General features: G+C 47.9%; 12 protein-coding genes, 4 long non-coding RNA genes, 1 other non-coding gene and 3 pseudogenes across 60 annotated transcripts; 9 read left to right on the top strand and 11 right to left on the bottom strand.

Annotated features, from left to right (window-relative positions):
- Positions 1–364: 364 nt before the first annotated feature.
- LOC147353885 (uncharacterized) lies at positions 365–14,936 on the bottom strand. 2 transcript variants are annotated; one of them, XR_015146026.1, is made up of 3 exons: positions 3,753–14,936; positions 2,936–3,116; positions 365–1,459 (listed from the first exon to the last, which is right to left on the bottom strand). It is a non-coding gene; the product is annotated as an uncharacterized LOC147353885 (long non-coding RNA). The 2 variants fall into 2 exon arrangements; XR_015146025.1 differs by having other exon boundaries at positions 2,936–14,936.
- Positions 14,937–21,451: 6,515 nt separating this feature from the next.
- LOC147353882 (uncharacterized) lies at positions 21,452–61,448 on the bottom strand. Of its 4 annotated transcripts, XR_015146023.1 has the most exons (6): positions 61,177–61,313; positions 36,555–36,656; positions 33,599–33,803; positions 30,018–30,179; positions 29,299–29,632; positions 21,452–26,334 (listed from the first exon to the last, which is right to left on the bottom strand). It is a non-coding gene; the product is annotated as an uncharacterized LOC147353882 (long non-coding RNA). The 4 variants fall into 4 exon arrangements; XR_015146021.1 differs by having other exon boundaries at positions 29,299–30,179; XR_015146022.1 differs by lacking the exon at positions 36,555–36,656 and having other exon boundaries at positions 29,299–30,179; positions 61,177–61,448.
- Positions 25,192–38,184, top strand: LOC147353884 (cytochrome P450 2G1). Its single transcript, XM_086352636.1, has 9 exons — positions 25,192–25,371; positions 26,186–26,348; positions 28,081–28,230; positions 30,070–30,230; positions 30,482–30,658; positions 33,432–33,573; positions 35,576–35,763; positions 35,892–36,033; positions 37,619–38,184. Exons 1-9 carry the CDS (start codon positions 25,192–25,194, stop codon positions 37,798–37,800), a joined length of 1,485 nt encoding a protein of 494 aa, XP_086208762.1. The 3' UTR covers positions 37,801–38,184.
- On the bottom strand, positions 40,418–53,814 carry LOC147353883 (uncharacterized). Its single transcript, XR_015146027.1, has 2 exons — positions 42,917–53,814; positions 40,418–41,132 (listed from the first exon to the last, which is right to left on the bottom strand). It is a non-coding gene; the product is annotated as an uncharacterized LOC147353883 (long non-coding RNA).
- On the top strand, positions 53,771–63,606 carry LOC147353881 (cytochrome P450 2A13). The gene is made up of 9 exons (XM_086352635.1): positions 53,771–54,016; positions 54,530–54,692; positions 55,788–55,937; positions 56,171–56,331; positions 57,674–57,850; positions 58,776–58,917; positions 59,610–59,797; positions 60,453–60,594; positions 61,205–63,606. Exons 1-9 carry the CDS (start codon positions 53,837–53,839, stop codon positions 61,384–61,386), a joined length of 1,485 nt encoding a protein of 494 aa, XP_086208761.1. The 5' UTR covers positions 53,771–53,836; the 3' UTR covers positions 61,387–63,606.
- Positions 63,607–103,521: 39,915 nt separating this feature from the next.
- On the bottom strand, positions 103,522–104,129 carry CBR4 (carbonyl reductase 4; the record flags this gene model as incomplete). The annotated part of the gene is given in 4 exon segments (XM_086349393.1): positions 103,522–103,647; positions 103,649–103,996; positions 103,999–104,034; positions 104,037–104,129. Coding segments are annotated over 4 exon segments (603 nt in total), but the record flags the coding sequence as incomplete, so codon positions are not given.
- A 4,403-nt stretch (positions 104,130–108,532) lies between these two features.
- Positions 108,533–110,150, bottom strand: LOC147353879 (serine/threonine-protein phosphatase 2A catalytic subunit beta isoform pseudogene; annotated as a pseudogene). The gene has a single exon (XR_015146019.1). The product of XR_015146019.1 is annotated as a serine/threonine-protein phosphatase 2A catalytic subunit beta isoform pseudogene (transcript).
- A 12,785-nt stretch (positions 110,151–122,935) lies between these two features.
- LOC147353877 (cytochrome P450 2F3) lies at positions 122,936–134,396 on the top strand. 2 transcript variants are annotated; one of them, XM_086352615.1, is made up of 10 exons: positions 122,936–123,013; positions 124,464–124,655; positions 124,747–124,909; positions 127,020–127,169; positions 129,933–130,093; positions 130,392–130,568; positions 130,952–131,093; positions 131,858–132,045; positions 132,574–132,715; positions 133,869–134,396. In XM_086352615.1, exons 2-10 carry the CDS (start codon positions 124,485–124,487, stop codon positions 134,048–134,050), a joined length of 1,476 nt encoding a protein of 491 aa, XP_086208741.1. In that variant the 5' UTR covers positions 122,936–123,013; positions 124,464–124,484; the 3' UTR covers positions 134,051–134,396. The 2 variants fall into 2 exon arrangements, with proteins under 2 accessions (XP_086208741.1, XP_086208742.1); XM_086352616.1 differs by lacking the exon at positions 124,464–124,655.
- On the top strand, positions 123,923–123,994 carry TRNAC-GCA (transfer RNA cysteine (anticodon GCA)). The gene has a single exon. It is a non-coding gene; the product is annotated as a tRNA-Cys (tRNA).
- Positions 134,397–135,531: 1,135 nt separating the features above from the next.
- LOC147353876 (p53 apoptosis effector related to PMP-22 pseudogene) lies at positions 135,532–137,086 on the bottom strand (annotated as a pseudogene). Its single transcript, XR_015146020.1, has one exon. The product of XR_015146020.1 is annotated as a p53 apoptosis effector related to PMP-22 pseudogene (transcript).
- A 4,632-nt stretch (positions 137,087–141,718) lies between these two features.
- On the top strand, positions 141,719–145,329 carry LOC147353875 (cytochrome P450 2F2-like; annotated as a pseudogene).
- Positions 145,330–145,373: 44 nt separating this feature from the next.
- EGLN2 (egl-9 family hypoxia inducible factor 2) lies at positions 145,374–154,441 on the bottom strand. Its single transcript, XM_086352617.1, has 6 exons — positions 154,370–154,441; positions 152,250–153,304; positions 147,127–147,246; positions 146,548–146,684; positions 146,304–146,371; positions 145,374–146,006 (listed from the first exon to the last, which is right to left on the bottom strand). Exons 2-6 carry the CDS (start codon positions 153,066–153,068, stop codon positions 145,951–145,953), a joined length of 1,200 nt encoding a protein of 399 aa, XP_086208743.1. The 5' UTR covers positions 153,069–153,304; positions 154,370–154,441; the 3' UTR covers positions 145,374–145,950.
- RAB4B (RAB4B, member RAS oncogene family) lies at positions 147,146–164,917 on the bottom strand. Of its 5 annotated transcripts, XM_086352632.1 has the most exons (8): positions 164,739–164,917; positions 163,447–163,527; positions 163,068–163,182; positions 161,484–161,546; positions 161,246–161,400; positions 159,544–159,639; positions 159,323–159,453; positions 155,931–156,332 (listed from the first exon to the last, which is right to left on the bottom strand). In XM_086352632.1, exons 1-7 carry the CDS (start codon positions 164,752–164,754, stop codon positions 159,338–159,340), a joined length of 642 nt encoding a protein of 213 aa, XP_086208758.1. In that variant the 5' UTR covers positions 164,755–164,917; the 3' UTR covers positions 155,931–156,332; positions 159,323–159,337. The 5 variants fall into 5 exon arrangements, with proteins under 5 accessions (XP_086208755.1, XP_086208758.1, XP_086208759.1 ...); XM_086352629.1 differs by lacking the exons at positions 155,931–156,332; positions 164,739–164,917 and adding an exon at positions 147,146–147,246 and having other exon boundaries at positions 163,447–163,722; XM_086352633.1 differs by lacking the exon at positions 163,447–163,527.
- Positions 164,918–165,617: 700 nt separating this feature from the next.
- Positions 165,618–168,535, bottom strand: MIA (MIA SH3 domain containing). Its single transcript, XM_086352634.1, has 4 exons — positions 166,855–168,535; positions 166,612–166,745; positions 166,029–166,139; positions 165,618–165,709 (listed from the first exon to the last, which is right to left on the bottom strand). Exons 1-4 carry the CDS (start codon positions 166,979–166,981, stop codon positions 165,686–165,688), a joined length of 396 nt encoding a protein of 131 aa, XP_086208760.1. The 5' UTR covers positions 166,982–168,535; the 3' UTR covers positions 165,618–165,685.
- A 991-nt stretch (positions 168,536–169,526) lies between these two features.
- Positions 169,527–180,387, bottom strand: SNRPA (small nuclear ribonucleoprotein polypeptide A). Its single transcript, XM_086352626.1, has 7 exons — positions 180,317–180,387; positions 179,760–179,854; positions 176,741–176,913; positions 174,295–174,474; positions 171,759–171,932; positions 171,247–171,335; positions 169,527–169,906 (listed from the first exon to the last, which is right to left on the bottom strand). The coding sequence occupies exons 2-7, from the start codon at positions 179,830–179,832 to the stop codon at positions 169,747–169,749; spliced, it is 849 nt and encodes a 282-aa protein (XP_086208752.1). The 5' UTR covers positions 179,833–179,854; positions 180,317–180,387; the 3' UTR covers positions 169,527–169,746.
- A 348-nt stretch (positions 180,388–180,735) lies between these two features.
- On the top strand, positions 180,736–188,322 carry ACTMAP (actin maturation protease). Of its 7 annotated transcripts, none has more exons than XM_086352618.1 (6): positions 180,736–181,720; positions 184,745–184,813; positions 185,326–185,450; positions 186,215–186,344; positions 186,455–186,525; positions 187,282–188,322. In XM_086352618.1, exons 1-6 carry the CDS (start codon positions 181,407–181,409, stop codon positions 187,617–187,619), a joined length of 1,047 nt encoding a protein of 348 aa, XP_086208744.1. In that variant the 5' UTR covers positions 180,736–181,406; the 3' UTR covers positions 187,620–188,322. The 7 variants fall into 7 exon arrangements, with proteins under 7 accessions (XP_086208744.1, XP_086208745.1, XP_086208748.1 ...); XM_086352619.1 differs by lacking the exon at positions 186,215–186,344 and adding an exon at positions 185,595–185,682; XM_086352622.1 differs by lacking the exon at positions 186,215–186,344 and adding an exon at positions 185,590–185,682.
- Positions 188,323–188,787: 465 nt separating this feature from the next.
- ITPKC (inositol-trisphosphate 3-kinase C) lies at positions 188,788–206,504 on the bottom strand. Its single transcript, XM_086352595.1, has 7 exons — positions 205,210–206,504; positions 200,615–200,714; positions 197,860–198,073; positions 196,177–196,381; positions 193,880–193,981; positions 193,193–193,264; positions 188,788–190,244 (listed from the first exon to the last, which is right to left on the bottom strand). The coding sequence occupies exons 1-7, from the start codon at positions 206,338–206,340 to the stop codon at positions 190,041–190,043; spliced, it is 2,028 nt and encodes a 675-aa protein (XP_086208721.1). The 5' UTR covers positions 206,341–206,504; the 3' UTR covers positions 188,788–190,040.
- Positions 206,505–208,859: 2,355 nt separating this feature from the next.
- COQ8B (coenzyme Q8B) lies at positions 208,860–227,332 on the top strand. 23 transcript variants are annotated; one of them, XR_015146013.1, is made up of 15 exons: positions 208,860–209,463; positions 210,072–210,176; positions 210,313–210,432; positions 210,582–210,648; positions 212,397–212,474; positions 215,539–215,661; positions 215,804–215,889; positions 217,121–217,261; positions 217,364–217,486; positions 218,447–218,540; positions 221,139–221,280; positions 221,436–221,543; positions 223,843–223,908; positions 226,003–226,089; positions 226,545–227,332. XR_015146013.1 is itself a non-coding variant. In XM_086352596.1 (15 exons), exons 1-15 carry the CDS (start codon positions 209,362–209,364, stop codon positions 226,824–226,826), a joined length of 1,683 nt encoding a protein of 560 aa, XP_086208722.1. In that variant the 5' UTR covers positions 208,860–209,361; the 3' UTR covers positions 226,827–227,332. The 23 variants fall into 23 exon arrangements, 19 of the variants coding, with proteins under 19 accessions (XP_086208722.1, XP_086208734.1, XP_086208723.1 ...); XM_086352596.1 differs by having other exon boundaries at positions 217,364–217,445; XR_015146016.1 differs by lacking the exon at positions 208,860–209,463 and adding an exon at positions 209,611–209,674.
- A 315-nt stretch (positions 227,333–227,647) lies between these two features.
- Positions 227,648–252,639, top strand: NUMBL (NUMB like endocytic adaptor protein). Of its 5 annotated transcripts, none has more exons than XM_086352593.1 (10): positions 227,648–228,046; positions 232,236–232,320; positions 234,150–234,289; positions 236,026–236,100; positions 236,187–236,261; positions 237,190–237,330; positions 242,241–242,430; positions 247,354–247,659; positions 249,704–249,826; positions 251,230–252,639. In XM_086352593.1, exons 3-10 carry the CDS (start codon positions 234,164–234,166, stop codon positions 251,850–251,852), a joined length of 1,659 nt encoding a protein of 552 aa, XP_086208719.1. In that variant the 5' UTR covers positions 227,648–228,046; positions 232,236–232,320; positions 234,150–234,163; the 3' UTR covers positions 251,853–252,639. The 5 variants fall into 5 exon arrangements, with proteins under 5 accessions (XP_086208719.1, XP_086208715.1, XP_086208718.1 ...); XM_086352589.1 differs by having other exon boundaries at positions 227,915–228,046; positions 247,357–247,659; XM_086352592.1 differs by lacking the exon at positions 227,648–228,046 and adding an exon at positions 228,235–228,442 and having other exon boundaries at positions 247,357–247,659.
- Positions 252,640–262,882: 10,243 nt separating this feature from the next.
- LOC147353866 (uncharacterized) lies at positions 262,883–274,661 on the top strand. Its single transcript, XR_015146011.1, has 2 exons — positions 262,883–263,009; positions 274,286–274,661. It is a non-coding gene; the product is annotated as an uncharacterized LOC147353866 (long non-coding RNA).
- The last annotated feature ends 1,125 nt before the right edge of the window (positions 274,662–275,786 follow it).

Raw genomic sequence — 275,786 nt, 5'->3', positions numbered from 1 at the left:
AAGTTTACAAAATATTCATTCACCTCTGAAACACTTGTTGAGCCTCTGGTGTGTACCAAGCATGTTCTAGACACCTGGGGTCAAATGCTTCAAAGTAGTTAAGACCATTTCTGTGGTGGTCATGTCCTTCAAAAGCTATCCCATTTCAAATTATTTGATTTTTTAAAGTATTTGTTTAATTTTTAAAAAACTTTGGCCACCCTGCGAGGCAAGTGGGATATTTGTTCCCTGACCAGGAATTGAACCCATGCCCTCCTGCAGTGGAAGTGTAGAGTTTTATCTACTGGACCGCCAGGGAAGTCACAAATTATTTTATAAAGAACAAATCCTATATTAATAAACCAGTTATCACTGACAAACACACTGCTGTCTACACATTACTTTGTTATTTAGTGAGCTCAGTACTTTACAATATGCAAAAGACTTTGCCTCTTATAAATAATCTGATTATTCAAAAGCATACAGCAATTTACATCTTTCCAATTATAAAGTATTTTACAGTTTTAAGAGCACTTGATGATTACAAAACAATTCAACTTGTATGGATCACTTCACATTAAAAAAAATTTGCCTTTAGAAAACCTATGTAATGTTTACAGAGTATATTGCAGTACACAGAATTTCTTGCTGTTTACAGAACATTTTGTACTTTTTAAAGTACTTCTAAACTTACAAAGCACTTTAACATTTACAAAGATTCTACTTATGTACATAGGATACAGCACAGATAAACACTGGGTGGTTTACAAAGTATTTCATAACAGATAGCAATATTTCTGTCTACAAAATACTTCAGCAGAGTACATTACTGCAAAGTGATTTTTCATTTTACAAAGTACATATGTCAATAATTCTTTTGTATTGCTCACAAAGAAGTTGCCATTCACAAAGGGCTTTATTTCTGAAATGGAGTGGGACTCTATGGTCATTCCCCATGATGTCCTCTGACTGCCTTTTGTCTCTGGAAAAAAACTTTCACCAAAGAATAAGTTTAATCAGAAAGTGAGAAAATGCAGAAGCAGAGAAAAGCAGTCAAACAGGACAAAACAATAATAGTTTAGTCATTAAGCAAAATCAAGGACTTAGTTCCTACTCAAGGGCTATAGATAACATTCTAAGCCATATTCTGTGAACTGTCTTACAGATATTAAAACCTGCACTGCGTGGACGAAGTTAACTACACGATGACCAGACTGCGGCCATGACTTAAACTGCCATGATTCCAAGAACAGACCTCAAGAAAATGGGAACAAACTCACCCTGGAACTGAAGATTAATTGTACTTGAAAGAATCAAGACGATGCTGGTCTGATCACTGATGACCAATTTCAAGATGACTTTGAGAGGACTTCTCTGGTGGTACAGTAGGTAAGAATCCACCTGCCAGTGCTGAAGACTCCACGTGCTGTGGAGCAAGCAAGCCTGTGCGCCACAACTGCTGAGCCTGTGTGCCTAGACCCTGTGTTCCAAATTAAGAGAAGCCACCAGTGAGGGGCCCGCCCACCACAAGGAAGAGTAGCACCCACTCGCCACAACTAGAGAAAGCCGGTGCAAAGCAACGGAGACCCACACAACCAAAAATAAATAAATAAACGTAGTGTTAAAAAACCTTAAAAAAAGACTGTCAGAGCTGACTGTGTTTTTCTGCATGCAGCCCCCTCTCTCAATCTATAAAAGCTCTTGCCCACAGATTGTTGAGGGGGAGGGGGACAGGAGGTTAGCCTCCCCCTATTCCCAGTTGCCAGCATGCAAAATAAAGCCAACTTGCCTTCCAACCAACTTTACTTCTTTATTGGCTTTTGAGCAGCAAGCAGCCAGACCCCTTTCAGTTACATTTCTACCTACAGACACATGGACACAGAACAGTAACTGGATGATAAATAGGACTTCCCTTTCGTTCAAACGGTAAAGAATCTGCCTACAGTGCAGGAGACCAGGGTTCGATCCCTGGGTCAGGAAGATCCTCTGGAGGAGAGAATGGCAATCCACTCCCTTGGAGAATCCCGTAGATAAGAGAAGCCTGGCAAGCTACAGCCTGTGCGGTCGCAAAGAGACGGATATGACTGAGCAACTAACACACACAACTTGATGACAGCAAAAATTTCCGAAACACTTAAACAGGCATGGTGCTGAGGCTGGAATTAGGCAAGCCAGCAGGGAGATGTCCCTGCCTCATTGGAACGGACACCAACTTGGGGAGAAAAGAAATAAATAAGATGCTGGCAGCCAGTGATGTGAGCTATGACAAGAAGCCCAAATGGCTAGGATAGGAAGTAAATAAGTGGGGGGAGTTCATTTGGAGCAAAGCTTTTCAGTGACCAAGAGCTGAAAAACTCCTTTCCCAAGCAACTGGACACGTATAACCTTTCTGCTGACACAGTCATCATGCTTGGCTCTTAAAATAACTTTGGGAGGTGAGCAGGTATCATAAACTAGTCTTGACTCTGGGAGATGTTATCCAGTCCATTTCAGATGTTAGAAGACTGAGAACTAAAACATGAGGTGGACATCTAATGTCTTAAAGAAGACCAATTTGGAGCTTTGGATTCAGATTCCTTACCAAAATGAGCTAGAATTAAACATCCAAGGAATGTCCATGTAGGACTTTTATTTCCACAACACTTAATGTGCTCACTAAGAAGTGGGTATTTGTGCTCGTTAAGTAGTGGTATCTGGGACATGACTTTTGGTCCATTTAATTAGCCTGTGGCATAGAAATGAGTCAACTCTTTTTTTTTTTTTTTTTTTGGCTGTGCCACCTAGCATGCAGGATCTTAGTTCCCCAGCTAGGAATCAAGTGGAAGTGTGGAGTCTTAACAAGTGGACCACCAGGGAAGAACCAGAAATGACTCTACTACAAATGTTCCAACTCACTAGCTTTTCTAAGGACTTCTTGGAAGCCTGCTCCTTGTCACTGAGGTTTTTTGAGACTTACCTCATCCAGAGAAGTGAAACCAGTCACCTCAGATTGGGACTTGAACCTGGCCAAAATCCAGTTGGGACTTGAACACCCACAGCAGGAACTCAAACCTGGCCAAAACCTGGTTTTCCATGCATTTGATTTCAGGACTTAATGAAGCTCAGGTTCTTTGTGTCTCAGCATAGAAGGAATTCAGCTAGAAGCAAGGTGATAGGCAAGAAGTAGATTTATTAATATAGGACACCTGTAAGAGATGCAAGCAGGAAGGTGAGGTGGCTCTACCCCAAAGATTAAGTGGGCTACAATTTAAAGTCAAAGGAAAGTGGGGAGGGGAAAGGACTGACTTCTTTGAACTGACATCAGGCTTACATCACTAGCTCCTTTTTCATGTTGGGCAGGAGAGTGTCTGACCCTCCAAGGTCAAACTAGGATTATCATAGCACTTATTCAAATCAGTAGAAGGCTGATGATATTTTTCGTTCACCTAATGGCCTGGGACATAGCTCATGCTTTTATTTATGGCTTTATAGTTAAGCAAGCCTGCTTTGTACCATGACATTCTGATAGCTTTCTAGTGTGAGTGTGTGCTTTGTCGCTTAGTCATGTCCAACTCTTTGCAACCCCGTGGACTGTATCCCTCCAAGTTCCTCTGTCCGTGGAATTTTCCAGGCAAGAATACTGGAGCAGGTTGCCATTTCCTACTCTAGGGGATCTTCCCAACCCAAGGATTGAACCTGCATCTTTTGGGTCTGCATTTTTGTGTCTGCACTAGCAGGCCGATTCTTTACCCTGTGCCACTTGGGAAGCTTTCTTGAGGATATCTTTTACTTACAGTGGTCTCCCAGAATGTCCTAGGATTGACTGGTTTGATCTCTTTGCTGTCCAAGGGAGTCTCAAGAGTCCTGCAACACCATCAGTTCAGTTCAGTTCAGTCGCTCAGTTGTGTCTGACTCTTTGCAACCCCATGAACCGCAGCACACCAGGCCTCCCTGTCCATCACCAACTCCCGGAGTCCACCCAAACTCATGTCCATTGTGTCAATGATGCCATCCAACCATCTCATCTTCTGTCGTCCCCTTCTCCTCCTGCCCTCAATCTTTCCCAGCATCAGGGTCTTTTCAAATGAGTCAGCTCTTCGCATCAGGTGGCCAAAATATTGGAGTTTCAGCTTCAACATCAATACCTCCAATGAACACCCAGGACTGATCTCCTTTAGGATGGACTGGTTGGATCTCCTCGCTGTCCAAGGGACTCTCAAGAGTCTTCTCCAACACCACAGTTCAAAAGCATCAATTCCTTGAAGCTCAGCTTTCTTTATATTCCAACTCTCAAATCCATACATGACCACTGGAAAAACCATAGCCTTGACTAGATGGACCTTTGTTGGCAAAGGAATGTCTCTGCTTTTTAATATGCTATCTAGGTTGGTCATAACCTTCCTTCCAAGGAGCAAGTGTCTTTTAATTTCATGGCTGCAGTCACCATCTGCAGTGATTTTGGAGCCCCAAAAAATAAAGTCAGCCACTGTTTCCCCATCTATTTGCCATGAAGTGATGGGACTGGATACCATGATCTTCGTTTTCTGAATGTTGAGCTTTGAGCCAACTTTTTCAGTCTCCTCTTTCACTTTCATCAAGAAGCTTTTTAGTTCTTCTTCACTTTCTTCCATAAGGGTGGTGTCATCTGCATATCTGAGGTTATTGATATTTCTCCCGGCGATCTTGATTCCAGCTTCTGCTTCCTCCAGCCCAGTGTTTCTCATGATGTACTCTGTATATAAGTTAAATAAACAGGGTAACAATATACAGCCTTGACATACTCCTTTTCCTATTTGGAACCAGTCTGTTGTTCCATGTCCAGTTCTAACTGTTGCTTCCTGACCTGCATACAGATTTCTCAAGAGGCAGGTCAGGTGGTCTGGTATCCCTATCTCTTTCAGAATTTTCCAGTTTATTGTGATCCACACAGTCAAAGGCTTTGGCATAGTCAAGAAAGCAGAAATAGATGTTTTTCTGGAACTCTCTTGCTTTTTCAATGATCCAGCAGATGTTGGCAATTTGATCTCTGGTTCCTCTGCCTTTTCTAAAACCAGCTTGAACATCTGGAAGTTCATGGTTCACATATTGCTGAAGCCTGGCTTGGAGAATTTTGAGCATTACTTTACTAGCGTGTGAGATGAGTGCAATTGTGCGGTAGTTTGAGCATTCTTTGGTGTTATCTTTCTTTGGGATTGGAATGAAAATGGACCTTTTCCAGTCCTGAGGCCACTGCTGAGTTTTCCAAATTTGCTGCCATATTGCACGCAGCACTTCCACAGCATCATCTTTTAGGGTTTGAAATAGCTCAACTGGAACTCCATCACCTCCACCACAGTTGGAAAAAAAAACTTCTCCAACACCATAGCTCTCGGTTCAGATACTGCTGAAGCCTAGCCTGGAGGATTTTGAGGATAACCTTGCTAGCATGTGAACTGTGTGCAATTGCATGGCAGTTTGAACATTCAGTTCATTCAAGGACACCTGGGTTTTCTCCCAGGCTTTCTTTTAGAAGGAGACTTGGGGTAACTCTCCTAGAATCTTCTCTCTACCCCAAGCTCAGTCCTTCATGACATCCCTACTGTGAGAAGTTAAACATCTTCTCCCTCTGCCACTCCCTGGATGAGGAAGAGACATGTGAGGCAGATTCCGATTTTAGTCTCACCTCTGGAGTTGTGCTGATCACATCTACCTTCCACACCACCAAGGGGGTGGGCAGACCACCTAAGCCACCCCTCCAGTCCAATTCCTGTATGCCACAACGAAAGATCCCGCACAGGGCAAGTAAGGCCGGATGCAATAAGGTCAAATAAATAATTAAAATGTAACCGCAAACAAGTACAATTGTACAGGTTCATTCATTAAACATTTTTTTCCCAGTTTTCCTTTGCTCTTTTAAAAAAAAAAAACACCCCCCCCCCCACCATAAAGTCAACAGCTTACCAAGCCCAGGTGAGCATGCCCTCTTTGTTAAAAGACTCTTTCTGTTGAGCTGAGGTGGACTCTGAAAGAGGCTGACGACCATCCCACAAGGGTGAAGGCAATGCATGTTGTTCACCAAGAACGGATCACACCTAGGGAGTAAATCTAATAATACCATGCAGCACATTTCCTCCTCATTGGCTTAAATGTTTTTGATCCTAAATAAGTCCTTGGCTTTCCTTTTACAAACCTGAAGCCTCTGCTGAAGCTTCCCTCCCACCCCCGAAGAGAGAGAGGAAGGGAGGGAGAGAGGGCTGGGGAAGGTGAGAGGCTCAAAGATGAGAGAGAGAGCCCCTGATCCTAAGAGTCTGAGATCGAGTATGGGTCTTCTAGAACGTTCTAGAACAGGTCAGCTAAGATGGTAGCCCCTCTTCAGGGCAATACTTTGGCCACCTGATGCGAAGAGCTGACTCATTGGAAAAGACCCTGATGCTGGGAAAGATTGAAGGCAGGAGGAGAAGGGGACGACAGAGGATGAGATGGTTGGATGGCATCACCGACTCAATGGACATGAATTTGGGTAAACTCCGGGAGTTGGTGATGGACAGGGAGGCCTGGCGTGCTGTGGTTCATAGGGTCTCAAAGAGTCGGACACGACTGAGCGACTGAACTGAACTGAACTTTAGAGCAAATTCGTGACAGCCGTAGAGGCGCAGAAAGGCCAGAAGGATGTGTCTGGAGCCCCGCCCTCTCATCCCACCCCCGCGCGCCCCGGGTCCCTCATCTGCCGCCAGTCGGCCTTGCAGTTGCAGCCCTTGTCCCGCAGGGGGAGCACCAGCCCCAAAGGTGACCAGCTCCGGGAGCAGAGCCGCGCGCGCTATCAATTCACGCACTCGGCCACTGGCGAGACCTGTCCGACCGGGTCACCCCACTACCACCTGAGAATCAGCTCTCTCCTGCCAATGCCAGATCTGTGGGTGGATGGCTGGGTGAATGATGAAGGGGCCAGCCTCGCCAAGGTTAGCGTTTGTTTTGTTTCCAAAAGAAACACTTTCAACAGCAGTAACCAGAACTGAGGTTATGCAATCAGAGGTCTGGCCAAGTGGGGAATGGGTGAAGGTGGTGGGGATGGAGAACGGGAGGGAGTGGGGAGGAGGGCGGAGAAAGGGAGGATGGGGAAAGAAGGGGGACGCTGCTTTCAGCCCCCCAGTTCTGGCCTCTCCCCTAGAACTCTTCCCTAGCCTGTTGTCTTTTTAATTGTCTTTAACTGAGTATTTATTGAGTCGCCTCTCAAGGGGTGGGGACACTTCAAAGACTGAGACGGTTCAGTGGGAGCAGCACCTGCCTGGGAACAGTGACAGTCAAGAATCATTTCCCAGCCCCAAATCCACCCATGGGTCAGGCACCAGACAACCAGGACAGCCCCCATGACCCAAAGCCCAGTCCTACACTGCTGACTCTGTCCTGCCTCTCCCAGTGAAGACGCAGGTCTGCGCGTTCCTCTCATTCCTTTCTGCCTCTCGACCAGCGCTGCTGTCTTTTCCTATGGCCCTGTGCGTGGGGCCTCACGTTCCTGGGGATGTGGCCAACATTCAGTTTTTCTAGTATGGCATTGACCTCTCTGTGTTATCCCTCAGTCACCTCATCAGTTGGAATCCTGTGAGTACAAATGAGACAACCCCCAGAGGCTGGGGAATCTTGTCACAGTGCTGAGCCTGTCCATCACTCCAGGCCTGGGGGTGGGGGGACAGGAACGCCCAGGCTCAGGTGACCTGCGGGGCAGAGCAGTGAGCAGCAGGGGCTGAGCCACAGAGGTGAGTTTGATCATGACCCTGCCATCATCCAGCACTGTGAATTTGAACGAGTTTCTTAAGCTCTCTGTCCCACTTTCTCCATCCAGAAGCCTTTAAGTGAGTTAATATATGGAGCATGGGGCGTCTAGTGGCCTGTGGGGAGTGTGATACATGGGTGAGGTGTCATTACTGATCGACAGGGGTTTAGTGAGCACATATGTATTAGTCATTCAGTCACGTCCAACTCTTTGCAGCCCCATGGACTATAGCCTGCAAGGTTCCTCTGTCCATGGAATTCTCCAGGCAAGAATACTGGAGTGGGTTGCCATTCCCTTCTCCAGTGGATCTTCCCCAACCAGGGATCAAACCCAGGTCTCCTGCCTTGCAGGCAGATTCTTTACCATCTTTACCTTCCCAGGGAAGTTTAGTGAGCACATGTGACATGTTAACGTAGGCACAAGGGCTCTAGCAAATAACACGAAAATCCACGTCTCTCTCCCTCTCCTCAGGGAATTGTTAACTTCTAGACTGACTTAAAGCAGACAGCATACGGAATATACAAGAGGACCTCTGCCAGCGATAAACCAAGCAAATTAAATGAGGAAACAGGATCGTTAGTGACTGGCAGGGGCTGCTTCACACTGGGTGATCAGAGAGGGCTTCTTGGAGGAGGTGACTTCTGAGAGTTGGCCATGGGAAGCCGTGGGGAGATGTGTTCCTAGCAGAAGGAGTGGCAGAAACAATGGCCTTGAGGTGAGAACGAGCTTGACAAATTCCAGGAGCTATCAGACGTTGCCTCTGACAATGAGTCCTCCTACCCAAGGGACAGCTCTGAGAGGAGAGGGACTCACTGATTTTTGTTGTTGTTGTTATTGTGATTATTGGCTTTGTTTCCCATGGATCCTTCATCCTCCAGAACTGCCTGGCACATAATAGGGTTCATAATAACCATGCATGCATGATAAGTCTCTTCCGTCATGTCCAACTCTTTGTGACCGTATGGACTGGAACCTGCCAGGTTCCTCTGTCTATGGGATTCTGCAGGCAAGAATATTGGAGTGGGTTGCCATGCCCTCCTCCTCCAGGGGATCTTCCCAACCCAGGGATTGAGCGTGCATCTTTTATGTCTCCTGCATTGGCAGGTGGGTTCTTTACCACCAGCACTACGTAGGAAACCCTCATAATAACCACGTGTGAAATAAATAAGAATTGGCGGTCCAGTGGTTAAGACTCCCTGCTTCACTGCAGGTGGCATCATTTCGATCCCTGGTCCAGGAACTAAGATCCCATGTGCCTAAAACACACACACACACACACAGCTGTATCTTCCAGGGATCCATAATACTTGCGCATCATTTCTCCAGGTGGGCATGATGTCCACGTTGCACAATCATTTCAGGGCATCCATGGTCTCTTGCTATCAATCTTTGGATTCCAGGTAAAGAACCCCCTCTTTTCTCCAAATTTGGAGGGCCCACATCCTTAGGGACTTCCCAAGTGGCGCTAGTGGTAAAGAACCCGCCTGCCAATGCAGGAGACATAAGAGATGCAGGTTTGATCCCTGGGTTGGGAAGATCCCCTGGAAGAGGGCGTGGCAACCCACTCCAATAGTCTTGCCTAGAGAATTCCATGGACAGAAGAGCCTGGAAGGCTACAGTTCGTGGGGTTGCACAGAGTTGGACACGACTGAACCGACTTAGCATGCACGCGAGCCAATCCTTAGAGTCCCCAGCTATTTCTCTCTTGGGAGTGGAGGTATTGAAACAAGGGCCTGGAGCCAGGTTGCCTGGGCACTGCCTCCTGGCTACTAGCTGGTAACCCTGAGAAGTGACTTTATGCCTCTGCATGCCCTCATCTCCCTGTCCATAAAATGGAGATAATATCTGCAGTTACCACATAGGGTTGTTATGAGACCAGGTGAGAAATGTGCAAAGGATTATGAACATGCGTGGGAGATAGTACAAAGTATTAGCTGAAATCATCATCAGGGCTCATTACTGGGATTAAAAGATTAGGTGTGTCAGAGCCTGACACCCAAGACAGACTAGAAAAATACTGACTGAGCTGGCTGCTCACAAGGCTCGGTCAGGTTGCCTACCTTTTTGATTAGTTTGTATCTCTCCTCTCTGTTGCGCCTGTTTCTACCTCAGGCAGATCTGTGTCCTTCATTGGACTGTCTCTCCTTTTCTTTCTGTCTCTCTGTCCCTCTCTCAGACTCTGAATCCCAGTCCTTCTGTATTTCTCTGGCTTTCTTCTCCAAATCTCTGTTTCTTCCTTCTCTAGATCCTTCCTGTCCTTTCTGTCTTTACCTCTGTCTGCAACGGTCTTCGTCCCTGTCTACACATCTCTGAGTATGTGTCTCTCTCCAGCTCTAACTCCCCTCTTCTCTGTGTGTCTCTCTCCATCTCTGGCTCTGTCCTCCCCCTCTGTGTCTTGTGTCATCTTCTGATGCTTCTTTTCCTGTGTCCCTGCGTGCATGTGCGCTCAGTTGTGTCCAACTCTTTGCGACCCCATGGGCTGTAGCCCTTCAGTCTTCTCTGTCCATGGGATTCTCCAGGCAAGAATACTGGAGTGGATTGCCAAATCCTCCTCCAGGGAATCTTCCCGACCCAGGGATCGAACTCGAATCTCCTGTGGCTCCTGCATTGGCAGGTGGATACTTTACCACTGTGCTATCAAGTTTCTCTGTGTCCTAATCATTCGCTCCCACCTCCCTGCCTCATCCCCGCCCCCCACTTCTCTCTTTTCATCTCTCTGACACTTTACTCTTTCTCTCACTCTCCTTGGCTCTTTTACTCTCTCTCATCCTCTCACTCCCTCACTGTCCCCTCTCTGCCCACTGCCCCTCTTTCTTTCTCTTGCCTTCTGTTGCTCTGAAATCGCTCTCCCTTCTTAATTAAGCGTGGGGTTTTTGCTTGTTTGTTTTTGTATTTTTGCCCAGCTAAATCCCCATCTGGCTCACTTCCTACAGGAGGGAATAAGATGGAGCTGATTATGTAACCATTCGTTATGAATTCAAAGGGCTGAGGGAGGAGGAGGCGGCTGGGAAGGAAAATTTTTTTCCTTCTCACCTTTCTTAGCCCACGCCTTTGTCCTCAACCCATCAACCTGGCCTCAGACACGCCTCTCTCAGCTCCACAGAAATCAGATTATTGGCCCCCTCACCTGGAGACAACCAGAGACTAAACAGTACACAGACTGGAGGGAGTGGAGGGTGGGGGAGACTCTGAGGCTGCAGGCGAAAGAGTTTCCCACGAAAGACAGGCAGGCACTCAGGCACTCCTCTGGCCCCTAGGAAAGGTACAAAATCACAGAAACAAGGTGTGGATGGAAATTTTGGGGAACCATCCAGTGCAGCTGGCTGAGATCAGGGACATCCATTTTCTGAGACCAGAGACCGAGACCTCTGAGGACAGAAGGAGGGAGGCCTGGCTCCTCTCCACCCCACTGGTTTGGGGCTTCAACAAGGGAGAAAATGTTTTGCTATTTACCCCCTTCCTGGGCTTCCCTGGTGGCCTAGCCAGTAAAGAATCTGCCAGCAATGCAGGAGACCTGGGTTCAATCCCTGGGTCAGAAAGATCCCATGGAGAAGGAAATGGCAACCCACTCCAGTAGTCCTGCCTGGAGAATCCCAGGGACCGAGGAGCGTGGTGGGCTACAGCCCATGAGGTTGCAAGAGTCGGACACAACTGAGCAACTAACACACTGGAGATTCTTGGCCAGCATGCTGCTGCTGAAAATTCTGGAGGTCACTGCTGCCACCCACCAGAGGAATATATCAGGCACCTTATCCTCCCAACAACTATGGTTAAGCAAACACCTCACTCACAATCATTACTTCTTGCCCCTTGTGATACACACCATCTGGCCCCATCCGTTTCCCCCCATGCCCAGTGCAGCCCAGGGAAAGGAACCCTAGGCAAGTTGCCAGTGGAAGAGACTTCCTGAGGACCAAACTGGTGCGCTAATCCTAACCCTGCCCCTTGAGAGCCCAGGGACCTTGGGCGAGTCTCAGTTTGTTCAAGTGTGTAATGGGGATGACTGCAAAGACGTGAAGATCCATGGGACTGTGAAAGTAAAAAACTTGGCACGGAGGCTTCCCTGGCAGTCCAGGGGTTAAGAATCTGCCTTGCAATGCAGGGGATGCAGGTTGGATCCCTGGTCAGGGAATTGAGATCTCACATGCCTCACAGCGACTAAGCCCATGAGCTGCAACTACTGAGGCCCTCACTGCAACTAGAGTCCACGTGCTGCAGGGAAATTTTCTGCATGGCACAACAAAGATCCCGCATGCCACAACTAAGATGCAATGTAACCAAATCAACCAATAAATAAAACAACTTAGCACAAAGCTGGCGCTGAGAAGAGGCTCAGGAACATGCCAAGTCCCACTGTTCTTTTCTGCCTCCCCTGCTGGTCCAGCACCCAGCTGACAGTCCATGCTGTTGTCTGTCCACTACCTGCCATCAGCCCCAGTCTACGCTCAGCCCTGCTCTAGCCATCAGCCCCACTTATGGCAAAATCCTCCCCAAGGACAGATTTGAAAGTGCTGAGGATAGGTTGCTAAGTGATAGTTATGACACCATACTCATAGATTTCAGTACATTTAATCCATACAACAACTTTTTGAGGGAGTTTTGGTTTTTTTTTTTTTTAATGGCTGCACCACTTGTCTTGTGGGATCTTAATTCCCCAACCAGGGATCGAACCCAGACCCCAGCAAGAGCCAATTCCAAGACCACCAGGGAAGTCTCAGGGAGGTACTTTTATTGGTATTCTCATTTTTCAGAAATGAAAACAGAGATACAAAGAAATGAGGTGTCTTGTTCAAGATCACATGCACCAGGAAAGTTGCAGAGATGGGACTTCCTTGGCCGTCCAGTGTTTAAGATTCTGCCCTTCCAAAGTAGGGAGTGTGGGTTCAATCCCTGGTCAAAGAACTAAGATCCCATATGCCTTGTGGCACAGCAAAGAAAAGAAAGAATGTTGTAGAGGCCGGACTTGAACCTGGTTCTTCCTGACTCTACAGATCCTGGGACTCAGCTTCCAAAACTCGGACTGTTCTAAAACCTAGAAGAGTGAAAGTGTCAGTCTTTCGGTCATGTCTGAATTTTTGTGACCCCAGTGGATTGTAGCCTGCCAGGCTCCTCTGTCCATGGGATTCTCCAGGCAAGAATACTAGAGTGGATTGCCACTCCCTCCTCCAAGGGATCTTCCCAACTCAGGGATCGAACCTGGGTCTCCCACATCGCAGACAGATTTTTTACTGTCTGAGCCATGAGGGAAGCTCTCCATGCTCTCAGAGAATAAAGTTGGAGTGTGTGGACATGAATGAGGAGGGGACTGAAGGGACAAAGTGGAGAGAATCGCCTCATGAGCTTGGCACTCAATGGTCATTCAGAGGAAGGACTAGAAGTTATATAAACTCCACAGCATGGCAAGCTCCCAAGTGAGATCCAACCCCCAGGAAATTTAATCTGAAGGTGTTCGGGTTACCGAAGAAGCTGAGTCCCAGGATCTTTGTAGCCAGGGCCCATGGCCAAGGTCAATTCCTTCTTCCTGGTTACATGGAGATCTGAGAGGGCTACACCCTCTTCCTGTTTACCACGTGTCCATCCTGGTGACCTTTACATTCTGGAAGCACATGAACAAAATCGTCAAGATACCCCAAAGTATCTGTCTCTGCTATGTCTGGCACTGGGACCCCACTCCCCATCCCAGTCTTTCATAATGAGGAGTGCATTAGCTAGATATCAACTCTGCTCTTTGCAGAGTGTTTTCCTTTTGTTTTGTTATCAACCTCGAGTCAGTCCCTGTGGTAGACACTGTTAGTTGTTCCTCTAATTTCTTCCCTCCTTTCTTTGGTGATAGAGCATTAAATCTGATCATCCAAAATGTGTATTTCTCTGGTGTCCAATGGTTAAGACTCCACCCTGCGAATGCAGAGGGTGTGTGTTTGATCCTGGTCTAGGGACTAAGATCCCATATACTGTACAGTGTGACCAAAAAATTAAAAAAAAAACCTTCTTATCTTTTAGGACTTCCCTGGTGGTCCAGTGGTTAAGACTCCAAGCTCCTAATGCAAAGGCTTGGGCTCAATGCCCTAAGATCCCATTTGCCACTTGGCCAAAGGAAAGAAATGAAAAGAAAAAAGATCCAAAATAAAGACTATATTTCCCAGACTCCCTTGCAGCTAGGCAGACACTGAGACTGGGAGCAAATAAGATCTGAGGGCGAGCCATGTCTACCACTTCCAGGTTGTGCCTTCCATTCCAGTACAGTGTCCCATCACCCCACTGGTTGGAACACAGACCCAGCACATGAGCTGGTAAGCCATCTTCAACCATGAGGACCAGGGCAATGCACTGGGAAACCATGCCGCTAAAGCAGAAGAGATCTACTTTCTTGGTACTGGAACTGCCATATCAACCTCTGAATGCTTGCACTCAGATTGACACTTTGGAGACAAACTGATATTTTTCTGAAGCCACTGTTGTTTTGAGGTCTCTGATACAATCAGATACAACATCCTGTCCTCTTATGACTTCCTAATTGAACACTCCTCCCAGCCAAAAGTCTATAGGAACTAACCTCACAGAGACTTGACAGTCTCAAATTCATCACCAACTGCCCATGTATCAATTTCAAAAAGCCCTCTCTCTCCATGGTGGTTCAATCAACCTTTCTTTCTTCAGTCTATCATTCAGTCATTCTTTCAACTATTCACATCCAACCAGGCAATTATTTCAAATTCTAGTTATGCACCCTTCCAAAAGCATCTATCCTTTAATCCTTTGTCCTCTGATACATTCATCCATCCCTCGTTCCTACCGTGCATCCATTTAACCATCCATTCACTCTTCCATCACTGTGTCCTCTCATCCACTTATCAATACAGTTATTTATTCATCCTTCGTTCACTAGCACATTCAACTTTTCACCCATTTGCCTTCTTCCCACTTATTTATCCATTGATCCATTCTCATCCAATGTTTCCTCTTTCTGTTTGTCCCATCTATTAATTTTTCTTTCCATCATTCTATCATGCCTCCTTCCATTCAGTCCTTACTTTCATCCATATTTACCAGTTTCAGTTCAGTTCAGTTCAGTTCGGTTGCTCCGTCATGTCCGACTCTTTGCAACCCCATGAATCGTAGCACACCAGGCCTCCCTGTCCATCACCAACACCCGGAGTTCACTCAAACTCACGTCCATCAAGTCGGTGATGCCATCCAGCCATCTCATCCTCTGTCGTCCCCTTCTCCTCCTGCCCCCAATCCCTCCCAGCATCAGAGTCTTTTCCAATGAGTCAACTCTTCACATGAGGTGGCCAAAGTACTGGAGTTTCAGCTTTAGCATCATTCCTTCCAAAGAAATCCCAGGGCTGATCTCCTTCAGAATGGACTGGTTGGATCTCCTTGCAGTCCAAGGGACTCTCAAGAGTCTTCTCCAACACCACAGTTCAAAAGCATCAATTCTTCACTGCTCAGCCTTCTTCACAGTCCAACTCTCACATCCATACATGACCACAGGAAAAACCATAGCCTTGACTAGACGAACCTTTGTTGCCAAAGTAATGTCTCTGCTTTTGAATATGCTATCTAGGTTGGTCATAACTTTCCTTCCAAAGAGTAAGCGTCTTTTAATTTCATGGCTGCAGTCACCATCTACAGTGATTTTGGAGCCCAAAAAAATAAAGTCTGACACTGTTTCCACTGTTTCCCCATCTATTTCCCATGAAATGATGGGACCAGATGCCATGATCTTCATTTCTGAATGTTGAGCTTTAAGCCCACCAGTTTGGACCCTTCTAAACACCCACTTCCCCTCTATCCATGTCATCCTCATCAGGAGATTCCACACTGGTTGATGCATTTTCACTTCCTCCTAGTATAACTTTTTCAATACCTGCTCTATTAATTTTTTTTAAGGAAACAAGAGGTTGGGATCTGGTCTCCTTGTCCAACTGAAGAAGAAAAGGGGAAAGGAGGAGAGAACAATAACTGGGCCCTTATGGGGAAAGAAAATAGCAGGAAGCCTCAGGGATGGACTTCCATGCAGTTCTAGATTTTGTTATATTTAGAATTGAGTACTTACATTTTCTGGGTGCTTACATATTATTTAAAATTTTTTGAGATTCCAGTTTTTCATTACTGTTGTATAAAAATACATTTGACTTTTGTATGTTGACATTATAGTCTGTGATCTTGCAAAATACACTTATTAGCTCCAGTTTCTTGTGTAGTTGAGGGTTTTCTACAGAGACATTCATATCATCTGTAAATAAGGATAGTTGTATTTCTTCCTTTTCAATCTACATGATTTTTTTCTTGCCTTATTGCACAAAGTAGACACAGGTATGTGAAAAGATGCTGAGCACCACTAATCATCAGAGAAATGTGTATCAAAATCACAATGAGATATCACATTACATCTGTCAGAATGACTATCATCAAAAAGTCTACAAATAACAAATGTTAGAGGGGATGTGAAGAAAAGAGAACCCTTGTATACTGTTGGTGGGAAAACAGTGTGGAGGTTCCTAAAAAACCTGAAAAATAGAACTACTATAGGGCCCAGCAGTCCCACTCCACGGGCATGCATTGAAAGAAGATGAAAATACTCATTTGAAAAGACATATGCATCCCAGTGTTCACAGCAGCATTATTTATAATAGCCAAGAGATGTAAGCAACCTAAGTGGCCATCAACAGATGAATGGATAAAGAAGATGTGGCATATATATACAATAGAATATTACTGAGCCTTAAAAAGAATGAAATTCTGCCATTTCAACAATATAAATGGACCTAGAAGGTATTATACTTAGTGAAGTAAGTCAAAGACAAACACTCTTTGATATCACTTTTATGTGAAATCTAAACATAAAACAAATAAATAAGCATAACAAAACACAGACTCACAGATACAGAGAACAGAGTAGTAGTTACCAGAGAAGGAAGAGGGTGGGGCAAAGTAGGGGTAAGGGATTAAGAAATACAAACTGCTATGTATAAAATAAAGAAACAACAAGGATATATTATACAGCACAGGGAAATATAGCTATTATTATGTAATAACTGTAAATGTAGTATAGTCTATACAAATATTGAATCACTATTGTATTTCTGAAACTAATACAATATTGTAAACCAAATACACTTTAATTTAAAAAGAGAGAAAGAAAAAGCAAACAAGAAAGAGATATGACTGGACTAAGCCACAGATAGAGGAGACCTTCAATTTAGAAAGGAGTTGGGACCTCCCTGGTGATCCAGGGGTTAAGACTCTGTGCTTCCTCAGCAGGGGCCATGGGTTGATCCTTGGTCCGGTAACTAAGATCCCACATGTCATGTGGTATGGCTAAAAAAAATGTTAAAGCGAGGAGTCCCTAATGATTGCTGTGCTGTGCTTAGTCACCCAGTCATGTTTGATTCTTTGTGACCCCATGAACTGTAGTCTGCCAGGCTCCTCTGTCCTTGGGAATGCTCCAGGCAAGAATACTGGAATGGGTTGCCATGCCCTCTTCCAGGGAATCTTCCCAATGCAGGGATCAAACGCAGGTTTGATCAGCAGGCAGATTCTTTACCATCTGAGCCACCAGGGAAGCCCAAGAATACTGGAGTGGGTATCCTATCCCTTCTCCAGGGGAACTTCCTGACCCAGGAGTCAAACCAAGGTCTCCTGCATTGCAAGCAGATTCTTTACCAGCTGAGCTACTGGGGAAGCCCCCTCTAATGATTAGCAATGCAAACATATTCACACAGTTTTTTGACATGGAGCTGATAATCAAATTATCAAGCTTACCTGTATTGGAGATGATCATAATAGAATGCCAGATAATTTTGAGAGCCATAAACACATTTGTGACACTGTAACAACAGACTGTTTCCAAATAGGAAAAGGAGTTCGTCAAGGCTGTGTATTGTCACCCTGCTTATTTAACTTCTATGCAGAGTACATCATGAGAAACGCTGGACTGGAAGAAGCATAAGCTGGAATCAAGATTGCGGGGAGAAATATCAATAACCTCAGATATGCAGATGACACCACCCTTTGGCAGAAAGTGAAGAGGAACTAAAAAGCCTCTTGATGAAAGTGAAAGTGGAGAGTGAAAAAGTTGGCTTAAAGCTCAACATTCAGAAAACGAAGATCATGGCATCCAGTCCTGTCCCTTCATGGGAAATAGATGGGGAAACAGTGGAAACAGTGTCAGACTTTATTTTTTGGGGCTCCAAAATCACTGTAGATGGTGACTGCAGCCATGAAATTAAAAGACGCTTACTCTTTGGAAGGAAAGTTATGACCAATCTAGATAGCATATTCAAAAGCAGAGACATTACTTTGCCAACAAAGGTTCGTCTAGTCAAGGCTATGGTTTTTCCTGTGGTCATGTATGGATGTGAGAGTTGGACTGTGAAGAAGGCTGAGCGGCGAAGAATTGATGCTTTTGAACTGTGGTGTTGGAGAAGACTCTTGAGAGTCCTTTGGACTGCAAGGAGGTCCAACCAGTCCATTCTGAAGGAGATCAGCCGTGGGATTTCTTTGGAAGGAATGATGCTAAAGCTGAAACTCCAGTACTTTGGCCACCTCATGCGAAGAATTGACTCATTGGAAAAGACTCTGATGCTGGGAGGGATTGGGGGCAGGAGGAGAAGGGGATGACAGAGGATGAGATGGCTGGATGGCATCACCGACTCGATGGACGTGAGTCTGAGTGAACTCCGGGAGTTGGTGATGGACAGGGAGGCCTGGCGTGCTGGGATTCATGGGGTTGCAAAGAGTCGGACACAACTGAGCAACTGAACTGAACTGAACTGAACTGAACTAGACCTGTCCAGATCTTAATCATGTACTGTGATAAATGTAGCCTTGGAAAGGGAAGATATTTGGAGTTCTCTGGGATTAGTAGATGTGATGAAATGTTGTGGGAATATGATAATTAAGTTCCTGTGTCTATATTGAAACATGGGTCTTACAGATCTGTGAGACTGAGTAGGGGGGGTAGGTGAATGTTCAGTAGATGGAGATTCTCCTGTGTCAGGAGTATCTGTGTCAGGAGAGTCTGGGCATGGGGACCAACTATGGGAAAATACTGAGAGGAGAATAGCTGTAATTAGAGAAAGAGGGTCTCTGATCATTGATGTGTGAGGGCATATCCAGGTAATACATAGACTCAGTATTTTCCCTTCAAGAAAAGCAGGCTTAGGAATTTGAATTTCAGAGAATGCAGATATAAGTTTAAATTTTAGCTGTGTCATTTTATAGCCAAGTTGTTTTTTTATTTTAATAAAGATGTCTGAACCTAAAAAACAAACAAAAAATTCTTGTAAAATTTGTTTTGTGGAGCTGAACTCCTTAACTTTTGCTTATCTGTAAAGTGTTTGCTCTCTCCATAAAATCTGAATGAAAGCCTTGCTGGGCGGAGTATTCTCGGTTGTAGGTTTTTCCTTTTCATCACTTTAAATATATCATGCCTCTCCCTTCTGTCCTGCAGGGTTTCCGCCGAAAAGTCAGCTGATAGCTTTACAAGAGTTCCTTGTAATTTGTTGCTTTTCCTTTGCTGCTTTTAATATTCTATCTTTATTTTTAATTTTTACCATTTTAATTAGAATGTGTCTTGTTGTGGTCCTATCTGGGTTAATCCTGTTTAGGACTCTCTGTGTTTCCTGGATCTGGATATCTGTTTCCTTATCCAGGTTAGGGAAATTTTCTGTCCTCAAATATGTTCTCTGCCCCTTTCTCACTCATTTCTTCTGGGACCCTTATAATGCAAGTATTAGTACACTTGATGTTGTCCTAGAGGTCTCTTAAACTGTCCTCAATTTTTAAAATTACTTTTTCTGTTCAGCTTCAGTGATTTCCACTCCTCTGTCTTCCAATTTGCTGATCTGTTCCTCTGTATCATAATCTACTGTTGACTCCTTTTAGTGAATTTTTAACTTCAGTTATTGTACTATTCAGCTCTGTTTGGCTTTTTAAATATTTCCTAATTCTGTTAAAAATGTCTAGCTTCTCACTCTGTTCATCCAGTCTTCTCTTGAGTTCTTTGACCACCTTTGTCATCATTGACATAAACACTTCATTGGTAGATTACTTATCTCCGCTTCACTTAGTTCTTCTAGGATTTTATCTTGTTCCTTCATTTGGAGTATATTCCTCTCCACCTCATTTTGCCTAACATGCTGTTTTTTATTTCAAGGTACTTGGTAGGTACATTATGTTTCCCAACCTTGGAAAAGTGGTCTTTTGTGGGAGACAACCTATGCATCCCAGCAGGATACTCCCCTCTGGTCACCAGTACTGTATGATCTAGGGTGCTGGCAAGTACCATTTTGAAATCCTCCCTCTAGTATATTAGCTTCAGGACCCAGATCTGCCTCCTGCCCATCAGACTTTAGGCACCATTACTGGGACTTGCCACATGACACAAATAACTGAGTGGGGAAACAGCCCACTACCTTGAGGAATACTTTTCAGCCATTATTTCTACTAATATTTCCACTGTCCCATCATCTCTTTCTTCTTCTTCTGGTATTCCACTCATGCACATTACGCCATTTGAAAGCAGCATAACTCTATCTTAATGTAACCACTAAGAAGATTCTTCTATCCCTATGGAAGAAAGGAGAGGATAAAGAAGGAGGGAGGAGAGAGGAAAAAGAAAAGTAGTGGTAGGGGGAGTGAGAGGGAGAGATGAAGGAAGAAAAAAGGAAGACATTGAAGGGAGAGTCTTTGAAAGAGGGAAGTGAGGGAAAGAGAGAGAAAGGGAATATAGAGAAAACAGATGAGGAGAGAAGAGAAGGGGCATGGAAGGAGGGTGGAAAGGTGAAGGGAGTTAGGAAAGAAAGAAGAGGAGGGAAATTTTTAAAAGATGATTCTCAAAATGATTAAAAACCTAATTCTCAAAATATGTGCTGCACATGTGTCAAGATTATTTAATTCATTAATGAGGGAGCTAGGTGTAAAGAAAGCTAGTCCATCTAGAGAAGGAAATGGCCATCCACTCCAGTATTCTTGCCTGCAAAATTCCATGGACAGAGGAACCTGGCGGGCTACTGTTCATGGGGTCACAAAGAGTTGGGCACGACTGAGCAACCAAGCAGGCATGCATATCCCACAGATACACTTACATATATGCTTTGCAAATGTTTGGCATTGTTTGCAACAGTAAAAAGTAGAAAACAAAATTGCCTACCAACAGAGAACTGGTTTAATAGACTATATATCTACACATTATAGTATGCAGAAATAGTATGCAGCTATAATGAAAAGTAAGGAAGATTTCCTTATTGAAATGGCAATATTAATATCCCCAAGATATATTATTAAATGAAAAATGCAAGGTGAAGAACAATATGTGTGTGTATATATAAATATAAATCTTGTAAAAATATATCATGAATTTTATGTAAGAAGGAGAATGAGAATATCCATGTTTGTTTATATTTGCATAATGTCACACTGGAAGGATAAAGAGAGGATTTAAAAAAACAGTTGTCTGGGGGAATACAGGTGAAAGTGAGGCTTTTCTGTGTTTTTCTTCTTTTTTGCATTTTTAAGAGTTTTGTTTTGAACATTCTACCTATTTTAAAATAATGCTGAATAATACCCAATGTTGTGTTAGCATTTATTGATATCATAAAATTTTTCTCTATTAATTATTTTAATAAAATGTTTTATATGTTAAAAAAAAAGAAAGCTAGTCCCCAAGACAAATGAAACACTAGGATTTTTATAGTCCAAAAAGATGGGAAAGAAATACTGAGTCAACTACAAAACTGGCTAATGTCTAATTTTATTGCATTTTTTAAAATCTGGGGGAAATGTCACCTTCTCTAACAAACAGAAAAAGATAGTCACCATGAGTTAACAGTTTTGTAGAAATGTAAAATGCTTAGACCTCGATCAACTATGTAAACAAAATGACATCCTATTTCGAAATGAGATTATCTTTAAATGGACCTGTAAGAAAATGAAAAAGACCCATAAATACTTTTTTAAAATTTCCATGTTTTGGATAATTTTTCTCGGTGGAAGGGAAGAAATTCAGAGGCCCCATTCACTGTCCTTTTCACTCTCCAATAGAAGAATGACCCCTATATCAAACTCAGTCCCTAGATTTTGGTTCCCTTAAGTTTGGAGGGGTTTTGGTTTTATTTGGTTGGTTGGTTGGTTTGATTTTGGAACTTGGAGAAACAGCTATGCACTACAGGCTGTACCTTCCTATTCCCACTAAAAACATCTAGGAGAAGATAAAAGTTTGAAGGCAGGAAAAGGGGATGACAAAGGATGCAATGGTTGGATGGCACCACTGACTCAATGGACATGAGTTTGAGCAAGCTCCACAAGATGGTGAAGGACAGGCAAGACTGGCGTGCTACAGTCCATGGGATCACAAAAAGTCAGAAATGACTGAGCGACTGAACTGAACTGAAAGGACATTCTGCCCTTCTCCCCATAGCTCCCCACTTTCTTAATGCTGATCCCCACTCTCCACTGGCAGAATCCATAGAGCACTGAAAACTTGTGTGTATTAGTCTCTCATCGTATCTGACTCTTTGCGACGCCATGGACTGTAGCCCACCAGACTCCTCTGTCCATGGGATTCTCCAGGCAAGAATAATGGAGTGGGTTGCTCTTTCCTCCATGGGATCTTTCTGACCCAGGGATTGAACCTGGATCTCCTGCATTGCAGGCAGATTCTTTACCGTCTGAGGTGGCTCAGATTGAAAATTTAAAATTATAGAATTCTGGAATCCTCAAACATTACAATAACAGATTTGGAGAACCACAGAATCTTAGAAAAATGACAGCTTGGAGAAGCCATTTAGCTCAGTCTTGGAACTCAGTCTTTAGCTCACCCTTCACAGTATAAAACACCTTTTATAATGAGTCTTCTTAGACTGTGCACAAAGATCTCCCAGACTCACTTATTTTGCCTCCCTAGAAAAAACAACAACAACAACAACACAATTCTAGCTATCCTCCCTTCTGCTGAAGCCAGAAGAATACTTTCTGTCTCCAACCTGCTGAATGGGAGGACCAAACCCACAACCGTCACCATTACAGATGATTAAGAGTCTAGGGACTTCCCTGGCGGTCCAGTGGTTAAGACTCCATGTTCCCAGTGCAGAGGTTCTGGGTTTGGCCCTGGCCAGGAGACTAGATCCCACATGCTGCAACTAAAGATCCTGCAGCTCTTGTTGCAAAAAAGACCCAGTGCAGCCAAATAAATTTTTTTTTAGTATCTAATCCTGAATGGGTGTGCACTCGGAGGTAGTCAGAATGGAAAAAAAGAGGCAAAAGATGTGAGAGTTGAAAGAAGCAGCCTAGAGCTTACTCTTACTCCACGAAAGCCGTTCTAGCAGCAGATCCAAGATGGAGAAGGTGGTGCTGTGTGAATCACTCAGTCTTCCCAGAGTTCCTACCATTGTGATCACAGAACACCTCAGCCTAGACAGCCAAGCCTTAATCCAAATCTACAGGCTTCCTAGGAGATTCAATTCCCAAGCCTGAGAATCAACACACAGGAGAAGGGCTTTTGAGTTGTGTTTAATAACAGGTGTAGGGAGACTATAATTCCCAGGAATTTTGTTTCAGGTCAGTAAAGAAGATTTACAAATATTTGGTGCAAAAAAGGATGGAAAATCATTATGTAGAGTATTACAAAGAGCAATCACTCAGTCATGTCTCTAGAGATGATGAGACTGGGGCTCAGAGGTGGTTCCTACATCTCAAACTTGGAAAATGAATACACACACACACACACCAATAAAGTTCTGATAAAGTAATACAGGTAAACTTTGGTTATTATTATTTAATATTATCTTGAGTAAAAACAGTAGAACTTGTTGAATTAAACCCTTTCAATTGAGTTGTTTCTCTTATGGTTCTAAATCTTCATCTTTCTCTCTCTCTTTTTTTTTTTTTAGGAGACAATCTTCAAAATGTTTATTACAAAATACAGTACAGGCTCGCCAAATGTTGCCCAATGTTCTCTAATACTGCGGGATGAAGCACTGCAGATACCTGGCAGGCGCCCATGTGAATCTAAGGACGTCTGTAATGATTTGAATCTCCTTAGAGGTACAGACGGAGAAGGTGATGGCACCCCACTCCAGTACTCTTGCCTGGAAAATCCCATGGACAGAGGAGCCTGGTAGGCTGCAGTCCATGGGGTCGCTAAGAGTCGGACACAACTGAGCGACTTCACTTTCACTTTTCACTTTCATGCATTGGAGAAGGAAATGGCAACCCACTCCAGTGTTCTTGTCTGGAGAATCCCAGGGACGGGGGTGCCTAGTGGGCTGCCATCTATGGGGTCGCACAGAGTCGAACACGACTGAAGTGACTTAGCAGCAGCAGCAGAGGTACAGAGGAAACCTGTAACCGGCAGTGGAATGGAGACGGACAGTCACTGCGACCGCTGGGCTCCTGCCTGCTGAAGAATGACATCGTTTTCTCCAGAGGTTGAAATCCACATCCAGGGCTGACAACCTACTGAAAGCTGGGACCCAAATTCGTACAGACACGAGGCAGAATGGAGAGAAAACTCCGGACAACCCACAGGTCTCCAGCCACTACTTCTTATTCCTGGGTTTTAGCTCTTCAGCTGCATTGGACATCTATGCGGTTAATGGAATTGCATTCCATCCTGTCCATGGCACCCTTGCCACTGTGGGATCTGATGGTAGATTCAGCTTTTGGGACAAAGATGCCAGAACAAAACTAAAGACTTCAGAACAGTTAATCAGCCAATATTGGCCTGCTGCTTCAATCTCTCTTTTTTTTACAAAAAAAATAATTAATTAGGGTCTAGCAAAGAGAGAGGGGGCCTCCCTGGTGGCTCAGATGGTAAAGAATCTGCCTGCAGTGTGGAAGACCTAGGTTCCATCCTTGGATTGGGAAGATTCCCTGGAGGAGGGCATGGCAACCCACTCCAATATTCTTGCCTGGAGAATCCCCATGGACAGAGGAGCCTGGCGGGCTACAGTCCATGAGGTGGCAAAGAGTTGGACACAACTGAGCGACTAAGCACACAGAGAGAGGAGCCATCTCTGTTTTTTATCAAGGCTTTCTAAAACCATATGCTTACCCTATTCAACAGATAGGGAAACTGAGCCCAAGAGAGTTATGTGACTCACCTAATGAAGAAAAGATGGAACTCAGATTGTATGATCCCTAAGTGAAATAGCCTTAAAAATGATGTTCAACTGCTTCTCATGTCGTACCAAGACAAGCTTAACTGGAAGCTGAGCTGAGAGAGAACTGAGAGACTGGAAATACGAAGAAAGGGGAATGTCCCCAGTAGATTTCCCTGGGTGAATTCAATCCACCTTTTTACAGGTGGGAGATTATAGGTTATATAACCACCCCCCAGATAAAGCAATCTCTTCCCTTATGACATCCGTACCCGGAAAACTTGAATCCCAGGGTGTTCAGATTTCTACACAGTCGATTTCCCAGAATGTATTTAGGTAGGATCTGGTGCCCTGGGCGCAATCCTTCGACCTGGCACCATGGAGCTGGGAGGGGCCTTCACCATCTTTCTGGCGCTCTGTTTGTCTTGTCTTCTCATCCTCATCGCCTGGAAACGGATGAGCAAAGGGGGGAAGCTGCCGCCTGGTCCCACACCGATACCTTTCCTGGGGAACGTGTTGCAAGTTCGTACTGACGCCACTTTTCAGTCTTTCATGAAGGTGAGTCTGTCTACTTTCACACAGCTCGAAGCAACTAATTCTATAGACTGACAGTGTAGAAATTCCTGAATCCTATAACAAAGGCTCTTGGAAACATAACCATAGATTTCTGGAATTCCAGAATCTTAAATTCCTGGAAACACAGATTCCTAGCACATTGAAAGTTAAGACCTTCAGGACTTTGGAATAACAGTACCTTCTTCTTTAAAAAGAAAAATATGTAGCATTGCACTACTTGTTAAAGATTTTTTTTAATGTGGACCATTTTTAAAGTCATTGTTGAGTTTATTATAATATTGATTCTGTTTTTCTGTTTTGGTTTTCTGGCCATAAGACATGTGGGATCCTAGTTCCCTGAACAGGGATCAAACCCCCACCCCTTGCATTGGAAGGTAAAGTCTTAACCACGGGGCCTCCAGGGCAGGGCCTGGAATAAACCAGTTACCTTCTATCCTTAGATACAAGAACTCTTGCACTCTCTTGGTCTTCAAACTTTGACTCGGTATCATGAAATCTTAGGATTCTAGAAAGTTAGCACTTCAGAGCAAGACACATGCATCTTGGAATTCCATCTCATCTAGGTCCTCCGTTTTACAGATGCAGAAACCAAGGCTTGTAGCAGCACTGGGGGATCTTGCCCAGGATCACAGAAGCCAAGACTTCTGTGTCTCTTTATCAGCAGTCTTTCCAAGCCCAGGACTAAATTTTATCTGTTATTCCCATGCTTCTTGCGATCGCCATCTCCTAAAATCCTTGACTGGTTGTTACTTGGTGCTACACTCAGCCCCCTCCTCTTACGTCTTCCTTCACTCAGCTCAAGGAGAAATACGGTCCAGTCTTCACTGTGTACATGGGGCCCCGGCCAGTGGTTGTTTTATGTGGACATGAAGCAGTGAAGGAGGCCCTGGTAGACCGAGCAGATGAGTTCAGTGGCCGTGGAGAACTGGCTTCAGTAGAGCGAAACTTCCAAGGTCATGGTAGGTAACAGCAACAAAAATAAAAGCAAAATGTAATCACAAAGTGTAATGTACTTCTATGTCCCGGGTTCTTTGATAAGTACTCTAAATGAGTTACTGCTGTGACTTCTCTGAGAGCTATTAATGTCTTCCTAATTTTGCAAACGAGGAATTTGAGAATCAGAAACGTTAGTAGTAACAGTCAGTGGTAGAATCGTTTTACTTTGAACCCAAACCGTCTGACTCTAGGGGATCGTGTGTGTTACTTGTGTTATTATTTTTGATGGATGAGTGGCACTCTTGTAATTCACTAAGCTCTCATAGCCAAGCTTACTGTTTATCTTCCTATATACCCACACAGACCCAACCCATAGGTCTCTGCATCCTCCACAGATATCTGTTTAATGTTCCCTACACATCAATCTCTAATGGCCTGGAGGCAGAATTCCAGAATTCTTGCCTGGAGAATCCATGGACAGAGGAGCCTGGCAGGCTACCGTCCATAGGATTACAAAGAGTCAGACACGACTGAAGCAACTTAGCATGCACGCACATCTCACGCACTGCCCACATCATTCAATTCCAAGCAGCCTCACACCATTTTTTGATACTTTCACTCACCTACCTATCCCTATGCCTTTCCTTCCATCCATCCATTTTTCCATTGACCCATACAGCCACCAAAAATATCCATTAGACTTTCTATACAAATATCAGTATCCTTCCAACAAATTGATCTGTACATCATCTATTAATTAACTTCTCATTTACCCATACGGTCATCGTGTCATCTATCCATTCATTTTTCCTTCCATCACTCATCCACCTATTAATCATTCAGTCATCCATACATTCTTCCAACCATTTAGCCATACATCTCCAACCATCCATCCATTAGCCCTTTACCCATCCAGAAGTCTTTAATCCATCCATTTGTCAGTCATTCCAGTTACAAACACTTCCTTCCATTCAGTAATCTATCAAAATCATTTCATCAAATTTCCAAACATTAATTCACTGATGCATGCACATCCGGAAACTTCTAAATACTGTTTACTACATGGTAACTCCTTTTGTGTGGGTATATTAATGTACAGGTAAGATCTCCTGTGAACGCTTACAGGTACGTCTAGAGAATACAAGTAGAGCATAGAATATAGAAGAATACTCCCCATTCCAACATATTCTACATAAAATTCTATCTAGGGTTGTATACTAAATTGCTTCAGTCATGTCCAACTCTTTGCGACCCTATGGACCCTAGCCCACCAGGCTCCTCTGTCCATGGGATTCTCCAGGCAAGAATACTGGAATGTGTTGCCATGCTCTCCTCTAGGGGATCTTTCTGATCCAGGGACAGAACTCTCATCTCCTGTGGCTCCTGCATTGCAGGCAGATTCTTTACCACTGGGCCACCAGGGAAGCCCATTCTGTCTATATCTCCCCCCATATTCCTAGGCATCCATCCATTATATGCATTTATCCAGTTCCAGGTCTCTAGCCTGTAAGAAACTCTCCTTAATCTCCCACAGTCATTATTAGCCTGATTTCTTTTCCTTCGTCTCAGTCTTGGGCTGTTTTGGGGAGTCCAGTAGGGAAGGAACTTTAGTTTCCCCATTAAGCCTGGAAGGTTGAAAGAGGCATCCCCAAGGGGAACGTTTACAGCTGTCATATCCTGGCACCCTCCCAGTCCAGCACAGAGCTGGGCACAGACAAGAGGGGAGACAGGAGCCTGACCCTGAAATCCTGGCAGGTGTAGCGCTGGCTAACGGAGAACGATGGAGGATTCTCCGACGCTTCTCCCTGACCATTCTTCGGGACTTCGGGATGGGAAAGAGGAGCATTGAGGAGCGGATCCAGGAGGAGGCTGGCTTCCTACTAGTGGAATTACGCAAGACCAAGGGTATGTGTGACACCAGCCGGAAGGGTACCAGGGGACTTGGCGGGGTGGGGGATAGAGAGCTCAGTCATGAGAAGATGGGCTTTAGTGGGAGAAAGATTGGGAGTGGGAAAGGATGAAGAAGATGAAGGATTTACTGAGATTTCTAGCCAGATTCCATGTTAAAATTAACATGAAAGACCCTTAGAGATCCCTTGTCCAGGGACTTGAGTCAGTGGATCTTAAGGAGTTTTTGAGCTCCTCGTATCCTGTACAGACTTTGGCAATATGAGTTTATGCCTTTTTGTGGTGGTATGTTTAAATTTATCTATCTAACTAGGTATACATTCACACATACACATACAAAAACATGTAATTTGGGTAAAAACCATATAATGCAAAAATTTGCCACTCTATTTCTGAGGGCATGAGAGGATGAAATGGTTGCATGGCATCACCGATGCAATGGACATGAATGTGGGCCAAGTCCAGGAGATGATGAGGGACAGGAAGGCCTGGTGTGCTGCAGTCCATGGGGTCCCAAAAAGTGGGACATGACTGGCGACCGAACAACAACAAACTGTTCTAAGTGTATAGTTCAGTTGTGTTACATATATTTACATTTTTGTGAAAGATTTTTAAAACTTTTTCAACTTGGGAATCTAAAACATTACACCATTACATTTTTAAAGAGATCCATGATGCACCCAGAAATAAGATCTGGAATGTCTGGGGTCTAATGAAAAAAGACACAGAGGCTGAGAAATACAGAGATGAATAGATTATATACAGAAATAGAGACATATTTCTCTACATTAGACTCCTCCCTTGGGCTCCATGGATGCAAAATGGTCTGCATAAAGATTCTGTATACTCAGGAACCCCTAGAAATTATTTGCAAAGCTAACTGTGATTATATACATTGCTTTAGGGAAATTGTCCCCATACCCACTGGCTTGACCAGCATCTCGTTTTATAGCTGGTGCAGCTGAGGCCAGAGGAAGAATTTTATTTTAAATAGTGCAGATGGAATCATTGGTAGAGATAGACCGAATCTAGCCATTCTTTTCTATTTTTTAATGCGCCCCTTACCTCCACTTCTTTCCAAAATTTGTGACTCTCCAGGACAGTTAGCTTCTTTTTTTTCTTCTTTTTTGAATATTTTTGGCTGCACTGGTTCTTCATTTCTGTGCAGGCTGTCTCTAGTTGCAGCGAGCAGGGATCACTCTTCGTTGTGGTGTGCGGGCTTCTCATCGCAGAGCACAGGCTCTTGACGAGCGAGCGGGCTTCAGTAGTTGCAGCGCACAGGATCAGTGGTTGCAGCTCTCAGGCTCTAGAGCACTCAGGCTCAGTAGTTGTGGTGCTCTGGCTTACTGGCTCCTCAGCACATGGAATCTTCCCAGACCAGGGATGGAACCTGTGTCCCCTGCATTGGCAGGCAGATTCTTATCCACTGTACCACAAGGGAAGTCCCAGTACAATTAACTTCTAATAACAAAAAATAAGGATTCAGCTCCACCAGCATCTCTCACATGTTTATTACATGTCAGGCACTGTGCTAAGTATTTTACATGGATAATTAACATTGAATTTTCATGAACCAATGAGGTGGCTATTTTTTTAATCTTCACATATTTTTATGTATTTATTTGGCTGCACCGGGTCTTAGCTGAAGCACACAAGATCTTTAGTGGCAGCATGTGGGATCCAGTTTCCAAACCAGGAATTAAACTCAGGCCCCCTGCACTGGGAGCGTGGAGCCTCAGCCACTGGACCACCAGGGAAGTCCCTCAGGTGCTTATTAAACCAACCTGATGTCACATTCCATGTTCCTACTCATGGCCTCCAATTTCCATTATTCAGGGGCTCGCATCGAACCTACTTTCTTCCTGAGCCGCACTGTCTCCAACGTCATCAGTTCCGTCGTCTTTGGAAGCCGCTTTGACTATGAGGACCAGCAGTTCCTGAAGTTGCTGCAAATGATCAACCAGAGTTTCATAGAAATGAGCACATCCTGGGCCCAGGTGCCCATCAGTCACCTCTCTGTCCACCCCTCAACCTCTGTTAACTAAGCCCCTACCTTTTCCTCACTAACTCCTCCCCACAATCTTGGGAGGCAAGAATCAAGATGCCCTGGGTCTCCAAGAAGCAAATAGCCTCATGCAATTCTCAGACCCCGTGCTGGATGCTAAGCCCAGCTGTTGGATTCCAGATTCAGCCCAGGCTGGCCTCTGGTACCCATTGCTAACAAACATCCTTTGCTTATTCCCCACAGTTATATGACATGTATTCTGGAATCATGCAATATTTGCCAGGAAGACACAATCGCATCTACTACTTGATAGAGGAGCTCAAGGACTTCATTGCCTCCAAGGTCAAGATCAACGAAGCATCGCTTGACCCCCAGAACCCTCGGGACTTCATTGATTGCTTCCTCATCAAGATGCACCAGGTACCTCTTCCTGTGCCCCCAGTCCTTTCCTCTCATCTCCCCAATCCTTAGTGCCTACAACTTTAGACTCATCTGTAAACATATTGATGACAGTATGTCAAGGGCCAAACATTGTTTCACCAGGTTGGCTTTTATTTATAGATGAGATATAGAAACTGTTAAGGTATAAACTCTTACACTGTCAAACTTTGAAGCTAAAACTTCTAAGAACATAGAAACTTAAAATCGTACACCTTTCTAATCCGATACACCAGAGACTTGCATATACAGCAAAGTAGAATGCATTTTTAGAGTCTTAGAATTTGCTGAGCTGAAACATTTAAAGTCTAAGCTTTGGAGTTTAAACTTTAAAATTAAAAGTTTAATGTCTTCCCAGCTTCCAATGCAGGGGGTGTGGTTTCTACCCCTGGTTGGGGAACTAAGATTCCATATGCCACGTGGTGTGGCTAAGAAATCGATTTTCACCTTTTTCTAAAGTGTACATGGAACCTTCTCCAGGATAGATCACATCCTGGGCCATAAATCTAGCCTTGGTAAATTTTAAAAAATTGAAATCATTCCAAGCATCTTTTTTGACCATAATGCAGTAAGATTAGATCTCAATTACAGGAGAAAAACTATTAAAAATTCAAACATATGGAGGCTGAACAACACGCTGCTGAATAATCAACAAATCACAAAAGAAATCAAAATATGCATAGAAATGAATGAAAATGAAAACACAGCAACCCAAAACCTATGGGACACTGTAAAAGCAGTGCTAAGGGAAAGGTTCATAGCAATACAGGCTTACCTCAAGAAACAAGAAAAAAGTCAAATAAATAACCTAAGTCTACATCTAAAGCAACTAGAAAAGGAAGAAATGAAGAACCCCAGGTTAGTAGAAGGAAAGAAATCATAAAAATTAGGGCAGAAATAAATGCAAAAGAAACAAAAGAGACCATAGCAAAAATCAACAAAGCTAAAAGCTGGTTCTTTGAGAAGTTAAATAAAATTGTCAAACCATTAGCCAGACTCATCAAGAAACAAAGGGAGAAAAATCAAATCAACAAAATTAGAAATGAAAATGGAGAGATCACAACAGACAGCACAGAAATACAAAGGATCATAAGAGACTACTATCAGCAATTATATGCTAATAAAATGGACAACTTGGAAGAAATGGACAAATTCTTAGAAAAGTACAACTTTCCAAAACTGAACCAGGAAGAAATGGAAAATCTTAACAGACACATCACAAGCACGGAAATTGAAACTGTAATCAGAAATCTTTCAGCAAACAAAAGCCCAGGACCAGATGGCTTCAAGGATGAATTCTACCAAAAATATAGGGAAGAGCTAACACCTATCCCACTCAAACTCTTCCAGAAAATTGCAGAGGAAGGTAAACTTCCAAACTCATTCTATGAGGCCACCATCACCCTAATACCAAAACCTGACAAAGATGCTACAAAAAAAGAAAACTACAGGCCAATATCACTGATGAACATAGATGCAAAAATCCTTAACAAAATTCTAGCAAACAGAATCCAACAACATATTAAAAAGATCATACATCATGACCAAGTGGGTTTTATCCCAGGGATGCAAGGATTTTTCAATATCGGCAAATCAATCAATGTAATACACCACATTAACAAATTGAAAAATAAAAACCATATGATTATCTTAATAGATGCAGAGAAAGCCTTTGACAAAATTCAACATCCATTTATGATAAAAACCCTCCAGAAAGCAGGAATAGAAGGAACATGTTATGTTAAGTCGCTTCAGTCGTGTCTGACTCTGTGTGACCCCATAGACGGCAGCCCACCAGGCTCCACCGTCCCTGGGATTCTCCAGGCAAGAATACTGGAGTGGATTGCCATTTCCTTCTCCAATGCATGAAAGAGAAAAGTGAAAGTGAAGTCGCTCAGTCAAGTCCGACTCTTAGCGACCCCATGGACTGCAGCCCACCAGGCTCCTCCGTCCATGGATTTTCCAGGCAAGAGTACTGGAGTGGGGTGCCATTGCCTTCTGCATAGAAGGAACATACCTCAACATAATAAAAGCTATATGTGACAAACCCACAGAAAACATTATCCTCAATGGTGAAAAAAATTTTTTTTCAAAAATTTTTAAATAAAGTCTTAGAGATATGGCAATTTAGAAGCTTAGTAACTCTGCATCATGGATTCTTAGGATTTTATAAAGTTACAAATTTCTATTTTTCTACTGTAGAACCTCTGTACTCAGCAGGTTTTTTGTTTTTTGTTTTGGACAGATATTTGATTGAAATCTGACCTTTATTTATTTTTTATTCATTGGTTTGGCTGTGTTGGGTCTTAATTGCAGCATGTGCATGAGAGATCAGTAGCTCCAAGGCACTTGGGATCTTACTTCCCCGACCAGGGATCAAACCTGCAACCCCTGAATTGCAAGGCAGATTCCTCACCACTGGACCACCAGGGAAGTCCTTCAGCAGTTTGAAATCATGTGCCCTAATGTCTTAGAACTTTCAAATCTGACAAGGCAATCTCCACTTCCCTCTCCCTCATTCTCCCCATTGTTCACTACATTCCAACTATCCTGACAGCTACACTGGCCTCCTCTTTGTCGTTCCTCACCAGACACACCTCTGGCTCAGGACCTTTGCTCTGACTGTTTCCTCTCCCACATACTCACCTGGGTCACCCATCTGTTGTGTTTTCACAAAGCTCTACCTTATACACAGGGAGAAAACGAGATGAAGACAGAAGATGGTGAGTCTATTTATCATCTCTCTCATTTTCAGGATAAAAACAACCCCCACACAGAATTCAACCTCAAGAATTTGGTCCTGACAACCCTCAATCTCTTTTTCGCTGGCACTGAGACAGTGAGCTCTACACTCCGCTATGGATTGCTGCTCATGATGAAGCATCCTGAGGTGGAAGGTGAGTGTCCACCTGAGCCGCTTACCTGGCAGACCTCATTCCCCACAGGAAAGAAGACACCATCCTGAAACTTTAGAATCCCACAGCTTTCAACTCTTCACACTTTAGAACCTCAGGATGTGGAATCTTAGAATCTCCAGCTTGGAAAGTCATTTAATTTCATCTTCTGCTTGGTGCCTGTCATGGTGTCTTATCCAATACTTTGGCCACCTGATGCAAAGACCCTGATGCTGGGAAAGATAGAAGGCAAAAGGAGAAGGGGGCGGCAGAGGATGAGATGGTTATAGATAGCATCACTGACACAACGGACATGACTCTGAGCAAACTCTGGGAGACGGTGAAGGACAGGGAAGCCTGGCGTGTTATAGTCCATGAGGTCGCAAAGAATCAGACATGACTTAGTGACTGAATTACAACAAGATAGTTTCTAATGTGGTGAGTTATGAGAAACTTAGTAGCTTAAAGCCACAATAATCTATTACTTACAGTTCTGGACTTCAGAAGTTCAAATAGGCTTTCACTGGGTCAAACCAGGGTTGATCTGACTCCTTGCCTTTTCCAACCTTTAGAAATGTATTTCTTGCGTTCCTGGGCTCCATTTCCAAAGCCAGCAGTATTACATCTTCAAATCTCTCTTTATATCCATTGTCACATCTCCTTCTCTGACTCTGACCTTTCTGCCTCCTTCTTATACAAACACTTGTGGTTACTTTTAGAGCCAATATGGATTATTCAGAATAATCTCCCCATCTCAAAACCCTTAAGTTAATTATATCTGCCAGGAGTCCTTGGTCATGTAAGGTAACATCCCCAGGTTCCAGGGATTAGGAGGTAGTATCTTTGATGGCCACTATTTGGCCAACTGTAGTGGCAGGATCAAATAGAATCCATCCCCAGTAAACTGTAATCTGGTCTGGTTGGGTAACTCCAGTAATGAGAACTCATTTACTACCAAAGGAAAATTCCCAGTTTTGGCCCCTCTCCCTTCTAATGTGGCTTCCCCAGTGAATCAGCGGTAAAGAATCTGCCTGCAATGCAGGAGATGCGAGTTGGATCCCTGAGTCAGGAAGATCCCCTGGAGGAGGGAATGGCAACCCACCTTAGTATTCTTGCCTGGAGAATCCCATGGACAGAGGAGCCTGGCAGACTATATATAGTCCACAGGGTCACAAAGAGTTGGACACAAGTGAGGACCTGAGCACACCTTCTAATGTAATTCAAAACAAACAGATTTCTCTTGTTACAGAAAATGGGAGAGACTAACATTTCCATTCAGACTCATCTAGTTTCTCCTTCATTGTCTGAGTTGTCTTTTACTAATCTAAATCATCCAATATCTAATGGACACCTCAATTACTTGCATACTGGACTACATGTGCAATTTACAACTGCATGGGCTTTATGCATTGTTGTTGTTGTTCAGTCACTAAGTCGTGTCTGACTCTTTGCAACCCCATGGACTGCAGCACACCAGGTTTCTCTGTCCTTCAGTATCTCCAGATATGTCTTTCCAGAGTTTGCTCAAACTCACCATTGAGTCAGTGATGCAATCCAACCATCTCATCCTCTGTTGCCCCCTTCTCCTGCCTTCAATCTTTCCCAGCATCAGGGTCTTTTCCAATGAATCGGCTCTTTGCATCAGGTGGCCAAAGTATCAGAGCTTCAGCTTCAGCATCAGTTCTTCCAGTGAATATGCAGGGTTGGTCTCCTTTAGGAATGACTGGTTTGATCTTCTTGCTGTCCAAGGGACTCTCAAGAGTCTTCAGCACCACAATTCAAAAGCATCAATTCTTTGGCACTAAGCCTTCTTTATGGTCCAACTCTCACATCCGTACATGACTACTGGAAAGAGTGTTTATCAGCCCCACCAATGTGTCAGGAATTAAGAATAAAGAGACAGTCCAAATACATATGGAGCTGAAGACACAAACCTATGACCCAATCCTGGCCTCCAGAAATACCTCCTGCATCTTTGTCTGCTGTGTGTTCTGGTTTTTTCCAGCCAAGATCCATGAAGAGATTGACCAGGTGATTGGACCACACCGGATCCCAAGTGTTGATGACCGGGCCAAAATGCCCTACACAGATGCCGTGATCCATGAGATCCAGAGACTCACAGATATCGTGCCCATGGGCGTCCCCCATAATGTCATCCGGGACACTCATTTCCGAGGCTACCTTCTGCCCAAGGTGGAGCTGCACCTCCGTTCTCATCCCTCCCTCCTCCTGTACCCCACTGTACCCCACTCCTCCTGGGTCCCTACCATTCTCCATACTCCAACGCTGATTTCTCCTAACTGAGCCCATCTTCACCCCAGGGCACCGACGTCTTTCCTCTTCTTGGCTCTGTCCTTAAAGACCCCAAGTACTTTCGCTACCCAGATGCCTTCTATCCACAACACTTCCTGGACGAGCAGGGCCACTTCAAGAAGAATGAAGCCTTTGTGCCTTTTTCCTCTGGTAGGTGTCTATGGTCTGAGTCCCCCATACCCCCACCAGCTCTGCAGAAACACGCTAGGTATGTCCCCCAATCATTGGTCTGTATTTGACATTCAGGTTTGAATGGGAAGCTGGGTGCTATTTCATAGACTCATACAATACTAGAATCCCAGAATTCCAGAATGATGGAATATCAGGACCATGGACTCTGATAATAAGAAAAGTAATTGCACTAAAGAGAGGCCAGCATACTTTTTGTAAGGGCCAAAATATAAAATATTTTAGGTTTTGCTGGTCTTTATCCGAACTATGCAGCCTACACCATTGTGCTGTGAAAGCACCCACAGACATTCATAAACAATGATGCTGATACTGAGTCGTGTCCGACTCTGCAACCCCATGAGCTGTTGCCCACCAGGCTCATCTGTCTGTGGAATTTTCCAGGCCAGAATACTGGAATGGGTTGCCGTTTCCTCCTCCAGGGGATCTTTCCGTTCCAGGGATTGAACCCATGTCGCCTGTGTTGCAGGCAGTTTCTTTACCTGCTGAGCCATCCTGGAGAATTCCCTGGTGATCCAGTTGTTAGGACTCCAAGCTTCCACAGCATGGGGCCAGGTTCAATCCCTGGTGGGGGATAGAAGATCCTGAAAGCCGCATAGCATGGCAAAAAAAAAAAAAAAAACAATAAAAAGAAAAAAGCATGTCTGTGATGGATGCAAAATTTTAAAAACTATGCACATCAATACTTGAATTTTAATTTTCACATGTCACAAAATATTATTTTTCTCCTGATTTTTTAACCACTTAAAAATGTTAAAAGATTCTTATTTTGCAGACAGTATAAAACAGGTAGCAGGAAAGATTTACCCAATAAACAGCAGCTTGGTTAACTCATAACACAATATCTTTGAAAAATCGTATTTTAAGTGTAAGCTATATTGAACCTGGTGTCAGTGCAACACACTCGACCACTTAAAACACCATCAGTGGGGCCATGAATGAGTTACTTCAGCTCCCAATCTGTAAAATGGAGATTAATCTCTCCAAAGCATTGGAAGAGTGATTGACAAACAGCCAGCATTTTTTTAAAAAAAAATCTGTATTGGAGTATAGTTGATTTACAAGGTAGTGTTAGTATTTGCTGTACAGCAAAGTGAATCAGTTACACATATATATACATTCACTTCTTATTTTTTGTAGATCCAGCACTATTTAAGTGTGAGCTTTTGTTTTCCCTCACTAGTGTCTGGCACCTTGCAGGCACTTCCTAAACCTTTAAAAGAACCAGAAATGAAAAGACTTTAAATGCCTGGATCCTTTTACAACCGTTCTTAGAATCTGTTGGAATTTGCGCCATCAGAGAAGTAGCTTCCACGTGTTGAGTCCCCTATACGTGGAAGATCCTAGCAGAGCATGAACTGTAGAAACCCACTGCATCTTTATAACCTTAAAAAGTGGGTGTTATCATGACCCCAGAGATGCAGAGGAGGCAGCTGAGGCTAAGCGGTGGTGAGACCCGAATCCTCTCCATGCTTCTGCTAACCCGTGCGGGTCTGCTTCTCCCCACTATTCCCCCACCCACTTTATCCCCTCTCTGTGCCCACAGGAAAGCGCATCTGCCTGGGGGAGGCCATGGCCCGCATGGAACTCTTCCTCTACTTCACCTCCATCCTTCAGAACTTCTCCCTACGCTCTCTGGTGCCACCTGCTGACATCGACATCACGCCCAAGGTCTCAGGCTTTGGCAACATCCCTCCGACCTACGAGCTCTGCTTCATGGTCCGCTGAGCGCCTCCTATTGGACGTGGAAGGAACCGTCGGAGAACAGAGCTCCGCCCAAGTGTCCAGGCGCACCCAACCTCTTCATCCCCCTTCAGTTCTCACAACAATCCTAAGAGAAAACACCATTACACTGTCATGGGACACAGGTCAGCAGGGGTCACCCCAAAATATGGAGCTGTGTATCTTCTACATCCAGCAGAAAGGCAATGCCCTGGCCAAGACTTTGGCAAAAGCTTGCAGATTTTAAGTTCATTTGTTCACCTCCACCTAGGTTTCTATCTGTACCAAATTCTTATTGTAGACCTCCATGTCTTTATGCTGTTCCGTTGACCTTTCCCCGGTAATGACCAAAGGTAGATAATGAAGAATAAACATAATAAAAGTTTTAAATGGTGTGGTGCATTAGAAAAGCAAAGTAGGGATTTCCCTGGTAGTCCAATGGCTAAGACTCTGAGCTCCCAGTGCAGGGGAGCTGGGTTCAATCTCTGACCAGGAAACTAAATCCCACAAGCTACAACTAAGAGCTTGCATGCCGCAACTAAGACCTGGTGCAGCCAAATAAATAATTCTCAAAAAAAGGGAGAAAAGAAAAAAAAATTCCAGAATTGGAATTTTAAATCGGTGGCATGGGTGGTTTCACAAGGCCATAAGGAGCAAGCTGTTCAGGTATCTAGGGAGGGAATGTTCCTGGCAGAACAATTAAAAAAGGGGAGACCCGTAAGGCAAAAGACTGGGTGTGTGCTGATGAATCCACAAGCAGACAGGTATGGCTGGAGTAGAGGAGGAATGGAGAGCATAGGAGTGAGTGAAATGAGGGCATAGGGTTAAAAGGCCAGATTATGTGGGGCCTTGGTGAGGACTTGAGTGCAATGGAGGTCTTTGGGAAGGTTGGGGAACATAGGATGGCATGTATTGACATGTTTTAAATGGCTTGTGCTAGCTGTTATTCAATGAATAAACTGAGGGAGGGAGTAAGGGCCAGAGCAAGGACCAACTAGGAAGCTACGACAAGCAGCAATGTTGACTCAGACACAGTAGAACCAGTGGAGGTAGGGAGAAAATGACAGATTTGGAATTTCTTACGATGCACCAGACTGCAGGGGCTTCCCAGATGGCTCAGTGATAAAGAATCCACCTACCAACACAGGAGACACAAGAGACACAGATTCAATCCCTGGGTCAGGAAGATGCCCTGGAGGAGGGCACGGCAACCCACTCCAGTGTTCTTGCCTGGAGAATCCCATGGACAGAGGAGCCTGGAGGGCTACAGTCCATGGGGTTGCAAAGAGTCAGACACGACTGAGAGATTAAACAACAAAAACATGAGAGTGCGTTTGCTGCTGTATTGAAGGTAGGGCATGAGAGAAAGAGGGGGTTCAAGTATCACTCTACGGATAACAGCTCATCCTTTACAACTTCCTTCTCACCATGACACCCCCCGCCAGAGACTCCCAAGTCCCCTAACAGCCAAGGTTCCTATTTTTAATCAACATCAAATGTCATTGGCTATTTTAAGTAGAAAAGTCTGCTGGCTACTGGAAGATGATTGGTTCGCTCACAAAATCTATGTGAATTCTGGAAAGCCAGGCTAAGAATATGAGTAGCAAAAAAAAAAAAAAAAAACAGCTGGGTCAAGAGAACATCACCCAAAGGAATGGCCAGAATCATCTGGCGAGGGGCTGCTGCTGCCATTGCCACCCACCCAGCCCCCCAGCACTGAACTGCCTTGGAACTCTTGACCCACTGAAATCACTGTGGACAACTTCCTAATTGTGTCTGTGTTTCTGTGTCACTTCCTCCAGCAAGAGTCAAAGTTCCCAGCAGGATGATCCAGTTAGCCAAGCCACAGTCAGGATGTGGCGAGGAAGAATTCATAGCACCCATTCAGCTGCTGTGGTGGGAGGCAAAGACTTTCCTCTGATAAAGAGGCATCCAATAGGGGGTTTTCTCAAAACTGGAAGAGAGTTTTGAGACAGGGTATAGGCTTCCCAGGTGGCACCAGTGGTAAAGAACCCATCTGCCAATGCAGGAGACAAAAGAGACACGGGTTCGATTCCTGGGTCAGGAGGATCCCCTGGAGGAGGGCACGGCAACCCGCTCCAGTATTATTGCCTGGGAAATCCCATGGACAGAGGAGCCTGGAGGGCTACAGTCCATGGGGTTGCAAAGAGTCAGACACGACTGAAGCGACTTAGCATGCATGCACACACATGCCAGAGAACAAAGGCCGCGACAGACAGGAGGTAAACTGAGTCCTCTGGGAAAACAGAGGTTTAGACACAGCTGCATCATTTTATTGGAGGGCAATGTGTGTGAAAGACAAAAGAGGAAGAAAGTAGAATGGGTCAGGAAAAGTCTTCAGACCAGGATATAGATCTGACATCTATGAAAGGAAAGATGGGAGGAAGAAGAGCTGGGCAGTAAGAGACTAAAACCATCAGTTACTGGAAGGGTAACTTTGCTCCACATTGCTCCGAGACAAGGTGGATCCTGAAGGTGCTGCAGCTGGAGGCAGTCAGTTCACTGCACTCCTTGCAGCTAAATGGCAAGTTCTTTCTTGAAGGGACATCTTAATGGCTCATCTCCATGACCGCAACAGACATAGACACACAAACACACATCATTAAAGCGTTGGTACATCTTTGATGAACACAGAACTTCAAAGCTACAAATACCCTTATAAGTGTACGGGCCAGTGGTCATCTAACATTTTTAGTTGTGAAAAATCTTGCTCAACTTATCTTATGTACAAGTTTAATACATGAAGCAGGGCAGAGAATTGCTGGACTTTCTCTGGGAAGAACTCAAGACCCTCAAGAGAGCCTTCATTTATCGGTGAGGAGAGTCAAATTAGAAACTTCCTAGAAATTCCAAGGGCTATTCATTCAACATTCAACACACATCCCTGTTCTAAATAGGTCCCTGTAGAAGGACCTGATTACTTAATGATGACAAGGTTACATTCACTCAGTGACCACACGGGGCTCACAGTCCAGTGAGACAGACTGACTTATTTCGGGACAATAACAGCCAGAGTGGCCAGGACTCTGATGAAAGGACAGGATAGTGTCAAAGGCTATGATATAAGAAGAGAAGCCCAAGGGTTTGGGGTGACACCAGGTAGTATGAATAAGGTTTGAGAGGGGACGTCCCTGGCAATCCAGTAGTTAGGTCACGCTTCCAATGCAGGGGGCGAGGGTTCCATCCCTGGTCAGGGAACTAAGATCCCATACGCCAGACGGTATCAGTTCAGTTCAGTCACGAATGGCAAACCACTTCAGTATTCTTGTCTTGCCTTGAGAACCCCATGAGCAGTGTGAAAAGGCCAAGCGGTACGGCTAAAATTAAAAAAAAAGATTGGAGAATTGATGTATCTTTTTATTTCCTTGGAGTAAATTCTTCTCAGAAACTAGGTGAATCAATTGTCTTTATATGTCACTGGTAGGAAGAATCAATCAGGATATATGAGTCAGAGCAAACATTTTCTTTGCTAGTTTTTTTTTGGAGGGGGGGTCTGAGAAGTTTTTTTTTTCTTCTTTTATAATTTATTTTTGGTTGTGCTGGGTCTTCAATGCTATGAGTGGGCTTTCTCTAGTTGCCCCGAGCAGGAACCACTCTTCATCGAGGTGCGTGGGCTTCTCACTGCAGTGGCCTGTTTCGTCCCAGAGCACAGCCTCTAGGCACACAGGCTTGCAGTTGCACCTTGTGGGCTCAGCAGCTGCAGCTTGAGGGTGCTAGAGCTTGGGCTCAGTAGTTGTGGCATGTGGGCTTAGTTGCCCTGTGGCCTGTGAAATCTTTCCAGACCAGGGATGGAAACTTCATCCCCTGCTTTGGCAGGCAGATTCTTATCCACTGTACCACTTCCCTAGTCCTGAAAGGTTTTACTGAGATATTCACAGGTCATAAAAATCCACCCACTTAAAGTGTACAATTAAATGTTCTTTGATACATTCGTAGATAGATGCAATCATCACCACAGTCGATTTTAGAACATTTTCATCACCTCAAATATAAGGAACTCCCTGCTGGTCCACTGGTTAATACTCTGTGTTTCCACTGCAGGGGGTACAGATTCGATCCCTAGTCTGGAAACTTAAGATCCCACATGCCTGCCTCACAGTGTGGCAAAATAATAATAAACTTCATACCTCCTAGATGTCACTCCCCTATTCTGTCACCCCACTTCCCATCCTAAGCAACAATTAATCTACTTTCTATCTCTGCTGCTGCTGCTACTAAGTTGCTTCAGTCGTGTCTGACTCTGTGCGACCCCATAGACAGCAGCCCACCAGGCTCCCCCATCCCTGGGATTCTCCAGGCAAGAGTACTGGAGTGGGGTGCCATCACCTTCTCCAACTTTCTATCTCTACAGGTTCTCTATTCTTGACTTTCATGTAAATGGAATCATACAATCATGTGATAGTTTGTGTGACTGGCTTCTTTTGCCTAGTGTAATGTTTTCAAGTTTCCTGCTAGTGATAGCATGGAACAGTACTTTATTCCTTTTTGTGGCTGAATAAAATTCAATTGTATGGATATACCATATTTTTCTTATCCATTTTTCTGTTAATGGATGTATTAACTTGCTAAGCCTGGTAGCTTCCTAGTGTAAACAGAGTTGGTCCCTCAGCTGTGTCCAACTCTTTTGACCCCATGGACTGTAGCCCACCTGTCTCCTCTGTTCATGGAATTCTCCAGGGAAGAATAGTGGAGCAGGTGGTCATTCCTTCTTCAGAGGATCTTCCCAACTCAGGGCTTGAACCCAGGTCTCCTGCATTGCAGGCATATTCTTTACTGTCTGAGCCACCAGGGAAGCCCAAGGAACCAATGGAAAAGCTTCCTAGGTACCAAGTCAAAGTATCAAAAACTGGATGGCTTAAAAAAGAAACCCAGAAACTTTGGCCATGGCTCATGACTTGAAGTAACCTCCACTGGCCTTCAAAGTCAAACATTCTGGGGGCTCATCTTCCTGCTGCTGGACTTCCTAGTTGGGGAGTTTGAGGTTTGGAACCCCTTGGTCCTTGGTAAGCATCTCTACAACTGTAATTATCCTCCTGTTTGTGGGTTGCCCACCTGGGGGTATAGGTCTTGACTACACTACATTTCTGCCTGTCCTACCCACCTCATTGTGGTTCCTTCTTTATACTTGTAGCTGAAGATCTTTTCTGCTAGTCTTCAGGCCTTTCTTATCAATTGTTGCTCTGTAAATAGTTGTAATTTTGGTGTGTCTGTAGAAGAAGGTATGCTCAGGGTCTTCCTGCTCTGCCATCCTGGCCACTTCAGCAGGTGTTCTATGAACAGTTGGTTAATAAATGAACCATTTGTCCAAATTTTCTCTCCATTTCCCAGTCCTACACCAAATAGTCTTTCAAGAGCACAGCTCTCTTTCTTAATACTTTCTCCAATGCAAGTTACTCATTCAACCACTTTCAAAGAGTCTCAGGATCAGAATTATAGTCAATACCTCTTGTATCTCAACACCATTTTGACATCCTTGAGCATAAGACATAACCGGTGTTTTTTTAAGTTTTGTCTGCTAAACTCCAAAATTAGGGTCATGCTAGGGTTGTTCTCCATCAATTGCCTTTTCTCTTGAGTATGGTTATATATATATATATATATATTTTTTTTTTTTGACAGTGGAGTGCAGTTTATTACACCGGTGGGCCCAAGGCAGAGTCTCCTCTCAGCCAAGGACCCCGACCAGCATTTGTGAAAATCTTTTATACCCCATGTGTACGTGTCTGAACCCACCACTCCAAATTCCTTGAGACTTACATAAACCAAGGAAAATACAATCCCAATAACCCCATCATTCACGTGCTATGTGCTCATGTGTTCAAACAGTCAAACAATTAGCCAATAATCAATACATCTGAGGTTACACTCCGATAGATACAGAAAAATTTATGGCCTGTCTGGAGAAAGGGGTGATTAGTGTATGTTTTCTCTTAGGCGATGAGTAACCTAGATATGATCTTCAAGGTTCCCCGGTCTGGAAGGGGTCTTATCCTTCTGTTGTTGTTTTCGTAGGCACTAAACACAGAGTTCAGAGTCCGTTGGAAAGGTGGCCGAGCATGATCAGCATGAACAAGCCTAAGATGGAGTCCAGGCCCTATGAATTCCTTCTTCATTCCCCCCTCTTGATGCTCTTAACTCATATTATGAGCATCATTCATAGGGATATATTGCACCCTGGCTCTCCAACCGCCAATTTGGGAGAATGACATCAACCTTCGAGTTACTAAGTTCATGGTGCTGCTAAGTCGCTTCGGTCATGTCCGACTCTGTGTGACCCCATAGACGGAAGCCCACCAGGCTCCCCCGTCCCTGGGATTCTCCAGGCAAGAACACTGGAGTGGGTTGCCATTTCCTTCTCCGAGTATGGTTATATTTTCCTATATCTTCATATACCTCGTAATTTTGGATTTTATCCTGAATGCTGCAAGTGATACATTGTAGAGACTCTGGGTTCTGTGATGTTCTGTTGAAGAATATTGATTTGTTTCATTTTCAGGGAGCAGTTACCTTGGCTGAGTTCAAATGTTCAGCTCTGAATCTTATTTCAGTTCTTTTAGTCTTAGCTGACACCACTTGGAATTTTCCAGCACATAAACAGTTCAAAAAGCAGTCAGAAATTCGGACAGTGTTTATACATAGAATTTGGGGCTCCCCCTCTCTGTCTCTCTCCTCTTTCAATATTTTGCCATCACTACCATCAGATGTTATAATTACCCTAAACTCTGTTCCTTGGTCCTTCAAGTCAGAAAAATACCAATGTTTCTACCTGGGTTTTATCTGCCTCCATGGCACCTTCCAGGGCACCTGCTTTCAGGCCCATAAGTGTGTGTGTGTGTGTGTGTATATATATATATATATATACAAAAAAAAAAAAAAACACATGAAATTATCTTCCTCTGGCCCCCTTCAGTATCTGCCTGCTTTATTCACTATCCAGAAATTTCAGGGAATTGGGTTTTTTAAGCGTTTTATTTTGAATTTATAGTTGTTATTTTCAGGATGCTTGATCTTATGTGTGTGCTCAGTCACTCAGTCATGCCCAACCAGGCAGCCCGCCAGGCTCCTCTGTCCATGGAATTCTCCAGGCATGGATACTGGAGTGGGTTGCCATTTTCTTCTCCAGAGGATCTTCCCAACCCAGGCATTAAACCCACCTCTCTTGTGTCTCCCGCATTGGCAGGTAGGTTCTTTACCACTAGCGTCACCTGAGAAGCCCTGTTCGACCCCATAGAAGCTATTCAACCATTACCAGAATCAGAAACTCCTCAGAGCACTTCCAAAGTATGACCACTCAATCCACTTGTAAATTTTGTTTTTCTTTTTTCAAGTCTGCCTCCTTCATCCCTGTTGTCATCTGGCAAACTTTTCCCCTCTCTCTACTCCAAGACCTGCCATTCTTTTGGGAAGGAGGCATTTCGGTGGCCATAGGTGTGAGCTGTCCAAACAAACAAAAAAAACCTTGACTTTCTTTGACCTTCTCTTTCACTGCATTCCAACCAACACTCCTGTTCAACCCACCCTAATTCCTATCATCACTGAAATCTGAAACACAAACATTTCACTCCCTGACCAAAGCCTCTTATTCTCCAGGCTCACTTACCATTTCACCGCCCATGACTTGGATGGTAACAACTGGCTGACCAAGTCTTTAGTTAATGTTCCAAAGAATGCAAACTTGATAGAACATTAAGTATCCTTCCTATCAAGATACCTTTTAAACATATTTTTTAATATTTTTTTTAACCTTAGGGGAAGTTTTTTAAAATGACAGGCTATCAGGGGCAGTTTTTTGATCATTCATAAGGAAAAAAAGGTAGGATTTGGCAGTCTAGAGTGGTGGTGAAGAGTATGAAATTTATAATCACACAAGACCATGTCCAGATCTATCTTTATTGGCGATAACACCCAAAGCAATTCACTTCCAACTCTGGGTCTTAGTTAGCTCATTTGCAAAACGGGAATGACAAAACCAACACCATAGGCTTGGTATGAGGACTGTAATAAGATTAGACTCATTAAAAATTTCATACATTAAGATGATAAGTTCAATGAATGATATCATTATCACAGTACTAATATATAAAGTTTAAAACAAGAGGGCTCACTTAAGCTTCTTTTGGGGGAACTCCCTGGCGGTCCAGTGCTTAGGATTCCGTGCTTTCACTGCTGAGGGTGCAGTTTTGATCCCTTGTCAGGGAACTAAAATCCCATAGGCCACGTGGAGCAGCCCCAAAAGAGAAGAAAAAACAAAACAAGACTCTCATTTGGAACTCGTTAGAAGCAGTGGTTTCTCAATCCTGTGACTGTCCCAAGTGCCGCTGAACTGTTTGCTTTAAAGGGTTCATTTTATGTTCTGCATATTTCACTTCAACTTTAAAAAAAGACTCCCTTGTGGGCATGAGCCAGGTTTTTCCTAAGAGTTTTGGGTCAGGCTAGCAGGTAGAGGATGGAAAGTTGATGGATACGCTTGGGAGAAAGAGCAAGAGGGGTGTTGCTGTGAAATACATCTGTTTTGCTCCATCTATCTCATACGCCCAAGACCTGGCTTGGACCACCCAGCTCTCGCTTGGACCACCTGGCTCTCTTCCCTTATTGTGAACTCATCCCACGAGACCCAGTTTAAATGACACCTCCCCTACCAAGCCTTCCCAATCCTCAAACCTAAGTGGCAATTTATTACTAAAAATTACTAACTAATCCTAATGGCATCATTGAGGACTTTAATTTATCCAGGTCTGCTCTGCCACTAGTCTAAGAAATCCCTAAGCACAGGGACTATGCCATGGTTCACCATTCCAAAGTTGAGCTCGTTTTTCTTTTGCCTCAGACCTGTTCTTGACCTGTCTCCCCAAACCAATAAATAACACTACCATCTCTCCCCCACACTAGATTCTTCCCTCAGCCTCACCCCAGTACAGCCAACACAGAATCAAGGAAGAAATAGTTCTTCCTTCTGTATCTTTTTCCATCCCATTCCTCTCTCTCCATCCTCATAGTCCTGTCCTCTCTCACCTGGTTGCCTGTATGAGTCACTTCCTCATCTCCTGGCTTGTAGTCTCATCTCCAAAAATTTGAAAAATCTTTCTAAAACACAAATCTGACTATTTTGTTCCTCTGCTTAAAAGCCTCTGTGACCCCCTGTAGCTTCAGGACAGAGTCCAAACTTCCCACCCCCGCACCCCATCCCCAGATTCGACTCCTGCTCATGGCTCCAGACTCATCAGTGAACATGGCCCCGGATCTCTGTGCTCTTAACAGCTCTCATCCACACTTCATAGGCCTCTGGCCTTTATACAAGCTGACTCTGCCAGCAACTCTCCCCTCCCCACTCTCCCTATCCTCCCATTGAAAAGTCCCTACTGAGGCCTCTAGTAGCTAATCCAGAACCTACAAGGTTGAATCAAATGCCATTTCTGGACTCTGACAGACACCTCTGCCTCCTTCGTCCAAGCCCCAACTCCTCTGCCTGTGTTTCCATCTTGACCTTGACTCCTCTGCCTATGTCCCCTCATCTTGACCTTGACCCCTCTGCCTGAGTCCCCCTGTCGTGGCCTTGACCCCTCTAGCTGTTCCTCCTCCTCCCAGCACTATCCATTCTGGGCTGTCAGTGTCTAGCGACTGATCTATCTCCCCCTCTGGAGAAAAAGCTCCATGAAGGCAGGTCCCGGGGCTGTCTTGGCCGCCCCTGTGCCCTGAGCATCACCCAGCATAGGCTGGCATGAAGCAGTGGGTTCTGTGAACACCGGTCAAATGCCTCTATTAAAAGGCTTATTAGGAGCCTGGGGATAATACCGTGGGAAGGAGAATTTCCTGAGAAGCTGATCCAATGGGAGTAACCTACCTCAGAATGATCTCAGGACACACACCTGTCCTATGGAGGCTTTTTCTACCCAATTTGATCCTTGAAAACTGAAGGAAGTAATATCCTGAAAAATAAGGGAAATGTTTGTTTGTTTCTTAAGAAGAGAAATGGAGCTGGGCCAGGGCTCTTGGAATCCAAACACAGGGAAGCACAAGCAGAGCTGACATTTCCACGTTTGCAATGTGGCTCACATGCTTACATACACCAGAATACACACACACACAAATCCATACACTCATGTATGGTCATGAGTTCTACAAGCACAGATGTGCACACATAGTCACACATCAAGCTGGACCCAGAGACACACATGTAAATATCCTCTATCAGACATATCCCAAAGCAGGCACTCATGTTACCCACAGACAGATGCAGAGACCGGCGTGCATTCAGCCATACTGGCAATAGACACGTGCACACCCCGTCATGCACTCACACACATAAACACGTATGGATACTCACTTATGCACAAACACACACTCCACAAAGATGCATAAAGTAATACATCAATGTGGACACATGGAAACATACATGCACACACACGCACAGACACCTCAAGAGTGCACCCATAAGTCCACACACATTCAGATGTATAAATAAGGAGGCATCAGAAAAGCTTCATCGAACATTCTACAATGTATCTGACCAGTCCTCATTTAAATTACCAAGGGCATCAAAAACAGAAACCAGAAATGTCTGAGAAACTTACAACCGAAAAGAGCTGAAGGAGACATGATAATCAAATAAAATGTGGTATCCTAGAGGAGAAAAGGGGCATTAGGTAAAGGAAGGAAATCTGAATAAAGCATGGACTGTAATAATAATAATGTATTGGTTTATACTTTTAATATGAAACATACTAACCAGAGTTCCCAGGTGGCTCAGTGATAAAGAATCCGCCTGCCTTGCAGGAGATGCAGCTTAGATCCCTGGGTTGGGAAGATCCCCTGGAGAAGGAAATGGCAACCCACTCCAGTACTCTGGCCTGGGAAATCCCATGGACAGAGGAGCCTGGAGGGCTACATTTCATGGGGTCACAAAAAGAGTTGGACATGACTTAGCAACTAAACAGCAACAACCATACTAACCATACTAATGTAAAATATTCAATAATTGGAGAAACTGTGTATTGGGGGAAGGTGTAACATGGGAATGCTCAATTTTTCTGTGATATAAAATTCTTTAAAATAGTCTTTAACTTTTTTTCAGTGCTCTTTTATCTTTTTATATAATACAAAACTTTACCAACCACTCAATACTTTTACCAAAAGAGGATGGAAATGGCCTGGCCTTGACTTACAGAATTCTTTCCATTGTAGTACAATGTAACTAATTAACCTCACCTACCATCTAGACTGAGGATCCCAACTGCCTGCATCTCAGAGGTACAAAATGAAAGTCTATTAATTCAACTAAAAGATATATCTCTAAATAAATAAAGAAGGAGAAAAATGACTGAGGCATCTAGGAAAACCCACTGGGCAAAAATGACACAAATATAAACAGATCCAGAAGCACACAAGAAGGTTGAAGGGCAGGCTGACCTGCAGGGGAGGAGAGAGAGCAAGACACACAGAAAGTCAGACACGGGGGGACAAAGACAAAGCACAACGCTGGGCAAAGCCCTGGGCAGAGTTCCACACCTGTCCAGAGAGTCTAATCCTGGCCCACTGCCTAACCACCATCCCTCCAGGAGGTGCCTAAGAGATCCACTTTCTAGCACAGCTCTAGGAGGTACAGTTTTCCTTTGTTTGTTTTTAAGAAGAGACGTCTTTATTTTATCTTATTTTTTTGGTGGTGCCAGATCTTAGCTGCTGCGCGGGCTTTCTCTAGTTGGGGTGCGCGGGGGCCACTCTTCGCGGCAGTGCACGGGCTTCTCATTATGGCGGCTTCTCATTACGGAGCAGAGCACTGGCTCTAGGCACGCGGGCTTCCGTAGCTGTCGCTCTCAGGCTCGAGAGCGCAGGCTCAGTAGTTGTGGCACCGGCTTGGTTGCCCTGCAGCGGGTGAGACCTTCTTAGACCCCAGGGATCGACCCTGTGGCTCCTGCATTGGCAGGCGGATTCTTTACCACTGAGCCACCAGGGACGTCCAGGGAATACAGTTCTGCTGTCCGGAGGAAGAAATGGGGAGGGAGCTTCCCGCAAAACTTTCTCTTTCTCCTTTTCCAAAGGAAAAACTTTAGAGACTTTGTGCTGGACAATGTAAAATACAGAGGAATGCTTACAGAAGCTCTTATCTGTGGCCTTCATTGCATGGATTAATGGTAAGAACGGATAATATTGACTGAGTGCTTACTGCCGTACAGCTCAAACCTACTGCAGCCATGCATTAACCTACTGATTCCTTACCAAAAGAGACTAAGAGGTGGGTACCATCATTGGCCCTATAAGGTCCAGAGAGGTGAGGTTATCTGTTCAAAGTGACCCAACCACAGAGGGGATTCCAATCTATGCCTTCATCTTGCTCTTAACCACTGTTCCATTGTCCTGACAGGGACACTGAGACCCAGCAAGGAGAAAGGATTTTCCAGGGTTCACCACTAGCTGCTCTTTAAACTGTTTGTTGTTGTTGTTGTTAACTTTTTTCAGTGCTTTTTATTTTTTTATATTATACAAAACTTTACCAACCACTCAATATTTTACCAAAAGAGGATGGAAATGGCCTGGCCTCACCTTACAGACTTCTTTTCCATTGTAGTAAAATGGAACTAATTAACCTCACTTTCCATCTGGACTGACGATCCCAACTGTCTGCATCTCAGATATACAAAAATAAAGTCTATTAATTGATTATGGGCTACTACTCTAGAAGCCCATATCCGGGCCACCACAGGCTAGCACGTGTCCTGCCTGCCTCCGGGAGATACAACACGTGATGATGCACAGTAACCTCTTGCTCCATGTTCCAGAGCCAACATCAAAGTCAAATTCACTTGATCTCACTGTCCCCCAAGTGCTTCTCCTCCCCACCCAGCTCACAGCAGCCTGTTTGAACACTCAGTGAGTGCCCTCGCTGGTGCCAATCTCATTGAAAAACAGACTCCCCAAATTTCTGCCTCCCTCCTTGTCATGGAATAAGGGGGAAGAGGCGGACGCAGGCATGGGGCCAGCCCAGGTGCAGCTGGCAATCAGGATTAGGGAGACTGATACCTGCCAAGCCGGAGCTAATCCTCTTGTCCTCCTCTTCCCCCTCCAAAACCAACAAACAACTTTCATCTCTTTGCTTTGTTCTCTGCCCTTTGTCCCCTCCCCGAAGGACTCAGAGCTCAGCAGCCTAGAATGATCTAGCAAGATGCCAGCGCCAGGAGTACCAGCCTAACGCACCTGCTCTTGTCCAAGGTTAGAGGTGGCACCTGAGCAGGGTTGTCCGACTGTCAGAGCCTGTCTGGGATCCATCCGGGGCCCCCTCTCAGGCCCACAGAGGATCCATCTCAGCACCCACGGGATGTTCTTATCAGAACCCACTGGGACCAACCTCTGGATCTCTACGGTGACACCCTTACGCTGTCCTGAAGGTAGCCCCTGTGCCTACCCGCAGAGCCCTCTTGATACCACAAGTGGCTCTATTACTGTTTTCCTGGCATCAGGTTCAATGTCAACTTGTGTTTAATCCTAGTGTCTACCCGGGGGCAGGCTCAGTGCCAACAGGATACCCTACCTCCCCAGGGCTACCTGATGCCAAAAGCAGAACCTAATGTAATCCCTGTGTCCAAGGCTGATGCCAACGTCAACACTCACCTGCCTCCAGCCTTGACTCTCACGTGGCCCCAAGGGTGGGCCAGGCTACTCCATGGAAGGAGAACCAGGAGAGAGTTCCAGTTCCAGCTCCCTCACCTACTACCTGTGTGACCTCCAGCAAGTGGCTTTATAGAGTCCCAGGCTTCTCAACTGCCAAGTGAAGACAATAATGAACCAGCCCTGCTGTTATAGGGAGTCAATAAGATCATGAGGAAGTGGGCGTAATCGTCACAGTTAGTACTGTGATGGGCTTAAGTGTCATTATGAAGGAAAAGTGTCAGTGAAGGGGGCACATGGGACCACTCCTCCTTTTTCTTCCCCCACCTTCAGAATCCCAGGATTTCTCTCTGTTCCTGACACTGGAGTTTACCCAAATCTCTCCTGACATAGTCTCCTCTGCCTGCTAACAGCCCTGACACCAGGAATCACCTCTAAAGGGGACTTCACACACCCTCCAGTACAACCTTCTCTTCCAAATACTCCCTTTGCACTGGTGCGTGTGTGCTAAGTCCCTTCAGTTGTGTCCAACTCTGTGTGACCCTATGGACTGTAGCCCTCCAGGCTCCTCTGTCCATGGGATTCTCCAGTCAAGAACACTGGAGTGGGTTGCCATGCCCTCCAGGGGGTCGAATCTGCATCTCTTACATCTCCTACATTGGCAGGCGGGTTCTTTACCACTGGCACCTTCTAGGAAGTTCAGTTCAGTTCAGTTCAGTCACTCAGTTGTGTCCGACTCTTTGCAACCCCGTGAATCGCAGCACACCAGGCCTCCCTGTCCATCACCAACTCCCGGAGTTCACTCAAACTCATGTCCATCGAGTCGGTGATGCCATCCAGACATCTCATCCTCTGTCATGCCCTTCTCTTCCTGCCCCCAATCCCTCCCAGCATCAGTCTTTTCCAATGAGTCAACTCTTCACATGAGGTGGCCAAAGTACTGGAGTTTCAGCTTTAGCATCATTCCTTCCAAACAACACCCAGGGCTGATCTCCTTCAGAATGGACTGGTTGGATCTCCTTGCAGTCCAAGGGACTCTCAAGAGTCTTCTCCAACACCACAGTTCAAAAGCATCAATTCTTCAGTGCTCAGCTCTCTTCACAGTCCAACTCTCGCATCCGAAGTGGGGAAACCCAATTCCAGAAAGAGGAAATAAGTGCCAAGCAGGAGACAGAGGGGTCACATGCGTGCCTCTTGCCCACTCTCTCTCTTCTGTCCTCATTATACTCACATGTAAAATTCGAAACATTAACAATAACAGAAATGATATAGTCAACATAGTGGACTTCCCTAAGGATCTGGGTAGGGAACCAGTGGGATGCTGTGTGAATTCTAACCCCTGAAACATTTGGGATTTTTTTTGTGTGGTATCAGATTGATGGTTATTACTACTTCTCAAGCCCTGGCCAGTTCCTCTACCGGTTGAGATTGTGAGTTACTATTCTCCAGTTCTGTGGAAAGTTCCACAGATGCACAGCTCTGGTCTTCACCTCTTGCCCAACCACAGATGGTCAGTTCTATGACCCCCACTGTGACCTCGATTTGAGGTTCCGATGAAGCTTCTGGCCATCGAGAGTGAGCAACATGTCCAAAATAAAAGCAAGTCAACATCTGGGATCAGATGCTGAGTCCAGATCCAGCTGGACTCTGCTCTCAGGAACCCCACACCCACAGCAGGGGTCCTTTCTCACCTCAAGACCCTCGAATCCATTCCCTGGAATTCCCCCCGCCACCATGAGACCCTTCAACCTACATCCCTCCTCACCAAAAGACCCCCAAATCCATATCCTGTCCATTCTAATACCCTTACATCCAGATCTGTGATTTTCACTTTCCCAAGACCTCCAAATCCCTTCTCACTCTGAGGGGCTTCCCTGGTGGCTCAGAGGTTAAAGCATCTGCCTCCAATGTGGGAGACCCGGGTTCGATCCCTGGGTCGGGAAGATCCCCTGGAGAAGGAAATGGTAACCCACTCCAGTATTCTTGCCTGGGAGAATCCCAGGGACGGAGAAGCCTGGTAGGTGAGTCCACAGGGTCGCAAAGAGTTGGCCACAACTGAACGACTTCACCTTCACCTTCTCACTCTGAGATCCCAAGTCCAAAGCTCAGGGGCTCCCCAAAATCTTCAGTTCTGGAATGTATCTACTGTCTCCTCCAAAGTCCAGAGCCATACAGCAGTCTCTTCCCACAGACCACAAATTCCACCTTGGGGCCCTCTCCTTGTTAACCTGACCTGAGGTCCCCCCACTCCTTCCTGGTTGGCTGGGTCCCAAGCTAGGCAGGGAGAATAGTGAGGCGTGTATATGAGAGGTAAAACAAGACAATTATATAATCAGGACCAAAGTCTGTCCTGCTTTCCCTGGTAGTATAAAAGCCAACCATCTCAGACATCACCACCTGGCCATCACTCCCAGTTGCCACCATGCTGGCCTCAGGGCTGCTCCTCGTGGCTTTGCTGGCCTGTCTGACTATCATGGTCTTGATGTCTGTCTGGCGGCAAAGGAACCTCAAAGGGAAATTGCCTCCAGGGCCCACTCCTCTGCCCTTCATCGGGAACTACCTGCAGCTGAACACCCAGCAGATGTACAACTCCCTCATGAAGGTATCATGGGGCAGAGATGGGTGGAATGGGATGAAGGGGGGCGGCCTGTCCAGTTCGTCTGCGGCTTTATGGCAGGGGGTGGGCAATGTTGGGCAAGAGTCTTAGGAAAGAAGAAGGGAATTTTAAAGATCCAATACCAGGGTCCTGGGGCTTCCCTGGTGGCCCGAAGATAAAGAACCCATCTGCCAATACAGGAGACCTGGGTTTGATCCCTGCACTGGGAAGATGCCCCAGAGAAGGGAATAGCAACCCACTCCAGTATTCTTGCATGGGAAATCCCATGGACATAGAGGCCTGGCAGGCTACAGTCCATAGGGTCACAAAGAGACAGACATGACTGAGCAACTCAACAACAACAATCGGGGTCCTAGCCAGGAAAGACACCTTGAGATGTCCAGCTCCTTGATAGTCAGAACTTGTGAGGAAATGCATCCCAGTATGTGAGGTCTGGGTGCAGGGCCAGTTCAGAATAGGGGCTACTCCCACTAACTAACTCCCACTCATCTCTATCAGATCAGCGAGCACTACGGCCCTGTGTTCACGGTCCACCTGGGGACCCGGCAGATTGTGGTGCTGTGTGGCTATGATGCTGTGAAGGAGGCTCTGGTGGACCAGGCTGAAGAATTCAGTGGGCGAGGCGAGCAGGCTACCTTTGACTGGCTCTTCAAAGGCTATGGTGAGGGAGACTGAGGGGAAGGGAGCATGGTCAGACAGACTTCGGGGTCCCCAGCTTTTTTCTCCTGACTGCCTCTGCTATTCCTGTCTCCACTCCTGTGCATTGCTGCCTGCCCCTGCCCTATCTTGTCTTAGCTTCTGCATCTCTGTTTCTCCCTGCTTCTCTCTGCTCCTGTTCCCTTTCACTCGATATCTCTTCTTTCTCTGCATCTCTTAGAGCCTCTTGGGATTTCTGCTTTGGAACCCTGGTCCTCTATCTCCATATGCCTTTTGGTTTTTTTTCTTTTCAGCTTCTGGGCTTCCCCCGGTTTCTCTCTCCTTCTCTCTCTCTTTCGTCTTCCTTTGTCTTAGAATCTCCCATTATCTCTGCCTCAAAATCTCCATGCCTCCATCTCTTAGTAACAGTCTCTCTTTCCCCTCAGGGTCTCTCTGTTTCTTTCTCCCTGTTTTTCTCTCGTCTCTTTGTGTGTGTCTGTTAGTCGCTCAGTTGTGTCCAACTCTTTGTGACCCCATGGACTGTACCCAGCTGGGATCCTCTGTCCATGGGATTCTCCAGGCAAGAATACTGGAGTGGGTTGCCATTTCCTCCTCCAGGGATCTTCCCAACCCAGGGATCGAAACCAGGTCATCTGCATTGCAGGTAGATTCTTTACCATCTGGGCCACCAGGGAAGTCCTTTAGAATTTGCTATGGTTATGTCTAACTCCCAGATCTCCATGCATCTTACTTCCCCTCCTTCCCTCCTCTGTCTCCTCTTCCCCTGAGTGTCTCTGTGTCTCTTGGCATATCTGTCTTGCCTCATTCTTTCCGATTCTGTTCTTTGCACTAGGTCTCTCTTTCTGCATTTCTCTGACTCTGCGTTGTTTGTCTCAGTCTGTCTCTTTACCCCACTTCCCTCCCTCTCCCCTTGCTCTCGCCCACCCTCTATCCCTCCGTCCCCTCTGCACCCTACTCTGGCTCTCTACCCTCCTTTTTCCCCCCTTGCTCTCTCTGTCCACCCCTTCTCTCTCTAGGGAGCCTGGGAGCCCGGGAGCCCGGGGCTGGTCTGGGCCCTGCCTCGCTCTGCCCTCATCCAACTCCCCCGCTGCCTCCTCAGGCGTGGCGTTCAGCAACGGGGAGCGCGCCAAGCAGCTCCGGCGCTTCTCCATTACAACTCTGCGGGACTTCGGCGTGGGCAAGCGCGGCATCGAAGAGCGCATCCAGGAGGAGGCGGGCTTCCTCATCGAGGCCTTCCGGGGCACTCGCGGTGAGCCTGGGGGACCCTGGAGTGTGCGAGGAGGAGGGAAACACCCGACGCGGCCACAGCGTTCTGGCCCGGGAAGGAGGGGCCACGCTGGAGGAAGGGTTTAGGGTCCGGCGCTGGAAGTTTAGTTCAGCACTGCCGTGCCCTCCTGCACTTCTCAGACCGCATCAGACCGCGAGCTGCCTCTCCGCTAAATCCCTGTCTCTCCCCAACCCCCTCCGCTCTCATCCCCCCAGGCGCCTTCATCGATCCCACCTTCTTCCTGAGCCGAACGGTCTCCAATGTCATCAGCTCCATTGTCTTCGGGGACCGCTTTGACTACGAGGACAAAGAGTTCTTGTCACTACTGCGAATGATGCTGGGAAGCTTCCAGTTCACCGCTACGTCTACCGGGCAGGTAACCCGAGTCGACCTGGCTCTACCCTGCCCCTACGGCAACCTGCCGATTCCCCCGCCCCCGCACCCCCCCCCCCCACACACACACAAACATGAGACAGGTGCCCCAAACTCCCATCCTCCCCCAGACAGGGTCCCCTCAAAACCAGACCACCACTCTTGGACAACTCAACAGTGGCACCAGAGCCCAATACTCATTCTCCAAGGACACCTGGATATCTCAAAAGATGCACCCTCCACCAAAAAAGAAGAAAGAAGAAAAAAACCCTGAAGAAAAGATACATGTCCTCAACCAGCTTTCTTACAAGACAGGTGTCCTCATCCCAGCTTATCTTACTGTACAACAAGTGGTCCCTTTTTAGACACTCCATCTCAAAAAAGGGGAGGGGACCTCTTGGTAGTCCAGTGGTTCCGACTCTGCACTTCCAATGCAGGAGGCATGGGTCCGATCCCTGGTTGGGGAACTAAGATCCCACATGCTGCTTGGCGTGGCAAAAAAAAGAAAAGATATTTTCTTTTCATCTGAATTTCTTAACACCTGGCAAGTGGTCACCTCAGCCTACTTCCTGACTACCTGGACACCTGGTGCTTCAAAATTCAGCCCACCAAAATCATTGGCTATCCACACAGATGTCCCAAACCAGTCCACTGGAATCTCCAGAGAGTGCCTCCTCCCCAGTTCACTTAAATAGCTGAACATGTAGACAGGTACCCCAACCAAGACCCCTAAATGCATAAACACCTAGGTAGATTGTTCCCCACACACCCAAATAAGTGTCCCCTGATCCAACTCATTTCCAGCACCTACAGAAGTGCCCTCCATTGGCCCATTTGAATATCTGAACACCTGAACAGGTATCTCCCCACCTTAACACCTGCACCCCAACTCCACTTTAGTACCTCAACACTTGCACAGAAACCCCAACCCAGACCCCCTAAACATCTGGGCAGTTGTGTCCAACTGAGACCACACCAATGCCTAAACACTTAGACAGGTGACCAACCCCTATACAAGTCCCGCCTAAATAGCTAAACACCTGGACAGGTGTCTCCCAACCCAACCTCATCTGAATATATGAACCCCGGGTGTGTTTCTCCAATCCAACATCATCTGAATATCTGAATATGCATCCCAGTCCATCTCCCTGTAATCCTTTGACAGGGGCCCTCACACATAACTCATTGTGAAAACACATGCCCATCCAGCCTCATCAAAATATGTAAACATCTGGGCAGGTGCCTGTAACCCAGTACCTGCCTTGCCCTGAGACAGGGCCCACTCCCACCAGGTCCTGCACACTGACAGCCATCCTTCCCTCCCCTTCTCCCCTCCCCATCCTCAGCTCTACGAGATGTTCTACTCAGTGATGAAATATCTGCCAGGGCCACAGCAACAGGCCTTTAAGGAGCTGCAGGGACTGGAGGACTTCATAGCCAAGAAGGTGGAACAAAACCAGCGCACGCTGGACCCCAACTCCCCACGGGACTTCATCGACTCCTTCCTCATCCGCATGCAGGAGGTACACCCTCACAGCCAGGATGAAGAGGTCCAGAGCCAGGCAGAGGGAAATCAAGCTGGGGGTGGAGGAGAACAGAGGCCCATTGAAATCACCCCTCCCCCAACCTAATAATAACTCACCGACTCTATGGACAGTTTGAGTAAGCTCCAAGAGTTGGCAATGGACAGGGAAGTCTTGCATGTGGCCATCCACGCGGTCGCAGAGTTGGACACGACTGAGCCACTGAACTGAACTGAACTAAGCTAATAATCTTCACAGTCCCAGTGATAATTAACCATCACTTTTCCACTACTGGAGTTCCCAGGTGGCACCAGTGGCAAAGAACACACCTGCCAATGCAAGAGACATAAGAGATGCGAGTTTCATCCCTGGGTCGCGAAGATCCACTAGAGGAGAACATGGCAACCTACTCCAGTGTTCTTGCCTGGAGAATCCCATGGACAGAGGAGCCTGGTGGGCTACAGCCCATGGAGTCACAAAGAGACAGACACCACTGAAGTGACTTAGCACGCAGGCCCCAGGGGTTAGGACTCTGCATTCTCAGTGCCAAGGGCCCAGGGTTTAATCCCTGGTCAGGGAAGATCCTGCAAGTCACATGGCACAGCCCCCCCAAAAAAGGAGGGGTTTAATTTGAAAAGGCAATAAAATAGAGTGTCTGACAGTTTGCGACCCCATGGACGGTAGCCCACCAAGCTCCTCAGTTCATGCACGGGATTCTCCAGGCAGGAATACTGGAGTGGATAACAATTCCTTTCTCCAGGGGATCTTCCTGATCCAGGGATTGAACCCCAGTCTCGTGCATTGCAGGCAGATTCTGTCTGAGCCACCAGGGAAGCCCCTATAAAATAAAGAGACAGGTCCAAAGGGAAAACCCCCAGAAGGGCCCTGAGAGCATAGGGCTTCACGAAGCCCTCCATCCATGCAGGAGAAGGAGAATCCCAACACGGAGTTCTACAGGAAGAACCTGGTGATGACAACACTGAACCTCTTCTTTGCGGGCACCGAGACGGTCAGCACGACCATGCGGTATGGCTTCCTGCTGCTCATGAAGCACCCAGATGTGGAGGGTAAGGCTGGAGAGGGTGGGGAAGCGGGCACCACGGACCCCTCCCCCAAATTCCTCTGAGCCTGCTGCAATGGTCCCATCTCTCACAGGTCCATGGACCCTCAGACACGCTCTGCTCTCTAAAGACTAGGTGATGTTTGGCTGATAAGCACCAGCCAAGTTTCACCAGCTGTTAAAATATTGAAAATATCTGCACTGATTGGTATATAGTTCCTGCGGCTGACCCAACCAAGTGCCCACAGCCCCCTCCTCCAGATATTCCCCAGGACTCTTCCTTTGCACCTCCCCTGTGATTTCCATAGGACCAGGTGAACAAGGTGGGCTTCCCTGGTGGCTCAGTGGTAAAGAACCTGCCTGCCAGTGCAGGAGATGCAGGTTCAATCTCTGGGTCAGGAAGATCCCCTGGAGAAGGAAATGGCAACCCACTCCAGTATTTCTGCCTGGGAAATCCCGTGGACAGAGGAGCCCGGCAGGCTACAGTCCATGGGGTCACAAACAGTCAGACACGACTGAAGCAACTAAACAACAACAAAGAGAACAAGACCCTGCACCAACAGTGTCTACAGCCGACGTCGGATCTGAGTGGTCTGCATCCACATCACACATGGATGTCATGCATGTTGTACATATTTGGATTTTCATTCCTGCCCTGAGTCCCCTCAAGAGCTAAATACGTTCTCCCCCCTCCCCTAGCCAAAATCCATGAGGAGATTGACCACGTGATCGGCAAGAACCGTCAGCCCAAGTTTGAGGACCGAGCCAAGATGCCCTACACAGAGGCTGTGATCCACGAGATCCAGAGATTCGGAGACATGATCCCCATGGGCTTGGCTCGCAGAGTCACCAAGGATACCAAGTTTCGAGACTTCCTGCTCCCCAAGGTGCTGCCCCACTCAGCCCGCTCCCTGTGACCCTAAACCCCATTCCCCTTAGAACCTTCCCAGCCCATGACCCACGGGACCCACTCCCCTAATCAAAGACTTTCCCCACTACCGTGTCCCTGCCACCTTCCCCCTTGGAGACTCCTGAATTCCAGACCTCCCCAAGACCTCTTACCTCAAGGAATATGAACCCTATGTGCCTCCCAAATTTCTGTCTCAAGGGAAATGAACCTCATTTCCCCTAGACCTTCAAGGACATGATCTCATGTCCCCCAAGCATCCTGCCTAGAGGGACACGAACCCCACGTCTCCCAAAATTCCTTTCTCAGGGAACATGACCTTCCCACCCCCTCAACCTCCTGCCATGGGAGGCATTAACTATGTGTCCCCGAAACCATCTGCTCCCGGAGACACAGAACCCGTGCTCTTCAAACTTCCCTTCTCAGGGGACATAAGCCCCATGTCAGCCAAACTTCCTGTCTCCGAGGACATGAATCTCGTGTACCCCAAAGCACCTCCTTCAGAGGACCCCAACTCCCATGCCTTCCCTTGTCCTGACCTAGGACACCCAAATTCCCCCTCTGCCCACAATGTGCTTTCGTCATACCCATCCCCTACTCCACCTTATCAAAGTCCCCTCCCTCCTCTCAACCAGGGCACCGAAGTGTTCCCTATGCTGGGCTCTGTGCTGAGAGACCCCAAGTTCTTCTCCAACCCCCGAGATTTCAATCCCCAGCACTTCCTGGACGAGAAGGGGCAATTTAAGAAGAGTGATGCTTTTGTGCCCTTCTCCATCGGTAAGAGACACTGCCAACTCAACACCCACAGGGGCCTCCTTTATCTCTAAGGCTTAACCTAGCTTCTTTCTCCAGCTTGGAAGTCCTTCTTACCATATACCCTGGGGCCAATCAGCAATCCCCATAACTACCAAGAGCCCTGGCCAAAGCAAAAGAAAAGGAATGATCGTACCCGTTTCGAAGATGGGGGAAATCAAGGCCCAGAGTGAGAGATTTAAGTCCAAGGTCATTTAAATCCTTCAGATTCTTAGGAAGGCAATGACAGCAGTAGCCATATTTGAGTGTGTATTTAAGGGCAAGGGGGGGCCGCGCAGGGGGAGGGCGCTGGGAGGAGCGGCCGCGGCTTGGCGCTCGCGGCTCTAAAAAAAAAAAAAAAAAAAAAAATAAGGGCAAGGGGTATCCAAAGTTCCAATTGCTACAGTCTGGGCTCATCCCACCAAAAGTTCTAGGGAAACAGGCTCAGAGAGGAGTAGCAACTTCTCTGCAAGTCTCTCCAGCCTCGACATTCCAGCCCTTCTTCCCTGAGAGGACGCAGCTGGGGGTCGGTAGCGGGGGTCGGGCAACAGTGAGAACAGGCCTCACCTCCGCGCCTCCCACTCTGGTCCTTCAGGAAAGCGGTACTGTTTCGGAGAAGGCCTCGCCAGAATGGAGCTCTTCCTCTTCTTCACCACCATCATGCAGAACTTCCGCTTCAAGTCCCCACAATCGCCCCAGGACATCAACGTGTCCCCCAAACTCGTGGGCTTTGCCACTATCCCTCCAAACTACACCATGAGCTTCCTGCCCCGTTGAATCAGGGCTGTGCCCGGGTGGGGCTGGTGGGAGCAGCAAATAGGGGAGGGAAGGGCCTGGGCGGGGGTTAAGAGGGAGGGGCGGGGCTAAGGATGGGGAAAGGAGGGGTATGGGGAGCGGAGGGGAGGGGCTAGGGGCGGGGGTAGGGAAGGGGCGGGGCTGTGGATGGGGAATGGTGGAGGGTGGGGAGGAAAGGGCAAGGTGGACAGGAGAGAAAGAAACAGAACGACTCTTTGTTCAGCTTGCTAGAGATGAGATGAGAGGGAAACTATTATACTTTGAATAGTAACTATAGCAGATATTATTTATTAAGCAAGTATTCTGTGTCAGTTCTATGCTTAAAGTATCTTAAACTCACCTCACTTAATGCTCACAAACCTACCGTGATAGGGAACAGTATCTATGCCCATTTTACAGATAACAAAGATGAGGCCCAGAAAGTTTACATCTATCTGAGGTCCCACAGAACACAAGTCAGTCAGTACTCAGCAAGTACATGAATACAGATGGCCATACTTAACCCACAGTCCTTGGATAGCATCCCCTCCTCAAGTGAAAACACAGCAACTTACTATATTATTACACAACCTGAACTGCTCTGTCCAGGGGACTTTTCCAGAGTCCTGATAGGCAGCTCACCTGGCTTCACTACGCACTTGCCTATGCTCTTCCCAACTCGGGCACACTTTGGATGACAGAGAGTATTTTGTGCCTACCACCAGATAAGGCTACTGTGTCCGACGGGAGTCAGACTGTTGTTGGTGTTGTTTTTCTGGATGTGCTAGGTCTTCACTGCTGCACGCAGGCTTTTCTCTAGTTGCAGCAAGCAGGGGCTACTCTTCATTGCAGAGCTTGGACTTCTCATTTTGGTGGCTTCTCTTGTAGCGGAGCACGGGCTCTAGGGGCACGGGTTTCAGTAGTTGTGATGCACTGGTTTAGTTGCCCCATAGCAAATGCGATCTTCCCGGACCAGGCATGGAACCTGTATCTCCTGCATTGCAAGACAGATTCTTAGCTACTGGACTACCAGGGAAGCCCTAGAAGTCAGACTTCTTAATAAAATGGATGGGAAAGAGAAGCTCTTTCAGCGAAATGCCAGAAGTTTGGTAGCGGCGCAGCCATGTCTCTGTGTGTGCATGTGTGTGGATGCACACGGGCAAGTATATGATCGCCTGTTCTCCAGAGTATATGCAGGAAGTCATATTTCCTATGGGTTTCTGAAGGTGGGGCTCTCTCTGATGGATCTGAAATCTGTGGTGTGTCTCTGAATCACCTGCTTACTCTCAGATAAGTTTGTGTATGTCCCCTTGGAAGTGGCATCCTTCATCACTGCACAGCCTGAAAATTCATAACACATCTGTTGCCCTAACGGTCCGGGAGTGAGCAACGAGAATGAAGACAGAACACGAAATCTGGTGCAATGGGTCAGGGGACCTGCAGCCTCTGTGGGACTGAGGTGCAGAGTCCACTTTGAATCCAGCTTTTATTCCTAATCGCAGACTACAAGACTTTCTCAGATCTTATCTTTCTCAAGACACGTGCTGTGTTAATCACGTACTCGTAAATGTCATGGACTACACTGACATAATCCATATCTCCTTGTCTTTACCCCAGGCCGTTCCCTTCTGGGCTAGTCTCGGGAACAGTCAGCAAGTGCACAGGCAGCGTTCATGTCTGACGCCAACCTGGTGTTCCAAGGTCCATGCTTTCATGATCCCAGTCATACTCCCTTCTGGGTCGGGCCTTGGGGTTTGTAACAAGGTGATTATTCTTAAGAAAAACACGCAGTATAATCATTAACACAGTTTCTTAATATATGCTGTTTTTCCAGGTGTTATTTCTGTGGAATTTCGCAAGGTTGTGAAAGTACAGTATTAGAAATTCCCACTACACACATCAGCTTTAGATCTTTGTATTAGACCACTGGTTAGTTCTAACCTTAGATCTAAATACTACACAAGTGTTGCCTCCACAAAACTTGCCACACTTGAAGGACTAGTGATTTGAGATCAAGTGAGAGGAAATCTGGTCCTTTGAACCCTGCAAGTTTCCTAACAGGCTGATTCTCAGGATTTTCAATTTCCATTGTCTGTGTTTGATCACTTGGGTTCCATGAATTGGCTGCTTCATACTCACTGGGAGGAGCTAAGAATCCACAGTGTCACATTCTTTATTATTACAAGCACGCTATTAAACAATTCAGTGAAGTGAAAAGTGAAAGTGTTAGTCATGTCCAATTCTGTGCGACCCCATAGACTGTAACCCGCCAGGCTCCTCTGTCCATGGGATATCCCAGGCAAGAATACTGGAGTGGGTTGCCATTTCCTTCTCCAGGGGATCTTCCTGACCCAGGGATCAAACCCAGGTCTCCTGCCTTGCAAGCAGATTGTTTACCACTTGAACCACGAGGGAAGTCCCTAACAATCCAGAGTCAGAATCAAACCTTATCCATCCATATACGTGGTCACTTTAAGAGGCTTCCAGAAACCACACCTGGGAGAAATCTCAGAATCGTGGCTTAACTAAACTATTGAATCTTGGAACTGCAGAATCCACAATCGTAATCATGGGATCTCAGGTTCCCACAACCTTAGACTCAGAACGTTTGAATTACTGATGCTTGGAATTCTTGAAGCACAGAATTTTAGCATCAGAGTTTCCCCTGCCCACATCCTTGGGAACTGCATTCCTAGTCCCTCTGGTGGCAAATGTCCATTCTCCAAGTTGAAAGTTCCTTCTGAGAAAGAGTTAAGAGAGAAAAGGAAGGGCTGGAGCTAGCTGGGTTCTGACAATGAGGCACATCTCCAGGGAAAGGTAGAGTGGCTAGTGGGTCTTTGTCTAGCAAGAAGGGAGACGAGAGGGAAGAGAGAACAAATGTTAATCTCCAGAATCTCAAACTTACACTTGAAAAGGGAAAAGCGGGAATCGATCAAGGCATCACCAAAGGTGCCAGGAGAAGTCACATTCTAGCCCCCAGTGCATCCATGTCACCTGTCCAGAGAGATGCTCCCAGCTTTGTCGCTCTGGAAGGGCCAGTGACCCAACCCAGCAAAGAGACAGTGCTGGGGTGGAGGTGTGAACAGAGGCCCTGGATTCTGGTCCAAGCTTTGTTGCTATTAATAAGTCCTTGGGTCTTCCTGAGCCTCTCTCTGGCCTCTTTCTCATCTGACTCCTTCGTCACAAGAATTACTTGAAGATTGAAATATGGTGTAGTGCTGAACTTTAAAACTCAAAGGCTGCAGGGATGAGAGGATGAGAGTAGTGATGTTTCTGTGTAGCTTGGTTTTCACTATTGTCTTCTGCCGAGCCAAGAATCCTTAGACATCTGTTGTTGCCATAATGACAACCACAAGCAGCGTGTGTTGAGTGCCTGCTATGTGCCAAGCTCTGTGCTGAGCCCTTTGTATGAGCATCACAAGCTGGGCTTACATCAACAGAAATATATCGTCTCACAGTTCTGCAACCTAAACCCCAAATCAAGGTCAGCCAGATCATGCCCCCTCTGAAACCACTGGGGAATCCTTCCTTGCCTCTTCTTAGTTTTCAGTGGCTTGCAACAGTCTTTGGAGTTGCTTAGCTTGCAGCTGTATAATTGCAAAATCTGCCTTTGTCATGACATGGTATCTTCCCTGTGTTTGTCTCTCTTCACATGGCCATCTTTTTGTAAGGATACCAGTCATACTCCAGGATGACTTTATCTTTACTGATTCTATCTTCAGTGATTCTTTTTCCAAATAAGATCACACTCTTAGGTACTGGGAGTTCAGACTTCAGCATAGCTTCTTGACACAGTTTAATCCATAACACCACTTAGGCATGCACTCATTCAAACCAGACATCTTACAAGTGTCTGCAAGGTGAGACTAGAATGATCTCACGTTACAAATGAGCAGAGGGACTTAGAGGAAGTTTAAAGAATCTGCCCAGGGACTTCCCTAGCAGTCCAGTGGGACCAATGTAAGGGATGTGGGTTTGATCCCTGGTCTGGGAACTGAGATCTCACATGCTGAGGAGTGACTAAGCCCGCACACCTCAACTAGAGAATTTGTGTGATACCACGAAAGATCCCACATGACACAGCAAAGATCCTGAGTGCCACAGTTAAGGATTGACAGAACCAAATAAATAAATAATTTTTTTTTTTAAAAAAAGAAGCTGCTTAAAGTAACACAGGACACAACAAAGGCAGACAGCTGGGTTCCAGTGCGCCTCTCTGGAGGTTCCAATGATGATTCAGATCGACCTCCTGCCCTCAGAGGAATTCTGAAAGAGGGGAATGGTGCTTGGAAGAAATGTTTTGAAGAAAGGAGGTAGAGGGATGAAAATGCAGATGTCATATCACCCCTGATTCAGATGCCTAATGTGCCATGTGTGGCTGTTCCCAGGACGCATGCAAACCTGTATAAACATGTGCACAGAGATACCTGTATAACTGACCCAGTGCTTTTCTTACTCATGAGAGGTATGCTGATATTTTGTATTGTTTTCTGTCTTATTTTTTTAATGCTGGTGACAACCCCTCAAGCTGCTTTTATGACTCATCAGTTTGATTCAAACTGCAGTTTGAAGAGAGAAAGCTTAAAAGATAAATTCCAAACTTGCTGAGTTAGTCTCCAAGATCCTTTCCAGTCTGGGTTCTGCCCTCCTCTCCCAGTCTCATTTCATGACATCCATCCCATGACACTAAACAGATCCTATTCCCCAAGCTCACCAAACTTCTGTTACTGTGAGTGGATTCGTCACATCTGCAAGCATTTGAATTGACTGTTCCCTCTGCCTAGAATGCCATTCCTGCCCTCTCTGCTGAAGGGAAGGACTGTTGTTGTGGTGGTATTGGCTGGAATAACAAGCCAACAGGAAAGAAAGAATCCTTTCTTCTTCTACCAGGGTCATTCCATTCTCCTCTTAATGGTCCAGTGGGACCCAGCAGGAAATGAAGAGAAAAAAATGGTTCCCAAGATTTCCAAAGAAGTACCACAAAGGAAAGTATCAAAACACGGCTTTGACGTGTAATTTTTCAGACAATGTTGGCTATGATGGCTACTTAGCATCCTTCTCCACAATCTCTTGCAGAAAACAGAAAATAAGGAAATACTTCTCAACTTATTTAAGGAGGCCAATATTCCCTTGATGCCAAAGTGAGACAATGATAGTACAAAACAGGAAATTACAGACCAATATCCTTCATAAATACAGATACAAAAATTGTCAACAAAATATTAGCAAATCAAACCCATCAACATATTTTCAAAAAAAAGAGCAATATAGCCAGTGAGGTTTAGTCCCAGGGTAAAGGCTGGATCAACATTCAAAAATGAATGTTGACCAAGGAACAGATGCAATTCAACCAAGAAAGTATATTCTTTTCAACAAATGATGCCACAACAGTTGAATATCCACATGGATAAAAGAAATGAATCTAGACACAGCCCTGACACTGTCTACAAAAATCAATTCAAAATTGATCAAGGATCTAAACGTAGAATGGAAAAGAAAACTTTTAGAAGATAACAGAAAATCTAGGTGTCCTTGGGTCTGACAATGACTTCTGAGACACAACACCAATTGATAAATGGGCTACAATAAAAATAAAAACTTCTGTTCTGCAAAGGACAGTTAAGAGAATGAAAAATACAAGCTACAGACTGGGAGCAAATGTTTGCAAAGCACATATCTGATAAATGACTTGTATCTAAAATATACCAAAATAAAAAGACATAAAATTGGACAGTAAGATAAAAACAACCCAGGGACTTTCCTAGTGATCCAGTGGCCAAGACTCCGTGCTCCCAATGAAGAGCGCATGTTCCATTCCTGGTCAGGGAACTAGATTCCACATGCTGCAATTTAAAAAGATCTTTCATGGTGCAACCAAGATCCAGCACAGCTAAATAAATAAATGTTTCTTGAAAAAAAAAAAAAGAAAAATGAAAAAGCAAGGCAAAAATTCTGAACAGACACCACACCAAAGAAGATGTGCAAGTATTGTAAGAAACAATACTTGACATCACATTTCATTAGGGAATTAACAAATCTTAAAAATACTGAGCTATCCAGGATACACATCTACTGAACAGCTAAAATCCAAAATACTGACCAGACCAAGTGCTGGCAAGGCTGTGGCACAACAAGTATGCTCACAGATTGCTGGTGGGAATGCAAAATGGTTCAGCCACTTTGGAAGACAATTTGGCAGCTTCTTACAAAGCTAAACATTGTCTATCATATGACCCAGCAAATGTACTCTTTGGTATTTACACAAATGGGTTAATGAATTCCTATTCTTAAATTTCCTTGAAATCAAGTCCCAGCTCCTTTTTGCTTAATATCCCTTTCCTCAATTTATCTCTGCCCGCTCTCATTTTAGTATAAGCAGTAAGAAGAAAAAGAAGAGAAAGTCGTTCAGTCTTGTCTGACTCTGAGACCCCATGGACTGCAGCTCACCAGGCTCCTCTGTCCATGGGATTCTCCAGGCAGGAATACTGGATTGCTATGCCTTCTTTCAGGAGATCTTCCCAACCCAGAGATCAAACCCAAGTCTTCCAGCCTCTACTCCTTATACGACTCCAAAGTCACCCACACTTTAGGTGTTTGTTACAGTGGCACCCCACTTTTTTAGCATTCTACTTCACAGGCTTCCCAGGTGCTGCAGTAGTAAAAAAATCTGCCTGCCAACACAGGAGATGCAAGAGATGCAAGTTCAATCTCTGAGTGGGGGAAGACCCTCTGGAATAGGAAATGGCAACCCATTCCAGTGTTCTTGCCTGGAAAATTCCATGGACAGAGGAGCCTGGTGGGCTACAATCCATGGGGTTACAAACAGTCAGACATGACTGAAGCAACTTAGCAGGCACACACGGAGGAAGAAATGTATAAATATGATCAGATTAGAGGTAACTACCCTTCCTCTGAAGTATATCCAATGATGAAAGAAAAAAAGAAGGAAGGAAGAGAAGGAATGAGGGGGGAGAGAGAGAGGGGATGCCAGGGAAGAGAAAGAGCTCTGGATACAGGAAGAGAAAACAAAAACTGGAGGGACTTCCCTGGTGGTCCAGTGGCTAAGATATCGTGCTCCCAAGGCAGGGGGCCTGGGTTCAGTCCCTGATCAGGGAACAAGATCCCTCATGCCACAACTAAAGATCTCACATGCCCCAACGAACATGGAAGATTCCATGGGTCGCAACTAAGACCCAGAGCAGCTAAATAAATAAACTGGAAAAAAAAAAATCCCAATTTGATCTAAGTGGAAGACCAAGATTTATAGAGAGAATTTGTACATTCAAAAGCTAAAAGGGCATAGACACTCAAATATAACAACAATTGTACACTAACAAATTGAATAACCTAAATAAAGTAGACAAATTCCTAGAAACATTCAACCTACCTAGAGAGACTGAATCATGAAGAAACAGAAATACGAACAGATCTACATCTAATAAGGAAATTAGTCATCAAAAATGTCCCGTTAAAGAGAAGCCCAGGACCAGATTGCTTCATTGGTGAATACTATGAAACATTTAAAGAAGAATTAATGCCAATCTTTCTTAGACTCTTCCCAAAAAAATTGAAGAGAAATTTTTCACAGTGTTTTGAACATCAGTCTTAGCAATATCTTTCTGGATATGTCTCCTCAAGCAAGGGAAGCAAAAGCAAAAAAAAAAAAAAGACTCTGGGACAACACAAAACTGAAAAGCTTCTGCACAGTAAAGGAAACCATCACCACAAAAAAGACAACCTATTGAATAGGAGAAAATATTTGTAAGTCATACATCTGATTAGGTGTGAAACCCTAGATATATAGAGAACGCATACAAGGAACAATAAAAAACAAACAACCCATTACAAATGAATAGAAGAGCTGAATAGACATTTTTCCAAAGAATACATACATATGGCCAAGAAGCACAAGAAAACAGTATTTTGTTACTAACGTTCATACTGTCTAAAGTGATTTATGGACTCTATGCAATCCTTATCAAAATCCAAATAGCATTTTTCACAAAAACAGAAAAAAGGAAAAATTAATATGGAGCCACAGTTCAGTTCAGTTCAGTCGCTTGGTCGTGTCCAACTCTTTGTGATCCCATGAATCGCAGCACGCCAGGCCTCCCTGTCCATCACCAACTCCCAGAGTTCACTCAGACTCACGTCCATCGAGTCAGTGATGCCATCCAGCCATCTCATCCTCTGTCATCCCCTTCTCCTCCTGCCCCCAATCCCTCCCAGCATCAGGGTCTTTTCCAATGAGTCAACTCTTCACATGAGGTGGCCAAAGTACTGGAGTTTCAGCTTTAGCATCATTCCTTCCAAAGAAATCCCAGGACTGATCTCCTTCAGAATGGACTGGTTGGATCTCCTTGCAGTCCAAGGGACTCTCAAGAGTCTTCTCCAACACCACAGTTCAAAAGTATCAATTTTTCGGCGCTCAGCTTTCTTCACAGTCCAACTCTCACATCCTTACATGACCACTGGAAAAACCATAGCCTTGACTAGACAGATATGGAACACCAAATAGCCTAAATAACCTTGAGGGGGTAAAAAACAAAGCTGGAAGCATCACACTTCCTGATTTCAAAATATGTTACAAATTTACAATAATTAAAGCAGTACTGTGCCATTATTGCTGTTATTGTTTAGTTACTAAGTCATATCCAATTCTATGGGACTCCATGGACCATAGCCTGACAGGCTCCTCTGTCCATGGAATTTCCCAGGCAAAATACTGGAGTGGGTTGCCATTGCCTTCTCCAGGGACCCTTCTAGACCCAGAGATTGAACTTGTGTCTCCTGCATTGCAGGAGAATTCTTTACCACTGAGCCACCTGGGAAATTTAAAATAACTTAAAGACTTAAATACAGAACATGACACCATACAGTTGCTAGAAGAGAGCACAGATGAAACATTCTCTGACATAAATTGTATCAATGTCTCTTTTTGTTGGCTTGTTTTCCTTTTTTGCCACACTTCAAGGCTTGTGATCTTAGTTCCCCAAACAGGGATCAAACCAGGGCCCTCAGCAGTGAAGCTGAAGCACGAATCCTAACCACTGGACAGCAAGGAATTCCCACCAATATTTTCTTAGGTCAGTCTCCCAAGACAATAGAAATAAAAGCAAAAATAAACAAATGGGACCCAACAAATTATAAGCTTTTGTACAGCAAAGAAAACTGTAAATAAATGAAAACTATAAACAAATGGGCTGAGAGAAAATATTTGCAAATGATGCAATCAACAAGGGATTGATTTCCAAAATATACAATCAACTCATACAATTCAACAGCAACAACAAAATAGAAAACAACACAATCAAAAAATGGGCAGGAGAGCTAAATAGTTAGTTCAGTTCAGTCACTCAGTTGTGTCCTACTCTGCAACCCCATGGACTACAGCACACAAGGCCTCCCTGTCCATCACCAACTCCCAGAGTTTACCCAAACTCATGTCCATCTAGTCGGTGATACCATCCAACCATCTCATCCTCTGTCATCCCCTTCTCCTCCTGCCCTCAATCTTTCCCAGCATCAGGGTCTTTTCCAATGAGTCAGCTCTTCACATGAGGTGGCCAAAGGATTGGAGTTTCAGCTTCAACATCAGTCCTTCCAATGAACACCCAGGACTGATCTCCTTTAGGATGCCCTGGTTGGATCTCCTTGCAGTCCAAGTGACTCTCAAGAGTCTTCTCCAACACCACAGTTCAAAAGCATCAATTCTTCAGTACTCAGCTCTTTATAGTCCAACTCTCACATCCATACATGATTACTAGAAAAACCATAGCCTTGACTAGACAGACATTTGTTGGCAAAGTAATGTTTCAGTTTTTTAATATGCTATCTAGGTTGGTCATAACTTTTCTTCCAAGGAGTAAGCATCTTTAAATTTCATGGCTGCAGTCACCATCTGCAGTGATTTTGCAGCCAAAAACATAAAGTCAGCCACTGTTTCTACTGTTTCCCTATCTATTTGCCATGAAGTGATGGGACCAGAAGCCATGATCTTAGTTTTCTGAATGTTGAGCCTTTGTATTATTAGAGAAATGCAAATTAAAACTACAATGAGGTATCACCTCACACCAGTCAGAATGGTCATTATTAAAAAGTCTACAAAGAATAAATGCTGGAGAGAGTATGGAGAAAGGCGAGCCCTCCCTCTTTGTTGGCGGAAATGTGAGTTGGTACAGCCACTGTGGAAAACAGTATGGAGGTTCCTCAGAAAACCAGAAATAGAGATACCATATGATCCACCAATCCCACTCTTTGACATATATCCAAACAAACCACAGTTCAAAAAAATACAAAATACACACACTCATATATTCACAGCAGCACTATTTACAATAGCCAAGACATAAATCAACTCAAATGTTCATCAATAGATGAATGGATAAGGAAGATGCAGCACATATACACAAAGTAATACTGTTTAGGCATAAAAAAGAATGAATTTATGCCATTTGCAGCAACATGGATGGACCTAGAGATTACCATACAAAGTAAAGTCAGAAGAAAAGGTAAATACCACATGATATCACTTACATGTGAAATCTAAACTATGACACAAATGAACGTATCTATGCAACAGAAACAGTCTCACAGATACCGAGGAGACTTGCAATTGTCAAGGGGGAGAGGGGTGAGGAGAGGTGAACTGGGAGTTTACAATTAGCAGATGCAAACTATTATACATAAAACGGATAAACATGGTCTTACTGAAGAGCACAGGGAACTATATTCAATATCCTATGATAAACCATAATGAAAAAGAATATAAAAAAGAATATACACATATATGTATAACTGAATCACTTTGCTGTACAGCAGAAACTAACCCAACCTTGTAAATCAACTATATATCGATAAAATGAATTAGGAAAGAGAGAGAGAGAGAGACTGTTGGCTACTTAGCTGGTTAATATAATCACCACTAAAATCACAGGGCTCTAACCGCGTTTACTACTACTACTACTACTACTACTAAGTCGCTTCAGTCATGTCCGACTCTGTGCGACCCCATAGACAGCAGCCCACCAGGCTCCCCCATCCCTGGGATTCTGCAGGCAAGAACACTGGAGTGGGTCGCCCTTTCCTTCTCCAATGCACGAAAGTGAAAAGTGGAAGTGAAGTCGCTCAGTCGTGTCCGACTCTTAGCGACCCCATGGACCGCAGCCCACCAGGCTTCTCCGCCCATGGGATTTTCCAGGCAAGAGTGCTGGAGTGGGGTGCCATTGCCTTCTCCTAACTGCGTTTAGGTACTGTTCTATAGTTGGTGACTCACTCAATCCTCTCAACAATCCTCTCTGAAGCAGATACGGTTATGACATCTACCTCACAGGTCAGTAAGCTACATCCCAGAGAGGCTGAGCTTTTTGTCTAAAGTCACACAGAGAACAAGAGGCAGAGCTAGGATCCCAGTTCAGCTCAGGGCTGTGCACTTAACTAACATATTCAGCTGCCTCTCTCTGTGAACAACAGTCACATTTCATGTTTGGGCTTCTACTTCATGTCGTGTGTTCACACACGGTTCCTAAGTCATGATGATGGGAACAGGGGGACCGAGTTTGAAGCCTGCTCCAGACTCAGCCTTTAACTCTGCAATGCTTCAATGCATCAGAAGCAGTTACTGTAGTCCATTTCTATTATTACAGTTATTGTTGTTGTTGTTCTCATTTTGCAGGTGAAAAAAACTGAGTCTCAGACTCGAAGGACATACCCACAGTTACATAGCTAAAAAATAGTAGTGCCCAGACTTGAACCAGATCTATTTGAGTCTTTCTTGCCCTTCCCAATCTAGACAGGCCCCCCAAACAAAATGTGAAATAATTTAACCTCTAGAGCCTTGTGTGTTTCACAATAGCATAGTTATCAAGTTTCAAATGTCTTCAGATTTGTTTTGCTAGCTTAGGTTCCAGTTTTGGCTGCTTTCCACAGTCTAAGGGAAAGGATAAAGACTGGCTATTAGAAAACCCCAAAACAAAATGTCTTGTTTTTTAACAAACACTAATGTGCCCATGGCACCCCACTCTAGTCCTCTTGCCTGGAAAATCCCTTGGGCGGAGGAGCCTGGTAGGCTGCAGTCCATGGGGTCACTAAGAGTCGGACACGACTGAGCGACTTCACTTTCACTTTTCACTTTCATGCATTGGAGAAGGCATTGGCAACCCACTCCAGTGTTCTTGCCTGGAGAATCCTAGGGGGGATTCTGGGGAGCCTGGTGGGCTGCCGTCTTTGGGGTCACACAGAGTCGGACACGACTGAAGTGACTTAGCAGCAGCAGCAATGTGCCCATTCAGACTATTACCATCCATGTGCACAATCTCCTGGGAGGAAGCTGAAAATCTCTGATTCACACTATCTGTGTTATTTGTTATCAAGATTTATGACATCTTGGAACCATAGTCTCAAAACCAAAGGCTTAAAATATTATAATCGTTATACACTGAGTCAAAGTCTCTTTAAAATGTTGTTGTAATATGAACCTTTAAAAATTTCTCCTATTCCTTAAAAAACTAGGAATAAAATTGCCATATAACTCAGCAGTTCCACTACTGGGCATGCACTCCAAGGAAACCAGAACTGAAAAAGACACATGGACCCCAATGTTCATTGCAGCACTATTTACAATAGCTAGTACATGGAGGCACCCTAGATGTCCATCAGCAGATCAATGGATAAGGAAGTCGTGGTACATATACACAATGGAATATTACTCACCTATAAAAAGGAATGCATTTGAGTCAGCTTTAAGGAGGTGGGTAAACCTAGAGCCTATTATACAGAGTGAAGTCAGAAAGAGAAAGACAATTACCATATACCAGACCACCTGACCTGCCTCTTGAGAAATCTGTATGCAGGTCAGGAAGCAACAGTTAGAACTGGACATGGAACAACAGACTGGTTCCAAATAGGAAAAGGAGTACGTCAAGGTTGTATATTGTCACCCTGCTTATTTAACTTATATGCAGAGTAGTACATCATGAGAAACACTGGGCTGGAAGAAACACAAGCTGGAATCAAGATTGCCAGGAGAAATATCAATAACCTCAGATATGCAGATGACACCACCCTTATGGAAGAAAGTGGAGAGGAACTAAGAAGCCTCTTGATGAAGGTGAAAGTGGAGAGTGAAAAAGTTGGCTTAAAGCTCAACATTCAGAAAATGAAGATCATGGCATCTGGTCCTGTCACTTCATGGGAAATAGATGGGGAAACAGTGCAAACAATGTCAGACTTTATTTTTCTGGGCTCCAAAATCACTACAGATGGTGACTGCAGCCATGAAATTAAAAGACGCTTACTCCTTGGAAGGAAAGTGATGACCAACCTAGATAGCATATTCAAAAGCAGAGACATTACTTTGCCAACAAAGGTCTGTCTAGTCAAGGCTATGGTTTTTCCTGTGGTTATGTATGGATGTGAGAGTTGGACTGTGAAGAAAGCTGAGCGCTGAAGAATTGATGCTTTTGAACTGTGGTGTTGGAGAAGACTCTTGAGAGTCCCTTGGACTGCAAGGAGATCCAACCAGTCCATTCTGAAGGAGATCAGCCCTGGGATTTCTTTGGAGGGAATGATGCTGAAGCTGAAACTCCAGTACTTTGGCCACCTCCTGCGAAGAGTTGACTCATTTGAAAAGACCCTGATGCTGGGAGGGATTGGGGGCAAGAGGAGAAGGGGATTACAGAGGATGAGATGGCTGGATGGCATCACTGACTCGATGGACATGAGTCTGAGTGAACTCCAGGAGCTTGTGATGGACAGGGAGGCCTGGCGTGCTGTGATTCATGGGGTTGCAAAGAGTCGGACATGACTGAGCGACTGAACTGAACGGAATGCATATATATGGAATCTTGAAAGATGGTACCAACGATCCTACATACAGGCAGCAAAGGAGACACAGATGTAAAGAACAGACTTTTGTACTCAGTGGGAGAAGGAGAGGGTGGGATGATTTGAGAGAATAGCATTGAAATATACACATTACCATATGTAAAATAGATGACCAGTGTGAGTTTGATGTATGGAGAAGGGCACCCAAAGACGGTGCTCTGTGAGGACCTGGAGGGATAGGTTAGGGAGGGATGTGGGAGGAGGGTTCAGGATGGAGGGGACACATGTTTACCTATGGCTAATTCATACTGATGTATGGCAGAAACCATCACATTGTTGTAGCTATCCTCCAATTAAAATTAATAAATACAGTTTTTAAAAATTACAAAAAATTTTTTTCTCCTTAACCACTATGACCAGAGAGTCCAAAATGGTGAAAAAATGCAATCAACTATTCAGTACATCTGCCTGTTCTTATTTGCCAGAAATCTGGTATCCTCATCTTGAGAATCCTTCTGAGTAGCCTCTACCACAGTTGTCCAAACATTTAAGACTACAGATTTCGTGGAAGGAAGCAATCTTCACTCTCAGCCAGTATGAGAGGGGCTGTGACCTGGCATAGCCTCCAAACGTGATTTGACAGCATCAGCCAGAATTATAAAGAAATGTACTATATGACTCAGCAATTCCACATCTAATCATTTCTCCACAGATGTACTCAAACACCTGCAAAATGACCCGTGTGCAAGTCTGTTTGTTGTGCCATTGTTTAGCAGTGAAAGACTGGAAATGACCCAAGTGTTCATCATGAAATGACTGATAAATTGTGGTGGTTGTTGTTTTGCTGTTTAGTCGATAAGTCGTGTCCAGCTCTTTTGCAACTCCATGGACTGTATGTAGCCCACCAGGCTCCTCTGTCCAAGGGATTTTCCAGGCAAAAATACTGGAGTAGCTTGCCATTTCCTGCTCCAGGGGATCCTCCCCACCCAGAGATTGAACCCATATCTCCTGCATTACCAGGCGGATTCTTCACTGCTGAGCCACCAGGGAAGTCCCTCCAAAAAAACAAACAAACTGTGGTAGATCTATCCAATAGAATTCTGTGTCAGTCAGGATCCCAGCAGAAAAGTAAGTCACACACAAGTAAGATAATTGAGCATTTAATAATAGCACTATTTACAAAGTGAGGGGTATCCAATGAGGGATGGTGAAACACCTGTAAACTAGCCACAGAGAGGCTCCGTTACACCCTTATCCTTGAAGGGTCAAAGGGAGAGAGCAGTCCCCAGAACCCAGTGAAACCTATGGGTACAAAAGAAGGCCAACAGGAGTCACGGCCAAAACAAGTTGCACAACCAAACTCATCAGTGGGGAGGAGGGAAACAAAAGCCTTTCCTAAGGGAAGGACCAGTGGGAGGGAAGAAAATATTTTGAAAATAATACAATCTACCACAGACGAGACTTCCAGCAACTCTCCTACCACCATATGGATAATACCAGACAATAAAAGAGACAAAGAGAGCAGAGAGATTGAGAAAACCAGAGTCCCACTCCAGTGTTCTTGCCTGGAGAACCCCAAGGACAGAGGAACCTGGCAGGCTACTGTCCATGGGGTCGCAAGAGTCGGACACAACTTAGCAACTAAACTACTACTGCTGCTAAAGACATCATTACAATAAAAAAAGGCTAAGTGCTGAAGAATTGATACCTTCAAACTGTGATGCTGGAGAAGACTTGAGAGTTCTTTGAACAGCAAGGAGATCAAACCAGTCAATCCTAAAGGAAATCAACCCTGAATATTCATTGGAAGGACTAATGCTGAGGCTGAAGCTCCAATATTTTGGCCGCTTGATTCGAAGAACTGACTCACTGGAAAAGACCCTGATGCTGGGAAAGATTGAAGGCAGGAGGAGAAGGGGATGACAGAGGATAACATGGTTGGGTTGCATCACTGACTCAATGGACATGAGTTGAGCAAACTCTGGGAGATGATCAAGGAGAGGGAAGCCTGGCGTGCTGCAGTCCATGGGATCACAAAGAGTTGGACATGACTGAGCAGCTGAACAACAAAGATATCATTTAAAGCCTGAATCCAGTATGTCTGTCTGCTCTTGGCCTGCCCCAGAGATCCTAAAAATAGATTCCCATTTCTGCCTAAATGAATTTGAGTTAGATTTCCATTGCTTACAGCAGTAGAACTACATTTTTGGAGGGAAAGGCTTAGTCAAGCTCTGTTACACTCTCCGATCAGTCGTGAACACTGACTCAATTCCCATTGGTTGGAAATCTCAACCAATAAACTTTCCCAAAGGAATCAACTGTCTACGTTAAGAGACAGAGACCAATAGCATCATAGCTTCCTAATATTTTAACAGGACAACTTGAAAATATACAGAAAAATTGAATGATTTTGTACAGTAAGTCACTGCCTCGGTTCTGTAAGTGGTATTAGTAAATGTTAGTTGCTCAGTCATGTCCAACTCTTTGTGACCCCCATGGACTTTAGCCCACCAAGCTTCTCTGTCCATGGACTTCTCCAGGCAAGAATAGTGGAGTGGGTTGCCATTCCCTTCTCCAGGGTATCTTCCCAATCCAGGAATCGAACCTAGGTCTTCAACATTGCAGCCAGTCTTTTTTACCATCTGAGCCACCAGAGAAGCCCCAAACAAATCTGTCCATATATGTATCTTTTATCCACCCAATCTATCTGACTGGGTTTTTTTAATGCATTTCAAAATAAATGGCAGATATCATTCCTTAATTCATCCCTTAATTCACAAATAGCATCATTTTCTAATCCTTCAAAACAAGACATCCTGTGATACTTAGAAGCACCAGAATGAGAATCTGAGACTCTCAGACTCCCAAAACCTTAGGTTCAAGGACACTCAAAAATGCAGAACTGGGTGAGACTTCCCTGGCAGTCCAGGGGTTGAGACTCTGTGCTTCCAATGCAGGGGCCATTGATCCTGAGATTCTTCTGCATTCGTCTTTACAGATAACATCCACAGCTTCTCCATGATAGCAAAAATGTCCTGAGAAGGTGAGCTTTCTTTCCATCACTCATCCTAAATCCTTCCTAATCATAGCTTGTGAGGAAGAGGATGACTGAACAGCTTTTCTAACACAAAGTTCCCCACCAAGGGAAATAAAAGATTGGAAATAACCCAAGGTTTGAGATTGGCTGAACCGACATACACATGAAAAAATGACAGAGATGAAATGTGGGTTAATTCCTATAATCCCAACACTAGGAAAGAACATGGGTGTAGTTGAAAACAGAACAAGAAGCAACAGGAGGAAATAGCTTTCATGCACCAGCTTCTCAGACCTTATCCAAACTGGAGCTGCTCAGCCCCACTCCAAACTTTACAATGGCCACTTCCCATTTAGCAACTAAGCTCAGCTCAGCTCTTAACTGAAATCCCACGCGTCTCTGGGGTTTAGGAGAAGGAAGGGCTATGGAAGGAAGGGGTGCAGTGTTCTGGCCCAGGCTTTGCCATGATTCCTTGTGTCATCTTGGGTATGATGATTGCCACTTCTCCCACCTTGAAAAGTCTGTGGTAAATGCTAAAGGTGTGACCAGATAGCCAAGAGCTCAGAAAAAGTCAAAGGTTGCAGTGATCATCAAGCAAGTGCTGAGTGCTCCCTATGTGTCAAGCACTGTTCAAAGCACTTTTCACTTTTCAATTGGTTGAATCCTTACAACAGCCCCAAGAGTTAGATGCTGTTATTATCCTCATTGTACAGAGGAGGTTAACTAAGGCACAGAGGAATTAAGTAACTCATCCAGTGCAGTCTGGTTCTGAGACAGGAGGTAGATGCCCCCCCTCCCAGGGTAGACACTCCAAGAAGAGACTAGCAGGACCATTGAGGAAAGAGGCTGAGCCCTACCCAGACAGAAGATAAGAGACCACATATTTCTCATTCTCGAAGTCAGGAGACCTCCCTGACTACCCATGTGCAGAAAGACTCCTTGGAGGTCAAAACAGGAGTGATGCTAAGTGTTGCTAACTACCCATAGGCCTCTTCGGTGGAATGCATCTTGGCTAAGAGATGGATGTGTACACATGGAAGGATCCCTAGATAAACTAAATGTGGACTGTGAACCAGGCAAATCAAAATAATTGGTCAAAGGAAAACCAGAAGAAATGCCCCATACAAGTAATTCAAACTGCCACGAGAGTGTTCCTCTCTCTCTCTCTGCATCTGCCCATGTGTCTATCCACATATACTGTACTCTTTTTTCCTCCTAATAAAACACTTTGTTTCACTGTTTTACATCTTTATGGGGATTCTGCCTTTCCCTTCTCCAGAGGATCTTCCCAACCCAGGGGTCAAACCCAGGTCTCCCGCATTGCAGGCAGATTCTTTATCAGCTGAGCCACAAGGGAAGCTCAAGAATACTGGAGTGGGTAGCCTATACCATCTCCAGAAGATCTTCCTGACCCAGGAATCAAACTGGGGTCTCCTGCATGGCAGGCAGATTCTTTACCAACTGAGCTACCAGGGAAGCCCCTAAGTCAACTATACTTTGATTTAAAAAATTAAATCTAAAAAAGTAACAATAATAAGTAAACATAGACCATACTTGGCAATTAATAAACTCCCCCAATGACCCACACTCAGAGATTGAATTAAAAAAAAAATCATACAAGACACAGTAAGGATGAAGATAGATGAATAGAAGGTATACTAGTCTAATATCTCCCGAAAAAAAAAGACAGTGTGGCTATAAATACTTTATGAAACAAGATTAACACTATGGAGAAAAAAAATTATTAAGACTAACAGGAACATGGTGAAAAAAGGACCTGTGCACCTGGAAAATGAAACAATCCCGACACATAACAAGATAGCCCTAAGTTACAAGATCTTAACTTACCCTTGTGAGTAACTGATAAATCAAACAGATTTTTAAAATACTAAGAGTATAGAATAGTTGAAAAAGATATTTAATTAAAGAGACCCATTTAACAGCTATAGGAAGGACCCTAGACACTTAGAGAATCCTCATTATTTTCAAACACCCATGGAAGTTTTACAAATATTAGCCCCATACCAGGCCAAGATACAAACCTTTAAAAATGCTAAAGGAATAATAGTATAGACAATACAACCTGTCCACAATGTAAAAAAAAAAAAATAGAATTCAATAACAAAAAGAGAAAAACAGACACCAAAATGCTCAGAAATTTTAAAGCATACTTCTATACAATGGACACACTGGTTCCAAACTGGGAAAAGAGTACATCAAAGCTGTATATTGTCACCCTGCTTATTTACCTTATATGCAGAGTACATCATGAGAAATGCTGGACTGGATGAAGCACAAGCTGGAATCAAGATTGCCAGGAGAAATATCAATAACCTCAGATATGCAGATGACACCACTCTTATGGCAGAAAGCAAAGAAGAACTAAAGAGCCTCTCGATGAAAGTGAAAGAGGAGCATGAAAAAGTTGACTTAAAGCTCAACATTCAGAAAACTAAGAGCATGGCATGCGGTTCCATCACCTCATGGCAAATAGATGGGGGAACAATGGAAACAGTGAGAGACTTTATTTCCTTGAGCTCCAAAATCACTGCAGATGGTGACTGCAGCTATGAAATTAAAAGATGCTTTCTCCTTGGAAGAAAAGTTATGACCAACTTAGACAGCATATTAAAAAGCAGAGACGTCACTTTGCCAACAAAAATAGTCTTAGTTGGACTAGAAAGAAATCTGAGTGCTGAAGAATTGATGCCTTTGAACTGTGGTATTGGAGAAGACTCTTGAAAGTCCCTTGGACTGCAAGGAGATCCAACCAGGCCATCCTAAAGGAAATCAGTCCTGAATATTCATTGGAAGGACTGATGAAGCTGAAATTCCAATACTTTGGCCTGATGGGAAGAACTGACTAATTGGAAAAGACCCTGATGCAGGGAAAGATTGAAGACGGGAGGAGAAAGGGACAACAGAGGATGAGATGGTTGGATGGTATCACCAACTCGATGGACATGAGTTTGAGTAAGCTCCGGGAGTTGATGATGGACAGGGAAGCCTGGAGTGCTGCAATCCACGGGGCTGCGAAGAGTCGGACACGACTGAGCAACTGAACTGAACTGAACTGAACTGATACAATGGATGGACCAAGTAGAAATCATATTTGATATTTAAAATGTTTAGCGTGAATGATGAAATTATTGCATCTCATATCATTAAAGGATACAGACTTCAGAGAGGAGTGCTTATATGAAAACAAGAAAACTGAATGAGTTCAGCATCCAGTATAGGAAAAAAAAGTTTAAATAATAACTGAGCAAGACTTTTTAAAAGGTCAAAGAAATAACATACTAGCAGAAATGAATGAACAACAAACACAAACAACAACAAACACAGGAACACAAAAACAAAATAGTAGCAAGCTTCCAAGTTAGGGAACCAGAACACTTCAATGTGCCAACTTCCAAACTCCATGGACAGAAGTACCTACGTCAGGATTTCACTCAGTAATAACCTGGTAACCGGTAAACTAGTGTTGGAAAAAAAAAAAGTAGAATCAACAAGACCAGAAACCACGCCTTTAAGAAGGTAAAAAAAAAAAAAAAGGTTTAACTTCTTACAATACTTGTGATACGCAGAATTCTTTAATCGATGCCCCATGACCCATACTTCCGTATAATCCCTTCTCTTAAGTGTAGGTGGCATGTGTGAATAGGATGGCATGCTCCCATGACTACGTTACCTTCCATGACAAAGGGGATTTTGAAGACTAATTAGAGCCCCAAATATGTTGATTTTTTTGAGTTAATCATAAATGTGATTATCCTGGGAGGGCCGGATCCAGTCAGACAAGGTTTTCAAAAGAATTGGCCCTTCCAACAAAAGATCAGTGGTCAGACTAAACTATAAACTAATAAGAAAAAACTAAAAGGTATTAAAAGGCAGTTCACAAAGGAGAAAATGGAACGACTCATACACACAGGAAATGCTCAACTCTGAGGTCATTTGGAGAAGAGTCAATTAAAATGAGGTATCATTTCACACCCATCAGATTAGCAAAATTTCATAACTGATAGAAACAAACATTGAAGGACACCAGGAATCTTTCTAATGCCATTGGTGGGAGTATATATTAGTTGAACTAACATTGCAAGAGAATTTGGTTATGGTTGGCCGAGTTCAAGTAGTACATACACTGAGACCTGAAGTAATTCCGCTGCTGGCAATCGACCCAGGAAAAATTCTCACAGCTGTACACAAGACACAGCCTGACAAGAGTGTCACCGTGGTGAGATTGGGGCTTTTTTTTTTTCTGTTTTATACTTTGCTGTTTCCCCAGTAGCTCAGTGGTAAAGAATCTGCCTTCAATGCAGGAGACACAGGAGACTTGAGTTTGATCCCTGGGTGAGGAAGATCCCCTGGAGAAGGGAATGGCAACCCACTCCAGGATTCTTGCCTGCAGAATCCCATGGACAGAGGAGCCTGGCGGGCTGCAGCCGCAGAGAGTTGGGCACAACTGAGTGACTAAGCACATAGTGCCAGCACCTAGACAGTTGACTCTGGAAAAATGCAGGCTCTGGAGGAGCTGCTTCCTGGCGATGGACAATCTGCCTGTAACTTGAAAGCCAGCCCTTCCTCCCCTCAGTTTCACATTGCAGATTCAACTAGATCATGCAGTACTGCAGTAGTACATATTTCCTGAAAAAAATATTTCAAGTCAGTGGACCCACAACACAGTCCAAACCCATGTTGTTCAAGGGTCAACTGTAGTTAGTTGGTCCTTAATTAATACTTGTTGACTTGATTAATGAATGAAATGGTCATACTGAGAAAGATTCCTCTGGTCCCACTAGGACCCAGTGGTTAAGGGTTCGCCTTTGAAATGTAGGGTGTGTGGGTTCAATCCCTCGTCAAGGAGCTAAGATCTCATGTGACTTAAGGTTAAAAAAAAATAATAAAGCAGATATTTGTGGGAGAGAGATAAATTAAGAATTTGAGATTAACATATACACACTACTATGGGATTTTGGGGGTTTTTTAATTGAAATATAGTTGATTTACAATGCTGCATTAGTTTCGGGTATACAACAAAGTGATTCAGTTATACATATACACACTTTTTCAGATTCTTTTCCCTTACAGACTATTATAAAATATTGAGTACAGTTCACTATATTTTCACTTTCATATATAAAATAGTAACCAACAAGGGCATACTATATAGCACAGGGAAATATGTTCAATATCTTATAACAGTCTAAAGGGAAAAGAACCTGAAAAAGTATATATATATGTATAATTGAACCACTTTGTTGTACACCTGAAATTAGCACAGAATTGTAAATCAACTGTATTTCAATTAAAAAAAAAAACATAACAGATATGCCAGCCTGGATGGAACGGTGTTTGGGGGCAGAATGGATACCTGTATATGTATGGTTGAGTTCCTTCCCTGTTCATTGAAGTGAAGTGAAAGTCGCTCACTCATGTCCAACTCTTTGTGACCCCATGGACTGTACAGTCCAGGGAATTCTCCAGGCCAGAATACTGGAGTGGATAGCCTTTCCCTTCTCCAGGGCATCTTCCCAACCAAGGGATTGAACTGAGGTCTCCCGAATTGCAGATAGATTCTTTACCAGCTAAGCCACAAGGGAAGCCCTCCCTGTTCATTGAAACTACCACAAAATTGTTAATCAGCTATACTCCAACACAAAATAAAAAGTTTAAAGTTTGAAATAATAGATAAAAAAATAAGCAATATTGTAGCAAATTCAATAAAGATTTTTTTAAATGGTCCATGTCAAAAAAAAAACTTTAAAAAGCAGAGAGAAGGTATGCAGCAATTCAGTGGTCCTTGATGGTGGGAAGTGACAGGGTCCTTGATGGTTAAGACTGAGTCAGAGAAAGTGGGTCCCCTATTCATCCACTAATTCCCCAGTAAATATCTCCTTCATCCTCTGAGTATGGACAACATGAAAGTCTCTGATTTCACTCTCAGCCAGGAGATTCCTAAGTTGGCCTTTACCAGTCAACCAAGAATTAAACACTGTGGACAGTAAGACTTTCTCAGCATCTTTGTACAGGGACCTAGGAAACAAAGTCGGAGCTCCTCAGCCAGGCATTCAGAGCCCTTGAATACCCAAAGCCCACCCCACTCCCTACATTTAAATGCCCCCAGGGACCTCAGAAGTAATCAGCAAGTGATTCGGGCCTCCTTCTCTGTCTGTCTTCCACCTCCAGGAGTGTCTGTCTTTGACTGTCCCCATGTGTGATAACTCCCTTCCCGATGTCTTCCTCTGTGTTTCTGATTTTTGGCCCTTCTTCCCCCTTATTCTCTGAAACGCCTACACTTATACATCTCTCAAGTGTATGCTATGTTCTCCTATACAAGCAGCTCTTCCTCACTGTCCTTCAATAATACTCGCCTGGGGTTTGGGATGGACATGTACACACTGCTCTATTTAAAATGGATAACCAGCAACGACCTGCTGTAGAGCACAGGGAACTCTGCTCAACGTCATTTGACAGCCTGGGTGGGAGAGGAGTTTGGGGAAGAATGGATGCATGTATATGTAAGGCTGAGTCCCTTCACTGTTCACCTGAAACTACCACAACATTGTTAATCGCCTATACCCCAAACAAAAAAAAAAGTTCAAAAGAAAAAAATAACACTCCCCAGACTGTCATCTGTCCCACCGAAACGGAACATCTACCATTGCTTGATCCTGTCTGTAACTTTCTTCCAACGTGTGCACCTCTCCATTTCTCTTTCATGTATTCTTATCCAATCCAGCCACCATTGCTACATAGAGAGGAACAGCTTAACAGGTAGTTAAGTTGCCCACAGCATGAGGGGGAAGTTCTTCTCCTTTAAGTGAAGTGAAGATTGTTCAGTTATGTCTGACTCTGTGACCCCATGGACTGTAGAATCCATGGAGTTCTCCAGGCCAGAATGCTGGATTGGGTAGCCGTTCCCTTCTCCAGGGGATCTTCCCAACCCAGGCATTGAACCCAGGTCTCCCACACTGGAGGCGGATTCTTTACCAGCTGAGCCACCAGGGAAACCTTCCTCTCCTTTTTCTCCACTCAAATCCCCAGTTCCTTACGTCTGTCTTTGCTTCATTAATTCCCCCATCTCTCCTTTCAACCCCAGGTCAATTCTCCAAGTCTGTGACTGAATAAGGAAGCCACATCCCCACTACCCTTGATCCTTCAAATACCAAATGGAGGCTGAGGGGACAATGAGAGGGAGTGCCTCTGAGTCCCCAGGATTGTGATGAAGAACGCTCGGAGCTGGGGAGAGGATGTGAGTAGTCTTCTCTGCAGGGAGCTTCCTTATGCCCAGGAACGAAGGGAAAGGAAGATAGTACCACTGTGCATTCCAACAGGCAGATGGATCGGAAGTAGATTCAAGAAAGGATTTGGTGGACACGAGGGCAATTTATTCTCTCACACTTCTATAGCAATTGCATATTAGTGCTGGTGTGCCGGTGCAGTGGTAAAGAATCCATCTGCCAATGCGGGAGACTCAGGAGATACAGGTTCGATCCCTCAGTCAGGAAGATCTGAAGGAGGAAATGGCAACCCACTCCAGGATTCTTGCCTGGAAAACTCCATGGACAGAGGAGTCTGGTGGGCTACAGTCCATGGGGTCACAGAGAATCAGACACGACTGAGCACACACGCATGCATGGGTGTGTTTGGGATTCTCAAGTTCTGGAATTCAATGATTGAAACCCCGTCTAAAGCTTTCCAGGGGTGACAAGGGGGTCTCAGAGCTGGGCTGGCTGTTGGTAGGACTGGAGTTATCATTTCTCTCCACCATTTGCCCCACCCTCACCTGCCACTGACTTAGAAGAAAGAGTCAGGACTGAGTCACAACTCAAAGTCAAGGCTGTAAACTGACACCACAACAAACCTCCTCAGCCTCTTGTTTGGCATTCTACCTCTCTTTTCATCCATGCCTCACCTAGGGAGAGGATATCAGAGAACATTTACTTGGCCTTTGGGAGGCCCCAGGAAGGATTAAGAGCAGTTCTCAGGTACCAGCTGTTTACACTGGCAGGTGCTCTGCTAAGCCTGCTTGAGTTCATTGAGTTCATTGATTTCCCTCAATAACCCTTTGGTGCAAAGACCAACGTCCCCATTTATCAGACAGGGTCACTGAGGCTCAGGAGTTGCCACTTATCCAGGACACCCAGAAAGAATGAAGCAGAGCTGGGATTCATGTCAGGGTCTTCCTGATTCCAGAGTCCACGCCTTTATAACATCTACTGAGTCACTGAACATTCCCTCAAGGCCTGAGTCAAGCAGTATATGTGCATAGTAGCAGACAGACATAACAGGTCCTACTGTCTCCCAGCTGACTTTCTGGGAGGGCAGAGAGGCTGTGTGCTCAGTCCTGTCTGACTCTTTGTGACCCTATAGACTATAGCCCACCAGGCTCCTCTGTCCATGGGATTTCTCAGGCAAGAATACTGGAGAGGGTTGCCATTTCCTTCTCCAAGGGATTTCCCTACCCAGCGATCAAACCTGCGTCTCCTGCATTGGCAGGCAAACTCTTTACCACTGAGCCGCCTGGGAAACCCACAAATAAACATGTCTGTGCTAATGTCAGGGATTAGTGAGTGCCTCAGTCACTGGCCTCCTAAGCCAGGGATTGTGGGTTTGGGTCCCATCTGGGGTGATTAGACTTTGGGCTTCCAGGTGACGCTAGTGGTAAAGAATCTGCCTGCCAATGCAGGAGATGCAAGAGATGTGGGTTCAGCCCTGGCAACCCACTCCAGTATTCTTGCCTGTAAAATTTCATGGAAAAAGGAATCTGGTGGGCATGGGGTCGCAGAGAGTCGGACACGACTGAGCACTGCAGACACACACATTCTCATGTCAGAGAGTGGGGTGTGCCTCACAAGAATAACCGCAGGCAACAGCTTCAGAGAAATGGCGGTGGCCATTTCTGATAGTAGGATCAGAGAAGGTTTCTGTGCAGAGTAGACTTTGAGCATAGATCTGAAGTGAGGCAGTGAGCCACTTCAGAGGCAGGCAGATGAGTTGGGAGAACAGAGAAGATAATCTGTGGAGCTAAAACGCAGCAGGCAGTTTTTTTTTTTAGAACACAGGTTTAATTTTAAAATTTCTCTGCATTTATTTAATATATCCTATTAATACTTTGGGATTGGAATGAAAATTGACCTTTTCCAGTCCTGTGGCCACTGCTGAGTTTTCCAAATTTGCTGGCATATTGAATACAGCACTTTCACAGCATCATCTTTCACGATTTGGAATAGCTCAACTGGAATTCCATCACCTCCACTAGCTTTGTTCATAGTGATGCTTTCTAAGGCCCACTTGACTTCACATTCCAGGATGTCTGGCTCTAGGTCAGTGATCACACCATCGTGATTATCTGGGTCATGAAGATCGTTTTTGTACAGTTCTTCTGTGTATTCTTGCCATCTTGTCTTAATATCTTCTGCTTCTGTTAGGTCCATACCATTTCTGTCCTTTATCGAGCCCATCTTTGCATGAAATGTTCCTTTGGTATCTCTGATTTTCTTGAAGAGATCTCTAGTCTTTCCCATTCTGTTGTTTTCCTCTATTTCTTTGCATTGATCCCTGAAGAAGGCTTTCTTATCTCTTCTTGCTGTTCTTTGGAACTCTGCATTTAGATGCTTATATCTTTCCTTCTCCTTTGCTTTTCACTTCTCTTCTTTTCACAGCTATTTGTAAGGCCTCCCCAGACAGCCATTTTGCTTTTTTGCATTTCTTTTCCATGGGGATGGTCTTGATCCCTGTCTCCTGTACAATGTCACAAACCTCATTCCATAGTTCGTCAGGCACTCTATCTATCAGATCTAGGCCCTTAAATCTATTTCTCACTTCCACTGTATAATCATAAGGGATTTGATTTAGGTCATACCTGAATGGTCTAGTGGTTTTCCCTACTTTCTTCAATTTAAGTCTGAATTTGGCAATAAGGAGTTCCTGATCTGAGCCACAGTCAGCTCCCGGTCTTGTTTTTGCTGACTGTATAGAGCTTCTCCATCTTTGGCTGCAAAGAATATAATCAATCTGATTTCGGTGTTGACCATCTGGTGATGTCCACGTATAGAGTCTTCTCTTGTGTTGTTGGAAGAGGGTGTTTGTTATGACCGGTGCATTTTCTTGGCAAAACTCTATTAGTCTTTGCCCTGCTTCATTCCGTATTCCAAGGCCAAATTTGCCTGTTACTCCAGGTGTTTCTGGACTTCCTACTTTTGCATTCCAGTCCCCTATGATGAAAAGGACATCTTTTTTGGGTGTTAGTTCTAAAAGGTCTTGTAGGTCTTCATAGAACCGTTCAACTTCAGCTTCTTCAGCATTACTGGTTGGGCCATAGATGTGGATTACTGTGATATTGAATGATTTGCCTTGGAAACGAACAGAGATCATTCTGTCGTTTTTGAGATTGCATCCAAGTACTGCATTTCAGACTCTTTTGTTGACCATGATGGCCACTCCATTTCTTCTGAGGGATTCCTGCCCGCAGTAGATATAATGGTCATCTGAGTTAAATTCACCCATTCCAGTCCATTTCAGTTCGCTGATTCCTAGAATGTTGACATTCACTCTTGCTATCTCTTGTTTGACCACTTCCAATTTGCCTTGATTCATGGACCTGACATTCCAGGTTCCTATGCAATATTGCTCTTTATAGCATCAGACCTTGCTTCTATCACCAGTCACATCCACAGCTGGGTATTGTTTTTGCTTTGGCTCCATCCCTTCATTCTTTCTGGAGTTATTTCTCCACTGATCTCCAGTAGCATATTGGGCACCTACTGACCTGGGGAGTTCCTCTTTCAGTATCCTATCATTTTGCCTTTTCATACTGTTCACCAACCTAGATAGCATGTTCAAAAGCAGAGACATTACTTTGCCAACAAAGGTTCGTCTAGTCAAGGCTATGGTTTTTCCTGTGGTCATGTATGGATGTGAGAGCTGGACTGTGAAGAAGGCTGAGTGCCAAAGAATTGATGCTTTTGAACTGTGGTGTTGGAGAAGACTCTTGAGAGTCCCTTGGACTGCAAAGAGATCCAATCAGTCCATTCTGAAGGAGATCAGCCCTGGGATTTCTTTGGAAGGAATGATGCTAAAGCTGAAACTCCAGTACTTTGGCCACCTCATGCGAAGGGTTGACTCATTGGAAAAGACTTTGATGCTGGGAGGGATTGAGGGCAGGAGGAGAAGGGGACGACAGAGGATGAGATGGCTGGATGGCATCACTGACTTGATGGACGTGAGTCTCAGTGAACTCCAGGAGTTGGTGATGGACAAGGAGGCCTGGCGTGCTGCGATTCATGGGGTCGCAAAGAGTCGGACATGACTGAGTGACTGATCTGATCTGATCTGATTAATACTTTTGTACAAACTTTCAATATATAATTAATCTGCTTACATAAAATCATGTTCAGCTCCAATAAAACTGTAAAAAGATTACTTTTTAAAATGCAATAGATATTTAAAACATTTTGAAATGATAGATAATGAAAATCAACATGAATCTGGTGACATTTAAAATTATCATGTGGGCTTCCCTGGTGGTCCAGTGGTTAAGAATCCACCTACCAATGCAGGGGACACAGGTTCAATCCCTGGTCCAGGAAGATTCCCCACGCCACAGGACAACTGAGTCCATATACCATAAATACTGAGCCCAGACTCTAAAGCCTATGCCCCTCAACAAGAGAAGCCATCGCAATGAGAAGCCCGTGTACCGAAACTAGAGAAAGCCTTCAAGCAGCAGTGAAGGTCCAGCACAGTCAAAATTAAATAAAAAATAAAATTATCATTCTATTCTCACAAAAGAGATCAATACAAAATAGCTGATGTTTTCACTCACAATTTATGTCTTCATCTCTAATCTCAGGCAAATATTTTCTTTTAAGACTAATGCTTTACCTGTTCCTTGTAAAGACATCCTTGCTTTTGTATATTTAGTTAAATTATTTATGACTGTTCATAATTCTTATTTTTCTAAAATTTCAAGTAAGAATCATTACACTCATTAATGCAAAATACTCTTAATTTTTCAAATGTCATTATTTCTTTCAATGTTTTTAAGTAGTCAGCCAAAGTGAATGTTTTGTGGATTTAAAAAAAACAAATACCACTTCCACTTCATAAGTTGAGGAGGTCTATGCAGCTCACAATTGTACCAGGTATTAAAACAGTAAGGGTTAAGCATCACCATCTTTGAGAATTTCCACAAGTTGGGTCAACTGTCCACATCTGGAGTTTCTTGTGCCCAACTGCTCCAAGAAGGGCAATGACACTCAGAGAAACCAGACTCCACATTCATGTCTGTGTGTTTTTTTCAACATGTATACTAATTGATTGTCCAAGGCACAGGCAAAAGGGAAACAAATTTAACCCTAGCAGGGTTGCTAAGGTATTGACACCTATCCAATACCTTGTAAATGTTCTTTGGCAGTGGCCCACAAAGTTAACTTCTAGAGTATTCAGCCTGATACACCAAAATAATTAATGACAATTAGACCATATAACTTTTTCCTACTTTTGCAACTAAATGTATAAATTAAGACAACATCCATTTATATCACTTGCAAAATGTCTATATAGTCGGCCCTTCACATTTATGGCTTTTACAGCCATGGATTCAGTCAACCAGGGACAGAAAATATCGCCCCCCAAAATTCCAGAAAATTCCAAAAAGCAACCATTCACATAGCATCTACTCTGTATTTCAATTATTTCCACAGCATTTACACTCTATTAGGTAATAGACATAATCTAAAGATGATTTAAAGTAGAGGTAAGTTATATGCAAATACTAGGGATAATATTTTGCATTAGAGACTGGGCTATCTGACCGGCTCCTAGGGCTCTTGGAGCCAATGCCTGTGGCTGTATACCAACATTGCGACAGCCTGTAATATGCAAGTCATTTAGAAAACATAGCTGATCACACACTGTTCTTTACAGACATGTTCATACAAAGATGGAAGTCAACATCTGTGGTGTGGATAGGTTTGATTAGCAAAAACAGGTATAATAGAGTGTGCCCTTGACTCTAATAATAGATATGAGTAGGCTACATGGCGAAGTGCAAACCCCCATCCACCACCAGGACATGCCCTGTAATGTCCGGAAACTAAAAGAAACTCAACTGAAGTCTCATCCATGGAACAGACTCACTCCCTGGGACCCTCTTCCGAATTGAGGCTCCAGCTGTGCTGTGACAGGGGACTTCCCAACACCGTTAAAATCTGGATGTTGCTCAAAACCCAATTTGGTGATATATTCTCTGCTCTTTCTATTTCTCTTTTCTTTTCATGTTAGTATGTTGAAAGTAAGCTACATAATTCTCTAATAAATATCTGTATTATTTATTTGTAAAACAAGTGGCTTCTTTTGTTAACAAATCCTTTGAACCAGTGAAAATTTTAGGCAAAGCATTAATTGGTGCTGTGAGCAGGATTTGTAAGACAAAATGCCACTCTTTAAGAAAAGAGATTAAGTTTGATGAAGTTTTTATTCCCAGATGGGAAGATTCATCTTATTGAAAGTGGAGAGTGAAAAAGTTGGCTTAAAGCTCAAATTTCAGAAAACGAAGATCATGGCATCTGGTCCCATCACTTCATGGGAAATAGATGGGGAAACAGTAGAAACAGCGTCAGACTTTATTTTTTTGGGCTCAAAATCACTGCAGGTGGTGACTGCAGCCATGAAATTAAAAGACGCTTACTCCTTGGAAGGAAAGTTATGACCAATCTAGATGGCATATTCAAAAGCAGAGACATTACTTTGTCAACAAAGATTCGTCTAGTCAAAGCTATGGTTTTTCCTGTGGTCATGTATGGATGTGAGAGTTAGACTGTGAAGAAAGCTGAGCGCTGAAGAATTGATGCTTTTGAACTGTGGTGTTGGAGAAGACTCTTGAGAGTCCCTTGGACTGCAAGGAGATCCAACCAGTCCATTCTGAAGGAGATCAGCCTTGGGATTTCTTAGGAAGGAATGATGCTAAAGCTGAAACTCCAGTACTTTGGCCACCTCATGTGAGGAGTAGACTCATTGGAAAAGACCCTGATGCTGGGAGGGATTGAGGGCAGGAGGAGAAGGGGACAACAGAGGATGAGATGGCTGGATGACATCACTGACTCGATGGATGTGAGTCTGAGTAAACTCCCGGAGTTGGTGATGGACAGGAAGGCCTGGCGTGCTGCAATTCATGGGGTCACAAAGAGTCGGACATGACTGAGCGACTGAACTGAATCTAACTGAACCATTAGAAACTATTGCATGTTTTCGGCTCACACAGATTGAAAATGGATAAGAATGTGACACATTGGGTGAGAGGCTGGATCCTCCTCTCTGCCTACTGTTAGGTACATGAAGCTAATTTAAAATTGTCTGAAGAGAAGTTACAATTGGAAAAAAAGAATTGTTCGATTTGTGAGTACAACCGTCCATGTTACAATGCCAAGATTGTATTTTAGTTGCTCGAATCTTCACCTCTTAAGTCCGCTTCTCCCTTGAGCCGGCACACAGCTCTAACAATGTCCCCCACTCCCCTTGTCTTCTTTTTTCTTTTTCCTGTTGTAGCTTTACACCACCCCCACTTCTGCCTCTGTCTCCCTCTCCATCAGCTAATCCCCTTCTAACTTTCTCATCTCTCAGTGAGGGGAGGAGAAGCCCAACTTCTTCCACTCCGTCGCCCACTCTAGCTTTTTTTTTTTTTTCCTGCCTCTATTCTGAGTCAATTTGAGCACCAAAATGGTCTATATTTGGGGCTTCCCTGGTGGCTCAGCTAGTAAAGAATCCGCCTGCAACCCAGGGAGACCTGGGTTCGATCCCTGGGTTGGGAAGATACCCTAGAGAAGGGACCAGCTACCCACTCCAGTATTCTGGCTTGGAGAATTCCATGCACGGTATAGTCCATGGAGTCGCAAAGAGTCGGATATGACTAGCAACGTTCACTTTCCACTTTGGTCTATATTTTTAGCTATAAAACTATGACTACAGAAAGGAAAGGTGACTTTTTGGCACTGGATAGCCATGATATTCTTTAGACTTGTTGACTAAAAAAAGATGTACAACTTGAGAGTTGCAAGTCAAGTTTTCCATTTAGTTCAGTCGCTCAGCCGTGTCTGACTCTTTGCAACCCCCATGGATTGCAGCACGCTAGGCCTCCCTGTCCATCACCAACTCCCAGAGTTTACTCACACTCATGTCCATTGAGTCCATGATGCCATCCAACCATCTCATCCTCTGTTGCACCCTTCTCCTCCTGCCTTCAATCTTTCCCAGCATCAAGGTAGTATTGGAATTTCAGCTGCAGCATCAGTCCTTCCAATGAATACTCAGGACTGATTTCCTTTAGGATGGACTGGTTGGATCTCCTCAGTCCAAGGGACTCTCAGGAGTCCTCCAAAACCACAGTTCAAAAGCACCAATTCTTCGGCCCTTAGCTTTCTCTATAGCCCAGCACCCATATCCATCCATATATGACTACTGGAAAAACCATAGCTTTGAGTAGATGGACCTTTGTTGGCAAAGTAATGTCTCTGCTTTTTAATATGCTGTCTAAGTTGGTGATAACTTTTCTTCCAAGGAGCAAGCATCTTTTAATTTCATGGCTGCAGTCACCATCTGCAGTGATTTTGGAGCCCAAGAAAATAAAGTCTGTCACTGTTTCCATTGTTTCCCCATCTATTTGCCATGAAGTAATTGGAGCAAAATGAGGACTGTAGCCCAGGAGGCAGCATTTCAGATAGCTCTGAGATACTGCTCCGAAGTAGCAATGGGAGAAGGTCAATATATAAGGTTTTGGTGAAGGGCAGAGTTCAATACCATTCAATACAAAAGGTTTTCTGTTAGTCAACAGGATCTGATGTCACCATGAAGGGATTTATTGCTTCTCTAGATATGAGGAGATGCAAGGATTGAGACCATAATATCTGTTCTTAAAAACATGTGAAGTCGCTCAGTCGTGTCCGACTCTTTGCGACCCCATGGACTGTAGCCTATCAGGCTCCTCCGTCCATGGGATTTTCCAGGCAAGAGTGCTGGAGTGGATTGCCATTTCCTCTAAAGACCTGTCCCAGCAGATTCCCTGCAGCACAGAGTGCCTCACTCCACCCTGAACTCCCTCGGGGTTGTTGAACATCAACAGCTATAGCAGCGTGGGGCTCAATCTTCGTATAAAGTAAAGTCGCTCAGTCGTGTCCGACTCTTTCCCACCCCATGAACTGTAGCCCACCAGGCTTCTCCGTCCATGGATGGGCTTTTCCAGGCAAGAATACTGGAGTGGGTTGCCATTTCCTTCTCCAGGAGATCTTCCCATGCCAAAGATTGAACCCGGGTCTCCCGCATAGTAGGCAGACGCTTTTACTGTCTGAGCCACCAGGGAATTAGAGTAATCTCCATAGAGGCAGGTGGCAAATGCCTTTGTTGTTCAGTCTTTAACAAAGCTCTTGGTAAGTGCCAAATTGTAATTGACAGACTCCGGAGAACACTGGTTAAAATGAATTTTTTTTTCTTCCTTTGAAACTGCAAAACCAGTTCTTTTTGCATATGCAATTTAAAACAGCTAGATTTTTACAAAGGTCTGCCTAGAAAAAATGCTTGAAGTTAACCTTTGCCTAGGCTTTCCAGATAGCGTTAGTGGTAGAGACTCTGACAGTGCAGGATAAGAGATGCGGGTTCAATTCCTGGTTTGGGAAGATTCCCTTGGAGGCAGGCATAGCGGCCCACTCCAGTATTCTTGCCTAAAGTATCCCATGGACAGAGGAGCCTGGCAGTCCATTGACTCGCAAACAGCTGGACTCTGCTGAAGTGATTTAGTACAGCAAGCTGCTTGAAATACAGAGCCCAATTTGCCTGAGACCTTAACCTTGGGCAAATTAGAATTTCAAGTCAAGAGGGAAAAAAATAGAGAGAGAAAAGAACCAAAGAGACATTTTAAATCTCAAGCAGAAAACTATGAGATCTCTGTCTGTCTGTCTGTCTGAATTTACCTTGTCTCAGTGTGTATCTTTGTTAGTCAATTGGCTTAAAGAAAAGTAAGCACTTACGAATCAAACAACTACAACAGAAATTAACCTAAATGAACTTCAGGTTCATGTGAACTGGGAAATATTCAATATTAAATATCTAGTATTAATGTTTGTTTGCTAATCTAATTAAGACATGTCTTGAATCATTAGCATTGTGTAATACCTTTATTGTGCCTAGGTTTAATGTAAGTGAAATTTGCCAACAAAGAAAGTAATTCAAGTGAAGAAACTTTATATATATATATATATATATATATATATGACAAGAGCTTTTAAATAAACTTGGTTAAGAATAATTATACTTTAGGAATGTCTGTCTAAAATAATCTCTGAAGATTGGGGTAACTTGAATTTCTAGGGTTCTACTAAACTAAGTGATAAAAGTTTACTAAATAGCTAGGTCATTTCCAAATAAAATAAGATTTTGAAACATTATTTACTGAACACTAACTTCCTCTTACAGAGAAACTAAAGAGATTTTGGACTATTAATGAATATGTTTGGTGCCATCCTGCGATGTTCTGTATAAGAAAGCAAATATTTTTAATAATTAAACTGGTTCACCAATCTCAGTTCAGTCACTTAGTCATGTCTGACTCTTTGCAATCCCATGGACTGCAGCACGCCAGGCCTCCCTGTCCATCACCAACTCTCAGAGTTTACTCAAACTCATGCCCATTCAGTCTATGATGCCATCCAACCATCTCATCCTCTGGCATCCCCTTCTCCTCCTGCCTTCAATCTTTCCCAGCATCAGGGTCTTTTCAAATGAGTCAGGTCTTTGCATCAGGTGGCCAAAGTATTACAGAATGCTAATATAAAGTACAGTTCATAGTTGCTTAAGGAAAATAAGATGTGTGTTTTAAGTAAAAAAAAAAAAAAGCTATGAGAAATGAAATTGCATCTTATTAAGAAAAAAGAAAGTAGATCTGACTTACAGGTGGCTGTTTCTAAATAAAGTGATTTTAAAAAAAGAGAAAGAGGTTTTATGGAAAGTGGACCCCAAGAAAAATTTTGTACATAATACAAGTTTTCTTGAGATGTTGAACTTCCTTCAGTAATGAATTTTAAGTTTCTTTACCTCTGAAGTGATCTGTTCTGTTTACCTTTGAAATCTTTTGTTAACTTTGGCTAAGCAAATGACTACTGTTTCACAATGATTGATATAAACCTGTTGGACTGAATGTTATAAACCCTGCTGATATTTTTGGCAAAACTTCCTAAAATTAAAATCTAATGAAGTTCTTTTGACCTCTAGCTGACTTTGGGATGCTTCAGAGGGCCTCTGAGACATCCCAAAGAGAGGTATTTAACTACATGTGTTCATTTGATATGTTAAATTACTTGGGAAGTATTGTTGAAGAAGTGATAAATCTCAGGTTATATGTATGGTTGATGTTACTAATATAGATATCCTAAAAATTATGTGGAATTCATAAAGATCTGATATGTCCCGATAAAATGTTGTCAGTTATAATTCTGGTTACCATATTAAAGTGTTACATGTCACAGCAAGGACCAGGTTGCTTTGTCAATTACAATATAGTTACATTTTAAACACGCTGTCTATGGTTTCACTCTCATGCACTTAGAAGAATATTGCTACTTCCTCAAGATTTATGGAAAAGACTTTATAAGATTAACTAGATAAACACAACTCAGCCATTAAAAAGAATACATTTGAATCAGTTCTAATGAGGTGGATGAAACTGGAGCCTATTATACAGAGTGAAGTAAGCCAGAAGGAAAAACACCGATACAGTATACTAACGCATATATATGGAATTTAGAAAGATGATAACAATAACCCTGTGTACGAGACAGCAAAAGTGACGCTGATGTATGGAACAGTCTTATGGACTCTGTGGGAGAGGGAGAGGGTGGGAAGATTTGGGAGAATGGCATTGAAACATGTAAAATATCATGTATGAAACGAGATGCCAGTCCAGGTTCAATGCACAATACTGGATGCTTGGGGCTAGTGCACTGGGACGACCCAGAGGGATGGTATGGGGAGGGAGGAGGGAGGAAGGTTCAGGATGGGGAGCACATGTATACCTGTGATGGATTCATTTTGATATTTGGCAAAACTAATACAATTATGTAAAGTTTAAAAATAAAAAAAAACAAAACTGGTACCAGACTGGAATTTGGTTTTCTCTCTCTGTTAAAAGAACAAAGTTTTCTTAGAACACAGCTTTTGATAACAGATTGTGAATTTCTTTGCCTTTAAGTAATTTATATTTGCTTGTAAAATCTTTTGTTACTTTGATAAAGTTTTGCAACCCCACGGACTGTAGTTCACCAGGCTCCTCTGTCCGTGAGATACTCCAGGCAAGAATACTGGATTGGGTTGCCATTTCCTTCTCCAGGAAAGTAAATAAGTATTATTTCACAATGATCTATGGTACATGTAGATAAAGCTCCTTCTGCTTCTACAAATTAACCCCTCACTTGACCTCCTGGTGGCTCAGACAGTAAAGCATCTGCTAGCAATGCAGGAGACCCGGGTTCGATCCCTGGGTTGGTAAGATCCCCTGGAGAAGGAAATGGCAACCCACTCCAGTACTCTTGCCTGGAAAACTCCATGGACAGAGGAGCCTGGTAGGCTACAGTCCATGGGGTCACAAAGAGTCGGATATGACTGAGCAACTTCACTTTCATTAAACTATTTCTATCTGATGTCCTTAAAACATGGCAATAGTCTACTCCTAAATTGGGAAATTAAAATGGGTAAGCTATAGCTGTAAATCTGTCTGGGTTATGGGAAATCCAAGATAGCCCCTTGGCTTTTCCTGACTCCCTGACAAACCTCGTTTTTATTTGATGGGATAAAGCCTTCCCTGGCTGCAGGGTTACTGCCCTCACAATGAAAAGTGTTTGTGTTTCACTGAACATTAAATTCTAGTTATATTACTCACTTTTGAGATAGTTCCTTGTTGTTATATTATTAAAATTTTAATCAAGTTTTTAAAAGGACACTCTAATTTTGTTTCTAAAGCTTATATCTGGACTGGAATGCAAAAGTAGGAAGTCAAGAGATACCTGGAGTAACAGGCAAATTTGACCTTACAGTACAAAATGAAACAGGTCAAAGGCTAACAGAATTTTGCCAACAGAACACACTGGTCATAGCAAACACCCTCTTCAAACAACACAAGAGAAAACTCTACACATGGACATCACCAGATGGTCAACACTGAAATCAGATTGATTATATTCTTTGCAGTCAAAGATGGAGAAGATCTATACAGTCAGCAAAAACAAGACCAGGAGCTGACTGTGGCTCAGATCATGAACTCCTTATTGCCAAATTCAGACTTAAATTGAAGAAAGTAGGGAAAACCACTAGACCATTCAGGTATGACCTAAATCAAATCCCTTATGCTTATACGTTGGAAGTCACAAATATATTCAAGAGATTAGATCAAATAGACAGTGCCTGAAGAACTATGGACAGAAGCTCGTGATATTGTACAGCAGGCAGTGATCAAGACCATCCCCAAGAAAAGGAAATGCAAAAAGGCAAAATGGTTGCCTGAGGAGGCTTTACAAATAGCTGAGAAAAGAAGAGAAGCTAAAGGCAAAGGAGAAAAGGAAAGATAAACCCATCTGAATGCAGAGTTCCAAAGAATAGGAAGGAGAGATAAGAAGCATTCCTCAGTGATCAATGCAAAAAAATAGAGGAAAACAATAGAATGGGAAAGACTAGAGATCTCTTCAAGAAAATTAGAGATACCAAGGGAACATTTCATGCAAAGATGGGCACAATAAAGGACAGAAATGGTATGAACCTAACAGAAGCAGAAGATATTAAGAAGAGGTGGTAAGACTACATAGAAGAACTGTACAAAAAAGATCTTCATGGCCCAGACAACCACAATGGTGTGATCACTCCCCTAGAGCCAGACATCCTGGAATGTGAAGTCAAGAGGGCCTTAGGAAAAAATTAATTAATTAATTAATTAATTAAAAAAAAAAAGAGGGCCTTAGGAAGCATCACTATGAACAAAGCAAGTGGAGGTGATGGAATTCCAGTTTAGCTATTTCAAATCCTAAAAGATGATGCTGTGAAAGTGCTGCACTCAACATGCCAGCAAATTTGAAAAACTCATCAATGGCCTCAGGACTGGAAAAGGTCAGTTTTCAATCCAGTCCTAAAGAAAGGCAATGCCAAAGAATGTTCAAACTACTGCACAACTGCATTCATCTCACACGCTAGTAAGTTCAGTTCAGTCGCTCAGTCGTGTCTGACTCTTTGTGACCCCAAGAATTGCAGCATGCCAGGCCTCCCTGTCCATCACCAACTCCTGGAGTTCACTCAGACTCACGTCCATCAAGTCAGTGATACCATCCAGCCATCTCATCCTCTGTCGTCCCCTTCTCCTCCAGCCCCCAATCCCTCCCAGCATCAGGGTCTTTTCAAATGAGTCAACTCTTCGCATGAGGTGGCCAAAGTACTGGAGTTGCAGCTTCAGCATCATTCCTTCCTAAGAAATCCCAGGGCTGATCTCCTTCAGAATGGACTGGTTGGATCTCTTTGCAGTCCAAGGGACTCTCAAGAGTCTTCTCCAACACCACAGTTCAAAAGCATCAATTCTTCGGCGCTCAGCTTTCTTCACAGTCCAACTCTCACATCCATACATGACCACGGGAAAAACCATAGCCTTGACTAGACGAACCTTTGTTGGCAAAGTAATGTCTCTGCTTTTGAATATGCTATCTAGGTCGGTCATAACTTTCCTTCCAAGGAGTAAGTGTCTTTTAATTTCATGGCTGCAGTCACCTCTTCACTTTCTGCCATAAGGGTGGTGTCATCTGTATATATGAGGTTATTGATATTTCTCCCAGCAATCTTGATTCCAGCTTGTGCTTCTTCCAGCCCAGCATTTCTCATGATGTACTCTACATATAAGTTAAATAAGCAGGGTGACAATATACAGCCTTGATGTACTCCTTTTCCTATTTGGAATCAGTCTGTTGTTCCATTTCCAGTTCTAACTGTTGCTTCCTGATCTGCATACAAATTTCTCCAGAGGCAGATCAGGTGGTCTGGTATTCCCATCTTTTTCAGAATTTTCCACAGTTTATTGTGATCCACACAGTCAAAGGCTTTGGCATAGTCAATAAAGCAGAAATAGATGTTTTTCTGGAACTCTCTTGTTTTTTCGATGATCCAGCGGATATTGGCAATTTACACGCAAGTAAAGTAACCCTTATGGCAGAAAGTGAAGAGGAGCTAAAAAGCCTCTTGATGAAAGTGAAAGTGGAGAGTGAAAAAGTTGGCTTAAAGCTCAACATTCAGAAAACTAAGATCATGGCATCCGGTCCCACCACTTCATGGGAAATAGATGGGGAAACAGTGCAAACAATGTCAGACTTTATTTTGGGGGGCTCCAAAATCACTGCAGATGGTGACTGCAGCCATGAAATTAAAAGACACTTACTCCTTGGAAGGAAAGTTATGACCAACCTAGATAGCATATTCAAAAGCAGAGACATTACTTTGCCAACAAAGGTCCGTCTAGTCAAGGCTATGGTTTTTCCTGTGGTCATGTATGGATGTGAGAGTTGGACTGTGAAGAAGGCTGAGCGCTGAAGAATTGATGTTTTTGAACTGTGGTGTTGGAGAAGACTCTTGAGAGCCCCTTGGACTGCAAGGAGATCCAACCAGTCCATTCTGAAGATCAGCCCTGGGATTTCTTAGGAAGGAATGATGCTGAAGCTGCAACTCCAGTACTTTGGCCACCTCATGCGAAGAGTTGACTCATTTGAAAAGACCCTGATGCTGGGAGGGATGCTGGAGGAGAAGGGGACGACAGAGGATGAGATGGCTGGATGGTACCACTGACTCGATGGACGTGAGTCTGAGTGAACTCTGGGAGTTGGTGATGGACAGGGAGGCCTGGCGTGCTGCAATTCATGGGGTCGCAAAGAGTCGGACACAACTGAGCAACTGAAATGAACTGAAAGTAATGCTCAAAATTCTTCAAGCCAGGCTTCAGCAATACGTGAACCATGAACTTCCAGATGTTCAAGCTGGATTTAGAAAAGGCAGAGGAACCAGAGATCAAATTGCCAATATCCACTGAATCATCGGAAAAGCAAGAGAGTTCCAGAAAAACATCTATTTCTGCTTTATTGACTATGCCAAAGCCTTTGACTGTATGGATCGCAACGAACTGTGGAAAATTCTTAAAGAGATTAGAATACCAGACCACCTTACTCGCCTCCTGAGAGATCTGTATGCAGGTCAACAAGCAACAGTTATAACTGGACATGGAACAATAGACTGGTTCCAAATTGGTAAAGGAGTACATCAAGGTTGTATATTCTCACCCTGCTTATTTAACTTATATACAGAGTGAAGTCGCTCAATTGTGTTTGTCTCTTTGCGACCCTGTGGACTGTAGCCCACCAGGCTCCTCTGTCCATGGGATTCTCCAGGCAAGAATACTGGAGTGGGTTGCCATTTCCTTCTCCAGAGTACATCATGAGAAATGCCAGGATGGATGAAGCTCAAGCTGGAATCAAGATTGCCGGAAGAAATATCAATAACCTCAGATACACAGATGACAACACCCTTATGGCAGAAAGCAAAGAAGAACTAAAGAGCCTCTTGATGAAAGTGAAAGAGGAGAGTGAAAAAGTTGGCTTAAAGCTCAACATTCAGAAAACTAAGATCATGACATCCCGGTCCCATCACTTCATGGCAAAAAGATGGGGAAACAGTGGCAACAGTGACAGACTTTATTTTGGGGGGCTATAAAATCACAGCAGATGGTGACTGCAGCCATGAAATTAAAAGATGCTTGCTTCTTGGAAGAAACATTATCACCAACCTAGACAGAATATTAAAAAGCAGAGACATTACTTTGCCAACAAAGGTCCATCTACTCAAAGCTATGGTTTTTCCACTAGTCATGTATGGATAGATGTGGGTGTTGGACTATAAAGAAAGCTGAGGGCCAAAGAATTGTTGCTTTTTAACTGTGGTGTTGGAGAAGACTCTTGAGAGTTCCTTGGACTGCAAGGAGATCCAACCAGTCCATTCTAAAGGAAGCAGTCCTGAGTATTCATTGGAAGGACTGATGCTGCAGCTGAAGTTCCAATACTTTGGCCACCTGATGGGAAGAACTGACTCATTGGAAAAGACCCTGATGCTGGGAAAGATCAAAGGCAGGAGGAGAAGGGTGTGACAGAGGATGAGATCGTTGGATGGTATCACAGACTCAATGGACATGAGTTTGAGTAAACTTTGGAAGTTGGCAATGGACAGGGAGGCCTGGCATGCTGCAGTCCATGGGGTTTCAAAGAGTCGGACATGACTGAGTGATTGAACTGAACTGGTCTTGTTAAGTTTGCTTCTTTGAGAATGCAGCAAATGGATCTCCAAATGGCAATACAAAAATATCACCTGGCCAACACCCAAGTGTTCACCTGTCCTACTGTTGGCCAACAGAAGCATAAAGTCATAGACTCTTGCAAAGGTGGTTAAATTATCTAAACTTTGATAACTGCACCCATTTACTGACAGAGGCAATGGAAGGACTGCTGTATGAACCAACTTCTCAAGTTTGAGAACTGCTTATTGGAACACTTGAAGCATCAATAACTGTGAATGGGACTGTTTTCACTAAAACCTACAATATGTCCTTCATTGTTACTTATAGAATTAGTAAGACTTCCTGTGTTATTTTGCCTTGTTCCTATGTTCTTCAGCCTAAACAATCCTGGGGCCAACTGTTAGGGACAGTACATGAATAATCTTGTTCAGGCTTCAAGGACAAAGCAGAGCAGACCTTTGACCTTGCTTCTAATCTGCCTGGACACTGCCCTAACTGTGAGTGACTGTGAGTGCAAAACTTGCAGCACCATAGATAAAATGGGGGAGACATCTTGAGATGGTTGAGCCCGTGGAAGGGGCCTGGCCTACCAAGCCCTTGGCCTAACTACATTCCAAGTTTTACACAACAAAACAAACAGCATTACTATGAAACCAGAGCTTCAATTTGGTCACAGACTGATGGTGATAATGATTTGCATCCATCCTGGGATTATAAATGGAACTCGGAACTGCCATCTTTGAATTCTCACCCAGGTGCTGCCTGGGACCCTTTCCCAGTTGGGACTCCAGATGTGCTGTGACATGAGACTTCCCAGCACTGTTTAAGTCTGGATGTTGCTCAAAATCCAATTTGGTGATGTATTCTCTACTCTATTTCTCTTTTCTTTTAATGTTAGTATGTTGAAAGTAAGCTAGATAATTCTTTAATAAATATCTGGATTATTTTTAAAATAAGTATATAAAAGAATCACAACTACCTGGGCCACATCAAGGGGGTCTCCAAACCTCCCAAGAGGAATGTTTTTCTTTAAATTTTTTCCTTTCAAGTCTTCTTGTCATATCCGCATCAACAAATCCTGGTGCAACTACATTCACCCTAATTTTCTTTCTTGCTACTTCTTTAGCAAGAGCATGTGAAAATCTGACTAATTCTCCTTTATTAGCACTGTGCATAAACTGGCCAGAGTTTCCTCTGAAACCAATAACACCTCCTACATTCGCAATGGACCTGCTCTGCTGTTTAATCATTGTCTTCATGGCAGCTCTACAGGTCAGAGTGGAGCCCAGGAGGTTAGTATGAAGCAGAGATAGCATATTCTCAGAATTTTTCCTTACTAAGAGTTTATCCCTATTAATTCCAGCTGCATTTACCAAGAAATTAACTGGACCCAAATTCTTGCCTCTGTTCCTTCAAATGTGTTTTGAATGTCATGTTCTTAATGACCACCTCAAAGCTCAATGCCAAATAAACTCCACCCAGGTCTCCAGCTGCAGCCTCTGACCCTCAGAGATTCCAGGCAACAAAGGCCAGTCAGCAGTGGCTCTGTGCCATCAAGCAGTCCACCGCTCTGTTGGTGCCCTAGACCCTGTCCATCTAGGACAGAAAACCTCTGGCCCCAGGGCTAGATGGAGAGGCTACAAGGGCCCACCCTTCCCAACCACCTCCCAGGTCTTTTTTTTAATGTGTTTCACATGGTATTAACAGACTGCCCAGGTGACTCAGTGATAAAGAATCTGCTCGCAAATGCAGGAGACACAGAAGACACAGGTTCAGTCCCTGGGTCGGGAAGATCCTCTGGAGGAGGAAATAGCAACCCACTCCAGTATTCTTGCCTGGGGGATCCTACGGACAGAGGAGCCTGGCCAGCTGCAGTTCAGGGGGTCGCACGAGTCAACTAAGTGCTTGTTCCATCACCAAATCCTCCCAATTTTTTTTTAATTGAAGTATAGTTAATTTACAATGTTGTGTTCATTTCAGGTGTACAGCACAATGATTCAGTGGGAATAGAATCTAAAAAAGAATGGATATATGTGTATGTATAACTGATTCGCTCTACCATACAGCAGAAACTAACAGAACATTGCAAATAAACTATACTTCAATAAAAATTAATTTTAAAAAAGAATTCTTTGTATAAAGTTCTCTCAATCTAAATTTATGTCTCACTGGGTATGGGTTAGCAATTGTGAGACTATTTTATATACATACGAGGGTTGAACACATAAGTAAATATAGTGTAAAAATGAGAGACAAATTTTTGCTATCAAGGAAAGAATTTTCAAATATAGGAAGCTAGAATGGAACCTGTGTGTTAGTTGAAATCGGAGATATCAATATGAATTGCTTTTGAGAGAGAGAAATCAAGCTCCATCCGCTGAGAGGGCCAGTAAGCATATCTCACTAGCAATGAGCACAGCTAGTATCCAGATCTTGGTTTCTAAATACCACCTTCCAATAAAAGGAAGCAAGACTTCTTAGAGAAGTGGTTGATTCCAGGGCTGGGGAAGGGAAAATATAAGAATAATTTATGATGCCAGAAAAAAAGAAGTAGTTGAAAAAAGATCAGTTCAGTTCAGTTCAGTTCAGTCACTCAGTCGTGTCCGACTCTTTGTGAACCCATGAATCGCAGCATGCCAGGCCTCCCTGTCCATCACCAACTCCCAGAGTTCACTCAGACTCACGTCCATCAAGTCAGTGATGCTATCCAGCCATCTCATCCTCTGTCGTCCCCTTCTCCTCCTGCCCCAAATCCCTCCCAGCATCAGAGTCTTTTCCAATGAGTCAACTCTTCGCAGGAGGTGGCCGAAGTACTGGAGTTTCAGCTTTAGCATCATTCCTTCCAAAGAAATCCCAGGGCTGATCTCCTTCAGAATGGACTGATTGGATCTCCTTGCAGTCCAAAGGACTCTCAAGAGTCTTCTCCAACACCACAGTTCAAAAGCATCAATTCTTCACTGCTCAGCCTTCTTCACAGTCCAACTCTCACATCCATACATGACCACAGGAAAAACCATAGCCTTGACTAGACGAACCTTTGTTGGCAAAGTAATGTCTCTGCTTTTGAATATGCTATCTAGGTTGGTCATAACTTTCCTTCCAAGGAGTAAGCGTCTTTTAATTTCATGGCTGCAGTCACCATCTGCAGTGATTTTGGAGCCCAAAAAATAAAGTCTGACACTGTTTCCACTGTTTCCCCATCTATTACCCATGAAGTGATGGGACCGGATGCCATGATCTTTGTTTTCTGAATGTTGAGCTTTAAGCCAACTTTTTCACTCTCCACTTTTATTTTCATCAAGAGGCTTTTTAGTTCCTCTTCACTTTCTGCCTTAAGGGTGGTGTCATCTGCATATCTAGGTTATTGATATTTCTCCCGGCAATCTTGATTCCAGCTTGTGCTTCTTCCACTCCAGTGTTTCTCATGATGTACTCTGCATGTAAGTTAAATAAGCAGGGTGACAATATACAGCCTTGATGTACTCCTTTTCCTATTTGGAACCAGTCTGTTGTTCCATGTCCAGTTCTAACTGTTGCTTCCTGACCTGCATACAGATTTCTCAAGAGGCAGGTCAGGTGGTCTGCTACTCCCATCTCTTTCAGAATTTTCCACAGTTTATTGTGATGCACATAGTCAAAGGCTTTGGCATAGTCAATAAAGCAGAAATAGATGTTTTTCTGGAACTCTAGATGGGGCATGTCAAAAAGAAACAGGAGCCAATCTGCAGGAGCTCACAATGACAAAGCTGAAGCAGTTTGAACAACAAAATAAATAAAATATTGGATTATAATCCATGAAATAAAATAAATGGTCTCTTGGATAAGAGACCATAGTGATATAAAGTATTGGCTAAATAAAAAACTGGGAAGAAGAGACAGTTCTACCTTATGGGAGAATTCCAGTTAATGAATGTAGGAGGGGGGCTTCTCTGGTGGTCCAGTGGCCCCCAGTGCAGGGCGCCCAGGCTCAATCCCAGTCAGGGAACTGGATCCTACATTTCACAACTAAAAATTCTGCATGCAACGAAGACTTGTTGCGGCCAAATAAATAAATTTAAATATTAATAAATAAATGTAGAAGGAATGAGGGAAATAGAAAATCATTTTTAGAACAAACACCACAGTAATAATTGTGTGTGAGATCCACTGATGGATGCCAACATTCATGGGCAAAAGTTCGAAGAGAAACAGAATTCTGCATAGTCTTAAACATATTCCTTCAGATATTTATTAATTACAAAGAGAAATATAGTAACTTTACAGTAAAGAAACCTTAACCAAGTGATCAAAGTTGAGATTATCAGTAATAAGACATATCAGAGGGCAGCATCGTGTATCCCCTGGTAGGATGAACTAAGAAAGGCATGTCATTTCTATACTATTCTTGCCAAAAATGCACAATCCCAATATAATCATAAGAAAAACCAGAAAACAAATATCAGAAAAATCAGGAAAATATTTTTTAAAATATCAGACTGAGTCACAGTCTACAAGTAACTGGCAAGTACTTTTTTTTAAGTCTCAAGGTCATAAAAGACTGAGTAATTATTACAAAAGAGAGGAGATTTAGAAAACACAAAAAATAAATGCAATGTGAGATATTGGATGGCATCCTGGAATAGAATAGAAAAAGAACATAGTGGAAGAGCTGTGAAATATAAATAAATAATATCTGTGCTTTAGCCAAGGGTGTTGCACCAACACTATTTTAGTTCTGGTTTTTTTTGGTTTTTTTTTTTTTTTCCTATTTTAGTTTTGAACATTGCACTGTGCTTACACAAGATGTTCTCATTAAGAGAATTCAGATGAAGGGTGAATAAAACTGTAACATTTGCAACTTTTCTGTGCCTCTGGAAATATTTCAAAATGTATAATTCCTTTTTGTTTTCATTAATTTATTTTTGGCGGTGCTAGGTCTTCGTTAGTGCACAGGCTGTTTTCTCTAGTTGGGGTGAGCAGGGGCTATTCTTCGTTGCAGTACACGGGTTTCTCATTGTGGTGGCTTCTCTTGTTGCAGAACACAGGCTCTACAGTGCAGGGTTAGTAGTTGTGGGCACACGGGCTCTGGGGCACTTGGGATCTTCCGAGACCAGGGATTGAACTCATGCCCCCTGTATTGGCAGGCAGATTCTTATCCACTGCACCACCAGGGAAATTCAAAATTTATAATTTCTTAAAAGACACTTCATAGACCTGCCATTTCTGATCTTCTTCTGTATCTTTCCACTGCATGAAGGATGAAAGCTTTTAACCAAGCAATAAAAAGGACTTCTAAAACTCTTTAACATCATCCCTTATTCATTACCCTAAGCCATGACTCTTTTGTGTCATATATATTGACCACCCTTTACTGTCTTCTCATTTTAAAACAGAGAAGGCAATGGCATCCCACTCCAGTACTCTTGCCTGAAAAATCCCATGGATGGAGGAGCCTGGTAGGCTGCAGTCCATGGGGTCGCTAAGAGTCAGACACGACTGAGCAACTTCCCTTTCACTTTTCACTGTCATGCATTAGAGAAGGAAATGGCAACCCACTCCAGTGTTCTTGCCTGGAGATCCCAGGGACGGGGGAGCCTGGTGGACTGCCGTCTATGGGATCGCACAGAGTTGGACACGACTGAAGTGACTTAGCAGCATTTTAAAATTGTATTTATTTATTTTTGGCTGTGTTGAGTTTTCACTGCTGTTTGTGGGCTTTCTCTAATTGCGGTGAACAGGGGCTAGTCTCTGGTTGTGATGTGTGGGCTTCTCATTGAGGTGGCTTCTGTTGGTGCAGAACATGGGTTCCAGATGCTCGGGCTTCAATAATGATTACTGTGACTTTTATCACCTTAGATTCACATAGTCTGTTCTTGAACATCATGTAAATAGAATCAAACAGTGTGTTTTCTTTTTAATTTAGTCAACCAAATTTGAGATGCCTTCAAATTCCAGTCTTTTTTTTGTTTGTTTAAAACAGAAAGTTTATTTGCTCAGTACACCAAGTAGAATGCAAGCACTATCATGACAAATATACAGAAATATGCAGATCAACATAAAACAGTAATTTAGTTTTAAAGAAGGGAAATCTCTTTAAATGTTATGACAACGTACTCCCAAGAATCCTTTTTTCAGTTAATTATACATTTCAATAAAATAAATGGTAATGAATTAAGTGGAAGTTAGCTTGTGAATTTTTCTTAAAAATAAAAATCCAACCCTATTAATCCATGCCAGTTAAATACTCTTAACTAAAATTTCCCAGTAAGTGCAACAGATGGAGTTAGTTACCTTTTTTGCTTGAACAGTCCCAAGGAAAATGGTTACTACACATACAGCAGGCAAACTGTTAAGACCGACCGATCTAGAACTTAGTGTTGCACTAATTTCAGTCTCAAATTGTGCTGAACGCTCATCATTAGTATGGCACATTTTGGTCCATGATGTGGTTTAATGCCAAGACAGATCCCAATTTGTTACAGAAACACATAGATTACTGTTGCTTTTTTTGTTGTTTATATATATATATATATATATATATATATATATAAAAGCCAGATATACTTCCACATACAAAGGCAGGTTTTCCCAAGAGGGATTTACAGGACGTAGTCTGGGGTGCGCCGGGTCACATGAGGCTCTCCACGACGAGGTGCTGGGTCAAACTGAAGGAAGGAATATTTCAAAGTGTCATCTAATTCCATGATAGCAGCCTGGTTCCCACAACGATAACAGTAATTGGGTGCACTGAAAATGGTAACCACGTTCCGATCGTGACACCAATTGTATCCCTCCATTACAAGTTGGTGAGCACGAGAAACCAGTGTGAGACCATTAGCATGGTTAAACGTTTCAGAAATATCTTGTCCAAATGTGTAGCCAGCACCACGTGGAGAAATACCCCACCCATCACGATCATCTGGATCTGACCATAAGAGATCACACATAGGGCCCTCATGTGGAACTTCTTGTAAACGATCCAGGGCTCTTACATGATCCAGTGTATCTATGGATGGAGAGAGGCCACCATGGAGGCAGAATATCTGTTCATCTACTAAAGCTGTAAGTGGCAGATAATCAAAGAGATCTGTAAAATATTTCCAAACATTGGCATTTCCATACTTTCGCAGACATTCGTCATAAAAGCCATAAACTTGGGTAATTTGTCGGCTTTCGTGGTTTCCTCTCAGTATTGTAATGCGCTCTGGATAACGCACCTTTAATGCCACAAGAAGAGTTACCGTTTCCACAGAATAATAACCTCTGTCTACACAGTCGCCCATGAACAGATAGTTTGTGTCTGGTGACTTCCCACCGATTCTGAAGAGTTCCATAAGGTCGTGGAACTGGCCATGCACATCTCCACAGACGGTGACAGGACAACGGACCTCCTGTACATTCGATTCTTTTGTTAAAATTTCCTTAGCCTTTTCACACAGCGTCCGGACTTGGTTCTCGTTCAGCTGTTTACACTCATTCAGCTGCTCGACCCACTGGTCCAGGTCCTTAGTGAACGCCTTGTCGTCCGTGGCGGCCCCCGCCCCTCCGCCGCCGCCTCCTCCAGCCCCCCGCGCGCCCCCGCCCCGGGCGCTGCTCCCCTAGCCCCCCGCCGCCGCCGCCGCCGCCAGCTCCCGGCGGGGGAGGGAGGAGCCGGGCACTGCGGACCCCGCGCCCCGCCCAAGCCCCTCGGGCGGCTCCGAGCGCGCGGCCTCCGGGAGACCCCCGCCCGCCCCGGCCCGCCGGCTCGCGCGCCCGGAGAGTCGGTGAAGGACGCGGGGACGTGCGGGGCTTCCGCGCAGCTGCCGCCGGAGGATGGGCACCCGCCGCCTGCCGGCCGCCGGCCGCTCTCCTCCAGTCTTAAGACTCTAGACTTTTAAGCAGACCAGCCTCTGATCCCATTCAATTCAGTCATTCAGTCAATGATTCAACAAGTTTTTATTAATATTCTACTTGACTTCAGGCATTCTCCCAAGCACTGGGGACACGGTTTTGAATGAAACTGACCAAATCCTTCATTCTCACTGAGCTGATATGCTAGTGGGGAAAGCTGATTCTAGAAACACAAACAAATAACATAATATTTCAGAGAGTAATAATTACTACAAAGAAAAAAATTAAGCTGGATAAGCCAATGGAGTAAGAGGCTAGTAATTTAGACAAATTTGTCAAGAAAGGACTCTCTGGACTGGTGATATTTGAACTGAAGCCTAACTAATATGCGGACACATCCGAATGTGTCCCCTCACCCAATTTCATATGTTGCCAAAGGTGATGATATTGGCAGGTGGGATCTTTGGAGGTGATCTGGTCATGAGGGTGGACCCCTCATGGATGGGATTAGTGTACTGATAAAGGATATACCAAAGGAAATTTTCTGGTGGTCTAGGGGCTAAGACTCCATGCTCCTAATGCAGGGAACCCAGGTTCAATCTATGATCAGAGAACTAGATCCCACCTGCCCCAACTAAAGAGCCTGCATGCCTCAATGAAGACTGAAGAGCCCATGCTGCAGCTAATACTTGGTGCAGCCAGATAGATCAATATCTTAAAAGAGAGAGAGAGAGATCTCAGAACTCCCTAGCCCTTTTCACCACTTGAAGACACAAGAAGTCTCAGACCTGGACCAGGGCTGCCACCTGACCATGCTGGCACCCTGATCTCAGACTTCCAGGCTTCAGAACTGTGAGCAATTTTTTTTTTCTCTACTGTTTATAAGCTACACAGCCTGTGATGCTTTTGTGAAAGTAACCCAAACAGACTAAGACAGGGGCAAGCCACATCAATATAGGGAGACGGTGAAGAGGATGGGGAAACAGTAAGTGCGAAGAGAGGCTTTGATAAAGTGTAGCAAAATGTTATCAATTGGTGAATCAGAGGAAAATGTACATAAAAGTTCCCTGAGCTGACATAAACTTGAAACACTGAAAAAGAGCAAGAAATGAGAGCAGAGGAAGCAGAGAAAGGAAAGAGAAATGGCAGAAGTAGAACCTAAGAGTTTGAGAGGATCCAGATAATGGAAAACTGTATGTGTTTCCTTGTCTGAGGAGAAGCCTGGGGGAGAGCAGTTGTGGAGTGTGATATCAAGAGTTCTGTTTTGGATTTATTAAGTTCAATTACAGTCTGGAACTCAGGGGAGAGCTTGGAGTAGAGCGATAAATTTGGGAGTCGTCAGTATATGGTATTTACGGTCCTAAGGCTCAACTTTCCTGGTGGCATAGTGGATAAGAATCTGCCTGCCAATGCAGGGGTCACAGGTTGATCCCTGGTCTGGAAAGATCCCACATGCCCTGGAGGAACTAAGTCCATGCGCCATAACTACTGAGCCCGTGTGCTGCAGTTACTGAAGACTGGGCACCTAGAGCCCATGCTCCGCAATAAAAGAAGCCACCAAAATGAGTAGCCTGCACACCACAAGAAAGGGTAGCCCTCACTTGCCACAACTAGAGAAAGCCTGCTGGCAGAGACGAAGACTCAGGGCAGCCAAAAATAAATAAATAAAGTCGTAGGTCTGGAAGAGATCAACTAGGGAAAGAATACTAGAAAAAAGAGAATCGATTCAAGGACTGAGCTCCAACATTTGAAATTCGGGGAGATGAGGACACAATAAGGAGCAGCCACTGAGGTTGGAGGAGAATTGGAGGTCAAGTTCTGTTGGAATCCGAAGTGAATTAAGTAGGAGGGAACCTGTGTTCATTACAAAGGGAAATAACTTCACAATGAAGAATTCCGGAAAACCTTCCCCTACTCTTAACCATATGTTCAAAGTTAACAACACCAATAATTGGTCAAATGATATCTGGTACTTCCTGAAATGAGACACTAAGAAGAACAAAACAACGCCTCTGTAATTTTCCTGCCAAAGGTTCATAATATGGATTTAATCATGAAAAAATAAAGATCAAAATTAAGGGCCAGTATTCAAAATGAGTGACTAGTACTTGTCAAATTTGCCAATGGTTTCAAAGACAAATAAAAGTTGAAGGAGAATTCCCTAGTGGTCCAGTGGTTAGGATTCTGTGCCTGCAATGACAGGGGTCTGTCAGAGCAGTTAAAAAAAAAAAATTAGATTAAAAAAAGTTAAGGTTGAGGAACAGTCTTCAGTTAAAAGAGATTCTTATTAGGTCTTCCAAACTGGAAAAAAAATTGTTATAACCAATATTCTTTGGACTAGTAAAATCAAAACATTATCAGAAAATTAAATAATATTGTATCAATATTAATTTTTTCTATTTTGATAATATTACTACTAATGTAATAAAAAGTGTCCTTGTTTTTTGCAAATACACACTGAACACTTTAGAGCTATAAGGGTAGCTGGGCTACAATTTACTCTCAAATAATTCATAGAGAAACAGAGAAAAAGAGAGGCTTTGATAAAGTGTAGCAAAATGTTATCAATTGGTGAATCAGAGGAAAATGTACATAAAAGTTCCTTGTACTATTCTTGAAGCTTTTCATTAAGTTTGGAATTACATATATCTTTTAATGTTCACAAAAGATTTCTGAGTAACTTAACTTCATCACAGAATAAAACTCAAGAATATTTACAGGAACATGAAAATATCCCGCACCCAACAAGGAAAAATTTGCGATAACTGACATCCAATCAAAACTTACCAGGCAGAAACTATAAAACACTTAGAGGAAAACAGAGGTAGAACATTGTATAACATAAATCACAGCAAGATTCTCTATGATCCACCTCCTAGAGTAATGGATGCAAAAATAATGAAATGAGACCTAATTAAAATTAAAAGCTTTTACACAGCAAAGGAAACTGTAAACAAGGAGAAAAGACAACCCTCAGAATGGTAAAAAATCATAGCAAATGAAACAACTGACAAAGGATTAATCTCCAACATTTACAAGCAGCTCATGCAATTCAATACCTGAAAAACAAACAACCCAACCAAAACGTGGGCAGAAGGCCTAAACACACATTTCTCCAAAGACACACAGATGGTTAATAAACACATGAGAAGATGCTCAACATCACTCATTATTAGAGAAATGTAAATCAAAACTACAATGAGCTATCGTCTCATACCAGTCAGAATGGCCATCATCAAAAAGTCTACAAACAATAAATGCTGGAGAGGTTGTGGGGAATCCTCTTGCACTGTTGGTGGGAATACAAATTGATACACCACTATGGAGAACAGTATAGAGAGTCCTTAAAAAACTAAGAATAGAACTACCATATGATCCAGCAATCCCACTACTGGGCATCTACCCTGAGGAAACCATAATTGAAAAAGACATATGGACCCCAATGTTCACTGCAGCACCATTTACAAGATCTAGGACATGGAAGCAACCTAGATGTCCATCAACAGATGAATGGATGAAGAAGTTGTGGTACTTATTCACAATGGAACATTACTCAGCTATAAAAAGGAATGAGATTCTAATCAGGTGGACAAACCTAGAGCCTATTATACGAGCCTATTATACAAAGTGAAGTATGTCAGAAAGAGAAAGACAAATATTGTATATTAATGCATAGGTATGGAATCTAAAAGATGGTACTGATAAACCTATCTGCAAGGCAGCAATGGAAATGCAGACATAGAGTACAGACTTGAGGACACAGAGGGGAAAGGAGAGGGTGGGACCAATGGAGAGAGCAGTGTGAGAACACAGACATCACCATGGGTACCATAGATAGCCAGTGGGAACTGGCTATATGACTCAGGGAGCAGGTTGTGTTCTGTGACAACCAGGAGGAGTGGGAGGCGGTGGGAGGTGGGAGGGAGGTTCAAGTGGGAGGGGACATATATATACCTATGGCTGATTCATGTTGATGTATGGCAGGAACCAACACAATATTGTAATTATCATCCAATTAAAAATAAATTTTAAAACAAATCACTTGGCATACATAGGTGTGTAGAAGATTTATCATGAAATGCAGGCAATGTACCAGGAACATTCCTAGTGTTATTCAGTCATTTGTTTAACAAATCTTGAGTTCTGGGTCAGGCACTTCATTATGGGTTGGAATGTAAAGTATTACCTCCATTCCACTCATAAAGAAAGTGAAGTACAAAGATATCCAGTATACAAAATGGATGGCTAGGGATTAGCCAAATCTGCCAGTGGCTTCAAAAACAAATCAAAGGTTGAAGAGGAATTCCTTGGTGGTCCATCTGTTAGGACTCCTCCCATGTACTGACAAGGTCCTGTCAGCACAGGAAAAAATAAAAGTTATATTTAAAAAAAAACTGAGAAACAGTCTTCAATTAAAGTAGACTCTCATCTGGTCTTCCAAACCAGAAAAAAAATTATTTTAATGAACATTATTTGGACAACTACCAAAATGGAAATATTACCAGAAGATTAAATAATATCAATCCTAAATTTTTCTATTTTGATAATATTACTCTCAAGGTAATAAAAAGTGTCCTTCTTTGGAAATACTCATTGAACATTTTAGAGATATAAGGACACCGAGGCTACAATTAATTATCAAACAATTTATCTAACTCAGGGAAATAGAGAAAAAGAGAGACGCTGATAAAGGGTGGCAAAATGTTGTCAATTGATGAGTCAGAGGAAAATGTGCATAAAAGTTTCTTGTATTATACTTGCAACTTTTCATTAAGTTTGGAATTATATACTTTTCAAATGTTCACAAAAGATTCCCAAATAACTTAACTTCATGACAGAATAAGACTCAAGAATATTTACAGGAACACAAAAATATCCAGTACTGACAAGGTAAAATTTACAATGACTGACATCCAATCAAAAATTACCAGGCAGAAACCATAAAATTCTTAGATGAGAACATAGGCAGAACACTCTCAGACATAAAACTCCAAGATCCTCTATGACCCACCTCCTGGAGTAATGGGAAAAAACAAAAATAAACAAATGGGACCTTATTAAATGTAAAGGCTCTTTCACAGCAAAGGAAACTATGAACAAGGTGAAAGGACAACCCTCAGAACGCGAGAAAATCATAGCAAATGAAACAACCGACAAAGGATTAATCTCCAACATTTACAAGTAGCTCATGCAACTCAACACCCAAAAAACAAACAACCCAACCAAAACGTGGGCAGAAGTCCTAAACACACATTTCTCCAAAGACATACAGATGGTTAACAAATGCATGGGAAGATGACCAACATCACTCATTATTAGAGAAATGCAAATCAAAACTACAATGAGCTATCTATTTCACACTGGTCAGAATGGCCATCATCAAAAGTCTACAAACAACAAATGTTGGAGATAACATAGAGAAAAGGAAATCTTCTTGCACTGTTGATGGAAATGCAAATTGATACAGGCAGTATCAATTGAAGACAGTACGACAGTCCTTAGAAAATTAAGAATAAAGCCACCATATGACCCAGCAATCCCACTTACTGGGCATGCACCCTGAGAAAACCATAATTGAAAAGACATGAACCACAATGTTCATTGCGGCTCTATTTACAAGAGATAGGACATGGAAGCAACCTAGATGTCCATCAACAGACAAATGGATAAAGAAGTTGTGGTACATATTCACAATGGAATATTACTTGGCTATAAAAAAGGAATGCTTTTGAGTTGGTTCTAATGAGGTGGATGAACCTAGAGCCTATTATACGAAATCAGAAAGACAAATATCATATATTAACGTATATATATGGAATCTAGAAAGATGGTACCCATGCATCAACTTGCAGGGAGCAATGGAGATGCAGACATAGAGAATGGACTTGTGGACACAGTGGGGGAAGGGGCCGGCGGGACCGATGGAGAGAGAAGCACGGAAACGGACATCGCCATACGTAAAATAGATCACCAGTGGGAATGTGCTGTATGACTCAGGGAGCTCAACCCAGTGCTCTGTGACAACCTAGAGGGGCAGGATGGCGTGGGAGGTGGGAGGGTGGTTACAGAGGGACAGGACATGTGCATACCTATGGCTGATTCATGTTGATGTATGGCAGAAACCAACACAATATTGTAAAGCAATTATTCTCCAATTAAAAATAAATTAACGTTTTTTTAAAAATTACTTGGCATACATAGATGTGTAGAAGATTTATCATGAAATGCAGGCCATGTACCAGGAACATTCCTGATGTGATCCAGTCATTTGTTTAACAAATCTTGAGTTCTGGTCAGGCGCTTCATTATGGGCTGGAATGTAAGGTATTACCTCCATTCCACTCATAAAGAAAGTGAAGCACAGAGACATTCGGCATTAAAAAATGAGTGGCTAGGATTTGCCAAATTTGCCAATGGCTTCAAAAACAAATAAAGGTTGAAGGGGAATTCCCTGGTGGTTCAGAAGTTGGGACTTCTCCCCTGCACTGACAAAGGTCTGTCAGCACAGCAAAAATTAATTATTTTAAAAAAATAAAAGTTGAGGAACAGACTTTGATTAAAAGAGACTCTCATCTGGTCTTCCAAACCAGAAAAAAATTATTATAATGAACATCATTTGGACAACTAGTAAAATTGAAATATTACCAGAAGATTAAATAATATTGCAACAATACTAAATTTTCTATTTTGATACTACTACTATCAATGTAATAAAAAGTGTGCTTGTTCTTAAAAAATACACACTGAGCACTTTAGAGGTATAAGGGCACCTGGGCTACAATTTACTCTCAATTCATAGAGAAATAGAGAAAAAGAGAGATTTTGATAGAGTGAAAAAATGCTGACATTGACATTGACATTGAAGTCACTCAGTCGTGTCTGACTTTTTGCGACCCCATGGACTGTAGCCTAACCAGGCTCCTCCTTCCATGGAATTTTCCAGGCAAGAGTACTGGAGTGGGTTGCCATTTCCTCCTCCAGGAGATATTCCCAACCCAGAGATCGAACCCTGGTCTCCCACATTGTAGGCAGACGCTTTACCGTCTAAACCACCAGGGAAAAAATGTTAACAGTTGGTAAATCAGAGGAAATTGTACATAAAAGTTCCTTGTACTATTCTTGAAGCTTTTTGTTAAGTTTGAAATTACATTTTTGTTAATGTTCACAAAAGATATCTAGGTAACTTAACTTCATCACAGAATAAAAGTCAAGAATATTTATAGGAACACAAAAATATCCATCACCCACAAGGTAAAATTTATGAAGACTGACATCCAATCAAAAATTACCAGGCATACATAAGTGTGTAGGAGATTTATCATTAAATGCAGGCCATGTACCAGGAACATTCCTGACACTTTTCAGTCATTTGTTTAACATATCTTGAGTCCTGGGTCAGGCACTTCATTATGGGCTGGAATGTAAAGCCCATTATGTAAAGCCCAGTATAAAGCCCATTATCTCCATTTCACTCCTAAAGAAAGTGAGGTACAGAGACATTCGGTAACTCATTCAATGTCACACAACTTTCAAGTTATAGAATCAGGATTTTAATCTGAATCTACTGACTGCAAAATCCATGCTCTTTCTATGTGTCATACTGAAGGGGAAGCAAAAGGCTATAACTGAGTAACATAAAGCCATATAGAGGACTTCACTGGTAGTCCAGTGGTTAAGAATTCATCTGCCAATGCAGAGGACCTGGGTTCAATCTCTGGTACAGGAAGAACCTTCATGCAGAGGGATAACTAGATCCATTTGCCACAACAAATGAAGCCTGTGCCCTAGAGCCGGTGCTCAGCAACAAGAGAAGCCATCAAAATGAGAAGCCCACACGCTGCAATGAACAGTAGCCCCGAACTTGCTGCAACTCGAGAAAGCCTGCTTGTAGCAATGAAGGCCCAGCCCAGCCAAAAATAAGTAAATTAATTCTTTGGAAATAAAATAATCTAGAGTTTAAGACCCTAATTTTTCCCATACAGAATCTTTCAGAATCAAATTGTACTGTTGTTTTAAAATATTTCTTTTTTTTAATAAATTGACTCTTTACAGATGAGCCACCAGGGAAGCCCTACACCAGCATATGCAGTCAAAACTTAGTAAATGTTCATGCAAGATTTGTGTGTTTTTTTTAATTGAACTATAGTTGATTTACAATGTTGTATTAGTTTTGTTTTGTTTTAATTTTGGCTTCACCGGGTCTTCAAGGAAGCACTCAGGCTTTTTCTAGTTACAGCGTGCAGGGTCTTCTCTAGTTGTAAAGCATAGGCTCTAGAGCTTGCCGGCTCAGTAGCTGTGGCACTCCAGCTTAGTTGCTCCACAGCATGTGGGATCTTAGTTCCCTAATCAGGGATTGAACCCACATCCCCTGCATTGGAATTCTTCACCACTGGACCACCAGGGAAGTCCGTTTGTTAGTTTCTGGTGTATAGCAAAGTGATTCAGATATATATATGTATGTATGTATCGGAGAAGGCAATGGCACCCCACTCCAGTACTCTTGCCTGGAAAATCCCATGGACGGAGGAGCCTGGTAGGCTGCAGTCCATGGGGCCACTAAAAGTCGGACACAACTGAGTGACTTCACTTTCACTTTTCACTTTCATGTGTTGGAGAAGGAAATGGCAACCCACTCCAGTGTTCTTGTCTGGAGAATCCCAGGGACAGGGGAGCCTGGTGAGGTGCCGTCTACGGGGTCGCACAGAGTTGGACACGACTGAAGCGACTTAGCAGCATGTATGTATTCTTTTGAACTGTGGTGTTGGAGAAGACTCTTGAGAGTCCCTTGGACTGCAAGGAGATCCAACCAGTCCATTCTGAAGGAGATCAGCCCTGGGATTTCTTTGGAAGGAATGATGCTAAAGCTGAAACTCCAGTACTTTGGCCACCTCATGAGAAGAGTTGACTCACTGGAAAAGATTCTGATGCTGGGAGGGATTCGGGGCAGGAGGAGAAGGGGATGACAGAGGATGAGATGGCTGGATGGCATCACTGACTCGATGGACGTGAGTCTGAGTAAACTCCGGGAGTTGGTGATGGACAGGGAGGCCCGGTGTGCTGCGATTCATAGGTTCGCAAAGAGTCGGACACGACTGAGCGACTGAACTGAACTGAACTGATGTATTCTTTTGTAAAATGTTGTTGTTGTTGTTGTTCAGTTGCTGAGTTGTGTCCTACTCTTTGCAACCTCATGGAAGGCAGCCCACCAGGCTTCCCCCTCCACTGTCTCCCGCAGTTTGCTCAAATTCATGTCCATTGAGTCGGTGATGCTATCTAACCATTTCATCCTCTGCTGTCCTCTTTTTCTTTTGCCTTCAATCTTCAGTTCTTTCTTTAAATAATTTCATTTATTTATTTGCTGTGCTGGGTCTTCATGCTCTGAGGGCTTGTCTCTACTTCTGGTGAACAGGGCTACTTTTCGTTGTGATGCATGGGCTTCTCTTGAGGAGCAGACTCTAGGCTCACGGGCTCAGTAGTGGTGATGCATGGGTTCAATAGTTGTGGTTCCTGGGCTCTAGAGCACGGTCTCAATATTTGTGGTGCACAAACTTAGTAGCTCCAAGGCATGTGGGATCTTTCTAGACCAGAGATCAAACTCGTGTCTCCTGCATTGGCAGGTGGATTCTTTACCACTGAGCCACCAGGGAAGCCCCTATATAAATATAAGTGTGTGTGTATATATATATTCTTTTCATATTCTTTTCCATTATAGGTTATTATAAGGTATTGAACATAGTTCCCTATGTTGTACAATAGGACCTTATTATTTATCTATTTTATATGTAGTAGTTTGTATCTATTAGTCCCAATTTGTATATTTCATTACATGTAAATTTTACCTTAAAGAATTGTAAACCAGGAAAAAAGTCCATCTGCCCACATCCACACAAAACACAATGCAATAAAGAGAAAGAAAGCCATCCAGCTAGTGACAGGGGTGGGATGCCCTGTCACCTTCAGGAAAAGCTGCACTTGGGAATTCCCTGGTGGTCCAGTGGTTAGGAATCTGCGCTTTCACTGCAGGGGCCACGGATTCCATCACTGGTCAGGGAATTAAGATCCCACACACACACAAAAAAAAAAAAAAAGAAGAAGAAGGAAATGTTGCCTTTTCTCTGTCAGGAAAGCAAGGCTACATATGTGGCTCAGATTCTGGTAGGTGGGTGAGCATGCTGCTTTTTCTATGGGATAAGAGATGAGACCGTCAACAGAGGGACGAAAGGGTCTGGAGGTTTGAGAGGGCAGAGAATAATGTAAGTGTTGGGACTTCCCCAGTGGTTCAGTGGTTAAGAATCTGCCTGCCAATGCTGGGGATAAGAGTTCGATCCCTGCCCTGGGAAGATTCCATACGACACAGAGTAACTAAGCCCTATTCACCACAACTACTGAGCCCTGGTCGGGCCTACTCTCCAAAATAAGAGAAACCACGACAATGAAAAGCCTAGAACTGCAGCTAGAGAGTAACCCGATGCCATGCCAAGTTGCTTCAGTCATGTCCAGCTGTTTGCAACCTCATGGACTGTAGCCTGCCAGGTTCCTCTGTCCATGGGATTCTCCAGGCAAGAATACTGGAGTGGGTTGTCATTTCCTTCTCCAGGAGTTCTTTCCAACCGCAGGGATCGAACCCGAAGAGAGTAACCCCTGCTTGCCACAACTAGAGAAAAGCCAGGTGCAGAAACAAAGACCCAGAGCACCCAAAAACAAAATAAATTAATTTTTAAAAATTTAAATGTATGTGTTGGAAGTCAAGAAGAGGCCAGTTGGAGATCAGGAAAGTTCAGCTGCCCTTGGGTGTCTTTCAGTTTCTCCCATTACACCTTCACTTCCCAACTGGGTTGGCCTTTGCCCCCAAGTGGACATTAAATAATATCCGGGGTAATTTTTTATTTTTACACCTGGCAGGGGGGTTACTACTGACATCTAGGAGGTAGAAACCAGAGATACTGCTAAACATCCTGCCACTCACAGGACAGCTTCCACCCCAAGAGAATTACTAGCCCAAATGTCAACAGTGTTGAGGCTAAGGAAACTCACAATACATCCCTCCCTACCCTACATTCCTTCTGCAGCAGGGCAGCAAGTCAGACCATAAGAAGAACTCAAAGCCCCTTAAAACTCCCTTTCTCAGGAGTCCCAAGTTCCCCACTAAGGCAAGTCCCAAGAGGCCCCTCTCAACCCAGTTCTGGGGTCAGAGAAAAGTCACTTGTGGGGTTCCCATACGTCAAGTACTACTCCTCTCCCCCAGAAGTAGGGGTTCATGCCAAGGGAAACTAGAGATCCATAATCCCATAATCAAGCCTTTACCCCTCTTCCAGGACCTGCCCTAACCAGCCTTTCTGGGACTGAAACAGTAGCACAGGCCCCACCTCCACCCTAACAGGGGCCTGAGATCTGGGATATCAAATTCCCCAGTACCTCCAAGCACTTCCTCCCCCACCCTCCATGGGAAAAACAACCACCATGGTGTTTACCAATGGACCTGGTTGCCGGGGAGGTGGAGGGCGGAACAAAACCTCCACTTGGCCTTGCAGACTCTTAACCTCTGGGGCTCTCTCGCACACCTTACCCTCCAAGGAACTAGAGTCCTAGCCCCCTTCAGGTTTTTGCAACCTGCCCTTCTGACCTAGCTAGGAGTTGAGTGTGGTCAGTTTCTGGGGGTAAAGAGACAAGGATAGAATCAGAGCAGGTGGGGGGCTTAGGAGAGAGGCAGAAGTGGAGGTGGGCAGTAGCGGGGGTACCCTTCACATCTGAGGCCCTGTCTAGTGAGGTTCCTGCCTGCCCTGCCCTTCTCCCAAGTCTTCCTTGATCCTCAGTCTGGCTTCAGTCCTGTCCACTGCACTCCACCTCTTGGAGGCGTGAGAGACAGACAGACACTCAGTCAGGAGGAGAGAGCGACTGAGAAAGACTGTGGAGAGAGAGAAGCAGGGAGAAAAGAGAAAGGCCACAAAGAAAATGAGGGGGCAGAAGAGATGGTGAAAGATAGAGACACAGAGGAAGAGAGACGGGGAGCGACAGAGACATAAAAAAGAGACAAGAAGATGCAGCGGCCAAAGCGGAGACACGTACAGAATTTCAGAGACAAACCGCAAGAGACAGAGAAGGGTGAGAAGAGCTGTGAAAACGGGGCCCCAGAAAATGAGAATCCTTTCCCACCCCAGTACAGAGACCCTGACTTCATCCCTACCCCTTCATTTGGCCAAAGCCCTACAATTCTAAACCAGACCCAGAACTAGATCCAGGATCCCCAGTGGCAACAACAACAAAAAATAGAGAAGACTTCACCCCCAATCCAGGACAGATGGCCAGCACTGGCCACAGTGAGAAGAGGTAAGGTCAGCCCAGGGGAGGAGAAGGCAGGGCTCCCAAGGCACTCATTCGAGGCCTCATTCCAGCTGGCTGTGAGCCCCAGCCCAGGCAAGGAAGGCAGGAAAGTGGGAGGGATTAAGTCACTCACCAGATGAACTAGGAAAAAGAGTGGTAAGCAGGGATGGACGGAGATGATTTAAGGGCAGCTCCCACCCCTCAGTTCCGAGCTCCTGGGCACACATCTGGAGCAGCCGCTGCCAGCCGGATTGGTCCCTCCAGCACACCCCTCAGCAGCTCAGCAGGTAGAGGGCTGGTCACAGAAGAGGGGGTGACTCTCAAGAGAGAGGGTCACTGGCTCCATCTCCCTGTCCTGAGACTGGCCGGGGTCTGCCTTGTCAGCTCCTCTGAGGGGTCTCTGGGTCTATCTCTCAGGGGCTGTCTCTGGGACCCTGTTCTTGAATTTACCAAAGCATTTCAGAGTTCCGAGCCAGGGCTTGGCACTGGCACTCTTTGTGACGCACTTTACCCAGCCAGGTGGCATCTCTTTCTGCAATGTGACTCCTGGGTTCAGGACACCTTTCGGTCTGTTTCTGCTTATGCCCTCCCGCTGTCTCTGCCTGTCTCCGTCGAATGTCCCCTGCCCGTCTCTCTGTCTGTCCGTCTGAGTGTCTGTCTGTCTCCCTCCACGTCTCTCTGTGTCTGTCACTCTCTTCTCCACTGGCCTCTGGGCTTGCCTCTGCCTCCTCTCTCCATCTGCTTGTCACCCTCTTCCTCCTATCTGTCAGTGTCCATCTCTATGTCTCTCTGTCAGGGTATATCTCTGTCTCCCCCCATCTCTCGTCTCTTTCTCTAGCTCTGTGTCTTCTCTAGTTCGATCTCCCTTCTCTAGTCTCTCTCTGTCTGCCTCTCTTTCTGTGACTTCTCTCTGTCTGGCTATTTCTCTGTCTTGATTTGTCTGTCTCAGTTCCTGTGTGTCTCTATCTCTCTATATCCCTATGTGAAAGATGATAGATGAAAATTGATAGCTGGTAGGCAGATAGTTAAATAGATAGACATCGATAGATAACAGACTGAAGACAGACAACAGACAGACAGATAATAGATTGTAGTTGTTGTTCAGGCGTGTCTGACTCCTGAATAGATAAACAGATAACTAGATATATAGAAGGTAGACATGCACAGATATCCAGATAGCTCACTCTGTTTTTTGTTCCCCGGTGGCTCAGATGGTAAAGCGTCTGCCTGCAATGCAGGAGACCCAGGTTCGATCCCTGGGTGGGGAAGATCTCCTGGAGAAGGAAATGGCAACCCACTCCAGTACTCTTGCCTGGAGAATCCCATGGACCGAGGAGCCTGGTAGGCTACAGTCCATGGGGTCGCAAAGAGTCGGGCACACTGAGCGACTTCACTTTCACTTTCACTTATCTCTGCATGTAACTCTGTCTCTTTTAGTCTCTGTCTCTCTGTCTCTGTCTCTCTTCTGTCCCCCTCCATCGGTCTTGATTTCTGTCTCTCTGTATTTTGATTACCTCATGCCCTTTTTTCTCTCTCTCCCTCCCTTCCCCTCTCCTTCCATCTCTTCTCCCATCCCCTGGCCTTTTCCAGTGTCTCCCTCTCTCTACTTCCTTTTTCCTCTCCATCTGCTCCCATTTCTGGGGGCTGGGGGAGGCAAGTCTCCAGAAGGAGATGAGGAGTGAAAGGCTCTCACTCCCTCCCCAGCGCTGCCTTCTCCCTGCCCAACTCCCAACCCAGGTGCCTGCAACTGCCTGCACCATGGACAGCATAAGTACAGCCATCTTGCTCCTGATCCTGGCTCTTGTCTGTCTACTCCTGACCACCAGCTCAAAGGGCAAGGGCCGGCTGCCCCCAGGCCCCAGGGCCCTCCCATTCCTGGGAAATTTGCTGCAGCTTCGCTCCCAAGATATGCTGACCTCCCTCACCAAGGTCAAAAGACTAGGCTTGGCTGAAGGGAGGGCTAAGGGAGAGGGGTCCCTGGCCCCAGAGCCCCCTGTGACCTCTGTCTTCTTACCCTCAGCTGAGCAAGGAATTCGGCGCAGTGTACACGGTGTACCTGGGGCCCAAACGGGTGGTGGTCCTCAGCGGGTACCAAGCCGTGAAGGAGGCTCTGGTGGACCAGGCGGAGGAGTTCAGTGGCCGCGGCGACTACCCTGTCTTCTTCAACTTCACCAAGGGCAACGGTGAGCCTGCTCCCGCCTCCTCCACTCCCCACCCATTCCACACGGAGGGAGGGAATAGGGCAGAAGAATGGCCTCCCAATTTTGGTGACACTCAGGACTTCTGATCTCACTGATGACCCCAGGTGGAGTGGAGCCAAGTAGGGTGAAGTCTGTCCCACCTTCACCACCCCCAAACCCCACCACCACCTTTTTTTCTTCTTCTTCTTCTTCCTCTGGCTGTGCCATGCGGCATGTGGGATCTCAGTTCCCTGACCAAGGATGGAACTCATACTCCCTGCATTTGAAGCAGAGTCTTAACCACTGGACTTCCAGGGAAATCCCTCCTTCAGCCATCTTGAATTGTACTTCTACACCCATTCCCATCTCCACCCAACTCCAACCCAATCCAACGCCGACTCTCATTGCAGTGCTTCTCTCTACCCTAACCACATCATCAAATTTCCATCTCAGTCAAGTGGCTTAATTATCTTGCCCCAGTCTGTATTGTCCACTTCTCCCCGATCCCCACCAACCCCGTTTCCATGTTCCCATTTCAATCTCAACTCCATCTCTCTCTCAACACTGACTATACCTCACTGCAGCCTCCATTCCCACTACAAACCTCTCCCAATCTCCATAGTAAAATCTAGTATTAACCCATCCTGATCCTTTAGTCAAACTCAATTCCATTATCATTTTCCTCCCCAGCCCCATTTTCTATCTCAGTCACCTACTGAAGTTTGCAGTCCCTAGGTCTCACTTTTGACCTATATCCCTCTACTGTCGCCAAAACCAATACTACCACATATCGACCCAACCCCCAAGCTCAATCTCAACCCCAATCCACCAATCACTCTCATTCTACCCAGTTCCATCCCCACACTAATCTCAGACCCAACTTCTCATCTACCCCGTTATCTCCCCTCATCCCCACTTTCGTCCCCAACCCAACTCACACCCAGCTTCATCCCCATCCACCCAGCAACTCACATCACTCACTCCAAACCTCTCCTAGTTCAGTATCTTGTCCTCTGTAGGTCTGGAAGTCACCTAGTCTTGTGGAATTTTTGTAACATAAGTCTCTTACTCAAAGGAAGCTGTGTGGCACGGCCCAATATATGAGAAGGAAAGAACAAAAAGAAAAGGAAGGAAAGAGGAAAAGAGGGAAGGGGAGGTAGGTGGGAAGGAAAGAAGAAAGTTGCTCTAAATGAAAAGGGGGTCCTGGAGACCTATCTCCTAGACTATTCGTCTCCCCCTAAAGAATCACTATGGCTCCCCCTTGCCCTTACACTAGATGGGTCCCAGCTGCCCCAGGATCTGAAGTTGGAAAGTTCTAATTTTTTTTAAAAGAAAAGAAAGAGAAAAAAAGAACACCTATTGGATACTGAGTACACTTGCTACCTTCCTGTCTCCTGGCGTGATCTTATGACCTCACCTGTCCAGATGCAAGGAGGTAGAGAAATGCCCGCTACTTTTACACAGAAAACATCTGGATATATATACATCATCTGTTACCAGAAATAGCCAGCATCTAATTATTCAGTACATAGGGTAACAGCAGGGTTCTTCCGCCTAGCCTCCACCTTTGGGCCCTCCCCTCTCCACCCTCAGTCTATTATCATGAGAAGGCTGCTACAAGAGGTCGATGAGATGATGCACACAATGAAGGCAAAACATGATACTTTCTTCCTCTTTAGCATCCAGTTCCCTGAGGACTGGAGGACTAGAGGACTCAGAGATGAACACATGTGAGACCGCATATCCTATTGCAGCTCCTATTGTGATCCTAGGAGTACAGTGATGGCCAAGACAGGCCCCCACCCCGCTTTCACAGTTCAATGAAGAGGGCAGGTTCCTTGTCAGACAGTGACAGCCCAGAGTCGTCAGGTCTGTGGTAGCAGAAACAGAGACAGGGTAAGCATGACTGTGGGGATTAAAGCCCAAGGCCCTATGGAAGCTCAAAGGAGGTACCTGACCCAGGCCAGAGGGTCTGAAAGGACTTACTGGCAGGGCTGGGGAGAGATTCCAAACTCGGGGTCTTTCTCTTATCAAACATCAGGAAAGGGGATTCAGTTGACAGCGATCTTGGGAATAGGTCATTGGTGGAGCTGGCCCCTTCCCTTCTACCCAGGCATTGCCTTCTCCAATGGAGACCGGTGGAAAGTCCTTAGAAAGTATTCTGTTCAAATTCTGCGCAACTTCGGCATGGGGAAGAGGACCATTGAGGAGCGGATCCTGGAAGAAGGACACTTCCTGCTGGAGGAGCTTCGGAAAACCCAAGGTCCGTTTCCCCACATGCAGCCCATACCCCTCATTCACCTCCAGCCTACTTAGGGAGTCAGGGCAGCCCCATACAATAGCATGGGTGTGAACTCAGAACTCCTAGAGGCTTCTCACTTGACCGATGATAAGATAGGCGCCCCCTGGAGGTGGATCCGTTTGTGACACTGTGTTTCCTTGAGGTAGGGTGACAGTGGGCGTCCCAGGTGGCGCTAGCAGTAAAGAACCTGCCTACCAATGCAGAGATGCGGTTTCGATCCCTGGGGTGGGAAGATCCCCTGGAGAAGATCCCCTGGCCACCCACTCCAGTAGTCTTGCCTGGAGAATCCCATGGACAGCGGAGCCTGGCAGGTTATGGTCTATAGGGTCGCAGAATTGGACACAACTGAAGCAACTCAGCATGCATGCACAGGGTGGCAGAATATGTCCTGGCCCCTTTGTTGTGCTGTCTCTGTGTGTTATTTGGAGCGCTGCTCCTGTCATTGGAAATGGCAACCCACTCCAGTGTTCTTGCCTGGAGAATCCCAGGGACGGGGGAGCCTGGTGGGCTGCCATCTATCGGGTCGCACAGAGTCGGACACAACTGAAGCGATTTAGCAGCAGCAGCAGCCTGTCATCGTGGCGGGTAATATGCTGCTGCTGCTGCTCTTGAAAACTCACCATGTGTGGGGGCCTGTGCTAAGCACATTTTCAGGCACAAGCCCCTTAAGCCTTGGAACAATCCATCTTGCAGATGAGAAGACTGAGGCACAGAGAGATTGAGCAACCACCTTGAAATGATAAAGCTAGAAAGTAGAAGAGCCAAGATTTAAACCAAAGTCTTAGATACCAAAGTCCTCATGCCAGACATTAATACCCATTTATCCAGTGCTTACAGATTCCAGGCACTATGGTAAACTCTTTGCATGTGTTGACAAGTTGCACCCTCCCAGAAAACCTAGGGAGTTATTACAAGTGATGAAGCTGAGGCCTAGAAAGGTTAGTCATGTGCCTGAGAAGTGCCAGAGATGGGATATAAACCCAGGTCAAAGCTGTCAACCATGAAAAAAAGTTAATAATCAACATTTAAAGTGATGCCTACCATATGCCAGCACTGTTTCAAAACTCTGTATATCACCTTGAAAAATCACCCAGGGACATCCCTGGTGGTCCAGTGGTTCAGACTCCATACCTCCACTTCAGGGGGTGCAGTTTCCAGCCCTCGTTCAGGAACTAAGTCCTGGCATGCTGCACAGCATGGCCAAAGTAAATTTAAAATTTTTCAGTTCTCCTTTAGAAAAGAGAAATCACCCAAACCTCAAAATTAGTACTATCATGAACCCCATTTTACAGAAGAAATTGAGGCAGAGAAAGGTAAATGGCCCTCTACCCTGATCTCCAAATCTTGCTGACTCTGGGGGGAGAAGTGGCAGGTAATACCTCATGGATTAAATGACATGATGTAAGTAAAAGAATAATAACTGCCTGAATTATTTTCTTGTTGCTACTGCAACAAACTGCCACAAATTTAATGTCTTAAAACAATACAAAGTTATTCTCCTCCAGTTCTGGGGGTCCAAAGTTTAAACTGGGTCAGCAGAGCTGGCTTCTTCTGGAGGTTCTAAAGGACAATCCAATTCCTCACCTTTTTTTAGCCTCTCGGCTGCCTGCATTCTTCAGCTTGTAGCCCCTTCCTTCATCTTCAAATCCAGCAGCATAGCATCCGCCAATGTCTCTTCCTCTCTCTCCCCCTCTTTCCATCACCACATCACTTTTGGGGGGTTTGTGAGTTGGCCACACTGTGCAGCTTGATCTTAGTTCCCAACCAGGAATTGAACCTGAGCCCTTGGCAGTAGAAGCACAAAGAACCAACCACTGGACCACCAGGGAATTCCCATCACATCACCTTTTCTACTCAGATCCTTTGCTTTCTTATAAGGACCCATGTGATTACATTAAACCCACCTAGATAATCCAGAATAATCTCCCATCCCAAGATCCTTAACTTAATCACATATGCACAGGCTTTTGGAATTGGGACATGGACATCTTGGTGGGGGGGGGGGGGGTGGGGGTGGGAGCATGGCGGGGGGCATTACTCAGTCTACCATACCACCTTTCTTTGGCTCATGATGGCATGATGGCCCTTAACTAAGCATTCCCAGTGAATGTGTATTCACTGACTCTTTATAAGAGCCCCATGAGAAGACTATCATCAAGCCCATTTTATAGGCGGGAAAACTGAGGCTCAGAGAAGGGAATTTGGTTCCCATAGGTCACATGTAGACTAAGAGGCCAAGCCAAAATCCAGACCATGTCTAGTTAACTCCAGATTCAGTTTTCTGGGCTGTGCTATTGTGTAATGGCCAATGTGGGAATGCCCTGTATTGGTATTGCTTTCTGTGATCCGTTGGGTCATCAGATCATTGGATGTCAGGGGTTGTGTTGTGTGTCATTGCTGAGTGAGGTTGTAGTGTTGTCAGGCACTGGGTGTAAAGTTGTATTGTGTATGCTGTGTATTGTGTCACCAAGAATACCCTGTGCAGCTGTTTAGTATTACTGTCGATGTGGTGTAGGGTAATGTGCGTTCTGTGCTGTCTGTTGTGTTGCCAGATATTTTGTGGGCGCTGTTGTGCTGTGTTAGGTGGCCTGGAGCAGGCATTCAGTGCTGTGAGTCACACTGATACGGTTGGGTTGGATGTAGTGCGGTTGCTGCCTGGGGCCTGGTTTGTCGTACACTGTGTCTCGAGCCACGCCCCTTGACCCATTTGCCCTTCACTTTCAGGCAAGCCCTTCGACCCCACGTTTGTGGTGAGCCGCTCCGTGTCCAACATTATCTGCTCTGTGATCTTCGGTTCCCGCTTCGACTACGACGACGACCGTCTGCTCACCATTATCCACCTCATCAATGAAAACTTCCAAATCATGAGTAGCCCCTGGGGAGAGGTCAGGAGACCGAATTCCATGGGCGAGAGGGTTGGGGGGTCCCGCCAGTTCAGGGCTATCCAGGAAGAAGTGGGTAGGGAAGGAATTGCTATTGGCCCCGCCCTCTCCGTCTGACCCCGCCCCCCGAGTATGCGGCGGCCCCGCCCACTCTGCAAGGGCTCTGCTGACACACAGGCCCCGCCCCACCCTAGACACACACACACACACACACACACACACACACACACACACCCCTTCACCTTACCGTCTCTGCTGCCGCCTGCTCCTCCCAACCCCTCCAACTCTGCTCCATCCTTAGATGTACAATATCTTTCCGAACCTCCTGGACTGGGTGCCGGGGCCACACCGACGCCTTTTTAAGAACTACGGACGCATGAAGGACCTCATCGCCCGCAGCGTCCGTGAACACCAGGCTTCCCTTGACCCAAACTCTCCCCGAGACTTCATTGATTGCTTCCTTACCAAGATGGCACAGGTAAGTAAGCCCTACCTGGAAGTCCCATCTCTGATCTGACCTTCCATCCTGCTTCGAACCAACAAGGATCTCGAGATGAGCGTGTTTGGGTCTGAACTCCCCACATCCAGGAAGTGAAGGTGGATCACCTGGCTCTTCTGGGGCCACTCAGGGCCTCCGCCAATTAACAGGCTCATTAAGAAATCCTTCAGGGTTTGTTTATTTGATCGGCCGCTTGGCTGAGATTTTCCCTACCCTGCCCTCCGCGCTCCCCAGATCCCCCAAGGAAAGGAAATTGAACGGAGGAGGCGCTGAACTGGCACCCAGTAGCAGCTGTGCAGAGTCTCGGTGCCCAAAGATCTCCCTCCGCCTTGGCTCACATCCCCGGCCCTTAACCCCTGCAGGAAAAGCAGGACCCGCTGAGCCACTTCTTCATGGATACTCTGCTGATGACCACACACAATCTGCTCTTCGGCGGCACTGAGACCGTGGGTACCACGCTGCGCCACGCCTTCCGACTGCTCATGAAGTATCCAGAAGTGCAAGGTGCGAGCGCCGGGAGCCCCGCCCACAGACCTTGAGCACCTGCCCAGTGTGCCTGGTAGCGAGAGCCGCCACCTCACGCCTGGGTCCCACAGCCGAACCCGCAAGCCCACTGGAGGCTGACCCCACTCACGTGGCTCCCTCGATCCACATATTCTGCCCGGACGGAGACCCGTCCGCAAGGCCTTGCTTTGGGACTCATCTCTGACCCTGCACACAAAACTTGCACAGACGCCCAGAGCCCAGGCCTGCCCAAGAATCCCTCCCCTCCCACCTCACGGCCTGCGACCCCGCCTCCCCAAACCCTGCTTCTGGGTCTTCCCCTTAACCTTCCTGGCCGCCTGGACGCTGTGCGGAGACCGACTGGATCTTTGCCGCCCACCCCACCCCTGATTTCTCAGCTGTCCTGCACACCCTGCTCTCTCCATCCATCCTCCAGCAGCCCTAGTCCTCGAAGCCCCGCCGGCAATCCCATGTGGGACCTGGACTCCAAGCAGCCCTGTCACCCTGTCCGCACAACCTCACCCCTGGAAGCCCAGGCGGGACGAAACTTTCGCCCTCACTGCATCTCTGAACCCAGCCCCTCCCTCTGAACCTCCATCTAACCTTCGCATGCACCCCTGCAGCGTCCCCCGACCCCCGACCCCGACCTCGACTGGAAAGCAGTGAGCGGCTGGACTGCTTCCACACGCATGCACACACCTCTTCTCTGCACAGTCGAGTCTGCTGATCCCCTCAACAACCGCTCTCCCCTCCCCCCACCCCAGTTCGAGTCCAGGAGGAAATCGACCGCGTGGTGGGACGCGAGCGGCTGCCGTCGGTGGAGGACCGAGCGGCGATGCCTTACACAGACGCGGTGATCCACGAAGTGCAGCGCTTCGCAGACGTCATCCCCATGAGCTTGCCGCACCGTGTCACTCGGGACACGAACTTTCGAGGCTTCACGATACCCAGGGTGCAGTGGTCACCTGGCAAACCATACCTAAAACCTTAGGAAGAGGCATTCCACACTCTTGATATGGGCATCCAGGGTTCCAGCAAGGAAGACCCAGGCCCTAGCAACAGACATCTGAGGCCCTTAAATCCAGAACCTCAGCCCCTTCCCAAGACCTCATTCTATACCATACTGGACTAGACCCTGTCCTGAACACCAGGCCCCTTCCCTGTGACCCCTAGGACCCCTCTCTGAAATCCCCAAGGTCTGAGAATTCATACTGGGGACCCCCTGTACCTAAACACTGTTCTGGGAGACCTTACTCCCTCCCCAAGAACCCCAGATTTGTTTCTACAAGGAGGGTATCCGACATCCCTACCTTAGACCCCAACAGAATCATTTTCAGCACCCGTCACTGGGAACCCTAGACACCCATACCCATTTCCTGGACTCCTGATGTAGACCCAGGCTCTGTAGAGTGGAAATCCTCTACTGGGAACCTCCCAGCCCTTTTAACCGGCCACTGATTCTGCCTCCCCACCCACGCAGGGCACAGATGTCATCACCCTCCTTAATACAGTTCACTATGACCCCAGCCAATTTCTGAAGCCCAAGGAATTCAACCCTGAACATTTTCTGGATGCCAATATGTCCTTCAAGAAGAGCCCTGCCTTCATGCCTTTCTCAGCAGGTGAGAGTGGTGGAGGGCAACGGTCCGTCTTTCTGGCCCAATATTCCACCTACATTCCCCAAGCCTAATTCAACTCTCCAAACCCTTTCACTTCTTCATCCCACCCAATCCTCAGCTTTAGACGTGCAGATGTCCTTTCTCCTTCTCAACTCTTCCCTTACAGGCTGATAGCAAATGACAGCCTTGTGGAGGGAGGCAGGGAAACAGGATTGTCATCCAACTTGGACATGGTCATTATCAGGCTCTCCACTGGGTGGTGCAGTTGAAGCGGTTCTGGGTTTTCTTGCCTTTGGTCCTTAAACGGCTGAAAAAAACATCTTTTCCTGCTTAACTCAGTGTTCGAAAAGGTAGTAGGGTGCATAATAATAGGTAACCTACAACACTGCCTACTGTGCGCCAGTGCTACCTCTGAGAACTGTAAGAGTGGTGGCTAAAAGATGCACTTTGCTGCCAGACCCCAGCTTTGTTATATTCTAGTGGCTCGGCCTTGGATATGCTCCTTCCCTTCTCTGTGCTTCGGGTTTTGCATCTATGAAATGGCGATCATAAAAAAGCCCACCTCTGGGAGTTGTTATAAGGATGAAATTAATTGATAGTAGGGCTTAGAGCAGCGAGGGCCCACACATACTAAACTAACATAGCATTATATTCTCACTGTTTCACCTCCATTTACCTTTCACAACAACCTGAAAAAAAGTGAAAACGTTAGTTGCTCAGTGGTTTCCAAGCTCCTCTGTCCGTGGAATTCTCCAGGCAATAATACTGGGGTGGGTAGCCATTCCCTTCTCCAAAGGATCTTCCTGACCCCAGGAATCCAACCTGGATTGCAGGCAGATTCTTCACAGTCTGAGCCATCAGGAAAAGTCCCTCATAGCAACCTAATGAAGCACTATTATCCTCCCCATTTCAGATACCTACCCAGAAACTCTGGCTTGCCCAAGATCACATAACTAGTAATGGTAGTCAGGATTCGAATCCCTGCAAGGTTGCACTTGTAGGAGGTCCACAATATACTTTAAATTGTCTGTCCCGGACCTTTAGATAGAGGGGTCTGTGAGTCCCCAGTCATTATTCTCATGCTTTCCTCTGAAAGTGGAGGAGGCCCTTCACCCCGTTTTGTCTCATTGCTCCTCCGCGTCCTTTCTCCCTGCAGGACGCCGGCTGTGCCTGGGCGAGGCGCTGGCGCGCATGGAGCTCTTCCTCTACCTCACCGCCATCCTGCAGAGCTTCTCGCTGCAGCCGCTGGGGGCGCCCGAGGACATCGATCTGACCCCGCTCAGCTCGGGTCTCGGCAATTTGCCCCGGCCTTACCAGCTCTGCGTGCTCGCACGCTGACGCCGCATCCCTTCCAGATTCGTCTGTGAACGATGGGGCCTGTCTGGAGGGGTGCTTCGATCCATCGTCTCGTTCCCCTGCGCCCCATCCCTCTCGCTGTCACACTCGCTTCCTATCACCTTGCGCCAGCTGCATGCCCTTCCCCAACATTCCTCTTTACCTTCTGAGCCGCTGAAGCAGAAAAAGCCATGGGGAAGGGAAAGCACGTGCCTTGTTTAATCCACAGAATTCGTTCTACTGCACACCCTTTTGTAGAGAAGGCTTTTTTTTTTTTTAATATCACCTGGTTTATTGAGAAAAGTTCATAATAAAACTTCAACTGCTATTTTTACAACTTACAAAATAATTTGATATATAAAATGAATTGGTTTTCATTATGTAAGTACAAATAGTAAAAAAAATAATAATATTCCATGTGATATATCATATTTGCAAGTCAGAGAAATCCCACATTCCTGAATTCTCCTGTTAAATGTTTTACATCAGATATTCTTAATCTATTTACCAAAGGAAACCAGGTTTTTAACCATATTTAAGTTTTTGCTTACAGTTGCAATCTATCAGAAGTTGTGTCTACATGATTAGAGCCCGATCAAGCCAAAGATGAAAAATTCAAGCCATGTCTTCTCTTTAGGCTGTTTAATGTTACTTTTGTGATGGGAATGGCCCTCCTAATGCTTTACTGAACAACCTACTACTTAAAGGTCATAATGAATTACACCAGTCCATTTTTTCATCCAGTCTACTCTGGTCTAGAGCATATAGACACCAAAGAGCACAGAATTACTAGTAGCTTTCTACCACACCCCCACCCTATGAACCACTTTAAAAGAGAAAATTTCATCTCAAGATTTCACTGCTTAAGGAGGCCATACTACTGCAACAGGTTTTGGCCATGAAAGAATACTTTCCTAGATGTCATATTAAGTTAATGGAAAGCTTAGCCCCAAATCAATTATTCATGATATTCATTAGAAATTCTCACAAATGACATGCATTTAGGAACCAATTTTGCTTCTTTGAATAGCCAAAGGCTTGAAAAAATATTTTTGTGTGTTTCTTTTAGAATATTTAGTCACTGACAATTTTTACCAGTATCTTCTTCTTCTCCTCAGTCCTTAATAGACCCAACCCATTCCATCTGGGAAAAACAGAAACCTAACCAGATTTACTCAAATCTTTGAAACCTTCTCATTTTTACCTTATAAATTATGTGGTTACTTCCATACTCATATTCTTTTACAAATGCAATATCAATGGTATTGCTAGATATAAGGAAACATTGGCATATTAGTATTGAGTTGGCCAAAAAGTGAATTCAGGTTTTTCCATCAATCTTATGGACAAGCCTGAATGAAACTTTTAGCCAACTTAATAATCAGGTAATTAATTAAAAGAAGTAAGTCTTACTTAACACTACAAAACACATATAAAAGATGAATATGAAACTATAACACCACTTAAGAAACACTTTCCCCCGATTATTTTAGCATTTTGACCATAGTTTAATGATATGAACATTGTCCCCAAAACAGGTTCAAAGTATTCCGGGGGGAAACAGTTTCTTTCTCTGGAATCTATCTCAGCAGCAGTGATGTTCTTCTGCTCATTCCCCACCTTAGGCAGATGTGTAGAAGTACCTGGGCTTGGCATTGCCCAGCAGGTCATCTTCATAGTTGGGAAGGCAACAGAAGAAGAAGGCACAGCCAATCAGGATAATAGTGGCTGCCCACCCGAAGCCATAGGCCCAGTTATAGATGTAAGTGACAGCAGGGTTGAGGTGAAGGTTAAAGGTCTGAGTGTACTTCACAGGGTAAATTACCAGGGAGATGATCTGGAACACAGCAGCCAGGGCCAGAAGGCCTCTGATTACTCTCAGGAAGACAAGCATTTGGGGTCCACAGAGGGCAAAGAAGGAGAGGATGAAGCAGATCACCAGGATGATGAAACCGCAGAGCAGCATGGGGGCGGCTGCCCTTCCCCAAGCATATGTCATGAGGCTGTCGCAGACTTCTAGTAAATAATGCCACCACAGCGAGGACGTCTGGCTGTCATCGCTCGACTGCAGCCAGCCGCGGCCGGCCAGCGCGATGATGTCAAAGACGATGGCGCTAAGCAGTAGCAGCGGCAGGATCCACCTGCAGCGCTCGCAGGCCAGGCCGCAGCGCATCTCGACGGCGGCGGCAGGGAGGAGAGCAGCGCGCGAGGCTCGGACACCGGCGGAGAGTGGCCCTCGAGCGCGGGCAGCGCAACAAAAGGGAAGAGGCCTCGAGGAGGCGGCTCTTGGAGGACGCGGCTCGGGGTTGGCATCGGGGTCGTGGCGCCCACCCCACCTAGATTCCGGTGACTCCGGAGAAGGCTTTTTGTATCAGTTTCTATTAAATTATCTTTAGAATAGATTCAAACCTACCTTGGCTGAATTAAAGGGAGGAGGACAGTCCTCTAGGATGGACAGAAGTAAGGTCTGGCTGCAGAGAAGGGAGACACCTGGCTTGGATGCGTTCAACCCTCACTCTTAGGGAAGTTTAAAAAAAAAAAAATGGGAGAAAGTGTTCCCTGGAGACAGACTTGGAGGTAAAGGCTGGGAGGGCCTGAGTGAAAACAGAAGTAAAGAAACCAAGGCCAAGAAAAAGACAGCAGCCCAGAAAGTTTCCATAGGTCTGCCAGAGATGCAGGGTGCTGTACAAAGATGGAGATGTAAACAGAGAAAGTGAGAGATATGGAGAAATAAACAGACACGGAGACTGGGAAATCACAAGTACTACCACTTACCTGCTGCTGTTAAGTCACTTCAGTCATGTCCGACTCTGTGCGACCCCATAGACGGCTGCCCACCAGGCTTCCCCGTCCCTGGGATTCTCCAGGGAAAAATACTGGAGTGGGTTGCCATTTCCTTCTCCAATGCATGAAAGTGAAAAGTGAAAGTGAAGTCGCTCAGTCGTGTCCGACTCTTAGTGACCCCATGGACTACAGCCCACCAGGCTCCTCCGCCATGGGATTTTCCAGGCAAGAATACTGGAGTGGGGTGCCATTGCTTTCTCCGACCTAGTGCATCCTATTCACACACTGGTCCAAATACCTCATTTAAATCTTCCTATGGGGCAAAGCCAGGTGGCGCTAGTGGTAAAGACCCTGCCTGCTAATGCAGGAGACAAGAGAGAGGTGGGTTCCATCCCTGAGTGGGGAAGATCCCTTGGAGGCAGGCATGGCAATCCACTCCAGTATTGTTGCCTGGAGAATCCCAAGGACAGAGGAGCCTGGCAGGCTATAGTCCATAGGGTTGCAAAGACTTGGACCCCACTGAAGCGACTTAGCACACATACACATGGTGCAAAGCAATTTTGTTATACATTGTTTTAAATAAGGTAGGCTTTTATTTAGTTTATTATTTTTGGCTGCACTGGGTCTTCGTTGCTGCACACAGGCTTTCTCTAGTTGCAGTGAACAGAGGGAGGGGCTAGTCTAGTTGCTGTGCACAGATTCCTCATTGCAGTTGCTTCTCTTGTTGTGGAGCATGGGCTCTAGGGTGTGCAGTCTTCGGCAGTTATGACACAGGGGCTTAGTTGCCCCTCAGTATGTGGGATCTTCTCAGACTAGGGATCAAACTCATGTTCTGCATTGGCAGGTGGATTCTTAACCACTGGACCACTGGGGAAGTGCTATTATATATTTTTACAGCAAAACTGAGGTTGCTCAGAGAGGTGAAGTGACTTGCCCAAGATCACAGTCAGAAATGAGCAGAGCCGGATGCAGAAAGCAGATCTTCTGGCTCCCACCCTGCTCTTTGAAATCTTATGAGTCAGAGACATAGAGGAAAGTAGAGAGAGAACAAGGACTGAGACCTGGGGAGGTAAAGAGAATAGAAGATAGAGACAAAGAAAGAAACAAAACAACGACCACAGAAAGACAGAGAGGAAGGGCAATTAATGGGGAAGTGAGGCACTGGAAGGCTGAAACTCTCCCTCATTTCTCGTCCCTCTCACTGAATTATCTCTTTGTCTTACAGTTCCTCCCTTTGGGGTGGATAGCAGTCCCAGGCATGGGGCCTCCCAACCTGGGACTGGATTTGACAAGCTGACAATCCTGCTGACAGTAGCTTTTCTCAAAAACCAGGCATCTCAAGCTTCACTGAGCTAGAGGCAGACAGAATGAGGCTGGCCCCCCAGCCAGGGGCAGAGGTGACATGGGAGGCCCTTCCCTGAGTGGAGTTTCCCAAGGTCATTCAGAAATGGGGACATGCTTTGCTAAGTCTGGGGCCAGCTAGAGGGAGGCTTATAGGCAGTCCCCACATGGGGTGGTGGCTCCCTAATCCCCATGCTGTTCCCACCCCAAGCCAAGTCTGCCCCAAGGCCCAGGCAGGGATGCAGAGGTGGAGGGGGAAAAGGAGATTCACAGGTCCTAAGAAAGAAAGATGGACAGACGGCAAAGAGAGACACATGGTGAAGAAAAAGAGACAGGAAGAGACAGAGAGATATATAGAGCAAGATCCTGAAAATCAAAGACTGGGAGTGAGAGAGACAGAGGAGGAGAAAGAGAGGAATTGAGAAATGGGGAGAGACAGATGTTCAAAAAGTGGGGTGCCATTGCCTTCTCCAGATGGAAGACAAAGAGATGCTAAAGCCAAGATGGAAATTAAGAGAGGCACAGAGCTGAAGAAAGACAGCGATCTGAGAGGACAAAAAGAGATCTGGAGAGAAACCTCAAGAGATGAAATAGAGACAAGGCAGGAAGAGAGACATTTACAAGGATTCAGCCAAAGACAGAGACTGAGAGAAACAGAGTCTGAATTAGAGAGAGAAAAAAAGACACAGAAACAGGGATGAAACAAAGCCATGCCTTCATTCAACAAACATTTACTGGGTGCCCACCGTGTGTTGGGCACTATTTTAGGTGCTGGGGATACAGAAGTGAACAAAACAAAACGCCTGCTCTTGAAAAGAGCTTGAAAGGAACTTTCCTGGTGGTCCAGCGGTTAAGACTTCACCTTCCAATGCAGAGGGTGTGGGTTCAATTCTTGGTCAGGGAGCTAAGATCCCACATATCTCGTGGCCAAAAAACCAAAACATGAAACAGAAGCGGACTTCCCTGGTGGGCCAGCAGTTAAGAATCCACCTGCCAGCACCGGGGACATGGGTTTGATCCCTGGTCCTCGAAGATCCCACGTGCTTCGGAGCAACTAAGCCCATGCATCACAATTACTGAGCCTGTGCTCTCGATTCTTCACACAGCAACTAAAGAAGCGACCGCAAGTAGACAGTAGCCTCTATTCGCCGTAACTAGAGAAAACCTGCGTGCAGTAATGAAGACCCAGTGCAGCACCCCCCGAAAAAAGTTAAATTAAAAAAAACACCCAGAAGCAATAGTGTAACAAATGCAGTAAAAACTTCTTAAAAATAACCTGAGAAAAAGGATCCATGTTGGAGGGTGGAGTCCAGGAGGGCACACTTGCTGCAACCCTGCTGTCTGAAGGGTCAGCACCTCTAAGCAGAGCCCTGTCCCTACACCTCTGCCATTCACCAGACAGAGAAAGGCTGACAGGTAGGGAGATGTGCTACACAAACATGCAGGGAGATGAGGAAGCAGAGACAGAGGGAGATTAAGGTAAAGACAAACTGAAAGAGGCTCAGGGAGAGAAAAAGATGGACACTGAAAAGAGCACACCAGAGAGAAAATTTGTTTTCAGACACAAACAGAGGCAGACCCTGAAAGTAAAACAGAGAGAAATGGGAAGACAGAGAAAGAGACGAATAGAGAGAGAACGAGATGAATAGAGAAGCAGAGGGATTGAGAGTGAGAGACACTTCCGAAGGCAAGCCCCGTTCTGGACTCTGCACAGTTCCCCCATCATCACCCTGGGTCTGGGCCCTGTGCCAGGCACCTGGCGGAAGCCTGGGTCCGGCAGGGCAGGGTGGGCAGGAGGGTGGGCCGCATTTCTGAACAGTCTGTTCCAAGTACAGACTCAGCCATATCCCCCACCCCTGGCCCACCCCGGCCTGGGTCTGCCCCACCCCACCGTACCCCAGCCCACACTCCCAGGGCCAGCCAGAGTGAGGGCAAGTTTATCTGCCATCATGGTCTGGCCTCAGGTGGAGGTGCCCACTGAGGGACCTGGGGAACTGGAGACCAGGGGTGTAGCAGCAAGAGTGTAGGACACTTGGGGCATCTGGGAGCCAGGACATTGGGAACAGAGATGGAGGAGTTCAGGACAGGGCCTAAGTATGGAGATTCAGGGGGATTGACTGTGGGAAGGTACCCAGGAGTCATAGGATAGGCATGGAAGTGCCAGGCTGAATGGCACTAGGGGAGTCCTAGTGAGCATCTAGAAGACAGGTACAGCATACAAGGCTCCAGGAGCAATGAGTGTGGAATTGACAAGGGCTCAGGTGTTGAGTCCCTAGGTAACACAGGCATGGAGCGCAGGTGCCGGAGTCCAGCTCCAGCAGCCAGGGAATCAGCCTAAAGCGGTGAGCCGTGTCGGCGGACAATGATGTAGCCTCTGATTTGAGGGATGGGACTACATGTTTAAGCTTCAGGTTTTCTTTTATACTTTGACAAAAGCATTAGGTCAGACATTTGACATTTTTAGTTTTCCCCACCCAGATTTATTGTCTCCAGAAATCACTGTTGCCCTACAAACAGAGTTCCTGCTTCAGCGGAGAATCGGCTTCACTATTATCTACTTCCTCTTATGTGTCTTATACTTAACTTGTGATTACATTGTAACTCATGTTACATTCCTCAGTTTATTTTTTATCTTTCTAAATCCTGTTTGCCCCTAGCAGCTTAAGATCACTATCTCCTAAAAAGGCTTCTAGGTATTCTTAATTACTCCTAAACCCTAAGCTCAGCAAACTTCTTTTGCCATAAATATTTCCCTCACAAACAGGTCTCAGATAACAACCCTTCTCATGGCCTCAAGCTGCAGCCTATGTGCTCATCCTGGAACATTCTTTGTAAAGATCCTTGAACAAATGTTAATGGTTACTTTATAGATTATTTTCTGGGCACAACTGTAGAAAGCTTTGTGGTTTCTCATGCTTCTCTCAAGAACAATAAGCACCTTAACATTTTTTCCAGCCAACCCAACCAAAGAAAGGAAAGAACAAGTCAGAATCACAAGGCCTAACTCCTTCACCCTGGGACTGTGCCTGCGGGATGAGGAGAGGGGGTTGGGGCCATGCCTCCATTTTGTCAGTAATGTCTAATGCGGCTCCCAACACACAGGAGTGCCAGGCTAATGCACACATCACTAGGGGTATTTTATGAAGTTTATTTAGGAATCAGGGTGTATTCAGGAATCAGAAGTACAAGGTACAGGACTTCCCTGGTAGTCCAGTGATTAAGAATCCGACTACCAATGCAGAGGACACAGGTTCAATCCCTGATACAGGAAGATCCCACATGCCACGGGGAAACTACCTTCAAGCTGCAACTACTAGAGCCTGGGCACCCTAGGGCCTGTGCTCTGCAGCAAGAGAAGCCACTGCAATGAGAAGCCCGCACACTGCAACTAGAGAGTAGCCTCTGCTTGCCACAACTAGAGAAGTCCACTAGTAGCAACAAAGACCCAGTGTGGCCAATTTTTTTTTTTTTAAGTATAAGGTCCAACATTCATGGGCCCAGAGGTGTCCAGGGGACTTAGGAATGCACAACTACAGGACAAGTAAGATGGACCCAAAGGTGCTATGGAGGGTGTACCTGTTGCCTTGGTGTGCTGACATGAAAATGCTAGTGCGTTAAGACTACTGAGGCATAAGACAGGCTGAGGCAGGCGCACACGTGCACACGTGCAAATACACACACACACACACACACACGGCCAGGAAAAGCCAAGCACACCAATGACAGGGAAAGAACTGGGTTGACAAATTACAGAATGAGAGGCTGGCAGGTGCCCACTTCTCCCACACTCAGTTTCCACCCTTGCTCCACCCAAGAGCCCAGGAGAATAAAACAGAAGAAATGAGGAGGTGCGGGCATCGAGGGTCAGGGCATGATGATCTCTGGCATTATAGCGCTGTCATTGCTGGTCCTGCTACTGGCACTAGCCAGGTGGGTTTGGGGTGCACGCAGCACTCAGAGGCAGGGAGCCCTACCTCCTAGGGCCACTCCACTCCGGCTGCTGGGGAGCTTGCTGCAGTTAAGAGTCTGGAGGCCTGGACCCTGCACTCATGGAGGAAGCCCCAGGTGGGGGGGGGGGGGGCGGGGTCAGAATTCTGTATTTCTGGAAGTGGGGCTGGGGGCTGGAATTCTTAGCTCCCTGAATGAAGACAGAGCTGAGGGCTCAGACCCAGCGAGTCCAGAGAGAGGTTGAAGGGCCTAGAGTCCTGCTTCCTGGGGAAGGAAGCGACGGAGTGGGAAGTTAGATCTGGAGGGAAAATGGACAGTGGGCCTGAGCTCCGGGTTCAGGGCGGAGTCTCGCTGCCACACGCCAACCCTTACTCCCGGGTCCTGAGGGACGGGGAGCCTACGGCCGGCCGCCGCAGCTGTTTGGTCCCAGGGGAAGAGGAGCAGAGAGGTCTGTTCTGGCTCAAAGCGGCAGGGGGAGGGGGGCGGGTCCTGAGGGCCCAGACACCTAGTGGTGAGGGGGCAGGGGGCTGGGGACCTGAACTTCTAGATTTTGAGGGAAGGCAGAGGGGCTGGACTCCTGGATCCGAAGGAGAAGGGAGCTGGGGGTCGGGCTCTGGGGTCTCGGCGGCGGAGGGGTCAGGAGCCCAGACTGGGGCCCGCTGACCACCGGCTCCGTGTAGCTCTCTGGCCGCTGCGGTCCGGTGTTCACGGTGTGGCTGGGCCAGTGCCCTGTAGTGGTGCTGTGCCGCTACGCAGCGCTGCGGGACGCACTGGTACTACAAGCGGATGCCTTCTCCGGCCGCGGGGCCATGGCAGTCTTCAAACGCTTCACACGCGGAAACAGTGAGGCCCGGGGGTGGGCGGCAGGGGTGGGGGAGGGCCGGGGAGCGGCGGAAGTGCGGCCCGGAATATCCAGTCGGCGAAAAAAAGCTGGATCGGAGAAATGGGGCGGGGCCTCCTAGAGTCAAGGCTAATGAGGAGAGGTTGGGGCGGAGCTACATTGCAGGGGTCGAATGGGAGTAGGGGGGACTGGTTCCTTGTGCAGCCCCTAGAAGAGCCTAAGAGTCAAAGCCAAACAGAGCAAGCACTGGTCAGGGGTCAGGACCAGCAGAGGCGGGGTCAATGTGTGGATAGGGCCGAGAAGACTGGGGTGGCATCCAAAAGATCTGGAAAAGAAGCAGAGCGAAGAGTTGCGAGAAAGTCGGCTCCATCGCGGGATGCTTCTGGGATGGGGCGTAGCCAACTTATCACCCAACCCCTTCTCTTCCCAATGCCCCCCACACCTCCCCCAAGGCATAGCGTTTTCTAAAGGGCCGCGCTGGCCGACGCTACGCAATTTTGCACTTGGAGCACTTAAGGAGTTTGGCTTGGGTACGCAAACCATCGAAGAGCGTGTCCTGGAAGAGGCGGCTTGTCTGCTTGGTGATTTTCAAGCCACTGGAGGTACGGCCTGGAAAAAGAGAGGGACCATTTGTGGGCGTGGACACTGGTCTAGAAAGGACCAAGTGAAGGCATTTGGTGGAACGAAGCCAATAACCCAAGAGCTGGGTGGGATCTGAACCACCCAGCGTATGACCTCATCATGTTCCCACCTCTAGGAGCCCCGTTCGACCCCCAGCGGCTACTGGATAATGCTGTATCTAATGTTATCTGCTCCGTGGTCCTTGGGAACCACTATGGCTATGAGGACATGGAGTTCCTGAGGTTCCTGGACCTTTTCAATGACAACTTTCGCATCATGAGCTCCAGGTGGGGCGAGGTGAGAGGGTCGTGTGCCCAGTCTATGCCAAACCCGAGTGCATGGATCATTAGAATGGAGCAGTCTTAGAATGTTGGAATTGAAGAGTTTCGCAACTTACAACATCGAAGTCCTGGTCCAGACCCCCCCACAGGGAATTAATGGTCTTGTTCAACGTCCGATTGATTTCCTGTCCCCCTAGATGTACATTTTCCCCTCCCTCCTGGACTGGCTCCCAGGCCTACACCACTGAATATTCCGAAACTTCGCTTCGGGTTTTCATCTCTCAGCAAATCCAGCTGCACCAGCAGACGCGGTAGTCTGGGAAGCCCCACGATTTCATCGATAGCTTCCTGGATCAAATAGATAAGGTGCAGGGCCCTGCCGCCCACCAGCAGGCGCCTGGCACGCAGCAGCACCTATCTTCTGTACCAACAGGAACAGAGAACCCTGAGAGCCATTTCCAGGCAGAGACGTTGGCGATGACGATGCATAATCTCTTCTTTGGTGGTAGAGACCACAAGCACCACCCTGCGCTATGGACTCATTCTGCTCAAATACTCATTCGTAGCACGTCTGCAAGCTGGAGAGCTATGGATGAGGGGGCTGGGGTTTGGGGTCGGCCGGAGGCTGCGGTATGCGTAGTTCACATCTCTGGTGGCCCCAGCCAAAGTGCAGGCTGAGCTGGATGACATGGTTGGCCGAATGTGTGCCCCAACCCTGGAGGACCGAGAGCACCTGCCCTACACCAACACTGTGCTGCACGAGATCCAGTGCTTCATCAGTGTGGTGCCCTTTGGGCTCCCGCGTGCTCTCACCTGCGACACTCACCTGCGTGGCTACTTCCTGCCCAAGGTGCCCACTGAGTCTGGGGATCCTGCACAGGGCCGGGGAGGGCCTATCAGCAGGTCTGAGCATTCACCGCTGATGCACAAAGGATTCCTTACATTGGCTTCTAACTGGGGCCTTTTTTGAGTAACCTTGGCACATCTCCCCAGGGCACCTTTGTCATTCCTCTGCTTGTGTCTACACACTGGGTCCCCACCCAATTCAAGAACCCAGAATGCTTCAACCCCACCAACTTCCTAACGACCAGGGCGAGTTCCAGAGCAACGCCTTCACGCCCTTTGCCCTAGGTCTGGGCTGGGCAGGGAGGGGACCAGTCAGGACATGCCCTGGCACGCATGGGTTTCTCACTCCATACCCATGTCCCCAGGAAAGGGGACGTGCCTGGGTGCAGGCCTGGCCCCAACCGACATCTTCCTCTTCCTCACCTCCATTCTGCTGCGGTTCTTCCTGCTCCCTGTGGGGAGCCACTCCGACACAAGACCTCACCCCGCAGTGCACTGGCCTGGGCAACGTGCCCCCAGCCTTCCAGCTCCGCCTCGTGGCCCGCTGAAGTCAGATTCAGCTCAGCTCACTGGCTCTCAGACCTCCTTACCCTCTTCGGTCAATAAAGGCCTGAACCGCAGATGGAGGACTCTTCTCAAAAAGAGGGAGTAAGAGAGTCAGATGTGTGCAGCTCTGAGGTAAACTTTTATTTCTTGGCTGATAGGACTTGCACACCCATGCTCCTCCCAGCACCTTTATCCTGCCCAAGCAGTGGCAGCCTAGTCCAAAAGGTGCCATGGTGAAAGGGGTTGGGGAGTCACTTCACATTCCAGGCTGGAGGAGTGGGAGACTTGGGGATATTCCCCCACAAACCTTTGCCAGCAAGAGGCTATGACTCACCCCAACCCCAGATCCTGCGTCCTGGCGGGAGGTGGCGATGCCTCCTTCCAGCTCTCCAAACCTGAGAGGGGCATGACCAGACAGGGCAGGACACAGGCCCCCAGCTCCAGTAACGGAAGGCCCCAACACTGGCTCCTGTCTGGGTCACAACCCCCGCCCCCATCCCAGGGCAGTAGAGGTCTCTCCTCCTCCTTGGTCTTCAGCAATGGACAGAGCCCTCCACACCAGGCAGGACGGAGGCAAAGTCAGAAGCAGTGGTGGTGGCGGGGAAGGAGCAGGCACCGAGACTGGCAGCACCGGGGCCCAGGGCTCTCCTGAAGCCAGGGCAGGCTGTCTGTCCATGCAGCTCTGGGACTGGCCACTAGGTGGGCGTAGTCGGCTGTGACACGGGCACTTGGACACCTTTCTGTCCTGATGCTGGAGAGGAAGAGGGACAGGGGATTGAGTCATCGGGGAACGAACAGAGGCCAAGGAAAACTGGGAAGATCGGGAGAGCATCAGAAGAGATGGGGCTCATGCTGGGGACACCAGGTGAGTCAACTGTCTAGGGAAAGTAGGCAAAGATGGGGAAAAATGAGCTGCAAGGTTCAGTGACTTGAGATTCATCAAGAGATGATGAGATTCATCAGAGATTGATGAGACAGCTTGAGGCCTAAAGAAGTACATGGAACAGAAGGACTTAAGAGGCGGGGTCACCATTTGGGAAGCAGGTACCTAGCTGATACTTGTCTTTGGCTGCTGCTCGCTCCTTGGCATCAAAATACCAGACAGTGATGGCGTACCTGGGGACCAGAGCAGCCCCAGAGGGCCATTAGAGATCACACTTAATTCCACCATCTCCAACCCCCCAGCCGCCCCCCTCTTGGCATCCCGTCACTTCCTAGTCACTCCAAGGGTCTGACAAGACTGCTAGCACAGGCAGAGTAGCTGGGCACATCCCCAGAAATATGGATCGTACCTGGTGGCATAGGCTGGTTTCACCTCATGGGGGTTCCGCCGATCAGACCAGAAAATGAGCAGCCGGTCGAAGAGGGGCTCAATGTTGGCTACCACGGGCCGGCCCTCAGGGAATATCTGCAGCAGGCCGCCATGCACCTGAGGGCGGGCCAGAGGATGAGGCAGGAGGCTGGCCAGCACTGCTTGGAGCCCCGCCTCCCCTTGCACAGCCAACCCACAAGGGCCCACCAGGGGGCATAGTAACTGCACAGCTCTCTCCCTCCCACCACTCAGACTCTGAAAATGAATGACAACCCAGGGTCTGCATCACCATGGAAACGGGCAGGAAGCGACTAAAGACGACAGGAAATGGGGCGGGGGAAGTGCGCCTTAGGCTGGGGGCTGGGCAGACTGCACCATTTCCCAACACCAGGAGTCACCACCACACAGTCGGCTGGAGAGGAGGTGCCATTTCCAGGAAGGGCCCCTAAAAGATTACACCGCCCCCCAGTGGGTTGAGAAGAGGACCGGGACCATACGAGCAGCTGAGCGGGGAGAGGAAAAGACTGTGGATGAATGCCACCCCACCCCACCATCCTACCTTGACATCCCAGTTCTGATTCAGGTAATAGATACAAGTGATGCAGCGCCCGTCGCCATGGGGATTGTCAACGTGTCTGACGTATCCCAGCCCATTTCCTGGGTAACATGCCACCATGGCCTGGCAGAGATGAGGGAGATAGGGTTTACTGAGGGTTTACTGAGGCTAGCAAGCAGGGACTTTAGAGCAAGCCAGCCATTACCTCCTCTTTCTCACCCCTTTCAGCCCCTCACCTCTCCTCAAGGGTCCTGGGGGCTCCAAGGGTTCCAGCACCCAGACGTTCCTTTTTAGCCAAGCCTCTATCCACAAGAAACCTCAGCTCCTGGCCCCAAGAGCCCACTTCCCACACACACGAGGCACACAAAGATTGAAGGCAAAAGGAGAAGGGGGCACAGAGTTTGAGATGGTTAGATAACATTACTGACTTGATGGACATGAATTTGAGCAAACTCAAGACACTGAAGAACAGAGAAGCCTGGCAAGCTGCAATCCATGGGGTCACAAAAGGTCGGACACAACTTGGCAACTGAACAGCATACACATGCGCCGAGTGTGGAACCAAGATGCAGCTCAGTGACTGAGGGTTTGGTTTTTTTAAGATAACCCAATCCCAACCTCAAATATTTCAGTAGAATAAAACCAATTTAAATGTTATTTAAACGTTTTCTGGTATACAGGGATGTGGCCTCAAAGCCCCACGTGAGTTCTCTCCCAGAGCTGTAGAGTTGGAATGACCTGGGACACTGATGCCCAGGCCCACCTCCGAGGTTCTGAGGTGCTTGGCCTCAGGTGCAGCCTCGAATTTTTAAAGGTTCCCAGGTAACTCTAATTTGCACAATGTTGAGCAGCACTGATCATAACGACAAAGAGTATCTGCTAGATACAGTCTCCTACATGTGTCAACAATTCCAAAACCTATAACATGACTAGAACCTGAGATCTAATCACATCTCCAAGGACACCCTGTCAAGTAGCCTTGGACAGTCTCATCACCTGAACGGGCCTCAAATGCCTCATCTGTCAAACGGGGATAACACCTCCTGTTCACAGCAGTAGCATGAACCCCTCAGAGAATATGACTTTGGAGGCTCCTGACCCCCACAGACGTAAGAGTTAGGCCTCATCCCAGGCCATGGTTTCTATATGAAGAGGTCTAGCCACAGGGTTCCCCCTTCTCTCCTTGACTGCTGCTGCTGCCCAAGCCAGGCCTAGCCACGCTGAGCTCTGGGCCTGACCACTCTGGGCCTGTATCCACAAAATGACAGGTGTGGTGTGAGTTAAAGGCCCAGTGTTCCCACAGAGCTAACCCCTGGGTTCAAGTCTCACTGTGGCCTCAAGAGCTGTAATGCTGGGCAGGGGACTGAACTCTGTTTCAGGCTCCTCATCCCTGAAATGGAGCGTAACAACTACTTCATAGCTTGCTGAATGAGACATAAATGTCTGGAAAGCACCCGGCACAGTGCCTGACACATGACAATTAAAGCACAGGCTGAAATTGGAAAGGTCCCTGTCCTGTCCTCTGCCCACAGCCACTGGGAAGGCTGGACAAGGTGAAGGAGGAAACACTAGCATGAAGCTCCCCATCTGGGGACCCTCTATGTTGACCCCTCGTCCCACACTGATGCCAGGACAGACTCTGCTGGCCCCTGCTCCCCATAATGCTCAGCTACACCTGGGGGCCATGGCCATCTGCCACAGCCCTGGGGTAAACATTCCCAATCGAAAAGATCGGCATCTGCTGCCAAAACCAGGAGGCTTGCCAGGCACTCCATGGCAGGCCAGGCTGACTCAACCCCTCCGGCCTCCTCCCAGCTTATTCCCCGGGGCTCACCCCAGCGCGGAGAGTAAACTGCTCTGTGTTAAACGTGTGCACCTGGTCCACCACAGCACCTGCCCCGGGCAAGAGGCCAGGACAACTGCCACCACCATGGCTACCCAGTGGGGTGCCTTTCTCTCTGGCAACATGAGGGCAAGGTCCTGGCCCCCACAACCCCAGGTTCCAAAGAACTTTCTTTGCACCGCTCACTCCCTGCAGACGGCTAAGTGCAGGGAGCAACTAGTTCACTGAGAGGAAAGGATCCCTGGCTGTGGCCAGAATGGGGGGTGGCCTGGAACCAGTGAATCACTGATTAGGGACAGGCAAGCCCTCCCCAGTCAGAATCCAAGCTAAGAGTTTGCCAATTTTGTTTGAGGATGGGGTGGGCAAAGGGTTCCAGGGCTGAAACCTCTTTCCCCACACAACTGCCAGAGACCCTTTACTCCCCCCTCACCACAGCTCAAATCCCTTCAAGTTCCTCACTGCATCCCCAGAGAACACAAATTCCTGACCACAGCCTCCTAACTACCTCCGGCCTCGCAGTCCTCCTGACTCTTCCTGACCAGGCTGAGCTCACCCCCAGGCTTCTGCACCTGCCGGGAACACTCTTCCACCGGCCCCCCTTGTTAGTCAGTCTCGGGACCAGGAGCACCTGGAGTCCTCTAACTGAAGGCCCCTGGGCTCACTTCCCCTGCCATCCCCCTCAAAGTGCAGTCGGCACAGGCGCTTGTTTACCCAGCACTGGCCCCCAGGGCCAGGCCAGGCTCCCCAGGGCCGAGAAGGGAGCTGCTGACTGAAAGCACTCTTCTTCTGGGCCTTGGGGCCTCCGTGTGTCCTGCCCATGCCCCTCACAGGACTTCCCACGCGCAGGCGGGGACACACACTGTAGTCTTTCATGAAGCAGGACTCCTGTGTCAGGCGAGACACAGAAACAAGCCCTTCAAGGCCCCACCCTTCCCCCCACGGATACTCACCTGGGAGTGGGGGGTGGGGTAAGCATCCTCTGGCCTAAGAAGCATCTACTTCCCACGCCCTCAAGGGAAAGGGACAACAAGCAGAGTAATATGGAAACATGTTCTTTACACTTCCATTTCCGGGAAGGGGCAGCTAGGATAAGGGACAGCTAGAACCAACATGCCAAGAGCCCCCACAAAGCACACACACACAGTACCCACCCACCCACCAAGTCAGAATCCCAGGACTGAGCCAACAGCAGGCCCCACCTCCAAACTGGTCTTAAAGGGGCCTCCCCGGGACCCCTATGGTAGTCCTTGAAGCCAGTGCAAATCAAATCCCTCCCACCTGCCAGTCAACTGAGCAGAGGAACCAGGGAGAGGAGGAAGGCAGAGGAACACAGGAGCCGAGTTCAGGAAGCACCGAGAGGTGGGCTGTGATTGGCCGCAGCCACACTGGTGACCTGAGCCCCCACCACCACTGCCGCCACCACATCTCAGCACCTCACCCATCTTACTCCAGAGCCTGGGGCAGAACCCAGATGCTGCCCTCTGAAGGTGAGGAAGCTGAAGCTGCTGTCTCACCGGGGCAGGGGAGAGTCAGAGAGGAACTCCAGTGATTGGGTTGGCTCCTCCCTTCCCTTCTCAGTCCAGCCAGGTTTGTTCTTACCTCCTAGCGCTAAAAAAGTCTCAACCCCCAGCCATCCACCCCCTCCAGGGCCCTGTTTCCAACCACATCCAAGGCACTGAAGGAGAGGAGATTCATGAGGAGATTCACGTATTCTCCTTTCCTTCCTAAAGTGGCCACAGACTAGCTAGGCAGTTAACCTGGTTTTCCTATCCTGTGATAAGCAAACTGAGGTTCAGAGAAGTATCCCACCTTGGGCTATTCAGTTCTTGTGGTCTCCCCCTAACCCCCCTCCTGTAAGGATGGATGACCCTGGGGAGAAGGTGCTGGGCACCCTGTGGCTAGGGAGATTCCCACTGACCTCCTGCCCCTGAAGGGCTGCCTCTGGCTCTCAACTACCAAGGTAACAGGAGGGACAGCAAAATGGGACAAATTCCAGCTGGGGTGGGGAGACCAGCATGGTTTCAGCCTGGGGGGAGCTCTGGTCCCTGAGCCAGTTCCTGCCTAAGAGGAAAGCTGCACAGAGGCAGAACCCAAGATGGGATCTGAGGGAAGAGGGCGGGGACGCCAGGAGCACAGCCTCATGCCTGGAGGGCAGAGCATGGCCTGTGCCATCATCCAGGCATCACTGGTGCAGGGCAGCGGGCACTCCCTACAGTGCCTTGTCCAACCACCACCAAACCATGAACTCCAGGCCAGGGCCCTCACACCCCTCCATGAAAGACAAGTAATGTGCTGGCAGGCTGAAAGGGCCTATGGACTATTGTCTTGTGCAGGGCTCCTGACCCCAGATTCCTGAATGGGCAGCTGGAAGCCCAGAAGGCCTGATGACTGCCCATAAACTCCAATCAAATGAGCATTTTTCTTAAGACAGGGTTTGGTTTTGAGCAGATTAAAAAAAAAACAAAAAAGATTAGTAACTACTACTCTAAAACAAAAACAGGGAGTCAAGAGAAGACCCAAAGACAGAAGACCAAGTAAACAGACCAGAGCCAGACAGGAATGAAGTGAGGGACAGACAGAACAGAGAAGATGGAGGACACGGACTAGGATGGGGCGGGATGGGCGGGATGGGGTCGTGACCTCCACCTGAGCCAGCGCACAGCCACCCCTGGGAAGCCGGCGTGAGGCAGACATCACAGTACAGCATACAGGGTGCAGTGCGGCCCAGCACCAGGCATGCTGGGCATCTTCCCTCAGCCTGGCACGGACCTCACCACTGCCACCCACCCCTCCCGGTTCCTACCTGGGAGACAGACTAGACAAACAAGACATGCACAGTGGACAGGATGGCCTAGATACACTTGGATGGATGAAAAAATAAGGGAACAGGAAGAACACAAGACGGGCAGACAGAGACACAAACCTTGTCTGCTTGCTCTAAGGCCCATGAACAGACATCACGGGGCTGCTGACCCACCAGGGCTCAGACACAGATGCAGAGCTATGAATGGCGGCACCTCTCTTCAGGGTCTTTGAGAGGATCCCCGGCAAGGTCAAGAATCGCGGTGACTGTGGGCCAAACCCACAGCTTGCAGGTGCACAAACTAAGGCCCACAGGGCACAAGAGCCCACAGCGAGCTCTGACACTCCCTGCACCAGGGCTGCCTAAACTCTTTTGTGACCCCAGAAGCCTGTCCCCAAACCCACTGATGCTCAGAACAGGCATCCAAGTGCCTGGGGGCCCCGTCCCACCACCCCTCACAGCAGGTCCCTGCGGCCTCACCTTGGTGCGCCCATTGATGACGTAGCTGCCCAGCCTCCCAGCACAATGGCGGATGACAGCATCCACATGGGCCATGAGGGCACCGATGCTTTGACAGCCTGGCTCATGGCCTTCCACCCAGGCAATCTGGTCCCCACGGATGCTGCGTGGCGGGATAGCCCGCTGGCTCACAAGCTGCCCGTCTCGCAGGCGCCCGCCCCGCTTCAGGGCCTCTACCTCCGCCAGCACTTGGCCACCCAGGGCCGCCCCCAGAAAGCTGTCCTTGACGCAGATGCCATAGTACCGCATGCAGGGCACAATGTAGTCCAGGGCCAGGCGCTCGGGCGCCGCGGGCAGCACCTCCTCCCTCAGCCCGGCGCTGGCCTCGCCACTGCCACTGCTGCAGCCCTCCCCCTCCGCCTCCTGGTTCTCCTGCCTGGCCCAGGGCCGCTTGCTGGGTGCGGGGGCATCCCCACCATCCTCTGCCCACTTCCGTTTGGGGGCCTCGGGCCGAGCGCCCTGGGCTGCCAGCCGCTGGCACCCCTTGGTGACCAGTGCCGCAGCACCCTCACTCTGCAGCGGCCGCAGCTCGCCGCCATCCTGGGCACCGAAGCCCTCCCGCAGGGGGCTGCCTGTAGTGGAAGTAGCTGTGGCTCTGGGGGTCCCACTCCCCGCCGAGGCCTCAGTGGGCGCTCCTGGACGGTGGTAGGACAGCAGGGGACAGGGCAGGTAACTCTCCACCCCCATCCTGGCCCGGCTAGGCTCCAAGGGCTCTGACACCGAACCCGGCAACTGAGGGAGAGCCTGACTCAAGGGCTGGGGCTGGCACGGGCTGTCCATGGCAGCAGTGTCTTCATCCCCCGGGCATGGAGGGCACGGCCCAGGCCCATGGTGCCACCCTCCTCCACCTCCTCCTCCTCCACTTGATGCAGCCGGGGGCTGGGGCGGCTGGGCCTGGCGTGGGGCAGGATGAGGCAGGGCAGGTGGTAGAGGCTTTTCTCTCGCCCTGGGGGTGCTCGCTGGTCCCCAAGTCCTCTGCTGTCCCTAGGGGCTTGGGAAGGGACCTGTCACAGTGGCTGGAGAGAAAAAAAACGGAAGGTGAGAAGAGCTACACAGGCAAGTGCACTGGAGGAGAGCAGGGGCAGTGGTAGTGGCAGTAGAGAGCAAGACAGACTTAGCTACAAAGACCCCAAAACCTGAGGTCATGGCTGGAGGGGCAGTGGGGGCGGCGGAGACTCTGGGACTTGGGGGGAGTCACGAGACAAGGGGCAATAAACGGGACAGCTGGAGAAGTAAGGCTGGGTAGGTGACCCACAGCCAGAGGACTGCAGTGGGGACTACGGGTGAAATACATCCTCAGACACAGACCCACAAACAAAAAGTAAAGGAGGGGACTCTTAGTAGAAAAGGGTGGCGCAGTGGGGAACTAGAAGTTAGAAACAAACGGGGAGGACTGGGGGGGGCGGGCGGATCAGCCTGGAAAACACAGAAAGAAGGTGGGGATCTACGGACCGTGGAAACTGGAGGGGGTGGGGGGGGGGGTCCCGAAACAGAAAAAATAACAGAGCGGAGGAGAGAGTGGGCCTGAGACAGCCGGGCAGAACCGGGTGGAGGGGTCGACCTGAGCCCAACAGGAGGAAAGCCCGTTAGGGGCTGACACACACCCAGACGGAAGGGAGGTCCTGAGACGGACAGACGGAAGGGAGTCGTGGGAGCAGGGTCCACGGCGACAGAAGGAAGGGTGGAGGAGGGTTCACGCACTTGGGGACAGGACGAGAGGGGAAAGAGCCCCCCTCCCAAGTCCCTTCGGTGCGGGCCCTGAGGCCCCTCGGGGCGCAGCAGGACACGAAGGCAAGGCCTAGGGACCGCTGGGACCCCGCGTCCCCTCCCCTTCCCCTCTCCGCCCGACGCGCGCCCCCGGCTCCCACCCCAACACCCCCAACGGCCGGCGCGCGACGTGCCCGGCGCGCGCTCCCTCCCCCACGCCCCACCCCCACCTCCCCTCCCCTCCCCTCCCCGGGGTCGCAGCGCTCCGCCACGGTGCCGGGCGCGCGCCCCCCACACCGCGCCCGGCTCGCGCCGGCGCCCGACCTCCAACTCCTTTTCCGCCTCGTTCCCTTCCCTTCCCGGGCTCTCCTCACCGAGCTTTTTCCTCCGGCCCCGGCGCCGCCGTTTGTGCCAGCCGCCCTGCGCCGCACAGCGCGCCATACCCCGCCCCCACCACCCGCGACGCCCCGCCCCCGCCTCGCCCGGTGGACACGTGACCGCGTCCGGGCGGAGGAGACGGACAGGCGCAGGCGCGAGCCGCGCGGGGCGGGGCGACGGAGTTCCGAATACCCTCTCCCAGGAGAAAGGGGAAATAAATGGATCCGACGGTGACGCCGGGCTTCTGGGCGCCCTCCGCCCCGCCCCTTTTGTGCGAGAGGAGGAACGCAGTTAGCAAGGGCCGGATAGGGCCGGGGGGGGCTGGCGTACGAAGCCAAGCGAGTGGGAGGGGCATGTAAATTAGCCTATTTACATAGGCAGGCAGGCCCGTCTCCTTGGAGCGGAGAACGCTGCGGGAGGATGAGTAGCGGGGGTCTGGGAGTGGCATGTAGATAGATCATGGATGTTATTAACATGGACAGCTCCTCCTTCTCACAGCCGAAGATTTAGGACTGAGAAGCGTCTGGGCAAATAGTTAGGAAATGTATGTAAATTTGCACAGCAAGTAATTTACATAGGGACATTTTATAAAGGAGAAGAAAAAAGCGGAACGTCCTTGAGAGAAGGGAGAGAGGACTAGAAGGGATGTGCAGATTCTGACCCGCTCTGCCCTGCCCCTTCGGGACAACTGTGTGGAGTCCGAATAAAACCAGCTAGGAAAGCCAGAGAAGACATTTGCATGACTGTCTCAAGAGTCTTTTGAACAGTCTGGACGACCAGACCTAGGGGGATAAAATGCAGATAAGGTCATTTAAAATGCCCCACCTCCTCCACCAGCCCCCAGGCTGAGCAGGGCCTCGGGCCTCCCTTGAGCATGGTTTAAGGCCAGTCTGGGGGAGGGAGAGCCATTGGGAGTGTCCTCAGTGGGTGGCACCAGTCCCTGGCAGAGCCCGTGCAGGTGTCAGCGGTCCACCTGGACACAGGAGGTAACACACTGATCTTAAGTATGCATGGGGGTTAGGGTAGTACAAAAAACCACAGAGTCTTCAAGGGCACACACAGGGTTCATGGTCACACACAGGTGTGTCAACAGAGCCAAATACACACCAAAACACACACAGATCTCAGGGGCACATATGCACAGTCAAGCACTAACTAGACACTGCCTCGGACTTTCAGGCATCAGAAATGCGTAAGTATCACCCACTGGGCAGACCCAGGGCTCACCCACAGGCCTGAATTCTCATTCCCTAGCCTCGGTGTCCCAAACACCACCACCCTTGTAGACACAATCACCAAGGGCACAGAGCACTCACAAGCAAAGTGTCACACACACACAAGCGGCACCCATTCCTACAGATCCCATCACACCCATCACAAACAGAGGAACCTTCGTATTACATATGTGGGCATTCCTCCACAACAGACACCTGAGCCATCAAGTCATGGTGGACCCCCACACCATGTCCAACCCTAAAACATGGACTCCAAACATAATCAGGGACCTCATCTGCCTCCCTTCCCTCCCCACCACCCCAAAATGACAGAGGCTATGACACAGGTGTAAACAATGCTTTATGGGGGGTGGGGGGGCATTGGAACAGGACAGGCCTCCAGGTAATAAATAACACGTACTCGCAATGGCAGGGCCAGGGATGCTGAGACCAAATGGCCGTGGTCTCAGGCTTTGTGAACTCTCTGAGTATGCTCAAAGAGGAGTTAGGGGTTCAGGGAAAACAGGGGTTAGCCAAGACAGAGGAAGCAGCAGCAGGCACGGAGAGAATCCCCCTTCCCCCATGGCTCAGTCTTGCCCCTCAGCCAGGCCCCACCAGGCCAGGGAAGGGAGACCGGTGGCAGGGCAGCTTCTCTGGGGCGAGGGCAGGTGAGGGGCTCGGCCTCCCAGGGCCTGTGTCTGGGCCCCAGACGGAAGGATAGGGCTGGTCCTGGAGAGCAGGTGAGCTGCAAGAAAAGTGTGCGGTGAACTGGGGGGATCCCAGGTCCGTCAGCTGCAGCTTTGTCTCCTTTCTGGGTATCTTCCTGCCTTCCTATCTGTGCCCTTCTGTCTATACTTTTTCTCCCTAACCTGCTAAATTTTCTGACTTTCTGTTTCTTGTCTGCAGGTAATGTGCAGCTCTCACTCTGAGGGCACCCGCATTCCCCCGTGTATTTGCCTCAGAGAGCTGTCTCCTTGAGTCTGTAGAGGGGTGTCTCGTTGTCTACATTCTGTGTCCCCACCTTTGTATCTCTGTGTTCCTCTGTGTTCCTGGACCACCCTGGCTCTAGGTCTCATTCCTCTATGTTCCTGAACCACCTCAACTCTAGGTCTCATTCCAGTGTTTCCCGAGTCAGAGATATATCTGGCAATCGGTTCTTGCTTTGTGGTTATCTGAAGACAGCATTACCTGCGAGCTTCTAGAAATACCCAGATCACTTCAGAATCTCTGGGGTAAGGCCCAGGCACCAGTAGCTTTTAAAGCTCTCCAGGTGATTCCAGTGTGCACAACTGCATAAGTGGGGTAGGAAATCAGTTTGGTGTGCCTTGAGCAATTTTTCATTGAAATAGAATAAAATAAAAAATACCAGAGTGCTTCATAATAATGTTGGTCCATAGACACAGAAAGCAAGTGGGTGTAGGTCAGAAGCTGGAGGGGGAACAGAGAGTCAATGTTTAATGGGTATGGGGTTTCCTTTTAGAATGATGAAATTGCTTTGAAATGAGACAGAGGTGATGGTTTCATAACCTTGTGAGTGTACTAAATGCCACTGAATTGTACACTTTAAAATAGCTAAATTTATGTGAATTTCACCTCTGTTTTAAGAATAGTAGTATGAAGAAAATGTGTGTTTTAGTTTTCTGTGTGTGTGACTGCATTAGAACAACATACAAAGTGTATTTCCTCCTGTAGAGTGCAATCAACAGTTTGAAAATGCACTCTTATTAGATTTGATTCACTGAGAAAACCCTGAAACAGACTCAAATTATGTCCTAAGGTGAAGAGTACACACCCATCTGTTTCTACACAGCCCAGAGTCCTTAAATTGGATAAGAAAAAAAAATAATAAACAGTCTTTAGTTTATTGAGTCTTAGTTTACTGTCAGGCCTTGTTCTTAGCACTTTACATGACTTGACTTAATTAATCTTCTCAACACTCACTTGAGGTAGGTACTATTATTAGCCCCACTTACAGATGAGGAAACCAAGGCCCAGAGACGTTAAATAATTTGCCAACAGTCACGCAACTATGCAGTGAGAGTCGGAGTATAAATGCAGGCAGCCCAGCTCTGGAGTCTGTGATTTGTCACCTTCTCAGATGGGGGAGACAAACACCATAAATAATGATGGAGGGGACAGAGTTGAACACTTTAAAAAGGAGGGACAGGGGCTTCCCTGGTGGTCCAGTGGTTAGGACTCGGCGCTTTCACTACTGAGGGCGAGTTCCATCCTTGGTTGGAGGACTATGATCCCACAAGCCATTCAGCACAGCCAAAAACAGGAAATAATAATAATAAAAAGGAGGGGCAGTTGTGAGACTGCCCATCTAGAGAGAGTGACCCCTTTTGGGAAGAGACATTTTAGCAGAGACCTGATGATGAATGGGAGTTGGCCTGAGAAGGGAGGTAGGAGAGGCATGGCTGATGCAGAGGCCTGGAAGGAAAGGAGCCCCGCTCCAAGAGCTCACCCTTGACTCATCTCTCTCAAATCCATTCATCTGGAAATTATGTTGGCCCTGCTCTCAAAGTACCTGTGTCCAAGGTCTAACCACTTTGCTCCAAGGCCATCCTGGAGCTGCCAATGGTTGGAGGGCGGGGAGTGGCAAGTGGGTTTGAAGCAGAGAGACAAGAACTGTCAAGACGTAGTCACCCACAGAGAGGTGAGGATGGGACCAAGTCTGTCAAGCCTGCCAAGGACTTTGGACCAAGCATAGGAGAACAAGCAAGGCTTCCTGGAGGAGGCGGGGGAGGTTACCAGAAGAACAGAGGGAAGAAGCAGATTCGTGCTTTAGGAAGTGATTGCATCAAGAGGGGACACAGCTGGAGGCAAAGATGATCTAACCTAACTCACCTTTCCACCCCTCCTCTGCCCCCACCCTGGTCCTGTCCACCACAGTCTTGACTTTGCAGTAGCCTCTTCACTGGTCACTGGGCAACCACCCCTGCCCACACCCCCCCACCCCTCCACAGTCTGTTTGCAGCCAGAGGGGCCCTATGAACACCTGAATCAGATCCTGTCCCTTCTCTGCTTGTATAAGCCAGAGCCTTCCCCATGGCCCACGAGGCCTTCACTCATCTGCTTCCTCCACCCCAACCTCATCTGCTCACCTACCCTCCAACACACTCACATACACACACACATCCACTCACTCCACTGCAGCCACACTGGAGTGGCCTTGACTTCCTCCCCCAGGGGAGGGAGGACTCTACCTCAGGGCCTTTGCACTGGCTCTTCTTTCTGCTTATAACACTTCCCCAGGTCCCCACACAACCTTTGCTCAAATGTCTTTGCTCAAATGTCACCTTCGCAGTGAGCCCTCCCCTCATCATCCCATTTGACCGTCTACTCCTCCACCTCCCCACCCTCCTTGATTCTTCTCCATAGCCTTTATCTCTGGCTGTTATACAGTTTGCTCCTGGGTCTTGTTTATTGTCTGTCTCTTCCACGAAGGCAGGCATTCTTGTCTGTTTTCCCCATTGATGTTATCCCCCATGCTGTGAACAGGGTCTGGCACATAGTAGGTGCTCAACAGACATTTGAGGAATTATGAATGGGAGGGTCGGAGATGCAGGGCAGAGAGTTGGCAGTGGGATGGGAAGAATGGGTGGATCTCCTGTGTCTGAGAAGATGGCCCTTTTTCCTGGTTGTGTCTCCTGTTCTATGTTGCTGTCTTTGCTCTGTCCTCCCCATTGCTGGGAGACCAGCCCTGCAGCTCCCAGGTCCCCAGAATCCCACCTGACTCTGCAGGTCTCAGCAGCCACAGGGCTGAGGGGCCACAGCCTGGGCACTCCGAGGCTGCCGCAACTGGCGAAGGGAGGCATCACCGTACTGAATGCCGGAGCCCATCCTCTCGGGATCCAGTTCACCTGTGGGGAGGGAAGGGAGAGGTCAGGACCAGTCCCTGGAAACCTCTGGGCTCTCCTTCCACTCCCAGTCCGGTCAGTTGGGGGTCTCACCTGAGTCGATCTTGTTCAGAATGGTGCGGGCACATTTCAGGAATGCTTCCTCCACATTCTCACCGGTGAGAGCGCTTGTTTCCAGGAACATTAGCTCTGGAGGGGGCAGGGGGACAGACACTCAAGACAGTCAGGGCCTCAATCAGTCCCCAATCTCCACTCAGACTCTGACCTGCTACCTCTCATTCTGTCCCTCAAGCCTTCACTTCGAGCCTCCGTACATGTGTTTCCCTGCCATGAAAGGCCACTTCCCCAGGTACCCACTGAGCTCTTCTCAGAACTCAGCTCCTATCTCCTCCTCCAGGAAGTCCTCCTAACTTCCCAGGATGAATCAGGTGCCTCCCCTGGGCTCTCATTGACCCGTTCGCCTCCCCCTTCCCAGCCCTGACCTCTTTGGGCTGTCACTCTCTGGAAATGGTCCTCCTCCCTCCGCCCTGGGCTGTGAGACCATGAGAGCTGGGCCCAGGGCTGTTTTCACCACTGTGTCCCCAGCACCATCTAGCACAGGCCCCATTCATAGTCCACCCATTAGCCATGTGACAAGGCCTCACAGTAAGTCAGAGCCAGCATTCAAACCCACATCTTTCTGATAGCAAATCCTCTAAACCTAGAGGTTACAAAAAAGAAGGAACATGGACAGAGCCTAAGTCAGCAGATGTGGGCCAACATGACGTTTTCACATGAGTTTAGACCTGCATACCTCTTGTTGTAGTCACTAGTTTATTCTCTGGATTCCACATATAAGTGATACCAAACAATATTTTGTCTTTCTCTGACTTACTTCACTTAGTAATACCTTCCAAGTCCATCTACGTTGCTGCAAATGGTCTTACTTCATTCTTTTTTATGGCTGAATAGTATTCCACTGTATATATATACCACTTTAGCCATTCATCCATTGATAGACACTGAGGTTGCTTCCGTATCTTGGCAATTATAAGCAATACTGCTATGAGCATTGGGGTATCTTTTTGAATCCATTTTTTGTTTTTTTAAAGATACATACCTAAGAGTGGGATTGCTGTGTCACGTGGCAGTTCAATTTTAGTTTTCTTAGAAACTGCCATACTGTTTTCAAAAGTGCCTGCACCAGCCTACATTCCAAACAACAGCATACCAGCGGTTTATTTCCTCTAAATCCTCGCCAACATTTGCTATTTGTGTTTTTTTTAATGATAATGTACTTGCATACCTTTCAATGTGGCTATCAGTCTTGTCCATTCCCCTAATGTCAGTGCCTGCTAACCTGAGGGTCTCCCCTGCCCCTTCTCCCTTATTCACAAAATGTGCCTGTCCCCTATGGCCATCAGAGTTTGCAGTCCCCACATTACACCAATATTCTATGCTGCCTCCCCATGGTGGCTGAAACTTTCTTAGCAGCCAACATTCATGAAGCACCCATTCATCCAAGCCGTGCCAAGAATTCCCCTGGACCACCTCCCTTTAACCATCTGTGAAGCAGAGTGTGCGATAGTTAAGGGAGGTGGTCCAGGGGGGGACCCATTTTTCCAGATGGGGAAACAGAGTGGTCATATAGCCCGCACATGGCCAACAACCAGATTTGAACGCAGACCTCTAAAGTTGCACATTGCCCTGCTGGGCAGAGCCACAGAGAGCTAGGGGGCTCTCACAGGCTCCCCCTGAATGCCCCCCCATCCCTCTGCTGGTCCCCTGCCCCACTGATCCGCCACCTAGCCCTCACCATTCTCCTGGGCAAAGCGGGAGGCCTCCAGGAAAGTGACCTCACGCTCCGGATCCAGGTCCTTCTTGTTGCCACAGAGAATGACCACGATGTTGGGGCTGGCCAGTGTGCGCGCATCCGTCAGCCAGGCAGCCAGTGAGTTGTAGGTCTCCCGGCTATGGAAAAGGGAGCCAGGAGGGAGGCAGGTGCAGCGGCAGGGGGCAGCCCAGGCCCCACCCCGCCCGCTCCGTGCACCCACCTGGTGATGTCATATACCAGCAGGGCTCCAGCTGCCCCTCGGTAATAACTCCGTGTCACCGACCTGTGGGGCCAGGGGGACTCAGTCACCCCCAAGGCTGGGGTCTGCCCCAAGACTGCCCCCCTCTGTGGAAAGAGACTGGTGGTTTGGAGGCCCCCGTGTACTGCTGGCCCCTCCTCCTAAACCTGGCCATGGTCTGGGTCTCACTACAGTTTCTCCCACTGGTAGCCTACTTCCCTCAATCTTTATCTTGGCTGCCTGCCTCTGTCACAGTCTCTCCCTACTATTTGTTTGTCTTTGGCCACACCGTGTGGCTTGTAGGATCTTAGTTCCCTGACCAGGGATGGAACCTGGGGACCTCGACAGTGAAAGTGCCAATCCTAACCACTGGGCCACCAGGGAATTCCCTCTCCCTCCTTTTGACTTTCTCTGTGTCCCTGTCTTTCTGCATCTCTTCCTTGGTATGTACTGTTCTGTCTCTTGTATGTGTATGTATCTTTAACTCTGTTTCTCTCCATCTCTGTTGCTCTGGCTCTGTCATCCTTTCCCTTTCATTCATCCTTTCCCGTTCATTCAACATTTTCTGTCATTCCCCCTTTGCCCAGTCCTGGCCAAGCACTACGAAACTACATCCATTTGGCCCTCTCCTGCTGTTTGGGGCGGGGGGAGGGGCCCTTTCCCAGGGTGGTTAACTGTCTGCTCCTCACTGTGTCGCCAGGCTGGATCCCTCTGGAATTCGTGCAATCACAACACAACCATTTACAGAGCACTTACTGCCATCTTGGCGCAGTGGCACACCTCTCTCTCCTCCATCCTCTCTCTGTCTCTGGGCAGCTCACACAATGAACTCTCGCATGAATATTAACTCAGCAGCTACTCAGTGCTGACCAGGGACCACCCTTTCCCAGAAGCTGGATTCCTCGTTTCTCTCTGCTGGCTATTTCTCACTCAGGGTTTCCATGTGTCTATCACCTTTTCTACAGACATTTCCTGAAGACATACTGTGTGCTGAGCCCTCCACATTGCCCTGTCCCCCAAAACATCCATTTCTCCATCTCTCTGGCCACACCTGTCCCATTCTCCCTGTCTTTGTCTCTCACCTCTGAGCGTCCTAATCTTGCCTTCTCTCTCAGTCTGTCTCTTTTTCTGCCTTCCTGACTCTCAACTTTCCTTTTCTGTTTCAGTCATTTTCAGTTACTCTCTGCTCCTTGCCCCACCCCAAGCATCTCCTCCTCTCCAGGCCTTATTGCTCCCTGGGGACAAGTCTCCATCCTTCCAGCCACATGGGTCTATCCCACAGGGTCTCGCTAGGGTCGGTCATCCCTCCCTGGCCCTCTCACTCTTAATCATGCTTCCTTCTCAATCTCGTTTTGTCTGTCTGCCACCCTCTCTTCAAGACACCTTCTTTCTTTGACTACATGGACCTGCTCATCACAGTCTCTCTTGCCCTCTCTCTCTACCTTGCCCACCCCCAGTGGGTCCTTGCTCCCGTCATTATGTTTCCAGGTAACTCTGCATGACTCTTTCCCTCCTGTCTCCTCCCATTTCCCCCACGCTTTCTCACTGGGAGCCCAGCCCACCTACCGAAACCGCTCCTGGCCAGCTGTGTCCCAAATCTGTAGCTTCACGGTCTTCCCACCCACGTTGACCACCCGAGATCCAAACTCCACGCCAATTGTGTGGTTGGAGTCCTGTTTGACTGGGAGAGGGAGGGAGAGAAGAGACAGGAGGGCGCTCAGAGGATTCCCTGTCCTCCGAGGCCTATGCAAACCCATTCTCATTGCTGGGTAGACTGAGGCTCAAGGTGGACCTCGCAAAGAGTGTATACCAAAGCAAGGACCTGGCAGCCAGCAATGAAGTTGTACCTAAGGCCAGCCCCACCCCTGCCCAACAGCTGCCTACTTGCCTCCACCATGGCCCTGTCCATGGTTTAGTGCACCCAGAACCACTCCCAGAAACTCACATTTATTCTCAATGAACTGATGAAGGAGACATGATTTGCCTGTTCCTGCACTGCCAATCACCAGGAATTTGAAGAGGAAGTCTGAGGGGATGGAGCCAAATTCAAGAAAAACCCATTCGGAGAGAAAGACATGGAAAGATGGAAAGCAGAACATCACAATTACAGGGAGAGAAACAGACACAACAGACACAAGCAGATACAGAACTGTGGGTAACAACCATTACAGATAATTCTTGCAGAGAGCTTACCACATACCCAGCAGAAGTAAAGGTCTTTACTTACATCAACAACTCACTTAATCCTCAAGAAAGCTCTGTGAAGGAGGTATACTAATAATTATCCCTATTTTTCAGATGAGAAAACGGAGGTCTTGAAAGGTTAACTGACTTGCCCAAGATCCCACTGCTAGGTACAGCTGGGATTCAAACCCAGACCAACTGGCTCCAGAGTCTCAAGTAACTATTACTTTGCTAAAGCCTCTTGAAAACCATTTTATCAAGGACTACAATTTTGTCCTTGCTCCTCCCCCCCGCCACCCCGCCCCACAACTTCGCTTCCTACCACTTTCTGATTCATTCACTGCACTCCAACCTCTGGCCTGCAATCTACTCCGTGAAGATGACAAGCTGTTTCCTACCTCAGCGTCTTTGCATTGTTCCCTCGGCTTTTCTCTATTCGTTGAATGAATGCAGCTCCCTCTGACTCCTAATCCATTGTTCTTTCTACTGCACCCTGTTCTCCCACTTTCTACCCATCCATACATCCGGATTTTCCAACTCTGTCTCTCCTTCTCTCCCGCAGTCCGAAGCACTACTGCTAGTCTCAAGCTTAAGCCCCACCCCTTGACGCTAGTCCCACCCCCTAGTTAAAGAACAACTCACCCGCAACCGCATTCCAGCCCTCTCCCAGGGTAATCCCAGGGTCCAGAGCATCCCTTCAGTATCCCCCAGCCCATCGAGCTCGATCCTTGCCATTCACAGTCAGCTCCGCCCCATCCACTCAGGCTCTGCCCAGACACAGTAAGGATCATCCTTTCCTTCAAGGTCTACCGTGACCCATCCTCACTGCATTCCTCAAATCCCGCCCCAGATTTCGCCCACACCCTAGACCCTCAGGCTCCGCCCAAATTAACTAAGCTCAGCCTCAGACCCACTAAACCCCTCCCAGCATGCTCTAGGCTCTGCCCCATAATACCAGGCCCCGCCCCCTGACATATAAGGCCCCGCCCCATACACAGGCCGCATCCTTCCTGGGCCCAGACCCCAGACCCAGTGTCCGCCCACCACCCTCACCGTAGGTCTCAGCCATGACTTGGTCGCGGCCGCTTAGGGCCGCAAAATGGCGACACGGCCGCGCCTGCTCCTCGGCTGGCAGCCGCTCTGCTCGGGGTGCAGCCCCGGCTCCTTCCTACTCCCGGGGCCGGCGCCGCCACTTCCGCCTCCACCCCCCTCCGGCGCGACCCGCTAACGCTGCGGGATACTAGGGAACGCTTCCCCAAGGCCGGGATTGGAGGAATCGGCAGGTAAGGGGCGGGACAAAGGCGTAGATTGGTGGTGAGAGGAGCAGGCGGGACCAAGATGAGCGATTGGTGGTGCCACAGATGCTTCGCCCAGCTCAGAAACGGATTTGGTCAGGAGCCCAGGGGCAGAGTCGATTCCAGATTGGGTAGGAGCGGACTTGGGGGCGGGGATACGGATGCAAAGAAGGGGATAAATGTAAGATTGACAGAGCCTGGAAGAGGAACTACCTTGAGTTGGGAGTACTGATCTCAAAGGCAGGAAGGATGAAAACTGGGATGGTACACACAAACTAACTTCCTACCTCCCTTTGAGGAAAGTCTTCTCAGAGAACCCAGAAAACCTCTGCTCTGTGATTTGTCTTCCTCATGGTCCCATTGGCTCATTCCCAATAGTTAAATAGTTCTCCTATTGGTCTAGAGAGGACACTATAATTCCCCAATTTGGCTGTTCAGTTATTCCATCTTCTCATTTATTTGTCTGTAATAGCTAAGCTTAGGAGCCCAACTCGACCGAGCTTGGAGCTTTCAGTCCATGAAACTCTGCCTAGCAACCACTTTTGTCACCACAGTTGGTGGGTTGATTGGCTAGATTCAGAAACCTGGGGGAAACATTTTTTTCTAGATCCCCACCACAAAGACCACAGACACCCAGTTTGCACTTGGCTGATGTATTTGCATAAAGTCGGGGAGAAACAACAGCAATGACAGCATAGACTGAGCTCACTGGCAGTAGAAATCCCATATCTGAAAAAGAGAAAGGGGAAACAGTGGGGAGAAAACCAGTGGTCACACCACAAAGGATCTAGTGGTTTTAGCAAATGCTGCAGCCTCAGGGACCAGGTCTGGCTGCACAAGTGCTATGCAAATTAGCCTGGAGCCCTCAACTCTGCAGCTCTCAAACTAGGATTTAGAAATCACTCATCTTTCAGATAAGAAAAGGCAGAGAGTCTGTTCCAGTGCACGCAGCTAGGCTGCCAGGGAGCCGAGGTTAGGAGCATCTTCGCCTGTCACTACAACCCAAAGATCCTCCCTCCAGATTCCTGCCAGCCCCCAAGATACTCACATCTGTCTTCACATCGGTTTTGGCAGGTTTCAGGGTCTGGTCTTCACGTACGATGCTACTGGGGAAATAGCCCAGACGAGCAGCTCCGTCTCCATAGTAATCTCCCTGAACCTGGGGAAGGAGTTAAAAGCCGGGGTCTGGGAACATGGCAAGCTCATTCCTGCTCAAGTCCTGTGCACACTTACTCCTCCCTGATCACTTAGCTGGCTCTATCCTTGTCAGTCCAATCTCAGCTTAAAGTCGCCTGCTGGAAAGTCCTCCCTGACCACCCCATGTGAATTATTCACCCAGTCACTTTATACTAATTCTTAAAGCAGCACATGAGTTGGTATTTTGATGGCTTGTCTCCTTCCATTAGAATAAAAGCATCATTCTTTATCATACCTTCGGTGTCTATAGCAATTTGGCACTACAGGACATGCCCGAATAATTGCTAAAGAAAGAAAAAGAGTGGATCACAGCAGCCACCCCCTGCTGACTCTATTTCAGTTCACTCCCTCAGATTTGCCCTGTAGGTAAAAAAGTAGGGTAAGCTCCCACCCCAGCTCTCTACCCTTTCCTCCTCTGTTCTCCCAAGACTCACACTGCCTCCCCAGAAGAGCCGCCCTCGGCCCTTGAGCTTGGAGAAGATATACACCACTTGGCCCTGGTGTATGGTCAAAAAACGGCAGTCAGGGGCCACGTAGTCCTGAAGGGCCACAGCCATGGAGATGGGGTCTGGAGAAGGAATATAGAAGGGAGTGAAGGCGCCCCCCACACAGGCTAGCAACCCAAGCCCTCCACACCCGCGCCCCGCCACCCCCCCCCCCCGACCCCTAAGGCTCACGGCTGCATTCCTCATCAGCACACATCTTCCGGTCAGCCAGCTTGGGCATGGGGCGGCCCCCGGCACTAGGCCCTGGGAAGGCAGACAGCAAGATGACACCGAGAAACACCAAGGACCAAGCCATCATGGACTCTGAGCAAGACAGTGGCTAAGGCAGGAATGGGGTCTCCAGCTTCCTCCTGCCCTCCCTCGGCAGTAGCATAAGGAAACCTGTGTTCTGGGTCTGGTCCCCTCCTTAAACCAGTCCCAGGTTTCACCCACACCACCTAGAGGCTGCTACCCAGGCAGAACCATTTCAAGGACAGGGTGAGAGTTGCCAGCACAAGGAAATATCCAGAGAGGCCCAAGGCAGCCCAGGCCACTCCAAGTAACAAGTCACCCCCCTCAACAGAGGGGCCCAGACAGGCAGGTTAAAATATTCAATTCCATCTTTTCTGAGTTGGCTTGGACACCTAGGCCCCTCGGCTGTGTCCCCAGAGACAGAACAAGAGGAGCCAGTATGGAAAAACCACCTTGGAATTTCCTGTGCTGAGGAGCAGCAGAACAAGGCAGCCCTTTGATTGCCAGAAATAGCCCCAGCTCTCAAGTATGGAGTGAATATTATATGTTGGGCCTTAGGCTAGGCGATGTCCAACCACAATCACTGTTTCTTCTCAGAAACCACTTCCTGACTGTGCTAAACTACTCTCAGAGCCTCACCTTTCTCATCTGGGATACTAGTTATTTAGTAAAGAACTCACCATGCATATTTTTAATTAGCTCAAATGCATACCCTGCCTCAACTTGAAGGGGGACCATCATAATCCCATTTTAGGTAGAAATGGAAGCACAGAAACTTAAGGAACTTGTCCAAGGTTAGTGTAAGCGGAGAGGCTAGATGTGGCTGCAGGCCCATACCCATCACTACTGGGCTTGGAGCTGTCAGTTGCCCAAGGCCAGAATGAAACAGTGGCAGAGGATGTGAACTCAAGTCTCCTACCTAAAACCACACTTCAGAGATTCACTTGCCTGAAGACCCATCTCGTTCCTCAGGTATTCTCACCTCTAGCCAGCAAGTCCAAACTTCAGTTTTAGGGGAAGAAGATGGACACACACAGGCTTGAGGTGGGGAAGGATTCCTCCTGGTCAAAGACTAGGCCTAAGCTGTCTCCACACATGCAACACCCAGCACCAAGTACCATGCGAGCATCAAAGAGCTCTATCCACGTCGCCTCCCGGAGGCTTCCCTTGATCACCCGTTACTGTTCCCCAGCTCCACCACCCCATCATGTCAGTCGTATTCCTATCAGAACTCAGCATCTGCAATTAGCTTGTCTATTTCATTCACTACTGTGTATCCTATACCATAACAGTACTTGGTGTGTATTAGGTACTTGGCAAGTTATCTGTGGAATTTACTGAGTGCTTGCTAAGTCAGGTGGGGTGCACAGCTCAGGAAGAAAATAAAGCTCAGAGTGGGGACATCAGTTGTCTATCGTGGGAGTTGGGGGGGACTGTCCAGAGACCCCATGTTCCCATGTGCTGTCTGCAGTAACTTTATGTAGTGAAGATGACAATCACCCTCCCGCTTGCATCTTTCAGATCCTACAAGGAGGAAGTGTGCATGTGGTGCCATAAATCTTCAGCGTTTCCAACACTGTCGTTCCTCTTTAATGGAGAGCAGAGTAGGTGCAAGCTGGGGCTCAGAGCCTTGACACGGGAAAAGACATCCAGGGGAATTTAACACTGTTCCTCATTGTATTTATTTTTGTGGTAATTTTCTATTTCTGGCAAGGGATCTCATTTTCCTATCTATATGGTGTGAGAAAGGGTTTTAAGCTATATACATATATTTATACACACACACACATATTTAGTCAACTTAAAAATTGTCAAGTCAGATCTGTGACAGACTGCTAAGGAAGGTCCCCCATTCAATCTCCCCTTCTTATCCAGCTTCAAGCTGGGCACGTTAACTGTCCAGCCAGAAACCACATCTTCTAGGCTCCACTGCAGCTGCGGCACTGGAGGGAGACTGATTCAGCCACCTGCCCGAAGCTCCTGGCTGTGTCTCCCGTGTGTGACCAAGTCAGCAGGGCCCTCACCGCAGCAGCAGCAGCAGGGACCTCTTCCTGAACTCCAGCTCAATGGGGGGCTGCAAAGTTGAACTCAGCATCTCCCACCCAAACTGCCATTCCTACCATCCTTTCAATGACTCCATGAATATTCATTTTCCTTCCCTTTCTTCCTGAAGTACCTAGAGTGGTTTCTGTGAGACTCCTGCTATGAGAGAAGGCATTTTTGTCTAGAAAAAGGTAAAGAAAAACCTCTTTCTTAACACTCTATCAAGAAAAACCTCTTTCTTAACACTCTATCATGTCAGAAAATTATCACAATCAACTTGAGTCCATACAGTGAATGGTGTGCCATTAAAAGCATCATCCTTGTGCAGTATAGAACCTGCCCAACTGTACTTGGCAGCCTGGGTTTTAACTTCTCGCCATGAATTCTGATTTGAGACAAAACAGAAAGCTGCCAAAATAGTAAAAGTGACAAGTTTGGACAGTGTTCCTACACTATTCTGTATTTGCCCAAGGTTGCAATCCCCCAATGTGCTGAGCTGCTCAAACACTAAGAATATTCTGGTGTGCAGGGAAGGGAAACACGGAGGACAAGAAAATAAAAACAAATGGTTGTGAAAAAACAAACCACAAAAAAACACTTTAATTCCAGCCTAACAGCACCAGGTGCAATGTCTGGGGACAGACTCTGGGTACAATGCTGTGTGGCAACCACTCACTCACACACGGCTCCAAGAAGGCCCCCATGGGGGACTTACCTTCAGGGGGCTGAACCAAGGGGGGAGGGGGTGGCCCCAGAACAGGGGGCCGGGACAGGCATGGGGAAAGGGTGCTACTTCTTGGCAAAGGAGATCTTCATGGCGTTGTTCTGGGTGATCTTGAAGCCCTGCAGGGCGTCTCGAGCAGCCCCTGCCTGCACCTCATTGTCAAACTCCACGAAGGCGATGTCGTGCCGCCCAGGGACCAGCCGGACCTCCTTGAACCCAGGGAACCTGAGAGAAAGGCAGAGACCTCAGGGATCCAGCCTCAGCACTCCGCTTGAACATTCAAGCATCCAGTGAGTAGGGGCCAGGAATACTGCTGAACACCCCATGATGCAGAAGATGGCCCCAATAACAAAGGATCATCCAGCCCGAAAAGCGGACAGTGCTAAGTTGAGGTGTTCAGTTGAGTCCGACTCTTTGAAACCCCATGGACTGTAGCCCACCAGGCTCCTCTGTCCATGGAGATTCTCTAGGCAAGAATTCTGAAGTGGATTGCCATGCCCTTCTCCAAGGCATGTTCCCAACCCGGGGATCAAACCTGCATCTTCTACACTGGCAGACAAGTTCAACAAGCCACCTGGGAAGCCCCAGAATAACCACTACCCTCTGCTTTTATAATCTGCTGTTTCATTTCCCTCTTCTCATTCCTTACTTCCTTCCCCATTAGGCAACAAATCCTCAGGGTTACCAGGTATCCTTTTTTCCATCAGTATTCTTAGAAACTGTGCATTGTTTTGTGGACATGGTATAAAATTGAGTAGTATGATTTTTGTTTCAGTTTCTCAAAATTTCCTCTCGACCCGGGTATAAAGGGTCCTGCTCCCTCTAACTGTGAGCACCTGCACTTGACTTCGCCCTTCTCCCAGGCTGCCTCCAGCTCCTGACCACACCATAAGGAATGCCCCACCCAGCCCCTTGGGCATGTTAGAATTTCATACAGTCAGGAGCAAAGTCATCAGTGTTGTTCTTTAGTCACTAAGTCACATCCAACTCTGTGACCCGAGGCTCCACTGTCCATGGGATTTCCTAGGCAAGAATGCTGGAGTGGGTTGTCATTTCCTTTTCCAAGGGATGGAACCTGCATCTCCTGGATTAGCAGTGGATTCTTTACTGTTGAGCCACCAGAGAAATCTAGGTGAGCACTTGACTAAATAGTGGACAGTTAGACCACACAATGGCCCGCATCCACCCACATCCCCGAGGGGTTGAGCATCCCCCAACCCCACACCTGCAGTCTAAACAGGCTGACTTCTTCCAGTCTAGCCAGCATTCAGTGGCATCTCACTGCTGCTGGACTTGCACCTCGCCTTTGTCTAAGTTAGAGACTGGAAAAATGAGATCCAGAGTCATCTCCATAAGGGCAGAGGACAGTCTGCCCATCCTGGCCACTGCTGACGTCCACGCCCGGCCGCTGCAGGGCCGGCCTCAGCCTCCTCCTTCTGGCCTCCAGGCGCTGTCCCCGCCTGCACAGACTTGGGCTCCACGAACAGAACTATGAGGCTTGTCCCTGTGGTGCCACCTCGCGGCCACCACCCTCTGGGCCCAGCCCAGCCACAGGCCCCACTTACTGGTTGAAAAGCATGGAAAGCATGAGCTCATTGGTCTCTTCCGGCAGGTTGGTAAGGAACAAGATGTGATTTGGTGGATTTTCTGAAAGCTGCAGGAGAGCAACGGGAGACCGTAAGTCTGGTCGGGGATCTATGGCCCTCCTGCCCTCCAGCCCCGCCCTGCCTGAATTCTTTCTAGTCTTTCACCTAACAGACCCGGTGCTGTTGCCTGTCCACCCTACTGTGTCCTAGACTGTAAGCCACAAGGGAGCACAGTTGCACCCATAAGTGGGTGCTCAGCAGAAGTTCAGAGTGAACCGAGGTGCAGCCCACCCCCGCTCCAGCCTCCCCTTGACCTGCTCCAGCAAACACACCAATTCCTCTGTCCCAGGGCCTGACGCCACTGCTAAATCTTCATCCTTCAACAGCACCTCCTCGGGGAGGCCTGCCCAGACCACCCAACCTAAAACAGCGCCCTGCCTGCCATTCCTGTCTCCTGACTATACCAGACCCCAGGAGGACCAGACACTTACAGGCTGGGCAGGTGGCATCTGCCCCGGCATAAGCTGTTGTGGCGGCATGGCCCCCGGTGGGAGCTGGCCAGGCGCCAGGCCTGGAGGCGGGATCATGCCCGGCGGCGGCATGTAGGGGGGCTGGCCCGGCATGTGGTGCATGATGCGGGGCGCCTGAGTCATCGGCGGCATGCCCTACGGGGAGAGGAGAGCAGGGCTGAGAGGGGCACCAGCAAGTGGGAGGAGGTGTGCTTTCAGTGTTGGGAGGAAGCAGAAAGGAGAAAAGGCTGTTACAGGAAACCCCAGGTGTGAGACACAGACAGAAAAGATCCAGACTTGGAAAAGGCAAGAAAAGCATCCAAAGAGGAATGGATGGAGCAGATCAGGCCCAAGGTCACAGGGGACATCAAATTAGAAAGACTTAAAAATAAATAGAAACTTTTTTAACATATAAAAATTGGTTAGAGGAATTCCCTAGCCGTCCAGTGGTTAGAACTTGGTGCTTCCACTGCAGGAGGAACAGGTTCAATCCCTGGTCAGGGAACTAAGATTCTACACATCACTCAGTGTGGCCCCCCCCAACCCCAAAAAAGGAAAGAACAATTAGAATGGCCTAATTTTGCTTTTAGACATATGAACAAAGTTGGGGGCCTACTGGTAAAAAAAAAAAAAGACTAGGAGAAAAATAAAAACATTATCAACTAAAAGGGGTGGAAATAAACACACTATAAGCAGCATGCTTACTGCTTTAAAACTTTATGGGGACTTCCCTGGTCCAGTGGTTAAGAATCTGCCTTGCAATGCAGGGGACGCGGGTTTGATCTCTCGTCTGGGAACTAAGATCCCATGTGCTGCGGAGCAGCTAAGGCTGCACACCACAACTGGAAAGTCGGTGCGTCAAAACAGGAGGATCTCGCATGCCGCAACTAAGACCCAACACAGCCAAATAAATAAACAGACTATATGGAGAAAGAAACAGGCCCAGAGAACAGACAGTGAAAGGCAGAGGTGGATGGGGATGGTCAGGGCTGATGCAAAGACGCGGGAAGGGGTGACAGCAAGGGGAAGGGAGAGAGGCTGAAGGCAAAAAGCACATGCTCCCAGGGGAGACAGGAGCTGAACCCCATGTGAAGAGTCAAAGTTGGATGGAAAGCTGGGCACAGTAAGAGCGGAGAGGGTTAAGAGTGGGGTAGCTTAACCCAGACACAGACACTGACACAAGACAACCCATCAGAAGGTTCGGAGACCAGAGTGGGTACAATTCATTCATCTTTTCTTTAGTACTTTATGCTTCCTGTATCTTGTTTAGAAAACAGGATGTTTCTACTCTTATGGCCTCACCGAGGTCATAAAGACATTTTTCTGTTTTCTTCAAGAACTTTGATTACTGGAGCTGACACATTCAAGTCTACCATTTATCTCAAATTAACTTATATGTAGCCAAGTCAGGGCTTAATTTTCTCCTCTTACAAATATCCAATTGGTCCAGTACGATTTACTAGGGGAAAAAGTCCTTTCACCACTGGAGAGCAGCGATACCTCAGTCATATACAGAGCGACCACATACACACATGCATGTTTCTGGACTCTACTCTGTCCCACTGGTCCATCTTCCCATCCTCAGGCCAACACCATACCATTCCTGAACAACAGGCCCCAGCTTTGCCATCACAGACATTTGCAGACAGCCTGTCTGTCCCCACAAATCCCTCTCGGGATTCTGACTGGAACAGAGCTGACTCTTTAAACCAGTTTGGAGAGAAATGACATCTTAATAGTACTGCTGCTGCTGCTGCTGCTAAGTCGCTTCAGTCGTGTCCGACTCTGTGCGACCCCAGAGATGGCAGCCCACCAGGCTCCCCCGTCCCTGGGATTCTCCAGGCAAGAACACTGGAGTGGGTGGCCATTTCCTTCTCCAATGCATGAAAAGTGAAAAGTGAAAGTGAAGTCGCTCAGTCATGTCTGACTCTTCGTGACCCCATGGACTGCAGCCTACCAGGCTCCTCCGTCCATGGGATTTTCTAGGCAAGAGTACTAAGTCTCCAAATTTCTCTCAGCCATGTTCTATCACTTCAGTGGGCGGCCTTGCACACTTTCCTTGGAGGTGTTTTTCAATTTGAAGTATCCTTGTTTGTTGCTAATGTACAGAAATAAAACTGACTTTTCCATATTGATCTGGTGACCTTGTTAAATGAAATTCTTTTCAATCCTAATAGCTGGTTAGTGGTTTCCTCTGGATTTGCTACACAAACACTGACTATAGAAGACACAGCAAAATCAAGGTCAAGGAGAGAAAAAACAAAAAGACTGAGACACACAGAAAAAGATCCTGAAAAACTGGCAGAGCGGCATAGACATCAGACGTTTCCAAGTGGGGGCACCACACGCATATGCTCACCCCCTACAGACAGGCACACAAGCTCCACAAGAAAAATGGAAGTGCGGGGAATGCCTGGATCTCCAAGGGGATACCTCTCCCTACCGCACCCCCGCACCAGCCCACGAGGCTGAGGAAGACCTGGTGGGGAGGGGGCTGCGTCTGTGGGCCCTGGCTTACCGGGACAGGCCCTTGCACGGTGCCCACCACAGGGGCAGCCGCCCCTCCCTGCACGGCTTTTTTGGCAGCTGGAGTCTCCTGGCTCTTGGGCTTCCTCTTCTCCCGCTTGCGGTCCCGCTCCACGAAGGTGCCCTTCATCTTGGCAATGATATCCGAGTCGGTCTTGGCATATTGGATGCGCTGCCCAACAGAGAGTAGAGGGTGAAGGAGACTGGACTTAGGAGCCAAAATCAGACCTTGCCTGGAGCTTGGTGAGAAACATCATAGAAATCCCTTGGCCTCAATGTCCCCATCTGTCAAATGGGTACTGAGGTATTTCCCACTTCAAAGGACGACCAGGAGCTAAAACATGCTCTAGACAGTGCCTGGCGTGCAGCAAGCTCTCAGGAATGGATGCTGGGATTCTGATAGGAAGATGGGACAGCCCCAAGCATCGCTCAGGGTACAAGGAAACAAGGCCAGGACAGGAGCACTATATTGGAGAGTTTCCATCACACACGAGACCGAGTCTCCAAACTAAATCTCAGTCAGTGGTTTACAGAGCACCCAAATTTGCTCCGAGGACTCAGCAATGAGCCAATCACACAAAAGCCCCGCCCTCTTGGCATTAGTTCGCTGGGGAAGATATGACAGAGATCTAAAAGTGAACCAACAGGGGAAGGGGAGGTGAGGAGTTGAGAAGAACTGAAATTTTCAGAGTGCAGCCAGAAAGACCTCAGGGAGAGAATGCTGGCGTAAAGACAGGGAGGGAGGGAGGAATGCAGGCATCTAGGGAAAAAAGCGTTCTAGCAAAGGGAGAGCCAGAAGAGCTGGCGTATGGGGTGTGCTCAAGGAACAGCAGGGAGGCCTGCGCGGATGAGGGGGGAGGCGACATCACAGAGCCAACAGGGGGCCTTGGGACTTTGTCTTTTCCTGAGCAAGCTGGGAGTCAAAGAGTGGTATAAGCAGGGGGATGACGAGCTCTCACTTGTGACTCCCAAGGAGCGCTGTGACCATGGGATAGAGAGAGGCCTGGGAGGAACAGGAGGTCAAAACAGGGAGAAGGGTCGCGGCTGGGACTAGGCGGGTACCAGGGGAGGAGTGGGAAGAATCAGTGGAGGGTTTTTTGGAGTTTGTGTGTGTGTGTGTGTGTGTGTGTGTGTTTTGTTTTTTTTTTAATTTTATGTTTTCAGTGGAGGTTTTCCAGGTAGAGTTGACAGGATTCCCTGATAGAGCTCACAGTGGCTCAGCGCTTTCTACAGTTCAAGCAGTGATGTTAGAGAAAAGCAGGGGAGGAAGGTCCACATAAAATGATTTATGATTTTTAGTCCTCAAAAGGGAATTTCCAGCTACTCCAGAAAAGCAATGGAAGACGTGGCAACTGTGGGCTCACACACCCACAACAGGACACACCAGGCAGGAGTCAGAGAACAGCCCCCTCTGGAAGGAGGTGAGGGCACCAGGCCGCCCCTGTGCCCCTGGGGCCAATGTCTTCCACGTGAAGAGACCTGCCTGGGACCTGCGGGCACTGACACTTGCTGTCACCACCCTACTGGTTCAGGGAGGCATATTCCAATCAGGTGAAACTCGAAGAACTGACAGGGAAAGAGAACTGATTGATATGGCAGGAATTCTGGATCAGCGCAGGGACTCTGAACAACAGAACCCCTGTCTGTTCAAGGCCTACTGAACGTCTGTAACCCAGTTCCTCCCATCCCATGGCCCCATGTAACCACGATTCATACATCAGCACCTGGTACCCAGTGATAGCCATCACTGTAACCCCTGACCCTAGATGAACTCTCCCCTTATCCCAGACCTGGGACCCTGACCCAGCCTCACCATCACAACCGAACCCCATCTCCCACAACTGAATCCATCCTCCCCAACAGCCACAGGCATCTCCCTAATCCTTCCATGGTTTGCCGGCAACCTTGGAGTCAAGTCCACCTTCAGGATCAGCTCCTTAGCCTGACTTCTGACAACTCTCCAGGCCATGCCCACCCCACCATCTCCCACCCTTCACTTCTGCCGAATGAACTTGACTCACTTCCCCAGTTACACAGGTTCCTGGTTATCTCCCATTCTTAGTTTATTTGTCTTTCTCAGCTACTCTTCTCCAACTCTTATTCATCCAGAAAGGCTCCCCCGCAAACTCCCAGACTGGGTGAGAGTAGGCTCCCTGAGTTCTGTGCATTCACCTGTCCCAGCCCTGACCCCTCGGGTCGTCGCCACCTGGTGACAGGCGTCTCTCTCCAGCGGCACTGTGGGTCTACGAGGGCAGAGCTGGGACTTCCCGTGACTGCTGTGTCTCCACTGCCCCAGTACAGTGAACAGTGGATACGGAGGACCAACGGAGGAACTCCCATCCCTAAGGCTCTGGACTACAGGGGACAGTAGTCCAGACCCATCCAGCCTGCAACACGTGGCGCGGGCACACACCATAGCCTCCACACCCGGTGCTCACCATGGGCTTGTCGTAGAAGGGGAAGCCCTGCATGGAACGCAGCGCGTTGGTGGCACTGCTGACCTCCTTGAAGATGACAAAGGCCTGGCCCCTCATCTTCAGGCTTCGTGACACCAGGATATCCAGGATCTGGCCAAACTGGGAGAAGATGGCATACAGGGACTTCTTCAGCTCTGCAGTAGGGAGAGAAAAGACCCAGGGGTGACTGCAGGCCGGGGCATCACATCCTGGCACTGGAGCTCCGCTTTTCAGAGGAAATGCAGCCCAGAAGGGAAACCATCAGCCCACTGACAGAGTACTGAGCAATACCATCAGCAGTCTAGAACCACTGAGGTGGTCGTGTGCGTTGACTCTGTAGTAGGTCAACAGTCACAATACCTACCCCACAAGGTTGCTGCAGGGGAACACGAGTCACACATACAGAGGGCACATAGTAAATGCTCGATAAATGCAAGGACTTTCCCTCAATGTCTCCAGCACCTTGACACAAGCCCCTCTGATCTGGCTCTGGTGACTTCTCCCACCTCATCTCTCCCCATGCCCCATCTTCACTCCTATGGCTCTAGCCACACTGGCCTCCCAGCCCTTTCTCAGGCTCATCTCAGCAACCTTGCCTCAGGACCTTTCCACTGACTGATCCCTCTACTAGGAGCAACTTTCTCCTGATCTGTACATGGCTGCATCCTTCCAGTCACCCAGGACTCAGCAGAGATGTTACCTCCGAGGCCTTCCCTGACCACCCTGGTGGGATAAGAGCCCCCTCATGTCACTCCCCCAACGGTGAGAACCTGCTTTTCTTTCATGGCACTTCCTACTTCCTGACATCATGTTTGTTTCCTTTTTGCTTGGTTAAGTCTATCCTATTTGTTTATCACATATCCCCACAGGGAACTCCCTAGTGGTCCAGTGGTTAGAACTCTGTGCTCTTATTGACAAGGGTCCAGTTTCAATCCCTGGTCAGGGAACTAAAATCCCATAAACCCCTTGGTGTGAGCCAAAAAAAAAAAAAAACCCTAATGAACAGTACAGTTGCCAGCACACAAATCTCCAAATACATTTGCCTGAATAAACACAGCATTAAATGATTTCTGGGAATAACTTCACTGAATTTTTACCTCTACTCCATGAGTTAGCAATTATAACTGCCCCAATTTTATTAATGTGGACAGAGGCTCTCAGAGGATCTGTCACTGGCCCAGGACCCAAGTCCATCTGAACCCAGGACTACCAAACCTCCCTAGCAAATGGACAGCCAGGAAAGGGTACCAGTCTTATGCAAAGAAGGTACCTGAGCTTAAGATACCCGGTCGAAGAGACAGTAGGAAAGAAAAGGGGGATCAGGTAAAGAGGGAAGCAAATAGCCAAAAATTCTGATGGCATTTCTGAGATTTATCTCCACCTGCCATCCCCATGGCCTGAAGGCCAAGTGTGGGCCTGAGTCATTCCTCTGGGGGCTGGGCCTCTCCCCAGTCTCCTTTCTTGCCCACCAACTTCACCCTCCACAGCTGGAAAGATCTTTCACAATTAACTGCAACCCTTGCCTGGCTCCCCAAAGCCCTCAGGATGAAGTAAAACACCCCACCCAGCCCTCAAGGCATCAGGAGCCAGAGTGCACTGCTTGCCTGAAATGTTCTCCATGAATCACCAGCCTCTAAGTCTCAGGCACCCAAAACTGCAGTACATGTGGTTCCCAGAGTGCCCTGGGCTCTCTTTTGCCCCTGGACACTTGCACATGCTGGTCCAGGTTAGTCACTCGTCTCCCTCATTGTAACACAGATGCTGCTTCCTCTACCTGGTAGGGTTTCCCAAAATGTCTCCTCTTTGGAGAAAGAATACCTCTTTCCAAGTGCCCAATCCCAGCCTTGACTACTATGCCTCAACTTCCCCAATTATGGCCATGGCTACTCTGGGCTATCACTGTCTGGGAGCAGATCTGTCATCTCTACTAGACTGTGGTTCCATGAAGTCAGGACCAGGACTGTCTCAGTCACCACTCTGTCCGCAGCTCCACAGAGAACTGGCCCGGCACAATGCTCTAACAGTATATGAGGGATTTACATGGCTTGTTTATTGTCTTCAATAGCAACTTTATCGGTAACCTAAACTTAATGCCAGCAAGCTCCTTCAGTTCTCCTAACAGTTTTCTTGAGGAGCTAATAAGAGCTAACACTTATATCCAACCCTTACTAACAGCTAGGCAGCATTAAAAAAAAAAAAGCATGGAAGTTTAGCTCATATATTCCCCGTAACATCTGCGCACAGATTTTGCCCAGCTTTCCTATATACATAAAAACATGAAGTTCAATAAAAAGTGATAACTTGCTCAAGAAAAAAGAAAAGTATGTCATATCTAGAATCGAGTTCTTAATCAGAATTCCATATAGTGGTTTCAAGCACGTTTCCCTGCTGTATGCCTTGGGCAAATCACATCCCTCTGGAGTCTCAGTTTCTAATCTGAGAAATGGGAACAATAGGTCCTTCCTGCAGGGTTGCTGTGAAAGTTAAATGTAACCATTATTTATACATCAGCACCTGGTACCCAGTGTTACCCACCATCATGGTTCATTTCACTTTATTTTGAAATGAAACGTTTTCACTGTGGGTTAATCACTTGAGGGCATGACAGTGACCAACAGTTGCAGTTCTTAGGCAGTTCTTACCCTCCTGGAGCTCAAAGGCCAGGAAAGAGAGAGTCCCCTGACAGCCAGATCAGGACTTGACTGGGGAGGTTTAGGGTTTTAGGAAGTCAGAGGCAGGCACGTGGGTGGAAAAGGGAAGGGGGAGGCATCCTGGAGGAGGGGGCTCCTGAAGCTGAAACCTTGAAAGACGAGCAAGGTACCAGGATAACGGGGAAAATGTAAGAGAAAATGAGGAAATATCAAAGGCACTGCCTGTGCAAAGACCGAACTTAAAAGAGTTTGGCTGGAGAAGGCTGAGGAAGAGACATGGATGCTGGGGACAGAAGAGGGGGCAGGCTCGTGCGGGATAGCCTGGTGTCCGGACTATCCCGAAAACTCACCATCCTTCTTGATCTTCTCATTGAGATTGTTGATATAAATAGTGTGGTTGGGGCGGGTCTCGGGAACTGCCATTGACAAAGTTGCTGAGGTAGGGCTGAAAGAATGAAAAAGTCCCACTCAGTCCTGGGTTTCTGAAAATCCTTTTGTCCTAACGCGGGCTGCTAAAGGATCTTCCTTCCAAGAGAAAGTCAAGTAAGGTAAAGACGAGGGAAGAGGGAAGCACGGCTCGGAAAACAAAGCAAACGCAGCACACAGCTTCTCCTCCCCGCGTGGTGAGGGAAATCTCGTGAGGTTTACTACGAGTCCCAGGATGCTCTACTCGACTTAGTAGGCGGAGCGGCCTAGGTAGCGATTCCCACTGGCCCACGCGCGCAAAGGCCGGCCCAAGAGAAATGGCCCGGATGTAAGAGCCAGTTAAGGCAAGCGGGACGACTTTGCCGAAACCTGGCCTCGCGCAGAAAAAAAATAGTTCCCACTACACGAAGCGCAGGAAAGCCCGGGCGTCACGCGCTCCGCCGCCAGGCGCCTACGGCCGCTTGTGTCCAAGAATACTCACCGAAACACACTCAGCTCCCGCAAGCAGTGCCTGCTACGCTGCTGAGTGCCGACCACAAAACTTCCTCCTCTGGACCCGCCTTTGTCTATCTACAAGCCAACCCCTGCGCGGAAACTTGGTAGCTTGGCCAATCAGAGTAAGGCTAGCTCCCGGACCCAGATTTTGCCAATAAAAACGGCAATTGGGTTCCCGCCTCAGCAGAAAAACTCCGCCCAGCCCCTGCAAACCCTTTTGCGGCGCACGCGACTACGGACCAATCCGTGAAGGCCGCGCCCCCTCACGCGCCTCTTGCCAATCGGGACTCGGTTCTTGCGGCAGTCTCTTCCAAGGCCTTTCTTTCACAGCCCCGCTCTATCACGTGATCGTTAAAGGGGCGGACTTGCGTTGCTAATCTTACCGCGGGATTTGGGAAAGGCTTTACGCTGCGGCAGCCATTTTGCGGGAAGGGTAGGCGAGTTTTATTGCCCGACCCTGTTACCCCAGCCGTATGGGGGCTCCCAACGACCTCCAATCTGTGATCCTTCTCCACCCCACAAGACTTCCTGTTGCGCCCCGATTTCAGGACTTTCTCCACAACTAGGCTATTTTCCCTGCCAAGTGTCCTTTTGACCTCTGGCTCAAAGGTCAGCTCTAAGGTTCCAAACTCGGGTCAGAGATGCGAGGGGGTGGGATCTATTCTAAATTCTCCCAGTTTTTAGCCCAGGGGTCCTAAATCCCACGCTTTAGGTGCCTTGCCCCAGGCCTGGGCTTTCGTGTCCCATAATTTCCCAAGTTTCTAAACTAGCCCAGGATAAGAAGTTAACTCCTAAGCCTCACACCTTGAGCTCTGCATCCCAACTCTGTACCACAGATCTGTTTGCACATTAAAGGACCCCTTAGCCCTCAGATTCCTTGTCATTTGCGTCAGCTTCAATCCCTGCTCCCAAGGTTCCAGATTTTAGCCCTGTTTTTTTTACAATCCCAACTTCAGCTCCCAGATCAGGAATTCAGCTCTAAGACCGCCAGACTCTCCATCCCTGTGACCACATTTTGGAGGATCTGTCCCCTCTCTCCCATTCTCGATCTTTCAGCCTAAGTCACAGACCCCAAAATGATTTCTCCATGTTCTCCTCCTTTAGAGCCACCAGTTCCTCCTCCCGAAACCCCCGCATCCCAGGCCCTTAGTATTCCACTTCCTCCCCTTCCCCTAAACCTCCCCGAATTAGCTTTTCCACCCTCGAGTTTCCAGGCCTCTGTTCCCCCACCACCCCCACTGCCGCCACCGCCCCGTACCACCGGGTTTGCTCCCCCTCATGTCTTCGGCCTAGAGAAGAGTCAGCTCCTGAAGGAGGCCTTGGAGAGGGCCGGCCCAGCCCCCGGGAGCAGAGAGGACGTGAAGAGGCTCCTGAAGCTGCACAAGGACCGGTAGGGTCCCATGGCCCATCCCTCCCACCCGTGGTCTCACCCAACCACCTCTCCCCACATCACTTCAGTCATCTCTTGGGGTTTCCCATTTTCTTAAGGGCAAACAGTCTGCTTCAGCTCCCTATTTGGACGCCTTCAGTGGCTGTGTGCCTTCAGCAATGTAGAAAGCTCCTGCTCCTTGAGAGCACCTCATCCAGTGGGAGAAACAGATGCTCCCTCCACCAGACAGTGACAGTCCAGAGAGGTCAGAGCCATCTGGAAGGAGTCTAGAGGGAGTTGGTGCCCCAGGAGTGGGGGGTCTCAGGGGCTTGTCTAGAGGAGGGAACCCCTGAGTGCTGTCGAGGAAGTTTCTTGATGAGAAGAGAAAATAGCTTGTGCCTGGGCCCAAAAGTGAAATGAAGAGGTGTTCTTTTCAGGGACCTGCAAATACTTGACAGAGAAGTGGCAAATGTGGCCACTCATTTCCCAGGTGGCCAGGAGCCCGACACAGGGCATGGCGGGGTGGGGGGGATGCGGGGGCCTGTGAAGGAAGGTGGACTGTCCTGAGGGCTCTGGGGAGCTGTGGAATGGCTTTGTGCCCTTCCAGGGAGGGAGGGAGGCTGCCTTCCAGGAGTGGAGATGGTAAGACTGGAGGCTAGGGGCCCAGAAGGAAGCTGGAGCACCCAGAGACCCAGGCAGGAAGGAAGGGGCCTAGACATGGGCTGGGGGTGAAGGGAAAAGGGAGAAGTGACCTGCCCCTGTCCGGAAGAAATTTCCAGTTCTCTAGACAAGTTTATAATCAGCCCTAAAGGCCCCAAGTATAGTAAGACAAATTGTTTTGTTTTTTGTTTCTGCTGCACTGTGTGGCATGTGGAATATTGGTTCCCCAACCAGGAATAGAACCCACATCACCAGCAATGGACCCACAGAGCCTAACCACTGGACTGCTGGGGAAGTCCCCCATAGTGAGGCAAATTTAATGCAAGTAACAACCACCCATTATCTACATATGCCAGGTGCTGTTCTAAGTGTTTTTTTACTTATTAATTTAACCTCAGCAATTCCATGAGGCAGGAACTATTTATTTTTTTTAATTGAAGTATAGTTGATTTATGTGAAGTCGCTCAGTCGTGTCCGACTCTTTGCGATCCCATGGACTGTTGTCTACCAGGCTTCTCTGTCCATGGGATTTTCCAGGCAAGAGTACTGGAGTGGGTTGCCATTTCCTTCTCCAAGTTGATTTATAATGTCATGTTATTTTCAGGTGTACGGCACAGTGATTCAGATACACATATACACACATACATATATGTATGTACGTATATGCACGCACGCATGCATGCTAAGTCACTTCAGTCATGTGCAACTCTTTGTGACCCCATGGACTGTAGCCCGCCAGGCTCCTCTGTCCATGGGGATTCTCCAGGCAGGAATACTGGAGTGGGTTGCCATGCCCTCCTCCAGATACAAAATAGCATATCTATGTTAAACTCAACCTTTTAATTTCTCTCTCCCCGCTCAGGGCAGGAACTATTGTTACCCCATTTTTCAGATGAGGAAGCTGAGATTCACATTGGTTAAGTCACTTGGCCACAGTGCTTAGAAGAGGAAGGGCATGGCAATGGGGCACCCTGCTTTTTGCGGGGGGGGGGTGGTGGCACCCTGCTTTTAACCAATGTGCTGTGGTATCTCCTCTCATCAGGAGGGTGCCTCCCAGCCTTCCCCTTTCATTGGCTTTGGGATAGAGATAGAAGCACACTGCCTGGCACCTCCTGAGCCCTGGTGGAGAGGGGGGAAGGATTGGAATCACCAAAATATTCTTGAGTGGCCTCCCCTAGGAAGGGGCTGGGCCTGACTCTTATCAGTGATCTCTTAGGCCTGGAGCTGTCACCTGGTTTTGCTCAAGGCTGAGTGAAGGGATTTCCATCCTAACTGCGTGAAAAACAGGCTTGAGAGGGAAAAACATGGAGAGTTTCGGCACTGATGAAATTAAATTCATGTTTTATGGCAAGACGGGAAAAATTTCTTTTTCTTGATGTGGATCATTTTTAAAGTCTTTATTGAATTTGTTACAGTATTGCTTCTGTTGTTTATGTTCTGGTTTTTTGATTGTTGAGGCTTGTGGGATCTTAGTTCCCCGACCAGGGATCAAACCTGCATCTCCTGCTTTGGAAGGCAAAGTCTTAACCACTGGACCAACAGGGAAGTCCCAGCAAGATAAAATAAATGTAAATTGTTTCTTTGCCCATTTGGGCCTCCTCCCTCCCATTTAGTGTGCATTTACCAGACCTCCTTACAGAGTAATATTCCTTCTTAATCTTGTTAAGGGGTCAAAATGACCCATGTCCCACAACTTGCTTTGTACTTGTAGATCTGGATTGAGTAAATGGTCAATAATATTTTGACAACCCTTTGTCTCAAAAACTTAACATATGACTGTGTTTTGACATCTGATGGGTAGAGAAGTCCTCAGAGCATTCTGAAAGACTATCTCCCAGGTTATAATCCTCAAGTTGGCTCCAATAAAATTTTCCCTTTCTTCCTTTCGTTAATTTTTTCATCCATGGTGTAGAGCATGCATGCATGCTCAGTCGCTAAGTCACGTCCAGTTCTTTGCAACTGTAGCCCACCAGGCTCCTCTCTCCATGGGATTCTCCAGGCAAGAATACTGGAGTGGATTCCCATTCCCTTTTCCAGGGGATCTTCTCAACTGAGGGATTAAACCTGAGTCTGCTGCATTGACAGGCTGGTTCTTTACCAGAGCCACTAGGGCTCAACATGATATAGAGACACCCCTTCTAATAAATTCCTCTGACTCCTAGTTGTATAGCTTTTGCACATCTGCTCTTTGCCCCTTCAGTGGCTGAGAAAAAGCAGAGAGTAGCAGGCAGAAGAATGATTCCCATTGAACAGACGAGAAAACAGAGGTGGGGAAGGGAAGTGTCTCATCAGGGATGAAGGCAGTCTGACCCAGCCAAGAGCAGCCCTTGAGGGTGAGACCCTAGGAACTGGTTCCCTCATGACCTGAATGCGCCTCTGATTCAGTTTCAGAAGTGACCTGCAGTGGATCCTTTTCTGTGCTGACCTGCCCTCCCTCATCCAAGAAGGCCCTCAGTACGTACCCTGATTCGGGACCCCAGCCCCTTGGCTGGCTGTGCCCTCAAGCCTTTGCCCTCACCAGCCTCTGTGAGGATTGACCGGGAAGTGTGGGAAGAGTGGGTTCATCCCAGGCAGCCTAGGGGGAAGGAGGAGGGGAAGGAGAAGGGGAACTTACCCAGGTCAGGGTCCTGGGAGCATGCGCAGTAAACAGTTGAAACAAACAAGCAAGTGAACAAATCTGGTCCATTATCTCTGACTCCCCCTTGGCACCTGCTCCTCCTGGAAGCCCAGATGACATGTCTGCCTAACCTCCCACCCACTCACCCCACCCCAGCCCTCCAGCCTTGGGTTCAGGCCTTGGCCATCCCCTCTCCTAGGAGGGGGAAGTCAGGTCTCTCCAGTCACCCTGGGAGACAAGGGAATTCCCCCAGGGCAGCAAACTGTTCCCTACACTCCAGCTTCCAGGGCAGAGGGGGCCAGGAAAGACTCGAATTAGAGGTTGGGGGGCTGGGCCTGTCTCTCCCCAGGTGTGGGCTGGTGGCCTTGTGGATGGCAGGCACCCTCCTGGCACCCCCCGGCGGCACCCCCTTGGAGAGACTTGTGCAGGTGGCCATGGAGAGAGGATACACAGCCCAGGGGGAGATGTTCTCAGGTAGGTTGGGTGTGGAAGGGTGTCACCCAGATGTCCTGCAGGAGAGGACTGGAGAGCTTGGCTGGGATACATCAGGCACATGGGGGACTTTGTTCCATTCTTCACACCCTTCTCCTTCCCCTGCCCCACCCCATCAAAGAGCAGAGTGTTATGAGGTGGACTCTGGAACCAGGCCACCTGGGTTCCCAGCCCAGCTCTGCCGCTTCCTGCTGCGTCACCATAGACAAGCAACGTATCCTCTGTGCCTCACTTTTTTTTTTTTTTAATTTTTTTTGCAGTAGAGTTGCTTCACAATGTTGTGTCAGTTTCTGCTGGACAGCAGGATCAGTCAGCCATACACATAGATGTATGTCCTCTCTTTAGGACTCCCTTGTCATTCAGGTCACCACAGTGCACTGAGTTCCCTGTTCTGTACAGTAGATTCTCATTAGTTGTCTATTTCATCCATAGTATCAATAGTACATAGGTGTCAGTTGCAGTCTCCCAGTTCCTCCCACCCTGCCCCCTTGGTATCCATACATTTATTCTCTGCGTCTGTGCGTCAGTGTCTCTGTTTTGCCAATAGGATCATGTGTACCAGTTTTTCTAAATTCCACACGCATGCATTAACACAGGATCTGTGTCTTTCTCTGTGGCTCATTTTCCACGTTTGCACGAAGAGATGATGGTCACGGTGAGGGTTACAGGCATTGATTCCTAAAAGCCTTTTTCCTGGTGCCTGGTGCACAGTGACTGCTCCTCGTGTGTCTGCTCTGTCCCTGCAGTGGCCGACATGGGCAGGCTGGCCCAGGAGGCACTGGGCTGCCAGGCAGAGGTGCTCTGCGGCGGCCTGGGCGGTCCCAACAGAGACCACGTCCTGCAGCACATTGTCGCCGGACACCCCCTCCTTATCCCGTATCCCAGGGTCAGGGAGGGAGCCGGGCTGGGATAGGGGAAGTTGGGGCAGGGGGTATGTGTGTGTGTCCTGGGGCCGTCCCACAGCATTGGCCTTGACTGCAGTGCAGCTACGACGAGGACTTCAACCACGAACCATGTCAGAGGAGGGGCCACAAGGCCCACTGGGCTGTGAGTGCAGGTGGGTTCCCCCTCCCCTGCCCTGGACCCTCACTGTGGGCCTCCCTGATCCCCAGTCTCCCCTCCTCACATGCTCACCCTCGTGCCAGCCCCTCCACACTACTCAAGGCAGGAGCCAGGGTTGGACCACCTTTGTCCCTACAGGGTAGTTAGCAGGGTCCTGTCCAGCAGCAGGTACTTCAGCATCTGTCAATCAGGGTTTTTCCCAAACAAGAAACTCAGAGCACAGAGGAGGATCAAACTGGGCTGCAAACCTGGTCCAGACACTCCCAGGCTCTGTGACTCTGGACCTCCAGGTCCGCATTTGGAAATCAGGATGAACAGTCCCAGAGCAGAGGGCTGTTTGAATGTTCAAACTCTTTAAATGGTGCCTGGTAGGTTCCATGTCTCAGTGTTAGCTATAGTCAGCACCTTCGTCTTTCCACCTGCCTGATAGAAAGCAGCGCGCTGGTGTGCACACCTCTGAGCACGGCTCTCCTAGACAGCTCGCAACAACTAGGTGATGATATCTGCTCTGTTTGGTGCTGCCTTGGCCACCTCCCTGTGCTGACAGGCTGTCGGAGGCAGGACTTAAAATGCCTGCAGTTCTGGAGCCCAGCCCCATGGGTTCAAATCCAAGCCCAGCTGTGCCCACGCTGTGTACAGTGCAGGGATCATGGCAGCGCCCACCCTGGAGGGCAGTGGAGGGGGACTCTGGGAGCCCCAGCCCCTTGTCAGGGCTCAGCTCCTACTCACAGCCGCCCCCTCTTCCCCACAGGGGTCCTGCTGGGTGTGCAGCATGTGCCCAGCCTTGGCTACTCGGAGGATCCCGAGCTGCCAGGCCTGTTCCACCCAGTCCCCGGCACACCCCACCAGCCACCATCCCTGCCGGAAGAAGGCTCCCCAGGGGCTGTCTACCTCCTCGCCAAGCAGGGCAAGAGTTGGCACCACCAGCTGTGGGACTACGACCAAGTCCGGGACAGCAACCTGCAGCTGACGGACTTCTCGCCCTCTCGGGCTGCGGATGGCCGGGAGTACGTGGTGCCTGCCGGCGGGGTGCGGGCCGGCCTCTGTGGCCAGGCCCTGCTCCTCCGACCACAGGACTCCAGCCACTAGGCTGCTGCGGCCCCAGCTCAGCTGTGTCACCAGCCACAGAGTGCCCTGGCTTCTCTCTCTGAGTGACAGCCTGAGGGGTTGGACTGGACCTCCAACCAGAGATCCTTCATGCAAGGTCCCCCCCACATCCATCCTGGGCATCACCCCAACTCCCCCAAGCCCACCTCCCAGAATTGAGCACCTACTCTGGGCTGGGGTTATAGCCAGAAGCCACACAGACCAGCTGCCTCTGCAGGGGAGAGACTGACAACCACTGAGACCCCAGGGCTTGTCCCCCCCGCCCCATCAGTGCTGCATCCACCCATTTCTGGCTGCCGACCACCCTCTCCTTGTACCCCTGACAGTGTCTTCATGTCAAGCCGGAGAAGCCTTTTAAAACACGAACCATGGACTTCCTGGCGATCCACTGGTCAAGACTCCGTGCAGGGGGCACGGGTTCTGATCCCTGGTTGGGAGCTAAGATCCTGTATGCCACATGGCGTGGCCAAAAACAAAACCCAAACACAAACCACATTTCACCACTGCCCTCCGGAGAAGCTTCCAGAACCTCCTGTATGCTCCTTGTGCAGCATCCTCCTGGCTCACCCCAGTCTCCCTCACCCCAGGTTCTTTCTCCTCATACTTTCTGCCACCAGTGGGGTCTCAGGTGCCTGGGGTGTCCTGTGCCTGCACCCGGCCCTCCATTAAAACTCCTGAATCCACAGTCCTGACTCTTATCACTTCCTCAGGGAAGAGGCCCTCAGGCTAAGCACCTCCCTCACCTGTCTTCTCTCCTGGTCTAAAAGGCAAAAGCTCCCACTGCTAATTATTTGTGCCAACCCCTTCACAACCCCCTTAACTCATCAAGTCCTCCAACCCTTTAAGGAGGGTACTAGATCCTCCCAGTTTGAGGGAGAACAGGCTGGAGAAGTACCGTCACTGGCCTGAGGTCACAGGGCTGGCCAGTGGCAGGGCCAGATTCAAGCCAGGCGCACAGCACCTAGACAGATGGGGTCGGGGGGGGGCCAGGCACAAGAAGAGCAACTCAGTGAAGCCAATGAACCACCAGCTCTGAGCCCACTTCTACCCCAGACCTGTCGTCATCCCCTCACCTCATGCAGCGCTAATGCTCAAATTATGAGCTTTGAGCCCATAAGCTCCAGACGTAAAAAAAAAAGACTCCACAAAATGGACTACAGATGTGTTTATTGGGGTGTCGTCACAGGGGGAAGGCAGTGAAGCGATGTTGCCTCCTGATCCCCAGTGTGGCCCCATCAAACAACTACCTCTCTTGTATAAATAAGTATAAAGACAGTAGAAAAGGAGCAACCCTCAGCCTGGAAGACCACGCCAGAGCTTTGGCTAAGGGGGAGGGGGCGCCTCTCTTCCCCCAGCCCAGCCTGGTGGGCCAGGAACCCAAAGTTAGGAGCAGGACAGAGGGGCTCCACCCACGCCTCAGGGTGCTGGGGTCTTTTGGTTTGGACCAGGTTGCCATCCCCACCCACCCTGCACCTCAGGCCCAACCAAGCAGGGCATCTTCCCTGCAGAGGCCGGCCGGAGAAGGGGCGCTCCTGAGGAAAGTAGCTGGGTCCCGAGCCAGGCCCATGTCTGCCTGGCGTCTGAAAGCCCTTGCTGCGACCGCAGCCCTCTAGGAGGAAGGAGACAGAAGAGGGCAGGAGGAGGAAGTCCCCAGCTGAGGCTGGTGCCTGAGGGTTGAGATGGTGCTGTCACAGTGGCGGCACGGGATGTGGCTGTGGTTTCGGTCGCCAGGGGGTCAGCAGTTCTCCAGGGAGCAGGGAAGGAGCCCATGGGGCCAGGGGCGGGTAGGACGGGGTGAACCGAGCCCTGCCCAGCGGTGTCAGCCCTCAGGCCCAACCCACAGCGCCACACCCTCAGAGCCTCTGCCAGCCTAGGCGGCCCCCAGATGAAGAGTGGGGGCTGTAACTGCTGGGTGGGAGGAGAGCTGCTGCGTTTGTTCACTAATGAGGTCTGGCTCTCCCGCCCCGCCAACAGCCAGCCCGCAGAGGGAGGGGCCGTGGTTACCGTCACTCATGTCGTGACAGGCCTGAGGTCACGCCTGTACCGTGCAAGCATGTGCACTGTGTTCTTTCAGGGCGCGTGGTTTAGCTGCGGCCTCTGCATCCCCTCTTGGCTGGTCAGGGGCCCAGTCTGGTTCTGACTCAACTGCGGGCCCCAGCCAGGTCACACTGCCTCTCCGGTTCTTAACAACCTCCCATCTGGTCAAAGGGTGGGGCGGGCCCTCACCCGCATTTCCAAGGCCCTTCGGATCTTCCACGCTGGTCCTGCATGGTGTGCGATGCAACCTCTCCTATCCCTGGACTTTAGCTCCCCTGTGGCCAACCTCAGGCCCCCTCACATCTCGGGGCCCCTCCAGCCAGATGGGCGCCATCCAATAAATGAACCTGGTTGTGGACGAGCAGGTCAGCTCTGGGCCAGGCCCTGGAGCAGGCAGATCATGTTGTCCAGGCCCCAGAGGTAGCCGTCCTCGCGATTGCCTTCAACCCAGGGCAGCCTGTGGCTGAGCGTCTGGTGGTCAGGGAGGGCCACGGTCTTGCCAAAGTCAATCATCCAGACCTTGGCCAGGCCGGTGTGGTCGTGCACAAAGAGGAGGGAACTGCCTACCACCTGCAGAGGGAGAGGCAGGAGGTTAAAGGGAGGGGCAGGCACAGCCAAGGTCCCGGCCCCAGCAGACAGCTGAGAGGGTGGCTGATAGCATGGACTTTGGAGTTGGGCTGCCTGGGTTCAAGCCCCAGCTCTGTCACTTACAGGCTGCATGGCCCTGGGCAGGGGACTTTTAACTCTCCTTACCATTTACCTCGAAGACTGCTATGCATGTTATTTATAGGAAGTAATCCACATAAAACTCTTAAAAGACTTGCCTGTATAAACAAATACAAAACAGGGATTTCCCTGTGGTCCAGTGGTTAAGAATCCGCGTTGCAATGCAGCGGACAAGGACTCAAGCAACTAAGCCTGAGTGCTGCAACTCAAGCCTGCACACTGCAACTAGAAAGAAGCCAGTGACTAGAGAAGCCCGAGAGCTGTAACTAAGACCTGACAGCTGAAATAAAAAAGTTTTTAATGTAAAACAGTGTTAGCTGTTACCCCTTTTCAAACTGGGGTACAAAATCCAATGCCTGCAGGATCCTAAATGGGTCAAAGGAGCCTGGTGGGGACTGAGGGTGTGGATAATGCCTCCTCATGGTCAGGGGCAGCAGTTACTCAGCCCCAGGGAATTGCTACTGGTGACCCGAGGCAAGTGGCTTCCTTTTTTCCAGGCTCAGTTTCCTCATCTGTAGAATGGGGATGACCTCCCTCCTTGGGATCATTGCAGCATTCCATGCTCCACAGCTCACAACCTGCCTTGTGGAGCTGGGCACACCGCCCTACGGAGATACTGGGCTGTTTTTTTCTTTTTAAATTAGAAATACAGGGCTTCCCTGGTGACTAAGTGGTAAAGAATCTGCCTGCCAATGCAGGAAACATGGGTTCGATCCCAGGTCCAGGAAGATCTCACATGCTGCGGACCAACTAAGCCGGTGCGCCGCAACTATTGAGCCTGTGCCCTAGAGCCCGGGGACCACAACCCCTGAAACACGCGCCCTAGAGCCTGTGCTCTGCAACAAGAGAAGCCACCGCAATGAGAAGCCTGCACACCGCAACCAAGGGTAGCCCCCGCTTTCTGCAACTAGAGAAAGCTCGAGCAGCAGCAGTGAAGACCCGGCACAGCCAAAAATAAATAAATAAAACTTTTTTTTTTTTTAATTAGCAACACAGTCCTTCCTCTTGTCTAACTACAGGTTTGCAAGCCCCTCCCTTTTGCTAGTTGGGTTTCAAACATCAGTTCTTCCAGGGAACACAGGTGACGGGGCAGCTGAGCAGGTGGCTGCCAGGAGAGGCACCGCCGCCCAGTTCTGGATGGCTGTTGGCACATGGGGAGGAGCCCAGGACTGCCACGTCTCCTGTGGTCCAAAGGAAACTAGAAATCCCAATTTTGGTGTGAAGTCTCAGGTTTTAAATCTTGGCAACTTGTTTTTTTTTCGGATTCAGTCACCAGGCAGGTGAAACCAAACACGAGGATAGAGGAGACAGAGTCCCCAAGCCTCCTCTTTGTGCCTCGCATTGTGAAGCTCGAAGGCAGTGATGGTGATGAGGGTGACAGTCAGTGATGACATGTGACAGTGAAAACTGGCACACACTGAGGGTTTCCTGTGGGCTGGGCTTCACCTAAGTTAATCCACTTAACCTTCACTACACCCAGGAGGCAGGTGCTCCTGGTGCCCTGTCCTACAGGTCAGGAGACAGGCCTGCAGAGCCACTGCCCAGGCAGCGGGGGTTCAAACACGGCCCGCCTGACTCCCAGATGTGGCTCTTTCGGCAGTCAGTGCTAACAGGAAAGAGGAGAGAGGGACTTGGAAGAGAGAGATGGGAGAGCGTGGAGATACACCTGGTGACGTCACCACAGACTTCCTGAGACAGCCCCAGAGAGGTGACGGCTTCCAAAGAGACAGACTGTGAAGGGCGGGAAAGGGGAGGGGGAGAGCTGCCAAAGGAGGAATGCAGGGAACAATAACTGTAAGTAGCTATGGAGAATTCCCTGGCGATGCAGTGGTTAAGAATCTGCATTCCAGATCCCACATGCAGTGAAGCAACTAAGCCCATGCGTGTGCAACAATGATTAAGCCTGTGCACTAGAGCCCAGGAACTGTAATGACTGAGCCCACACGCCCTAGAGCCCACACTCCGCAACGAGAGGCCACTGCAATGAGAAACCCTTGCACCACAACTAGAGAGTAGCCCCTGCTCTCCACAGCTAGAGTCCCAGTGCAGCCAAAGATAAAAAAAATAAATAAAATTATCTTCTTCAAAGAGAAAAGAATCTGCCTTCCAATGCAGGGAACTTAGGTTCAATTCATGGTCGGAGAACTAAGATTCCACATGCCACAGAGCAACTAAGCCTGAGCACCACAACAAAGATGTCTCATGCCACAGCTAAGGCCTGATACAGCCAAAAATAAAGAAAAATTATTTTAAATAATAATTATGGCTACAAAATCATCACAAGAGCTGGGAGCTCTTCTGCGCTCTGAACAGCACTCTATATTCGCTCAGGTCCACCTCAGCAGCTCCATAAGGAAGGTACTATTTTCCCTTCCTCTCCCACGAAGAAACCAAGGCCCAAGGGGGTAGGCCACATGTCCAGGGTCACATGGCAGGACCAGCCTTCACCCCAGGCTGTCTGCCTGCAGTCCGTGCTCCCAACTGTCCCCTCCCTGAAATTCCTGATGCTGCTTACCCTAAAGAAGCAAACTCCCAAACCTAGGGGAGGGGCCTCTTTTTTTTTTTTTGCCATGCCATAAGGCTTGTGGGATCTTAGTTCCCCGACTAGGGTTTGAACCCAGGCCCTGGTCAGTGAGAGTCCTCACCACTGGACCACCAGGGAATTCCCTCAGGGTCTCCTTTTATAGCTTTGGCAGGTGACTCTGTCAGCGGTTTCTCCTGAGGCCACCTGGACCCAGACACCCCCCGACACACACAGGGCCCTCTGTTTCCATGGCGGCTGGGGCTCACACCTCGTGGGTCCTGAAGAAAGGGGAGCTTTCCAGAGCTTCACGAAGTTCTTCTAGGCGTGCCACATACTTTCTCTGTGGGTGAGAGGGAAGATTTCTTGGTTAGTTCATGGACTTTGTGGGTCCTTACCCACCTTAAGATCTGACTCCATCTCATTCCCCCCAAAGGAGTGGGCAGACCCCAGCCAGGATCGGATAAGAGGAGCCATGGGGAAATGGGAGGCGGGCCAGGATTGGAGGCATCAGGGTGGCACAGATAAGAGTGTAGCTGGTAGATTACATGAATGCCCACAATTTCTAGCAGCTTTTCCTACCAAGAGGGGAGACTCTTTCCCTTATAATTTAGGCTTGATCGTATGAGTTGCTTTGGTCAATAGAACCTTGTAGGAATGAAGGTGGCCATTCTGAGCTCAGTCATTGAGAGACCTTGGTTTTCACTTGCTCTCTTGTTCTGCTGCTTCCACTGTGAGAACAAGCCCAGGCCAGCCTGCTGGGCGATCAAGCCAGGAGCTGAGACAGTGAGGCAGCCACCAGACATGACAGCAGGGCACTCCTGGACCTGCCAACCCTGACAAGGCAGTGAGCGATGCCAGCCCAGTGTCAGCTGAAGCAAACGATGGTTAACATGGGAGGAACAAGGATGTGGCGGTCCTACGCTTCTGAATCTGGGGGCATGGGTGTCCCGCTCACCAGGATTGTGTGGTTCCCGTCCACAAAATCCTCCAACACCTTTGTCACCTGCTCCAGCTTCTGTGTCTTCTTGAAGTTAGTGTTGCAGGTCCCATCGGCTTTCTGTAAGACGAGGGGTGTCATGGCTTTTCCTTCCCACACCCAACACCAAGCAGCCTCAGACACCTCTGGGGGGCAACTACCTGCCTCCAGGCTTACTTGCTGTTCAGGGGAAGCCAGCCACCTGGTCATACTCAGCCCCAGGTCATACTCCTGAGCAACCAGTCCTTCAGGTCTGACCTTGAACCTCCTGGATGAACCGGTCTAGCCAAGTGGGCTTTGGAGAGCTTTGGATCTGGCTTTGAATCATGGCTCTGATACTTCCTAACTCAGTGGCCTTGAGCAAGTCACTTCACCTGCCTCAACCTTGATTTCCTCATCTGGAAAATGGGATTGTGTTAATATCCACCTCCTAAAGCTGGTATAAGGATTAGGATCCATAGCACAGTGCTGGGTACCACTCAATAAAGTGCTCAGTCGCTCAGTCATGTCTGACTCTTTGCGACCCTGTGGACTGTAGCCCGTCAGGCTCCTCTGTTCACGGAATTTTTCAGGCAAGAATACCAGAGATGCTTTCGAATTGTGGTGCTAGAAAAAACTCTTGAGAGTCCCTTGGACTTCAAGGAGCTCAAACTAGTCAATCCTAAAGGAAATCAACCCTGAATGTTGGTTAGGAAGGACCGATACTGAAGCTGAAGCTCCAATACTGTGGCCACCTGAAGTGAAGAGCCGACTCATTGGAAAAGCCCCTGATGCTGAGAAAGACTGAGGGCAGGAGAAGAAGGGGGCGACAGAGGATGACATGGTTGGATGGCATCACCAACTCAATGGACATGAGTTTGAGCAAGCTCTGGAAGATGGCGAAGGAGAGGGACGCCTAGAGTGCTGCAGTCACAGGGTTGCAAAGAGTCGGATGTGACTGAGCGACTCAACAACTCTAGGGGTTCTTCCCTACCCAGGGATCAAACCTGCGTCTCTTGCATCTCCTGCATTGCCAGGCAGATTCTTTACCACTGGGCCATCTGAGAAGCTCCCATACTACACTTGATCTTAGTCAAAAGGCAGAGAAGCAGTAAAATAAAGGAGACTAATGTTATTTGTTATGTCTGAGAGAGGTACAAAGGGCCCCCTGAGTCATCCTGCCAGGCTATGCCAGGTGCCCTGTGGGCAATGGTAACACAGAGGTAACAGCACAGGTGTAATCAGATGAGGGAGGCAGATACTGAATAAGATCATCATAAAGGGAGATAAGATACGGGAGTGTGGGAAGTTAGAAGGAGGTAAAGAGAAGCCCTGAACTAGTAGACAGAAATCAAGGTGGGCTTCCCAGAGGAAGTGAAATTTGGAAGGAGACTGGGAAGTAACTGAGAGTCAGTCAACCAGGGGAAGGGGGAAGAGCAGTCCTGGCACAGGAAACAGCAAGTGCAGAGGGCCTGTGGCCGGAGATAGGAGGACCCTTTCAAAGAAATGAGTACTTCACTGTGCCATCCACAGGGGCTTGTGGTACACCCACAGAGAGCTAATACAGAGCGAAAAGGAAGGAAGGAAGCAGAGGGGGAGGGAAATCTCTCTCTCTGCAATGATGAGGAAAACTCTCCAGGACCATGCCATCTTTTGTAAGAAAGAGAGGAAAATGTAGGCTGCATTTGTTTGTATATAGAGGAAGAAATGTAAGTAACTGATCAAGTGGTTCCCCATGAGGAGGTGTGGCGTTGCGGGGGGTGGGGGCACAGAACAGGAAGGAGAGCAACAGGGTTGGGAGAGAGATTTCCTTTACATTATTTTGACTTTCAAACTGTGGTGGATAGCTATCCACACAATTAGATTTAATTTACAAAAAAGAAAAGAAGAAGAAGAAAAAAGAGAAAACTTTTCTGCATAAGAAGGAAAAAGCCCATCCAGCTGCTGTGTCAGAAGATGGATCAGAGTGGGTGGGTCCAGCATCTGGGAGCCCAGGGCGGCTGGGGTAGGAGAAGATGGGGCTGGACTCAGGGCCTCGGGGAGGGGGAAAGAAGGTGGAATCAAGAGACTTTCAGGCAGGTGGATAAACAAAACTTGGTCTGTGGCAGACATGGCAGGAACAGGGAAGCGGACCTCTCCCAGCCTGTTTTTCCATCCTCTGCAGTCTCCTGCTCGCTTTCCAAATCTGGCATCTTTCCAGTTTTTTCTGACACCCTAGTTGGTTGGTTTTTCTGTCACTCTGTCTCAGACCTAGCTCTTAGCCCTCCAGAAACAGGCCAGCAGCTCCTGGGCCTCACCTTGATGCCCTCGATCCGGAAGCCCAGGGTGGAGGTTGAGCTCACGGTCTCCCTCCACTGCATGTAGCGGGGCTTGGTGACCGCACACTGGGCATGCTCCTCGGGGGTGGGGGCCCCGGGGTCCACAGCCACCATCTTCTCATACATGTCCTTCCGGGGCCGGGGCCGTTCTCGCGCCTTCACCAGCTCCTCCTCCAGGTAGGTCCTGGGACACAAAGGATGTAGCAAGGGAAACTATGAAGAACAAAGCTGGAGGACTTTTACTCCCTGATATCAAGGAGTGTTATAAAACTATAGTATGGCACAAGAATAGACAAACAGATCAGTGAACTGGGACAGAGTCCACAAACAGACACACAAGTACATTCACCTGATTTATGACAAGGAAGGCACTGCAGTTCAATGGGGAAGGAGCAGTCTTTTCAATCAATGATACTGGGTCAACAACATATCCATACGGAAAGGGAAAATGAACCTCGATCCCTGCCTCACACCATATATAAAAATTACATCTAGATGGATTGCAGATCTAAATGTGAAAGTTAAAACTAAGCTTGTAGGGGTTTCCCTGGTACCTCAGTGGTAAAGAATCTGTCTGCCAATGCAGGAGACACAGGTTTGATCCCTGGTCCAGGAAGATCCCACATGCCACAGAGCAACTAAGCCCATATGCCACAACTATTGAACCTGTGCTCTAGAGCCCAGGAACCATAACTGCTACTGAGCCTGCACACCCTAGAGTGCGTGCTCTGCAACAAAGAGAAGCCACTGCAATGGGAAGCCTGTGCACCACAACTAGAGAGTAGCCCCTACTCGCTGCACCTGGAGAAAAGCCCTCGTGGCAACAAAGACCCAGCACAGTCAAAAATAAGTAAATAATTAAAAAAAAAAAAAACCTGTAGAAGAAAACACAGGAGATCACTGTGATCTTAAAGTAGGCAGATTTCTTTAAAAGCTACTAACCATAATGAAATAAATTGATAAACTGTACTACATTAAAAGTACTTCTGTTTATCAAAAGACATGAAGAGAGTGAAATGGGAGACCTGGAGAGAGAGAGAATGGTGTGTGTGTGTGTGTGTGTGTGTGTGTGTGTGTGTGTGTGTGTGTGTTTGTATCTCCAGCAAAGGACATGTATCCAAAATACATAAAGAATTACAAATCTTTATAACAATAAGAGAGCCCAGTCAAAAAATGAGCAAAATGAAATAGTAAAATGGGCAGTTTTCAAAAGAGGATATCCAAATGGCTAATCAATGCTTAATTTCTTTGGTCATCAGAGAAATAGAAATTAAAACAATAAAGAGATACCCACCAAGATAGCTAAAAGTAGTAAAACAGGTAATACAAAGCATTGATGACAAGATAGAACAACTGGAACTCTCATACACTGCTGATGGAGAAGGATGCTAGTACAACCACTTTGAAGATTGGCTTAAGACTTCCCTGGTGGTCCAGTGAATAAGATTCTGTGCTCCCAGTGCTGGGGGCCCAGTTTGATCCCTGGTTAGGGAACTAAATCCCACATGCCACAACTAAAGATCCCACATGCCACAAGCTGGACCTGGTACAGCGAAATAAATAATTAAGTATTGTTTAAAAAGAAGAAGATAGGTTTGGTGCTATTTTCAAAAACGTCCACCCAACCCTTTGCCTCTGCCCCATGGCTGCCCCTGAACCTACCTGCTGCCCATCTTGCAGTCCATGATGGAGGGGTTCTCAAAGTCTGCCAGCAGATCTTCCATCTGGTTAAAGGTCTGGCCATCCCGCTGCACTACGCCATAGTAGGCTGGCACAAAAGGCCGCAGGGGGTCACGCATCAGCTGCTCCAGGCTGCGCTGCTCATACTGACAGAAACGCTTCAGAATCCAACCATCTTCTCCTGCCTGAAAGTTCCCTGTGAGCAGCCATCAACAAGAGGGTCAGAAACTGAATGAGCCACTTCCCCGTGTGTCTCAGATCCTGGCCACCATCATCTTGCCTGACCCATCTGCAATACTTTCTCTCCCTCCCTCCAGCTCTCAAAATCTTGGCCAGGGGAATGTATTTGAATCAGTTCTAATGAGGTGGATGAACCTAGAGCCTATTATATTGAAGTAAGTCAGAAAGAGAAGTATAAATATTGTATACTGATGCATATATATGGAATCTAAAAAGATGGATTTATTTTCAGGGAGGCAATGGAGAAACAGACATAGAGAATGGATCTATGGACATGGAGGGAGGGGAGAGGGTGAGATGTATCCAGAGAGTAACATGGAAACTTACAATACCATATGTAAATGTAAATAGCCAATTCCCATAGCCAATGGGAATTTGCTGTAGGATTCAGGGAACTCAAACAGGTGCTCTATGACAATCTAAAAGGGTGGAATGGGTAGGGAGATGGGAGTTTGGGGAGGGAGGGGACATGGGTGTACCTATGGCTGATTCTTGTTAATGTATGACAGAAAACCACAAAATACTGTAAAGCAATTATCCTTCAATTAAAAAAAAATCTTGGCCACAGTTGGTGAAGGAAGGGCCTAGTTCTGCATTTTTGTTTAAACAGAGTCAGATTCCCAGCAGACTATGTTCTCATTTGTTTTGTAATTTTGGATTATGAGCTCACGATCAGCAGTGAGAACTTTTGTGACAGCTGAGTCAAGAGCATGACTCTCCAGAGCTGATATGCATTTGCTTCAGCCTGGAGTCCCAGAGCGCTAACAAAACGGACCTTGTTAATTCACAAATCTGGCATTTCCTGGGCCATGCAGATAGTGTAGATTAGAATGACAGATAGTATTTTCAGATTATATTTTCCAAAATGTCTGTAATGGTAATCACGAACCCTTCTCCTGGGGCATTTGTTTTGTTTTCATCATATATATATGATGAGTAAAGAGTAGCTCATGTCCACACACTCTTCTAGAATTTTGCCACTCCAATCAAGAAGTGGAATCTAATTCTTTAATTCTTTTCCCCTTGATTCTGACAGAATCTTGCTTCTTATGGCAGAAGCAACACCATGACTTCAGAGTCTGAGACGCAGCCTCCACTTTGTTATCACAGACCCTTGCCTTTCAGTCCTGAGCTACCAAGTAAGAAATCTGACTGCTGAGGCACCATACTGTGAAGAAGCCCAAGCAGCCACACTGAGAAGTCACACATGGGCTTTCCAGCTGGCAGCCCCAACGGAGAACCAGCCAACAGCCAGCATCAACTGCCTGGTGTGTGAATGAGTGAATCTCCAAAGGTTTCCAGCCTGCAGCCTTCAACTGTCCTAGCTGAATTCCCAGGTATCATGACGCAGCAATAAGCCATCCTGGCTACGCTCTGTCTGAATTCCTGACCCAAAACTTATGAGTGTAATAATATGGTTGTTTTATTCCACTAAGTTGTTTGTTTGTTTTTTTAACTACTAAGTTTTGAATTTTCTGTTTTCCGTTTTTTTTAACTCAGCAATAGTAACTAGGATACATACAGATGGCAGGCCTGTGTTGACAGTTTTGGTGGTGGGGGGCGGGGGGGACTTTGCCTTTCTCTGACTCAGATCTGAGGATGAACAGGAAGATAAGTTCCCTTCCCTTTGCTCATAGGAACAATTTGTCTAGTCTAGCCCACTGCCAGTTTTTGTAAAAAGAAGGAAAAAAAAAAAGCTTTATTGGAACACATTATCTATGTCTGCTTATATGTTGCAAAAACAGAGTTGAGTACTTTACATTTATTATCCAGTCCTTGACCAAGAATGCTAGATGCTTGGCCTCATGCTACTATGTGCTTAAGACACCATGCTAAGTCCTGGGGGGGGAAAAACATTAAAGCTGTTGTTTGTTGTTGTTTAGCCACTAAATTGAGTCCAACTCTTTTCGACCCCATGGACCGTAGCCCGCCAGGCTCCTCTGTCCATGGGATTTCCCAGGCAAGAATACTGAAATGGCTTGCTATTTCCTTCTCCAAAGGATCTTCCCTACCCAGGAATCGAATCCCCATCTTTTGCATCAGCAGGTGTGTTCCTTACCACTGAGCCAACAGGGAAGCCCCATAGCTGTTGTTTCCTGGGGGCCTACTCTGCTCCAGACACAGGATGGGGACAGGGACTGGGAGCTGCCATTTAGGAGGGGTAGGGCCCCAGTGAGGGAAAGTAACTTGCCCAGGGCCATCCACAAATAAAGAGCAGAACTCGGATTCAAGCTCAGGCCCCTCTGTCTCCGTGGTCAAGGTTTGCCCCCCACCACCCTGACACCATTCTAACAGGACACAGCCCTCCACCCTGAGGTGCGAATGGCCCGGCCCAGCCTAAGCACGTGCCGCAACGGCTCCAGGAGCTGGAGACTGCCACTTAGCCCATTTTACAGATGGGGACCTAAAGGACAAAGAGCGGTTCCTTCCCCGCCTCCAGGCGTCTCTGCCCAGATCGGGCTGCCCCCCAGCCACCCTTCTCCCCGCCCGCTCTCACCAGAGTGTCCAGACAGCTGGACCCAAGGGTAGTGTTTTCGGAAGGAGACCACAAAGGGCGAATACTTCAGAACTGTCTTCAGCTTCTTCCACGGCTTGTTCTGTGTGGGGCAGAGAGGGTGGGGTCAGGGTTGAGGCCAGGAAGGGAGGATGAGGCGAGTGCCCTGAGAGGGAACCAAGGGGCAAGCCTGGGGTCTTTCCAAGGGCCAGTGGGGCTTCCTGGGATCGCTGGGCTTAAGCTCATTGGGGTGAGCAAAGCTCACTTACTTTAGTAATCATGAGCACCCTCCAAAGCCTCAGCAAAGGTGAGAAGAGTCCCTTTCCATTTATCTCAGTGTCATCACTTCTTTTTTTGGCTGCACAGCATAAGGGATCTCCCCCAGTCAGGGATCGAACCCTATATCAGGAGCACAGAGTCTTAACCACTGGACCACCAGGGAAGTCCCTCAGTGTGATCACTTTGTATCTGTGTCTCTCTGTCCTTCTCAAAGAAGTAAAGATAGGCTAGGTTTTGTAGTCACCAGTAACACCCTACATCTTTCCATGACATACACACACCAAAAATGGGGAAGCCTGCTGTTCCTGAATGAAGTCAGATCTTCCAGGGAAAATGATAAAGGAGTTGATGGATAGAGGCGGAACAAGAGAGAGAGAGAAATAGAGACAGGGGGCAAAGTGATGACTGGGACAAAGATAGAGACTGTGGTGGCCCTAACAGCTGCTCACCAAAGACCTCAGGCTTGTCTCCCTGCCAGGAATACCCCTGCCCTCTCAAACTTAGCTTTGGCCAATGAAATGTAAGTGGAAGTGTCACTTTTAGATGGAGTCTTAAAGCCAGTGAGTGACTCCATGTTCGTTTTCCTATTAAAGAAGGGGGGGTGGGGCAGGGCACTGTGGCAAGAGAAACAGCAGCTGAGTGAAGACAGCATGGAGCAGGGGCCCCTCGCCTCACCCATCACTTCTGAGGGCCCATGTTCAATCCCTGGTCAGGGAACTAAGATCGCACAGGCAGCACAGCCTAAAGAGAAGAAAAATCCTTCCTTGCTTCAAGTCATTAAGTTTGGGCGCTGTTTGTTACTACAGCAATCCTGACCTCTTCCCACTGACACAGAGTTACCAGAAGAGAAAGAAACAGAGAAACAGAATGGGAGACAGGGTAATGACAGAGAAAGAAAATGAAACATAGATGCAGAGAAAAGGTGGCAGCAAATAAAACAGAGAAGCCAACAGAAAACAAGGATTCAGTTGTATCCTGTTGACTCAACCAAGAGCATCTGCACACACACACCCATGTGTGTACACACACACACATGCATGCACACATGCGTGCTAAGTCACTTCAGTCCTGTCCGACTCTGTGTGACCCTGTAGACTGTAGCCCACCAGGCTCCTCTGTCCATGAGATTTCCCAGGCAAGAATACTGGAGTGGGTTGCCATGCCCTCCAGGGGATCTTCCTGACCCAGGAACCAAACTCGAATCTCTTACGTCTCCTGCATTGGCAAGTGGGTTCTTTACACTAGTGTGCATGCACACACACACACAAATACCTTCTCTGCTCCAAGCACATACCAAACTCTTAGCAAGGATTGGGAAAATGAGTTGTGTCCAGAGAAAAAAACCTACATGGCTCATCTCCCTCCACTGAGGGTCAAAGTCATGTTGTCTCCTATACCCTGCAAACCCCGTTACCTAGCAGACATCTAATGGATGGTGGGAAGGTCAAACACAGACCAGAGAGTTGGACTGCAGGACTCAGGAAAGGTTCTCCCCTCCCCTCTCCAGCTGCCAGCCATGGAGAGGAGATGATGAATGAAGGTTCCTGTTTACTAAGCACCTGGAACAATCTAGGCACAATGACAAAGGCTCAGTGTGGCATAACCCACCTAATCCTAAAAACACCATCCCAGGAGGATTGTTGACTGTATTACAGGGGTGGAAAGACTCAGAGGGGTGAAGTCACCTGCCTAAATCACACAGTGTACTGTTGGGGTTCTATCTCTGGTCTGCCTCCACTGCCCTGGGGTTATCCACCACAGCCCTGCCAGATTACAAGCCTTGACTGAGAGCAGAACTGAGGTTGCCATGGTTACAAGCATGTCCCCAGTCATGGCCTGACACAGAATAAGTGCTCCAAAAATATAGTTTGGGTTGAAGGAAGTTGACTGAGAGTGTGTTTTTCTTTCTTTCTTTTAATCATAAGCAGATTCAGTATCTTCTTTATCTCTTTTTTCTTAGATCTGATGGTTAATCTGGGCTGTCTCAGATTTCATCATGCCCTTAGCTCACATGTCCCCCGCTCCCCACCGCCCCAGTCCAGGAAGCCCCTCTTTGATACCCTAGGTCTGGCCAGTCACCTTCTCTGGACTCCCACAACCCGGTGGGCTTCCCCCATCCCAGCCCTGACCCCTCCAAGCTGTCACTGCCTGTGATGGGTCTGTCTCCTCCCAGTGACCTGGGAGCTCCATGCAGGCAGGATGTGTTCCCGGCAAAGCCAACATGGAGCCAAACACATAGCAGGGACTTGGGGACTGTCTGTTGCCTGATTAGAAGGATGCATGTGAGAAGGAAGGAAGGGGGGAGGAAAGGAAGAAAGTAGCTGGGTCTTTAAGGTCAGATGGGATTTCAAAACGAAGGGGGCAGGAAGTGAGGGGTATTCTGGGCAGTGGGAATGGCTTGAGCAACAATCGGAGGCAGGATGGCAGCAGTGTGTTCGGGGAACAGCACGTACTTAGGCTCCGTTGCAACAGCAGAAGGGGTCAGGAGGGGAGAAGGGAAGCTGAACAGAGGAAGGAGCCTGGAGACAGGAAGCTCTGAACTCAGGACCAAACTCCTGGTCACTATCAGGAAAGCCCTGGGGAACCATGGAAGACTCTGGAGCTGGGCACCTTCAAATATTAGTCACAGCTGGGCCCTGGAGACAGATTCTAGAGGATGAGGAAACAATGAAGACAGAAAGGCTCAGAGGAAGGCAGATGAGGAGGGATGGATCCACACATTATAGGGGTGAAAATGCCTGGGTTTTCAACTCAGTCAGAACTGAGTTAGAATCTAGGCTCCGACTGGACAAGGCCAACTCTAAGCAAGTGATCTCACCTCTCCAGGCCTTAGTGTCCCCTCTGTAAAATGGAGATAATAATCCCAAACTTACAGTGCTGTTATAAAGATTCAACGAGTTAATAATACACAGCACTCAGAAAAAGTGCCTAGCGTTCAGTAAAAGTTGGAATCCGTGTCTTCCAAGGTCTGTGACTTTGGATGAGTCTCTGTGCTTCAGTCTCCTCATCTGTAAAATGGAGATAATAGAATCTTCCTCATAGGGCTGCTGTGAAGTTTAAATGTGTTGATACAAGCCAAGAGTTCAGCACAGGGACTTCCCTGGCGGACCAGTGGTTTGGACTCTGCACTCCCAATGCAAGGGGAGCAGGTTTGATCCCTGATTGAGGAGCTTAAATCCCTTGTGCAGCAAGCTGCAACCAAAAAATAAATAAATCAACAAAAGAGCTTGGCACAGGGCTTGGCATAAGTGAGTGAGAGCTGTTGCTTTCCTTTTTTTTTTTTTTTTTTGAGAGTTTTTTTTTTTTTTTTTTCCCTTCATTCACTCCAGCTCAGCTGCTCTGAGATGCCAAGGAGGTGAGGGAATAGGGAGAGGGAACAGCAACAGCAGAGCCTCAGAGGGTCAGTGCAGGCAGGCTGGGGCAGGTCTATCTGTTACACCTGCGGCCACATGTGTGAGCATGTTCAGAGAGCAAAGCATGTGGGGTGAGTGGGGCTCAGGGCAGACTCCAGCCAGGGGCCCCAGGACAATGGGAGGCTCCAGCAGACTGACCCATGGGAGGCTCTCATACCTGCACTGACCCTCCCTCCCTGAACCTGCCCTGCCAGCCCTCCTGATTCACCAGCAGAGAACCGCACCCAAGCTGAGGATAGAGGATGTAAACAAGAGATTGCAGGAGCACCCTGGGGATCTGGGGGTAATGCAGTGGGGAGATGGGAGAGTCCTTGGCTGGGGTCCCTTAGCGTTTGGGGTTCACACAGCCCTTTGAGAATGATAAAAAAAAAAAATACTGGGTGCTTGCTCCCTACAGAAGTGAATGAGCTTAGGGTGTTGAAGACTGATGATCCCTTAAGGCAACTACGGGCCCCAGACTAAGCAGAGTGGGGTAGAAAGTGCACCCTTTCTGTCTCCCTAAACTAGTATGCTTTAAAATCTGGGCGGGGTGGGGGGGGGGTCACAGACTGTCCAGAGGATCCAACAGAAGTCACAGACCCTTGCTGCAAAAGCATGTGTATATACTCACAGGACTCACGCAACTTTTAGGGGTTCCTGGGTGCCATGAAGTTGACCAGCAGCCATCCATTTTAGACCCCAGGACTGGAGGCGGGGGAAAGGAGAGAATGAAGAGGAGGGCGCCTGGAGAGCTAGGAACCCTGCTGTCAGAGGGAAGAGGTTGGTGGATGGAAGAGGTGCCTGGAGATAAAACTGCTGGTGGAGTTCTAGAGAACTTCTCAAAGGAAAGGCGGGGGTGGGAGAGTTGGGGGGTGGGCTATGGGGTCTGTGGGGGTCTGGCTCAAGGGTGCAATGGGTCCCACTCACCCCAGACCTGTCCTCGGGGTCGCTGGCACCTCCGCCCCCAGCCACCACGTCATCCTCAGACTCGTCGAAAGAGGAGGCAGAGGAGAAGCCACCACTGCCCGCCTCAAGCTGGGAGGGGGGTCCCCCTGGTCGAGCCTCAGGCTCAGGGGTCTCCGGAGTGATAATGAGGCGGGGCACAGGGGTCAGGGTGCTACCCTCCAGGTGAGAGTACAGGTGAGTCACCAACTCCCTGTGTTCTGGTTCTTCTAATGAGTCATCTTGGTTGGGCTCCCCCAAAAGGCAGTCTGTCCTAGGCTCCGTCTGGGGTCCGTCAGTGCCGGGCTGTGACCACAATCCATCGGTATCTTGTGTTGGGAAACCACCGGGGTCAAGCTGCTTCCAGGCTGTTTCAGTGTCCTGTTGTATCTGGGAGCCATCAGTGTGCAGCTCCGTCCAGGAGTCTTCGGTACCTTTTTGCGTCCTGGAGCCCTCGGTAAACGGTTGTTTCCAAGAGCTGTCAGCACTGCGCTCTGTTGAGAGAGGGACCCCCTCTGGCTGGGTCCAGACGCTTGACCTGTTCTGGGTGCAGAGGTTATCAGCCCTGGGCTTGGCCCTCTCTGACTGGGTCTGTGACCCATATTTTTCTAGTTCTGTCCAGGGCCCGTCAACCCCTGGCTGTGCCCAGAGGTTAGCCCTCTGGGGCTGAGACTGGAGGTCAGTCCTGTGTGGATCAGCCCAAAAGCCATCTGTCCCAGTCTCTGTCCAGTCACCGGCTGTCTCCAGCTCTGACCAGTGGCTGCTCCCTCCTAGATGTGTCCGGAGAATGGACTTGCCTGGCTCCGTCGTTGGGTTGGGCCGCTCCGTCTCCGCTCCGAGGCCAGCTGCTTCAGGCTCAGCCCGTCCGTCGGCCCCCGACTCAAGCCCGAGGCTGGCCCTCTCGGGCTCGGTGTGGCGGTTGGACTCCTCGGTTCGGGCCCGGGGCCCGCCCCCTTCCGGCCGCCCCACCGGGCCCCCTGCTCCGGGCCCAGGTCGTTGCTGCCCTGGCTGCCGCCGCCGCCCCCCTCGCGGCGCCGCCAGTCCCATGCGGGCTGCCGCCGGCAGCGCCTGGGCCTCCGCCTCGCTCAGGCTTCCCCGGCACGGGCAGCGCCTCATGCCCGTTCGCAAGGTTCGGGCTTCAACCGGGCCCAGCCCCTCCTGTCCCTTTAAATCCCGCGAGGGGTGTGGCTGGGGAGCCCCAATTCGCGGGTTCCGGCCCTCGGAGCTCCAGCCCGCCCAGCCACGGAGGGGTTAACCGATACTCCCTCCTCCATCCAGGGGAAAGCCCCGAAGCCCCGCCTCACCGGACGTGACGTAAGGGACGGGCCTTATCTGGCTCCTCCCACCTTCTTTGACTGGGTGGACTGTGAATCCCTGACAGGTCGTGTTTGTGGGGCTGGTGTCCTGATCGCGGACGAGTAGACCCCTCTATACACCCTCGCAACTAGTCCAAACTCGCCACACCCTCGACTGGCTAGTTTAGTCTCCTGTAACCCCCTGCGACGAGTCCAGCAGCCCCCTCATTCTTCACGCAGCGCCGGAAAGGACTTTCAGAGACTTGGGAATTCTATTTGCGTCAGTTGAGACCCGCCTCTGCTAGTTCTTAGCCGCGTCCCCATGAGGGAGTGACTTCCACTCCCAACCCCTTGTCTGAGCCCCAGACTCAGTTTTCTCATCTGTAAAATGAGGATACGTTACTTTATTGTTTGGAAAAAGGTGTGTTCGGTGTCACAGGAGCCAATTACTTTTACCAACTGGGAAATTGTGGCCCAGAGCAGTGAAAGAAATTGAAGGCCAAATTCTGGTTCCAACACTAACTTCCAGGATGAACTCTCCCAACAGACTTGTCTCTTCTGAGCCTCAGTTTCCCCATCTGTAAAAAGGGTTGTTATGGGGATTTTTTTATTTTCTTAAAATAACACATTTGTGTACTTGTTTTGTCCCAGGAGCTGCACTTATCATTATATATAATGATATATATATATATCCCCCAAATCTTAAAAGGTGGGATCATCATCATCCCCGTTGCACCATCAAGGAAACAGAGGCACAGAAAGGCAAAGCACTGGACCACCAGGGAATTCTCATACATCTGAGAATTCGCTGGTGGTCCAGTGGCCAAGACTCTGCCTTCCCAATTTAGGGGACTCAGGCTTGATCCCTGGTCAGGGAACTAGATCCCACATGCCACAACTAATGAGTTCACGTGATGCAAAGAAGTTGGAAGATCCTGTGTGCTGCAGCTAAGATCCTGTGCAGCCAAAGAGGTAAAATAAATTTCAAAAGGATCATACATACAAATTGTATAGATTTGAACCTTCAGTTCAGTCACTCAGTCGTGTCCAACTCTTGAGTGACTCATGAGTGATTCCTTGTAGCACACCTGAGCTGGCTCTGTTTACCTCCAGACCTCATCTTATCCTTTTTGCCTCATTCACTCTGCCATTAACCTCTTTCCTATTTTCCTTCCATGGCAGGGACTTTGAACTGGTTGTTCCCTCTGCCTGAAACATTCTTCCCTCAGCTATTTCAATAGTTCCTTCTCTCACCTCCTTCAGATCTTTACTCAAACGAAGTCTGCTCAATGAGGCCTTTCCTGACTGTCCTATTTATTTATTTTTGGTCCACACAAAGTGGCATGTGGGATCTTAGATCACAACCAGGGATCAAAAAACGAGCGCCCCCTGCAGTGGAAGTGAGGAGTCTTAACCATTGGACTGTCAGAGAAGTTCCCTGAACCACCCTATTTAAACGCACAGTCTTCCCTCCTCTCCCTGCCCTTCCCAGGTTTATTTTTCTCTTTAACAAGTGTCACCTAATCACATATACTCATCTATTTATTTATTACATATACTTATTTATTGTGCCCCCCTCACCAGAAGCCAGTACCAAGACGGCAAAGATTTTTGTCTGTATTGTTTCTTGCTATGTCCCCAGAGCCTAGAAAAGCATATGGTAAGCACTTCACAGAAATTTTGAAAAGAATGGTTTTTCTATAAGAAATTTCTCTCATGTATAGAGCTCTTGTTCTGTACTGGCTCTGTGCCAAGCTCTTTACAGACACGATTTCACTGCATTTCTCTCTCACTAACCCTGAGTAAGAGGGAATGCCATGAGCCCACTTTACAAATGGGGACACAGAGGTTCAGAGCTCTGCCAGACTGTAGCCTTTGCTTGTAGTCACCAGGCTAGCTGATATGATCTCATGTATGTGAGGTATGTAGTACCCAGCTTGGTACCATCAGTCACAGCTTTGTAGGATGAGTTATTGTCACAGGTTCTTTTTATGTATTTTGCCCCTTGGAGTGAGCTGCCACCTAGCTCCTGAGTCAGACCCTTGTGTCTGGTACAGTACAGGGGGTGGTTTCTGTCTTGAAACTGAGTCACCTGGAAAGGGGTGTTAGGCACAGACCCAGGGCTCTAAAATGAGTCATCTCTTTACAGACCAATGAGAAGTCATAGTAGGGTCCCCCTAGTGCATCATACAGGCTGGGAAGCTGAAATTCAGAAAAGTATAAGGCTCTTCTGAGGTTGAATAGTACAGGGACAGAGATAGGGAGGTCTGATTCCTGACCAAGTGGGATAGACAGGGTTGAGGGGGAGGCTGTTCTGTGCAGTGTCATATCCCTTCTTCAAGTGGTAGGAGAGATGCCCCAGCCAGCTGCTTCTATTCCAGACTGTGAGAAGAGGGGTGAGTCAGCCTATTGTGGGGGGAGCATGCTTTAAGCCTGTCCTCCTTCCCCCATCAACAACACACACACCCAGATGGGCTGGGAGCTGGTTTTCTGGGATGCCAGGGCTCCTGAGTCAGCACAGGGAATCTTGGCTGAGTGTGTTCTGGGAAATGTCAGGCCTACAGGAAACAAAGGACTCCCACTCACACCATCCTGCAGGTGGGTGGGGAGCCGAGAGACCAGGGTGTATGGGCAACGGGGGCCCAGTGTGCAAAGGGCTGGTTGTGAGGGAGTTTTCACATGGGGCGGGGGGAGCGGGTAGCAGGATATGGCTATTTGAAACAGAGGGTGAACTTGCAAAGTGGAGGGGCTCCATGTGCAAGGGAAATGTTTGCTGGGGACATATGTGTTCAAAGGAGAGATGCGATGAACCTACTAGGAGTACAAATAAGAGGTTGACAAAATGTTCACGCAACGGAGCAGTGAGTTTCTACAGGAGAGGAAAGTTTGCAAAAAAAAGACGTGTAGGAAACTGAAAGGTCTGCTGCGTACAAGTTTCTCCGAGGTGAGTGGAAGGGCATAAAATGGCACGTGTGCGCTCCGGTAGTGCCCCTAACCACCCTTAGGCCCCGCCCCGTCACGCACAGCGGGGCGTATTTTGTGCCAGTCAGTGACCTGCTCCTCTGTCATTGGCTAGCTGACCGGACGGGGCGGGCGTGAGGAGACTCCCGGAAGCGCAAGAGGCCCCCGGCGCGTAGCTGACCCCGAGCCAGGGAGTGGGTGCTTAGCAACCAGGGGAGGTGCCCAGTAACGGGATGGGGGGAAGACTGAAGGAATTGTGGGTGCCTAGCAACAGAGAGGAAGGCGGTGCCTAGCTACGAGGGGGGTACTCAGAGCAGTGGAGAGGTAGCCCTGGAGGATCTGTGGGTGTCTAGCAACGGGGAGGACCCTAGCAACGGCGGAGATGGGACTGGGGAAAGTGGTTTGGAGAGGTGCGCGGGAAGAGCCATGGGTTCTTAGCAATGAGAGAGGGAACCAGGAGAAACTGGGGGGCCTATTAACAGGGAAGGAAGTCTTTGGCGGGTGGGAGCCTTAGGGTAGACAGGGAGGAACGTGAGGCAAAGAAGAGATCAGTCCCACAACTCCTACCCATACCCTCCTCTTCTCCCCCAGACAATGTGGCAGGAGGTGGGGGGCCTACTGCGTGCGACCTGTGGACAGCTGGGCCGGACTATTGGTCTGCCTTGTGGGGCCCTGGGGCCGGGGCCCCGCTGCTGGGTAAGAGGCTGGGGAGGGGTTTCCAAGGGGAAGAGGCTGAAGGAGACTTCAGGGGGCCAAAGAACAGGGAGGGGTCTAAAAGAGCCAGGCAGATACCATATCCTCCACTCCTTACCAGTGTTCACATCTCTTGCAGGGGCCATGTGGGGATTTTTGGGCCCAAAAACTTCATCACAATGGGCCTGGCAGAGGCCTGGGTGAGGAGGACATTCGCAAGGCCCGGGAGGCCCGGATCAGGAAGACGCCCCGGCCTCAGGTATCATTGCATACCACTCAGCAACACCCCCATGAAGGCAGCTGCCCTCCGGAGCTTGGGGAAGGGTGTGGTGGCAGGTTGGTCGGACTGCCTGGGTGCTCTGTCCATCTTTTCCCGCTCAGACCTTCTCCCCACTTCCCACTTCCCAGCTGAGTGACCGTTCTCGAGAACGCAAGGTACCCGCCTCCCGCATCAGCCGCTTGGCCAACTTTGGGGGTAGGTGTGACTATGGGAGACTGTGACCTAGATCAGAAGAGGTGACATTTACAGAATGAAGCAAGGGAGAGAGTGAATCAGAGAGAGAGGAGGGAGAGATGGAAAGAGAATGAAGGCAAAGGTCTGTAAAACCAAGAGAAATAGAGAAGAATGTTATGTTTATTGAGAACCTGGAATGTGCAGGGCCCCTTACACGTGATCTCTGCAGTGAATCAGTGAGTGTTTGTTTCCATTCTATAGAGGAAGTGGAGGCTAAGGGAGGTAAACAGGACTAAACCCTGGGTCCTGCACCAGGATTATTCAGACTTCAGGTCACAACCTGCATGAAATAATTTAGTAGGTTGCAACCAGCATTTAAAAGAAGAATGGAAAATATGAGTGCAGATGTAGAGTCAGGGAGAAGTCTCGTTTCATGAAACATTATGTATCACTGGTCTCTATCGGTTATAATGCAAATGTCTTCTTGACTGTGAATCATGGTTCAAGTTTTAAAGATACTGATTCACAGTGTAAAGTAGTCAAATGCACTGCTTAGAGCTTTGGCACCAGGCTGCCCGGGGTTCAAGGGGGTGATTCTTATGCATCCTCACTTTGTGAGTCTGGATAAGTTACTTCTCTGAGCCTCGATTTCCTTTTCTGTAGAATGGAAGTGTTTCTATAAAATTTCTCTCATGAGGGTGTGAGGACCAAATGAGTCAGTACATAAAAGGCACTGGGAATGGTTTTTGGCAATGGGAAAGTGCTCAGAAAATTCAAACTATGATTATTTATGGAAATGATGAGAATACAAGAGGCAGAGTGACTTAAGATGTCTTTAAGGACGAGGAGACAGAGAAGGCAGAGGAAATCAGAGCTGGAGAGATAACATCAAAAGGAGGAACTGAGAGGAGGCCTAGACAGACATACTGGGTGGAGGGAAGGGCAAAGATGGAGAAAAAGCTGACTTAGAAAAGGACAGGTGCGCATGAAGAAGAGAAACAGGAATCATAGGAAGACAGAGCGACCTGCGGGGAGAAGGGGATCGTTTCCAGGCCTTCTTACTCTTGGCTGTACACTGGAGTCATCTGGGATGGATGCCTAAAAGAAAAAGAATTCTGAGGGACTTCCCTAGCGATCCAGTGGTTAGCACCTTGCCTTCCAATGCAGAAAGTTTGGGTTCAGTCCCTGGTCGGTGAGCTAAGATCGCACATGCCTTGTGGCAAAAAATCCTGAAACATAAAACAGGAGCAATATTGTAACAAATTCAAGACTTTAAAACTGGTCCACATCAAAAAATCTAAAAAAAAAATAGGGCTAGTGACTTCCCTGGTGGTCCAGTGGTTAAGAATCCAACACAGGGGACTTGCGTTCGACCCCTGGTCGGGAAACTAAGATCCCACATGCCGAGGGCTCGTCTCAGGCCAGTATAACCAGAACCTCAGTGGTGGGGCCTGGGCATCGTATTTATAAAAGCTCCTCACGTGATTCTGGGTGCAGCCGGGGGTGAAAAACACTGACCTGGGAGACAGAGACAAGGAGAGAGGGTTGGAAACAGAGGTAGCTTCACCTCCATGGGAACCTCAAGCAGGGAGACAGTGAGTAAGAGACTGATGTAGAGACAGAGGGATGCAGAGAGTTGACTACAAAGAGATGGGAGACAGGGGTACATAGAGGGAGACAGGAAAGAGGGTCAGGGAGGTGATGAGGGGATGGGGAAGGAGATCACCCCAGGGCAAGTGAGCACTCAGGTCCCCCTCTCCCTTCCCCAGGACTGGCTGTGAGCTTGGGGCTGGGAGCACTGGCTGAGGTGGCCAAGAAGTCCCTGCCCGGAGGAGGTGTACAGTCAGGTAAGTGAGCCACGTGCCTGGGTCCACACCCTGGCCTTGCTGTGTGTCCTGGGACAAGTGGTTTCACCTCTCTGAGCCCGTTTCCTCATACAGAGAATGGAGCCAACAATGACATATCCACCTCTTTGGGTCATGGTGGAGTGCTCAGAGCAGGTGAAGCTGCTGTCAGGGTGGTGATGGGTAGAAGCAGGTCATGGGGGAAAAAATGTAAGCCATCCACAGTGCAGTTCCTAACTGTAAGCAGCAGAGGAAGTACAAAAATAGGAGAGCTGCTGAGGGTCTGTGGCCAATAGAGATGGACGGGCAGTGTAGAGATCAGCATTTGTGGGTACGATTCCCCAGCATGTCAGTGTCTTGAAACAAAAACAGGGGTGGATATTCTAAATGAAAAAGAGACTAGAGAGATAATAATCGACAAAGGGAATGTGTGAGCCATGATTGAATGTTTGAAAAAAAATGACTATAAAAGACTTTGGGGGACAAACGGGAAAGTCAGAATATGACTGGATGGTAGATAGTTGAGAATTAGTGTTAATTTTCTTTTTTTTTAATGTCAAATTTATTAACTCTGCTATTATTTTAATTTTGTATTTTTTGGCCACGTGGCATGTGGAACTTCCCTGACCAGGGATCGAACCCACGTCCCCTGCATTGGAAGCATGGAGTCTTAGCCACTGGACCATCAGGGCAGTCCCAGTGTTAATTTTCTTGGATGTGATTTTGGCATTGTGATTGTGTAGGGGATCATTCTTCTTCTTAGCACAGGTTGAGTGCTGCAGATCAGTCAGCAAAAATAATGGTCAGTGTCTGGGTACAGTTAAAGTGGGTGAAGGAGCATGTCAAAACTTTGAATCAGGTGTGTAGGTATTCACAGGATGAATGCATCCTTTCTGTCTGTTTGGATCTTTTTCAAAGCAAAAAGTTGGCAGTAGGTGGAGGAACGGTCTGGCTTTAAGGTAAGGCCAGACTGAATTTACAACCTTTTTTGCCACTTCTGTGCTGTGTGACCTAGAGCCAGGCAAGGCACCTTTCTGAATCTCTGGCTTCCTCACCTTGAAATTTAAGGCATTGGTTTTTCTTACTTCCTGGGGTGATTGTAGAGATTCAGCCAAAGAATCCATAGAAACACTTAAAATTCTGCCTAGCACAAGGTGAGCCCTCAATAAAGAGCTCAATAACTGTTATGAAATAAATAAAAGCTTAATAAACACTTTATTGAATATAGAATTTGCATATAGAACCACACACATCTAATTGTACAGCATGGGTCGTTTTCACAAAGTGGACGCATCTGTGTACCCATATCAAAAAACCCTAAAACAAGCAGTTCTCAAACTTTTTAATCTTAAGATCCATTTATATCTTTAAAACTGAGGAATGGATAGACCAAATGTGTTATATCTATACAATGGGATTTTATTCAGCCATGAAAAGGAATGAAGGACTGATCCATGCTATTGTGTGGTTGAATCTTGAAATACTATCCTGAGTGAAAGAAGCCAGACACAAAAGGCCATATATTTTATGATTCCATTTATCTAAAATGTCCAGAGGAGGGAAATCTACAGAGATAGAAAGTAGATTAGTGGTTTCCAGGGGCTCAAGGGCAGGTGGGTGAGGGAAATGGGAGGGGGTAACTGCTCACAGGCTTCCCTGGTGGCCCAGTGGTAAAGAATCCACCTGCCAATGCAAGAGCCACGGGTTCGATCCCTGGGAAGACACCCTGGAGAAGGAAATGGCACCCCACTCCAGTATTCTTGCCTGGAAAATCCCATGGACAGAGGAGCCTGGCAGGCTACAGTCCATGGGATCATAAAAGAGTCAGACACAACTTAGTGGCTAAACAACTGCTAATAGGTATGGGTGCCCTTTTGGGGGTGAGGAAAATGTTCTGTAATTGATCATGGCGATAGTTGCACAACTGAAAATGCTAGAAGTCCCTGAACTGCGTGCTTTAAATGGGTATATTATATCATGTGTGAATTACATCTCAATAAAACCATTAAAAAACAGAATGAGAACCCCAAGAACTTGTTTATATTTACTATATGTGCTGTATTGGAGATTAAAACTGAAAAATTTGGGACGATTCCCTGGTAGTCCAGTGGTTGAGACTCTCTGCTTTCACCACCGATGGCCTGGGTTCAATTCCTGGTTGGTGAACTAAGATCCCATTTTTTTTTTGGTGCAGTTTTGCCAAAAAAAAAAAAAATTGAAATTTAAAAACTGAAAAATGTTGTAAACAAGAATATACACACTCACTCCATCTGTCATCAGAGCAATTACAGCATCACAAGTCACAGAACTTCTGGAAAACGCCACTGAACATTTATAGGCTAATAAGGGTAAAAAAGGGAAAATAATGTATTGATATAATTATGAAAGTTCTGTTCTCACAGACTCTCCTAGAGGGTCTCAGGGCCCCCAGACCACAGTTGGAGAATTGCTGCCCTGGTTCTCCAGAAGCTCTTCTGTACCCATTCTGGCATGTCCTCCCCACATCAGGGGTCCCCACTGTCTTGGCTTCTGACCCTCAAGATTAGTTGTGTCTGTTTTTGCTCCTTACACCCGTATCATCAGACAGTGTTTCATGGCATGTGTCTGGCTTGTTCCGCTCAGCATTCTGTTTAAGAGGTGTGTCTGTGTTACTGTAAGCTGTCATAGGTTGTTCAACGCTGTTCTCATCACCCCGTGGCTCTTCCACAGTCCCTTTGTTGGTTCTATTGATGGTCCTTTGGGTTGTTTCCATTTTGAGACTGTTGTAACAGTGTTGCCGTGAACCTTCTTGGGCATCTGTTGGTGGACACATTTATGCATTTCCCTTGGGGATATACCTCAGAGAGAAATCGGGTACAGTTGTATGCTTCAGTGGAAACTTCCCAACTGTTTCCCAAAGGGCCTGGGCCGTGGCACGGTCAGCAGCAGCGCTGGCGTTCCAGCGTTCCACATCTTTGCCAACACTTGGTATTGTCGTCTTTGTTTTAGCCATTCTGGTGTCTGTGCGGTGGTGTCATAATGATCTTTTTTGTGGTTGCCGTACTAACGATGATTCTCTCCACCCTAGAGGGAGGCTCCCAGCCAGGCTCCAGCCTTTTCCTGTCAGAGGCCAACGCTGAGAGGATCGTGCAGACCTTGTGTACAGTTCGGGGGGCTGCCCTCAAGGTTGGCCAAATGCTCAGCATCCAGGGTACAGCAGCATGATGACTCTTGACTCCTGACCCCTGACCTCAGCCTCACCCCACCCCACCTACCACCAAGCCCCGGCTTCAGATACTCCCACAGGGCCCCTCGTAGCCTCCCCTCTCACTGGCTTCTCGCTATCTCCCAAGACAACAGCTTCATCAGCCCCCAGCTGCAGCGCATCTTCGAGCGGGTCCGCCAGAGCGCCGACTTCATGCCACGCTGGCAGATGCTGGTGAGTGCTCCGAGCGGGAAAGGCTGGTGAAGGAGGCCTGCCCCACCTGCCTGGCCCTCCTGGCTTCATGGCTCGGCTCCCTGTCTGACTCAGTGTTCCCGTTCGTTAAACAGGAATCACTAAAGCCGACATCTCGGAGAATGGTGGTGATGAGTCAGTGAGAAAAAAGCACAGGGCTCTTCGTCCAGTTCCTGGCAGGCTCAGGGCTCTGTCTGGGCTGTGAAAGAGGCTGTGAAGCACTGTGGTCAGAGGCCAGACTTTGGGAGTTCAAACCCCAGCTCTGCCACTTGCTACCTGTGCGGTCAGACACATGGCCTGCCCTTTCTGCTTCAGTGACCTCATCTATGATTGGTGGTAGTTCTAACAACACCCACATCTTGGGGTTACAGAAACCAGTGTGTGCAGAGCACCTGAAAGGGCGCCTGACACACCACGAGTGACATGCAAATGTTAGCCGTTCTTATTACCGCTTTTTAATTAAAGGAGAGCGTGTCTGTAAATAGGTTGGCACAGTGCCTGACACTGAGTAACTGCCCAGGACATGAGCTGTTCTAATCACTGGGGCAAGGGTGTGGAGCCCAGGATCCAGCCACCTGCCTTCTGAGTGTTGTTCTCTCTCTCTCCATATGACCCTGCCCGCCTCTGAGCCACTCTGCGCAGGGCCCAGCCCACAGGAAGAGCTCTGTAATTTTAGCTCTTTTTTATCATGTTAACTGTAGAGTTAATAATACAATATATGGATATATGGGTATAATGGAGGACAATTATCAATCTTGAAATGAAGAAGTGTTAGTTGCTCAGTTGTATCCGACTTGTGTGACCCCATAGATTGTAGCTGGCCAGGTTCCTCTGTCCATGGAATTCTCCAGGCAAGAATACTGGAGTGGGTTGCCATTCCCTTCTCCAGGGGATCTTCCTGACCCACTGATCAAACCTGGGTCTCCCACGTTGTAGGCAGATTAACTATACCTAATAGCATTCCCCACAGCAGCCTGCACAGCCTCAGGAGTATGGGCCTTCCAGTCTGTCAGCGCCTGGCTCATCACCTTGGGCCAGGAGGTCTCTCTCTGAGCCTCAGTTTCCCCATCTGTAAAGTGGGGTAGCAGCCAAGAGCTTGGCCCAAGGCCTTGCATGTGGCGAGTGGGGTTATTGACCTGTGAAGCGCTCAGCACAGGGCGTGGACCCAGCTGCCTGAAACGATGATGACAAGTGTCATGACCACTCTCTCCAGAGAGTTCTCGAAGAGGAGCTCGGCGGGGACTGGCAGGCCAAGGTGGCCTCTCTGGAGGAGGTGCCCTTTGCAGCTGCCTCCATTGGGCAGGTGCACCAGGGCGTGCTGAGGGACGGCACAGAGGTGGCCGTGAAGATCCAGGTGAGAGGGGAAGCAGGGTGGGAGTTGAGGGGGGGCACCTGGCCACCCCAGGGGTGGCCACCCCAGGGGGACTGCAATCCCCCCTCCCTCCTCCCCTCCCAGTACCCAGGCGTTGCCCAGAGCATCCAGAGCGATGTCCAGAACCTGCTGGCGGTGCTCAAGATGAGCGTGGCCCTGCCGGAGGGTGAGGCACGCAGTACCCCCCTCACCCCAACCCCAACTGTGGTGGGTGGCACCCTGAAGAGATAAAGTGGAGGGGGGGGGCTGGACGCAGCAGGGGGTGGCCAGCAGCTCATGGCAGGGTGTTTCACGTGTGTGAGCCCGAGTGAGCACCCAAGTCTGGGTGTTTGAAACAGAAGGGACACCAAGGTGGGGAGAACCCAGGGTATAGGCATGTGACAAAGTCAGGCTTAGACGTGCTGACAGAGATCCTGAGAGACAGAAGCCCAGACAGAAATCCAGAAACAGACACACGGGATGTGCAGAGCGGGACAGGAGGCCTGAGAACGAGCCACAGAAACAGGAGGGGGTGTTAGTGGGACCTCACGAGTGTGTTACAGTATGTGAGAGAGCACCTGAGGGAGATGGAGCAGAGTGTGTGTGTGTGTGTGTGTGTGTTTGTGAGAGAGAGAGAGAGAGAGGGTGGGGGGAGAGTGAGAATGAGAGTCAGGCCCAGAAGGAAGCTTCAGAGACACTGGAAGCAGCATAAGGGAGCAAGAAATAGGGACAGAGGGGGACTCCCCTGGCCGTCCAGTGGTTAAGACTGTGCGCTTCCACTGCAGGGGGCACAGGTTCAATCCCTGGTCAGGGAACTAAGATCCCACATGCCATGGTGTGTGCAGTGTGGCCAAAAAAGGGACAGAGAATAGGTGGCAGATGTGACTGTGAAAAGGGCCTAAGGACCAGTGTGCGTGCCCAAGAAAGAGACCCCAGCCAAGAGGCTTCCACAGAGCCTGCAGCTGTGTGAAGGGCTGAGGGGAGTGTGTGCCCAGAGCGTGTGGGTGAAAGACATGGAGCAGAAGGGATGAGGGCTGGGGAGACAGAGTGACAGACACGACTGGCAGCAGAAGATGTCCCTGAGTGGGAGCCTGAGGGGTCAGGCAGGGGGCAGGAGGCAGTCTGTGGCCTTCCCTGCCTGACATGGCTGCACCCTCCCCGCCCCCCGCCCCTACTTCCCACCCCCAGGCCTGTTTGCTGAGCAGAGCCTGCAGGCCTTGCAGCGGGAGCTGGCATGGGAGTGTGACTATCGTCGTGAGGCAGCCTGTGCCCAGAACTTCAGGTGAGCTGACGCCCCTGTAGGCCCCTGGGCAGGCTTTCCTGGTAGTTCAGGCAGTAAAGAATCTGCCTGCAATGCAGGAGACCCAGGTTCAATCCCTTGGTGTGGGGAAGATCCCCTGGAAAAGGGAATAGCTACCCACTCCAGTATTCTTGCCTGGGAAATCCCAAGGACAGAAGAGCCTGGCGGGCCACAGTCCATGGGGTCGGGAAGGGTTGGACACGACTGAGTGACTAACACATACACGCAGGCTCCTAGAGGCCCCCTTCTACCCTCCAGATTCCTTCACGGGCCGAGAGGGCAGCTGGAGCCCTGCGGTGGGGCTGGCAGACTGCTTCTCTCTTCATTCATTTGATCATCCATCCAGCCCTTCACTCATTACTTCATTCACACCCTGTGTCCTCTGTGAGCATTCTAAATTCCTCTCTCTAAATGTCTCTACTTTCTCATCGGTCAAATGGGACCCTGAACCCCTGCAGTCCGATGCAGGAGACAGACTTGTCAGCAGGCACTCAGTCACACCCACTGGACTAACAGAGATGAAGCTATCAAGAGTTGGGGGCTCCAGGGACTTCCCTGGTGATCCAGTCCCTAAGATTCTGCCCTTACAATGCAGGGGCACAGGTTCAATTCCCGGTCAGGGAACTAAGATCCCATGTGCCTCACATCGTGGCCAAAAAATAAACTTAAAAACAAAAGAGCTGGGGGCTCCAGGTCATCCCTTATACTCTGTGGGCAGGAGGAACAATGGATAGAAGCGTTTTGGAGAATGGTTTGGCATCATCAAGGCTTAGGATCCATATCTAACCCAAGAGTTGCCCTCCTGGCTAAATACTCTAGGGACATGTATGCCAGTACACACCATCAGACTTTTCCAGAATACTCCGAACACTCATAGCCCCAAATTGGAAACAACCCAAATCTATCAGACTTATCCAGCAGGGTGAATAAATTATGGTATATTCATCAACACAGTATCACGTAGCATTGAAAAGGAGTGAACTTCAGCTCCGTGGAACAGTGGTTGTATCTTAGAGCATCGTGATAAACTGCAATTAATTACATCTCAGTGAGACCCTCCACAGTGCGAAGCATGGCCCACATGTTTACTGAGCCCAGCTCTGTAGATATGAAGGCAATAGAAGGCAGTGGTTAGGGGCCTGGGCTCAGATGTGGGATCCAGTCAGGATTCAGTCCTGGGTCAGCCCTTAATGGACTGGGTAGCTTTAATCTGCATGGTGACCTCAAGAGAGCATCCTCAGAGAAAGTGAGGATAAAGGGGAATTGTGCTGGGACTTCCCTGGTGGTCCAGTGGCCAAGACTCCCTGCTTCCAATGTAGGGGGCCTGGGGTTCGATCCCTGGTCAGGAAACTAGATCCCACAGACCACATCTAAGAGTTCACAGGCCACAGCTAAAAGGTTCTATGTGCTGGAACTAAGACCCAGCACAACCAAATAAGTATTTTTTTAAAAGAGGGAGTTATTGTGCTGACTAAATGCTCAGCAGAAGCCTGGCCCATGAGGAGCAGTTCAAACATCAGAGATTTAATCAACAAGCACAAAAATACCATCCCCCAAAGCAGAATGTCAATGCGGGAGACCTGGTTAGATTCCTGGGTTGGGAAGATCCTCTGGAGGAGGGCCTGGCAACCCACTCCAGTATACTTGCCTGGAGAATCCCCATGGACAGAGGAGCCTAGAGGGTTACAGTCCATGGGGTCACAAAGAGTCAGACATAACTGAGTGACTAAGCACAGCATAGCAAAGTAGGACCTGGAGATAAGAGAGTGTCAAGTGGGCTGGGCCAGAGCACTCCTGTGTGGGGTCTGGGGAGACCACCCCCTCCCAGAATTTCCCAGTGCTCTTAGGATAAAACCCACATCATTTCCCCAGCTCCCTGTCCCCCCACCCCCATCCCCAATGCCTTCCTACAGGTCCCCAACCAGAGGCCTTGCTCATATTCTTTGCCTCCCATATCTCACAGTAACATGCTTATCTCAATCTACTGTTGGTCTGTTTGTTAGAATGTGGTCTTCTGTGACTGATGGCGGGGCAGCGGGGTATGCCTGGGGCTCCTGTTACTGCTCTGTCACCCAGCATCATCCAACACAGGGATGGACGCCAAGAGCGCCCTTTATTAGTCAGTGTTCAGAATAATGACTCCAAGGAGTGGCCAACGAGTATCACTGTGGACTCAGAGATTTGTATATCAGTGACTATTTTTCAGATAGATGAATTAATAAGTTGATGAGAAAGTAATGCTCATTGAGTTTAACACACTGAGCTCATCCTGGGGTGACCAGAAGTCAGAGAAGTGTTTCCAGTAGGGAAGTGGTCCCTGGGTCTCCAGCTGCACTTAGGAGCAGGCACAGAGATATTTGTTGAATGAATGCATGAGTCAATGAAGGAAGTGTCTGAATGGGTGTCAGTCCAGCCAGGTATTGGCCATCACTCAGGGCAGAGAGGAAAGAAGAGGGCAGGAGAGAAGATGAGACACAGACTTTCCCATGGAAGACTTCTCAGAGGAGGGGGAGGGCTCAAGCCAGGGCCACAGGGGCCTGAAGAGTGAGGTCCCCACCCCTACCCTCCCATCTGCCCCAGGCAGCTGTTGGCAGATGACCCCTTCTTTCGGGTGCCGGCGGTGATTCAGGAGCTGTGCACGACGCGGGTGCTGGGCATGGAGCTGGCTGGAGGGGTCCCCCTGGACCAATGCCAGGGCTTGAGCCAAGACATCCGGAACCAGGTACATGGACTCATGGGACAGTCAGAAGGGTGCTGCCCTGGGGCAGGGCTGGCTGGGCGGGGCAGGTCAGACCCATGGTCCCCCTCCAGGCTTCAGAGGGCTTTACAGGGGGCACATGACTCTGAGATTTCTGTTACTCCTTCTCCCCACCCCAGATCTGCTTCCAGCTCCTGAGGCTTTGTCTTCGGGAGCTGTTTGAGTTCCGATTCATGCAGACAGACCCCAACTGGGCCAACTTCCTGTATGATGCTTCCAGCCACCAGGTGGGTTCCTTGTGACGTGTCAGGGTGCGTCAGGTGCTGTAACAGATATTTCCCACTATGTCAGTAGCTCAGCACAATAGCTCCAATAGCTGTTGTAGCAGGCTGGAGCGGCCTCCTCCATGCAGTGATTCAGGGACCCAGGCTCCTTCCCTTTTGTGAGTGTGCCACCACCCCCTCCCCACACACACCCCAGGCCTTGAAAGGCTCTCCTTCCAGTGCAAGGGGAAAGAGAGGTTGAAAAGGTAACCTCCTGCCTAACTGCTTTGGCCAGAAATGACCCATCATTCTCTTCACCATTCCATTGATAGGAACTGGACACATGACTCATCTAGGTGCAAGGGATGCTGGGAAATCTCTGGCTAGGCAGTGGCAATGGAGAAGAGTCATTACCTCACCTGTCATTCACTTAGAACATCCCAAGTATTAACAACTACTGCCTCTTGACAGTGATGCCAAGACAACTCCGACCCTTGCCTTCCCAGAGTTCCTCACCCAACACAGGCCCCATCACCAGACAATGTGACCTGCAGTTAGTACCTTGGTAGGGAAGCACAGGCCACAGAGGGGTCAAGTGATGGGGGAAGCTCAGGGGTTGGTGGGAAGCCAGGGAAGGTGGCTAACCCTGCCTGGGGTGAGTGGGGCCAAGGAAGCTGAAACCAGAAAGACAGGAGAGGCACAGCCATTTAAGGAGCAGGGAATAAAGAGCTTTCCTGGTAAAAGACACAGGTAATCCAAAGGCCTGGGAGTGACAGTTTGCACTGAAAGGCTCTCGGCATGCATGGTTGCTCAGTAGCTTTCCACCGTGGTCTGTGCCATTCCGTCCCCGGAGGAGTCCTTCTAAAGCACAAGTCCCTTCCACAGCTTCCAGCAGCCTCAGGGTCAAGTGAGCCATGTGCTGAGGGCAACAGGGCCCCACTGCATCCAGCCTCTGTCCCTTGCCACCTTCTTCCCCAAGTGCACAGACGCCTGCATCCCTCCAAGGCTCCCACGGCAGGGAGGGCAGTTTTCCCAACTTGGGGGCCAGGGTGGGGGTGGAGGGCAGTGATCTGAGTCCTGACATCAATTCGCTGGGTCTCAGAAGCTGTTTTATTTTAAAGGCATAGACTATGTTGCCAGTGGGAGGGATCATATTGTTTCGGGACACTTGTGTTTGATGTTTATATTTATGTGTGCATTCGCACTGGAGCCCAGAATAATCTACTTTTTTTTTTTTTTTTGGAGTATAGAGCTTCCCTGGTGGGTCAATAGTAAAGAGTCCGCCTGCCAATGCAGGAGACGTGGGTTCTATCCCTGGGTTTCAGAAGATCCCCTGGAGGAGGAATTGGCAACCCACTGTAGTATTCTTGCCTGGAAAAATCCCATGGACAGAAGAGCCTGGCAGGCTCCAGTCCATGGGGTCGCAAGAGTCGGACACAACTTAGCGACTAAACAACAATAGTTGCTTTACGCTGATGTGTCCGTTTTGCTGTGGAGCACAATGGATCAGCCATGCGTATCCTTATGTCCCCTCGTTTTTGAATCTGCATTTTCTTACTGTGGGTTGTGATCAATAGTTTGAACTCCACTGTTACAGAGAAACTTACACATGTGTTCATTCCCTAGCAAAACCCCAAAATAACCACAGTGCCCATCAAGCAGATAAATGTGATATATTCACCCAACAGGATCTTAACTGGGCAGAGAAAAAATGAATGTAAGAGCTAGAGCAGTGGGGATGAATTGCAAAACCACATTGAACACAAAGAATTTGCAGAATAACTATCCTAAATGCCATGTATGTGAAGTTTTAAAATACGCAAAACATGACTATGTATTGTTCATGGGTCCACATATATGTAGAACATGTAGCAGTGCACGCATGGGAATTTCAGGAAACAATAATATTTCAGGAAAGTAGTGACCCTGAAAGAGAGGGTAGGGACTGGGGGAGGTAGAATCAGGACCCACTTTGATTGGCAGTATATTTGTGAGTGTATTGGTAGTAGGATTTGTGAGTGTTGATTTCACTTTTCCATGTATTTTCTTATTCTCTGGATGTTTCTTTTTCTTCTGTGCCTAAAACATGTTATTATAAAAACAACTAGAACCCCCAAAATAAAAGCCAGGTCCCTTCAGCTTCATGGTGGGATGGATTGAAGTGTGGAGACCAGAAGCCAGGAGTCCCGGGAGGCAGCTGGTCAGGGACTCGGGCAGGAGGGGGTGTGTTGGGGGGGACAGAGGGATGGGCCCTGGCACCCCCACAGACAATGGGGAGCATTGGTGGACCCCCAGCGTCACTTTCACCATCCCTCAATCCCAGGTGACCTTGCTGGACTTCGGGGCAAGCCGGGAATTTGGGACCGAATTCACAGACCATTACATTGAGGTGAGTGTTCCCCAGCCCTGGGGTCTCTGAAGGGCCAAGCCTCAAGCCAGATACTAAGGCTTGCAGAGAAGGAGAAATACAATATCTGGCATTAAGAAATAAATAATAAGGCCCTGGATCTCTGAAGCCATGCTTTGCAGCTTGTTCAGAGCAGGGGAGGGACACAAAATTAGGAAACTCCTGAATAACAAGTGGTTTCTTAAACCCTAGGAGGCTGGGGTGGGGTGGGGGAGCTGGCAGAAGAGGTGTCAGAGACAGGCCTAGGGCTCTGGCTTGAGGAGCTGGGCCTTGGTGGGTGGGGGGGGGGTCGCCTTTGCATGGGGACAGGAAAGAGTTGGTTACCCCACCCCGCAACACAGACACACAGGCTCCCTGGGGTTCTCTCTGCAGGCCACTCTGGAGGTGCAAAGCTGAGGCTTCTCTGGGTAGTTGGGACATCCCCTCCCCACCCCCACAGTCCTGTTTAGCATGGCCCTCCTGCCTCCTCCCCAGCCTTTTCCAGTTTAAAAAAGCCCTGTCACACGGGTCCCCCGAGGACCGCAGGCGTGACAGATGGCCAGACAGGCTGGGGCAGGGGGAGCCAGGACAGACCAGAACTGCCAGAGTTAATCTTGTATCCCCCTTCCTCCCAAGAAGGGGCAACCCAGTGGTGAAGGGTTCATCCCCCTTCCCCTCCTCGCCGGGCCATTCCCCACTCTGAGCCTGGTTCCTCTTCTGGGAAACAGGGACCCTCCTATGCACCTTTTAATACAGTAAGTCCCCGACACACAAACCTCTAGTTGCAAACTTTCAAAGATGCGAACCTGTGTTCACATGTCCGGTCACGTAAGTTAGTTCACGTCTCTGGCGTAACCGTCACCTCTGTTGTCACCTCGTGCATCCTCTACAGGGGCCTATGCTTTTGTATACTGTACAGTACGGAGTACAGTAGTACAACATCTTTCTCTCAAGCCCCAAATGTCCGGAAGCCAGCGTAAAAGCAGCAGTATATAACTGATCGTGTTAACGGGGTACCCAGGCTAACTTTGTTGGACTTAGGAGCAAAACTGAACTTAGGAATGGGCTCTCAGAAAGGAACTCATTCATATGTAGGGCACTTACTGTAGTAATAGGAATTCATGATATTTATGGTGTTTCCTTCGTGTGGGCAACTTCCCCGGTGGCTCAGTGGTAAAGAATCCACCTGCAATGCAGGAGACACGGGTAGATGTGGGTTCAATCCCTGGGTCAGGAAGATCCCTTGAAGGAGGAAATGGGAACCCACTCCAGTATTCTTGCCAGGAAAATCCCATGGCCATTGGAGCCTGGAGGGCTACAGTCCATAGAGCCACAAACAGTCGGACACAACCGAGCACACACACACCGTGTGAAGCATGCCACAGATACACCTTCATCCTCCCAGAGCCCCATGAGGAAGACAATTTCAGCATCCCCACTTCACAGATGAGAAAGCAGAGGCCCCCAAAGCAAAGTGACTTTCCCAGAGTCAGCCAGTGAGTGGCAGAGCTGGGATGGCTGGCTGGCTCCCAATTCTGTCTGTCTGTCCCTACGCCCTCAACTCCTGCCCACTACATGGCTGGAGAGCTGCTTAGCTCCAAACACTGATTTACTAAACAAGGGTTTTCACCAAGGGCCTCCTGAATGAGTGCCAGACCCTGTGCCACTTGGGACTATACCCAACTGGGATGCCTGCCCTCTTGGGGCTCCAAGTCCAGTATGGAAGCCAGACATCAACCAAGTGATCCCAGAGATGGCAACCTCAGAGGCAGTTCTGGGTCATGGTCACACCCTTTAGCAACTGAGTGTTTGGACCCGTGGGCATCACTTGGCATCTGCTTTGCTCTGTCCTGCTTCCAGGCAGCCTCTGCCTTCCCAGCCAAGTGGGCGGAACGCCTGACCACCCCAACCCCCAGGCTCAGAAACAGTCTTGAGAGAGGCACAGACAGGGGTAAGGTGGAGAGGGAGAGGCTTCCAGGTGAGAGGGCTTAGACAGAGGAGAACAGAAGTGGATCTGGGCAGGGCCAGGCTTCCAGCTCCCGTCTCCAAACCCACCCTTGAACCCCTCTGACTCTGTGCCCATATCCGCCTTTCCAGGTGGTGATGGCTGCAGCCAATGGAGATAAAGACCGGGTCCTGCAGAAATCGAGAGACCTCAAATTTCTCACAGGCTTTGAGACCAAGGTGGGGAGAGTTGGAACTGGTGTCTCCTTGCGGAGAGTAAAAGCGCTTCTCTCTACTGGGGGGAACTGTGGATGAGTGGGGGACTCTAGGGGGACCGCTTCTCTGTACTGGGGCTCTGGGGAGGAGGACTAAATGGGGGTACCACTCATCTATTCTAGAGAGGGAGTGGGGGGCTGGCTGCTTGTGGATTTGGTGGGGCAGGGGGTTGAGGAACAGAAGCTGCATCTCTGTCCTAGAGAGTGAAGGCTATGTGTCAACTGGAGGCCCTGAGAGGACAGGAAGGGTGCTTTCTTTGGGGAGTAGAGGGGGGCTTCTTGTCTCTTAGGGGTTCCGGAAGGAGCGGAGGCTGCCTGTTGTTCTCTGGGAAATTGAGGGCTTGTGTTTATACTTGAGACTCTGGGGGAGCAGAGGGCTATATGTCCACACTGGGTGCCTCTGGTCTCCCCAATCCCTAGGCATTCTCGGATGCCCACGTGGAGGCTGTGATGATCCTGGGGGAGCCCTTTGCCACTCAGGGCCCCTACGACTTTGGGGCGGGTGACACTGCCCGCCGCGTGCAGGGCCTCATCCCTGTGCTGCTGCGGCACCGGCTTCGCCCACCACCCGAGGAGACCTACGCCCTGCACCGAAAGCTGGCTGGGGCTTTCCTGGCCTGCGCCCGCCTCCGTGCCCAGATCGCCTGCCGGGACCTCTTCCAGGACACCTACCACCGCTACTGGGCTAGTCGCCAGGCATAGCCACGGCCCATAGCCTCCTAACCAGAGGACCCATCAGAGAGACTCCATCTCAGGACTCCAGCCCCATAGCAGGCCATCCCCTGCTATGAGGCTTCTTTTCCCCCCCTGCTCTAGGCCTGGGGACCCCCTGTGGGCTTGGGACTAGGACACTCCCAGCTTCATACCCCCATGTCCTGCCCTCCCCACTCCAAAGGGAGCATCCAGGAATTCTACCCTGGTATTTATTTCTGGAAACATTTGAGAGAGTCTTAGGCCCCTCTGCACTGCCATCACGGAGATGCAGAAGCAGCTAGAGGGGGAGCCCCTCACCTCTGCCTCAGGTTCCCCATAGATGTGGTCCGTGAAAGAGGAGGGGGTGGTGGTTGGTGGAGGGAGCTCTTACCTTTGCCTTGCTCACCCCTGCACCAGCTGCCTTCTCCCTGGTGGCATCCTCTCTGTGTGTTTGGGGAGGGCATGGTGGGGGGGGTGGTGAAACTTCAGACCTAATAAAAGTGACCCTCCCATTCCCCCAGTTCTTTTCTCTGCTCCAGGGGTGGGGGGAGGTCGCAGGCTGCCTCCAGGTGCAGATGGCCAGCCCCCTCCCACCCTCTTGTCTGAAAGGCCCAGTCCTGCCTGGGCCATCTGTTGCCAGGAACCTCCTTCTCTCCTTTCCCTACCGCCCCCCCACCCCGCCCCCCCGCACGTGCTGACCACCTGCTCTGAAGGCTGCAGCAGCTGAGAAGGCCTTCCTCCCCACCCCCCAGAACACTTTATACACACACACACTCACACACCACCTCCCAGCCTCCTGGCTCCCTCCGCTCGGCTCCCAGCAACCTCGCTTTTTTGCTAATGGGCCTTAATGCCCCTGCCAGCTGCTTTGCCAAACCCACAGGACTGGGCGGGAGCAGGGGCGCTTGGGCAGCCAGAAGCCGCCCCCCCGTCCCAGCCTGGTGCCCCCGCCCCCAAAGCTGAACCGACCGCGCACCAGGACGTCGGGGTCTGTTCACTCCCCCTCCCCTTCCCAGCAAAAAGTGCCTCGTCACCGCTTCTGCCCGCCCCCGCTGGGCCGGGAGATCTGTGGGGTTAGCTGAAAGATTTGGGGATGTGGGGCAGCGAGGCGCCTCCCGAGGCAAATTTTTCGGACGCAGAACTTAAGGGGATCTGAGGTCAGGGGTCACGGAGGGGAAGGGAGCCCACGCCTGGATGGACCGAGAAGAACCAGTGTCCGCGAGATTCACGTGCGTGCTCTGCCCAGGACGGGCCAATGGGCGTGGCGGGGCGGTGGCCACCCCGAAGAGGGCGGGGTCATATTTGCGTATAGGCGGGGCCTGCTGCTTAGGGGGCGGGGCCTCTCTGCATATCCAGCAGGCGGCGGGCCAATGGGCGGGGCTGGGGCGGGGAGCCGAAGCGGGAGGGGCGCTCCTCCGCCTCTGGAACGGAATCCTCCAGGGAGCGGAGCAGGCTAGCGAGCGTGCATCCCGCACCAACCCCCGGCCCCCATCCCCGGCCCGCGTCAGACGGAGCTGCCGCCGCCGCCGCTAGAGCAGCAGCAGCACTCGGGGATCCGGGCCCAGCCGGGGCCGCGGGAGGCGGGGGCGCCCGAGCCCTGGATGTCCCGCAGCGCGGCGGCCAGAGTGAGAAGGGCGGGAGAGGGGGGCTCGGGTGGGGGGCGGCGCCGCTGCTGATGTGGCGGAGGGTGGGAGGCGGCCGCGGCACCCGGATGGAGAGGGTGCCAAGGCTGGAGAGGGTGGTCCTGGGTGGGGGGTGTCCAGGAATACGCTCCGCTCCAAGCCGAATCTTGGGAGACAGAGGTCTGGGGCACAGGCCCTCTCTTGCCCAGGTTCTGAAGATAGGGATCCCAGAAAGAGATCTCCCCCTCCAAAAAATCAAGGACAGGGGGACAGCTTCTAGGTACAACTTCCTAGGCAAGATTTTGGGGATGGGGACTAAGACACAACCTCCTTAGGAAGCCAAAGCCTCTAGGAGGGGATTCCACACCAGAGACAATCCTTACCCCTCCCTGCCTGAGGGGGTCTCTGAACACAACACCCCTCTAGACAAGGTCTTGAGAATGGGGTCCCTGAGCACAGCTTCCCCACCAAGGCAAGGCCTGGGGGGATTCCAAGCACAGTCTGTCCCCAGGCCTCAGAGGCATCCCAGGCAGAGCATCGCCCCCACACTTGGGCGCTGTCCCAGGAACATCCCTTTCTCAAAACAAGGTCTCTGTGCCTGGGACCCCATCCCCCTCAAGTCTGAATAAAATAATGGGAATTTCAGGCAAACCCCACAAAAAAAAAACAGGCTTGGTCAAGGGTCCCAGGGCACAGGTCTGTTGGGCCACCCTCTTTGTCCCGGGGGCTGCCCAGCTGTCTGGGAGGGGCTCGACCCGCAGACAATCCACCGCTTCCCTCTTCAGTTCTGGCCCCCCAGGCTCCAGGATTCAGGCTGGGCCAGGGGGCGGCTCCCCAGGGACCTGGTACAGCCCTGTCTGTCTGCAGTGACTGCCGTGCTGGTGACGGCGGCTTTGTGTGTGGTACCTGGGGGGAAGGGGGGGAAGCCAGTGATGGGGAGGTGGCTAAGAGTGTGACCCTGTGTTTCTGTGACTGTGGCTGCCTGTGTGTGTCTGTGTGTCAGCTGCTGCTGGGGACTGTGAGGAATCGTGCGTGTGTGTGTTTCATGCTTGTGGTTGTGTCTGATAGTGCCTGTGATTGTATTTGTGTGTAACCCCAGCACTTGTGTGACTGTGCATGTATGTATGTATGACAGCTGCTTGCTCCATGTGCAGAACCCTGTACTTGTCATTCCGTCTCTGTTTGTGTGCGTAGCTGTGACTCTAGTTGTATCTTTGATTACATCTTTTGTGACCCTCACGTATGTCCCTTGGTAACTCTAACTGGGTATGTGACAGTGTATCCCTTGAGTCTGGGGTTGGGCATGTGTATGGCTGACTGAAGATGTGGGTGGAGTTGTGACTGTAAGTGGAGTTGTGTCTATGACTCTGTGTCCATGTGCGACTGTTCTAATGACTTCTAGTCTTTGTGGTTGTGTCTCTAGCTGATTTTATATGTGTGTCACACATGTGTTTGTGACAAACACATGTGTGACACACAACTCTGCCTGCAATTTTGGGTGTATGACTGCCTTTGTATATGAAGTCACATTGTGCTTATGTGACAGGTTGTGTGCTGGCACTTTGACTTGTATGTTTCTGTTCATAACCACATCTATACATGTGATCAGGGTTGTATAAATGACTACATTTAGGTCTGTGTGTTGATACTGACTGATTCTGTGCATTTGTAGTTGATTTGGGTTATGTATTTGACTTAAGAGGCTGAAACTGACTATTAATAGTGAGTTACTTAATTGCATGTGACTCAACCTATAGGTGTGTCTATATGTGCTGGCCCCAGGTGATTGCGTGTGTTTGTGGGGGTGTGTGTATGAGACTGTGACTTCTATGTTCGTGTGTGACCTGCATGTCTGTGACCCTGGGTGACTCTGCATACCTGTGTCTGTGTCACGGTCCGTAAGATTGTGGTCTGCTACACATTGTGTAGCAATGTGGCTGTTTGGGGTGGGTGCGTGTGTGTCCCTGCAGGCATGCTAGGCTGCTTTGTTGAAGTTGCATGATTTGGTGACAGAGTGAATGTCTCCTGACAGCATACATGTCTCAATCTGTAACCATGTCTTCTGTGTAAATGTAGCTGTAAGTATTCCATCTAGGTGTGTGAAATGGAAATTGTGTGCTGATGTTTCTGTGTGTGAGATATGGTGTGTCTGTCCACATGGGGCTGTGATTATACATGGTCCTATACTTGCCTGTGTGACTTATGTGTTTGCAGGAAAAGAGACTGTGTGTTTTTCTGGGATGATGTGACATAGTACAGCTGGGAGTTGGATGGTGGATAACTGCAATAGATGTACCATGACTGTGATACATGGCTGGGTAATGTGGACACTCCTGGGGCGGGACTTTGGATACATGACCATTTCTGAAATGTATATGACTGTGACTCTGAGCCACCAATTGTCTGGCTGTGTCTGAGTGGGGCTCAGGGAGATCTTTCTCTGGATGGCTGTATGCATGTCTTGAGTTTGTGTGCCTGTTTCTCTCTAACGCATGGGCCATGGCCATCAGGGTCCCTGTGTGTGGTTGCATATGGAGGACCATCCATAGAAGTATGGCTGATACTGTGACCACAGGTATGTCTCTGACTGGGACGTATGACTGTGTAACAGTGTGTGACCAAAAAGGTGTGTTGGTGTGACTGATACAGTTGGGGTTAGGTGGCCTTGTACAGCCGTGTGCTGGTCAATGACTAGACACATGTGTCTGCGGCTGGGTGTGACCAAATGTGTGTTAGTATGGCTACATGCGTCCCTGACCGGATGTCGACAGGCAGCAGGGGAGCTGTGTGTGAACACTGAGTGTGCCTCAGTGCTAATAGGTGACCTCCAGCAGGGTGTGATTCTTCATGGGTGGGTCTGTGACATGAGTATCTTGGATGGGTGCCTGAGGAAACAACTCTCGTTGGGTGTGGTTGTTCACAGGCTGCCCTGGTGGGTGTGCCTGGACCCGGCTCATTGTATGTGGCGGAGAAAAGAGAAGTGACCGAATATCAGTTGCTGATATGACCAAACATTTGTGGCGCTGCCTAGGCAGCCTGCCACTCTATGTGTGTGTGTGCTTTGTTGCTCAGTCATGTCTTACTCTTTGCGGCCCCATGGACTGTAGCCCCTCTCCCAGTCTCCTCTGTCCATGGGATTTTCCTGGCAAGAATACTGGAGTGGGTTGCCGTTTCCTTCTCCAAGAATACTGGAGTGGGTTGCCATTTCCTTTTCCAGGGGATCTTCCTGACCCAGGGATTGAACCCGCGTCTCCTGCATTGCAGGCGGATTCTTTACCTGCGGACAAATGGTCTGTAGCAGAGACTGTGTGTCTGTGAACATGGATATGTGGCCAGATATTTACAGTGGCTGTGACTGTTGATGTGTATCTGTGTGATCCCGTGTGTGTAGCTGTGGTGGTGTCTGTATGTAACTAATTGTGCAGAGCTATAACCAGGTGCTGGGGACAACTGGAGACCAGAGTTGCATGTATACCTGTGACTGTATGTGTGTGTGCAGCCCTGGACATGTGTCTAGAGGGCAAGGCCACTCCCTCTCCACACCAGCCCCTTGGGTACTGATGGCCTTCTGAGGCCAGGACATCCCCAACAGATGCTCCCAAAACACACCTACTCATTCCTAGGTCCTTGCAACCAGGTGGCTGATCGCCTTAGTAACAGTTGCTATAGTAACCAGGACTCTCATCAGGGATCCTGAGATGAAGGGGGGTTGGCTGATATCCAAAGAAGGGGTGAGGTAGGGGACTGAGCCCCATCCCAAGCCAGCTTCTCAACTTTCCCTCCCTCCCTCGGGCAGGGCGGACTGAGGAGGCCTGAGCAGCATCTGCCCCCTGCCCCCTGTGGGGCCCTGGGGCCCCCTGAAATCTCCAGGACGGAGCCAGGTGAGTGGCCAGCTGGGGACTGGTGAAAGCTGACTGAGGGGGTGGGTCTACCTAGCACGGCCAGAGGAAATGTCCCTGCAGTCACACGGGCTTAATCACACTTATGAGTGGACATCATCAAATGACTTCCATCGCACTCAAGTGACCTCTTTCACAGACTCACCTACCTAGACTGTGTCACACACACACACACACACACACATTCAGACACACACCAGCATCTGTGCACGCACAGGTACAGGGTCACACAAACATGCAGACACAATCCTCAACAACATCCAGACTCCCTCCCAGGCGAGTGCTACCGACTTGGGGACTCTCAAGAAATGTCCTCTTGTACAATCTCTCCAACAACACATACAGACCCACACTTTACAGACCACAGCCACACTTTCACAAGCAGATCCAGCCTCACAGACAGCACCCATGTGCTCGTGCCTATATAAGAGCTACACATTGATAAACACAGTCTCACAAATAAGTCAGCACTGTCATAGACAGTAGCCACATTCTCACACAATCACACCTTCATAAATAACACAAACACAACGTCAAAGACAACAGCCTCATGTCCTCACATACCCTCACAGACCCATGGCTGCATACAGACACACTCCCAGAACAACACTCACAGACCCACACTGTCTGCAACAACAACACATGATCTGACCCAGACACACTGTCACAAACAACAGCCATGGAAACACAGCCTCACCACCAACAGCTTCACTCCTAGACAGACATGGTGTTTTGAGTATCTCTCACACACACAAAGTCAAAGGCAACAGCCACATCCTCACACAGACATACAGCATCGAAGACAACAGTCATAGACATGGCCTTTCAAAGAAAACAGTTTCATGCTCAAACACAGACCCATCCTCACAGGCAGCATTCCCTGACACACACTCACCGCCACTCTCTTTAGCCATGAGCTTCAGGGACCTACACTCAGACAACCACCACAGTCTTGGCCACAGACATCCCCTCACAGACAGCATTCACACACACACTCTCAGACTCACAGACACAACCGTTCTCAGACCTGCATCCTTCCACACAACCTTCACCTGTACACACACTCACAGACAGTAGTTGTCCCAGCGGTTGTATCTGCATCAGAGACCAGCCCGTCCCCAACACTCTCTGGCATGGGCTCTGAATCTCAATCCCTGGACCTTCTGTGTCCCCCACCCCCCCATTTGGACCCATGCAACTCTCAACTCCTGGGCCCTCTGACCACCTCTGACCTTTACCCCTAAACCCCCTGACCTCATGGCCCCTGACTGCTATGCCCTCTACCTCCCAGGTCCCCACTGCCTTAACTTCCCATGACTTTGGATCATCATGCCTCTTGACCGTCACGTCTCCAAACTCCAGACCCCTAAAAGCTGTAACTCAGGACACCCCATCCCAGAACTCCACGCCCCTTAGCCCTATGCCTTTTTTTGGCCTCACCACAGGGCATCTGGGATCTTAGTTCCCCTACCAGGTGGAACCAGTGCCTCCTGTACCCTCTATGTTGGAAGCACCCAGTCTTAACCACTCACCACTGGACAGCCAGGAAAGTCCCTAGCCCCATGTCTTTTGAATGCACGCTGCCAATTCTCTCACTCCCCTGCCTTCCAGGTGCCCCCTTGTCAGTGTCCCCTAGCTGCTGCTGGTCCATGTTCCCCGAATATCAGATCCTCTGACCCAGTGACCCCTAACCCTGTAACCCCACTGCCGTGTTATCTGACCCTGTGCTCCGTGGGCATTGTTTTCCTCCACCTTGAGCCCCATGACTCTGACCCTCGCCCTTGACCTGCACCCCTGTTTTGTGTCAGCAGACGGGGCGGGCACCATGAACAAGCTAAGGCAGAGCCTGCGGCGGAGGAAGCCAGCCTATGTGCCTGAAGCATCGCGCCCACACCAGTGGCAAGCGGATGAGGACGCGGTGCGCAAGGGCACGTGCAGCTTCCCGGTCAGGGTGAGTGGGCGGGGCTCGGCCGGGCGTGGCTGCAGCTGTAGTCCTGCGGTTTGATGTGCTCATGCGTTCCAGTGCCCCGTGAGGTGAAGGAGACCTTGGCCTGTGTGGAAGAGACTTGACATCCGCAAAGAACTGTGGATCCTACAACATTAGCGCCCCCCCTCCCCCAGCCTGGGTCCCTCACAGTTGGGATTAAAACCCAAGACACATTCTCTCGTGCCAGGAAAATATTACCTGGAGTGTGTGTTGGGGGACTCGTCCCGCCTGGAGTCACGCTGTTCTGTGGGAGCTCACAGTCTCCAGGGGGGCACTAGAAGGTCGCAAAGATTCTGTAGCATTTGCAAAGCCCTCTACTGTTAAGTGGGCTTCCCTGATAGCTCAGTTGGTAAAGAATCCGCCTTCAATGCAGGAGCCCCCGGTTCGATTCCTGAGTTGGGAAGATCCACTGGAGAAGGGATAGGCTACCCACTCCAGTATTCCTGGGCTTCCCTTGTGGCTCAGCTGGTAAAGAATCCGCCTGCAATGCGGGAGACCTGGGTGCTACCCCTGGGTTGGGAAGATCCCCTGGAGAAGGGAAAGGCTACCCACTCCAGTATTGTGGCTTGGAGAATTAAATGGACGGTATAGTCTATGGGGGTAGCAAAGAGTCCTATACTACTGAGCGACTTTCACTTTCACTACTGTTAAGTGCTTTCTGGTTTAGACCACCACGACTCTTTACAGCACACACTAAAATTTATAAGGGAGATGGCAAGATTCAGGTTCAAATCTCCACTCAGTCTCTTCCTGGCTAGGAGACAACAGATGATGGTCACAGAAGGGGGGATTCCCCACACACACACACACACACACACACACACACACACACACACACTCTCCTCTCCTCCCTACCCTGCCTTATTTTCCCTTCCCCTAGAAGTGGATCTTGTGTGAGGGGCTGTTGAGAGGTGCAGGAAATGCTAGAGAGAATGAGGACTGGAAGATGGCCAATAAAGGGTGTTTTACTAAACTACAGCTGTGAGCAACTGAACTTGATGCCACTGGGGAACTCTGGGAAATCGGACCATCCCACCTGCGGGGTGAGGGAGCTGGAGCATGTGTACCCCAGCTCCCATCAGTCATTGCATGAGGCCAGTCCTCAGGCGCAGACAGTGTCACTCAGATGGACACCGAGATGTGTTAAGAAATCCCAGGGATACAAGAAGAGAGCTGCAGACATAGGACTTGTGGACATAGCAGGGGAAGGAGAAGGAGGGCTGAATTTGAGAGAGTCATATTGACGTATGTATACTACCATGAACAAAATAGATAGCTATTGGGAATCTACTGTATAACCCAGGGAGACCAGCTTGGTGCTCTGTGATGACCTAGAGGGGCGGAATGGGGGGTAGGGGATGGGTGGGAGACTCAAGAGGGAGGGGATATATGTACACCTGATTTATGTTGTTGTACAGCAGAAACTAACACAACACTGTAAAGCAATTATATTCCACATACACAAAAAAAACCCAGGGACAGAGGCAGGGTGAGAATCACTAGTCCGAACTGTGCTTCAGTTTTCTCACTTGTATATCTGGGAGGAGAATGGAGTCCCCCACCTTGCAGGTCTGAGATGCAGAGTAACGAGTTAATACACACGATGTGCTTAGGACACTGCCTGATACAGCAGCCCGGTGAATACCAGGAATCACTGATGACTGTGCTTGTTTCATGTCCTCCTTCCCTTCCCCACCAAGTACTTGGGCCACGTGGAGGTGGAGGAGTCCCGGGGGATGCACGTGTGTGAAGATGCTGTGAAGAAGTTGAAGGCGGTGAGTGAAGGGCTGGAGCCGGGACGGAGCAAGGTCAGAGCAGAAGAGGCAGCCCTGACCACACCCTCTGTCTGCCTCCATTTCAGATGGGTCGGAAGTCCGTGAAGTCTGTCCTGTGGGTGTCAGCCGATGGGCTCCGGGTTGTGGATGACAAGACCAAGGTAGGAGACCTGTGGGCCTGGGAGTGGGCTGGGCCCCCCTCTCCTCAGCCTGCTTGAACAGGGCCTTCTCACCCACCTCTGGGATCTCCCTCCCTCAGGGACCTTCAAGATTCAGCTCTGTGCTCCTATAATATATTGGCACATCTCACAGTCATAATTCAGGATGAGTCCTGTGGCTATTTGTGAACCGGCATGGCGTGTGGGTGAGAGCACAGACTAGAGCAGTTGCCTCAGCTGGTCTTCCAGCCCACCCACTTTCCAGCTGGGTGACCCCAGGCATGAAGGGGGCAGGGTGAGATTTAACCCCTGTCATACCTCACTTGCCTCATCTGCAAAAATGAGGATAAAAGTGGAGCCTACCATTCAATGAGAATGTATGTGCAAATAGTTTAAAACCATGCCCGGTATAGCAGAAGTGTTCCGATCAATAAATGTTAGCTGTTATGCGCTTATTGTCCATCTACCCGGCCAGATGGAAGCACTGTGGACCAGGACCTGGGTCTCTGTCTGCTCACCATTGAATTCCCTCCCCCTAGCCCAGAGACTGCCCGGGAAGCCAGCCAGCACGTGATGACAATTAGGTTAATGACTGAAAAGGATTCACCCCCTCCAGGAAGCTTTGCCGGACTCCCATCCAGCTTGGGTCAGGCACCTCATCTTGCTCCCAAAAGCCCCTGCACCTCCCAGATCCAGCCCTGAGCCCTCCGCCCATCAAGAACAGCGTGGCTGGGACTCTGGCCTGTCTCCATTGGGTGATGAGTCTGACTCCCGCCCTAAACTCGGGAGCCCCATGTGAGCAGGGCCCACAGCTGTTTCAACAAATGCAGGCCCCCAAGCCATTTGGGACAGGACACAGTCCAGACACGAAGGGAATACTGAATGAATACATGAGAGACAGTTTACATTCCTTTCCTGGCCTCCCTCCCAGGATCTGCTGGTGGACCAGACCATCGAAAAGGTCTCCTTCTGTGCTCCTGACCGCAACCTGGACAAGGCTTTCTCTTACATCTGCCGTGATGGGACCACCCGTCGCTGGATCTGCCACTGTTTCCTGGCACTCAAGGATTCGGTGAGTACCACTGAAGCCCAAAGCCACCTGACTCTGTGTCTCCCATGCCCTGGTATTCTGAACCTCAGCCCGCTGGGCGGTATTGGGCAAGTCACTCAGCTTACCTCTCCTCTCTGTCCTCATCTGGAAAAGGGGGTGTGTTCAGAGTCCCTGAGTGCGTGCGTGCTATGTCACTCCAGTCGTGTCTGATTCTGTGCAACTCTATGGACTGTAAGCCTGCCAGGCTCCTCTGTCCATGGGATTCTCCAGGCAAAATAGTGGAGTGGGTTGCTGTGCCCTCCTCCAAAGGATCTTCCCGACTCAGGGATCAAACCCGCAGCTCTTGTGTCTCCTGCATTGGCAGGCAGGTTCTTTACCAATAGCACCACCTGGGAAATCCATTCACAGCCCCTAACAGAGGATTATTGTGAGACTTGACGAGTTTGATACAGAGTATTTGGAACAATGCCTGGCGTATAGGAAGCACTCAGAAAAACATTATTTATCATCCTCCTCCTCCTTCATGTTTCTCTAGCTTTTCTCATTTGAGGAACATATACATACAGTAACATGTACAGATGACCCAGGCACAGCTCCATGAATTTTTCCTTATTTTGAAATTTTACTTATTTATGTATTTTTGTCTGCATCATGGGGCATACAGGATCCTAGATTCCCAACCAGGGACGGAACCCGTGCCCACTGCAATGGGAGCTTGGAGTCTTAACCACTGGACCACCAGGGAAGTCCCAAAGTAATTAAGGTGTATGATTCAGTGACATATATATATATTCACAATGCTGTTACACAATTCCATCACCTCTATCTAGTTCCAGACATTTTATCACTCCTCGAAGACACCTCATACCCGTTAAGAAGTCACTGCCTGCTTACTGTCTCTATGGAGTTGTCTGTTGTAGACAATGTGTACAAACAGGATCATACAGTATATGATATTTTATGACTGGCTCTTTCACTTAGCACAATGTTTTTAAGATTCATGCTTGTTGTAACATGACTCAGTATTTCATTCCTTTTAATGAACCAATAATATTCCATTGTATGGACATACCACATTTTACTTTATTTATCCATTGATGAACATTTGGTTTGTTTCTACCTTTTGGCTATTAGGACTAGCACTTCTATGGACGTTGGTATGCAAGTATTTGTTTGAATGCCTGTTTTTAATTCTTCTGGGTTTGTACTTAGGAGTGGAATTGCTGGGGCATATAGTAAATTTAATTTTTTTTTTAATTGGGGTATAGTTGCTTTACAATGTTGTATTATATCCCCTCCCTCTTGGACCTGCCTTTCAACCTCTCATCCCATCTAGGTCATCACCAAGCACTGAGCTGGGCTCCCTATGCTATACAGCGGGTTCCCACTAGCTATCTATTTTACACATAGCAGTCCACATTTTTTGAGTAATTGCCAAATTGTTTTCCTTGGTGGCAGCACCATTTTCATTCCCACTCACGCTGTACGAGGGTTCCAATTTCTCCATATCCTTGTCAACACTTTTTGTATTATAGCCATCCTATAGATGTGAGTGGTATCTCACTGTTGTATTTCCCTGATGACTAATGATGTTGGGCATCATTTCATGTGCTTATTGGCCAACTGTACATCTTTTTCAGAGAAATACCTATTCAAATCCTTTACCCATTTTTAACTGGGTTGTTTGACTTTTTACTGTTGTGAGAGCTCTTTCTATATTCTGGATACTAGATACTTATCAGTTGTGTGATTTGCAGAGCTTTCCCCTCATTCTCTGGGGTGCCTTTTCCCTTTCTTGGTAGTGTCTTTTGATGTAAAAATGTACACATTTTGATGAAGTTCAATCTCTCAATTTTTTTCTTTTGTTATTTCTGTTTTGGGTGTCATATATCATATCTAAGAATTCACTGACAAATCCAAGGTCACAGAGATTTACCAAATGTCTTATTCTAAGAGTTTTATAGTCTTGTTCAGTTACTCGGTCATGTTCAACTCTGCAACCCATGGACTGCAGCACACCAGACTTCCCTGTCCTTCACCATCTCCTGGAGCTGGCTCAAACTCATGTCCATTAAGTCGGTGATGCCATCCAGCCATCCAGCCATGTATAGCCTTAGCTCTTATATTTAGGTCTTTGATCCATTTTGAGTTCGTTTTTATACATGATGTGAGGTAGGAGTCAACCTTCATTTATTTTTCATGTGAATCTCCAGTTGTTCCAGTATCTGAGCTCTCAGTTTTGTTGGTCTGTATGTCTGTCCTTACGCTAGCATCCCATTATTTTGCATTGACTGCTTTAGCTTTGGGTAAGTTTTTAAACTGGAAAGTGTGAGTTATTCTATTTTATTCTTTTTCCAAATTGTTTTGGCTGTCCTGAGTCCCTTGCAATTCCATAAGAATTTCAGGATCAGCTTTTCCGTCTGTGGAAGAGCCCATTGAGATTTTAAAAGGGATTGCATTCAATCTGCAGAATGCTTTGGAAAATATTGCCCTTTTAACAATATTAGTCTTCCAATCCACAAACACAGGATGTATTTCCATTTATTTAAGTCCTCTTAAATTTCTTTCAACAATGTTGTGTAGTTTTCAATGTTTACATCTTTTATTTCCTTGGTTAAATTTATTCTTAGCCATTTTATTATTCTAATGGTACTGTAAATGGAATTGTCTTAATTTCATTTTTGAATTGTTTACTGCCTGTGTGTATATCACTGATTTTTTCATGTGTTGATTTTGTATCCTACAACTGTGCTGAATTTATTTATTTGCACTAATTGTGGCTCCTTTATGATATTCTAAGTATATGATCATGCTTTCTGCAGCCAGAAGTAATTTTACTTCTCTCTTTCCAACTTGGGATGCCTTTTATTTCTTTTTCTTGTCTAGTTACTCTAGATAGAACTTCCAATACAGCGTTGAATAGAAATGATGAAAATGGCATCCTCATCTTGTTCCTGATCTAGGGGAAAGCTTTGTCTTTTACCACTGAGGATAATGTTAAGTGTGAGTTTTTCATAAATGTCGTATATAAGGTTGAGGAAATTCCCTTCTATTCCAACTTTGTTGAATGTTTTTATCATGAAAGGGTGCTGGATTTTGTCATATGCTTTTCCTGTGAGAATCAAGAGAGTCATGTGGGGTTTTTTTTTCTTTCATTCTATTAATGTGGTTGATTGATTTTCATACGTTAAACCAACCTTGCATTCCTGGAATAAATCTCACTTGATCATGGTGCATAACCTTTTTAATATGCTGTTGGATTCAGATTGCTGGCATTGGGTTGAGGATGTTTGTCCTCAAATTTAACTTTAAGAGGTGACTGAGCATCTTGTTTCTGGGAGAAGGAAGTGGCAACCCACACCAGTATTCTTGCCTGGAGAATCCCAGGGACAGAGGAGCCTGGTGGGCTGCCATCTATGGGGTTGTGCAGAGTCGGACATGACTGAAGCGACTTAGCATGCATGCATGCACTGGAGAAGGAAATGGCAACCCACTCCAGTGTTCTTGCCTGGAGAATCCCAGGGACAGAGGAGCCTGGTGGGCTGCCATCTATGGGGTCTCGCAGAGTCGGACATGACTGAAGCGACTTAGCAGCAGCAGCAGCAGCAGCAGAGCATCTTATTTAGGGAACAGAAGTCAGACATACCTCATGAGAATCCCAACTCTGCCATTCACTTGTTATAATGGGCAGGTTGACCGAACCTTAGTTTCTTCATCTGTACAATAGGTTCACAAGGTTGTCCACCTCCTGGCACTCTTGTGAGGATTCTGTAAAAGGGTGCAAACCAGGGCTCAACCCAGGGCTACACAAAATTTTTGCTGACACATATGTGGGTTTCCCTGTGCCTGGCTTTGTGCCACATGCCCTGCATAGATTCATTCACCTTTCTTGCAACGACCCGATGAAGTGGGTGCTATTACAGCCCTCATTTTACAGATGCGGAGCCTCGAATACTGGAAGGGATTTTCTTGAGGTCACACAGCTGAGAAATGGGAAGCCAGGATCAATCTCAGGCTCTCTGGCCTTTGTTGTTGTTCAGTTGCTCAGTCATGTCCAATTCTTTGTGACCCCATGAACTGCAGCACACCAGGCTTCCCTGTCCTTCACTGTCTCCTGGAGTTTGCTCAAACTCATGTCCATTTGAGTCAGTGATGCTGTCTCTGGCTTTGGAGCCTCTCAAGTAGGCAAACTTGAAAGATTTGTAAAGTCAGCAGTCACTTGTACACCCTTCTACCCAGATCCGGCGATTAACATTTGCCTGGACTTATATCACTTACCTACACATCTTATTTTTTGATGCATTTCAAAGTTGCAGACATCAGAATACTTCCCCCAAACACTTCAGCTTGCATACCAGTAAGCAGAATTCATATTTGTTTCCAGCTTTCTCTTTTGGCCTCAAGTTGCAGCCCATGGGATCTTAGTTCCCCAGCCAGGGTTTGAACCTATGCCCGCTGCAGTGAAAGCATGGAGTCCTAACCACTGGACCCTCCAGCTCTTCTTCTTTTGAAGTGAAATTCATGCTGCCAACAAACCTTAAGTATACATTTGTCGAGTTTTGACAACTGTGTACACTGTGTAACGAAACTGTGTGACATCAAGGTCTAGAGCATTGCCACCAACCCAGACTGGTCCCCTCGTGCTCAGTCAGTCCCCATCCCCACTCTGTAAGAAACAACCACTGTTCTGATGTTTTTCCATCAAAGACTAGTTTTGCCCATTCTGTAAGTTCACATAGAGTAATACAATTCAACAGAGCCCTACAGTTATTACGCTCTTGTCTGCGGCTTTTGTCCCTCGTCGTGCAGTTGTGCACGGAGGCCCAAGAGAGGTGAAGGGACTCGGGGTCACCCAGCTGCTGGAACCCGGGGCTGCCGGCGTCCGGTCTGCAGCACAGAGTCGCTAAGGCCAACTCCACCTCTTCCCACAGGGCGAGAGGCTGAGCCACGCGGTGGGCTGTGCTTTTGCGGCCTGCCTGGAGCGGAAACAGCGGCGGGAGAAGGAATGCGGGGTCACAGCTGCCTTCGACGCCAGCCGCACCAGCTTCGCCCGCGAGGGCTCCTTCCGCCTGTCTGGGGGTGGGCGGCCGGCGGAGCGAGAGGCCCAGGACAAAAAGAAAGGTGGGTGCTGCCCGGCGGGCGGGGCGGGGCATCGGATGGGCCGGGGGTGTGGCTAAGGGATCCGGTTTGAGTGAGGAGAGCAGAGGTACCGGGGCTCTACAGTTTACAAAGCAGAAAAGAAAACACACACAAAACAAAACCCAAAACAAGCCACCCCCAAAAAGAAAAAAAAAAGCAAGGCACCGACCACGAAGTCTGGTTGCAGTTTCTACAGCGTACTTGGGTTTAAGGAGTCCTTTGGGCAATATTCTACCGGCCACAAACCCTGGCAAAGCTCACCGAGCGCTTTATTATCTGCTAACCCAAGGAGGTTCCCAGACTTTTCAAACTGTGTATCCACCCTGTTAATGGGTTGTCGAAGTCAAATTGCTGGGTTGTGGTTGGCATTTTAAGAAATAAAATAGAAAACGACAGGAAAATATCAGCATAAGGGAATGTAGTAAGGGTAAATGTAGTTATGTACTTTTATGTCAGTGGGTCTATGTGAGTGGTGGGGGAGGGGGACGGGTTACCAGGTAACATATTTCTTACTGTGGATTGCTGTCATGAAAGTTGGAAAAATACCTGGCAAGCTCTAACATTCTAGGTCAAGGCAAACAGTTTGTAAGTTCTCAAACTGTGTTTTTTAAATATTTGAGTGTATTATGTGTTGGATCAAAACATAATTTTTCTATTTATTTTTTACTGCGGCTTTTAGTTTTTAAATTTTTGGAAAACTGCTTAGAATTTACAAAGAATTTACCATTGGGATTCAGGATAAAGAAGACTGAAGAGATTTGACAGATATTATTAATAAAAAATGCAATGTTCGATCATGTATTAGATCCTGGATATTATATAAATATATGTATTCAATGTTCAATTCAATATATATATTTTGAATATATGTGTTGAAATATGTATTAATATCCATAAAGAATATGAGTAGAAATTGGAATATGGACTGTAGATTACCTAATGTATCATATCCATGTTTAATTCCCCAAGTGAGAAATTATACTGTGATAAAATTCTTTACAAATTATCTGTTTTACATATAGTAATGTGTATCTGTTAGTCTCAAACTCCTAATTTATCCCCCCTCCCACCTCCCCTTTGGTAACCGTAGGCTTGTTTTCTATGTCTGTGAGTCTATTTCAATGTCTGCTTGTTTGGTTTTTTCCTAATTTTATTTATTTATTTATTTATTTTTGGCCATGCTGTCTTCTTTGTTGCGTGGGCTTTTCTCTAGTTGCAGCAAGCGGGGGCTTCTCTTGTTGCAGAGTCCAGGCTCGAGAGCTTGAGGGCTTCCGAGGCTGCAGCAAGTGGGCTCAGTAGTTTCCGCTCCTGGACTCTAGAGCACAGGCTCAACAGTTGTGGCACGTGGACTTAGCTGCTCTGTGGCATGTGGGATCTTCCCTCAGGGATGCAAACTGTGTCTCCTGCATTGGCAGGCAGATTCACTGAGCCACAGAGGAAGTCCTGTTTCTGTTTTGTGAATAAGTTCATTTGTATCATTTTTTTTAGATCCCCCATGTAAGTGACATCTTTGATATTTGTCTTTCTCTGTCTGACTTGCCTCACTTAATATGATCATCTCTAAGGCCATTCATATTGCTGTAAATGGCATTATTTCATTCCTTTTTATGGCTGAGTAATATTCCATTGTGTATATATATATACACACACCATATATTCTTTATCCATTCATCTGTCAATGGACATTTACATTGTTTCCATGTCTTGGCTGTTGCAACTTAAATGTTACAGAAAGACAATTATGGAAGCAGAGACAGCTCGAATATGTAACAAGTTAACACTGGGGAACATTGGTTTAGAGAACCTGTGTGCTCTGTGTTCCATTTTTACATCTTTTCTGTGAGCTTAAAACATTTCTAGCTAAAAGGTTAAGAAAACAAGTTTTTATCACTTGCTATAATGTTCAGGTTTACAATGTCTATTTTTCTTGGTAAATTATGGGACCACTTACAAACCTCTTGACAAATTTAAAGATTTCTGCACGGCTTACAAAATATTTTATGTTTACATCATCTATCAGAATTTGTAAAGAACTTTATCAGTGGCAAAACAGATTACAAAGTATGGTTAACAGAGGGCCTGAATATATGATATTTTATTGTTTGCAAAAGAACACACTGAGTGGGTAAGTTTACTACTTATATAGGATATTAGAATTTACCAAGAATGTCATGTGCTTTAGAGTTTGCAATGGATTTTGCTGTTTCCATCCAAAGGATATTATAACTTCCAGGTAGAAAGCATTTTAGAGTTTGCACCGCAAAAATGAGAGTTTACAAAGTGTGGTATATTATTTGCTGAACACATCATGGTGTTTTGCCCGATGATGCACTGATTCACAGTCTGGAGGCACCGAACGTCTACAAAAGAGCTCTCTTCAGTTTAGGAGATAGGGAACAGTGCCCTTTCCACAAAGTTGTTTACCAAGCTTTTGTGGGATTCCAGAGCAGTTGAACATTCACTGTCTCAACTGAGGCTCTCAGGAGGCCTTGGAGGCAGCAGGGAGGTGTTTATTCCAGGTTCAGTTGGGGAACCTGCAGCCCAGAGATAGGAGGAGACTTTCTGAGGCCCCAGGTGGTGGGACAGAAGTGGTTTAGTGGTTCTAACCATCTCAGCCTGGTTCCACTGCCCCCAGCTTGACCTGGAGAAGGAAATGGCAACCCACTCCAGTATTCTTGCCTAGAGAATCCCGTGGACAGAGGAGCCTGGTGGGCTGCCGTCTATGGGGTCACACAGAGTTGGACACGACTGAAGCGACTTAGCAGGCATGCATGCATGCATTGGAGAAGGAAATGGCAACCTACTCCAGTATTCTTGCCTGGAGAATCCCAGGGACAGAGAAGCCTGGTAGGCTGCCGTCTATGGGGTTGCACAAAGTCGGACACGACTGACCTGGGGGAGAGCCTCATCGCCCCCTCGTGGACGATGGGAGAAGCGCTGGACAGCCTCCTTGTCTTCCTTGTGCTAAATCACTTCAGCTGTGTTCTACTCTTTGCGACCCCATGGACTGTGGCCCTGATGCTGGGGCTCCAGCACTGGAAAACGACAAGCTGATCTGCATGCAGAGGGCACTGATGTCAGGGCAGACATGCATAGGCTGTCGCTGTCACTGGCACCAGGCGGCTCCATCTCAGGCACTGGGAAGTCAGAGAACAGGCCCAGGCTCTGCCCTTGACCCCAGTTCTGTGGCCCTCACAAGGTGTGTGGGTCAGCGGATTCATTCTGCGGTAACTAAATGGCCATGGCCACAGAAATAACTGTGCATGTGTGTGTGTGTGTCACACCTGAGTGGTACAAGAGCCAAGCAGTATGTGACTTGGGCCTCTATGCACAACTGCACGATGAGGGATAAAACCCACAGACAAGGGCATAATACTGTATGGCTCTTTTGAACTGTATACTCTATGTGAACTTACAGATTGGGCAACAGTAGTCTGTGATGAAAAAATACCAGGACAGTGGTGGTTTCTTAGGGAGTGGGGACTGACTGAGCATGAGGGGATGGTCTGGGTTGGTGTCAATGTTCTAGATCTTGATGTTACACAGTTTCGTTACACAGTGTATACAGTTGTCAAAACTCACAAATGTAAACTTAAGGTTTGTAGCCAGCATGGGGCTCCTCTATCTGTGGGATTCTCCAGGCAAGAACACTGGAGTGGGTTGTCATGCCCTCTTCCAGGGGATCTTCCAACCCAGGGATCAAACCCATGACTCATATCTCCTGCATTGTCCGGCAGGTTTTTTACCACTAGTGCAGCCTGGGAAGCCCCTGAGTTTAACCTCACTAACACTCATCTTCCCTGGTGGCTCAAGACAGTAAAGAATCCGCCTACAATGCGGGAGACCTGGGTTCAATCCCTGGGTTGGGAAGATCCCCTGGAGGAGGGCATGGCAACCCACTCCAGTGTTCTTACCTGGAGAATCTCCATGGACAGAGGAGCCTGGTGGGCTACAGTCTATGGGGTCATGAAGAGTCGGACATAATTGAGTGACTAAGCACACACACACAACACTCAGGCTGTGGCTCAGGTGAGGTCACATGGAGGATGGCTGTGTGTTTGTGTGTAGGCAGGAGTGAGGAGAACCCTGCCATTTGGTGCTGAGTGGGGAGACCAGGTACCCACAGAGGACAAAGAGCAGCCCCAGAGGGGAGCGATCCCAAGCTGAGGGGTTGAAACAATCTGGAAAACTCCTCAGAGCAAGTGTGCCAAGCTGGGTCTAGAACAATGGGTAGCAACTGAAGGAATGGAGGAGGTACTTGAGGCGGGAAGAGTGGTGGGAGGCAGACAAAGAACAGAGCAGATGGAATGACAGAGGGTGACAGCATGACGTGGAGAGAGCAGGCCAGAGGAAGAGGCAGGTTAGCACAGTCGTTTGGAGCTCAGATTGTGGAATAAGCCTGCCCCTTCCTTCACAGTGTGGCTTAGACAAGTCACTTGCCATTGCTGGGCCTCAGTTACCACATCTGTAAAATGGGGATAAAGATAGTTTCAACTTCATTGGGTGGTGGTGAGGATTGAATGAGTTCATCCTTTCAAGGCACTTGGAACAATGCCTGATACATTGGTCATGCACCAAAGAAGTGTTTGTTAAGTTGATTAGAAAGGGAGACAGGAGATCTCAGAGGGAGAAATAGCAGAAGCAGCAGAGGAAGATGGATGGAGGACAGAAAGCTTGAGACACCCAGAGGGTCAGGTTGGGTGATGACTCCCCATGGGCCTCCTGGGGAAAGTGGTCTTGGCTTGAGAGGGGATGAGGGACATTTCAGGGCTCTGACCAGCTTGTCTTAAGGCCAGGGCACATGGGGTAAGGAAGGCAGCATTGGAAAACAATCAAGGGGACTGAGGAGAGGCCCCCATGCCAAGGTGGGGTATCTAACCATCTCTCTCTCCCCCATGTCTCTAGCAGAAGCAGCAGCTGCCCCAACTGCGGCTCCTGGCCCTGCCCAGCCTGGGCACGTGTCCCCAACACCGGCCACCACATCCCCTGGTGAGAAGGGTGAGGCAGGCACCCCAGTGCCTGCAGGCACCACTGCGGCTGCCATCCCCCGGCGCCATGCCCCCCTGGAGCAGCTGGTTCGTCAGGGTTCCTTCCGTGGGTTCCCAGCACTCAGCCAGAAGAACTCACCTTTCAAACGGCAGCTGAGCCTACGGCTGAATGAGCTGCCATCCACACTGCAGCGCCGCACTGACTTCCAGGTGAAGGGCACAGGTGAGCCAAGGACTCAGCAAGAAGGAACATTGGGATCAATGCCCCTGACTCTTCTGAGCAAGAGATAGGGAAGAGGTGGTACACATCACGATTGATTAGCACAGTCTGCCACAGCAAAGGAAAGGTGGAACGCATCATGATCAATTAGCAATGTGTGCCATCAGTCTGGGCGGGTGTAAGCTGTGATCCATTAGCAATGTCTGCTCCAGGTAAGGGATAGCACAAAGGTGGCTCAAGTCATGATCAGTTAGTACTGTCTGCTGTAGTTAGGGACAGGAGAGAGGTGGCATACATAATGATTGACGAGCAAAAGTTCGTGGGCAGGGGAGAGGAGAGCAGCTGAGCCTGGATGCCATGCTGTTGCTCAGGAGACTGAAGCACCATAGGCTAATGCTCCCTTCCCAGCTTTTGACCAGTAGAGCCATGAGATACAGGTGAAGGATACAGGTTCAGAGGAATGTCTGTTTAGGGCAGGGAGAGCTGAGTGATGGCAGACATTACGGTCTCCTTACAGTGTCTGGCATGAACAAGAAAAGAGAGTAAGGTGGCACACCACATGATTAATTACCAAAATTTGTTTTGGGCAAGCAAGAAGAGAGAGCAGGATTATTACATTTTGCTCAAGAAATGAATCCCAGAATTTGGCTTATGGAAGCAGGAGATGAAGGGCATGAGTAGCCTGGGGATCATGGAATCAGGGAGCACAGTGACAGATTCGTCATGTTGCTTGTGAATAAAGGACTGTGGGAGGCAGGACCCATTGTTATTGATTAGACATGCCTTCCTGGGAGAGTGACAAGGCCGAAGGTAGTATGTCATCATTGATTAGCAATGTCTGCCATGCTGGTGATAGGAGAGAGGCGGTACAAATGTCCTTTTATGTTGGAGGAAAGATGGAATTTCGAGTCCTTTCTTCCAGCATTTGGCCAGTAGAGCCACAAGGTCTTGCCAGGTGAGGGGTAAAGTGAGCAAAGACGGGAGAAAAGCATCGTGTTTGATTACTAATGTCTGCCATGGACCAGGAAAAGGAGAGACACGGCATATGTCATGATTTAAAAACAACGTCTGCCATGAGGAAGAGAGGAGAGGTGGCATGGAACTATGTTTTGCCCGAGGGAGACAGGCTGGAGGGCTGCCTTTCCTCCCAGCTGTCAGTGAAGTCATGCGGTCTGGCTTGCTCTCCTGTTTCCATATGCCAGATCTGTGACACCTCCCCCTTACGGCCCCGGGGATTGGTGTGGGAGGTGTTGATCTGTATCCAGGAGGCTGGGCTAGTCCAAAAGGTGACTGCAGAGCAGGTGCCAACGCTTATTGAGAATGACGCACGCTCACTCCATATCCTGCAGCTCACTCCCGTGTCCTGCACACACCCTCGCATTTGCTGTCCTCATTAAGCAGCCTGCCAATAAGCACACCCCCAGGGCTCTCACATCTGCTCTCTGAGGGGGCAGACACCCCAGACTTTATGTGGAAGCCTCGAGTGCCTGTAGCCAATTGCACACTTGCTTAGATGTGACTTGCTACCCAGAAATTTCATAGACTCACACAGATGGCCCACTCTGCTGTGGGTATCATGCTCGGAAGTCACATACTTAGAGAGAGGAGCAACTGAAAGTCACATACACACACAGAAGTTGCAGAACCAGGTGTGACCATTACACACACTTAGAAAACACATAATCAATACAAACTATTATATATAAAATAGATAACCAAGGCCCTGCTGTATAGCACAGGGAACTATTAATATATTCAATATCCAGTAATACACAATAATGGAAAAGAATATGAAAAAGAATACACACACACATATATACACGGAGGTATGTATAACTGAATCACTCTGCTGTCACATACTGCTTGGCTCTTGTACCACTCAGGTGTCACACACACACACACACACACACACTTATTTTTGTGGCCATGGCCACTTCGTTACTGCAGAGCGAATCCGCTGACACACACACCTTGTGAGGGCCAGCCACAGGGCTGAGGTCAAGAGCAGAGCCTGTTTGCTGACCTCCACCCTTTCCTGACTTCCCAGTGCCTGAGATGGAGCCGCCTGGTGCCAGTGACAGCGACAGCATCAGTGCCCTCTGCACGCAGATCAGCTCGTCGTTTGCCAGTGCTGGAGCCCCAGCATCAGGGCCCCCGCCGGCCTCAACAGGTAGACTCTGCCCTTCTCCTGATGCAGATTCCCTGCAGTGATGCTCCTGCCGCCCCCCCACCCCTGCTCCTTTCAGGACCACTGCAGAGACTCTGGGAATCTTGGAATCCCACAAGCTTGGAACCCTGGGTCATCTAAGAGCTATGAGATTACCATAGAAACCATAGATTACCATAGATTATATTACCATAGAATCCATAGATTACCATGGATCATTCAAGATCATCCTAAAATCATGGAATCAATCACTGTAGAACCATGGAATCATCTTAGAGCCATGGAATCATCTTAGGGCCATGGATCATTTAAGAGCTATGAATCATCGTAGAATCGTGGAATCTACCACTTGAGAACCATGCACCATCTTAGAACCACAAGGTCATCTCAGGGACATGGATTCATCCTGCTGCTGCTAAGTCGCTTCAGTCGTATCCGACTCTGTGCGACCCCATAGACGGCAGCCCACCGGGCTCCCTTCGTCCCTGAGATTCTCCAGGCAAGAACACTGGAGTGGGTTGCCATTTCCTCCTCCAATGCACGAAAGTGAAAGTGAAATTGCTCAGTCGTGTCCGACTCTTAGTGACCCCATGGACTGCAGCCTACCAGGCTCCTCCATCCATGGGATTTTCCAGGCAAGAGTACTGGAATGGGTTGCCATTGCCTTCTCCAGGATTCATCCTAGAACCATGAAATAACTTAAGAATTATGGGATTAGAACTTTAGAACCATGGGATCAATGTTTAAACCTTCCTGTCTTAGAACTGTAAAATCTAGACACCTACAGTCTTTGAATCACAAGATATCAGAGCCTAATAGATTTGGAGCCACAAAACCTTGGAATCTCACAGCCTCGAAAGCAGGCTCTCTGAGAAAATAATGCCAGGCAATTCCCCTCAAGCCACATGCTTATCCCAGAACTGGTGAAGCACCTTGGAATTCCAAACAATGTAAATTTAGAACTCTAGAATCTTCGAAAATGCAAATTTAAAACTACTGAAACTTACCCACCATGTTAGAATAGTACATTCTGAGAAAGAGCCATGCAATCTTAGAATCTTAGCCTTCTAAAACAATACTGTCAAAATATTAGAGCCAAGGGTAATATTGAAAAGTATTTAATAACAGGTTTGTTACTGACCAACCAGAAGGGAAGCCAGCCTGTGTGATTGTCACCCTTGCCTGTATTTTCCATCTCAGGACCTTAGAATTTCAGAACTGAATTTTCTGAGAGCTGTATGACCTTATGTGGTTCAGGAGGGGTCAAGTTATTTGTCCAAAGTCCGTGTAGTTAATGAGGAGCCAGGCTAGAAGCAAGGCGAGCAGCCTGGTGCAGAGTCTGGTCCCCAGCCTGGGGTTCTCTCTGCTGCAGCCCACACCCCTAACTGCCCCTCTTCTCTCTCCAGGGACTTCTGCCTGGGGTGAGCCCTCCGTGACCCCCGCAGCTGCCTTCCAGCCTGGGCACAAGCGGACTCCTTCGGAGGCCGAGAGGTGGTTGGAGGAAGTGTCCCAGGTGGCAAAGGCACAGCAGCAGCAGCAGCAGCAGGCGGCCCCTGTGCCCACTGTGCCCCCCGGCCTGCAGCCCTTCCCTGCCCCCGTGGGGCCCTTTGACGCCACACCGGCCCAGGTGGCTGTGTTCCTGCCGGCCCCGCACATGCAGCCCCCTTTTGTGCCCGCCTACCCGGGCTTGGGCTACCCACCCATGCCCCGTGTGCCCGTGGTGGGCATCACCCCCTCACAGATGGTGGCCAACGCCTTCTGCTCAGCCGCACAGCTCCAGCCCCAACCCGCCACCCTGCTCGGGAAAGCTGGGGCCTTCCCACCGCCTGCTGCCCCCAGCGCCCCTGGGGGCCAGGCCCGTCCACGCCCCAATGGGGCGCCCTGGCCCCCAGAGCCAGCACCAGCCCCGGCCCCTGAGTTGGACCCCTTCGAGGCCCAGTGGGCAGCATTAGAAGGCAAACCTGCTGTGGAGAAGCCTTCCAACCCCTTCTCGGGCGACCTGCAGAAGACCTTCGAGATTGAACTGTAGCCCGAGCCGCCCCGCCCACCTCATCATCTCCGGGTGCCCCACACCTGGGAGTGGAGGCCCAACCTCTCCCCTAGTCCTGCACCCTCCCATGGCCCCTCTAACCCCTTCTCTCGATCACCTCCCACAACCACTACGGAACTGACATTGTGACGCCCAGGTTGCAGCGGGATGGAATTCAGGGACGGACCCAGCCTGGCTAATGGACCCATTTCTCTGCCAGACATAGGGTGGCACAACCTCCTCTCCCCTCACTCCAGACACGGGGATGGCCACAGTCCCACTGAGCGCCTTGGTTCGAGCTACATTTCCCAGTTTCTGTTGTTGACCTTCTTTACCTTCCAGTGTTGGGTGGGATGGAGGTGGGATACCCACCTAGGGACCCTCCTGGGCCCCACCTGAGTGCCCACCCCCAAGTCCGATCATCCCACCCCCATACACAGCACAAGCAAAGGGCTTCCTTCTGCCCACCTGCTGCGTTCACTGCCAATGCTGTGCTCACCCCTCCCACCCCTCCCCTCCCCTCGGGGGCCTACCTCTTCCTTGGACCAAGGTCTCAAGAGGATAGGGGGCCAGGTTGGGAGGCCAGGAGGTGGGGTAGGGGGAAGGGGAAAGGGAAGAAGAAGAAGCTCAGTTACCTCACGTCGGTGCCCGCTGGGGAGGGGTTCCAGGAAGAAGGAAGGGGTGCCTGGCGGGTACTTTTCTATCTTTTATTTCCAGATTTTTTTGTATCTAAACTTGCAGATTTGTATTATACAAGGACAACCAATAAAGGAAGAATGTAATGGTGCCCCTCGAGAAGCAGGGTGTGTGTCCAGGGGAGGCGGTGTGGAGACCAAGCCTTTCCTCCCGGTCATCTAAAACCAAAGGGAGGAAAAAGGGTCTCCCTGCGTATTAACCTCTGAGTCATAGCATGGTAGCAGGTAACGCTGACCTAGGACTCAAGAAGTGGATATTAGTGGGCACCCCAAATTAATCACCCCATTTCTGATTCTTACAGATTTTGAACCAAGGAATTATGTAAATATATATGTGTGTGTGTGTGTGTGTGTGTATATATATAATCTACTGCTAATAAGTTTATATTAATATTTTAAATAGGTTTGGAATAGCGCGGCTCTGAGCTGGCTTCATGTCCCACCAATTGCATTTGCCGTAACAGGTCAAAGTGTCATTTGACATGGCAGCACATTTTTAAGTTTCTCTATTGTTTCCTGGGTTCCTTGATAACAATCTACAAAGTCATATATTTAAAAAATATATACTATATAGATGACACGTTTAATCCTTTATAGTTCTTTAAAATAAGGAGGCTGGTCTCAAGAAACCCAACCCCATATTTGATAAATCAGGAACTTGAGTCACTTACCCAAAGTCACACATCTGACTAGTCAGGGAGCTGGGATTCAAGTCCAGCTTCTGGTTGACCTCAAGGCCAGTCATTGAACCACCAGCTGTGAGGGGAGAAGCCTAGGATCTGCCTTCAAGGGTTTATATTACAGCCCATCAACCAGCTGGATCCTGGACTAGGGGACCTGTGACAGATGGTCTGCCTGGGCACCAAAGAGGGCTCCTAGGGAGCAAGCAAAGGACTCTGCTTGGAAGGAGCTGTGCTTCAATCCAAGCCTCTGCAGATGCCGTTTCTTCTGCCTACAATACCCTTTCCGGACTTGCACCTTCTACAGGAAGAATGCTACTCATTACTTTTAAAAACTTTTTTGTGTTGCAGTTTGCTTTATTTTGGGGCTCCCCTTGTGGTTCAGACAGTAAAGAATCTGCCTGTAATACAGGAAACCTGGGTTCAATCCTTGGGTCTGGAAGACTTCCTGGAGAAGGGAATGGCCACCCACTCCAGTATCCTTGTCTGGGAAATCCCACGGACAGAGGAGCCTGGCGGGCTACAGTCCATGAGGTCACAGAGAGTCGGACGCGACTGAGTGACTAACACTTGCTTTATTTTCTCCTAGTAATACAATGTCCTGGATATGCCATTTCATATAGGTGAGTCAGATAGAGATCCGTGTCAGCTCTCCGTTAACAGTTCACAGCACGCTTCTGGTTCTTCAGGCCTCAGTTCAAAGATCTCCTCTTTGTAGAGGTGGAGCCTCTTCAAGGCCCCGCCCCCATCCAATCCTTTCAAAATTCTGTCACCCTTCAGGCTAAGTCTGGAGCGCTCAGTCTCCAGTTGGGTCCTCCAGGGCCCTGAGCGTCCCCCATCCTGGCCCTAACTCCTGTTTCTCCCAGACCAGGCCCGACCCACTCTGCGCTATCACTATCTGATCTCCCAGTGGACTATGGGTGAAGGATGGGTCTGGGGCTGTCTTGGTCATTTTGATGTCCGGGCACAAGGCCAGGCCCAGAAGAGGCCATTTCAGCAATTCACCTCTACAAACCATGGGCGAGTGAGAGGGGCAGAAAGAGCCTAGGACTCGGAGGTGATTCGAATTACTGGTATGATGGGGAAACAGGCCACGCAGCACACAGGAAATCAAGGACAGAGTCAAGACCGTCGTCTCCCATGCCAGAGGCTGATCTTTACACAAAACCTTCTTCGCTGTGCCCAAAGCAGTCTTTCTCAGACGCCCTCCGCCTGCATGCGCGTGCGCGTACACACACACACACACACACACACACACACACACACACACGAAGCCCCCCTCCCCCCAATCCCCGTTGAAGCAGATGTGGAGTTCCGCGGACCCGTTATCTCCCAAAGACCTCCCACGGCCTCCTCCTCTTTGCCAGTTTCCCCATCTTCCCTCCCACGCCCAAAGAAGACTCTCAGAATAGACCCAGGGACGCGGAGTTAGCGCCACCGCCCTCCCCAGTGACCTCGTCCCACCTAACACCACGTGATGCATTCCCCCCCACCCTACGCCCGCATCGAGGTCATCTTTGGGGAGACGTTCAGCTCAGGCTGCTTGAGCGCCCCCTTCCCGCTACTCTTTGGAAAGGTCCGCCCCCCAAACCCAAACCCCCGCCCCCCGGGCGCCTCCTCTCCAGGAACAGTCTGCTGCGGCCAGGGCTATTTTGGGAAATTCCACACCAGAATGAGCTTAGCGCTCCGCCCCCTTCCCGGAGCGCCTCGGAAAGCCGCTCGCTTAGCCGCGGGCTCCCGCGCAGGACCGAGAGCGGCCCCCCGCTCCGCTGACGATCGGCGGCTCCCCGGGGCTGCTTCCGCCACCCTACGAAGGGGTGCGCCGCCCTTCGGAAACCTGTCCCCGGACGAACAATCCTCATCTCCCCGCTCCGCCCTGAATGCGCCGCTTCTGTCTCCGGCTCCTGCAAGGCCAAGGCGATCCCAGAGCGCAGCAGAACAGCGCCCCCGTGTGGCCTTGTCCTGCGGAACTCGCGGAAGGGCCGGATTAGTGGAGAGACCCGCCCGACCCGTGCTAAGGTTTTAATAGGAAAAGTGTTTAAGGAAAACAGCAAAAAAAAAAAAAAAAAAAACTAGTGTCACGGTCACGGACAACATGATCCTTTAGGGTCTGGCTCAGTCGTTCACTCCGCCAGGAAGTCCTTTCTGACTTCTCATCTGAACCTCCTGCAGCCACTTAGGCTTCCCCCATCCCTGCCCTGACCCCTGTGCCTGTGTCTCCCCGCTCCCGGCCCTGAGCTCTGGGTAGTCTTAGTCACCACGGTGTCCCCAGCATCGTCCAGGGCAGTACAGTGAAAGGCTCAGACGACCTGCGGGGCACCTCCTGGGGAGCATTCATTTGCTCCCTCACCCAGACGGTGCTTAGTTTTGGTGACATGTAATCTACAGATCATAAAATCCACCTGTTTTAAGTGATGTGATGTTACTGCGTGATGATTATTTCTACAGAGTTACACAGCCATCCCCACAATCCAATTTTAGAACATTTCTATCAGCCAAAGATCTCTCCTCTCGCGCCCTCTTTCAGTCCATTCCCATTCCGGTTCCCAGCCTCAGCCCCAGGCAACCACTGATTACTTCCCACCATTATGTATTCTTCTCTTTATTTTACAAGCATTTTCGGAATGCTTGCTTCTATTAGGTATTGAGTGTTGAGAATACTTAATGACACACACAGGCCCTGCCCTCAGGGACCTCAGAGTCCGGTTGGGTCCCCTGGCTAATGGGAAAATAGGTCTGGTCCCTCATTCCTTCCTTCAAAAATATGTGTTGAACACCTGTGCCAGCTACTGTTCTAGACCCTGGGGATATAGCACTAGGGGTGGGGAGAGGAAAAAAACCTTGTTTTGCTGGAGCTGATATTCTAATGAGAGGATTTAAAAAATTAGTATATATGTGATATAATGGCTGGTGATGAAAAGTATTGTGAAGACAATAAACCAGGGGAGGAGGTAGCGATTTATTTATTTATTTTTTGATCCATCACAAAGCTTGTGGGATGGAACCTGGGTCCCATTTAGTGGAAGTGCAGAGTCCTAAACACTGGACTGATTGCCAGGGAATTTCCAGTGATTCAGTTTTACTTATTTATTGGCCCCTCTGCATGACACATGGGATCTAGCTCCCCCACCAGGGATTGAACCGGAACCCCCTGCATTGGAAGCATGGAGTCTTCACCGCTGGAGCACCAGAAAAGTCTCCCCATGCATTTAGTTTTAGAGTGGTCAGGGAGCACCTCTCTAAGAAGAACATTTGATCAGGGACCTGACTGAAATGAAGGAGTCAAGCCTGTATCTGAGGGAACAATGTATAAACACTCCAGCAACACTGTTTATATGCAAGAGACCCCCTCCAAGTCACAGGTAACTGGATGAAAGGGATAGCAATCCATCCAAAGGGGCGCTTTGGACATTTGGGGCTGAATTGTCCTGTACACTGCGGTCCATTTGGCATTCCTAACCATCCCAGGTTTATAAATGCCTTTAGAACAGGTCTCAAAGTTTGGTCCAGGGTACCCTGGGAATCCCTCAGACCTTTTGTCCACAAAGTTCACATTATTTTCGTAATAATACCAGGATGCTTTTTGGCCAGGCCACTCTCGTTTTCTCTGGAGTGTACAGTGGAGTTTTTCAGAAGCTTCGGGACATGTGATGATGTCATTGCTCTGCCAGCGGATGGGATATGTGCTTGTGGATTCCTGTATACTCAAAGTATCAGTTCTAAGTTCTAATACAGTGACTTGACATTCACAACAGTAAATACCAATAGTTATAACTTTTTTGGCAGAGCCGTGTGGCATGTGGGATCTTGGTTCACTGACCAGGGATCAAACTCTCGCCCCCTGCATTGGAAGCACAGAATGTTAACCACTGGACATCCTAGCCCATATAAATAAAAGCTCTTAGGGGTCCTCATCACTTTTAAGAGTGTAAAAGGGGCTTTGACATAAAAATTCCAGAACAGGGAAGGATGGGGGGAAGGAACAGTTAGGGAGTTTGGGATGGACATGTATACTCTGCTTTATTTAAGATGGATAACCAATAAAGATCTATTGTATAGCACATGGAACTCTGCTCAATGTTACATGGCTGCCTGGATGGGAGGGGAGTTCGGGGGAGAATGGATACATGTAAAAGTATGGCTGTGTCTCTTCTCTGTTCACCTGAAACTATCACAACATTATTAATCGGCTATAGCCCAATAAAAAATAAAAAGTTTAAAGTTTGAAAAAAGTTAAAAGATAGAAAGTGAAAAAACTAAAATGGATAACCAATAAGGACCTACTGGAAAGCACATGGAATTCTTCTCAATGTTACATGACAGCCTGGATGGGAGGGGATTGGGGGGAGAACAGATACATGTATATGTATGGCTGAGTCCCTTCTCTGTTCACCTGAAACTCACAACATTGTTAATTGGCTATGCATGCATGCATACTAAGTCGCTTCAGTTCAGTTCAGTTCAGTCGCTCAGTCGTGTCCGACTCTTTGCGACCCCATGAACTGCAGCACGCCAGGCTTCCCTGTCCATCTCCAACTCCTGGAGTTTACCCAAACTCATGTCCATTGAATCAGTGATGCCATCCAACCATCTCATCCTCTGTTGTCCCCTTCTCCTCCTGCCCCCAATCCCTCTCAGCATCAGGGTCTTTTCAAATGAGTCAGCTCTTCACATCAGGTAGCCAAAGTATTGGAGTTTCAGCTTCAACATCAGTCTTTTCAATGAACACCCAGGACTGATCTCCTTTAGGATGGACTGGCTGGATCTCCTTGCAGTCTAAGGGACTCTCAAGAGTCTTCTCAAACACCACAGTTCAAAAGCATCAATTCTTTGACACTCAGCTTTCTTTATAGTCTAACTCTCACATCCATATATGACTACTGGAAAAACCATAGCCTTGACTAGACGGACCTTTGTTGGCAAAGTAATGTCTCTGCTTTTTAATATGCTGTCTAGGTTTGTCATAACTTTCCTTCCAGGGAGTAAGCGTCCTTTAATGTCATGGCTGTAGTCACCATCTGCAGTGATTTTGGAACCCCCCAAAATAAAGTCAGTCACTGTTTCCACTGTTTCCCCATCTATTTGCCATGAAGTGATGGGGCCCGATGCCATGATCTTAGTTTTCTGAATGTTGAGCTTTAAGCCAACTTTTTCACTCTCCTCTTTCACTTTCATCAAGAGGCTCTTTAGTTTTTCTTCACTTTCATCCATAAGCGTGATGTCATCTGCATATCTGAGGTTATTGATATTTCTCCCAGCAATCTTGATTCCAGCTTGTGCTTCTTCCAGCCCAGCATTTCTCATGATGCACTCTGCATATAAGTTAAATAAGCAGGGTGACAATATACAGCCTTGACGTACTCCTTTTCCTATTTGGAACCAGTCCTTTGGAATAAGTTACTTCAGTCATGTCCAACTCTTTGCAAGCCTATGGACTGTAGCCTGCCAGGCTCCTCTGCCCACAGGATTCTCCAGGCAAGAATACTGGAGTGGATTGCCATGCCCTCCTCCAGGGGATCTTCCCTACCCAGGGATCAAGCCCATGTCTCCAGTGGCCCCTGCAATGGAGGCAGATTCTTTACTACTGAGCCACCAGGGAAGCCCCTAATTGACCCAATACAAAATAAAAAGTTTTTTACAAAATCCAGAACAGCTGCCCTTAGCAACCCTTTCCCAAGTCATTGTGGCAATCATCAAATATCGCACATATTTTGAAAAGGCCCCCAGGCACTGGCCCTAGGTTAGAATACAGCCATCAGTTGTTTTTTTTTTTTTTTTTTTTTACTAGCAAAGTAATGCTCAAAATTCTCCAAGCCAGGCTTCAACACTATGTGAACCATGAATTTCCAGATGTTCAAGCTGGATTTAGAAGAGACAGAGGAACTAGAGATCAAATTGCCAACATCCACTGGATCATAGAAAAAGCAAGAGAGTTCCAGAAAAAATCTACATCTGCTTTATTGACTACACCAAAGCCTTTGACTATGTGGATCATAACAAACTGTGGAAGATTCTGAAAGAGACAGGAATACCAGACCACCTTACCTGCCTCCTAAGAAGTCTCTATGCAGGTCAAGAAGCAAGTTAGAACTGGACAGGGAACAACAGGCTGGTTCCAAATAGGGAAAGGAGTACGTCAAAGCTGTATACTGTCACCTTGCTTATTTAACTTATATGCAGAGTACATCATGAGAAACGCTGGGCTGGATGATGCACAAGCTGAAATCACGATTTCTGGGAGAAATATCAATCACCTCAGATATGCAGATGACACCACCCTTATGGCAGAAAGTGAAGAACTAAAAAGGCTCTTGATTAAAGTGAAAGAGGAGAGTGAAAAAGTTGGCTTAAAGCTCAACATTCAGAAAACTAACATCACGGCATTTGGTCCCATCACTTCATGGCAAATAGATGGGGAAACAGTGGAAACAGTGACTGACTTTATTTTGGGGGGTTCCAAAATCACTGCAGATGGTGACTTCAGCCATGAAATTAAAAGACACTTACTCCTTGGAAGGAAAGTTATGACCAATCTAGATAGCATATTAAAAAGCAGAGACATTACTTTGCGTCCATCTAGTCAAGGCTATGGTTTTTCCAGAGGTCATGTATGGATACGAAAGTTGGACTGTGAAGAAAGCTGAGCGCCAAAGAATTGATGCTTTTGAACTGTGGTGTTGGAGGAGACTCTTGAGAGTCCCTTGGACTGCAAGGAGATCCTAAAGGAAATCAGTCCTGAATATTCATTGGAAGGACTGATGCTGAAGCCGAAACTCCAAAACTTTGGCCACCTGATGTGAAAAACTGACTCACTGGAAAAGAGCCTGATGCTGGGAAAGACTGAAGGCAGGAGAAGGGGACAACAGAGGATGAGATGGTTGGATGGCATCACTGACTCGATGGACAAGAAAAAGAGTTTGAGCAAGCTCCAGGAGTTGGTGACAGACAGGGAAGCCTGGTGTGCTGCAGTCCACGAGATCATTAAGAGTCGGACACAACTGAGTGACTGAACTGAACTGATCCTTGGCTCACTACAATATATTCTACTAATACAATGAAGTGAAAGTAATCTTTTTATGTCATGTTATTCCCCACCTAAAATCCTCTATCTCTATCCCAAATTAATTTCAACCACTCAGAGACAATGCAAAACTGTTCCCTAATGCTGACAAGAGCTAGGTTTTGCTTCTGGTATTACTTTCTACTTGTTTCTCTTTCTAAAGGAAATAAAACATACCAAAGAGGATATATCTCTTCTTGAGTCGGCTCTGAAGCTGCCCAGGCTGCCCAGGTTCAAATCCTGGACAGATGAGCAATCTTAGGGAAACTGCTAAAGCCTCTCTGCTCTCAGTTTCCTCCAGTTAAGATCACTTTTTACACTCACTCAGCCATCAGTTGTTGAAAGCCACCTCGAGTCTCTGTCTTTAGGCTTCTGTCGGAGGATGCTAAATTGAACTTTTCCCAGGACCTCCAGAATTGGTACTAGGTCCAAAGATGGGAAGAAAAGCAGCCAACTACCCCACTGCCTCAGTTCAAGATCACCACAATAGGAACCAGCCACCTACCCTGAAAACTCGACACAGGGCTAGCCTAACCTCTGTCATCTCCCCCAGAAAATGATGGAAAAAGGAAAAGAAGTGTCATCCTCTTTGGAGGGAAATGAAAGAGTAGAGTCCTCGGGAGAAGCTGGAACCTCCCTCACCGATGAAATTTTGAATCTGGTTTCAGCTGAAGTTTTCTTCCCCTCAAATACTTGTTAGGAAGAACAAAGTCTATGGAAGAGTTGAGAGAACAGTACAAGGAACTCCAGCATACCCTCTACCTTAGCAGGCATGCATCCTAAGTTGATTCAGTTAGTCTGACACTTGGTGACCTGATGGACTGTGGCCCGGCAGGCTCCTGTGTCCATAGGATTCTCTAGGCAAGAGTACTGGAGTGGGTTGCCATTTCCTTCTCCAGGGGATCTTCCCAACCCAGGGATGGAACTTCCGTCTCCTGCATCAGCAGGCAGGTTCTTTACCACTAGCGCCACCTGGGAAGCCCAAGAATAAGCAGTTGTTAACATTTCATACTGTTTCTCTTCTTACTCTGTATAGCCACACATACTCACACATATATGAACATTTGCTGAACCATACCGAGGCTTGGCTGCTAAATACTTCAGCATGTATCCTCTTAAGAATGAGGCCATTCTCTTACAGAGAGAAAGTAAAAGCTGATAGAACCATGATACTATTATCACACCTAAAAAATGGAAGCAATCATTTCATAAAATAATCTAGTGTTCAAGACTGTGTTTTAAAATGAATGAAAATGAGAGAAACAGGGACTTCCCTGGTGGTCCAGTGGTTAAGAATCTGCCTTCCAATGGAGATGACATGGACATAGGTTTGATCCCTGGTCGGTGAACTAAGATCCCACATGACCCAGGGTAACTTAACCCAGGGGCCACAATTAGAGAGTCTGAGCCCTGAAACTCCTGAAGCCCACACTCTAACATCAAGGGAAGCCCACACACCGAACTAGAGAAACCCTGCATGCTGCAATGAAGAAGCCACACGCCACAGCAAGGACCCAGCCCAGCCACAAACAGAAAATATGGGAAACATTAGACAATCTGGTAACACTGTCACTACGGTTCCCTATAACCTTTGTGTTAGTCACTAAGTCATGTCCGACTCTTTGTGACCCCATATTCTGTAGCCCACCAGGCCCCTCTGTCCATGGAATTCTCCCAGGCAAGAATACTGGAGTGGCTTGCCATTTTTCTTCTCCAGGAGATCTTCCCAATCCAAGGGCTGACCCAGGTCTCCTGTATTACAGGCAAATTATTTACCATCTGAGCCACCTATAGCCTTTATCTGGCAGGAAAAAGTAAACTAACATAGCAAAGGTGGAGGCAGTCACTAAAAAACAAAAGGAAATGCTAGTGTTTTTGATGCCGAGGAATTGAGATTTCTCAATAAAGTATTTCCATCTAGAATTGGGATTGGGAGAATGTGACCCACCTTGGGCACTGATTGTACCAAGGTGGGACTTAAGTTAGTACGAAAAGAAGCCAGACTGTAATTTCCAAAGAGGGCTGCAATGACGTTTCCCACCCCACAGATTTTTCTAGAACCTTGACACTCCTCCCATTGAGAAGTGGGGTTTGCCTGCCCTCTGAACCTGAGCAGGCTTGTGAGTTGCTTGTAACCAGTAGCACGTGCTGGAAGTGATGCCGCTTGATCCCCAAGGCTAGATCAGAAGAGGTGAGGCTGTTTCGGCCTCCTGGGGGAGACACTGACGTTGAAGACCAGAGCTGCCATTCAGGAAGTCTGACTGCTGGAGGCCATGCATGATTTGAGAAAGCCCAAACCGGCCCACGGGGAGAGACCACTTGGAGAAGCCCTGAGACTACAATGAAAGAGAGAGCTGCCCACCCACCTCCAGCTTTGTCACTGTCCCAGCTTCAGCCACCAACTAATTACATCCATATGGGATCCCAAGGCAGAACTGCCCAGCTGGACCCTTCCCAAAAATCTGATCACAGACATGGTGAGAGATAAAAGGCTGATTGTTGCTTTAAGCCAACCATGTTTTGGAGGGACTTGTTACCCAGCAATAGTAACAAGAAAGAGGGTGGAGTACAAAAATAAAGTTGCAGAGAATGGCAGCCTGGCGCGCTGAAAATAATCACCTAATGACAGTAACAGCAGCTAGCATGTAAGCGCTTTCTGTCTATGAGCACCGTTCTAAGTGTTCAGCTTAATGAACTCATTTAATCCTCACAGCAATCCTAGGTGAGTGTCATTATTATCTCTGTTTTACCAGAAACTGGGTAGAGAGGACAGTGGGGAATCGGATAAAAATGGAATTTGAACCTCGGTTGTGGCTTCAAATAAAAGGTGTTACCATTGAGGAACAGGTGACTTGGCTCTGCCAATCTGGGCATTTGGGTCCACCCCAGGCCACAGTGATTGGCTCTTGCACAGCATGTGACCTCAGCTGGCCAATCACAGTCAGCCTTATTACTTTGGGGGAGGGAACCTGAGATAAAGGTGCTTCCCTTTAGCTGGGGGATATGAATGAGGGTTCCTGTGGCCCAAAGCCTGCTCATGGCTCTCTTGGGAGATGCCCCTGGAAAAGGTCGGGTAGAGAGGTGAAAAGACATAGGGTCCTTGGTGACATTGCTGAACAGATGTGTCAATTTTAGCTCAAGTCAGGCAAGTGTGGAATTTCCAGTTACAAATTTCCTGTACCCTTTAAGCCATCTGAGTCAGCTTTTCTGTTCTACTATCCAAGATTAATAAAAACATTTAACAACCAGTAATTTGGGCACTGAGCGATCAGGATGCTTCAATGTTGTGCCTCATAGTAAGGCTTTTTTTCCCCCCCTGCATTGTGGGAGGTCTGGGAAGTGGGGGAAGTTGGAGAGGTCATAGTAAGGGAAACATGCAGGTCTTGGGGCAGCACGATTTACCAACCAGTACAGAAATAATCTAGTATCTCAACAGTCAACATAGCAGGATAGCTCGTCCAAACTGTGAAAATTAATAAACAGGAGTCTCACTTAAAATGAAGTTGAAGGGCTTCCCTGGTGGTGAAATGGATGAGATCCACCTGCCAATGCAGGAGACAGGGTTCCATCCCTGGTCTGAGAAACCTCCACGTGCTGCAGAGCAGCTAAGCCCTGTGAGCCACAACTACTGAAGCCTGAGAGACTATGTTTGGTAAGGAAGAGTAGCCCTCCACTTGCCGCAACTGCAGAAAGCCTGGGAAAAGCAACAAAGATCCCGTGCTGCCAAAAATAAAATTTATTTATTAATTAAAAATATGAAGTGGAGAGGCCGTAAGGGGGAGCTGTTATGCTCTGCCTCTCTGGGGCAATTATAGACTGAACAGGAAGAGATGTAACTTTGTATTTCCATCCGGAAGAAGGTTACTGCTTTACTACCCAGTAGGAGGAAGGAACGGAAAAAGCAATGGCACCCCACTCCAGTACTCTTGCCTGGAAAATCCCATGGACAGAGGAGCCTGGAGGGCTGCAGTCCATGGGGTCGCTGAGGGTCGGACAGGACTGAGCGACTTCACTTTCACTTTTCACTTTCATGCATTGGAGAAGGAAATGGCAACCCACTCCAGCGTTCTTGCCTGGAGAATCCCAGGGACGGGGGAGCCTAGTGGGCTGCCGTCTATGGGGTCGCACAGAGTCGGAGACGACTGAAGTGACTTAGCAGCAGCAGGAGGAAGAGTTTCTTCTTGCCTGGCAACTCCATGGCCAATGAGAGAAAGTTACAGCTCAGCCAATGAAAAGCCACTAAACTTCAAGCTCCCAAGTTTCCTCCAATGGACTTCCTCCAAGAGCTCCGCCCAACCCTCCCCTCTATAAAAGAATGTTCTTCTGCTTTGTTCTCGCCACTTGCTTGTGCTTCTCTGTAGAGTGCGTATCCCAAATTATAATTTCCTGTTGTTCCCAAGTAAACCCAGTTTTGCTGGTAAAATACCTGGCTTATTGTTTCAGGCCAACAAAACAATATTGGCTTTACTTGCTGGCTGACACAACCCTCTTCTGACATGAGCTGGTGTGAATGAATTTCTGTTTCCTGCAACTGGGGGGAAAAATACATCCTCTTATGAACTCGAGTCATGAATCAAACCTTTAGGAAATAACAAATAGCAGTGAAATCTCACTTTAACCGTATGAGGTCATTTCAGCTTCGGGTCAGGCAGAAACACTATGGAGATTTTGCCAAGGGATCCGCACCCTTTGGCCCAGCAATTCCACCTCTGGGACGCACAAGGCTGTGCATCGAGGCATTATTTATAATGGGAGGAAATTGGAAACAGCTTCAATGTCTGGCAACACTGCCCCGTTGAGTAAACACCATACAAACATTAGAGATTGTGTTTACACAAAGATGTTTTAACAAGGGAACAGCTTACGTTTTAAGAAGGGAAAAAGCAGGACTGTATAAACAATTTGCTCACATAGTTATGTAAAACACACACACACACCACTTTTAAAGCCTGAGTAAAATAGAAAACGCTGAAAGGAAATACATCAAAATCTTAATTACAATAGTGATGTGGGATTGGGAAAGTACTGTCTTTTTCTAATTTTCTCTATTTTCCAAATTGTGCTTAACCAACAATGAACTCTTCTTTTTAATTTTATTTTCAAAAATTTTAACTTAGGTCGTGAACATTTCCAAACCGATACCAAAAGCAGAGAGACAATAAAGCCACATAGGCCCATCAACCAACTTCAAGAAATATCAACATTTTGCCATTTCATCTTCTTTCCCCTCTGTTTGGGACTATTAAAAAAAAATACAAGTGATGGACATGCTTATTCTTAAATACCACAATGAACCTCAAAATAAAGAAGGGGTGCATATTTTTATATAACTACAATGCCTTATCAGAGCTAACAAAATTTAAAATATCACCTCTTGTGCGTGCTAAGTCACTTCAGCAGTGTCTGACTCTTTGTGACCCTATGGACCATAGCCCTCCAGGTTTCTCTGTCTATAGGATTCTCCAGTCAAGAATACTGGAATAAGTTGTCATGCCCTCCTCTAGGGGATCTTCCTGACCCAGGGATCAAACCTGCTTCTCCTGTGGCTTCTGCATCACAGGTGAATTCTTTACCACGGAGACAACGGAAAAGGGCCTGTCATCTCCCAATTATTTCTTATTCAAGTTTTCCCCCCATTGTTCCCAAAACATCGTTTTACAGTTGTTCTGTTTGAATTGGGATCTAGACAAGGTACATTTACTTTTTCTAAATATTCTAGCTTACAAACAATACAAGTCATCAATGGCTGGATATCTGTGTGTATTCCGTTTTGACAAATGCGTAGAATTGTATAACCACCACCGCAAGCAGGATTCATGGCAGTTCTGTCACTCCAAAAATTCCCTCAGGCTTTGTAATCAAACATGTTTGCTTTTTATCTTTCTGTATTTTTTTTTCTAATGGAGAAACAGCAGCAATCGGCGGTGGTCGAAGCCCTGAAGTTATGATTTCAAAGCACAAGGTTAAGTAGGAGACCAGAGCGCCAGTCCTGCTCTAAGGCTTGGGGTCGTCCTCTTTTGGAGCCTCAGTTTTCCCATCTGTAAGATGGGTGCAGTGAGGACCCAGGTTGTAAGGAAGGGCTCCCTTCTTTACAATTATAAGGAAGCGCTCAATGATGGCAGCGGTTAGCCTGACTTGCCCTTCCTTCTTTATTCACAGCCCCACAGGTTGAGCCATCTCCTAATGTGGGGACCAGGTCTGCCCAGAGTGGCCACGCCCTCCTTTTACCCTCTCCTCCCTTGCAACCAACATGACATTGTGTTCTGTGGTTTTTACTTTCAATGGCACTGGAATTCACCACCTCTTCCAGCCCAGAGTCCCCAAGGCCTGTCACATCTGGGGTCCCTGCCTGACCTCCTGTCTTCCCTTAAGTCATCTGGGCCCCCTCAGCACCCCACCCCCAGCCCCCAGCTTCCTAAATGTCACCACACCCTCTGGCATGCCGCTTGGCTATCACAGAGACCGGCCAAGCACTTCCATTCGCTATACAAGATAATTTCCCATAATAATCGGGAAATGAAATGAATAATATTAATGGCCAGAAAAGAAATATGAAGGCTGAACTATTCTTGAACCTCATCTATATAAAATCCTGCCAGTAAAAAAGAATTTAAAAATAAATTTTACAGTACAAAAAAGAAAATAAAAAGCCCTGCTATTTATTCAAAGTTTATTGAAAGATTTAGAGTTGGAACGTGGTTCCATTGGTTACAGTCTGATGTAATAAAAGTTTATGTAAATAGTTGTGAGTTTTTTTCTTCTTGAGGAGAGAGAGATTGTGAAGGAGGAAGGGAGACAGGGAGGGAGACAGAGAATAAGAGACACGGAAAGAGAGAGAGAGAGAGTGCAAGCAAGAAGGTTGTATTTCCAGTGACTACTTAGCAGGAAGGGTCAGTGCTGAGTCTCACCTCCCAGACACTGGCCCTGAGCACTTGGGGGGCTCCCTGCAAAGTGTCCCCCCATCAGTACTCAGGGAAAGGGCATCTCAGGAGCATTAACTTCCCGCTGCCTGGGTGGGAACCCAGAAATCCCATCCCTCTTCCCTTCCCCCACCCCCAAGACCTCCCCGATACACTGCCTCCCCGCTAGCTGCCAGAGTGGGAAGATGTGCTTAGTAAACTGGGGAAAGTAACTGGGGTGGAGGGGCTGGGTGTGTGGCTATAAAAGCATATTGTGTAGGGAGAGCAGGGCCCTGAGGGCTGGAAATGTCTTGTTTCTTAAGCTGAGTGGTGGGAATATGGAGGGTTCATTGCATTTTGCATTCTTTTGTTTTGTTTCTTGAAGTTGTTTATTGAAGTTGTCGCACTTGCAAAGCAGGACAGACCATCAGTGTTCAGTGGAGTGAATTTTCACCAACTGAACACACCTCTGTCACCAGCTCTCCAACCAAGGTGGGCTCCTTTCAGTCCATCTGCCCTCCCATCAGAGTCGCCCTCATTCTGACTTCGTGACATGGACTGGTTTTTCCTGTGTTGAAGTTGATGTAAATGGAATCAGAAAATGCATTATCTCAAATGTCTGCCTTTTTCCACTCAACACAATGTGGGACTCATTCTTGTAATCATGTGTAGTTATAGGTTATTCTGGTAGATCCTGCTGTGTGGCTGTACGCAGTTTATTTATCTGGTCTCTGTTGGTGAGGGAGTGAGCCAAGTGGAAAGAGTCCTCGGGGCAGAAGGAACAGCCAGTGCAAAGGTCCTGAGGCGAGAACACATCTGGTTTCTTAGAGACAGAAACAAGGAGATCCATGTGCCTGGAGAAGAATAAGCAGGGAGGGGAAGGAGGTGTGGAATGAAACCAGAAGCAGATGGTGCAGTGTCCCATGGGCTGCAGTGGGGGCCCCAGCTTTTACGAGTGAGATGGAGCAGGGGAGGGACTGGATCTGACTTGGGTGTTTAGAGTCCTTCTAGCTCAGCGGTTCCCAATCTTTCTGGCACCAGGGACGGGTTTCATGCAAGACGATTTTTTCCACGGATGGGGTGGGGATGGTTTCGGGATGATTCAAGTGCATTACGTTTATTGTGTACTTTATTTCTATTATTATTACATCAGCTCCATCTCAGATCATCAGGCATTAGATCCTAGAGGTTGGGGACCCCTGCTCTATCTGCTTGAGAAAGGGACTCAGGGACAGGGGTGGGAGCAGGAAGTCTGGGTAGGAGGGCGGTACACAGGTGGGAGCAGTGACGTTATCCAGAAGCATTTAGACCCAGAATACACTTTTTCTCTGTTATTAGTGTTGTATTTCATTCACTCCTACCATCTTACTTTGTGGTTTTTAAAAAATATTTATTTATTTAGCTGTGCCAGGTCGCGTGGAGAAGGCAATGGCACCCCACTCCAGTACTCTTGCCTGGAAAATCTCATGGACGGAGGAGCCTGGAAGGCTGCAGTCCATGGGGTCACTGAGGGTCGGACACGACTGAGCGACTTCTCTTTCACTTTTCACTTTCATGCATTGGAGAAGGAAATGGCAACCCACTCCAGTGTTCTTGCCTGGAGAATCCCAGGGACGGGGGAGCCTGGTGGGCTGCCGTCTATGGGGTCGCACAGAGTCGGACACGACTGAAGTGACTTAGCAGCCAGGTCATGTGTGTGTGTGCGTGTGTGTGCTCAGTCGCTCAGTTGTGTCCAACCTCTTCACAACCCTTTGGGCTGTAGCCCACCACGCTCCTCTGTCCGTGGAATTTTCCAGGCAAGAATACTGGAGTGGGTTGCTATTTCCTACTCCAGGGGATCTTCCAGACCTAGGGACTGAAACAGCATCTTCTGAATCTCCTGCAATGGCAGGCAGATTCATTACCACTAGCACCACCTGGAAAGCCCGAGTCAGGTCTTAGTGGGATCTAGTCCCCTAAACAGGGATTAAACTGGAGCCCCTTGCATTGGGAGCTCAGAGTCTTAACCACCAGATCACCAGGGAAGTCCCATTACTTTGTGGTTTTACTGTCCTCATTTTTTTTTTTTTTCCTATGCTTCCTGCCACCCTTGCTCTTATTAAGACTTCTTTGAAGTGATTGTGGTTTTTGTTTACTATGTCATATTTTCTTACTCTTCCTTTTCCCTGTACTAATTTGGAATCTAGGTACCACTTCTATTCTTTTAGCAGTAATCCTTGAAACTTTACTATACACACTGTAAAGAAAATCAGATCTGAAGTTTAATTAAAAGTTTAATCTTCAGACCAAATACTACCTGGAATGTAGAGCATTTTATCTTTATCTCCCCACTTATACTGATATTGTTGTCCAGAATTTTAGATCTCTCACTTCTCAAAACATGTTTTTAATTTTTTTTTTAGATAAATTCACATTTACCAAAAAAAGTTGCCAGACTAAGAACAGTATAAAGAACACTCATATACTTTTTACTCAGGTTCACCTCTTGATAATATTTTTACTCTCTTTTAAAAATACTTGTATTTATTTATTTTCCAGCTGCACTGGGATCTTCTTGCTGCATGGGCTTTTCTCTAGCTGTAGTGAGCAGAGGTTACTCTGTTGCATTGTGTGGCTTCTCTCGATGCAGAGCGCTGGGTCTAGGGCAGCAGGCTGCGTACTTGTGGCACATGGGCTCAGGAGTTTCAGTCTCCTTGCTCTAGAGCACAGGATCAGTAGCTGTGGTGCTCGGGCTTAGCTGCTCCAGGGAATATGCAATCTTCTCCAACCAGGGATCGTTGGCAGGCAGATTCTTTACCACTAAACCACCAGGGAAACCCCATTTTTACCCTCTTTAACATTTGCTCTGTTAGGTGGGTGGGGGGGAGTTGTATAATTTGAAGTTAAGATACACCATAGCCTTTCACTCCTAAATAATTCAGTGTGCATTTCCTAAGAATATCAATATTCTCTTACATAACCACAGTACAATGACTAACTTTCATAAATTTAACATTAATATGCAAAAGTTTCCTGCTCTACTATTTGTATTCCAATTTTGTCATTGACCCAATAATGTTCTAATTTATATCAAGAACCTAACTTTTCTTCCAGTACAGGACAGGAAGATATATTGTACGACACAGGGAATACAGTCAATATTTTATAATAACGATAAGTGAATTGTGAATCACTATTGTACACCTGTAACATATAATATTGTACATAACTACACTTCAATTAGGAGCTTCCCCAGTGGCTCAGCAGTAAAGAATCTGCCTGGAACGCAGGAAACGCAGGAGAAAGCGGTTCAATCCCTGGGTCGGGAAGATTCCCTGCAGAAGGACTTGGAAACCCACTCAGTGTTCTTGCCTGGGAAATCCCAGTGACAGAGGAACCTGAAGGGCTAGTCTATAGGGTCGCAAAGAGTCAGACACGACTGACGCGACTTAGCAAGCATGCACATACTTCAGTTAAAAAATACAGGACGGAAGATCTTTTAGGGGTAGACCTGACAGAATTTGCTTACAGATTTGATGTAGGATATGAAGGAAAATGTCCAATTCCTGAAATATTCTGGGGATTCACTGGACCCAGAGGCACATATGTCAGGAACAGTGTCTCTATTCATCTCCCAGCCTTGCTTTTGCCTGTGTTGGCTTCACTTTGAGACTAGGTTTTCCCTCAGGGAAGTCCCCAACGCTCCACGCTCGTGCCCTTCCCGCACAGCAAGTGTAGGAGGCCCCTCCCCGACAATCCCGCAATACTCCGAGGACTGACTCTCATTGGTCCGACTTCAGGGCCACCCCCATTCCTGAACCAATTGCAAAGGCTAAGGGGAGGGATTCACTCATTGGCCTGGCCTGGAGTCTTCCAGTGGGGTCAGCTTTATGGACTCAAAGTGAAAAAGGTAATTCTCCCAAAGAGAGAGAATGAGCAACAGGCATACAAAACAACACCCGGTAAGGACCTGCATTCCAGTGGTTCTCAGAGTCTGGTCCCCAGATCAGCAGCAGCCCCTGGGAACTTATTTGAAATCCAAATTCTAGGTCCCTTTTCCAGACTTACTGGGAGTGGAACCCAGGATTCTGCCTTTTAACAAGCCCTTTAGGTGATTCTGGTGTCCTAGTTTTAAGATCGAAGCTAAGTCGTTACAACAAAGAGACTTCAAAATTTGTTGTTGTTCAGTTGCTAAGTTGTATCCGACTCTTTGTGACCACATGAACTGCAGCATGCCAAGCTTCCCTGTCCTTCACTATCTCCCTGAGTTTGCTCAAACTCATGTCCATTGAGTCGGTTATGCCATCCAACCATCTCATCCTCTGTCGTCCCCTTCTCCACCTTCCCTCAATCTTCCCAGCATCAGGGTCTTTTCCAATAAGTCAGCTCTTTGCTTCAGGTGGCCAAAGTATTGGAGTTTCAGCTTCACCACCAGTCCTTCCAATGAATATTCAGGGTTGATTGCCTTTAGGATTGACTGGTTTCATCTTCTTGCAGTCCAAGAGTCTTCTTCAGCACCACAGTTCGAAAGCATCAATTCTTTGGCACTCAGCCTTCTTTATGGTCCAACTCTCACATTCGAAATGACTACTGGAAAAACCATAGCTAAGAAGTTTATTCTCATTGAATACCCACAGATTAAATAATCCAAGTTAGCAACATGGTGATTCCGGAACCCAGGTTCTTTCCACTCTGACACACAGCTGTTCTGTGGAATTAATTGGAAGCAATCCCCAACCATCCTATTACTTCAGGATTATTTTTGAACAGTTCAGAAAAATGGCCTCTGGAGACAAGCTGCCTAGGTTCAACCCAGACTCTGCCACTTAGTAGCTGTGTGATCTTGGACAAGTAGTTTCCTTACCTCTCTGTGCTTCAAATGAGGAAAATGGAGATGGTAACAGAACCCATTTCACAGGGCTGATGTGAGGATTAAATGAGGTGATATGTTTAAAGCAGCATAGTGCCAGGTACGTAGGATGCACTATCTATGTATTAGCTATGATGATGATGGTGATGGTGGTGATGAAGAAGGAAATGACATTGACGACGGCGACGAGGATGACTCTAGCCAGCAGACCAAAGGTTGAAAAGGAGCAGTCGATGCTAGCTATTCAGTTCAGTTCAGTTCAGTCGCTCAGTCGTGTCCAACTTTCTGCGACCCCATGAATTGCAGCACACCAGGCCTCCCTGTCCATCACCAACTCCCGGAGTTCACTCAGACTCACGTCCATCGAGTCAATGATTCCATCCAGCCGTCTCATCCTCTGTCGTCCCCTTCTCCTCACAGCCTTGTCTAACTCAATGAAACTAAGCCATGCCCGTGGGGCCACCTAAGATGGACGGGTCATGATGGAGAGGTCTGACAGAATGTGGTCCACTGGAGAAGGGAATGGCAAACCACCTCAGTATTCTTGCCTTGAGAACCCCATGAACAGTATGAAAAGGCAAAATGATAGGATACTGAAAGAGGAACTCCCCAGGTCAGTAGGTGCCCAATATGCTACTGGAGATCAGTGGAGAAATAACTCCAGAAAGAATGAAGAGATGGAGCCAAAGCAAAAACAATACCCAGCTGTGGATGTGACTGGTGATAGAAGCAAGGTCTGATGCTGTAAAGAGCAATATTGCATAGGAGCCTGGAATGTCAGGTCCATGAATCAAGGCAAATTGGAAGTGGTCAAACAAGAGATGGCAAGAGTGAATGTCGACATTCTACGAATCAGCGAACTGAAATGGACTGGAATGGGTGAATTTAACTCGGATGACCATTATATCTACTACTGTGGGCAGGAATCCCTCAGAAGAAATGGAGTGGCCATCATGGTCAACAAAAGAGTCTGAAATGCAGTACTTGGATGCAATCTGAAAAATGACAGAATGATCTCTGTTCATTTCCAAGGCAAACCATTCAATATTACAGTAATCCAAGTCTATGCCCAACCAGTAACGCTGAAGAAGCTGAAGTTGAACAGTTCTATGAAGACCTACAAGACCTTTTAGAACTAACACCCAAAAAAGATGTCCTTTTCATTATAGGGGACTGGAATGCAAAAGTGGGAAGTCAAGAAACACCTGGAGTAACAGGCAAATTTGGCCTTGGAATACGGAATGAAGCAGGGCAAAGACTAATAGAGTTTTGCCACGAAAATGCACTGGTCATAGCAAACACCCTCTTCCAACAACACAAGAGAAGACTCTATACATGGACATCACCAGATGATCAACACCGAAATCAGATTGATTATATTCTTTGCAGCCAAAGATGGAGAAGCTCTATACAGTCAACAAAAACAAGACCAGGAGCTGACTGTGGCTCAGATCATGAACTCCTTATTGCCAAATTCAGACTGAAATTGAAGATGCTAGCTGATGACTGTGTAAATTCTGAATAAGCATTGGCCACTAGGGGGCGAGGGTAGTTTGGGACGCGCTTGCTCGGTGACCGTCAGGGGGCGCTGCGGCGCTTGTCTGGCGAGAGGGGACATCCTAGGTTATATCCCTCTGGACATTCCGGAGGAGAACGCGCTGGTCTCTGCACGTGCCAAGGGCCCCCCAGCGCCAGAACTAAAGGTTAGTGTGAAGGATGTAGGCGGGAAAAGAAATAGATGTTCGGCACACCCTCTCGTCTCGGCGGTGGATGAGAGGGATATTTGGGTCTCTCAAAACCCCACCCCACACCCAGGATGCTGAAATTTCATCCCAAAGTTTTCCAGCACTGTTGGCCACCCCCGGCCCTGTTCTTGGGACATTTAGATAGCAAGGCGGTCGTGGCAGGGGTTGGGGGTCATCGGATAATTATGGGCTGCCTAGGCACAGGCGCTTGAAGGAATGATAGTATTTGGGAATTGCCCACAGCATTTGTGTGTTTTTTCTTCTGTAAATGTCCAGAGCGTTCAACAGATTCTCAAAGGGATCTTTGAACAGAGACTGTTCAGAACTCTATCTCTTCCTCCAGGAAGCCTTCCCTGATGTCCTCTCAGACTAGGTCAGGTGCCTCCTCCCCTGGGAACCTACAGCCTCTAATCTTCCTTATCCCAGCCCTGACCCCTCTCCTGTGACTCTCCCATCCCAGTACAAATGATCATGTCTGATGATGCATTGTCTTTGTCTCTGACAGGAGCTCAGTGAAGGCAGAGACCAGGGATTGCTTGGGCACTGAAAGTGTCACCAGCATTGTTCAAACCAGCACTGTCCAACACAAGGAGTGACGTACAAAAGAAAGGGGAGGGACTTCTCTGGTGATCCAGTGGTTAAGAATCTGCTTTGCAGTGCAGGGGACATTGGTTTGATCTCTGGTCCAGGAAGATCCCACAGGCCTCAGGGCAACTAAGCCCATGGGCCACAGCTACTGAAGCCCACGTGCCTAGAGCCTGTGCTCCGAAACAAGAGAAGCCACCACAGTGAGAAGCCCACTCTCGCTGCAACTAAAGAAGGCCTCTGAGCAGCAACGAAGACCCAACACAGCCAATAAATAAATAAATATTTTAAATAAATTTTTTTAAAAGAAAGGAGAGGACATTTAAAAGATATTGCCTTCCTGACCTGTAGCCTTTGCAGAAGCTGTTCGCTCCATCTGGAACACCCTCCTGCACTGCTTGGTCTGGCTCATTTCCCCATATTGTTCAGGTCTTAGCTCAGACGTCTTCTCCAAGGAACCTCCCTAGCTCCTACCTCCTCCTGCTGCTGCTGCTGCTAAGTCGCTTCAGTCGTGTCCGACTCTGTGCGACCCCATAGACAGCAGCCCACCAGGCTCCTCTGTCCCTGGGATTCTCCAGGCAAGAACACTGGAGTGGGTTGCCATTTCCTTCTCCAATGCATGAAAGGGAAAAGTGAAAGTGAAGTCGCTCAGTCCTGTCCGACCCTCAGCGACCCCATGGACTTCAGCCCTCCAGGCTCCTCCGTCCATGGGATTTTCCAGGCAAGAGTACTGGAGTGGGGTGCCATTGCCTTCTCCAGCTCATACCTCCTAGGGCTGGGCTAAAGTTTGTGTTCTCAACACTCGTTTTTACAAAGTAGGTATTATATAGAACATATTTGTTGAATGAATGAATGACAGGTCAATGTCTGGGCTAGGTTCCCTGTGTCAACTGACAGGTCAGTTCTTGACTCCCTCTGTGGAGTTTTCTTTTTAACTGCTTTATTGAACTGCATACCATGCAACTCACCCATTTAAAGGATACAATTCAGGGCTTCCCTGGGGGCTCAGTGGTAAAGAATCTGTGCGCCAATGCAGGAGACACAGGTTCAATCCCTGGTCTGGGAAGATCCCACATGCCTCAGAGCAACTAAGCCCACGCGCCACCACTACTGAGGCCCTGAAGCCCTCTTGCCTAGAGCCTGTGCTTGGTAACAAGAAAAGCTGCTGCAGTGAGAAGCCCGCACACTGCAAGGAAGAGTAGCCTCCACTCGCGGCCACTAGAGAAAAGCCCTCACAGTAGTGAAGACTCAGCACAGCCAAAAATAAATAAAATTATAAAAGAAATAAAGTGTACAGTTCAGTGGGTTTCAGTGCAAAATCGTGCAACCATCATTGGCTTTGTTGGAGCTTTGAGCCCCTCACAGTCTGACACCCCTCCCAGCTAAGGTCCCTGTGCTAGCTTTCTCACTGCCCCACGGGA

This window comes from Bos grunniens, chromosome 18 (assembly GCF_055505025.1).
Source record: "Bos grunniens cultivar Pamir isolate PY7600 chromosome 18, Bosgru_T2T1.0, whole genome shotgun sequence".
Taxonomy (NCBI): Eukaryota; Metazoa; Chordata; class Mammalia; order Artiodactyla; family Bovidae; genus Bos; species Bos grunniens.
This window is presented reverse-complemented; position numbering and strand designations above follow the sequence as displayed.

Bases quoted from the DNA above. Each gene is read 5' to 3' on its own strand.
- LOC147353884 (XM_086352636.1), top strand. From the start codon at position 25,192: ATGGAGCTGGGAGGGGCCTTCACCATCTTTCTGGCGCTCTGTTTGTCT. The intron at 25,372-26,185 runs GTGAGTCTGTCT...TCCTTCACTCAG, and splicing joins CTTTTCAGTCTTTCATGAAG to CTCAAGGAGAAATACGGTCC. The intron at 26,349-28,080 runs GTAGGTAACAGC...AAATCCTGGCAG, and splicing joins GCGAAACTTCCAAGGTCATG to GTGTAGCGCTGGCTAACGGA.
- LOC147353881 (XM_086352635.1), top strand. From the start codon at position 53,837: ATGCTGGCCTCAGGGCTGCTCCTCGTGGCTTTGCTGGCCTGTCTGACT. The intron at 55,938-56,170 runs GTGAGCCTGGGG...TCATCCCCCCAG, and splicing joins GGCCTTCCGGGGCACTCGCG to GCGCCTTCATCGATCCCACC. The intron at 58,918-59,609 runs GTAAGGCTGGAG...CCCCTCCCCTAG, and splicing joins GAAGCACCCAGATGTGGAGG to CCAAAATCCATGAGGAGATT.
- LOC147353877 (XM_086352615.1), top strand. From the start codon at position 124,485: ATGGACAGCATAAGTACAGCCATCTTGCTCCTGATCCTGGCTCTTGTC. The intron at 130,569-130,951 runs GTAAGTAAGCCC...TAACCCCTGCAG, and splicing joins TCCTTACCAAGATGGCACAG to GAAAAGCAGGACCCGCTGAG. The intron at 132,716-133,868 runs GTGAGAGTGGTG...TTCTCCCTGCAG, and splicing joins CTTCATGCCTTTCTCAGCAG to GACGCCGGCTGTGCCTGGGC.
- EGLN2 (XM_086352617.1), bottom strand. From the start codon at position 153,068: ATGGACAGCCCGTGCCAGCCCCAGCCCTTGAGTCAGGCTCTCCCTCAG. The intron at 146,372-146,547 runs GTACGATCCATA...TCTGGTCCCCAG, and splicing joins AAACCAGCCTATGCCACCAG to GTACGCCATCACTGTCTGGT. The intron at 146,007-146,303 runs GTACCTGCTTCC...CTTCCTCTCCAG, and splicing joins CAAAGACAAGTATCAGCTAG to CATCAGGACAGAAAGGTGTC.
- RAB4B (XM_086352629.1), bottom strand. From the start codon at position 163,600: ATGTTCTGCTTTCCATCTTTCCATGTCTTTCTCTCCGAATGGGTTTTT. The intron at 163,183-163,446 runs GTGAGTTTCTGG...TCCCTCTCCCAG, and splicing joins TCAGTTCATTGAGAATAAAT to TCAAACAGGACTCCAACCAC. The intron at 159,454-159,543 runs GTGAGACCCCCA...CCCTCCCCACAG, and splicing joins TCTGAACAAGATCGACTCAG to GTGAACTGGATCCCGAGAGG.
- MIA (XM_086352634.1), bottom strand. From the start codon at position 166,981: ATGATGGCTTGGTCCTTGGTGTTTCTCGGTGTCATCTTGCTGTCTGCC. The intron at 166,746-166,854 runs GTGAGCCTTAGG...TTCCTTCTCCAG, and splicing joins TGCTGATGAGGAATGCAGCC to ACCCCATCTCCATGGCTGTG. The intron at 165,710-166,028 runs GTGAGTATCTTG...TCTCTTTTTCAG, and splicing joins AAACCGATGTGAAGACAGAT to ATATGGGATTTCTACTGCCA.
- SNRPA (XM_086352626.1), bottom strand. From the start codon at position 179,832: ATGGCAGTTCCCGAGACCCGCCCCAACCACACTATTTATATCAACAAT. The intron at 174,475-176,740 runs GTGAGCACCGGG...TCTGTTGGGCAG, and splicing joins CCTTCTACGACAAGCCCATG to CGCATCCAATATGCCAAGAC. The intron at 171,336-171,758 runs GTAAGTGTCTGG...GCTCTCCTGCAG, and splicing joins AGATGCCACCTGCCCAGCCT to CTTTCAGAAAATCCACCAAA.
- ACTMAP (XM_086352618.1), top strand. From the start codon at position 181,407: ATGATTTCTCCATGTTCTCCTCCTTTAGAGCCACCAGTTCCTCCTCCC. The intron at 185,451-186,214 runs GTAGGTTGGGTG...CTGTCCCTGCAG, and splicing joins CCAGGGGGAGATGTTCTCAG to TGGCCGACATGGGCAGGCTG. The intron at 186,526-187,281 runs GTGGGTTCCCCC...TCTTCCCCACAG, and splicing joins CCACTGGGCTGTGAGTGCAG to GGGTCCTGCTGGGTGTGCAG.
- ITPKC (XM_086352595.1), bottom strand. From the start codon at position 206,340: ATGAGGCGCTGCCCGTGCCGGGGAAGCCTGAGCGAGGCGGAGGCCCAG. The intron at 193,982-196,176 runs GTGAGGCCCAGG...CTCGTCTTACAG, and splicing joins TCCGGATCGAGGGCATCAAG to AAAGCCGATGGGACCTGCAA. The intron at 193,265-193,879 runs GTGAGCGGGACA...TCTCACCCACAG, and splicing joins ACGGGAACCACACAATCCTG to AGAAAGTATGTGGCACGCCT.
- COQ8B (XM_086352596.1), top strand. From the start codon at position 209,362: ATGTTCACGCAACGGAGCAGTGAGTTTCTACAGGAGAGGAAAGTTTGC. The intron at 212,475-215,538 runs GTAAGTGAGCCA...TCTCCACCCTAG, and splicing joins CGGAGGAGGTGTACAGTCAG to AGGGAGGCTCCCAGCCAGGC. The intron at 217,446-218,446 runs GTGAGGCACGCA...TCCCACCCCCAG, and splicing joins GAGCGTGGCCCTGCCGGAGG to GCCTGTTTGCTGAGCAGAGC.
- NUMBL (XM_086352591.1), top strand. From the start codon at position 228,419: ATGTCCCGCAGCGCGGCGGCCAGA. The intron at 232,321-234,149 runs GTGAGTGGCCAG...TTGTGTCAGCAG, and splicing joins AATCTCCAGGACGGAGCCAG to ACGGGGCGGGCACCATGAAC. The intron at 236,262-237,189 runs GTAGGAGACCTG...CCTCCCTCCCAG, and splicing joins TTGTGGATGACAAGACCAAG to GATCTGCTGGTGGACCAGAC.